The sequence below is a fragment of the Musa acuminata genome, chromosome BXJ3-3, assembly GCF_036884655.1.
Source record: "Musa acuminata AAA Group cultivar baxijiao chromosome BXJ3-3, Cavendish_Baxijiao_AAA, whole genome shotgun sequence".
NCBI classification, from domain to species: Eukaryota; Viridiplantae; Streptophyta; class Magnoliopsida; order Zingiberales; family Musaceae; genus Musa; species Musa acuminata.
The window spans coordinates 45817-251637 of NC_088351.1; the positions used below are offsets into that span (position 1 = coordinate 45817).

General features: G+C 40.3%; 18 protein-coding genes and 1 pseudogene across 36 annotated transcripts; 8 read left to right on the forward strand and 11 right to left on the reverse strand.

The window, feature by feature from the left end:
- Positions 1 to 26268: 26268 nt before the first annotated feature.
- LOC103977281 (protein LAZ1) lies at positions 26269 to 45582 on the forward strand. 7 transcript variants are annotated; one of them, XM_009392752.3, is made up of 9 exons: positions 26269 to 26726; positions 26826 to 27058; positions 27155 to 27211; positions 29565 to 29673; positions 41716 to 41900; positions 42001 to 42089; positions 42936 to 43197; positions 43664 to 43912; positions 44859 to 45582. In XM_009392752.3, exons 2-9 carry the CDS (start codon positions 26909 to 26911, stop codon positions 45210 to 45212), a joined length of 1455 nt encoding a protein of 484 aa, XP_009391027.2. In that variant the 5' UTR covers positions 26269 to 26726; positions 26826 to 26908; the 3' UTR covers positions 45213 to 45582. The 7 variants fall into 7 exon arrangements, with proteins under 7 accessions (XP_009391027.2, XP_064997854.1, XP_018678318.2 ...); XM_065141782.1 differs by having other exon boundaries at positions 26269 to 26472; positions 26541 to 27058; XM_018822773.2 differs by having other exon boundaries at positions 26269 to 26465; positions 26541 to 27058.
- A 322-nt stretch (positions 45583 to 45904) lies between these two features.
- LOC103977280 (chitin elicitor-binding protein) lies at positions 45905 to 47531 on the reverse strand. Its single transcript, XM_009392749.3, has 4 exons — positions 46764 to 47531; positions 46575 to 46692; positions 46304 to 46494; positions 45905 to 46227 (listed from the first exon to the last, which is right to left on the reverse strand). Exons 1-4 carry the CDS (start codon positions 47428 to 47430, stop codon positions 46106 to 46108), a joined length of 1098 nt encoding a protein of 365 aa, XP_009391024.2. The 5' UTR covers positions 47431 to 47531; the 3' UTR covers positions 45905 to 46105.
- Positions 47532 to 51833: 4302 nt separating this feature from the next.
- On the forward strand, positions 51834 to 52877 carry LOC135632916 (NAC domain-containing protein 22-like). Its single transcript, XM_065141785.1, has 3 exons — positions 51834 to 51999; positions 52095 to 52357; positions 52433 to 52877. The coding sequence occupies exons 1-3, from the start codon at positions 51834 to 51836 to the stop codon at positions 52841 to 52843; spliced, it is 840 nt and encodes a 279-aa protein (XP_064997857.1). The 3' UTR covers positions 52844 to 52877.
- A 9066-nt stretch (positions 52878 to 61943) lies between these two features.
- LOC135632942 (high mobility group B protein 9-like) lies at positions 61944 to 64090 on the forward strand. Its single transcript, XM_065141859.1, has 6 exons — positions 61944 to 62095; positions 62178 to 62256; positions 62355 to 62517; positions 62604 to 62720; positions 63226 to 63620; positions 63702 to 64090. Exons 1-6 carry the CDS (start codon positions 61953 to 61955, stop codon positions 63861 to 63863), a joined length of 1059 nt encoding a protein of 352 aa, XP_064997931.1. The 5' UTR covers positions 61944 to 61952; the 3' UTR covers positions 63864 to 64090.
- A 3899-nt stretch (positions 64091 to 67989) lies between these two features.
- LOC103977279 (uncharacterized) lies at positions 67990 to 71958 on the forward strand. 4 transcript variants are annotated; one of them, XR_001976998.2, is made up of 7 exons: positions 67990 to 68208; positions 68290 to 68406; positions 68486 to 68586; positions 68685 to 68936; positions 69044 to 69213; positions 71522 to 71614; positions 71773 to 71958. XR_001976998.2 is itself a non-coding variant. In XM_018822912.2 (6 exons), exons 1-5 carry the CDS (start codon positions 68094 to 68096, stop codon positions 69197 to 69199), a joined length of 741 nt encoding a protein of 246 aa, XP_018678457.2. In that variant the 5' UTR covers positions 67990 to 68093; the 3' UTR covers positions 69200 to 69213; positions 71773 to 71958. The 4 variants fall into 4 exon arrangements, 3 of the variants coding, with proteins under 3 accessions (XP_018678457.2, XP_009391021.2, XP_009391022.2); XM_018822912.2 differs by lacking the exon at positions 71522 to 71614; XM_009392746.3 differs by lacking the exons at positions 71522 to 71614; positions 71773 to 71958 and having other exon boundaries at positions 69044 to 69409.
- A 694-nt stretch (positions 71959 to 72652) lies between these two features.
- LOC135634080 (DNA-directed RNA polymerase II subunit RPB1-like) lies at positions 72653 to 80019 on the reverse strand. The gene is made up of 14 exons (XM_065144262.1): positions 79936 to 80019; positions 79573 to 79836; positions 78380 to 78682; positions 78139 to 78297; positions 77896 to 78057; positions 77590 to 77810; positions 77380 to 77521; positions 76977 to 77312; positions 76612 to 76898; positions 76271 to 76529; positions 73287 to 76183; positions 73019 to 73090; positions 72873 to 72926; positions 72653 to 72782 (listed from the first exon to the last, which is right to left on the reverse strand). The coding sequence occupies exons 1-14, from the start codon at positions 80017 to 80019 to the stop codon at positions 72704 to 72706; spliced, it is 5319 nt and encodes a 1772-aa protein (XP_065000334.1). The 3' UTR covers positions 72653 to 72703.
- Positions 80020 to 82780: 2761 nt separating this feature from the next.
- LOC135582121 (serine/threonine protein phosphatase 2A 57 kDa regulatory subunit B' beta isoform-like) lies at positions 82781 to 85656 on the forward strand. Its single transcript, XM_009392745.3, has 3 exons — positions 82781 to 83931; positions 85018 to 85313; positions 85425 to 85656. The coding sequence occupies exons 1-3, from the start codon at positions 82912 to 82914 to the stop codon at positions 85495 to 85497; spliced, it is 1389 nt and encodes a 462-aa protein (XP_009391020.2). The 5' UTR covers positions 82781 to 82911; the 3' UTR covers positions 85498 to 85656.
- A 1676-nt stretch (positions 85657 to 87332) lies between these two features.
- LOC135633494 (probable protein phosphatase 2C 60) lies at positions 87333 to 98610 on the reverse strand. Of its 3 annotated transcripts, none has more exons than XM_065143018.1 (5): positions 98075 to 98610; positions 97408 to 97811; positions 96508 to 96866; positions 92591 to 92827; positions 87333 to 87930 (listed from the first exon to the last, which is right to left on the reverse strand). In XM_065143018.1, the coding sequence occupies exons 2-5, from the start codon at positions 97721 to 97723 to the stop codon at positions 87661 to 87663; spliced, it is 1182 nt and encodes a 393-aa protein (XP_064999090.1). In that variant the 5' UTR covers positions 97724 to 97811; positions 98075 to 98610; the 3' UTR covers positions 87333 to 87660. The 3 variants fall into 3 exon arrangements, with proteins under 3 accessions (XP_064999090.1, XP_064999087.1, XP_064999089.1); XM_065143015.1 differs by having other exon boundaries at positions 96508 to 96887; XM_065143017.1 differs by having other exon boundaries at positions 96508 to 96875; positions 98075 to 98607.
- Positions 98611 to 105251: 6641 nt separating this feature from the next.
- LOC135633187 (uncharacterized) lies at positions 105252 to 108260 on the forward strand (annotated as a pseudogene).
- A 7588-nt stretch (positions 108261 to 115848) lies between these two features.
- LOC103977406 (transcription factor ABORTED MICROSPORES-like) lies at positions 115849 to 117195 on the reverse strand. The gene is made up of 4 exons (XM_009392898.3): positions 116767 to 117195; positions 116490 to 116681; positions 116226 to 116402; positions 115849 to 116136 (listed from the first exon to the last, which is right to left on the reverse strand). Exons 1-4 carry the CDS (start codon positions 117193 to 117195, stop codon positions 116041 to 116043), a joined length of 894 nt encoding a protein of 297 aa, XP_009391173.2. The 3' UTR covers positions 115849 to 116040.
- A 5788-nt stretch (positions 117196 to 122983) lies between these two features.
- On the reverse strand, positions 122984 to 125967 carry LOC103977274 (chloroplast protein FOR GROWTH AND FERTILITY 2-like). Its single transcript, XM_009392740.3, has 2 exons — positions 125453 to 125967; positions 122984 to 124077 (listed from the first exon to the last, which is right to left on the reverse strand). Exons 1-2 carry the CDS (start codon positions 125780 to 125782, stop codon positions 123289 to 123291), a joined length of 1119 nt encoding a protein of 372 aa, XP_009391015.2. The 5' UTR covers positions 125783 to 125967; the 3' UTR covers positions 122984 to 123288.
- A 2428-nt stretch (positions 125968 to 128395) lies between these two features.
- LOC135633977 (uncharacterized) lies at positions 128396 to 133540 on the reverse strand. 2 transcript variants are annotated; one of them, XM_065144055.1, is made up of 2 exons: positions 131680 to 133539; positions 128396 to 128621 (listed from the first exon to the last, which is right to left on the reverse strand). In XM_065144055.1, exons 1-2 carry the CDS (start codon positions 133497 to 133499, stop codon positions 128615 to 128617), a joined length of 1827 nt encoding a protein of 608 aa, XP_065000127.1. In that variant the 5' UTR covers positions 133500 to 133539; the 3' UTR covers positions 128396 to 128614. The 2 variants fall into 2 exon arrangements, with proteins under 2 accessions (XP_065000127.1, XP_065000128.1); XM_065144056.1 differs by lacking the exon at positions 128396 to 128621 and having other exon boundaries at positions 131676 to 133540.
- A 954-nt stretch (positions 133541 to 134494) lies between these two features.
- LOC135582232 (basic leucine zipper 19-like) lies at positions 134495 to 140963 on the reverse strand. Of its 7 annotated transcripts, none has more exons than XM_065141905.1 (3): positions 140694 to 140962; positions 139503 to 140351; positions 134495 to 134681 (listed from the first exon to the last, which is right to left on the reverse strand). In XM_065141905.1, exons 1-3 carry the CDS (start codon positions 140698 to 140700, stop codon positions 134653 to 134655), a joined length of 885 nt encoding a protein of 294 aa, XP_064997977.1. In that variant the 5' UTR covers positions 140701 to 140962; the 3' UTR covers positions 134495 to 134652. The 7 variants fall into 7 exon arrangements, with proteins under 7 accessions (XP_064997977.1, XP_064997980.1, XP_064997983.1 ...); XM_065141908.1 differs by having other exon boundaries at positions 139503 to 140481; positions 140694 to 140960; XM_065141911.1 differs by having other exon boundaries at positions 140675 to 140960.
- A 637-nt stretch (positions 140964 to 141600) lies between these two features.
- LOC103977405 (protein ALTERED PHOSPHATE STARVATION RESPONSE 1) lies at positions 141601 to 153176 on the reverse strand. The gene is made up of 14 exons (XM_065143747.1): positions 152002 to 153176; positions 151698 to 151915; positions 151200 to 151423; positions 149344 to 150135; positions 148771 to 148864; positions 148601 to 148663; positions 148358 to 148466; positions 146581 to 146702; positions 145715 to 145802; positions 145495 to 145604; positions 145336 to 145399; positions 142247 to 142311; positions 142065 to 142130; positions 141601 to 141981 (listed from the first exon to the last, which is right to left on the reverse strand). Exons 1-14 carry the CDS (start codon positions 152735 to 152737, stop codon positions 141880 to 141882), a joined length of 2853 nt encoding a protein of 950 aa, XP_064999819.1. The 5' UTR covers positions 152738 to 153176; the 3' UTR covers positions 141601 to 141879.
- A 1455-nt stretch (positions 153177 to 154631) lies between these two features.
- LOC135632406 (GATA transcription factor 16-like) lies at positions 154632 to 155584 on the reverse strand. The gene is made up of 3 exons (XM_065140963.1): positions 155355 to 155584; positions 155151 to 155258; positions 154632 to 155072 (listed from the first exon to the last, which is right to left on the reverse strand). Exons 1-3 carry the CDS (start codon positions 155376 to 155378, stop codon positions 154830 to 154832), a joined length of 375 nt encoding a protein of 124 aa, XP_064997035.1. The 5' UTR covers positions 155379 to 155584; the 3' UTR covers positions 154632 to 154829.
- Positions 155585 to 157411: 1827 nt separating this feature from the next.
- LOC135633534 (large ribosomal subunit protein eL19x-like) lies at positions 157412 to 160845 on the forward strand. Its single transcript, XM_065143088.1, has 5 exons — positions 157412 to 157618; positions 159399 to 159521; positions 159588 to 159901; positions 160485 to 160528; positions 160616 to 160845. Exons 1-5 carry the CDS (start codon positions 157507 to 157509, stop codon positions 160638 to 160640), a joined length of 618 nt encoding a protein of 205 aa, XP_064999160.1. The 5' UTR covers positions 157412 to 157506; the 3' UTR covers positions 160641 to 160845.
- Positions 160846 to 161644: 799 nt separating this feature from the next.
- LOC135633536 (large ribosomal subunit protein eL22z-like) lies at positions 161645 to 163866 on the reverse strand. Its single transcript, XM_065143090.1, has 2 exons — positions 163564 to 163866; positions 161645 to 161999 (listed from the first exon to the last, which is right to left on the reverse strand). Exons 1-2 carry the CDS (start codon positions 163812 to 163814, stop codon positions 161855 to 161857), a joined length of 396 nt encoding a protein of 131 aa, XP_064999162.1. The 5' UTR covers positions 163815 to 163866; the 3' UTR covers positions 161645 to 161854.
- Positions 163867 to 164813: 947 nt separating this feature from the next.
- Positions 164814 to 170440, forward strand: LOC135633535 (translationally-controlled tumor protein homolog). The gene is made up of 5 exons (XM_065143089.1): positions 164814 to 164964; positions 169232 to 169305; positions 169613 to 169738; positions 169829 to 169986; positions 170171 to 170440. Exons 1-5 carry the CDS (start codon positions 164937 to 164939, stop codon positions 170286 to 170288), a joined length of 504 nt encoding a protein of 167 aa, XP_064999161.1. The 5' UTR covers positions 164814 to 164936; the 3' UTR covers positions 170289 to 170440.
- Positions 170441 to 171329: 889 nt separating this feature from the next.
- LOC135633696 (uncharacterized) lies at positions 171330 to 204558 on the reverse strand. Its single transcript, XM_065143496.1, has 27 exons — positions 204391 to 204558; positions 204102 to 204279; positions 203913 to 204019; positions 200620 to 200736; positions 200360 to 200506; positions 199573 to 200270; positions 194691 to 194812; positions 194513 to 194604; positions 193786 to 194008; positions 193642 to 193705; positions 192889 to 193037; positions 192407 to 192477; positions 192144 to 192317; positions 191888 to 191959; positions 181432 to 181533; positions 181256 to 181345; positions 180156 to 180231; positions 179977 to 180076; positions 179805 to 179874; positions 179471 to 179650; positions 174314 to 174436; positions 173938 to 174021; positions 173635 to 173819; positions 173427 to 173565; positions 173286 to 173345; positions 172322 to 172426; positions 171330 to 171749 (listed from the first exon to the last, which is right to left on the reverse strand). The coding sequence occupies exons 1-27, from the start codon at positions 204478 to 204480 to the stop codon at positions 171636 to 171638; spliced, it is 3732 nt and encodes a 1243-aa protein (XP_064999568.1). The 5' UTR covers positions 204481 to 204558; the 3' UTR covers positions 171330 to 171635.
- Positions 204559 to 205821: the final 1263 nt, after the last annotated feature.

The window sequence follows — 205821 nt, forward strand, 5'->3', positions numbered from 1 at the left end:
AGGCTCGGGCAAGAGTTGAGCCTGCGGGCTGTGTTGGGAAATCATAGAGGGAGCGACATCATATGCGCAGCGGAAGAACAAGAAAAACAAAAATCCCCGATTCCCAAAAGGATGTTCATCGTCGTGCGAAGATTGGTGCGCAAAATCCGCAAAAACACAAAACTGCGTATAGAGATTGTGTTACCTAGGGAGATCGTATATCCCTGTTTCCTTGCAGATCCTCAGGAGAGGGTGAAGGAGGTCAAGCGTCCTCCTCTCTAGCGGTGATCCACACAGTAGGGTTGCGACGACGCTCCTCAAAACTCCAGGCCTACTCTGAGGTGGAGAGGGAGAGGAGAATAGGAAGGGCAAGCAAAGACTCTAGCCTATGAGGCTGTGAATCCCTCCTATTTATAGAGATCCCGTGTCAAAACCCTAATGGGTCCTTTCCCTAGTGGGTATTGGATCTGCATCCAATAAGACAAGGGCTCCGTCGGATATCTCATATCCGAACCTCTACTCATCGCAATGCCTACCATATGTGTGTGACCCTCTAGGCCCAATATCGAGCTGGCCGTGAGTCATACCTGTCAGAACTCCTTCTAACTCAGTGAATTATTATCTCTGTAATAATTCACTCGACTCATCGACTACGGAAATACTAGGCCACTACGCCGTAGTCCCCAGACGATACAGGGGAATCCAATCCATTGGACCTGTCTGTCCTCAGTTACCATGTACCTATAGTCCCTCATCCATCTAATATCCCAGAGACCGTATATCGAGCATGGTGCTGTCAAACCCATACGGTTTCTACTCGAGTCTCGCTCTAATCGGATTCTCCCGGAGAACTCTTTCTCTCTCAACCCGAATGACCCTGGCCAGGGATTTGTCTGAGCAAGAACACATGGGATATTCCTCTTATGATACCGAGAGTGGATGATCCTCTATCGACACTCAATAGCCCTCGTAAGGTCGACTACCACTCCCAATGACCAGCTGTACTAGATCTGGGAACAGCCAAACCTATAAGTCTGGTATCAAAGAGTGGAGCACTCATACAGGACATCCTTGGTGTCTCAAGTCTAAGAACCAGATACACCACTAGGACTACGGAATCGTTGTCTGACAATAAGGCATCATCAACCATCCAGCATTCCGTAAGCGGATCAATCAGTGAACTCATTCTCCAATGAGCACCTGTACTGTATCCCTAGTGTCCCTACACGAGCAGCTATGAGACCAGCTGCATCCATCATATGGACGGGTATACAGCACACCAGTCTATCCGGTTATCACGATGTCCCTCTCGAGTAACCTATGACCGGGATTATTTAGGATATGTGTTTAAAGGTGAATCGATCTCATTATCGTGATCTCATCACGATCCGATTCCCATTGCACAAATCCAAGGACATCACAATATATATACATTTATGCAATAGTTATAAAGTGATATACGCCAAAATATAATAAGCAAAAAGATTCTGTATCAAGTCACACGTGCCATCACTCACGTGATTGGCTTGCTCGGCACTTATGACTAGCAATCTCCCACTTGACCTAAAGCCAATCACCTATGTGTCTGATCCCCATCAGACCCCTGTGACGCTCAAAGACAATCTGAGACAATGGCATTGTTAGTGGATCTGCAATGTTATCTTCGGATGGAACTCTTTCCACTGCTACATCTCCTCGGGTTACGATCTCTCTTATAAGCTGGAACCTCCTCAGAACACTTCTGATAAGACCCGGGTTCCCTTATTTGAGTAATCACCCCATAGTGGTCGCAATATAAGGAAGTCGACTTGTCGCTATCCGTATCGACTCCCAAACTCCCTCCTTTGCTGCATCTAATGCGGCAATGTACTCCGCCTCTGTGGTCGAGTCAGCAGTGGTATCTTGCTTGGAACTCTTCCAGCACACTGCTCCTCCATTCAAGGTGTACACATACCCTGAATTCGACTTGCTATCATCGACATCAGACTGAAAACTTGAGTCAGTGAAGCCTTCAACCTTAAGGCTATTACCTCCATATACTAGTAAAAGATCCTTAGTCCTTCTCAAGCACTTAAGGATACACTTTACTGCTTTCCAGTGCTCCAAGCCTGGATCCGCCTGATACCTGCTCGTGACACTCAGAGCATGCGCTATATCAGGCCTAGTACATAGCATGGCATACATGATATACCATATTGCTGAGGCATAAGGTATCATATCCATGTTCGCCCTTTCTTAGAATTTTCAATGCCAAACATTTTGACAATGGTTTCTATGTACCTGGACTGGGACAAGCCAAGCATCCTCTTGGATCTATCTCTATAGATTCTAATCCCCAAGATATAGGATGCTTCCCCTAAGTCCTTTATGGAGAAGTGTCTAGATAACCAAGTCTTTACAGTGGATAGCATTCCTACGTCATTCCCAATGATGAGGATGTCATCCATATATAACACCAAAAAGGTGATAGCGCTCCCACTTACCTTTCTGTATACACAAGGCTCATCTTCGTTCTTAACGAAGTCATAAGATCTGATTGCCTCATCAAATCTTATGTTCCAACTTCGGGAAGCTTGCTTTAGTCCATAAATGGATCTAAGCAACCTACACACCTTATCTGGGCAGTTCTTGGACACGAATCCCTCAGGTTGCATCATATACACCTCCTCCTCGAGGTTCCCGTTGAGGAATGCGGTTTTCACATCCATCTGCCAGATCTCATAATCATAGTGTGCTGCAATAGCCAATAGAATTCTGATGGATTTTAGCATTGCTACGGGTGAGAAAGTTTCGTCGTAGTCAACACCTTGCCTTTGACGATACCCCTTAGCCACTAGCCTTGCTTTATAGGTCTCTACCTTTCCATCTACTCCGATCTTTTTCTTAAAGATCCACTTGCAACCGATGGGTACAATACCTTCGGGTGCATCAACTAGGTTCCAAACCTTATTGGAGTACATAGAATCCATCTCAGAATTCATGGCTTCTTTCCACTTCCCGGAGTCTATACTCATAATAGCCTCCTCGTAGGTCTGAGGATCAATATCCTCTACATCCTCTGCTCTAATATGTCCCACATATCTCTCAGGAGGATGGGATACTCTATCAGACCTGCGTAAAGTTGAAACTTGTGTATTAGGTACCTGAACAGACTCGAGCTGTAGAGTGGTGCTTGAGCTTGGTTCTCCAACCTCGCTCAATTCTATCATTCTCCCACTGTCTCCGTCAAGAATGTGTTCCTTCTCAAGGAACACTGCTCTCTTAGCTACAAAGACCTTTTGGTCCTCGAGATGATAGAAGTAATACCCACAAGTTTCCTTGGGGTATCCCACAAATTTACATCGCCCTGTCCTTGATTCTAACTTATCGGGGTTGTGTCTTTTAACATGGGCAGAGCAGCCCCAAATCTTAACAACCTTAAGATCAGGCTTCTTCCCTTTCCATATCTCATATGGTGTAGACACTACCGACTTAGTTGGAACTCTGTTCAGAAGGTAAGCTGCGGTTTCTAGGGCATATCCCCAGAATGAGATGGGTAGGTCAGCGAAACTCATCATGGACCGTACCATATCTAATAATGTACGATTTCTCCTTTCAGAGACACCATTGAGCTGAGGTGTATAAGGAGGTGTCCATTGGGATAATATCCCATGGTCCTTGAGGAAGTGAGTAAACTCTGTACTTAAGTACTCACCTCCTCGATCTGATCGAAGAGTTTTGATACTCTTTCCAGTCTGGTTCTCCACCTCATTCTTATACTCTCTGAATTTCTCAAAGGCCTCGGACTTGTACTTCATTAAGTACACATATCCATACCTTGAGAAATCATCAGTAAATGTAATGAAGTAGGAGTAACCTCCAATGGCATGAGTTGACATGGGTCCACATACATCACTATGTATGAGTTCCAACAACTCAGTGGCTCTCTCTCCAGTTCCACTAAATGGAGAGTTGGTCAGTTTTCCACGAATGCAAGGCTCACAAGTTGCATATGACACATAGTCGAATGGATCTAGATATCCATCATTTAGCAACTTTTGAATCCTTCTTTCATGGATGTGACCTAGCCTACTATGCCACAGGTATGCACTGTTCAACTCATCTCGTTTCCTTTTGGACACATTTATATTCATGATATGTGGAGTGGTGTCTAACATAAATAAACCATTATGCAATGTTCCTTTCGTGATGATCTTATCATCTAATAATATCGAACAACCATTGTTCTCAAAAACAAATTTATATCCACTAACTGTTAAACATGAAATGGAGATAATGTTTTTGATAATAGAAGGAACAAAATAACATGCATCTAATGCAATAAAAGCTCCACTAGGCAGATGTAGGGCGACCTCGCCAACAGCTAATACAGCAACTTTTGCTCCATTACCCATCTTGAGGTCCATCTCGCCTCTCTCTAGTCTCCTAGGCCTTGCCAGAACCTGCAACGAATTGCATATATGATAAGCACTACCGGTATCTAATACCCATGTGTTATCATAAGAGTTTGACAAATGGAGACTGATCATGAATGTACCTGAAGCTTCATCAAGCTTTTGTTTCGCCCTTTCTGCAAGGTACTCTTTGCAGTTTCTCTTCCAGTGCCCATCTTTACCACAGTGGAAGCACTGGTCTTTGTCCTTTGTTGGGTCTTTCTTAGCAACCTTTGCTTTACCTTGTTTGCCCTTGCCCTTTCCCTTCTTAATGGACCTTTCTGCTTTCCTTTTCTTTCTGGTCTCACCAGTGTAGAGAACTGGCTTCTCTTTCTTAATAGTACTCTCTGCCTCCCTCAACATATTGAGGAGCTCTGGGAGAGTCACCTCAAGCTTGTTCATATTAAAGTTCATTATGAACTGTGAAAAGGAATCTGGTAGGGACTGAAGCACAATGTCCACACACAAGTTATCCTCTAGGACCATTCCTAGACCTGTGAGTTTCTCTATCCACTCAATCATCTTTAGGACATGGTTCTGAACCGGTGTCCCCTCAGTCATCCTAGCGCGGAAAAGGCTCTTGGATATCTCATATCGTTGAGTCCTTCCCTGTTCCTCAAACAATTTACGGACATGTAGGAGAATGGATCTGGCATCCATCTTTTCATGTTGTCTCTGTAACTCTGGAGTCATAGAGCCCAACATATAGCACTGAGCAAGAGTGGAGTCATCAATGTACTTCACGTAGCGAGCGATCTCATCCTCGCTTGCCCCTTCTTCGGGCGTAGGCATCACTGTATCAAGGACGTACACGATTTTCTCCGCTGTGAGAACAATTCTCAAGTTACGGAGCCAATCCGTATAATTTGGACCAGTGAGGCGGTTGACATCAAGTATGCCACGTAAGGGATTTAAAAGCGACATTTTCTGAAAATAAAGATGTAGCAAAAAATGAATAACATGCAGATTTTGCAAGAAATAAACTATCAAGATATGGACTTCTATCTTAATATGCTCCCACTATTTTACTAACGAGTCACGCGACACCCTCAGCACGTGAAACGGAAGTCTCCGGCAGACTTCTAGTGGGGATCAGGATCCAATCAGCGTCTTAGTGTAACCTCGAGGGACTCGACCAATCACACTAAGCCTAAAAGGTAGACAACTCTTGTCGATCACAACTCCTTGTGATTCCCGTCCTGTTCGGCCTCCGAATCACCATGGCCTCGAGGGACTCGACCAACCATGATGCTCGGTTAAGTCAACACCTTCGTTACAAGATGAGTCTGATTTGATGATATACCCTCGAGGGACTCGACCAAGCATATCATGCCCTCAGGTCACCGGTGACATCTCTATGTCGTAAGCAAGATAGCGAATCGCGATATAGGTGAGTCTCGAGGGACTCGACCAACTCAACCTACACCGGGATTCGGTTCCTACTCATAACGATGGAAGGCCACGTGGGTCAATCTAATTGCCTCACGTTTACCGACTTAATATTATCGAGAGATGTTTCTATGATTTGGTCTCCTAATATGACATGTCACACATATACATATTTAATATATATCTACATCGCATGCAAATATATATACATATCTAGTATGTGTATAAGCAATCACACCAGATGATCATGGACCACAACCTAATATGATTAGGCCCGAGCCAGTAGGCCTAATCACTCACATCAAGATCTATGTGTGCAACGGTGCATCTCCATGCCCTGTGATCGTTCATCTCGTCCTCGTCGGTTTCGTCGACATCTTGATGCATCTCCATGCAACACGATCGTCCGTCTCGTGGGTCCCGCTGTCGCATCCACGCTCCCGCTGCGCCTCCTCATGTGATTACAACTTAATCATAGGCACGCAGGCCCGACAATAAACGAGAAATGTAATGGAGGTTCGCAGACCTCAATAATAATAATCACAAGTACACACATCACACGGTCCATGATCATCCGTCCACACATCATACATCACATGTATAAATAATCATCATCATGTAGGACTACTAGATAATAATAAAAATAATAATCAACTAAACCTTTTAATTAATTAATATTTTTCTGAAGTCAGGGACATGTAGGGAATTTCTCAATTCCTAAGGGTATTTTCGTAATTTGGACAAAAGACAGAAACTGGAATTTCTCAAATTCCGAGGGGCAAAACTGTCTTTTTCCAGAAAACCCTAACACCCTTTCCCCTTTTCGCTGCTGCCGCCGCCGCCACCCTGCCGGCGGCGGCCTGTGCGGCGAGGGGCGGGGCGCTGCCCTCGCCTGCGGGCGGCACGCCCGCTGGCCCCCGCGGGCGTCGCCGCCTCCGCGGGCAGTTCTGCCGGCGAGGCAGCGCCCGCAGGCGGTGCTGCCTCGCTGGCGGCCGCCCCTGCGGGGTTTTTGCCCGTGGGAGCAGCGGCCACAGGCGCCGCTGCCCTACGGTGCCTCAGCCCGCGCTGCTGCCCCGCGGCGTCTCTACCCGCGGGCTCAGCGGCTCAGGCGCCTCTACCCGCGGGCTGCCAGCCCCGCCGGCAGCAAGCCTGCTGCAAGCAGGCCGCCGGCCGGCTGCTGCAGACACAGCGCTTGCGCATGCGCCGGCGCTGTGCTGCCTGGCTGCGACTGCGGCTGCCGCTGCAGGTGGCTGCAGGCATGCAGATCGAGGGCAGCAACTGTTGCTGCCCTTCCTTGCTTTTGCGTCAACGATTTTGACGTCAATATTCTTCCTAAACACAATACACGCAGTTCAAAAACCAATCATTCGCACGAACAACCTGGCTCTGATACCACTGTTGGGAAATCATAGAGGGAGCGACATCATATGCGCAGCGGAAGAACAAGAAAAACAAAAATCCCCGATTCCCAAAAGGATGTTCATCGTCGTGCGAAGATTGGTGCGCAAAATCCGCAAAAACACAAAACTGCGTATAGAGATTGTGTTACCTAGGGAGATCGTATATCCCTGTTTCCTTGCAGATCCTCAGGAGAGGGTGAAGGAGGTCAAGCGTCCTCCTCTCTAGCGGTGATCCACACAGTAGGGTTGCGACGACGCTCCTCAAAACTCCAGGCCTACTCTGAGGTGGAGAGAGAGAGGAGAATAGGAAGGGCAAGCAAAGACTCTAGCCTATGAGGCTGTGAATCCCTCCTATTTATAGAGATCCCGTGTCAAAACCCTAATGGGTCCTTTCCCTAGTGGGTATTGGATCTGCATCCAATAAGACAAGGGCTCCGTCGGATATCTCATATCCGAACCTCTACTCATCGCAATGCCTACCATATGTGTGTGACCCTCTAGGCCCAATATCGAGCTGGCCGTGAGTCATACCTGTCAGAACTCCTTCTAACTCAGTGAATTATTATCTCTGTAATAATTCACTCGACTCATCGACTACGGAAATACTAGGCCACTACGCCGTAGTCCCCAGACGATACAGGGGAATCCAATCCATTGGACCTGTCTGTCCTCAGTTACCATGTACCTATAGTCCCTCATCCATCTAATATCCCAGAGACCGTATATCGAGCATGGTGCTGTCAGACCCATACGGTTTCTACTCGAGTCTCGCTCTAATCGGATTCTCCCGGAGAACTCTTTCTCTCTCAACCCGAATGACCCTGGCCAGGGATTTGTCTGAGCAAGAACACATGGGATATTCCTCTTATGATACCGAGAGTGGATGATCCTCTATCGACACTCAATAGCCCTCGTAAGGTCGACTACCACTCCCAATGACCAGCTGTACTAGATCTGGGAACAGCCAAACCTATAAGTCTGGTATCAAAGAGTGGAGCACTCATACAGGACATCCTTGGTGTCTCAAGTCTAAGAACCAGATACACCACTAGGACTACGGAATCGTTGTCTGACAATAAGGCATCATCAACCATCCAGCATTCCGTAAGCGGATCAATCAGTGAACTCATTCTCCAATGAGCACCTGTACTGTATCCCTAGTGTCCCTACACGAGCAGCTATGAGACCAGCTGCATCCATCATATGGACGGGTATACAGCACACCAGTCTATCCGGTTATCACGATGTCCCTCTCGAGTAACCTATGACCGGGATTATTTAGGATATGTGTTTAAAGGTGAATCGATCTCATTATCGTGATCTCATCACGATCCGATTCCCATTGCACAAATCCAAGGACATCACAATATATATACATTTATGCAATAGTTATAAAGTGATATACGCCAAAATATAATAAGCAAAAAGATTCTGTATCAAGTCACACGTGCCATCACTCACGTGATTGGCTTGCTCGGCACTTATGACTAGCAATCTCCCACTTGACCTAAAGCCAATCACCTATGTGTCTGATCCCCATCAGACCCCTGTGACGCTCAAAGACAATCTGAGACAATGGCATTGTTAGTGGATCTGCAATGTTATCTTCGGATGGAACTCTTTCCACTGCTACATCTCCTCGGGTTACGATCTCTCTTATAAGCTGGAACCTCCTCAGAACACTTCTGATAAGACCCGGGTTCCCTTATTTGAGTAATCACCCCATAGTGGTCGCAATATAAGGAAGTCGACTTGTCGCTATCCGTATCGACTCCCAAACTCCCTCCTTTGCTGCATCTAATGCGGCAATGTACTCCGCCTCTGTGGTCGAGTCAACAGTGGTATCTTGCTTGGAACTCTTCCAGCACACTGCTCCTCCATTCAAGGTGTACACATACCCTGAATTCGACTTGCTATCATCGACATCAGACTGAAAACTTGAGTCAGTGAAGCCTTCAACCTTAAGGCTATTACCTCCATATACTAGTAAAAGATCCTTAGTCCTTCTCAAGCACTTAAGGATACACTTTACTGCTTTCCAGTGCTCCAAGCCTGGATCCGCCTGATACCTGCTCGTGACACTCAGAGCATGCGCTATATCAGGCCTAGTACATAGCATGGCATACATGATATACCATATTGCTGAGGCATAAGGTATCATATCCATGTTCGCCCTTTCTTAGAATTTTCAATGCCAAACATTTTGACAATGGTTTCTATGTACCTGGACTGGGACAAGCCAAGCATCCTCTTGGATCTATCTCTATAGATTCTAATCCCCAAGATATAGGATGCTTCCCCTAAGTCCTTTATGGAGAAGTGTCTAGATAACCAAGTCTTTACAGTGGATAGCATTCCTACGTCATTCCCAATGATGAGGATGTCATCCATATATAACACCAAAAAGGTGATAGCGCTCCCACTTACCTTTCTGTATACACAAGGCTCATCTTCGTTCTTAACGAAGTCATAAGATCTGATTGCCTCATCAAATCTTATGTTCCAACTTCGGGAAGCTTGCTTTAGTCCATAAATGGATCTAAGCAACCTACACACCTTATCTGGGCAGTTCTTGGACACGAATCCCTCAGGTTGCATCATATACACCTCCTCCTCGAGGTTCCCGTTGAGGAATGCGGTTTTCACATCCATCTGCCAGATCTCATAATCATAGTGTGCTGCAATAGCCAATAGAATTCTGATGGATTTTAGCATTGCTACGGGTGAGAAAGTTTCGTCGTAGTCAACACCTTGCCTTTGACGATACCCCTTAGCCACTAGCCTTGCTTTATAGGTCTCTACCTTTCCATCTACTCCGATCTTTTTCTTAAAGATCCACTTGCAACCGATGGGTACAATACCTTCGGGTGCATCAACTAGGTTCCAAACCTTATTGGAGTACATAGAATCCATCTCAGAATTCATGGCTTCTTTCCACTTCCCGGAGTCTATACTCATAATAGCCTCCTCGTAGGTCTGAGGATCAATATCCTCTACATCCTCTGCTCTAATATGTCCCACATATCTCTCAGGAGGATGGGATACTCTATCAGACCTGCGTAAAGTTGAAACTTGTGTATTAGGTACCTGAACAGACTCGAGCTGTAGAGTGGTGCTTGAGCTTGGTTCTCCAACCTCGCTCAATTCTATCATTCTCCCACTGTCTCCGTCAAGAATGTGTTCCTTCTCAAGGAACACTGCTCTCTTAGCTACAAAGACCTTTTGGTCCTCGAGATGATAGAAGTAATACCCACAAGTTTCCTTGGGGTATCCCACAAATTTACATCGCCCTGTCCTTGATTCTAACTTATCGGGGTTGTGTCTTTTAACATGGGCAGAGCAGCCCCAAATCTTAACAACCTTAAGATCAGGCTTCTTCCCTTTCCATATCTCATATGGTGTAGACACTACCGACTTAGTTGGAACTCTGTTCAGAAGGTAAGCTGCGGTTTCTAGGGCATATCCCCAGAATGAGATGGGTAGGTCAGCGAAACTCATCATGGACCGTACCATATCTAATAATGTACGATTTCTCCTTTCAGAGACACCATTGAGCTGAGGTGTATAAGGAGGTGTCCATTGGGATAATATCCCATGGTCCTTGAGGAAGTGAGTAAACTCTGTACTTAAGTACTCACCTCCTCGATCTGATCGAAGAGTTTTGATACTCTTTCCAGTCTGGTTCTCCACCTCATTCTTATACTCTCTGAATTTCTCAAAGGCCTCGGACTTGTACTTCATTAAGTACACATATCCATACCTTGAGAAATCATCAGTAAATGTAATGAAGTAGGAGTAACCTCCAATGGCATGAGTTGACATGGGTCCACATACATCACTATGTATGAGTTCCAACAACTCAGTGGCTCTCTCTCCAGTTCCACTAAATGGAGAGTTGGTCAGTTTTCCACGAATGCAAGGCTCACAAGTTGCATATGACACATAGTCGAATGGATCTAGATATCCATCATTTAGCAACTTTTGAATCCTTCTTTCATGGATGTGACCTAGCCTACTATGCCACAGGTATGCACTGTTCAACTCATCTCGTTTCCTTTTGGACACATTTATATTCATGATATGTGGAGTGGTGTCTAACATAAATAAACCATTATGCAATGTTCCTTTCGTGATGATCTTATCATCTAATAATATCGAACAACCATTGTTCTCAAAAACAAATTTATATCCACTAACTGTTAAACATGAAATGGAGATAATGTTTTTGATAATAGAAGGAACAAAATAACATGCATCTAATGCAATAAAAGCTCCACTAGGCAGATGTAGGGCGACCTCGCCAACAGCTAATACAGCAACTTTTGCTCCATTACCCATCTTGAGGTCCATCTCGCCTCTCTCTAGTCTCCTAGGCCTTGCCAGAACCTGCAACGAATTGCATATATGATAAGCACTACCGGTATCTAATACCCATGTGTTATCATAAGAGTTTGACAAATGGAGACTGATCATGAATGTACCTGAAGCTTCATCAAGCTTTTGTTTCGCCCTTTCTGCAAGGTACTCTTTGCAGTTTCTCTTCCAGTGCCCATCTTTACCACAGTGGAAGCACTGGTCTTTGTCCTTTGTTGGGTCTTTCTTAGCAACCTTTGCTTTACCTTGTTTGCCCTTGCCCTTTCCCTTCTTAATGGACCTTTCTGCTTTCCTTTTCTTTCTGGTCTCACCAGTGTAGAGAACTGGCTTCTCTTTCTTAATAGTACTCTCTGCCTCCCTCAACATATTGAGGAGCTCTGGGAGAGTCACCTCAAGCTTGTTCATATTAAAGTTCATTATGAACTGTGAAAAGGAATCTGGTAGGGACTGAAGCACAATGTCCACACACAAGTTATCCTCTAGGACCATTCCTAGACCTGTGAGTTTCTCTATCCACTCAATCATCTTTAGGACATGGTTCTGAACCGGTGTCCCCTCAGTCATCCTAGCGCGGAAAAGGCTCTTGGATATCTCATATCGTTGAGTCCTTCCCTGTTCCTCAAACAATTTACGGACATGTAGGAGAATGGATCTGGCATCCATCTTTTCATGTTGTCTCTGTAACTCTGGAGTCATAGAGCCCAACATATAGCACTGAGCAAGAGTGGAGTCATCAATGTACTTCACGTAGCGAGCGATCTCATCCTCGCTTGCCCCTTCTTCGGGCGTAGGCATCACTGTATCAAGGACGTACACGATTTTCTCCGCTGTGAGAACAATTCTCAAGTTACGGAGCCAATCCGTATAATTTGGACCAGTGAGGCGGTTGACATCAAGTATGCCACGTAAGGGATTTAAAAGCGACATTTTCTGAAAATAAAGATGTAGCAAAAAATGAATAACATGCAGATTTTGCAAGAAATAAACTATCAAGATATGGACTTCTATCTTAATATGCTCCCACTATTTTACTAACGAGTCACGCGACACCCTCAGCACGTGAAACGGAAGTCTCCGGCAGACTTCTAGTGGGGATCAGGATCCAATCAGCGTCTTAGTGTAACCTCGAGGGACTCGACCAATCACACTAAGCCTAAAAGGTAGACAACTCTTGTCGATCACAACTCCTTGTGATTCCCGTCCTGTTCGGCCTCCGAATCACCATGGCCTCGAGGGACTCGACCAACCATGATGCTCGGTTAAGTCAACACCTTCGTTACAAGATGAGTCTGATTTGATGATATACCCTCGAGGGACTCGACCAAGCATATCATGCCCTCAGGTCACCGGTGACATCTCTATGTCGTAAGCAAGATAGCGAATCGCGATATAGGTGAGTCTCGAGGGACTCGACCAACTCAACCTACACCGGGATTCGGTTCCTACTCATAACGATGGAAGGCCACGTGGGTCAATCTAATTGCCTCACGTTTACCGACTTAATATTATCGAGAGATGTTTCTATGATTTGGTCTCCTAATATGACATGTCACACATATACATATTTAATATATATCTACATCGCATGCAAATATATATACATATCTAGTATGTGTATAAGCAATCACACCAGATGATCATGGACCACAACCTAATATGATTAGGCCCGAGCCAGTAGGCCTAATCACTCACATCAAGATCTATGTGTGCAACGGTGCATCTCCATGCCCTGTGATCGTTCATCTCGTCCTCGTCGGTTTCGTCGACATCTTGATGCATCTCCATGCAACACGATCGTCCGTCTCGTGGGTCCCGCTGTCGCATCCACGCTCCCGCTGCGCCTCCTCATGTGATTACAACTTAATCATAGGCACGCAGGCCCGACAATAAACGAGAAATGTAATGGAGGTTCGCAGACCTCAATAATAATAATCACAAGTACACACATCACACGGTCCATGATCATCCGTCCACACATCATACATCACATGTATAAATAATCATCATCATGTAGGACTACTAGATAATAATAAAAATAATAATCAACTAAACCTTTTAATTAATTAATATTTTTCTGAAGTCAGGGACATGTAGGGAATTTCTCAATTCCTAAGGGTATTTTCGTAATTTGGACAAAAGACAGAAACTGGAATTTCTCAAATTCCGAGGGGCAAAACTGTCTTTTTCCAGAAAACCCTAACACCCTTTCCCCTTTTCGCTGCTGCCGCCGCCGCCACCCTGCCGGCGGCGGCCTGTGCGGCGAGGGGCGGGGCGCTGCCCTCGCCTGCGGGCGGCACGCCCGCTGGCCCCCGCGGGCGTCGCCGCCTCCGCGGGCAGTTCTGCCGGCGAGGCAGCGCCCGCAGGCGGTGCTGCCTCGCTGGCGGCCGCCCCTGCGGGGTTTTTGCCCGTGGGAGCAGCGGCCACAGGCGCCGCTGCCCTGCGGTGCCTCAGCCCGCGCTGCTGCCCCGCGGCGTCTCTACCCGCGGGCTCAGCGGCTCAGGCGCCTCTACCCGCGGGCTGCCAGCCCCGCCGGCAGCAAGCCTGCTGCAAGCAGGCCGCCGGCCGGCTGCTGCAGACACAGCGCTTGCGCATGCGCCGGCGCTGTGCTGCCTGGCTGCGACTGCGGCTGCCGCTGCAGGTGGCTGCAGGCATGCAGATCGAGGGCAGCAACTGTTGCTGCCCTTCCTTGCTTTTGCGTCAACGATTTTGACGTCAATATTCTTCCTAAACACAATACACGCAGTTCAAAAACCAATCATTCGCACGAACAACCTGGCTCTGATACCACTGTTGGGAAATCATAGAGGGAGCGACATCATATGCGCAGCGGAAGAACAAGAAAAACAAAAATCCCCGATTCCCAAAAGGATGTTCATCGTCGTGCGAAGATTGGTGCGCAAAATCCGCAAAAACACAAAACTGCGTATAGAGATTGTGTTACCTAGGGAGATCGTATATCCCTGTTTCCTTGCAGATCCTCAGGAGAGGGTGAAGGAGGTCAAGCGTCCTCCTCTCTAGCGGTGATCCACACAGTAGGGTTGCGACGACGCTCCTCAAAACTCCAGGCCTACTCTGAGGTGGAGAGGGAGAGGAGAATAGGAAGGGCAAGCAAAGACTCTAGCCTATGAGGCTGTGAATCCCTCCTATTTATAGAGATCCCGTGTCAAAACCCTAATGGGTCCTTTCCCTAGTGGGTATTGGATCTGCATCCAATAAGACAAGGGCTCCGTCGGATATCTCATATCCGAACCTCTACTCATCGCAATGCCTACCATATGTGTGTGACCCTCTAGGCCCAATATCGAGCTGGCCGTGAGTCATACCTGTCAGAACTCCTTCTAACTCAGTGAATTATTATCTCTGTAATAATTCACTCGACTCATCGACTACGGAAATACTAGGCCACTACGCCGTAGTCCCCAGACGATACAGGGGAATCCAATCCATTGGACCTGTCTGTCCTCAGTTACCATGTACCTATAGTCCCTCATCCATCTAATATCCCAGAGACCGTATATCGAGCATGGTGCTGTCAGACCCATACGGTTTCTACTCGAGTCTCGCTCTAATCGGATTCTCCCGGAGAACTCTTTCTCTCTCAACCCGAATGACCCTGGCCAGGGATTTGTCTGAGCAAGAACACATGGGATATTCCTCTTATGATACCGAGAGTGGATGATCCTCTATCGACACTCAATAGCCCTCGTAAGGTCGACTACCACTCCCAATGACCAGCTGTACTAGATCTGGGAACAGCCAAACCTATAAGTCTGGTATCAAAGAGTGGAGCACTCATACAGGACATCCTTGGTGTCTCAAGTCTAAGAACCAGATACACCACTAGGACTACGGAATCGTTGTCTGACAATAAGGCATCATCAACCATCCAGCATTCCGTAAGCGAATCAATCAGTGAACTCATTCTCCAATGAGCACCTGTACTGTATCCCTAGTGTCCCTACACGAGCAGCTATGAGACCAGCTGCATCCATCATATGGACGGGTATACAGCACACCAGTCTATCCGGTTATCACGATGTCCCTCTCGAGTAACCTATGACCGGGATTATTTAGGATATGTGTTTAAAGGTGAATCGATCTCATTATCGTGATCTCATCACGATCCGATTCCCATTGCACAAATCCAAGGACATCACAATATATATGCATTTATGCAATAGTTATAAAGTGATATACGCCAAAATATAATAAGCAAAAAGATTCTGTATCAAGTCACACGTGCCATCACTCACGTGATTGGCTTGCTCGGCACTTATGACTAGCAGGCTGTAGGTCGAGAACCGATCTGGAGAGGCTCAGGTAGGAGCTGGATCAACGAGCCGTAGGTCAGGAATCAATCTTGAGAGGCTCGGGCAAGAGTTGGGCCGGCGAGCCGTACGTTGGGAACTGATCTGGATAGGCTCGGGTAGGAGCTGGGCTTGTGAGCCGTAGGTCGGGAACCGATCTGGAGAGGCTCGGGTAGGAGCTGGGCCGGCGAGCCGTAGGTCTGGAACTGATCCGGAGAGGCTCAGGCAGGAGCTAGGCTGGCGAGCCGTAGGTCGAGAACCGATCTAGAGAGGCTCGGGCAGGAGCTGGGCCGGCGAGCTGTAGGTCGGGAACCGATCTGGAGAGGCTCGAGTAGGAGCTGGGCCGCCGAGTAGTAGGTCGAGAATCGATATGGAGAGGCTCGGGTAGGAGCTAGGCCGATGAGCCGTAGGTCGGGAACCGATCTAGAGAGGCTCGGGCAAGAACTTCAATACGGAGATGCCCCTAAGCTGGTCGACCCGACAGTGAGTCTGGATGCTGCTGATGAGTCAGTCATTACTTTCGGGTTCGACGGAAGGAAGGCCGATCAATGGTTCTCCTAGAGGAGAATTATTGTCAAATACTCCTGCGACATTACCCTCCTTCTAGCACCAAAATGTTGGTGAACATTGGTGCCATGGCTGATGAGTCAGCACAACCTGGTCCACAGGTCAATGTCGGGAGTCTACTATTGGTTGAGCTGGATGCCGAGGTCGACCGAGCCCTCGCGACGGGGTGTTGATCAGCGTTCCTTGGTGTGCTGATCTGGGCGTTATGTATGTTGTGCTGCATCTCTCCTTCGGGGTGGTTGACAGCTCGTCTTCATGAGATGAACATGTTTTCCTTCAAAAATTACCCTCGTCGGGATCACCCGAAGAGGCCCCTCTGATGAGCTAATTGTTAGGATCGAGAGCACTAAGGGGGGGGGGGGTGAATTAGTGCAGCGGAAATTTTTCCAGCGAATAAAACGAAAGCTGCGTTCGTTCGATAAAAAATGATTTACGTCTAAGTGCAGATTTAGAAAGTTCTGAACTTAGAAACTTGTTCGTAAGATCGCAGAAGACAGTAAGCAGTTATGATTGAATTCAAAACGTAAACGTAAACTGAAATATGATGATCGTACGAGAAAAGCCGATTTACGTCTAAACGTAGATTCGGAAAATTCTGAACTTAAAAACTTATTCGTAAGATCGCAGAAGGCAGTAAACAGTTATGATTGAAATCAAAACGTAAACGTAAACTGAAATATGATGATTGTACGAGGAAAGTCGATTTACGTCTAAACGCAGATTTACGTCTGAACCTTGAAACTCGTTCGTAAAATCGCAGAGAGCAGTAAGCTATTGAGAAGTTTGCAGTGAAGGTAAAATACTCAAAGGAAATGCAAACCGAAATTTAGAGTGGTTCGGTCAATCTTGACCTACTCCACTTTTGGCTTCCTCCACCGACGAGGTCACCGACGTCAACTAGAAGCTTTCCTTCAATAGGCGAAGGCCAACCACCCTCTTACAGATTCACTCCTTTTGACGGGCTTAGGAGACAACCCTTACAGAAGTTTTCTCTCCTCTCTTTACAACTCAAACTTGAAGAATAGAAAGAGGAGAACTAGCAGTTTTGAGCTCTAAGAAAAACAGAAAGACAGCAAGATTTCGAGTGTGTGTTCTGTGCTTTCAGTGCTGAATGGGTGGGGTATTTATAGGCCCCAACTCAGTTCAAATTTGGAGCCCAAATATGTCAATTCCCGGAATTCCGGGATCAGGCGGTTGCACCTCCTGACTGGGGAGGTTGCACCGCCTGGCAGAGCTCGAAGACTGAGCCTTTGGGCGGTGCCACCTCTGTCAGGGGCGGTTGCACCTCTCTGCCAGAGCTCGAAGACTGAGCTCGGGTAGTTGCACCTCCTGACTGAGGCGGTTGCACCGCCTGGTAGAGCTCGAAGACTGAGCTCAAGCTGTGCCACCTCCTGTCAGGAGAGGTTGCACCGCCCGGTCTCGCTCGAAGACTGAGCCCAGGCGGTTGCACCTCCTGGCTGGGGCGGTTGCACCGCCCAGTCTCGTTTGGAGACTGCCTCCTGGGCGGTGCTACCTCCTACCCTGGCGGTGCTACCTCCTAGCACTATTTCAGGTTCGAATGGGTTGATCCATTCGGCCTAATTTGGGTCTTTCAGGGGCCCGATTGCCCCAAGATTAAGTTAATGGGATCACCTCCCATTTCTAACTTAATCATTTTACTAACTACGATTATTTCCTAAGACATTTACTGCAACTTGCTCCGGTACGTCAATCGCTTCTTCCGGCGAGCTTCCGGCAAACTTCCGTCGATCATCCGATGAACCCTCGGTGATGCTCCTGCGGACTTCTGGCAAACTCCTGGACTTACGACGATCCACTTGGCGAGTTCCGACGAGCTTCTTTGGCAAGCTCCTAGACTTCTCGGATTTGTTCCCGCAGAACCTCTGACGACCGTCCGAACTTCCGTAGAACTCTCGAACTCCCAACGTGATCATTGTCTTGACTCCGGCGCAACTCCTGTTGCATGTCTTTCTTCCATCGTAGTTAATCCTACACACTCAAAACAAAAACTTCGATCGAGATAATTAATCCTAAGCAATTAACCAAGTTGTCCGGCATGTCATTGGTCCCTCGACGCTTCGTCCGATTCTTCGGCGCATCATCCTTTCCTGTAGCCTATTGCCCAATCGGCCAGTTGACTCCGCAACTCCGATATCCTTGGCACAATACCCGCTCTTCTTGGCCCGATGCCCGAGTCCACGACCCGAAGCCTTCTGTCGATACGTCGACCGATCCACCGGCCCGACATCCAATCTTCTGACATGTTCCTCCGGCACAACATGATGTTCCTGCTTTAATTGTCTCATCCTGATCGAAGCACCCTGCGTCGCTCAAAACGCAGATTAAATCATAAACATATATCAAGTAGTTTCATCATCAAAATACGAGATTCAACAATCTCCCCCTTTTTTATGATGACAACTACTTGATGACGGAGTTAACCTTAACTCCCGAAGTTTAAATAAACTCCCCCTATCAATATGCCATATTGATAGAAACTCTTAGATTCAAAAATCTAAGCAACATGTCATCGGAGTTAACCTTAACTCCTAGAGTTTAAACAAACTCCCCCTATCAATATGCCATATTGATAGAAACTCTTGGATTCAAAAATCCAAACAACATGTCATCATAAACTTATGCATAACATGTCATGTCATCAACATACTTCTCCCCCTTTGTCATCAACAAAAAGGAGAAGTACCACAACCAAGTGTTTGTGATGTAAGTTTAACTCATTGCATGAAAAACATAATATCTATTGTTACCATCATGCAAGTTTGCTATCATCAAATGGTAAGATACCAATATGTAAAATTACGATTCAAGTTCTTGATATCTTAACATGATATGACATTCATAGCACCTATTCATATGAATGTTGCTTTTGATATCTCATCATAATATGGCATTCATAACATCTATTCATATTTTTCAAATATGGCACTCATAGTATCAATTTATATATTTCTCCCCTTTTGTCATCAACAATAAGGAGAACGATATAAGCAAATTTTAAATATAAGTGCGATGCCATAAGTTGGTTCATGTCATTTTCCAATGAGTGATAGGATACTAATTATGCAAACATCTCGAGGAAAACATGACATGGAGATAGCTTTTATTGCTTCTTCCGTTTTATTTGTTATCTTTTTACATGAAGGAGGAAAGCCTGAAGTTCGATAAGATATTAAATCACACTTCATTTTTGCAAGGATTAAGATATGTAAGTGAGTTAAATCCTTATATGTAAAAATATCTTCCTTTTATAAGAGGGAATCATCAAATATGTTTCTCGAAAAATATTTTTCACATGATAAGTGCATTTGCTAGATGATTCCATATGTCAAAATCAATGATGTGAATTAAACTTGATATGACATATGCTTGTTAAGCTTGGAAGAGGATAATGTATCAAGAAAATCCGAAAATGAAATTTGACACTTTCATACATTCTAGAGATATTCAATTACAATCATGAAGGTAAAACATGCTTATTATCATAAAAATTTTGTATTTAAGCACATAATTTTCAACATGTAATCATGGCAAGTAATTGTGTAAAATCATTATGGCAATCAGGTGATTTGATCATTCAATCAAAAAAGTTCGAAAAATAATTTTAACATGTTTAATCATTCGGACATATTTTTGCCATAGTTTTTTAAATATAATCATGAAGATAATGCATGATCATCATCATGGTAGTATGATAGCAAGTTTACCATATACAGGCTAGCAAAAAATTTCTACATTTTAAGGCCCACAAGCTAGCAATTTTGAGATGTTCAAGAAACCAACTCTTGCTTCTTGAAATATAAGTTTTGCTAGATGTGCAAATTAACTTTTTGCTTTTTGAGATAGGCAAGATAGCATTCCTTGATGATGTTCAATATAGCTAAGTTCTACATCATGCAAGCTAGTGAATTTTATAACATTTTAAAACATGCATAATCACCAAAGCATCATAAATTTTAATGATGTGCAAAATTATAAATTTTGCATGATTGCATTTGTGTGTCTTGAGATTTGCAAGATAGCACTTCTCGGTGATGTTCAAGATAGCAATTTCTTCTCTTTTGAGAAGTGTAATTTTTGTTTTCTTCTTGAATTGTGCAAGCTAGCTATCTCCCCTTTTGTCATTGTCAAAAAGAAGGGAAAAACCCTTTACATCAATTTTTAAATCATGACAAAGTTTAGTATTAATCTCATTTGTGCATCATTATATTTTCAAATTAAAACATTCACATTTTCAAAACATACAAACTCATTATTATATGCATGATTCCAAATCATCATTCATATTATTTCAATCATTGTTTCACTCATCACTATAGCTTATCATGCATAATATGTAAAACCATCTAACATGATATAAACATTTATTTATTTAATTTTTTAAGCATTCATGATACACATCATACATTATCATAATAAAAAGCATATGCATCATTCCAAATCATAAATATTTCAAATCATCATGGTATTAATTTGTCATATTGCATCCTATGATCGAAACTTCTCATTTGCATACATCAAAATAAATTCATGAATATCTCATGCATTCATATCATCACTTGAGGAATATTAAAAAGAAATAATTGGGTGATGAGATAAATATTTCATGAATACAAAGAATTGCATAAAAATCATATCATGAATACAAGGAATACAAGTCACAATCATTCAAGAGAAAAATCATTATTCATTTTCAATTCATTCAATTTGATAAATCAAGATCATGATTTTGATAAAACTCATTTCAATTTTAAATCATCAAAATCATTTTTATGGCTCACAAAATTTATAACGTAAATAGATTCATGATTTCATTGATAATATATTTTTCCCCTTTTTAAGTATTTCATTTTAAGTGGTCAATTTCATGTTAGCATGCCTTTTCATTTATGAAAACATGCATCAATTTTTTTTAAAGCCACTGTTATTATCATGAAAATCGATAATCAAGAATCATCATACATAATTTCAAAAATATATACTCATTAATCATAACTTCAAATTAAACATGATTTCATATACTCAAAATCGAGAAATAACAATGGAAATCAGCATGATACACATTATTACTTCTTAACCACATATAGCATGATTTCATAAGGTATTTTTAATCAAAATCATTTTGTTTATCATAAACATGCAATTTTCATGATTATTTTCAAAATTACTAGAATGATAACCATGATTCCTAATTTTTTGTATTTTCATTATAAAATTATTAAACATGCAATTTTCAAGAAAATTAAATAAAAAAGAAAAATGCATTATGAAAAGCATTACGTAATTTCAAAGTAAATTAAAGGCATTTTGATTACCTCAGCGTCGAAAGGCGTAAAGGCGTAGTTTGCCACCTCGGCTTTGTTGATTTTCTCCTCGTCTTCGGAGGAGCTCGATTCATCCCAATTTTTGTTCTTCTTCTTGTGTTCAAAGCAAGTAGTTCCGTTCTTTTTACTTTTTAATTTTTGTTTCATTTGTAGTTTAAGTTCACCATCACTTGAGCTTATGCTCGAGTGGTCTTCAAATGTTCTATGTCCCAAATCCTTCCTGTTCTTTGAAAGGTGGTTTTCAAGTTCTTCACGTGCATTGCACGTCATTTCATATGTGATCAATGAACCAATTAGTTCTTCAAGTGGAAATTGGTTCAAGTTTTTCGATTCTTGAATAGCAGTTACTTTTGAATCCCAAGTTTTAGAAAGTGAGCGCAAAACTTTGTTAACGAGTTCAAAATCCGAAAAGCTTTTACCAAGTGATTTTAAACCATTGACGACATCCGTAAAACGGGTGTACATGTCAACAACGGTTTCGCTTGGTTTCATATGAAAAAGCTCGAAATCATGCAGTAAAATATTAACTTTCGAGTCTTTGACTCTACTAGTTCCCTCGTGCGTGATTTCAAGAGTGCGCCAAATATCGAAAGCCGTTTCGTACAAAGAAACCCGATTAAACTCATTTTTGTCCAAAGCGCAAAATAAGGCATTTATAGCCTTTGCGTTTAAAAAAAAATACTTTTTCTCTAAATCCAACCATTCGTTCATCAGTTTAGAGGGAAGTTGAAAACCGTTTTCAACGATATTCCATAAATCCAGATTTAGAGAAATCAAGAAAACTCTCATTCGAGTTTTCCAATAAGTGTAGTCCAATCCGTTAAAGAACGGTAGACGAAAGACCGAAAAGCCCTCTTGAAGAGCCATTTCTCTCGGGTGTAAATCCGAAATGAGAAATAACCTGGCTCTGATACCAATTGTTTGGATCGAGAGCACTAAGAGGGGGGGGGTGAATTAGTGCAGCGAAAATTTTTCCAGCGATTAAAACGAAAGCTGCGTTCGTTCGATAAAAAATGATTTACGTCTAAGTGCAGATTTAGAAAGTTCTGAACTTAGAAACTTGTTCGTAAGATTGCAGAAGGCAGTAAGCAGTTATGATTGAATTCAAAACGTAAACGTAAACTGAAATATGATGATCGTACGAGAAAAGCCGATTTACGTCTAAACGTAGATTTGGAAAATTCTGAACTTAAAAACTTATTCGTAAGATCGCAGAAGGCAGTAAACAGTTATGATTGAAATCAAAACGTAAACGTAAACTGAAATATGATGATTGTACGAGGAAAGTCGATTTACGTCTAAATGCAGATTTACGTCTAAACGCATATTTACGTCTAAACCTTGAAACTCGTTTGTAAAATCACAGAGAGCAGTAAGCTATTGAGAAGTTTGCAGTGAAGGTAAAATACTCAAAGGAAATGCAAACCGAGATTTAGAGTGGTTCGGTCAATCTTGACCTACTCCACTTTTGGCTTCCTCCACCAAAGAGGTCACCGACGTCAACTAGAAGCCTTCCTTCAATAGGCGAAGGCCAACCACCCTCTTACTGATTCACTCATTTTGACGGGCTTAGGAGACAACCCTTATAGAAGTTTTCTCTCCTCTCTTTACAACTCAAACTTGAAGAATAGAAAGAGGAGAACTAGAACTAGCAGTTTTGAGCTCTAAGAAACATAGAAAAACAGCAAGATTTCGAGTATGTGTTCTGTGCTTTCAGTACTGAATGGGTGGGGTATTTATAGGCCCCAACCCAGTTCAAATTTGGAGCTCAAATATGTCAATTCCCGAAATTCCGGGATCAGGCGGTTGCACCTCCTGACTGGGGCGGTTGCACCGCCTGGCAGAGCTCAAAGACTGAGCCTCTGGGCGGTGCCACCTCTCTCAGGGGCGGTTGCACCTCTCTGCCAGAGCTCGAAGACTGAGCTCGGGCGGTTGCACCTCCTGACTGAGGCGGTTGCACCGCCTGGCAGAGCTCGAATACTGAGCTCAGGCGGTGCCACCTCCTGTCAGGAGAGGTTGCACCGCCCAGTCTCGCTCGGAGACTGAGCCCAGGCGGTTGCACCTCCTGGCTGGGGCGGTTGCACTGCCTAGTCTCTCTTGGAGATTGCCTCCTGGGCGGTGCTACCTCCTACCCTGGCGGTGCTATCTCCTAGCACTATTTCAGGTCCGAATGGGTTGATCCATTCGGCCTAATTTGGGTCTTTCAGGGGCCCGATTGCCCCAAGATTAAGTTAATGGGATTACCTCCCATTTCTAACTTAATCATTATGCTAACTACGATTATTTCCTAAGACATTTACTGCAACTTGCTCCGGTACGTCAATCGCTTCTTCTAGCAAGCTTCTGGCGAACTTCCGTCGATCATCCGATGAACCCTCGGTGATGCTCCTGCGGACTTCCGGCAAACTCCTGGACTTACGACGATCCACTTGGCGAGTTCCGACGAGCTTCTTTGGCAAGCTCCTAGACTTCTCGGATTTGTTCCCGCAGAACCTCCGACGATCGTCCGAACTTCCGTAGAACTCTCGAACTCCCAACGTGATCATTGTCTTGACTCCGGCGCAACTCCTGCTGCATGTCTTTCTTCCATCGTAGTTAATCCTACACACTCAAAACAAAAACTTCGATCGAGACAATTAATCCTAAGCAATTAACCAAGTTGTCCGGCATGTCATTGGTCCCTCGACGCTTCGTCCGATTCTTCGGCGCATCGTTCTTTCCTGCAGCCTATTGCCCAATCGGCCAGTTGACTCCGCAACTCCGATATCCTTGGCACAATACCCGCTCTTCTTGGCCCGATGCTCGAGTCCACGACCCGAAGCCTTCTATCGATACGTCGACCGATCCACCGGCCCGACGTCCAATCTTCTGACATTTTCCTCCGGCACAACATGATGTTCCTGCTTTAATTGTCTCATCCTGATCGAAGCACCCTACGTCACTCAAAACGCAGATTAAATCATAAACATATATCAAGTAGTTTCATCATCAAAATACGAGATTCAACACTAATCAGTGGAGTGATCAATTGATTTGTCTCCCCCCCTTATCCTGGATCATGTCGGGGGTCTTTATACCTGCGTGCGGGAATTGGTCGGGCCCTGGTCCGGCATGGCCGTTGACTCTAGGGGCGGAACAACCTCTCTAACAAGGTGACGTCTTCAGGGGTGCTTGAGCAGCGTTAGACAATACTGCCCTAACAGCAGACGACACCGCCCTCAGCCCTTGGGGTGGTCAGGCCGCACAGTCACATTGTTGGAGCTTGACGTGGCATGCACCCCGCGGTTCTGGAGGCGTATGGTATTGTGTCAGTCTGTAGCGTTTATCGGTTGTTCAAGGCCAAAATGCGTCATATCAATGATTAAGATAGATTTTGATTTTACGATTAAGATATTTATTTAGAGTTAAAAAAATGAATTGAGATGTCACAATATATTATTTCATTTCGATATAGATATAAGAGATAATCTTGTTTTTCTACCAAAGATAGATAGGAATTTTCTTCAAAAATTAGTAAACCATCATAATTACATGATACTACTTTTATGTGTTATTTAAAGTGTAATATTTCATTTACTATTAGAAAAACATGAAGTCATCCTAAAATCTCTTTAAGTATTTGATATATGCTAGTAGTACGATTGATTGTTGGATATATATTAATTTTATAATTGATTTATAGAGATTCATACTCATCATTGCTAAATTTAATTTAATTTATTTTTAATTTTGAATAGCACTTGATCGAATTCAAGTGCAGAGCCTATATTCTTTTACTATTAGGTAGAGCCAATTAAAATTTATTTTTAAGTTAAAATTACTCTGTTTTCTTAATAAAGCTTATTAATACTTTTGATTTTTTTTATAAAATAAATAAATTATAATATATATTTTTTAAAAATTATTTATTTATTTGCCACTTGATGTACCTATAGAAAGATATTGTCATCATATGAAAAAAAAAATTAGAATATGATATATTCTTATATCATTAAGGTGTTAACAGTGTGATATTAAGTATCATTAATTATTTTTAATCTTCACTAGTTGAAACTCTGATTTATATTTACTCTTTAAAAATTTATTATGATGATAAAAATATTTATGGTAATTTAAATGTTTCATGTTGATATTTTAGTTTAAATAACTTAATATTAATAAAAAGTGATTGACTGAGCTTTGTTTATGGACATCAACAAGAGGAGTAGGTGCCTAAAATCTTTGGAGGGACATAATATTTATAATTATTATTGATCAGCCATCTAATTATTAGTTGAAACTCTAATTAATTTTAACTCTTTGATAAAAATATTAGAGGTAAATTTAAAGTTCTATGTTTATATATATTAGTTGGCTTTAATAACCAATTTATTATATGTGGCACATGTTTCACGTGTAAGACACGTGCGGACTTTAAACTACCATTCCTCGCGGCTGTTCCATCAGTTTCACCTACTACTTGCGACGTTCACCGCCGTTGGATCTCGATCCGAGGCTTCACCCTCCGGTCATCGGACGGTCGTCACACCGCAAAATTGGCATACCGGCGCCCTGTCATCCCCCGGAGGAGAAGACGACTTCGTCGAAGGTCGAAGTCCCGTGGCTTCACCCCTCCAACCCTCGCCATCTCTCGGCCATCTCGACGTCGATTCACCTCCTCGCTTCGAACTTAGAGTTCAGGGTGATCCGGTTTTGATTCCGTTTGGAATTCTTCCGGTTTGTTCGTTCCTTGAATCTAGGGTTTTACAGGTCTGCAACACCGCCGGAATCCTCCCCTCGGTCCGTTTTCTCATGATACTGGGACAAGGTTTCGGTCGAATGGATTAGTTGTGGGCTTTAGCATGTTTTGTTGCCCGTCTTTGGATTTCCCATTGTCGCGAGAAGATCGCTGCTGATGGCTTAACTTGGGTGGATCTTGTGATCTTGAAGGATGAAGTGAGCATTGATGACTCTCTTTGTCGCCAAATGCGATCTTTTTTCGTTTAATCTTGGGAGGTGTACATTGTTGAGGACCCTCGTTGGATTTGTTTGCAGCCCATCGATTGGTGCTCTTATTTTGGCTTGAGTTATGCTTAGAAGTAGAGGGAGATTGGGCCAGGTGAGAGTCGTTTTACCTGATGAAGACTGTCGAGCAACTATACCTGAGTGTATTATCTTATACCCCACCCATATGGGCCACGGCCGTTGGTGCTGTTCTACTCGTACTCACCCTCTTCCTCTCCATGTTCCTTCTGTTCCAACACCTTTCCGCATACAAAAATCCAGAGGTTCTACTTCTTCTTTTCCTTGTTTTTATTTAATAGATGTGCTTGGGGTACTTGTTCTCTTGTAACCTTACTGTTATTTGGTCTATATTTTTACAGGAGCAGAAGTTTCTAATTGGTGTGATCCTAATGGTTCCTTGCTATTCCATTGAATCGGTAGGCCTTTACACTGAAACATAAGTAACGTTTGAATGTAAAGGACCCTTGTTATGCCATTGAGTCAGTATGGTTATCAATCACTGGATCATGGGATTCTGACTGAAAAAATACAAGTGAAATATATATCATAATGGATCTTTTAATGCCACTGAGATGCTGAGGTTATATATCACTGTTTCTATCTGTTAGAGAAGTAACTTGTATTTGGAGCAGATAACTGACTTTGGATGTTTACTGATTCATTTATATTGACAGGAGGCATAACTGGTTTAGCATTTCCACTTTAAACTAAGAAAAAATGTATATTTATAGGAATGACATTTCATGAATCACAATGATTGGCACCAAAAGGGAGTTACTCAACAAGTTTTTTGTCATCTCTGATGAATATTCTCGTTAATATATGTATTCCAAGATACTGTAGTCTTGTAAAGATCTGGTACATGTGATATTAGTTTCAATAAGTTGAATCAATAGTATAGGAGAATTGTGGATAACTTAATTCCTTTAGTTATACATGAGAAAAACGAAAGCTTCGTTAAATGTTTAAGCTACAAAAAATCAGTCCTATTTTAATGAATGCAATTAAAACAATAGCAATTGTGTAGATTACTTGAAGTAGTTTGCTCATTAAATTTAAATATTTAGCTAAATTTGTAGCAAAGTTTTATTGCTTAGTGAAAATGAGTAGAATGATTTTGTTAGTTGTGTAAAGCCGTATAAAGAACTGTAGCAATTGTTATGAAACATTTGCTTCAAACTAAGTTAGTATAAAAGGGCATATTCGGTGCACAAGGCTTCCATCAATACGGCATCCGGGGATGGTCCTTGTATATAGCTTTATCTCTAAATATCTAAATATAGTAAGGTTGTTTTGGTGACTCGAACCCTTGTATTGTCACAAAGGAGAACCTTATCATTGTACCAAAGCTTGTCCTCTCCAAGATAAGTTAAAATAATAATTTTAAATAAACTGTTAAATAGCCATGTTACTCTTGGTAAGACTTTGCACATACTGAAAATTTTAGAGCTTATATCTATTTTTTTTGACAATAAATTGAAATCATAAGTGACACTCAATATAAAATGTTCTTGGGTTTTTTTTTTGTTTCTTTATTTGTTTATGTTATAGCAACAACGAGCGATGGAGATCCTAATATGTTTTTGTCTGGGAATGCAATACATTGTCGTCTATATAACTTCTAGAATGGGCTATCTTAGAAATTGAATGCATAAAGATTGGCCTCATGGTAGCCTCTAACAATTGCTGATCTAATTTGATGGTTGAAGCCTTTAAAGGCTATCAAATAGGGATTGACATGAAACTAAACTAATATTATTATGAAAAAATTGCCCTCAATAGTTACCTTTGCCACCTCAACCCTCTCTTTCCTCTCAGATTGAAGCGAGTTTCTTTCCTTATCTACATCTTCTCTGCTTCTCTTTTGTTGTTAAGATTGATTGGGTCTCTATTACTTTCCTGATTAGAACTCCTTTTTTGTGCTGATTTCTTTCTCTAAGCCTTTTCAAAGCGACTACCTGTTATCCTTATCAAAATATAATTCCACACATGCAATTCGGGACTCGCCCTCCCAGATCCCATCTTATAAAGTCAACTAGACCACGATCAATATAGCATAACTTGAGAGGGATTAGACTGTTTAAATCTTATTAATCTCATAGATGCAACTGTGAGCTGCTTGAGAGTTTTTATTATGACTACTTTTAACATATATTGAATGGCAAAAGAGTACGAAGAAATAATAGGTAACTGTATACACTACCTTTAGATCATATAGCATAGGAGTTCGTACAACACATTGTAGAAGAAATAATAGCTTTCTTTATGTGAAAAACAGATATGATTATACTACTTAGTTGAAGTAGCAAGACATCTGAACATTAATGGCTGATGAATATAGTTTTGGTAATGTTTCTCTAATAGGATTGTAGTGATGGCACTTACAGGGATGTTGAGTTTTTGAGACCATGTTTCTAGATTAATGTATTTGTGGTGGTTGGTTGTTGCCCATGGTTTGCTGCATTTTGTGCATATTTATACACTATCCTTCCATTGTATGATTTCATGACTTTGCCGATTCACTAGGTGATTTACCATCAAAGTGATAATGTCGCCATTTTTCTCTTTTGCTGATAAGTTTGGTGATATTCCTGTTCATTCATTTAAATTTTCTTGAGAAGTTGCCAATGCTGGAGCTTGCATCTGTTTGGTTCATTTCCCTAGAAACCTTTACATGTTGAATTGTGTGGAAACCTATCTAACAATTTATTTCATTATGTTGATATTTTGTGTTCAAAAGGTTTGCTGAATTTTTTCGTCTTAATATAGTATGTATCACTGGCGAATCCATCCATCAGCGTTGATTGTGAGATTTTGCGTGATTGTTATGAGGCCTTTGCCATGTATTGCTTTGGAAGATATCTTGTTGCTTGCTTGGGTATGCCTTTCTCTCAAATTACTTTATATTGGATGATCTAACTATCCTTCTCATTTCTTGAGGAAGATTATTCATGTGCAGCTTCTCCTTCAAACTATGTTTCGACTTTTCTCTTTCATGATAGCTATCTTGTTATCCATTTGATTATGTTTACAATGAAATGTTTAGGCTTCACTAGCAATACCATGATTTTGTGGGTAGTATTTTTTGGTATTATCTATTTTCATTTTTATATGAGGATTATAGCTATGCTTTCCTCAGAAGCACGAACATGTCAACTTGGTGAGCATATTCATGTGGACACATGTTGAACATGAACACGTCACCGACATGGTTGGACACGTGTTTGTTTTGTTTATTTATTCTTTATTTTTGGACATGGCATATCTGTATTGGACACTTCCTTCTCGCCCGTCCTTCCTTATGTGATGCTCACGTGTGACATTGAGCTTGCATGGTCCTCACATGAGGGTAGGGAGACGTGAAATCGAGGGAGTTTGGGCATTTCTTGTTGAACCTGGAGGATTATCAATGTTTGTGACCCTTGGGAGTGTTAAAATAAAGAGATAAATGAGTTGTAGAAGAAGAAGTTGAATGTTATTGACATATCCTCCGTCTTTATATACAGGTTAGAAGGAGAAGTTTCCTCAACGGGTTAGAGGATTTCCCTCAACAGAGTAGAGAGATTTCCTCAACAGTTAGGGAAATCTCATCTACTTATCATGCCCCCGCAAGATGGTGCTCCTATCAAGGAGGCCAATCTTGGACTGATGTAATGCAAACAGCTTACGAGCTATAGGCTTCGTAAGTGAGTCGGCCAATTGATCAGCTGTATGAACATGAGAAACACGGAGTTGACGGCGGACAACTTGATCACGTACAAAGTGGAAGTCAATAGCAATATGTTTCATGCGGGAGTGGAATACCGGATTAGCGCACAGATAGGTAGCTCCAATATTATCACAATATATTGTAGGAGTGGAATCGATGTTGAGTTCCTGGAGAAGATTCGTGATCCAATTGAGTTCTGCAGTGGTAGCGGCAATGGCACGGTATTCAGCTTCAGTTGTAGACCGGGCGACTGTCTTTTGCTTCTTAGAACTCCAACTGATTGGATGAGCACCAAGGAAGATAATATACCCCGATGTGGATGTTCTCTCATCAAGGTTGCCCGCCCAATCAGCATCGGCAAATGCATGAAGACGAAGTGGAGAGTGTTTACGAAAAAAGAGTCCATGATTTAGAGTCCCTTTAAGATATCGTAGAAGTCTCTTGACCGCAGACCAGTGTAGAGTAGATGGTTGCTGCATAAACTGTGATAATTTGTTCACAGCAAATGAGATGTCTGGACGCATGAGAGCTAAGTATTGTAAAGAGCCAACAACTTGGCGGTATTGAGTGGGTTCCGTAGCAGGACTTCCATCTGATAATTTGAGAGAACCGCTAGTAGAGATGGGGGTTGTAACTGCATTTGCATCCTGCATGTTTGTCTTTAATAACAAATCTTGAATGTACTTGCGTTGTGATAAAAGGAGACCGGAAGATGTGAAGGTAGCTTCGACGCCCAAAAAGTAGCTCAAGGGTCCGAGATCCTTAAGCGAGAATCGAGCTGCCAGCTGTTTGACGAACGCTTGGATGCTGGCGGGATTGTTGCCTATGACAATAATATCATCCACATATACCAGAATATACATTGTGTTTCCATGATGATGTCGCAGAAACAACGAAGTGTCAGATTTGGAGTTAAGAAAGCCGACAGAAGTAAAAAATGAGCTAAGTTGAGTGTACCAAGCTCTCGGAGCCTGACGAAGTCCATAAATGGCTTTCCGAAGTTTGCAAACATGCTGTGGATACTGAGGATGAGTAAAACCGGGGGGTTGTTGCATAAAAACATCTTCAGATAGAGATCCCTGTAGAAAGGCATTATTAACATCCAATTGTCGTAATTGCCAGCCTTTAGTGGTAGCCAGACTCAAGATAAGCCGGATTGTAGTGGGTTTAACAACAGGACTAAACGTCTCAGTGAAATCAACTCCAGGTCGTTGATGGAACCCTTTGGCGACCAGGCGTGCCTTATATCGAGCAACTGAGCCATCTGGGTTCCGCTTAATTCTAAAGACCCACTTACACCCGATGATGTTTTGTGAAGGATGAAAAGGAATTAGATCCCATGTTGAATTATGGAGGAGGGCATTATATTCCTCGCTCATGGCAATACGCCAATGCGGAGATTTTTGGGCTTGAGTGAAGGTGGTGGGTTCAATGTTGGGGGATGAGGAATTCATGACAGCTTGTAGGTTAAGTACTTGACGAGGTTTAAAAATACCATGCTTAGAGCGAGTGGTCATAGGATGATTGGAGATGACAGGATTAGGAGGTAATGTTGGGTGAGGATCAGTGGCACAAGCCGGGTCAAGTGGAGACACGTCAGGGGCACTTGGGCGAGAAGGAGGTAAAGAGGATGGTTGTGTTTCGGAACATATTGCCCCATCAATTGGAGAAGAGTGGAGTGGAGTAGGAACAGAGGAAACGGGCAAGTGTTGAACTGGAGTGATATAGTGCGGATCAGGAGGGGAGGAAGTAGACGAAGACATGGGAGGCTCGTCCGATTGATCCGAAGGTATACTCCAGTGAGATAGTGAAGTGGTCCGTATGGCAGGATATGGAAGGGTTTGGAAAGGAAAGTTAGACTCAACAAAGATAACGTGACGTGATACAAAGATTTTGTGAGTGTGGAGATTATAGCAGCGGAAAGCATTATGGTCAAGTGAGTAACCAATAAAGACGCAAGGAGAAGATCGGGATGTTAACTTATGAGAGGCATAGGGACGTAACCAAGGATAACATAAACAACCGAACACGCGGAGTTTACGAAGGTTAGGGGGTTTGTGGAACAGTGTGTTAAAGGGGGACTGGTGTTGTAGAACCGGTGTAGGCATCCGATTAATTAGGTAGACAGCAGTTTGAAAGGCTGCTGTCCAGAAAGTTGAAGGCATGGAAGCCTGATGTAAAAGTGTGAGTCCAGTTTCTACTATATGCCGATGTTTGTGTTCGGCAGAACCAACTAGTTGAGGAGTATGTGGAGGAGACTTGAGGTGTTTAATGCCACAAGCTGAGAGATGAGACGCCAGGGCTTGATATTCACCGCCACCATCAGAGTAGACTGTTTTAATGGTAGACTGAAAATAGTTTTCGACCAACTTCTGGAAAGTGGAAAAAACGCGAGAAACGTCAGATTTATGAGAAAGAGGATATATCCATGTGTACTTGGAGAAGTGATCTACAAAAATAACATAAAATCGAAACTTATCAAAAGATAAGATTGGAGCAGGACCCCAAACATCAGTATATATAATTTCAAAAGGTTTAGAGGAGGAAATTGAAGATGAACCAAAAGGCTGCCGATGACTCTTATTACTAAGACAAGCATCACAATGCATCATAGAATTAGGGGACTTAAAAAGAGGAAGAGAGTGACAAGATAATAATTTCTGCTGAATAAAGGGTGAAGGATGGCCAAGCCGACGATGCCACACATCAACTGGAGCCGCAACAGAAGAATGAACAGTGGGCTGGGTCATTCGAGAGGCTGACGGCCATTCATAAATGTTGTCTTTATTCGGGCCTTGGACCAATGATGCCCCCGTGCTCAAATCCTTAACAAGAAATGAATCAGGAAAGAATTCAATGGAAGTATTGTTATGTTTGCAAAATTGAGAAACAGAAATGAGGTTGCGTTTAATATGAGGGGCGCATAAAACATCATCGAGAGTAAATGTATTAGAGTCAGAATTAAGCGTTGTGGAACCAGTATGAGTTATAGAAAGTCCTTTACCATCACCGATGATGATATCTTCATTGCCGCCATAGGGATTGTGAAGAGACAAATTCTGAAGATCAGCGGTGATGTGATGAGAGGCACCAGAGTCGACAATCCAGTTAGACTGGCTAGGTGTCGGAGTAGTTAGGAGATTTGCCTGTGGCCAGTGTGACGGAGTAGGGAGGCGGAGACGAGACCGGCAAACTTTAGCGGAATGGCCGACTTTGTCACACAGTTGGCAAACGACCCGTCTCTGATGGCTTGGTAGGGCAGGACGCCAAGACGGATGATGGCTGGAGTCGCCACTTTGCGAGAAGGGATGACTAGGAGGATAGGAGGGGTGTTGCATGGAACTCACAGAATCAAGAGGCGTAGTAGCCAAACCTTGGGTGATGTTCGGTGAGTACCGAGTGTTCTTCCGTTTAGACTTGTGACTGACTTGAGCTGTGACAGTTGATCCAGGCAGTTTGTCCGCACGCTTCAAAGACATCTCGTAGTCAGTCAACTTATCATAGAGATCTTCAAAAGAGATTGGCGAGTCGCGTGCCCGAATTGCAGCAGCCAATTCTTTGTAGTCGGTGTCGAGACCATTGAGGGTATGAATGACAACCTCTTCATCACATAGGAAATGACCTATCAAGGCCAAGTCATCGATGATAACCTTGATAAGTTGTAAATAATCAGAGATAGTACTTCCCTCTTGTTTTGTCTCCATAAGCTTGGATAGAAGACTGAGCTTGCGAGTACGCGAATGATTTGCCAGGGTGGTTTGCAGTTTAGACCATGCATCGGCAGCTGTCACACATGAAGATATCAAGGGAGCAACGGATCCAGCAACTGAAGCTTGAATGGCTTGGAGAATGAGACGATCTTGACGTAGCCACAGTTTGTGAGCTGGATTGGGTACTGGATTAGGATCACCGGGGATGTTGAGCATGGCCGGAGGACAACTGAAAGAACCATCAACGTAACCTAACAAATCATATCCAAATAAAAGATTAGAGAATTGAGCTCGCCAGGACGCATAGTTGCCACCCTTTGATAACTTAAAGGGGATTAGCGTGGCAGCATTGATGGAGATAAGCCCTGTAGAAGAACAAGAAGTGGGAGTCCCTACAGGAACTGAAACATCAGAAGAAGTGAACGAAGACATTTTCCTTCTTCTTTTTTTTTTTTATTTTTTTTTATTTTTTATTTTTAGAAGAAGGCAGCGAACCTTGTGTGATACTCAGGTCACACAAGGTGGAGAATGAGGGAGGGGGCTGCTGCTATAGATTGCTTGCTGTAGCAGATTGAGCAATCTACAACAGTGCCAAAAGCTGCCGGCAGCTGCTGTGGATTGCTGCTTGCTGCTGCAGATTGTAGGGACTGCAGTTCGCCGGGAGATGGCTGCAAAAACTGCAGCGGTACTCAAGACTGCAGTTCGCTGCTGTGGATTGCTGCTTGCTGCAGCAGATTGTAGAGGCTGCAGTTCGCCGGAAGATGGCTGCGAAAACTACAGCGGTACTCAAGACTGCGGTTCGCCGGAAAATGACCGCAAAAATCTGCAGCAGTACTCAAGGAAACTGCAGTGAGAAAAATCTGTAGCAATTAGGTGTATAGAGAAAAGCGGCAATGAAAGCTGCTGCGATAGAGGAAGGAAGATGCAGCGGTTGCGGCTGCTGCTGGCCGGGAAGTGGCTGCGACAGCGAAGGAGGAAGACGCGAGAAAGACACCGTCGTTCGCCGTTCGTCGCTATTGAGGAGGAAGACACCGCCGTTGAGGAGGCGCCGTTGTGTAGAGGGAAACGGCAGCGAAAGCTGCTGCGGTAGAGGAAGATGCAGCAGTTGCGACTGCTACTGGCCGGAGAAGTGCAGGAGGCGGCTGATGTCTTCTCTGGTGCTGCCCAACGTGGGGCTGAAGGACCACGTTGTCCTTCCGGCGAAGAAGAAGGAAGAGGAAGGTGCAGCAGTTGCGACTGCTACTGGCCGGGAAGCGAGGAAGACACCGTTGTTCGCCGTTCACTGCTATTGAGGAGAGAATGTTTTCCTCCTTGCGTGACGGCGACGGAGAGTGTCTGCTGTAGGCAGCAAATAGGAGAGGGAGCAAGGCCGGCGAAGAAAAGCAAGACCGGTTAGCACCGGCTCTGAATCCGTGTCTTGGTGCTTCTTCAATGACTCCGCTTGAGGCAGCGTGCTACTGTGGCCGCTTGGCTAACACATGGCGATGCTGCTGTCGCCAAGAGGAGCTGGCTCTGATACCATGTTAAAATAAAGAGATAAATGAGTTGTAGAAGAAGAAGTTGAATGTTATTGACATATCCTCCGTCTTTATATACAGGTTAGAAGGAGAAGTTTCCTCAACGGGTTAGAGGATTTCCCTCAACAGAGTAGAGAGATTTCCTCAACAGTTAGGGAAATCTCATCTACTTATCAGGGAGTTTGCGAAGGTGTGGAATCTTTCGATGGTAGTGCAAGTAGATTCAGCAGAATTTGCATCTACTGGAAGAACCTGTAGGTCATAATTGCACTGGTGGCACTGCTACGGCTTTGCCCTAGTGCCTTGAGCCCACCCGTGTCCAATGGAAGGCTTAATCCACCATCGCATGCACCACAACTTGTGACCTCATCCCCTCGTGCAACGTGTGCCCTCAGCGATTCGCAACCTCACCCAATCATGCGCGACCCACGCAAGGCCCTCAATGACCTGTGACGGGCACCACGACCCATCGCTTATCATTACGTGTCCTCGACATCTCTCTCGCCCTCAGGGACTCGTTAGCACCGTCGCCTATCACTGGTGGCCTCGCTCGTGTAAATCCATGACCTCTAAACCTTTTGCCTGCTGTTTTTTAGGAATTTTTTAATATATAATAACTTACATTTGATATATAATTTAATATATAAAACCTGCATTTAATATATTTAATATATAAAACCTACATTTAATATAATTGATATATAATAACTTGCAAGTTAAATTAATATATTTGATTTAACTTGCATTTAATATATGAAACCCACTATCGTGCAGAAATTGCTTGCACTTAATATATAATTTTATATATCGCAGAAATCAAACAGTGCAGGTTCTGTTTCTTTTCAGATGAATCTTTGTTGCTCTCTGATAAATTTAATTGTGTTACAGTTGTACATTTATTAGAATTAAACAGTGCAGATTAGATATTATTTATTATGCTTTTGTAGCCATGATACATGTTACATTGTTACTTTATCATAATTATTGTAATATGATTTTCATTTTACTTTTGCTTTTATGAAAACACATATAAGGCCTACATTGACATGAAAAATCAACAAGCCTTAGGATTATAATTAGAAATTTTAATGTGAAATCATTATTTGAAGTACTCCATCTTATGACCTCTATAAAATGTTGAATTATGCTTTAGGTTCTTAAAACTCATGTTAATTGAATATTATAAGTATAAAAACTATAAAACTCATGTGAATTGAATATTACACACACACACATACATACATACATACATACATATATATATATATATATATATATTTATTTATTTATATAGAGAAAGAGAGAGAGAGAGAGAGAGAGAGAGAGAGAGAGAGAGAGATGTCCTCACCATGTCCGCGTCCTAATTTTTTTTAAAATGACGTGTTGCCATATGCGTGTCGAGTTATGTCCGTGTCCCATGTCCATATTCGTGCTTTTTAGATGCTTTCATGCTTAGGATAGAACAAAAATTTTTGTAATGTTCAAGGATTAAAATCTCGGTTTGTTACTGATGTCATTCAACGACCAGGGTAGCATAGTATTAGTACCACGTCAGTGTAATTTAATATTAGCTAGTACTCTTTGAACCAAGGTTTGAAATTTCGTACTGTACCGGAGTTTCGACGATCGCTCGGTATGGTACGGAACGGTATACCGAGCGGTATACCGTTCGATATATATATATATATATATATATATATATATATATATATATATATATATATATATATATATATATATATATATATATATATATATATATATATATATAATTTATTTATTGGCTGTCGTCTCATCGCCTCGACGACGTTTATTTAAATAATATATGTATATATATATATACCTCGGCGACGTCGTGTCGCCTCGGTGACATTGCCGAAAAAGACGTTGCCTCGCCTCGACGACGTCGCCGCAAAAGGCGCTGCATCGCCTCGGCGACGTCGTGTCGCCTCGGTGGCATCGCCGAGGCGACGCGACGTCGCCTCGATTATTTAAATTATATATATATATATATATATATATATATATATATATATATATATATATATATATAATTTTATTATTATTATTCGTTCTGCCCAGTAACGGGCGGTCCGCATACCGATAACCTCTCGGACCGGTACGTACTGCCCGTACCGGGCGGTACAATTCGGTATTGCAGACACTGCTTTGAACTACTGCAAACATAGAGAGAAAAGGAGCTGAGGGTTCTGAAAGAATTTGTCAAGGAATGACAAGGTGTCGTGTGTGTCAAGTGGCAAAGTAAGCCCTCACTACCTAGGTGGTAGAGAAAGCCTTCATGACTTAGGCAGCAGAGGAAATTCTCACAACTTTGGGTGGTGGTGGGGTGCTACTTTAGGGCAAGGATGGTGGAGTGGTGGGGTACTACTTTAGGGTAGTATTTAGCTCATGAATATGAATGAGTATCCTTAAATCTGCTTAAGCTCAAAAATCTTTGGGAAGCGATATTTCAAATTTTTTAGTTCTTGATGTCAACTGGTAGTTACCAATTCGGGAGTGATATCTCGAGTTTAATAGAGAACTGATCGATACTGTGCTTCTATGCTTTTGGCAATTAGGAAAACTTTTCGGCTCTAACTCGCTTTTCTAATTCAATTTTTTAATCCTTGTTTTTGCTTTTCTTAAGGCATTTGTTGTAAACTGATCTAGTGACATTTTATTGAAGTTTCATACATCAGATAGTTGTTTGATATATGGAAAATATTTCAGTAAATGCAATCATGAGATATGGTAAATTGTTTGACTGTTCAAGTACATGCTGCATCATCCGGTTATTTAAATCAAATCCAGATTGGGTTTAATTGCTTCATGCCTGAGCCAAGTCTTTGTGACTTGGTTAAATTTAATTCAGGTTAACTGGCACTCCAGTTATCAACTTGCATTAACCTGTTTTTCTGTTGTGCAAGTCATTTAGTGAATACATTGATGTCATAAATGAGCTAAAATATAATTTTTATACACTCCAAAATTTATCTTTTATTGATAATAGAAAAATAATTACTAACAACTAACCATATGAAACAGTCTATTTAAGTATGTGGGAATTGACTTTATGAACCTATTATAACTTTTAAGCTAGTTGATTATTTTGAATATTTTCAACCAGTAATGCCATCAGGCCTGACTTGCCTAGGTGCCCAGGCAAGGCGAGGCGATTCTTGCGTGCCTGGATTCAATTTGGGTTGGCACCTTTATTTGAGCGCCACCCAAGTGTGTGCCTAAACCATGTGACATTTGGTTGAGCTGTCCGCCTGGTGGGGCACATTGATTTTGGTTCGATTGAACCAGATCAGCCTAAGCCCAATTGCCCCTTCCTTCTCCTCTGCGCCTTCCTAGACCCTGACAACACCTATTGGCACCTTGGCGCTTTTGACTACACCTATTTTCCCTTGAACCAAACATTTCCAGTGCAAATTAAAGTCCAAGTTGGGATTGATATCATTATACTCGATACCAAGTTAAAATTTGAAAATTAGGGATTGAACTGTTAATCCATGGTAATATTTTATGATGAAAGACTTCAGATTTTTAAAATTGTTGATTATTGACTTATAGCTATTGTTGAGGGTAGAACGACATTCATCCATTGTTATAGGACAGTTTAAACTTTAATTTATGGTGGCGTAGCTCATACAAAATTTACTAATGGTGTAGAATGTATAAGTTATTAAGGTGTATGAGGCTCAAAATGGAAGGGTTTCAAAATATCTGGTTATGCTTGGACACAAAGAATATAATCCATGTATTGAACAAACAAAATGGAACTCTATGGCAGTTGCACAATCTGTACAGTGATGATTTTGATTTAGGATCAGAGACCAAGGGTCTTGAAATGATGTCACATACCTAGAGATGCTAATATTGAAGCTCACAGGCTTGCTAACAGGGTGAGATGTAATGGGCTTTCTTATTGATGGGTTGTCTCCACCTATCTTTGTAATCTGACCTTAATTCCTAATTATATAATTTCTTCCTTTTAATAAAATAAAAAAGATGCTTGCTGAACATTTAAATATTATTTGTTTGACTACCTACTATTAATATTCTTCCTCCTCTTGCCAAGTTTCAAATTTTTGTTACTTTTATGGATGCATAATATATGAATTTTCCACAGGTTAAGGTATTTCAATCGATGCATGTGTATGCCTTGTATTATGGATCACAAAACCAAATAAAATTTATATTTTATGGTTGATTTGAAATGTGATGCTTTGACCTATGTAATTCTCTTTCTATCAATGATGTTGCTTTATAAACTTTTCTAAGCTTTTGCATGGTCTATGATGGTGCATCTTATTTTGAGAGGATTTAGTTAATCATCTGGCATTCTTATACAGTTAGTATATAATATGGAGCTTTGAATCGTGAAAATGGATCAAGTCTATATATTTTTGTGTGTCATCTTGGATCTTTTCACTTGATCTATTTTCTGCTATTGTAATGGTTGCATGGATTGCTATTCATTTTCATGGCCAATTCCAATTTTTCTTAAACTTGGATGAGCATAAAATTTTCAATCTAGATTTATTTTTGTTATTTTAATCAGTGATTTAAATAGGCACTCGAGCGCTCGCCTAGGCGCTTGGGTGAGGCGAGGCGAGGCTCGAGCACCTCATGTGTGGACCAGGCGACGCACTTCAATGAGATGTTGCCTGGGCGCTCGCCTGATTCTAGGTGTCGGGCGTTTCAGGCGCCCGATTTAAATAAGGCTTCGACTGTATTTAGTTGGTTCAATTGAATTAACTTACGCAGTTTCTTACCCTCAAAAGCCACCCTTCATGTTTGCACGACCTCGAGCCAACCTAGCACTGCTTCTGCTGCTGCCTTCACTGCAGACGCAACGGACCAAGCCTTCCTCTGTTGACGATGGATAGGTCCGACAGCCTAGCAAGAGCCTGTATCTTCCTACCGTCGTTGCTCTGTGTGTAGTTCTTTCCATTGTCGAGGGAGAGGACCACAGGTTCCTCCGCCACCGATCAACGCCCTCTGGAGCTTCCACCGCAGCAGCTGCTGCTGTCCATAGCTTCCACCGCTATCGCTGCTGTTGTTCGCAGCTTCCGCCGCTGCTGCCGCTGTTGTTCGTAGCTTCTCCCACTGCCATTTGCAGCGCTGCCACGACTGTCTTAAACAAATCCTTTGTCATTGCTACTCACACTTTCCATTGTTAGTGACTCTTTTATCCCCCTTTGTTACTGTTAACAGTTCTTTTCTCCCCCTCTAACTACTATTAATAGTAGATTTTAATTTAATATCATATTTTTATTTAAATAATCGTATTTATTAATTATATTATTTTTTCTATTTTAATATTTTAGAATGTCTTGCTTTGCTCATGCGAGTGCCTAGCGCCTTGAGTGTTTTGGGACCTTGGCACCTTTTGGTACTTGGCACTTTTTAAATCATTGATTTTAATGGCTATATTAACTGCCATGCATTGTCATGACAAAGTCCAAGTTTTCCTAAACTGAGTACAAAACTTGACATCTAAATTTATTTAGGAGGTACTAGTGCACCATGGCTTGATTGGAGCAGGAAAGTTACAAGAAACACACAAGAACTTTGTTATAATAGGCTCAGCCTCGTTAAGGAAATTAAATTGTAACAAACGGAGAAATATATTCACAGTTTGTAACTTTGTATATTACTAGATACAGTTTTCTAGAATATTATGATTGGTAATTAGTCAATTAATTATCTAGATCATCAATATGCACTAAGATGGCAATTTATTCTGCTTATGACTAGTTGCAAATGCATCACAGATGACTAACATCGTATAGTTATTTATCGAGACTGCTACTTAAGCAGCTCGTGTCTCATTGGTCATCACATGCTCAAGGACTTCTTTAGCCTAACATCATGGCACTAGTTGTCTCATTGGTCTTCGCTAATATGATCATGTACTGTGTTTTCTCTGACAGCATCTTGCCATAATTTCTGATTGCAGTTTTACTCTTCTGTAGGTGGTGAAGACAGAACAATTGAACTTTTGAAGAGGCAAGGTGCCTCAAGTTCTAAAACACCCTTGTTAGAGAATGCTTCTGAGAAGGGAGTAATAAAGCATCCATTTCCGATGAATTACATTTTGAAGCCCTGGAGACTGGGCGAGTGGTTTTACCGGATTATCAAGATTGGAATTGTTCAATATGTAAGCTTTAACCTAAGATTGTTATATCTTTCTGTATAACAGGCAAATTAATTAAATTTAAGTCAAATTAATATAATTAAGTTCTCTCCTTTTTGTACAGATGATAATAAAGACTGTAACTGCAGTTTTAGCTGTAAGTCTTGAAACTTTGGGAGTATATTGTGATGGAGAGTTTAAATCTACTTGTGGGTAAGTGAAAACTAAGTTGACAGTGTGGCTGTTAGCTTATTACTGTCTTTCTTTCCTGACTTTGGATTGCTTTGAAGCATTTCTAGATCTTCATGATATTCTCCTATTATAGATACTTGGCAGAATTTGAAGCACATAGGAGTATGGAGGGCATATGCATCTAAAACACCAAAATAAAGTATGTTTGTTGTCAAAACCAGATACTTTGTATGTATATTATGTGTTGGATATGCTTTATGTCTGCTCGCGAGGTCCAAACTGTCGAGAAAACCTAAAGGCTGGAAAACTATATGCATTTGAAACTTTTTAAGTCATTTATTTTCTGGGAGGTATTTTAGCAAACCTTCTACTTTCATACAATACCATGCTCTACCACAAAGAAAACAGAAAGGAGCTCAGTTTTATGTGATATGCATTTAGATACTGTTAGGTATGTCAGAGTACAATTGCCAACCTTTTAGTGTTAGTTAATAGAATCAACCTTTTAACCTTAAAAGTGTGTCATAATTGGTGCTACAATTAAGTATACTTGTTTAGAGATGGATGATGGTTGTGAACCACATTATTGCTGGCATGATTAGGAAAGCTACTAAAGGAACCACCAAGCACCACGTGAAATAGTAAATCTTCATTCTTGTCATTTTGGCGTGTAATAGAATGTACTTTGACATGATACCTTTATCCATTGTGATTATGAGCAGACATGATCTTCACTAGTTACTCTCTAGCCTTCGTTATGAGAACAAATTGTATCATGTTACATGATTTATCATCTGTATTACGTATAAAGTTTCTGGTTTTGTTGATGTATAGCACAAATTCTTAGCCTATCTCTCAACTTTGTAGGTACCCTTACATGGCTGTGGTTCTCAATTTCAGTCAGTCATGGGCGTTGTACTGTTTAGTTCTATTTTATACTGCTACAAAGGATGAACTAGCTCATATAAAGCCACTGGCCAAGTTCCTGATGTTTAAATCAATCGTCTTTCTGACATGGTGGCAAGATGTGGCAATTGCACTACTCTACAGTTGGGGTTTGTTCAAAAGTTCTATAGCTCAAACTTTACAGTCTAAATCAAGTGTGCAGGACTTCATTATTTGTATAGAGGTAATTTTGTTATTTCTTATTCTATATACACTACTATGTGAATTTTGCTTTTACAGATCTTTTTAACTATATATTGAAATTGCATTGAAATAATGTAATGATCTGCATGATCAATGAGATTGGTTCTTGTTTGTTTCTGGTCTGTTAAAGAAGAAAATGTAACAGTACACCTTTTTTAGTCTCTGATGTTTAACTACATGTAAGAAATCGAAACGAACTGATTGTGATGAAAACATGTAGTAGTGATTTATTCATGCATATGTAATATTTTTCAGTTGTTTTCTTTCTTAATTTGTTTTTTGTTCTTTCTAAGAATCGGATACCTTCGCAAGTGCACTCATGTATTTTTATAATAAGTTCAGTGGACTTTTATATAATCAGCTTGTAAAATACTCATTTTATTTCATATATTGGAAGCCCCAGGCAAGATGAAACTCTAATCAACCTATTCATTCCTCCAGCACAGATGTGTGTTGCGGGCATTATCCATCTCTATGTGTTCCCTGCCAAGCCATACAAGTTGATGGGTGACTGCTTCCCTGGATGTGTTTCTGTTCTCGGAGACTATGCATCTTTGGAGTGCCCTTTAGACCCTGATGAGGTGAGAGACAGCGAAAGACCCACAAAACTGAGACTCCCCCAGCCTGATGTTGATACCAAAACGACAGCTATTAGAGAAAGCTTTTGTGATGTTGTTCTCGGAGGTGGAGAATATGTAAGCTTTAGTCTTGCTCTGACTACTACATCCTGTCGATATGCTTCTTGTCAAGATTTACAATTCCAATTTGAAGCCATTTTAGAGATCTTTTTCTAACCATTCACATCCACCAAGTCAAACATGTCTGCTTATAGGAAGTTTTCTTTATGGTTATTATCCACATTTAGGGATGGATGTTAGCTTGTTCCACGCTGAGTTCATTTCATCATAATGGAGATAGATGCAAGCTTGTGTTGTTTACCGATATCATACAAAAGCTTTCTTTTGTATGCAATTTGAAGATGTTTGTAGTAGTTGGTACCTGGGGAATCCTGCAGAAACTATTGGGAGTTTCATGAAATGTGGGCTTCCTATGATGAGTAAATTATTCTTATTTATTTGAGGATTTGGATTAAGTTGAAAAGACAATATTTATGCTATCACAGCCATCATCCCATATTTTACAAGGTTTCTTTTCTCAAAGCTGAAGTTTTGTTGAATTATTTTTAAAACCCCAACATGGTTCCCTTTACACGTTTCAGTTAGAACCTTAGGCTGTTTCTTCTTATATTTCTTTGGGAAGAATCCTGATTAGTTGTAAATCCAAATAGTAGTTTCAGATAAATTTGTAGAATCCTCAATGCAAGATATGATTTGAGCTACAAAGATCTTGAGCATAATGTAATTTTCCTTTGATTATAGGTGAAAACATACCATCAATTAAGACTTGACATGGTTATAGTAGGCCATCACTACTCTCTCACATTAACCTGAACCTGAGATCCAAACATTTACCAGAAAAGAGATATACACATTGTTTTGAAAAGCATAAATAACATATATTAGTATGAAAAAACATAGTCTGCTTGTTTTAGTGCTCGTTACCTATTGTGTGAAAAATGTTGTATGGCAATGTATTTGGTGTCTGTTTTCTTTCTGGTGAAATTTGTATTTTCTTTTGCAGATCATAAATGATTTGAAGTTTACAGTTAACCAAGCAGTGGAGCCCATGGAGAAGGGTTTCACACGATTTAATCGGAATCTTCACAAAATCTCCGAGAACATAAGAAAGCATGAAAAGAAGAAGTTGAAAACTAAGGATGACAGATCCACTGGGTCGACTTCACCTAGCCCACAAGTTTTTCATGGAATTGATGATCCGCTACTATATGGAAGCATTAGCGACAGCGGGGCCAAAAGAGGAAGAAGACATCGCCAGAAATCAGGATATACAAGTGCAGAAAGCGGGGGAGATAGTAGTGATCATGGCCATGGTGGGTATCAGATCTATGGATTCCGGTGGGTTACTAAGGACTGAGAAAATCACTTTACATTATTGGCATGAATGTATAAAATTTTTGCCTAATCTGCAATGAGTCGGGCAGTTCATGTCGAAGTGAGTTCTGTTCATATACCTTGATTGGCTTTAGGAAAAGAAACAGGGCCTTCTCTCATCTTGGATGTCTGATACTGATGATGCAAGCAGTGAGTATCCACATGCCACAACATATAATCTGTCACATTTAATATCTCTATCTCACCATTTGGCAGGGTTATACTGATTGGAATCTGTGTATCATCGGTAGCCAAAGTACTTGGTGTTTTGGAATATTTGAGACACATTGTAGGGGCATTGGTGTGCCATTTTTATTTGGAAATAAGCCCCATGATTGGTGAAATGTTTTTTTTGTGACATTTATAATCTCATTTTAACGAGTCAATAGGCTACCGGTGGATGACTAATGGGGCATTTTGAATTTTTTTTAAAAAATTCTTTGGGGATATATATGTGCATGAATTTTATAGTTTTTAAAAGGGAACAAATTTGATGCTTTGAAGAAGTATATATGAGATTGTCTTTTTAATGTATTCTCAGTCATGTTTTGTAATTGGAATTGATGCATATCTATTATCTCAGAAGCCTGAAAGCAATTTGGCGCTCTATATATGAACGAGGCTGAGCAATACTGCTGCTTTTTTCTTTCTCTCCGCAATTTGTCTTCCTCCTCATCTGCTCCTTATTCTTCCTTCGTTTTTACTTGTTCGTCCCGCTTTGGATTCCTTGTGATATTAGAATGAATACAAATAAGATTTACTCTGCTAACATGAAAGATCAAAGTCACAGAGATATTAGAATCCTTTTAGTTCTTAGTGTTAACCGAGCAGGAGAGCCACTTGCAAGGGACTTCACTGAAGCTCTCTCCTTTTACCTCACAATACAAAGCCTACCAAAGCCACGTTAAAGCAAATGGACAGCACCGCCAAGTACGCCCACTGCACTCCTGATTGCAGATCAAAACCAGCACTTGGTTGCGGCATCGGTGCGCCTGCAGCTGATCAGCCAGCACCAACATCAGTATGCAATCGATCATGTCGTGATGAGTGCGTCAGTTTGGACATCCAACTTACCGTCGCACAGCGACTGGGTGGTAAGGTTGGTGAGGATGTTGAAGCTGGCAGTGGTGGTGGTGTAGCCAGCGTACACACAAGTCTTGCTCTCACAATCTGTGCTGGATGATGAGTTCCCGAGGGCGAGATCACCGCAGGTTGCTGCAGGGCAAGCCGAAGAGCTGAGCCCCTTTGTAGGATGACACTCTAACCTGATCGCCATCAAAGAAGAAGAAGAAGAATGTGTTGTTAGATTATGATCGCGATGCCTTAAGCTGAATGATCTACGCACTGCCAAGTGGAGGAGCTGCAGCTGCAGAGGACGCAGTTGTTTGCAGTCAGGATGTAGCTTCCGTTTGGGACATGAAGGCCGCGGTCGATGGAGGCGTTGCTTATCGAGGAAGAACAAGCTGCACGTGATGCACCGGCATGAGTTGGAAGAGGAAGGAAACTGGAGGGGAGAACAGCTAGCGAAGCAAACCTCGAAGTGGAACATCCAGAACTTGGCCGGCCTGAAGGCTCTTGGGATCGCGAATCCCGTTCAAGCTCATCAACGTCTCCTCCGCAGTCCCGAACTCCGCCGCGATTCCCGACGCTGAGCTCCCGGCCGCCACCAGGTGCGCGTAGTGCACCACCGCGGCGCCCTCCACCTCGTCACAGCTGCACGGCAGCGGGATGTGCAGCTCCTGCCCGGCCTGGACCAGTGCCGGATCCGAGATGTTGTTGGCCGCCGCGATCTCCTGGTAGGTGACGAACCCGGCGAAGACGTCGCGGGCGATGCCGTCGAGGGTCTCGCCGGGAGCGACCTTGTAGAACGGGCGGTGCATGGAGGCGCCGTGGCCGGCGGAGCAGGCGCAGGCGAAGCGGACGCGGACGGTGGCGCGGGCGGGGACGGGGCGGGAGGGCGGGGTGGAGAGGGGCAGGCCGTTGGCCGCGAGCAGGGAGCGGAAGGAGCGGACCTGGAAGAGGGACATGACGGAGGCGAGGGTGGTGGCGTTGCGCGGGGTGTAGCCGAGGAGGGACTGGCATCTGGCTGCCCCGCCCCGGGCGTTGCAGGCGAACTTGGCCGCCCCAGCCGGCGCCAACAGTTGAGCGGCGGCGGCGACGATGACGCACAGCAAGAGAAGCGGGGATGTCGGTCTCGCCATCTCGTCAGCTCCGGCGTCGTCCTCCTTCCCTTCTGTCCGCCGAGGAGGAACGCGAGTGGAGTTTCCGCAACGGGGGCGTGGGGCAATCGACTCGATCACGAACTGACGTTGATCCGAGGGTTCACGAAACGCATGATTTATTTGGGAAACGCATTGTAAAGGAACCGTTCGATAGCGGACGAGCGTTTCCCGATGGGGGGACGAAGGCGACTACGTTTGACTGCGTGGGCCCACGTGGGTGCCGTTGTCGGATTCGAACCGCGCACGTGAATCCACCGACCGCGTTTGGATTCTTGCGGCTTGTCGGGTTCCGATGGAGGAGTTGTTCCCGCTGCATGTTCGAAATTTGAAGTGCTCTCGAAGACAATAATGGCGTCTGAGTCATGTCCTGATGAACCAAAGTTGGGAAATCGGGAAGGGGGAAGACAAAGGAATGAAAGGGGTGCAGCATCACGAGAGTCTCGGGCGATTTGGATCCCGTGTTGCTGATGAATGACATCACCAGCTATGCTTATCATCTCGGGATCCCAAAATTTATCATGAAAATTTAACATATATTTGAAATGCTTAAATACTTGAGTAGGTTAATGATAGTCGATTCATCCATTCCCTTTCTAAATTGATTTATGTTTTAGACCATTTTGGATGTGGGATAAAATTAAATATTATAATCTTTCCATAAAAGTTTCACATGGTCATTAACTACTAACATAACCTAATCAATATTAAGCTCGAACATAATGCACATAAAGCATAGCCCAACGATGGCCATTAGAATTATGTGATTGAAGAAAAAAATAATTATGTGAAAGTTAATTCAATCAATCAAATAAATATAAGTAAAAAAGAGAGACAAATTGACTTACAGTGGTTTGATCATTCTGACTTATCATCGCTCTTGATTTCTCTTCTCATTGACTTTCACTATTAATTTTATGATTAATTATTTTATCTTTTTCAAAGTTTAGGAGGACTCAAAATAATCCAAAAATCAACCCAAACAATCTAACATTACAAGGACCCATTTTGAGTCCAGATAGTACTAAATTTCAATCCATTTGATCTCAATCAAGACTTCAAAACATAAACCACTTTTTTTGACATGTCAGAGTTTTTTTTTTTGACATATTATTCATTTTTTCACTATGTCGTCTGATCTTTAACAGATTATAACATCTAATCTATGTTATTCAATACTAACATCTAATCCTTATTCAATCATTTATCATATTTTTTTTATATTTTAATATAAAATCTTATCTTTTGATAATTCAAACATTCTTGATTAGGCTCTTTACAAGGAAAAGGTTATCGCTCTCGATCTCAAAATTGGAAACACCTTCTTCGTTAAATGATACCCTCCTTGATTGATTGCAAGTGCTTTATTTTACCAACTATCTATATATCTCCTCATTTGGTTAAAAAAAAAAAAACACAAAAAAGAGCTTGTGCCATGATTAGGTTTAAGATTTTGAGTTGTTTAATTTAGTTTACAATATATAATCTCTTAATTAAATTTAAAGTATATGATCTAAACAAAAATTATTTAAAGGTGAGATCGTGTGACACCATTTTATTTAATATTTTCAGTTCTCTATTTTTATGCATATAGTCTCTTTTTTTATTTTACGACATCCAATTTTGTAGATAAAATAATAAATTCATGTTTCATGTCATTATATTCTTACCTCAAGTTAAACAACATTTAACATTTTCAGTATCCAAAACGAGTCAGAAATACAAAGGATATTTTTAATTTAAATATTATATAATATATGTATTAGATACTATAATTGAACCATGTGAGAGAGAAATAATAACCAAAACTAAGAAAGAAATCTTATAGGTTAATAATCAAATAATATACTAGAAAGCTTATAAAAGATTTACGACTCATTATATATATCTACGAAGAAAATTAAATTATTCACTATATACCTCTTTACATATTTAAAGATAAAACTGTATACATTAACCCTCGTATTAGTGGGAAATTCAAACACTTTTTTAAACCCAAAATCAAGTATAAATTCTCTCAAGGTTTATTAAAAAGAAACTCAGAAACACTCCGATTATTTTCTCATATCTTGCTCCTTACCCAAAATCTAGAAAATTTTAAGGTAATTATAGAATAAATAAATCCTAAATCATAATATACTATTTTCCTTCTTGAATTCATAATTCTAATCCTTCTAACTCTGAAATACTTGCTAACATATGTACAGAGCATCTTATCTCTATAGAGATCGTCGAGGCCAAAATGTCTTTACTATTAAGAATTATATATATATATATCAAGTGTTTGAATTCAAAACTCTAAAAAGCTCGACCGTGAGATCCTAAGTTCGAGATATCCTTTAATTAGACTGATATGGCGGGGCATCTGTTTAGGCCGTGGCCTCGGGGCCGACGCGGCTCGGTTCGGGGGTCCGGATGTCGGGGATCTCGGGCGGCGTCCCTCGGGGTCTCCCGACGGCCGAGCACGGTGGTTCGGGTCGGGACGTCGGGTCGGCAGGTCGGGTCGACAGGTCGGGTCGGGAGAAAGCTCCGCCGCAGCGCCGGAAAGAGTCGACCCCGTCTGGCACCTGCACAAAGGTCGGGCCGAGACGCTCGGCCCAACCCCTTCGACGGCTAAGTTAGCGATGTGGAGGGAGTTTCAGATGAAGAAGTGTTTGGAGTCGCCCCTTAGGCGTTGTGTGTCTGTCCCCCTCTCCCCTTTAGCATGCGAGGGTATTTATAGGGAAGCTTACTGTGCTTGATGTGCCCCCTTGCAAGGGCAAGTAGCGTTTGACACTGGCGTTGGCGTGGTGTGCGAGACCGAGTCAGGGCAGAATGTTTAATGTGCCTCGATCGACGTTCTGATCCATTTGACTAGGTGCCGAGGCGTGATGCGTCATCTGGGACAGATGACATCAGCCCCAATCTTGTCGCCATTATTTCCCTCGTCATAGACCAGACTTGATATTTCTTTAGGTACGAGAGAGTCGAACTCGAATTCAATTTCGATCCAAGATGATATTTGAAGAAATCAGAATTCATGGGCGTCTCACCCGGTCTCATCTCCATCCACAGCAAAATGATAGTGTGTCCACAACTTTTGACTTGAGATGTGCAAACCAATGAATCTTGGGTAGCACAAAGTCACTCCGTTGCTTGTGTGGATCGAGCTTCCAAGTCAAGACAACATCTTTAGCTGCACAGCCGAGAGAGGATATGTGGGTAAGAGAGAGAGGGCAGGCAGTCAGCGGCATGGGAGCCCCTCAAAGTCAAATCGTCACCTCGAGAAACCATGGTGCATTCATTGGGATACTCATCCTCACCCTATCATGTCAACCGATTTCTCTGTTGGAAACAACATTTCTTTTTCATCTCATTGAATGCCTTTGTGATAATGAAATCCTACATGTTTTTTGATCATGTAATCTAATCTTATATTTACATAATCAATACTGAATAAGTAGTAGTCATATTCTAAAATAAATTATTCAAAAAAATATTCATGCGTAAAAAGTAAACATGTAAAGAGAATAATACTTTGAAAGAATCAGATTGTATAAAGAGCATATAGTTATTATTATTATATATATATATATGTATATCATGACATTAATGTGTGGCATGAAACTGCCGTCTCAAAGATTTGGGCCGGTCAACACAGGACCCACAAGAGCATGACATCTCAAATTAGATTAATATTGCAGTCAAGGTCAGGAGTTTCCCCTTTTCCTTCGTTGTGGACCAAATTCTCTTCTAGTAGGCGTTGACTTGGCCTTGTAATTCATGGAATTGGGATCACCCAACGATTAAGACAAAAGAAGTTGGAGGTTGGATGCAATCTCATAAAGAACAAGGCCTGCGAATGATTCAAATCTTCTTTGGAAATGTGAACCTCCTTACGTATTAAACAACAATTGCCTCAATTCAAGCTTGGCTTATGTCGAGTACAGTTGAACTAAGTTACATGTTCCACCAAGTCGTACCCAATCATCCATCCATTATTCCTTCATACTCCTCGCGGAAGTTTAGGTTCGGGTTGGGATTCAAACGCGTAAAATTGACTATGATCGAACCTATGCAGTTTTATTATCTTGTGTGGATCCAAAGCCAAATCCAATTCAGGGAGCCATGAATTGAATCCAATGAAGTGGTGGTGTTGAACTGATCAAATCGACCACGCTATCTGCTGACCTGCGCTCTGTGACGGAGTGAATGAGAGAGAGAGAGGATTAGCTGCTAAATTGACTGTGTCAATTCTCATCAGCTTCATGAAACAATTAAGTCTTCTTCATTGATTGCTGATGAAATCAATCCACCATGAACAACCACCACCACCACCTCTCTCTCTCTCTCTCTCTCTGTATATCGATATATATAGCAGCAATATTGGGACGAGGAAGAGAAGCATGGAGCGAAGCGGCCTGCAGATGGATCTCCCTGGGTTTAGATTCCATCCGACGGAGGAAGAGCTGCTGGACTTCTACCTCCGGCGCATGGTGCAGGGGAAGAAGCTTCAGCTTGAGATCATCGCCACCATCAATCTCTATCACTACGATCCCTGGGAGCTCCCAGGTGCATACTCTTGCGGTTTGATCACTACGCACGAGTAGATAGAGAGAGAGAGCGCGCGTCGTTCATGGCTTACTTACTGTGACACTCGATCGCAGGGATGGCCAAGATCGGGGAGAGAGAGTGGTACTTCTACGTCCCAAGAGACCGCCGACAAGCCAGCGGCGGGAGGCCGAGCAGGACAACCGAGCGGGGATTTTGGAAAGCCACCGGATGCGAGCGGCCGGTGCGCAGCGCCGCCGACCCGAAGCGACTCATCGGCTACAAGAAGACCCTGGTGTACTACCAGGGCCGGGCGCCTCGAGGATCCAAGACCGACTGGGTCATGAACGAGTACCGCCTCCCCGACCCGCTGCTGAAGGTAAGACACGCTGGCCGTACCGGTACGTTTTGCGTGCACCGGGAGTTGATCGAGCTCGATTCGGTGTGCATGCAGGAGGATGTGGTGCTATGCAAGGTGTACAGGAAGCCGGCGTCTATGAAGGAGCTGGAGAAACGGGCGGCGGCCATGGAAGCGGAGACGACGATGACGGTGTCGCAGAATTCTGGGTCGACGGCCGAGTCGGCGTCCGGCTCGTACCAGGAGAGGTTGCTGCAGGAATCGATCACGGCGGTGGACGACGTTATCGTCATCGAGGATGCATCGGATGTACTTGTTGTGATCGGTGACGAGGAGGAGGAGGAGGTGGATGCTTCCACCGCGTCGAACAGAAGGCCGAGTCTGCTCGAGTTGGAGGTTCCGAAGAACAGCGAGCTGGAGTGGTTGCAGGACTCGTTCTTCACTCAGCTGACAAGCCCATGGCCGGAATCTTGGTCTCCTTATTATGATACTATGCTCAACCGCTAAAGCTTCAGCACATCAATAGAGCGGAAGATTTGAGGGGGAGGAAGAAGATTATGATATAAAAAATAACATAGTCTAGAGAAATAATAATGATAACAAAATACAAATTCGAAAATAGTATTTTTGCCCTTAATTTATGTTTCAATTAAAATAATCCTCTCTCAATATTTATTTATTTATTTCTGGTTGGGGTGGGGATCGATAGGGATAATCGTGGCACTATCAGCTCCACTCAACACGTCGGCCAAGAAAGCAACACCTAAGCACCAGCATCACGTCGGCCAAGAAAGCAACACCTAAGCACCAGCATGAGAGTCACCTGCTTATCGCAACCGCTGGTTGGAGGTCATGACACCTATACCAACCTCTCAAAATAGGACCATAAGACCCTCTCATAGCACTACAGTCAAGAAAGGGATCATGCTCCCTCATTAATGGCCGACGACATGACTCGGCTTGACGAACCCTCCCTTTTCGACGATTGGCAAAGGGACCATGCCCTGCCTAACCCAAAAGAACAAGGGGGTCACGCCGGAGGAACCAATCCGACAATCTACCCTAAGTGACGCCCCTAGGGGCACACGTCAACAAGCCACCCTCGTTAAATGCCTCTGCCATACGAGGTAAGAGGGGGGCCTTCACGAGCACCCATCCACGCCACCACGCACTCAGGTATAAAAGCCAAGCCCCAGGCTAACTAGGGGCAAGCGAGCAAGAGTTCTTCACTCACTTATATTATTAACTTCCTTATCTGTTTTCATGACTTAAGCATCGGAAGAGTTGAGTCAGGATACCCCTGGCGTAAACCTATTGTGTAGGGTCATCGACATAGCCCCGAAGACATGATTAGGAGGCTACTTAACAAAGAGGACTACCCTGCTCCTAAACTATGCGTCACCGCTCAAAGACGAAGCCACTCCCAGTAAACCATCTCTCCCTACAGATTCCTTCATCCTTCCCATAACACTTGCTCTCCACGTCAGCCAAGAGGAGTCATCAAAAGGGACCTGCACTTTCGGTAGTGAACCAATCGGGCCGATTCACCAGTCAATGGTCTTTGTGTGTTAACATTCTGACACTATAAGGAGGGCAAAATATTACAGAAATATTCTTCTATGACTCCTCACAATAAGCGCTCCCCTAAAAGGGTCTCGCCCCTTTGGAAGGTCGATATGCTGGAAAGGCAGATCGATGTCAACCTCAGGGAACCCATCATTGAAGAGGGGGAATCTCAACACATGCTACGTCTAGAGAAAAATGCATGAGGATGGAGGAGGAACCCCTGATCTTCTTCAAGGATGAAGAAGCCAATGACAACGTCCAGGATAATACGTTGTCCATTTTGATATGGATATCAATTGCTCAGGTAAAAAGGCTTATGGTCGACATCGAGAGCACCATCGACGTATTATTCATCGACACTTTTTAGAAGCTTGAATTGACCAGGAATGATCTATGCCCGATGATGACCTCCCTTATCAGGTCCACGAGAAGCTTGGTCTCCCTCCTCGGGGTAGTAGTTCTCCATGCTACCTTTAGGGAGGGGCATCGAGACAAGACAATACTGATTGAGTTCCTTGTGGTCGGTGTCTCTTTAGCCTACAATGCGATTAGTGGTTGGCCCACCCTCAACCAGTTGAGAATAATGGTGTCAACATCCTCCCTAGGGGTCACCCGATAAAGTAGAGGGCCCATCGGTTTGCCCCCGAATGACAAAAGATGTTCCAAGAAGAAGTGGGAAAGCTATTGGAAGTGAGTTTTATCTCCAAAGTGTAGTACTCGCAATGGCTCTCCAACGTCATCCTTGCTAAGAAGCCAGTGGAAAATGAAGAATGTGCATCGACTATACCGACCTCAACTAGGCGTGCCTAAAAGATAGCTTACCCCTGCCTCGAATTGCCCAGCTAGTGGATGCTACCTCGGATTAACCAGCTTACCCATGTCGGATGCATGTTAAAATGGTCAATCGAACTAGGAGAATTCCACATCTGCTATGTCCCAAGGACTGCTATCAAAGCTCAAACCTTGGCTGACTTCATATCAAAGCTGACCCCATCCCCAGAAGGTGAAGAAAACATATCAACCCCCTTAACTTAGACCTTGTTCATCGACGGATCAACCACAGCGGAAAGAGGGGGTGTCAGCCTTGTCCACAGAAGCTCGGAGGGCCAAGCCTACGAACACGCCCTTCGATTCGAATTTAAAATCACCAACAACGAGACAAAATATGAGGCCCTTCTCTTTAGACTATGGTTTGTGCTAGAACTCCATGCATTAGAGCTCAATGTGTTTGATGACTTGCAGCTAGTGGTGAGTCATATCAATAGGGAATACGAGGCCCGGGATGGAACCATGACTAGATACCTAATAGAGGCATGCTGACTTGCCACCCACTTTCACCGGTTTGTCATATAAAGAGTCCCCCAAACTAGCAACACATAGGTGGATGCTCTGGCCAAGTTAGCTTCCGCTTGGCCTGGCACAAAAAATTGCCCATCAATGGAAATCCTAATAGCTATAACCATAAAAAAAGAATGACATAGGCAACTTAGAGATAAAAAACAGTCGGATAGATGAGATCTTGCATTACTAAGAGGATGGGGCACTGCTTGATAACTCTACTACAGCGTGAAAGCTAAAGCACATGCGGGCCCGATACTATGATATGAATGGGCAATTATACTAACGAGTGTATAGCCGACCCCTCCTATAATGCCTATCTCCTCTAAAGTCCATCAGAGTCTTGGCTGAGGTGCAAGAAAGGATATGTGAGGAATGTTAGGAAACCTTTGGATAACATCACATGAGCAACAAAAGAACAGAAAATGAAACAAGTTTCTAAAGATTCAATATCGGATTGTCATGCGAAGATTGGTGTGTAAAATCATAAAACCGAAAAATCGCATAACACGTGTGAGATGATTTACCTAGGAGAGATCATATATCCTTGAAAATACATATCTATATGCATAGATAAAAGAGGTCAAATGTCTTCATCTCTAACGGTGATCCACATAGGAGATGGTGGGACAATGCCCCTCCTTTCATAGCGATCTTTTGTCTCCTTTGCTCATCACAAAACTACACCAAGATTAAGAAAGAGTTGGCCTTTCTTGTTGTCCACATGCCCCAAATAGGTTTGTCGACCGAGGATGAGAGAGAGGGAGGAGAATAGGAAATGACAGCTAAAAGAAGTCTAGTTTATGAACATTTAGTTCCCTCTTAGAGGTTCTTATTAATTTAACTCTAATAGAACTTGCCCTATTGGATACTAAATCTCTATCCAATTATCCAAACCTCTTAGATTAATGAATCTCTATCCAATAATCACTATTTACTCTTATTGGCTCTCACCCAAAGGATCCAATAATATAGGGACTTATTAAATATCCAATAAGACAAGGGCTCGATGGATATCTCATATTCATACCTATGCTCGTTGCAACACCTACCATATGTTTGTGACCCTTTAGGCCCAATACTGAGCTGACTATTACTCATACCTATTAGAACTCCTTCTAACATAGTGAATTATTATCTTCATAATAATTCACTTGACTCATTGATTATGAACGTACTATGCTACTACGTCATAGTCCCCAGACGATACAAGGGGAACTAATCGACTAAACCTATTTATCCTCGGTTACTGTGCATTTATAGTCCCTCATTTATTTAATATTCTAGAGATCATACATCGGGCATTGTGTTGTCAGGCCTATACGGAATCTACTCGAGTCTCGCTCTAATCGAATACTGCAGACCTATTTTCTCTCTCAATCCAAATGACTCTAGCCAATGATTTGCCTAAGCGAGAATACATGAGATATTCCTCTCATGACGCCAAGAGCAAATAATCCTCTATCATTACTCAATCGTCATCGTAAGGTTGGCTACCATTCTCGATGACCGACTGTGCTAGAATCGGAACTTCCAGACCTATAAATCTGGTATCAAAGAGTGAGTATTCATATATGACATTTTTGGTGTCTTAAGTTTAAGGACTAGACACACAATTGAGACTATGTAACTAGTGTCTGATAATGAGATATCATTAACATCCAATATTCTGTAAACGAATCATTCAGTGAACTCATTCTCCAATGAGCACATGCACTGTGCCTATAGTGTCCCCACACGAGCCACTATGAGACTAGCCGCCTCCATCATATAAACAGGTCTATAACATATCGGTCTGTCCGGTTATCTTGATGTCCCTCTGAAGTAACCTATGATCAGGAATATTTATGGTCTGTGTTTATAGATGAATTAGCTTCATTATCATGATCTCATCATGATCTAATTTCCATTATACAAATCCAAGGGTATCACAATATATGCAATAGACAACATAAAGTGATAATATGCTACTAATGATAATAAGCAAAGAGACTATATAACATGTCACATATATCATAACTCACGTGATTAGCTTGTAGGGAAAAACCTAAAACCAATTATCTATGTGCCTTATCCCTATTAGACCCCTGTGACTCTCAAAGACAATATGAGATAATGGTTTTGTCAATGAATCTATAATGTTATCTTCGAAAAAAACTCTTTTCAATACTATATCTCTATGGGTCATGATCTGTCTGATTAGGTGGAACGTTCTTAGAATGTGCTTGGACTTCTGATGAGACATTAGTTCTTTTACTTGAGCAATCGTCCAATTATCGCAATATAAGGGAATCGACTCCTCGTTGTCGTTACTTGACACAACTCTCAGATCTATGATGAACTTCTTCATCCAGACTCCCTCCTTTGTTGCTTCTGCCACAGCAATATACTCCATCTATATAGTCAAGTGAGCAATGATATCTTACTTGGAACTCTAAGTTAGACTTGCTATTATTAACATTAGACCGAAAACTCGAGTTTGTGTAGTACTCAATCCTGGGGCTACTTCCTCCATATACTAGTAAAAGATCATTAGTCTTTCTCAAGTATTTAAGAATATAGTTTATGACCTTTAAGTGTTCCAAACCTGGATCCCCTTGATACCTGCTCGTAATATTTATAGCATATGTTATATCAGGCATGGTATATAGCATAACATACATGATAAATCTTATTATTGAGGCATATGATATCATATCCACGTCAACCTTTTCTTCAAGAGTCTTTGGGGATATGCTCATAAAAAGTGATATTCCACAAACGGCTTCGGGTCAGCTCTAACTAGTATTCCCTTAACTACCTCTCGTGAGCTCGATAGCTCCACGAATGGAGGGACACCCTCCTACGGGCTATAAGGATCCATATCAAGCAACAAAAAATGCACGGAGAGTCTTGAGAAATAGCGACAAAGCGAAGCTCTAAAAGCTAGTGATACCAAGACGAAGCCCAACCATATAAAGATCTCAGAATAAGCTCAGCGGATGTTAAAACCGGCTCGTCTTCCATAAGGCAACGCATGTACAAATCCGTTTGGGGACGACGTGAAACCTAACAAGACATGCCTACTACAGAAGATGCTCCTCTAATCATTGCATGATAGTAGGGCTTGAAAAAGAGGCACGACTCCCTAAGTGGGTCAAACCTTAGAGCAACCAAAAAATCCCCTCCATAATTAAAAGCCACAAACGGTACAAATCCTAAGAATAGGAAGGCATTTCGTAACCCGACGTGCACCATGGGTGAGGCACCCTAGCAACAATAGCACCACCTGTCATAGCATCACTCGTAACTATTAACCACCTACCACAATGGGTCCTTTCCTCCCGCCGACATGGTCAAGCTAAGACTTGCCATAACTGGTCACTTCCTCCCACTTATGCGGTCTAGCCAAAACCCACCATGATGGGTCCTTCCTCTTATTGATGCGATCGAGCCAAGGCTCACCACAACAGGTCTCTTCTCCCACCCACGCGATCAAGCCAATCCCTATCATGACGGGTCCCTTCTCTCGCTCACACAGTCGAGCCAAAACCTGCCATGATGGGTCCTAACTCCCCCTGATGCGATCGAGCTAAGACTTGCCACGATAGGTCCCTTAGGATAGCATCTGTCTATTAACAAAGTAGAGATCACCCCAGTAAGAGAGCACAGTTTGCCCTGTCGAATCTCCCACCAACCATCGTGACCTCAGCAATAAATCAGTCGCCAAAATGATTCTCACATAAACACACATAGATACAGGAAAAATGTCATCCTTCGAGGGGAGAGACGAATGATAGGGATAATCCTGATACTATCAACTACCCCCCTCACATCGATCAAGGAAGCAAAACCTAAGCACTAGCATGGGAGCCACATACTCCCCGCAATCGCCAACAAGAGGCTACGACATATGTCCCGACCTCCCAAAATGAGCCCACAAACCCTCTCTTAACACCATAGTCGAGAGGGAGACCATGCCCCCTCATTAATGGTTGGCGGATTGGCCCGACTTAATAAGCCTTCCTTTTATATGGTCGACAAAGGGATGAGGCCTCGTCGAACCAAAAAGAGCAAGGGGGTTAGGTCAGAGAAGCCACCTCGATAGTCCTAAGCACCCATTCATGCCACAAGGAGCTAAGGTATGAAAGCCAAGCCTCAGGCTAAACAAGGGCAAGCAGGTAAGAGCTATTCACTCTCTTACTCACAATATTAACTTTCCTTTCTATTTTACTAACTTAAGCATAGGAAGGATCGAGCCGAGACACGCCCGACACAAACCTGTTATGCAGGATCGTTGGCATAGCTCGAAAGCACGACCAAAAGGCTATCCAGCATATGAGATCGCTCTGCTTCCTTCGTCCATTCCACGATGCTTGCTCTCCACGTTAGCAAGAGGAGTTATCAGAAGAGACCCGTACTTTTGATAGTAAATCAATTGGGTCGACTCAGTAGTTGACAATCTTTGTGTATTAACACACATCATTGCATGGATGATCTTTGTTATATTGAGAAAGAAAATCAAAATTATCATCATGTGAAATAAATTATTCAAATACAAATCTACATGTACATCCTATGATATAAATCTCAAACAATTTGGCAAGTGATTCCATGCTCAAAAGTCCTTCCATCAACAACAGTTATTTTCAGGAAAAAATAATAATTATTTTTCAGTCAAAATCCAACTAACAAAAAAGAATTGGATTAGTTAATATTTTAAAATAGAGTTACAATATACTGTTCGCCGAGTTGGTTATAGTGTTCTTACTAAAGTTACAATATTTTAGTTCAGCAGCAAAGAACATTGTAACTCAATTCAAATATAAATATTATGAGATTCTTCAAAATATATAAACATAAGTTTAAAGTTAAATGAGAAAAAAATAAAATATTTGCTCATTCTTTATTTTCTAAATATATTAAAAAACCTTCCTAATTTTCATCAAACCCACTAAGAATCTCATATAAATAACTTTACAAAATATTAATACTTAATAATAAAGTTAATAATTAAGATACTTTTGGTATTTCTGTCAACATGGGAGTTTGGTGCAGTCGACGAGTGGAGTAACTTCGAAACAAGCTATTCTTGTTTAAAAATTTAAAGTAATTTTGAAGAAAATCTTATACGTGAGACACCGGACAGATTCATCATAATGTATAAATACTATTCCAAGTTTGTTGCAAAGATATATTTCAAGGATTATGACAAATAAAGATTTTTTTTTAGAAATACAAAAAGAAATATCACTCGAGAAAAATTTAAAAAAAGATATTTTTTATTTTTATTCTTTTTAATTTTGACCGGTTCTCTTAAATTTATATATTTTCCTATCGTTGTGAAATTTTTTTTAGTTGGTAAACCTCAAACTCTTATAATTTAGGAAAATTATCGTTGAAAATTACTTCATAATTGTTATCTTGATAGTTTTCATGTTTAAAATAGCTTTAGACACGATTACCATGATCTAGAAGTTATAGAATAGTTCTTATAACTACCTTAATAATGAATGACATGAGAAGTGAGATAGTTATAACTAGATCCAGAGGATCATAGTTCATGAAGCCGAACGTGTACAAGAATATTTTCTAAGTGTTCTTATCTTATCTTTATTAAATACCATATCTATTTTCTTGATTAATTTTTTTAATTACATCTTGATATTTTATTTTTATCGTTTACTTAGCTCCTTTATCGACGGAACGTCTCTCTAATCCATGCATCAGATGGGAGCTCGCCCGACGTGCTACGAGCCAAAGGTCAACACCGCTCATGGTTGATGGGTGCTCTATGGCGGTCAACCCACAGGGTACATCAAGTCCACTTGCCTACATCGATGGCAGCGACAGAGGCGCCAGCAGACAAAGCTGACTGGTGAAGCTGCCGCTGCAACCCCCACCACCAAAGCCAAGAAGCACACATCCCCGGCAAACGACGGAGCACGGCACGTCTTGTAGTCTGGTGATTCCCCAACAACACCATCATCCCTTCCTGCTCCTGCTGCCGCCTTCCTCACGCAAACTCGCACGGAAGGCCTCAGCTGCTGCAGCAGCAGCGCCAACGTGACGCTTCTTCATGAAACGCCAAGCCTCTGTTGAATGCAGAAGCATCTGAGACCGGCTTTAGCCACCGGGCACCATCTGTTCCCCAGTTCATGGACCTTCCAAAACCAACTTGGACTCTTACGTTCTTCCACTGCCATTCGAGAGGGAGAGAGATCATTTATGTCTTACTTTATCAGACGCTGGAAGGCAATAAATCAAATGGTTGGGCAAAAGATACGGGAGCGATTAGGTTGCGGTACGGAGAGGATACGCAGCTTGGGTACGGAGCACAGAACCGCTGCAGCTGACACCTCTCCGCTGCCATCATCATCACCCTACCATCATCGCTCGCCTCCAGAGACGCACACTGCTTCAGAACCTATTAAAAGAAAGAGGCAGTAGCCATCAAGATCAGCAGCAATGGAAATTTCCACGGTAGCTAATAGTAATTACAGCCAGGTCGAAGGTTATTAAGCTATCAATTTCGGACCATTGTAGAGATGTGTGCATGCCATAAAGTCGGTCAGGAAGATGAAAGGTAGTAGGCGTTACGGATGCACGCGTCCCCCGGTTGATAAAGCTGGCTTTGGCTAAGCTGTCCTGTAGCAGCAGCAGTAGTAGTTCCTGCCATGGTTTGTTTTGGAGCCTGGTATTTGGCTTACTCGCTAACAACACATCAATCTTGATGGCGGAAGAGAAGGAGATGGAGGAGGTGCAGGAGAAGGTTTACCCTGCGCCACAGCATTCCCATGAGGAGGTGGTGAGGGAGAGGCTGGTCTTCATGGATACCCTGCGCCGTTTCCACTCCTCCATGGCCACCAAGTTCATGTAAGCGATTCCGTTTCTGGCGGTTGATGCTTCTTGCTTGATTTGTTTGATTCATGAGAGCTCTTCTGTGGTGGTGGAGCAGGATTCCGGTGATTGGAGGGAAGGAGCTGGACTTGCACCTGTTGTACGTGGAGGTGACTCGAAGAGGTGGCCTCGCAAAGGTTGATCGTCTCGCCCTTCATGATTCGTTTGTACTGATTCCAACCTCTGGAGTGGGGAGAGCGCGAGATCATTCAGTGTCTGTAACTGGTGGAAGCAGGTGATCGAGGAGAAGAAGTGGCGCGAAGTGATTGCGGCGTTCAAGTTCCCTCCCACCACCACCAGTGCTTCCTTCGTCCTGCGGCGGTACTACTTGAGCTTGCTCCACCACTACGAGCAGGCCTACTACTTCCGGACACAGGGGCCTCTGATTCCTCCCGCAGGTAATTAAGATGCTGTTCTCATCGGTCGCCATTGTCGATTACTATGCTTCGGACAATATCATCATGCTCCCGAGTGGTGGTAGCAGCTTCTTCTCAGACGAGGACGCCGCCCAGCAAGCTCGACCACAGTGTCGTCGTCTCTGACTCCACCATGCAGACACCCAAATCCCGGAAAAGATGCCTTCCTGAGCCGCAAAACAAAGGTGAAATCACTAAAATCGGAACTGTTTTCGATTCTCTCTGTCATAAAGCAGCTCCAATGTCCGTCACCAACATCATCCTCTGTCACAAATCTGAAGCAAAAGGGTAGTCATTAGTCTGGAAAAAGAACAGGAGAGGAGGTGGAGGAAACCACTCAGTTTCCACTGAGGTGAGGTAAGTAAATAGCTGTAGAAATTGGAATGCCGTGACTTCAGAGACACTGAAGCCAAGCCTTACTGTCAACATGGACATCATGATCCGTGAAACAAGGATACGGCTACATGCATAACCTCTTCTTAGATCAGTGGTCCAGTAAACCGGGATTGATGAAACTATCATTGATCATCAATAAGCAGCAAGAATCAAAGGTATATACTAGTTTATGCTGATGACAGGCATGCAAAAGTAAGACACAATAGCAGCAAATACAGCATTATTGTCTAACAACTGGATTCTCTTGCAGATACATCATGTTTAAGGAGACTCACCTGAGTTTGCTCTCTGCAGGGCCTTACAATTTCACTGTAACGGGATCGATCGATGGCAAGTTCGAGTACGGCTACATGGTCACAGTGAAAATTGGGTCTGAGATACTGCGGGGTGTGCTGTATCATGTCCAACAGCCTTCTGCAGCAGCCTCTTCCTCTTTGGCAGCAGTAGTAAGTGCAGCTCATGAAGCTTCAAACGAACGCTGTACTGCTGCCATGGCAAGAACACGGCGTCGGCGCAGGCGGGGTTGGCGGAGCCGTGATCCCGCCCACCCAAAGCCAAACAGGAGTGCCTACAACTTCTTCTTCGCCGAGAAGCACTCCAAGCTCAAAGTTCTCTACCCTCACAGGGAGAGAGAGTTCAGCAAGATGATAGGAGAGTCCTGGAACAAGCTCAACGAAGAAGAAAGAATGGTGGCTGAGCATTTCTTCGTAATGTGTTGAATACATACCAATCATGGAGTGTCTCACCGTCTGATCTGATTTTTTTCCCAGGTGTATCAGAATTATGGACTCAAGGACAAAGAAAGATACAAGAGAGAGATGCAGGAATACAAGGAGAGGTTGAAGCTTGTGCAGCCAAAGGAAATGGCAGGGGCTGAGCCATTCACAGCTGCAAGTGAAGAAGTGAAGGGAGTGTCAGCAGATGGACATTGAAGTTAAACCTGAATCAGTATATTCTGGACATTTTACAGTTCTGCTACCAGCTTAGAACGAAGCCATTGGTTGTAGTTTGTGCATGTATGGATGTATTCTAAAGATGATGATGAAAGATCAAAATCCATGTTTTGGTGACAAAACTCCTCATGTGTTTGAGTTTTGCCTCAAGCAATTGTAGAATGGGTTTTAATCTATCAAAGGAAGTTATCAACAAATTATCCTCATCTCTAGTATTGTTGTTGAACAAAGTGAATTGTACTACCTGTTCGAGACTCAATATTTTGATCCTATGATGAAAACCAGGAAAAATGCTCAGCCAGAGCTCCCAAACTATCCATTACTAAGTTTCCTTGAACTTACGAGATAGGTGCATACTAATCTAGTTCAATTAAATCCTGTGACACAAGTTGGTCCGTGAATGGTTACAGAGATGCTATGAATTTTCTAACATTTAAGCAGCAACAAGAAACATCAGGCAATATCACTCCAAGACTATTCGTTCTTACCTAGGCTTAGGTGTTCCTTCAGGAGCTGCTCACGTGGAACTATTTGTGCCAGAAAAGTGATCCAGCTTTCTCCTCATCTGTACGTGAATCTGATTAGATCAAGGTGTCATTGCCATTGTACCGAGCAGCCAGCTTCTATGTCTGATATATTGATACATTAGTTCTTCAAAGACAATATGAATCTGAAATCAGATGGAAGGCGAGATTAAGCTGGAGATAGGATTAGGACTTCTTCATGTTGCTCATATTTACACCATGGTGGCAAATAGCTTGTGACATGTTATAGCCATTAACTCACTGCTTGGTGGGAAGCTTGTTCTGCCCAGGCAGAGTAGCCACCTGCAGTCAGTGATGCTGGTAGAATGCTTTGCAGATGATTAACCTTAGTAGTAATGATGGAAACTAGCAATTACTGCATATTCACTCTAACATGTTAATCACCACCAAAGGTAAATCAATAATCCAAAATGATCCTTTGCAGTGATATTCATTTTCTACTTTACAGAAACATATATTCTTATTTTACAATATTGAAACTGGTTGAATTACCACTTAGGAAGAAACTTAAGCTGGAACCATCAGTGATCTCTGTGTGGCAATTGTACATGATTTTGTTTATGTCCAGTTCATGTTTGTTAAGAATAAGTAATATTCAGGCAATTTAGAAACAGAATTTTCACAAGAATTTTAATGACAATCCCAACAATGGCACAATAAGAACTAAAAATCTTCTGTGATTTGTTAAAATCATTCAGCCCTAATAATCTCTATCACATGCCATAAAAAAATTTGTGGAATTGATATCATTGAAGCTTATTATTCTCAAGATTGGTTCGAAGACTTGGGATCTGATTAAATATAACCTTTCGAAAGGGCAATGTAGGAGTCCAGTCTTCTTGATTGGGATCTAGAAGAATTATCTATCTGTTTTAAGGACGCTGAAGCAGATTCATTCCTTATTATTCTACCTTAGCTGTCCATGTTTGAACATGAAGTCATAATGTCACCGGAAGCATGAAGCTCACGTTCATCAGAAAGTATATAGCAACAAAATGCCCAAGTAATACATTTTATCAAATATTATCTTGAAGAGGATTTTCATTCAAATTTTTGTGGTCTTGCTCAGGTATCTTACTAGGTTAAAAACATATGAAAATACATATGCCACGAAAAAGACCTTTTCATACGTTCTCTCAACTCATAACCGACATGACATAGAACGAATAGGATTGAGTTTCCACGATTGAGTTTTAAATAGATATTGATAAGAATAATCTTATCCTATTCCAACTCATTTGTATGTCACGGAAATAGACATCTAAGTAAGACTTTGAGTTACCGGCTCCCCGATGATGCCACGTCATGAGCATGCCTCAATTTGCCTCGCATTAATGGCTGGCGGCATAGCACAGCCTCTTCTTGCTAGATGAACCTATGTAATCCTTCCTGCTTAGATGAAGGACGAGAAGACCATTCCCTACTTGAACAAAAGGAGAAAGGGATTTGAATCACAAGGTGATAGCCCCGATAGTCCTTCAAGCATAGCCCACCGATAAGTCACTCGCCTTAACTCCCCCGCCTCACCAAGATCAGAGGACGAGAGATGGAAAAATTTTTGCTATCATGATCGATCAATTAACTTAATCTTATCTTCGATCAACTAATACGAAGGATAATCTGCCCTACTAAGTACGCGGGATAAAATGCCACCCACCAGCTCATAGAGGGGAAGGCTCGACATTTATTTTCTCTCTCTCTCTCTCTCTCTCTCTCCCCTTAATATCTTGTACTAATTTAAGTATCGGGAGGGTCGAGGTGGGAAGCCCTCGGCACCGACTTGTTGTGCAAGGCTGTTGACGCCCAAGAGATGAACCTGCCACCAAAAGACAACCCGACGACCGAGAAAGGACCAAGTAGTTAAGAAGACCCCGATCCCTCTACCTGACCTCTCTGCTCATAGGCTATAGCATCCCTGGTAGACGACCTCCCATGTAGACCTTTTATGTCGGTTTGTTATGTCAGTAGTCCTATATCAGCATGGAGAAGACACAAGGATAAACCGACACTTTTGATGATGAATTAATCAGACCGACTCATCAGTTGATGGTATTCATGAAACCATCATATATCAATAATAAAATAACTACTCATCTATGTTAGTCATACTTCCATTAAGACATGGTAAGTTTATTAGAAAAATATTATAATAAAAAAAAATAGACTCAAAACCACGATGGAAGTCAGCTTATAAACCTTTGTAGAGTTTCAAATAGTATCCTTATTGCTCTATGAATAAGAACAACAAAATTAGGTGATTTACTTATAATATTTTTTATACTTCCATAAATATATTATAAATATATCATAAAATACTATAATTGACCATTACTTTTAGGGATAGTATGCAATGATGACATTCCAATCCTCAAGAGAATGAATAATGACATAAGCTTTGGACGAGGAGAAGAAAGGTGACAAAAGACTAATCGGAGAAAACATAAAAGAAAATCTTGTGTCGATTAAAGCTTTTAGTTGAAGTCAAGAGGGAAGGGAGTAAAGGGGAGAGGTAAGGCCAAAGGAGTCGAGGGGCGATCCTAGCGAACCAGAAAAGACAGACAATGACTGATGGGCAAAGGATAGGGAACCCTTTGGGCCAAATAGGTGGCCAATTTGGTTCAAATTAGTAGTTACGAAAAACATATAAAGAGGGATTTTGCTCTAAAGATTCATCCAAATTTTTTTAAGGGTAAATTTTAAAATAAATCTCTAACTTTGATTTTTTTTTTTTACAGAACATTTTTAACTATATGAAAACATCATTTTATCCTTCTAATATTAATTTTTTTTTATCATTTTACCCTTAGTCGTTTGACCCTTGCCTATGGTGGTGGTGCTCACCAACGGTTATGGACGACAATGAGCCCACATATGAGGGCTACGGGGGGTGACTCTGCATGTCGAACTCTTGTGCGAGGGCGAGGGAGACGATCAACCCTTGCATAGGGTTGTAGTGGGCATTCTTGCATGACAAACCATCGCACGAGAGTTACGGGCAATAATGGATTCTTACGTGAGAGCTATGGGCAATAGTAAAATGACAAGGGCTCGTGAGTTGATGAGGGAGGTGGCTAGCCCTCATGCGAGGGTTGTAGGTGGAGGGGGATGACCCCCTATGATAAACCCTCACGTAAGGGATGCGAGCGATGACGAAATAATAAAAACCAACGAGTGAGACTTTGCACGAGGGGTGCAAGTGGAGGGGGATAATCTTGTGCGATAAGCTCCTCGCATGAGAGCTATGAGCGACAACAAAAGATGTGGGCTAATGAGTAAAAAGGGGCATGCAGAAGAGGATGTTGACGAGCTCTCGCGCGAGGGCCACAGGTGATGGCGAGATGACAAGGGCGGGTGAGCTAAGTGAGGTTACATGGTGAACGGGGTGGTGGAGAAGCGATAAAATCATTTTTTAGAAAAAAATATTTTTTTAAAAAAATTAAAATATGAAACGCTCTGCCGTAGAAACCATATAAATATTTATATAAAAGATGAAATATTCATTAAAAACACAACCACTATTAGTTCGTGTGGCCATTAAACTACACACCCAAACTCATTCCTCCACGCAAAATTATACCCTGTTAACCTCTTATCTGTCCTTCCTCCAAAACGCCATCTTTTGATTGCCCACGGCGACACCATCTCGCCTTCTGCCCGATCCCAAATGGAGTCCGTCGCGGCATCGGCGGCGATCCCCTCGTCGCCGTCCCACCTCTCCTTCTTCTCTCCCAAGAGAATCGCCCCTCGACGCCAATCCATAGTCCCGATCGCCTCCAAGAGTAGTTCCTTCCTTCTTCCCTCTTCTTCATCTTCTTGGATTCCATCTGTGACCTAAATTTCCTTTTTTGCCTGCTGTTCAGATAGGGAAGATGCGGCGGATCGTAGTTCCGGATCGTCGCCGTCTCCCCTCTCCTTCTTCTCACCCAAGAGAAGCACCCCTCGACGCCAATCCCTTCTCCCGATCGCCTCCAAGAGTAGTTATTCCCTTCTCCCCCTCTTCTCCGTCTTGGATTCGATCTGTGACCTAAATCTCCCTTTCCTTTTGCTGCTCTTCAGGTAGGGAAAACGACGCGGATCTCAATTCCGTGTCCGAAAGCACCAGCCTCGTCCCTTTCCTCGGCAATCGCGCCCGCGCACCTCTTTCCCCGTTCCCCAATGTAATTCGCCCGACCCCGCTACTTTTCTTCTCTTTTTCTGATGTGGGCGTCATGGAAAGAGTTTGTCTTTTGACGTGCAATTCGTGTCTGGTTGTTAGGATACGGCAATGGGCTTGGTTTTGAGCGCGGCGGCTGGAAGAGGGTGGACGACGGGATCCGGAATGGAGGGCCCTCGGATCCCTGCCTACTCCGATTCCGCCGATCAGACTGTTCTCACCTTCCCCTGGTCCCTCTACACCAGGTCTCCCCGCCGTCGGATGCGTGTGGCCTTCACCTGCAACGTCTGCGGTCAGCGGACCACTCGTGCCATCAACCCCCATGCATACACCGACGGCACTGTCTTTGTTCAGGTGATCCATGCGATTGTAACTCAATGTCTGTTTTTTTCCCTCTATTTGTGTCGGTTGTGCTCTAAATAGGTTTCTGTTTTGCGGTTCTTGGTTTGTGGTTGCATCAGTGCTGCGGCTGCAATGTGTTTCATAAGCTGGTAGACAATCTGAATCTGTTCCACGAGATGAAATGTTATGTGAACCCGAGTTTCCACTATAAAGGAGACGTGTCATTCAATTACATGGATGCAGATGATGATCAGAACATCTTTCCCATCTTATAAGTTGGAAGAACTGGGTAATATAGATATCATATGTGAATATCCATGTTTTCTTTGTCACTATTGATGACTAAGAATAAGTTGATTATAAGATTCTGTTTACATATTGAAATTTACTTGCTTACTGCTGTAAATACCTAAATATACCTATATTGTAGTTGTAGCACCTATGGCATTTAGTTTTTAAGATATAACTGGTCAATCCTTTACATATACTGTGATGTTTATGTGTATTTGATGTCACAAAACATCTATCACGCTTCACTAAGTTCAGGCATTTGAGGATATCTAGATCGTGTAGGTTGTACTTATGCATATTTTCTCCCTTTTTAGTTTCTGAGATTTCACTGGTTGATCCTTTACATATGCTGTGATGTTTATGCATATTGAATATAAGAAGAGGTCTATCAGGCTTCACTAAATTCTGGCGTTTGAGGAATCTAGATTGTGTACACTGTACTTGTGCATGTTTTGACCCTTGAGGAACTCTTGATTGTGTAGTTTATACTTGGCATCATGGTTGCTTATCGTATTTCATCCTTTTTACCTTGTTATAAGCATGACTGTGGCATGAAAAAACCTCTCTTTGCTTTCACTGCAGTACCATAGGTGTCTTGAGTGTCATAAATTTAAAAGGAAAGCAGGTTTGGATTGGTATAGCTTTGACTTTCTGCTGCCTATACGTGATCTTCATGCTGCATATCACAAGGATGCAAGGGATTAATGGATATTTGATATGTCCCATGCTTTTTCTACCCCTCTTTGTTTCTCCTTGCTCTTTGCATTGTGGTTTTTTATGTACTTAAAGCGCTCATATTGCATATTGCATGTGGACATTAGGGAGTATGCCTTACAAACCTTTTTGGCTGTCTGAAAGCATCACTTCCTTTATATACTTTTTTAATTCATATATATCAGTATATGATTTACTTTAATTCAAATGATGTTGCATATTTGCCGGATGTGACAATGGTTAGGTTCTGATAGTAAAGTGCTTCCACAGCCTTGTTGTAGTTGCAACATGCTCAATGGTTAGAATGCTCTATTTGGAAAAGGAAATTTTTTTTTAATACCACAATGCTAGATATGAGATACTCTAGTGAAGCCTGAGAAGCAGTGTCTCGGAATTACATTATCTTTATCAACTTCTCACTATGTTGATCAACAATTAATATTTGGAATGCATTAGTTCAGATTCTACAACGGCATTCTTGGAGGAAGCCGGGTTTGTTCTTTTTTCAGATTAACATGGGGCATAGTAATAAATATTATGGTTGCAGCTTTTAAGTATTGTACACTGATCGATGAGTACTGATCCAATTGAATTCTCATATTTCTTAAACAGTTATGTTTGAAAACTGGTGTCTGTTCAACTTATTGGCATACAATCACACAAGTAAATACAAGCAATGTTGATTGGTTATGGGAACATGACCATGGAAACATGCTGTGTTGTTGATGGTAACAGATGTGATCCAGTGGTAAGTAAACTATGGTTGTTTCTCGTTGGAATTACAAATCATGACCAAAATCTACCTTCAATGATATATTTTTATAGTGAATTTATCTGTGAAATTTGCTAAATCTTCCAGTCCTGACTATACAACAATTGGCTGTTGTATGTGAGTTCAGTGTGATACACTTGGGTATACTTGATAGTTAGTACATACAACTACAGAGGGCATATACTACATAAAGAAGGTAGTATTAGCAAAGCTGTCTTCTTGCATCTCTTCTGACTATTCAGGTGGACCAAATAATATTAGCAGGGGGTATCTTGTCCTCTGTCGAGGATATTTGAAGTTATATATTTAGCCGAATGGGAAAACATTTTTTTTGTGAGTGGTAATTATCACAAAGTTCAGACACTCGCACTGGTTCTCATGCTATCAAATGCAACTTTGTCTCTTTTGGATTGGTTTTAAACCATTGGAAGTAACATAAGCTGACTCGATGAAATTTTCTGTCAATGTGACATTTCCGCAATTCTCATTGATTTATCTGTTCTTTGTTTTTGTGGTTTTTATTCCAATTGTTTGTTGGGTTATTTGTTCCTTTAAGATTGACATTACTTTCTATGGTATCTTCTTTCTTGCCTCCTTGGCTGAATCCTGCTCACAAGTCTCGAGGGAGTTGCAAGTATTAGCATAATGCAACAAGAAAAGGGAGAAAATATGTTATTCCTGGATTTTTTTTACTAAAATTTGACTAAAGGTTCTTTAGTACTCTAGATTTAAGTTTTGGATGGTTTTTTGAACTGGACTAAGAGTATGATTTGTTTAGATGAGTAACTTTGAATCTTTATTGACTTTATGTTGGTGTCAGAATGTGTTTTTGATCTAGAGCAGAAGTCATTCACCTCCTCTACAAATTTTCATTAAATCTTCAAGAGGTGCATGCATCACCATTGAGAGATTGGTAAAGATTTTTTTCTTCTCTCTAATTGATCTTGTATATGTTGTATCATGATTTATGGAAAAATCAAGCTGTTTTTGTTGGAAGTATTCAAAGTTTATTCTTATTACTGAATATATTTTTTCTTTACTTCAATCATGATGTGGATTTTGTTTATCCAGGATATTATATCTATCTGACTAAGTTCTTACCAGCCAAGTAAGCTAGCATTTTCAGCACATTCAGTATATGTGGGATGAGGTTAGTTTGCTTTAATGCATTTGTGGTGTGGTTGTTTTACTTTCAATAATTTTGGATAAAAATTTCCATTTGAGAAATTACGAGTATTCTAATTATATTTTGATAGATGTCTTTATTGTTATCAAATAATATTATCATAGCTCGTGTGATTCTATTATATTCTGATTTGAGAGGTCACAAGAAACATGTTTTAAATATGACTTGATGAAATTAAAAATGAAATAGTCATATATATATATATTTGTGTTGGTATAATGACCCAAATTACAACCAGATGCTGTAGCTTTTTCTTGTTCCTTGTTACTTCTGTTCTTTGTCAATATATATGGAGATGAATCTTCCTAGGATTTGAATTATTTTGCTATGGTTTCTCATTTTGGAAAATACTATGGAGAAGATGGATATATTCACCAAAACATTGCAAGAAATCATGCGCCTCGATTCATACCAATATATATATATATATATATATATATATATATATATATATAGGTTTAATTATAGATTCAATTTAAAGCATGTAGCCATAACATCATTCGTGGATTTATCACTCCGTCGACCAAAAAGGTACAACAGCAAAGCCACCCCTTGACATAATTGTGCAGGATTATTCATGGGTATTAGTCAGGCTTAGTGTTACAAATATATATTGATCAGTACCTAATGGATCAGCTTCTATGAGACAAAACTAGATACAACAAGAAAAAAAGGGGTGACGAGCTCAGACATTACAGGGGATTTTATCCACCTGATTTCTATCTGAATCTAGAATCTCTCTCTCCGTCTCCAAATAGACTAGTGTTGCTAGTCTCAAAGCCCTTTTCAAAGAAGAATTTGGTATTCATCTGCCGATTAGCCTGTGCTTTCTTCATCCTCGTCGCTGGATGATGTCGAGTAAGCTGGTGATGACGGTGAGTAGACTGCACTCGGACTGCAAAATTATAATAGAAATTGAGTCAATTTTGATTGTAGAAGTAATGGGTTCAAACTGTAAACGAAAAATAATCAAGTCTATATAAACCTGTATTGTGGAGAACTTGGGCTGTATTCCGGTCCTGTTCCGGAGTTGGACGGGCTGCAAGCCCCATAAAAGAGCCATTAGCTGCATTCTCAATTGGATTGCAATATTTTCCTGCTCTGAGAGAGAGAGAGAGAGAGAGAGATTACCTGTCAGGGCTGAATGCAGGACTTGATGGGGAGTAAGATGGAGATGCAGGTGAATACGATGGCGAAGTTGATCTACAAAACAGAGTAACGAAAGAGTCATAAGCAAAAGTTACATGATGAAAGGTCAAATGCAATTGGAATTTACAACACAGCATTACTCAAAAAGGCTTAAACCGAAGATCTTTACCGAGAAAACTTATGTAAGGCACTCAAAGCAGTTTGGTACCTGTAGTTTGGAGATGATTGACCGTGTTGACTGGACGGAGACAGCCTTGGACTTGCAACCGAAGGACCGTACTTTGGTGAGGTAGGACTGTAACTTGGAGATATGGGGCTGTATCTGGGAGATGTAGGACTGTATGATGGAGAGCTTGGAGTATAGGAAGGTGATGTAGGACTGTAGCTAGGTGATGTTGGAGTGTAAACTGGAGAGCTAGGACTGTAACTCGGTGAAGGAGGATTGTAGCTAGGTGATGTCGGAGTGTAAACTGGAGAGCTAGGGCTGTAACTCGGTGAAGGAGGACTGTAGCTAGGTGATGTCGGCGTGTAAACTGGAGAGCTAGGGCTGTAACTCGGTGAAGGAGGACTGTAGCTAGGTGATGTCGGCGTGTAAACTGGAGAGCTAGGGCTGTAACGGGGAGATGTTGGCGAATATGATGGACTTGTAGGAGAGTAAGCAGGACTGGTAGGACTATATGCCGGAGAAGCAGGGCTATAACCCGGAGATGATGGGCTATAATCCAAGGACGGACTGGGGGAGAAAGCCATCCCAGCAACATAAGGAGAAAACTGAGCAGCCGTCGTGAGGGGTGAAGCACGGATCTGTGGACTCAGCAAGTAACCCGGGGACATCATTCCCTCGTGATAAGATGCCCAAGCATAATTGGGTGAAGCAGATGGTGTCGTTCCGAAATCAAATCCACCACCGTCCATCATGTAACTCGGAAGCGGAAGCTCGATCGCCTGTTGCAACATCTGATCATTCAAGTACAGTGCACAGGCCCCAGTTCCGACCGGCGTGAGCTGTCCGAGCGTGATGTTCTCCGTGACTCCTCTAAGGTGGTCTTCTTCAGAGTACACAGCAGCGTCGAGGAGGATCTCCACGGTTTCCTCGAACGAACATCTCATCAGAGTCCCGGTGTCGTTCCTGTTGATACCATGCCGGGTGATGGCCATTAGGTGGCCTCTGTAGGTCATCGTGTCACAAAGAATAGCCAAGTGGCGGTAGTTCACATAAGATCCGTCGAACGATATGACCGCACGCAACTCATCCAAGAGAGCTCGTCGGACAGCCTCGATGCCCAGAACCTCTATAACTTCGACCAAGTGATTGCTGGTGGTCCTCGTTGCATCGACGTCTTCGTGGCACATGACGGCCAGGAGATTGACGCCTTCCGTGTCCAGCATCCACTCCACAGCTTGTTCGAAGCCTTCCTCGTCATTAAACCTACTGCTTTTTGCTGACTTGATAAAAACCTTTTTGATTTCAGGGATGCCGCGGAGTGCCATTTCGGTCAGCATGTTGCTCTCGATCTTTTTCATAAATACGTCATCCTCATCCGATTCATCCTGTACTTCTCGTTTGGGTGCATCATCGTTCGTGATGCGGATGCGGAGCATGAGCTTATCTGCATTATCATCATTAAAGATGCACCTTAAATCATCACCGAATTCGTTATCGATCTTCTCTGCGATGTCCGCCATGACCAACTTTTTATCCACCATCATCTCACGATTCAGTTCGATACGAAGCAGCCATGCAGATATGTTTTCGGAAGCAGTGTCCTCATCCGGCATTTCATAATATGACCTGACGAACTCGACGTCTTCCTCGACGACGGTGCTCCTAGGATCGGGATCATACCATATCTCGGTTGCGTGCGTAACGCTGCGCAATGTGGTGTATTCCAGTGCACATTGCACCTGCTTAGCCATCTCTTTCTCGTGCCTGACCTCGGGCTTCAAGTACACACAAAGAGAAGGGGTTTTGATTTGCTTGGCGACATTTATGATCTCCCTCAACCTGGGAACACCGAGAGTGACGTTCTTGGCGCTCACTCCAGCATAGTGGAAAGTGTTGAGGGTCATCTGCGTCGCTGGCTCTCCGATGGATTGGGCGGCTACACAACCGATCATCTCGCCGGGCGCTACTAGTGACTGCACAAACCGGGATTCTATCTCGCCGATGACCCATTCGAATGCCTCACGAGTAAGCCTGTACTCCTTCATAACACGTTTGCTGGCTAACGTGCTACGCAGTAAGATACCGAAGAGTAAAGTCGCATTCCTCTGAGCCTCCATGCTCAGAAAATCATCGCCGGGAACGACTTTCAGCCGTTCTTGCAACTTGTCGACAGCGTCCACGATCTCCATCGGGTGCATATCAGATGGCCTTCTCGGATCGATCTTGAATGTCTTTTGTGCATTCCAGATGAGTCTTTTGAGATTCACGGGCATATGCATCGTGGCATCGCCGGTGGTGGCGATCTCAGTGCCAAGTTGGTACCGATCTGCCTCTAATTTCTGAACCTCAGCATCGAACACATCTCTGCATTCCGGGATGGTTTTCAGATCCTCAACATGCTCCTCCTGCAGGTAGCTAGGATTCCAGTGGACGTCATCCAGCTGGTACCTGAAAACGCTCTCGAATTCTGTCTTTCTCATCCTCAACGAATCCAACTTCTGTGACTCGATCCAAACAGCATCTATACCATCTTCTCCGTATAAGAACTGAATGACATCCCCTAGAGAATTCCTCACGGTACCATCGTACGTAACCACTATATCCTCCATCGCCTTGACAAGACGACGCTGAATGTAGCCGGTCTCGGAAGTCTTGACGGCGGTATCGACCAGACCTTCCCTACCTCCCATGGCATGGAAGAAGAATTCCTGTGGTGTCAAACCGCGAAGGTAAGAGTTCTCCACGAAACCGCGGCTTTCAGGCCCATAGTCATCTTTAGTAAAGTGAGGCAACGTTCGATCCACGAACCCAAACGGAATTCGTTTGCCCTCGACATTCTGCTGCCCCACGCAGGCGGTCATCTGTGAGATGTTGATAAAGCTACCTTTCGAACCTGCGGTAACCATGGCCTTCAGGTTGTTGCTCTCGGATAAGCTCTTCTGGCCGCTACTGCCGGCATCATCACGCGCCCTGTTCAGAACCTGAGAGGCAGCAAAGTGGCTGTTGTTAAGTGGCTGGATGAACATGGTAGATCTTACGTAAAGGGTTCAGGTTCACGTGTGGAGCACCTGGTTGACTCTATTCTCGAATGACTCCATCATGGTTCGCCCGGGCTCAGCTTCGAATTGCTTTTCCTGCGCAAGCTTGATGAGTTCTTTGACATCATTTTTAGCTTTTGATATCGTTTCATTGATCTTCTCCATGGTTGCCGCGTCCGCAATCGTGTCTCCGATTCCCATACTAAAGCCATTCTGCAGCAGCCAATGGTTCACGAGCCACTGCGCGTGCCCCAGAAACTTGCGAGCTGCATCCGGCCCAACTTCTTCCCTGCAATGCAAGTACGAGCGCACCAGATGACGATCGAGGCAAAAGTCATCGATGCCCTTATCGCTAGCTCAGCTACACTTACCAGATGACGTGAATGAGGCTTCCGGGAGATGTTCCTAGTGTTTTCCTGCAAAGGGTGCCCGAGAGAAGCTCCCCCTTCTCGATCCTAACGACGGTATCTCCTGGAGTGATGAAACCAGTCTCTGTTTCTGCGTGCCATCCTGAAAATTTCATCAGATTTATTTGCTTCGGGATGATAAGGTTGAAAACTTGCTTCCCCGTCCACAGCGGCCTTGGTTTCAGTACGGCAGGAGCGGGTATCTTTCCATCGAAGTCTTCCCACCACATCAAGATGTTCATGAAGACATCCTGCATGCCACAAACACAAACGAAGTAAACGACCGCCCCTCCTTTCCCCTTTCTCAAGCAGATGCAAGAAAAAGGCACCTTTTCGATGAAGGTGTCCCTCGCCGTGATCTTGCGACATCCGAGGAGGGTATCCTGGACGATACCCATAACAGGGCGATTCGATTGAGGCGAGACGATACACTTGGGAACCATCATTAGCTCTATGACTTCTGCTCTGGTTTCCAAAGACTGGGGAACATGCATGTTCATTTCATCTCCATCAAAGTCAGCATTATATGGCGTCGTGACACAAAGATTCAGGCGAAAAGTGGAGTAAGGCATAAGTTTTATCCGGTGACCCATAATGGACATCTTGTGGAGACTCGGCTGCCGGTTGAAGAGAACGTAGTCGCCGTCACGTAAATGGCGTTCAACCTGCGAAAAGAAACAGAGTTATTACTGTAGCAATCAAAAAAAATTAAACCCTCGGTACGACACAAGCCTTGTATCCGAGCTCCAAATGGCGATCGCTGCTTTTCTTCACGTATCGAAGATCGAGCCTTTGACCGTCATCCCGTATAATGTAATTTGCGCCGGGCGTTCCAGGAGGAGGATGCGGACCGTTTTCCACGAGTTCCCTCAGTCTGAAAGAGAAGCCATCATTTGTTAGACAAACTGCTAGTGCAACACAAGGGGCGAGCCAATCGAATACCTCTCGATGTTGTATGCGGTCACAGTTTCCGGGTACGTTAGGTTCGAAGCTATGCTCCAAGGAACGCCCAGTTCGTCGATGTTAATCGTCGGGTCCGGCGTGATGACCGTTCGTGCGGAAAAGTTGACGCGCTTTCCCATCAAATTACCTCTGATTCGACCGCCTTTACCCTTTAGTCTACTGCAAATAGATTTGATGGGTCGCCCTGACCGATGCGTCGCCTGCACAAAGCAACTTCATGAATTCCGGATGATCAAACGTACATACCAATCCAAAGGAAACACCACATCACCGGTAAACACATACTGTTGGCTGACCCGGAAGCTCATTATCAAAGTAAGTGGCGACGTGAAATTGCAACACTTGGGCAAGCTCCGAGATGAAGTGAGCAGGAGCTCCGCTCCTTTCCTGCTGCCTCAAATTCTCGTTATGCCTAATTATCATTGCCAACTGATGAGTCAAATCGTCCTGCTCGGATACGGAGGGAAGCACGTCAAGAAACATGACAGCAGCGGACAATGACTGCAGCCAGACAACGCACGAACTCACCTCGCTCCTCAAGGACGAATCCATCATCACGGAAGGTCTCACGGGAGGCGGAGGAACCGGAAGGACTTGCAATATCATCCAATCTGGACGGGCATATTTAGGATCGAGACCTAGTAGCAGACAATCCTCATCGCTTATCCTCTCGAGAACGCTGAGAACCTGTGCAAACCAATTTTGAAGCACTCATCATATGTTCTCTACATATTTAATTCACCAAGAATATTAATAGCGAGGTAGGTACCGTCTCGGCAGACAGGACTTGTTTTCGTTCAGATGGTTCGAGACGGTCTTCTTGTTCATCTGATTTCTTTTTTGAGTCTTTATATTCAGCGACCATCTTCAAGCCATCTATGGTTATAATTGGCTGCCGGGCACCACACCCGACCCGGCTCTTCTCTGTTGGTCCTTGTGAATCTTGTTGAACCTGGAGACCGATATCATCACCACCAGAGCATTTCTTCTTGCTTTTACAGGCAACATATATTCTCTGCAACCTATTTTTCGGGTTCCGAATTTTCAGGGCTTCCTTGAACTTGGGATCATCCTGAGACGAAGCAGAAAGGCAGTGACAAGAAGGTCGTGCTTAAAAGGATGCTGACAGGTCCATCCAAAACCAAACAACGAGAAGAAAGGACCAACACACCGTTCGAATTGTCAGACCAAAAGAAATCCAAGAGCAATTCATCTAAACCATAAGTAGAATTGGCATCTACTGCAATTTAGTTGGACGCACAGCTACAAAATCAAAATATGGTGCACATAAGAAATATGTACTAAGGGAAGTAACTTGGTAGCCGAGAAAAGCAAATGTCTTTGCAAGCGCTGCACGGATCACCAAAACACTTTCAACCAATCATATATGAAAAATCCTGTTGAAGATACATCTACTCCAGAGTGAGTGTAGTACATGATCTACTGAAATTTCGATTCTTATATATAAGGTTTGTCGTACCGGACTGTACGGCCCGGTACGGGTGGTACGTACCGGTCCGACAAGCCAGCGGTACGCGGACCGTCCCGTACCGTATCGAGCACTGTAGTAGTGTACAGCGCTCAGTACACGTGAGTGTACCGCTCGGTACACCTGGGTGTACCGAGCGGTATACCGTACCGTACCGGTACCGAGCCTGGGTCGAAACGCCGATGCGGTACGGTACGGTGAACCTTGCTTATATATCCACCCCAGAGTGAATGTATACATACATACATACATACATATATATATATATATATATATATATAATAATGATTTCGAAATTTCAATTTTTGGTAAATAAGTTTGGTATATTACAACAATATACCTTATTTTGATTTTACTAAAAGATTTTCTTTTTTTTCCTCTTTACGTCTTCCTACTTCAAGTAAATCATTCGATCGTAGGTGAAAGGAGGCGAGCAAGCAAGTTGATCCTCTTACGAGGCGTTGTCGGCGTACCTCATCAACGAGGATCTTGGAGCAATTGAAGCAGACGCAGCGCGTGATAAGTAGCACCGTCTTGAGGAACCCGATGTGGAACATGGGCTTGGCAAGCTCGAGGTGGCCGAAGTGGCCGGGGCACTCCGCCATGTTGCCCTTGCAGGTCTCGCAGCTCATCCTCCGGTTCACCGTCCCGAGCCGCGGGTCGCTTAGCCCCCCGAGCTTGGGCTTCCCCCGCTCCGTCGTCGCGCCATGCACGATCTGCACCACCGACATATGCCGCTGCCACACCACACCCGAGCGACACCGAGGTCAATAAACCAGGGAATCCGAGCATCGACGGAACCCTAATCGACAAAAGATGAGGTTCGAGGGGATTACAATTTCTTCGGGGCTGAGGATCCCGAACTGTACGGCGCCGACCTCGGCGACGTTGGCCGGGGAGTAAGGGAATCGCATGTCCATGGCTGGAAATCGTGGGAGAAACCACAGTTTCGACCCAAAAAAGTTACGGTTTTTAGCGAGCGAGAGGGCTCCTGGAGTTGGAATTCCTGCGAGAATAGATAGTTGGATCTCTCCCTTGTCGCCGAGAGGATGGTAAGCGAAACGAGAAATGGAGGGGATGATGCGGTATTTATAGACGGAGGGAGGGGAAGGTGAGCTCGTGATGGTCGAGGGGGACCGTCCAACGCGCGGGGTAGTCGACGTGGACGTCAATCTTGAGGATATTTGAATATGAGGATTTTATTTTATTTTATTTATTTATTTATTTATTGACTCGAAAATAAAACATGATAAATAACTTTAATTGGAGAGGTATTATGAGTGCACTTCTACTTGAAATAAATAGTTTAATGTTCCAAATTGGGGTGGGGTGGGGTGGGTACCACAAAAGTGTTTGGTTATAATAATTTCATATGAATATATTATTTTTGGGGGAAAATTATGGATGCCTAATAGCTGTATGTGTTCGTTGCTTACCTTTTAAAATTAGAGCAACTTACCCACAAAGTCTTCCCTTCCTATTAGAATTTATATCGATGCACTATAATGCTTAAAAACCCCTGTGAATTGATTCATTGAATCGCCGGTCTAAATGAATCTAATCGGTTCGTACCTGTCAAATTGGACTTAATATTTTTTTAACATAGAAGACAAATATGGTATAATTATAATGATTCTATTTTTTTTTATTTTATGTGATTTTAGTATTTTTAAGTTAAATGCTCTAGGAGTTGTTAGATGCTTCCCTAATTGGCTAGGGGCTACTCTAATTCTAGTCCTAGGATTGGGATTCTTGCGCAAAAGTCATAGATGTTTAGGACCTTTCTTATAAGGTCAGCATATAACATTCTTTCTACTTCTACTCTAAGTAGGAGTGTGCCTCCCTTGTTTATTAGCTATTCTTATTTGGGTGAGAATTATCCTAATTATAGTTATGCTAGGATTGAGATATGTAAATTATTATAACATAGGCTTTGCTTGATTGAATAATATATAAGACTTTAAGAGGTCATTGGATAAAGATCGATCATAATGATCGAGTAACGTTGAGATCATTACTTATCATATTATAAAAATATAACCTTAATGTTATCCTTAAGAGTTTTAATTTTTTTTTCTTTTTAAGCAGTCAAAAATTTGAGAGTTTTAAGACCTATTAAAATTCTAAAAATTATTTTATATATTTTGTTCATTAAAAATAATCTAAAATATGGTGATATTCAATCTTTTTTTAGAATTAATATAAAAATCATTTTATAATAATTTTGGCTCATTAAAAAAACTTTTTTTTTTTTATCCTAGTGTAGCGTACCGTTTTAGTCTTGCATATCAGAGAAATAGATGCTTTGTCTTAGTCTTCGGGCTTAAGTATATTTCATATTAGATGATCATCTTTTTTATTTTCTCTTTTTTTTTTTATTACAGCATAAGAAATTGCATTCTCTTCGTATTCATATTTTAGCTTGGCGTCGAGACAGTTTTCCTATATTTTATTCAGATTTTGACTCTCACTTAGTGTCTATCCCTTTGGTTCATTTTTATTCATTCAAATCCTATTTTGACCGATTCGATCTTTTTTTTTTAATTTTATTTTGAACTTATTTAGATAAGATCTTATCCACTATCAAAGATTAACATATATTAAATTAAATATCAATCTAATTTAAAAACTTAAATTATTCGATCGTGGATCAATTATAAGCATAGTGCAGATAACATTACTCCCTAAATCCCACTATTTCTCTTTTGTCTCACACACCCAAAAATCTTGAGCTTTAATACCCAAAGTTTTTGCTTTTACTAATTACATGTTATCGGATAAAGTCGTACGCGAAGGAAGGTGGGTGGACTCACCCGTCTGCTGACGCTTCATCGCAATGCTGTGCGGAGCAAATCGGAGGAAGCAGATACAAGTCTCCATCCAATTAGTTGTCAGGTTTTGGAGTCATCTCCTACGGATGAGTTCATCTTGTTGCCTATACTAATGTAATTGTTGGTTTCCGGGGGCCGGCGGCAGACTGCAGCAGCCGAGCCCACACGATCGGATCATGGCTTCCTCCTGCTCGGACTTGTCGGTCGGCTTTGTTGATCTTTTGATGCTTCTTGGTCTTATGCTCTTTGGACACTTGGGATGCCCAGCTAGCTCTGAAAGATCCGAGTTTATATCGGATTCGGATAGCTTTTGGGTTTATTTATTTATTTGATTTGAGAAGAGTCCACGTAAGAAAATAGGTATCTGAGTCGGATTTACTGTATCACGTGGACATCAAATCGAATCCAATCGATGTGACGCGGCACTAGATCATTTTGCCACTTGCCATAGGTCATGCACGATCATGGTTCTCGCCTGCGACCATTTTGGCGTGGCGTCGAGAGGTCGACGACGATGGACGAGACGTCGACCGGTGATCTTATGGTCACTTCATCATCAAGGCCTAGAAATCTAGCTTAACAATATATGTAATTAGAGGCAAAGCACCGGAGAGAAAAAGGAAAAACTATCTCGTACATGTTCTTGAATCTTTGGATTTGCTCGAAAGAAGTGGGTTACGTTGGATTAGAAGACTCGGTAATTCCAATTAGCGGACGCTATAGCGCTGTTGGTGATCACGAAATCGAAGCCAGCATTGTTGCTAGATACGGACAAAGCGCTCCGAGGGATGGATCCCATGTGCTCTGTTTCTTAAAGATAGGTGATAAGATTCTTCCAAGTGGTCGGTCGTCGTTTACGGCCCTCTCCTCCGCGGTCGAGCCACTGCCCGCCATGGAACAAGACAAAAGCACGAGCTGGCCTTCCCCCCCGGTCTTCAAAGTCCCGACCCAGTGCAGCGAGAAGCCCGAGGCGGAGTCTCCATGGGCGCCCCCAGGCCCGCAGCCAAAGCACCTCCGAACAGGAAGTCCACCACCCTCCGTTGCCTCTTCGAGCTGGACGCCGTCGCCCACGACGCCCCCCTGCCGCCCCCCTCCGCTGATGCCGAGGTCGACGAGCTACTTTCCTCGATATCCCGCTGCGCCGACCCGACGTTGGAGTCGCCGTCGCAGCAGCAGGAGGTCAAGCGCCAGCAGCTGTCCCGCGTGCTCTCCGCCGTCCGGGGCGCCACGCGGCCGCTCGACGACACGGTGTGGCCTCCCCTCGTCTTCATGCTCTCCGCCAACCTCTTCCGCCCGCTGCCCCCGCCGGCGAGCCCCTGCTTGCCGCCGGACCTGTACGAGGAGGACGGCCTCGCGATGAGCCTTGCCCCCTCGTGGCCGCACCTGCACATCGTCTACGACATCCTGGCGGCGCTGGTGGAAGGCGCCGACGCCAAGGTCCTGCGAAGGCACCTCGACCGCGCCTTCCTCCGCGGCCTCCTCGCTCTGTTCCAGTCCGAGGACCCGCGGGAGCGCAACCGCCTCAAGAACGTGTTCCACGACCTCTACTCCAAGTTCGCCTCCGACCGCTCCTTCATGCGGAAGTCCATGAACAACGTGCTCCTCCGCTACGTGTTCGACGGGGAGCGGCATTACGGCATCGGGGAGCTGCTGGAGATATGGGGCAGCATCATCAACGGGTTCGCCGTGCCGCTCAAGGAGGAGCACAGGCTGTTCCTGACGAGGGTGCTGCTGCCGCTGCACAAACCCAGGGGGATCGGCGCCTACCACCGGCAGCTGTCCTATTGCGTGACCCAGTTCGTGCACAAGGAGCCGGGCCTCGGGGAGGAGGTGGTGAAGGGCATCTTGAAGCGTTGGCCTGTCACCAATTGCCAGAAAGAGGTGCTGCTTCTCGGGGAGCTGGAAGACCTGTTGGAGAGCTTGGATCCCCCGCAGTTCGAGAGGCTGGCGCCGCCGCTCTGCGCTCGGATCGCCCGGTGCTCAAACAGCGCCAGCTCTCAGGTGATGATGCCCTGTTGCCTTGTTGTTCTAAAGACAATAGCTCAACATCCTGCAATTACAATAATAGTATCTCAATATCCGTAGTTGTGTCCTTTCCTTCCTGACATCTTAAGCTTGAGGATTACCGGTAACCCAATCAGGAAGGTATCAGAGTAAATCATGAGTCTAAAACTCGAATCCGCCTCTCTTTTTCGTATGGTATTTGATTAACATTCTTGCGACGCCATTCTCTTTAATTAGTCCTGATCTGGCTTGCGTGTGAGAGAGGATGTTAGAGTTCGATATACGTCTGGAAAGTAGCAGTCACTATGAATCTTAGGCATCCAAATCCTTTGGCGTGACAACTATGAGTTCTAGACATCTACCATCCTTCCCTCCACCGAAGAAGAAGAAGAAGAAGAAGAAGAAGAAGTAATTCCGCTTTTTCGCGAATGGATAGTTTAATCATGGTATGATAGAGTAGAACCATCATGTATGCCTTGTCATCTCTGCTTCCAATGAAATGTTCATCTGCTGCAATTTTCACTGATTTCATCATACGCCATTAGTTCGATGAATTATCTTCCTTCACTTAATTTATTGAACAATTATCCACAATCGGACTGATGTTGACTCCTGATCGATGTGCTTAGTGCATTAGTCAAAGTTCAAACCTTAAGATCTAAACTCTGGAGCACTTCAAAATGCCACATTTCACCGGGAGAGTAAAATGTGGCATTTTTTTTTTGCCGATAATAATTGTGGGTGCGATCTTCGTATACTGTTAGGAACAACGATAGACAAATATCACCATGAAAGTGAACCATGAACTTAGTGGTTTAATCGTGGTATGATATATATGCCTTGTCATCTCTGCTTTAGAACCTTCCAATGGAAGGTTCATCTGCAGCAATTTTTATTGATTTCCTTGAACTGTTACGGTAGTATACGTAAATGGACTTTTGTTGATTCCTGATGGATTTACCAAGCACATTGGTCAGAGCACCCAATTTTTCTTTCTGATGACAATTGTGCAAACCTGAACTGAGACTTTTACGTCGATTCTTTTGTTTCCTACAATAAATCTATAAATTTTTACTTGTTCAGGTAGCAGAAAGAGCGTTGTACGTATGGAACAGCGAACGGTTTGTGATGATGGCATCACAGTCCTGGGAACAAGTTCTTCCTGGCATAGTCGAGTGCATCGAGAGGAACCTGAGATGGCACTGGAGCAAGTCGGTGCAGCACCTGACTACATCTGTGAAGAGCATGCTGGAGGAAATGGAGCCGGTGTTGTACTCCAGATATCAACTTGAGCTTGGCCACAAGGAATCAGTGATGATCCAGGAAGAGACCAAGAGGAAGATAAGGTGGGAGAGGCTGGAGATGGCTGGCTGCTCAAGGTTAACAAATCAAAACTAATGCTCCATGTTTGTGCAGGTGTATATATACTTGATGATTCTAAAGATACAGAGAAGCTTAACTTTTGTTCTTTGTTTCTTCTGATTTTTGAGGTCACATGATGAGAGGAAGTCAACTCAAACATTTACATCTCTCTCTGAAGTCAGTAGTAGTAACTTATTGTGAACATACCTCCTGTTTCAGTCTGAAGCTGTCACCAAAATCAACACTGGTGCTCCTAAACATCAAGGTGTGCCAAACTTGTGACCAACTAAGGAAATGTGGAGCATATGTTTTCTTGATTCTTTTCTCTTCCTGTAATAGATTCTTGGAGTTGGAACTGTCTATAGTCTCTCTCTCTCTCTCTCTCTCTCTCTCTCTCTCTCTCTCTCTCTCTCGCATCTTGGCTAGATTTTGGTCATCATTTGTCCTTGTTCTACTATGAGAATTGGAAATCTACAGAATGTGGGTGTGGTGTGTAGTTGCTTCTCGTGGTCCAAAGGTGGGGTTGTCTCAGAGGGAACGCACCTCTTTGAAAGATTCATGAGCTTTGCAAAAGAATAAAATGGTTGAGTTTTGCTTGATCAGTGGAGACGATCCTATCATTCCATTGAAATGAATTCCTACCAAGCGAGTGGTTCAGCAAAGGATAAATGAAGTGATGAGCTTTCATTCACAGGTAGACAAAATCCAAACATTTCAGTGGAGACAATCCTATCGACCCATCAAATTCCTACAAAGTTATTTAACAAGGAAGAGAGAACATATGGCTCACAGTACACTTATGTGCCATCATGAGGCGCCAGGAGAACATCTACCTTACCAAGATTCCAAACCTAATCATGGAGTTCATAAGATGTCAATCTTCTTTTGGATTGACCTCATTTGACTATCATGTTTGATCATTCATTCAAAGTGCCCACTCTAATTTTGCTGACACTATGGGATGAGAGAGAATCTATGGGAGAAATGTGTTGGATTTGTCCCCGAGAACAATTGGAAATTTTGAAGTACTAAAACAAAAACCCTTGCCCTATTGTCATCATCATCATCATCATCATCATCTACTTTATTTGAAAAATATATATTTCTTTTAAGTTATCAAAAAATTTTTAATTATATTATTTTGAAGTATAAGACGATGACGTACTGATTCAAATTTATGACCCATCAATTATGCAACTATATACTAAGCGCTAGAACATCTCGATAGAGAAATACATAACTAACCAAAATTTTTATTATTTATGTCAAAATTAATTTTTAAATTAAAATTTTATTTTATTTTATAAAATTGGATAATCATGGTAACGGCTTTCGTGAAATAACATGTCTCTTGGATTCCTTTCTTAGGGCACTATTTAGACCCTATAAATAGAGTCCAAAAATAATCTCAATATATTTGTTTAGACAATAATATGATTTTTTAAATATATATATATATATATATATATATATATATATAATTTTGATTTGTTGAACATTGGTATGACTTGCATTTATCATTTCCAGAATAATCCAGAGATGCATCATGAGGCAGCATTAACATGAGATCTCAGATGCATCTTCTAAAAGTTACTGTTGGTGAAATCAAAATGCCAGAAAAGAACAAAAGGTTTTGGTGTCAAAAAACATGCTGTGCTGCAAATTTTGAAGAGCCTGGAGATTGATTGAGGCATAAGTTGATGTAGGGATTTTATATGGAAGGATGATTCAATGTGTGTGGCTATATATATTGCTCATTATATGTACAGGTGCAGATGTCATGTCACCAAACAGAACAAAGCCGTAAATGGATTAGTCCATTTAAAGAAGCAACTTTTGGGATGAACTCCACAACAACATTATCAATAAGAGAAAAATCTAAGTTGCCAGGGAAAAAGAATGTAATGGAATGCACATCCAGAAATCCATGACAACCTAATCCAAGAAATTGTTGAGAACAAGAAACACTGCACAGCCACGCAAGTTTGCATCAACAACCCACATGGCTAGAGAGAGAAACAGAGAATGACTGTGCATGATAACAAAAGGGGTTATTTTCTGCATAAAACCTTTTACAATAACACAACATCAATGGGTTGGGCATCCAACAAGTTCAAGCAACAACCAAAGCCAATAAGTCATTCAGAGAATAAAGAGATCTATGGTAGACAACCTTGGCACCTGTGGCGACAGAATTAGAAAACAGCATGATACAAAAGGAGGTAATTTCTGCACTAGGCGCACATAATAGAACAGATATAAATCAGTTGTGTCCACCATTTCAGTCACCGAGGACATGATCATGGAAGTGGGTCTTGAAGCTTTAATTTAGTACACAAGATAACAAGGAGTGGCCTGACTGGATCATGAGGCACGGGGCTCGGAGGGCGTCGTAGAGGGGGCAAGAGAGTTAGGAGCAGGGGCAAACCCACCCCCTCTTACAGACAAAGTCGGGCCTCTGTGTGAGCTGGCCCTGCTAACAAGATTGTCATCGAGGAACACAACGATCACGGTGATGTCATCATGGAAATGACGACGAACCCCACGATCGATCTTCTTGAGGTCAGAGTATCTCATTTCCCTCTTCTTGGCTGCTTCCTGAAGTGCAGCTTTGATTAGACGCCGAGCACTCCCCTGCAGTTCATAGATATGAAACTAACCCATCACTTTGAAACCATGGCAACTACTGAGACATGCAAATGCGCTGCCGAAGTTTTATGTTAAAACCAAGAATGCTGATATAATATGCATTTACTTCAAATTTCACTGACCCATTTTGTGGGCCAACTAACCCATCACTGTGATACCATGGCACCTACTGAGACATGCAAATGCGCTGCCTAAGTTTTATGTTAAAACCAAGAATGCTGATATAGTATGGCATTTACTTCAAAATTCACTGACCCATTTTGTGGGCTAACAAAGATCTCTGAGTCAAATGCGAGAAGAATGGTACCATCATTACATACTCCAAGTACAATTTCTGTATTTCCCAGATATGACCAACATCTGAAGTTTTGGTTGGATCAGACCATAATGCCTGGTATATACTGGTCCAACCATGAGACAGTACATGAATCAGATGAAATTGCTCGGTCCAAGTTCATACTGGGGTATATATATCAAGTTGTTATCCCAGGTATATTGCTCAATGCCTAAAACCTCCTCATCAGAAACCACTCTTCTCATCTGATTCCCCGTTTCCTCTTACCTTTTTCTCCATCAGGAGCTTGTTTCCTCTCTTCTATTTTTCTTTATTTTTTTTCTCCAGGTTTCTCCCTTTTAGCATCAAATTTCTCGAACTGCTTAAATTTAAAGCCTTTTACCTCCTTGCTACAAGATGTATTTCTTGAGAAGGAATTTAGTGTCTCTCTATTAAAGTAAATTTAAAGCTTGGTACCATGTTCATTTGCTTAATTTTCTTCCTTAAGAGTGGTATTTTGCTTGATGGCTTAAGTTTCTAGTTTCATGCTTGCATTGTTCTATTAAGGGCAGTTCTATGCATATTTTGCATAGATCTATTTGAATCTAAGCTGGCACCACATGTTGGCCTTGTGAGGATCCTCGCTAGGTTGGAAGAGACTTGGCCAAGGTTTGCACTCATTTGCTCAAGATCAAAATCTCCAACGAAGATTGGTGTAAATCTAACCCTAAATTCGAAATCTCCACTGAAGATTGGTGAACATAGGTTAGATTGCATATCCAGCTAAGATCCACAAAAACCATCCAGATCGATGTGGTTCTACCTAAGCGCTCACAAATTCCTCTCCATACCCGCAAATATCTAAGCTAGTTCCACACAGATTAGTCTAAGACTCAGTAGATTAGGCCTAAATCCTTGCATAACTAACCTAAGGACATGTGGATCTAATCAACATATATATATATATATATATATATATATATATATATATGCCGATCTAACAAAGATTCCTCTAAATGTAGGCTAGATGCTTTGAACACCATCTGGACTTCTGAGGATATATGATAGATTTACGTTTTTAACTCTCATTTTAAATACTGTTTTTAATATTAATTGGGAAATAATATCAAAATAGCTTCAGAAAATTACAATGGAAACACTATCTTCCACAAGTCCATCAATACATCAGATCAGATTCATGATGCAATCTGATGGAGTTGAGATTGGAGAAAGTCATAGTTTAGATAGTGATAACTGACATTTATTTCAGGAGGGTCATTTAACAACTGATGGACACACATTTGCATCTTTTCTGGACACCATGTGCTGCACATCTATGGGTTTGATAATGGACATCAGTGACATTCCAATGTTGATGAAGACATTGACACAAGGCACAGTTAATCATCCATTTAAGAGAAAGACTGCACTCAAGGTTATGTTTGAGATTGAGTGACTGGTCTAAATCTAGTTTTATGAGCTCAGGTGGCAAAAGATAGTTGATGACATCAAGGAGATGATCAGAAACATATATCGAGGCAGATAGGACTTTCCAATGGTTATAGCCCTCGAACCAACATACAATTGATCGCAATTTACCAAGTCCAAGGTTTTGTATGGCTTAGACCCACAACTGCAACATGTTCATGGCAGTTATACTGTTCTGGAGCTTAACAACCATTATTGGAGTTACAGCCCATACAATATACACAAGCAAGAGTGCAGGAGTGCCAACTGTGACAATGGTGTAGGCACCAACCTGCCATTTAATGATCACTTCTCAATCCAGAATTGGCACATGGTATATTGACACCAAAAGTCATGAGTATCATGAGTTTTTTGAAAAGGGTAAGTGGTGAAGGCAGGATTTGAGTCCAGGACCTTGCGATAAACTATCAAGATCCTTACCAACCAAGCTAGCTAACACCTTCATGAGTATTATGAGTTGGTTTTGCACCAGAATTGGCACATGGTATATTGACACCAAAAGTCATGAGTATCATGAGTTTTTTGAAAAGGGTAAGTGGCGAAGGCGGGATTTGAGTCCAGGACTTTGCGATAAACTATCAAGATCCTTACCAACCAAGCTAGCTAACACCTTCATGAGTATTATGAGTTGGTTTTACAAAATTATGACCTCGATATTGGGCCACGACCACCTCTTGAGCACCACAACATTCATTTTGGTATTACATGAGGATTAGGACTTATATGGTATGCCTTGCACCCATGTTTCAGCATTTATAAATATACATATCATCGAATATATATCATGTGCTATCTTTATGGACTTGTGGAAATTTTTTGTACATGTGATTTTGATATGCGATTTGTAATGACTAAGAACTATATTTTGATTCATTATTGAGACAAGAAATGTATAATTTAATAGGATGTCGACCAGTATTGAACCATACCAGCACATGTTCGTTGTTACTGGTACTATATTAATCTGGTCGATAATTGGTATTATCACATGTTGACTTGAATTGGTTCCAGGCTGAGATTTTATGCCTTGGATATGACAATAAATCAACTAATTTGCATGGCTTGATGATAAACAAAATAAAGTTTGTATGAGATGGATCCACTTTCTCTGGCTTAAGCATTATTAACTTTTCATTTTATGCAGGCCCTCAAATATGGTTGAACTAAATATTCAATCCAAACGTGGATCAAAAGGATAGCTTTTGCATCAAAAGAACATATCCTTGAGTACATGCCAATGCTTCTTTAAAGAACCTACAAATTGGGATAAAAGGTTCAGAATGAGATATCCATACTATATTACTATCAATCAACAATGTTGGAGATTTGTGTTTCTCAATCTATCACTGTCAAAAAAACAGGAAGGAACCTTTTTTTTTACTGCTACGTATGGAAGATGGCATAAGAAATGTTTCAGGTTTCAACATCTACCCTGCAAGTTCAAACAGGCAAAAGAAAATAAGATTTGAGAGCATGATGTTCTCAAATATCTCATCCATGTATTCTGAAAACACCAACAACCTCATAGCATCAATGTCTAAATTTGCATGTCATTCTTTAGTTATTAGACAATGCAACTTGATATAAAACTTCAATGCCTTTGAAGTTATTCATAGTTGCCATGATCTTTGTCCACTTTAGAGTTTTTGACATTATCTAGTGCAAATAGCTAACTAACTCTTCAACTTAACCTTCAAATCTTGAACTCTTTCATAAGTACTTTAGTTAAAAATTTGCCACAAATTTATTGACCCCATGTGCATGGAAGGAGCAAAGAGTGTTTTTTTTTTCTAGGATTCAATAGTTGTTAACGGAGAACATAAAGTTTTAAATAAAATAAAATTGAAAAATGATAACTACCCGACTCACTCCAACTAAAAAAGGGACTCAATAGAATCATATCGTTGATAAAGAGAATGTAATCTCAAACAACCCACACATACATAATGTGAGAAAAGATATCTCTTCCATTTATTCAGCAATCTATCATGTTTTAGTAACGGTCCCATTTCCTCTTTTCAAGACCCCCCAAGTATAAGATAAAAAAGAAAAATACAAATATCATGAAGAATACAATAAAGAAAATTGCATTTAATAAGTCAAAATATATCAATCATGCCATTTTTTCTTCTTCAAGAATATATATCTTTAAGTTTTTTCGATATCATCAACAGGCCTCCATCTTTGTGAAGGAACTTCCTTTTAGAGATAAAATCTTCAATCAAATTGAATACTTCTTTTTTTTTTTTAATCTTTAATCAAACCTAAGATTTTTCATTTTCCTTTTATCTGGAAACCTTTTGTATTCTCCTTGGGCAATCTTAGTAACTACTTATAACATTTGCAAAAGATTCCCCAACTAATAAAATTCATCCAGAAGACCTCTGTCCAATTCACAATTCCAGCATGGATTAGCCAATTTTGTCCAAGTCTGACTTATCTTTAGTGGTAGGACTGAGAAGCCAAAAAAGCAAATCAGCCTTGGTGAATATTAATCTGGGTTGGCCAAACTGGATTTAGATTAGCTGATCTGGCAAACTTGCTCTTCCCATAATATTTATGCATCAATTCTTAGCTGCTTGCACAAGTCAGATTTTCAGGCCAAGGATCATATGCAAATTTATCCAAGGTTGGGACAACTCCTTGTCTCTATTGAATTGTTTAACACATTTCCCAACCTTACATGTCCAACCACTTTCTAATTTGATTCTATGTGTAAACTCAATAACTTGAATCATAAAATGCATCACTTAATTTTCCAAAATGAAATAGAAAGAGAAAAATTCATTGCTTAAAATGATTTTATTTTGTATTAGAAAAACAATGGCCACTTATGGACTCTATTTAAAAAATGATAAAATAGTATAAAGATAGAAAACATACACTGTGAGGACCATTATGAACAATATCCACTGCTTCTTGGTTGCTAAGATGCTCCCAGAGGCCATCAGACGCAAATATAAGAAACTGATCTTGTGGTTGCAGCAGTTGAACAGAAATCGATGGCTCTGAGCTGAGTATAGGTTTTTTGAAAGGTTCACGAAGTCGAAACTTCGCATATAGTGGTTCCCGGTTAAATTCTGCCTTCTTTAGGTATACATCACCAATCGACCTAGAGACCTGCAAGATAGATGTATTTGATTAGTAATAAGCCACAAAGATACAAGAAGCTAAATCTAGAGATTGTTCTTTATAAGTGAATAAGTGAGTCTAAATATTAATATATAAAGAATCTGTAATTTGCAATAGATATGCCAGTTAGACTAAATATTAAGAATCAGTAAGAAGCAATAGATACATAAATAATGTACCATGGTTGGAACATTCATTTAAACAACTTAAGGGGTGCATGAAGATGATTATTAGTGTGACGGTGGTGAACCTCAAGGTATAGAGCAGGTATTTAGTGAGCAAAGATTTGAAATTGGGCTATCTACAGTGGACTAGCATTTGATAATCACACATCACATGTTCCCTTATATGTCTGCTATAGCAAAATTTGCAAAAATGTAAGAAGGGCCTACCAAGGGTATAGAACTTAGTTTCCTTCAGTTCCAGTCAAGACCACCAAGTTTCAGCAGTTTCAGATCAAGTTTCAATTAGAATGAAAATTTTAACTAAACAAGGCATAATGTGCTATCTGGATTCTTTTTTTTATAGATCACAGCTACTTTTGAATTACAATTTGTACTCTATGAATGATGCAAAGTATAATATATGGGAAAATTAATAGCAGTGATCAACACTACCTGTATTTTCAACACAGTTTTGTGGGAAAAATCAATTTATGCCATTCAATATTTTTCTCTACATGAAAAAAAAGTATAATAAAACATGCATCTTCTGATATTCCAGTTTGTCAAGATTTGTAACCATAAAAAGAAAGCAGACCATCGATTACATAGTCACTTGCAGTTTGTTATGAAACCTTTGATGAGATAAATTTGCATACTTGACAAATTGACAAGGACAATTGTATTCAAACCAGCGATTTAAAAAGGCGCTCGGGAGCTCACCTAGCCTCGCTAATCTTCCAGGTGGCGTGCTTCAAAGAGGCGCCACTTGGGCGCTCGCCCAAGCCCAGGCGTTGGGCGCTTCGGGCGAGCGCTTGGGTTAACCAAGGCGATAGAACCAGGATTTTAGGTCTGGTTCGGTCCTGGTTCGATCTCCGATGGTTAGTTAGTTCAATCGAACCAACTAAAATCGATATCAGTGACAACCCAACCCTAACCCTCGTTGTCGCTCCCGATCCCAATCCCGCTGCTCGCCGCTGTTGCTGCTCGCAAACACTGTTGTTGTCGCCGCTCACACCTCTCGCTGCTCGCCGCTCCTGCTCCCGCTGTCGTTGCTCGCCGCTCGCGCCTCCCGCTGCTCGCCGCTCCTGCTCCCGCTGCCGCTGCTCACCACTGTCGCTGCCGCTGTCGTCGCTCGCGCCTCCCGCTGCTCGCCGCTCCCGCTCTTGCTGTCACGGTTGCCACTGCCGCTATCTCCTTACACTCCACTGCCGCTACCGCTTCCTCTTTTCTCAGTCAGCAGGCTTAGCACCCCCTTACACTTCCTTCTTCTCCTTCTGTTAATAGTATATAGTATACTGTTAACAGTATACTGTATACTGTTAATATTATTAGATTTATTTGAAATTATTAATTTTTAATACTGTTAATAGATTAATAATATATTATTTTGATTTTAATAGTGTTAATTTTTATTTATTTAAAATTATTGCTAGGTTTCAAGATAAATGACAAGTGTACAGAGCAACTCAATAGAGTCTCCAATGACATCAAAAAAAGATTCAATGAAGATGATTTATGTGAAAATGACGATAATATTGATTATGATGAATGACTTTGATATAAAATTTTATTGTTTTAAATTTTGAAACATTTTGTTAATGTGACATTGTGATTTTGTATCTTAGATTTTCTTAATTTAATATCATATTTTAATTTAAAATTTTAAATAATTATATTTATTAATTATATTATATATTTTTATATTTTAACATCTCGCTTCGCTCGGGTGAGCGCTTAACGCTTTTTAAATCACTGCTTCAAACAAATAAAACAAATTGGGTGCATAACGAACTTAAAAGTAAGGTGGATGAAGAAGAAAATCCAACAAAACATGGTAGAATTGAGAAAATTGCAAATAAATCTTGAATAAATTAGTAACTATCCCGATAAGCGGTAAGTCGACCAAAATGATGGACAGAAGGGCCAAAATAAACAAAATACTGACAGAAAGTCCTCCATGACTAGTTCTATATGATTTTGACAAAATATGGGTGAAAACATTCAAAAATGACAAAAGCTAGTGGGTTGTTGATGAAACCAATCATATCAAGCCAAACAGGTGGACCCAAATGCTGTGTAGGTGCTAAATTGAACAGCCAAAACTTAAAACTATTTTATTAAAAACTAACAACAAACAACCTAAGATAGAGAAAAGAGTCAGCATGGTTGAACTAACTAAAAGGATAAATATAATTTGTTCAAATTAGTAAAAGTTTAAGAAAATTAAGCTTCATTTATCCAAAAATAATTATAAATAAAAAAGAAATCAATATTTAATAATTTGAGAGTACTTGAAAGTCTTTACATCATCTAAAAGAGAATTAGAAAAATCTTTTTCCATCTTCCATCTGCCAATTCCTATTAAGAGTGATATCCTCAAGCAAGCAGAACTACCAAGTCATTTCTCATTCCATTTACAGAGGCTAAATGCAATTTTCATTTTTTATTCAACAGTTCATGAGATGCAACCCTCTCAAATTAGCAATGCATCAAGTAGAAAAGGTGGTGACTAGTGATATGAATTTGACTAAAGTGGTTTGACAGAAAGTTCAGCAAAGACTATTTGACAAAGTATATTCATGTACCCTTTGAATGCCTTCAAGCATCCTGACTACAAATAAATGAGATCAACTGAAAATTTAAAACAGGTTTCCAGAGGAAGTTACAAATTTATGGCAGTCGTAAATTTGCTACAGATGCAATTTTAAGTTATATAATGGATGAAAACCAATATGTGCTTTAAATTGTTCAAGGTTGAAGAAAAGGAAAAATCAATTTAAATTCATTTGAAGGATAAGTGTTTATATTTAGACTGGAACAACCTCTATAAAGTGATTGGCTTCTATGATTATCGAAGATACTGATAACAGGTCGTAAAACTTATCTGTCAATAGTGAAGACAATGTCCAGATATTCATAGGTTAACCCTGGACATAACACAGGTGAAAAGATGGCTCGAAACACAAATCAAAATATAGCCCTCTTAATCTACAAGTAAATAATGTTCTGGTCTCAAGATATATCCAAGAGTATCAGTTCATCTAAACATGAGAAGTCCTTAAGGCAACCAAGTAACAAAGCAATCAAGCAAAAACATTTTGAAACAAACTCGTTATCTCCTTCTTTAAGATACTAAATTATTACAATAATGATATATAAATGTGTACAGCCAAACCATTTAAAACAAAGAATTTCATGCATCCACCAGTTTCTTCTATGGAAGGATTTCATTTGATGCTTTGATGAGGAGAACCTACAGGCCAGCATGATTGGCTACTTAACAATTACTTTTTTCCCAGTGGATTAACAACCATTTTTCAGATCAAAGAAAAATAATTCAAATGCATGACCCTTTGTAAACTGCATGCAAGTTAAAGAATTAGAAGGTCCTGTTCTAGACATTCGATATGGTAAATCTGAAGAAGTATAAATACTAGGTGGTCTAAAACTTGTTTTCTCGTTCTTCAGTAAATTAACAAGACGATAAGTTTTATGTTTGAGCACCTGGATAAGGCCCTTCACACGCCAGACATTATGCTTTAAGACAACAATTTGCTTGTCTTCTGGGTGCATTGAATGCAACTCCTGTCTCACAGACTCAATTCCAGCATTATGCTCTGCTGACAACTGGACAGCCAAAACTTCTCCAGTTGCTTTTACAAGTTTCCCAAGAACAACACGGGAATCCCCAAGATTAGCTGTATATAGCATACTACCACAGATTACACCAACCAGACAGCACGAGCCAACAGCTGCAATCTGAGGTGTCATAGGCCATTGCTTGTTAACCAGAGAAAAAAAACCTTCCTCTGTAGCTTGATATGCCTTCCTTATTACATCAGCTGACATGGCCTGCTGTTCAGCTGCAAATCCTGCCAAAAGGTCTTTTATCACACACACTTATAAGAACAGTAGAATATTTGTGGACTGAGATATGGTGTGTTATATCTCGGATTTGTAACAAAGTGAAAGAAAGAAACCATAATTTCAGGGTCTGGAAACCCGGAAACAACACAATTTCACTAACAAAAAATAACATAAAATTCAAAACCTGAGCAAGATGTCCAGTACTATAGAGAACAATAAAGGCAAGGGCAAAAAACATTTCACGGAGCTGCCAATTACAAACTAAAGCTTTGTTACATCTAACAGCTGGTTCCCAAGTCTAAAAGCTATCCATCCATTCAATTATTAGAACATGTTCTTTAATCAAGAGTATCATCCCAGTTGAATTGTATTCAACCAGTTACTCAAAAGTAGCAAGGTAGATGGTTTCTTAAAACAAAATAACTTTTTATCTTAGTGAACTTCATGTACCAATTCACCAAGTTACTGAGCTTAAAAAAAATGAATCAAACCGAAACCCCAAGATCTAAGCATGCAGTTTGGAAATTAAGAACTTACTTTTCAAATGCTGAAAGAGATGATCATTGATATAACGGGAGGTTTCTGGACCTCCATGGCCATCATACACACCCACGAAGGTACCATATGGCCCGGTATCAAGCAAGCTCAGTGGTCCAGACTCGATCTGGCTCTGGTCCTCAAGCAAGTTGTTTGCTTGGACCACGGCCATGGAGAACTCACCGTTTATGTGTTGTCCGCTGTCCTTGTACCACAGAAGCCCATCCTGCCGGCCTACGACCTCAGAGCCTGAGTGGACAGACCGATCCGATGGCTGCCAGCAGGCCCTCAGTAGGTTCATCAATGCCGCTAGCATCCCTCATCTCATCCAAGCTCGCCTTCTTAACATCTAATTTAATTCAGTTAGTATCCAACAAAGGGGAAAGAAACCAATTTTTCCGACTCTGCATCAAGAGAATTCACATAGATCGCATCAGTTACCAGATAAGAATGATTCGAAAGCAGCAGCAGGAGACTCCATCAAAAATCCAACTTTTCTTTCTTCATAAAGTCGGAAACTTTATTGCAAACAAGAATCAAAGAGGTCGAAAAAATCACTCTTTGACTACTTTAGTACGTTATGTCAGCAAAATATGATCATGAAATTTGCTCGTACAATAGGTCTCAAGTTCAGAGGCAAAAATCTAAAATCAGATAAATCGATTACCTCCTCTCCAGATTCAACTCGACCCCCGACGGCGCGGCCGACAGAAAATCTCTCACCAAATTAGACAGAACCAAGTCCAGGATCAGCCTTTCGTGCGCTAACTCGAAGAAACGAAACGATCTAACGACCCACGCGATCTTCTCACCAATCCTGACAACCGCATCTTCTCATTCATGCCGACCGCAGCCTCACGAGCGGAAGCGGGATAATTCCCAGAAAAGAATCGCCCGCCAGAAACGCCTCAAATCCGACGCGTCGCACACGAAGGGGCGGTCAAAAACACCTATTTAGGTCTAGGTTGGGCGATTAATTGTGCGGCAACCTCAGATCTGGAGATGACGAAACGATTCTTCTTAAAAGGATTGAAGAAGTGGGAAGATGTGAGGTTGGGTTTGGCTTCCAGGCAGGAGATTTGGAGGAAAAGAAGGCGTTTAATCTCTCCGACACCACTAGCAGACAAAGCCCCTCAGAAACCGACAAGAGAGAGGCCAACGCCAGCGAGGCACAGCGGCGGCGACGGGCTCCACCAACAGACCAGAAGAGAGAGAGAGAGAGAGAGAGAGAGAGAGGGAAGGAGTAGGGAGTACTGGGAGAGATGGGGAAGAGAGAGAAGCATTTAACGGGACTTGAGGGAAGTGACGTCAGCAGATATTTGTACTATAGTCCCTAAAGAGATTACAAATGCTAAATTTAGCCCAATAAGGCGTACGTATGACAATTTCATGCAAATACACCCCTGGTGACGTGAGAATAGTCAAATAACCCCTAGAAGGATTTGTAGTTTTATGCAAATAAACCTATCTATCTATTACTCGATGGTATTAGACATTTTAGCTCATCGATTCGTTTTTTTTTTTTGTTTTTTTGGTGAGAATATTTTATGAGTGAATCCTAACAATTTTAGAATTATTATTCATATCTTTCTGGATTGGATTCAGACATTAGAATGAGATGTATTGTTCCTCTTAACTGGCAAAATATTTTTATATTTTAATTTTTTATTTACTAGATTAGATTTTATGAGGAGACTAATAGAAAAATAAATATTTGATTCAAATTCAAGAAGAATTTGGATATTTAAATATTATCGAGGAACCCATGACTGTCCGCCTACAGGAAGATGCAGGGATTAAAAAAGATATCATTATATTCCTAAAATCCATTCAAAGAATTAATATTTTTTTTATTAAAAAATTAATAAATATTAAAAAAAATATTTAAATCAATAAAAATCATTTTAAAAAATAAATGTTAATAATTTTCAAACTCCATAAAAAGTATAAACTTATGTAAATATAAATATTTACTATTAATAAAAATATTAATATTAATAAAATAAAAAATGAAAACTTGAACTGCTTAGGACAAAACATATTTTTATTTTTATTTTTTTATTGTAAATAAAATCGGAACACCGGCCGTTCAAGAACGAAGGGTGACTCACATGTGCTTGGATCAACGTAATAGGATTCGTTAATTTAGTGGATCAAAGTATGCATTCTCCATCCAAATTCGATGCTACTATATGACTATTAACTCATATGAAAGCATGACGGATGAGACTTGCCATTGTAGTGAACTTTCGAGGCCTTGTATTCATTTATATTCTTTGTCATTTTATATTCTTAATAAAATAAAAGAAAAGAAAAAAAGAAGGAAAGAAATAAGGTGATCCTGATTTATTTCATGGCGATGTTTTTGACCAGGAGAGAGAGAGAGAGAGAGAGAGAGAGAGAGAGAGATATGCTCGAAAATGATGAGGTGGGAGGCTTCTCAGAAGCCACTCAAACAACAACAGTGCATGAACTTGGACTCATCAACGCCAGGTTATGAAGACACTTTGTCCTTTGCCCCTTCACCATCAATGCCGTGCTCTCTCTCTCTCTCTCTCTCATGTCATTGTTAGGGTTGTGGGGTCTCATCCCCGCTTAGCTTGCTTGCTCTTGTCTTATGTTATTTAAATTTCTCTCACTAAGAGATCAATCTTCAATAATGAGTCATTGGGGAATGCTTCTTATGATGCCCGTAACAACCTTTTTGGCTGAGGTTTAATAGGGTTGATAAAAATTGATTTCAAGATGAATGGTGGGATGAAGCTCAATAGTCTGATAAAAGAAAAATGCCAAAAATATTATAAAAAAAATTATTCAACTCCTTGTGACAATTTTAAATAAATTTAAAAAATATTATATTTTAACTATAATAAAGGTCTCATGAAAAATACATAACAATGATTTATAATTAATCGGGACTCGAGATATAAAATTTACTCAGGTCGAAAAACGATCAAGTGTCAATTGAGCATATTATATCAATATAGTGTCTAAATATAATATTATTGGCTTGAGCATTTAAGTAGTCTTATTACACATGCTCTAAGAATCATTTAAATTAAAATTAGATAGTTGAACTTTTCTTAGATATCTACTCTGATCAGACTCCTTGGATATCTACATTCTTAGAGCATGTGTAACTTTTCTTAGTTACACATGCTCTAAGAATCATTTATTACACATGCTCTAAGAAGCATTTAAGAGAACTTTGCCTCCAACAAGTCACCTCATGAGTTCAAGTCAAAACTCCTTGGATATCTACTCTGATCAGACTCATGACTCAATCTTCTCGAGTTAATACTACTCTAATTAGGTTTGAAATATATATTATAGGAAAATAAAAAATATAAACCCCTCAGGAATATGTTGAGGAGGAGACTCCTCTCCCAACCATCGACATACTGGTTAGCCTCTTCTTATCCAAGAGAGCATTCATACCGATCCAAGCTATGCACTTTTATCACTAACTCTTTAAATGTCATAAACTCTTCCTTAATTGAGAATTCAACTAGGATAACTATATTTACTTATCCTATCTTCGAACTTAGTAAGTTTAGGCTTTAATTAGAATGACACAAATCATTATCCCTCTTCTTTCGCAACTTGCATAATTCATGATAGTTTTTAAGGTATACTCTCATATCATCAACTCTTTAAAGATTATAAACTCTCCCTCAATCAAGAATTGAACTAGGATAGTTATACTCGTTGATCCCTTTCTCAAACTTAGTAGGTTTAGGCTTTGATTATAATGATACAAATCATCATCCATCTTCTCTCATAACTTGTATAATTCATGACAACATGTCTCAATAGAAATAGTATACACTTTTATTACTTCTTGCCCACCTTGTGTTTAACTTCATAAACATTCTGGACAAGTGATGTATTCTAAATAACAATACAAGATCACCCATTCGGTGATCAAACGTAATCTTGTACAAGTATAAGGCAAACATCAAATATCTATTATTAAATTAAGTTTGATGAAAAAAATTAAAAAAAAGAAAGATTGCGAATAAAAAAATTATATGCTCATCAATTAGGTGGCCAATAAATGGTTAGACTCAAGTCAAAGTCAAATGCTTGATAGGAAAAACTACTTGATCCACTATTACAAAAAAAACATACCCAATCTAGTTTAAAAAAAAAATATATGTGACCCACTTTAGTGAAGTAAAAAATTTTCTATCCACTCCTGAGAGATATACCCAATGCACTCTTGGACAAGATATGTCCAATTAACTTTAATTATATGAAAAAAATCGTAAGAAGAATAATGTTTGACCTACTCCCAAATAAAAATTCATGATCAACTCTAGTTTGGCAAAATTGTTTGGCCATTAACTCACTATAGTTAGGCATATAAGCCTAACTCATTCCAATCGATTGATCTATCTTTATCGAGCAAAAAATGCAAGTACACTTCCTATGTCTATATATAGAACATAAGTATCAAGAGTGTTCAATGCACTCTAACCAAGAAAACATCTCTCAACATTTGATGCATCTGCCTATGACAAAAGTATCTAAAGCGCCTAATATACACTAATTGGGTAGAACTTATTATTATACCTAATTCATCCATCGAAAACATTTGAGAGAGCACATTTTGGCACCGCCCAATTGGCAACCATCTTAGATCACGAGTGGTTCCATTCCGCCTAGCTGGCAGCCACCTCAAATCACGTGTGGGGCTACTCCAGCCAAAATAACATACACATCTCGAAGTAGGGCAAAATGACACAGAGATGATTATGTCTTAGAGCGACGTAGCTCGACTCAGAAATGACGTCACATTTCAAGTGTGAAGTGGTGCACTGCAAATCCACGTCAACTAAAATCAAGTGAGGTCAGCCATCAAAGAAACAACTTCGCAAGGCATGGGCTCGGGAGGATAGCCTCAGAATAGACAAATTGCTCGACGAAAATGTCGACGGATGCCAACGAGCACAGGGGGAGTCGGGTCCTCGCGAAAGGTATAAAAATCACCCCTAGACAGATGTCATGGGATAAAATTCATTATCCATAAAAATCTGATTTAAGCTTCGAAGGAGTCAAGCTGGAACTCCCCTCTCTAGCATTGACCTATTGTGCAAGGACTCGGGACTCGAAGCCCCTCGCAGATTCACTAAGAGAAGACCCTTTCTTTTTGAAATCTTCCTTCAGAGTAATCCCGTAGACGATCTTACATAATCGGGACCAAATCAAACTGTGTCCCTTCCCGAGCCATGACATAAAGAATCAAAATAATATTCAAAAGTGATTAACGTATCTTAATAGTCTAAAGATGCTCCTTATGCTTATGCATCTCACCTAACACAAAAGTATCCACCTAATGGGATAAAGTGGACAATGCACCTTAACCTAGTAAGACATATTCTTGCAACTAATACATTCACCCAAGACAAAAGTATCCAAAGCCCATGATGCACTCTAATTTAATAATGAATCATCTTTTGTCTAATATATCTATTTTAGATAAAAATATTAAAACGTTTGATGCATTCAAAAAATATCTCATACATTTATGTGTTTATCCAAAATAAAAAGTTACTCTCCATTACTATAAGCACTTACAGTGTGCTTGACATGCCTTAAGTATATGTATCACTCATGGTTGATACATCTATACAAAAGTATCGAAGGTAGGAACTAATGATTTTGTATGGATACAAAACATAATTATTGAAATCTTGAGATAGACATTACATTTAGGTATGAATAAAACTTTACCCTAAAGCATAATAAAAGAATAAATGATATAATAATTATTTGTAACTAATATATATGAATACTAGTTAACTAGAAAATAACATCCCAATTAGTCATGCCACATTAGCACAATAAATAAATGAAATAGTTCAACAATAATGTAATTATAGTATAATATCTCTAATTTCAAACACTCAAAACTTATTTTAAACTATCAAAATATCTTTAGTTTTTTTTTAAATTCAATATGAACATATATTAATCTGAGCTTCAGTTGGACCTTAATTAGCTTGCTTCTAACATAAGTTTTATAAGAATTATCTGAATAAAAATTGATAGTTAATATCTTTTGAGAGAATTTTGCTCTTGGGTTTAGGTCTCGACTAACCTCACCTCTAGTCGGACTTCTTAGTTATAAATATATTTTTTTAAAATTTTAAAATATAAGAGGATTCAAATATATAAGTCATATTTGATCAATTTTATCATCGACTAAAATTGACACTAATATCATATTTGATTGGTAAATAAAAGAAAAAAATTATTTAAATTTAAGCTTATTCAACCTATTAATAGAAGTAGGGGAGGGTAGTCTCGTGGTATCCATAGTAACTGATATATTAATTGAGATACAAGTATTGTAACTTATGGATTTACTAGTCTGAATTATATTATAGGTATGGCATAAGTATCACCTTAGATGATGATTTTGACAGGGAGATACTAAGATAACCCATTTGCTAAAAGGACGGGAGATTACATAAGAGATGGGAGATGTGTCAAATTATCTTTTCACTTTTTCTGTAGAAGATAAAGATGCAAAAAGTAGCTCTTCATCTGGCAATCAAGCATCAGTCATTGCAAACTTGTTTGTGTCCAAATAAACAAAGTGTTGATGGTAAGATTATTTCCTTTTTCTTATCAGATAAGACTTGTACAATTAGAATGAATAGGATTCAAGTCACAGATACAGACCCCTTTACTTGTATCCTTTTTCTTCCTCCTGTAAGATAGTAAGTAGGTAAGGAAGAGAAAGAGAGTTTAAGTTAATTCCTCATAAAAGCTCAATAGAAAAATTGCTAGAAATCCTAAAAAAACTACATACTGCAAAAGCTGTTCTGAACTATTCTTACAGCTTGGAGTCAAACACTAACATTTGGTGTTCACTTGTACATCTTCCAAATAATCTGTGGAATTCTTGTAATTTTTGAATACGAACACACACTGTCAAGATTAGGTCACCAGGTTATTAAAGCATTAGACTTTAATATAGAAAGATTAGAAAGGTTAGGCGTCTTATAGTTTCAAAATAGGTTATGAATTCCAATCTTATATATATATATGTTCTTCTCTGTCACAAAATTAGAGTTTAATTAATACAGATTAAGTAATTATCAGAAAGCTTAGGTTTTGGGGAGTTGTGATAATCTAACATAAAAGTCTTTATCACTACATACATCCAAGGCTTCACCTCATAGATTTGGTCCAAGGGGTTTGGTGCACGTCACAATCTTCTGCTCCATTGCATGCTTCTTCTGCTATATTGACTTGCTACTACTATTTGTCCACAAACACAAAATGGCCTTTATATATATATATATATGACTCACTTGTCAAGTTACTTATTAAAAAAAAGGTTTCTAAATAATATAAAATATTTATTTTTATGCACTATATTATTATTATTATTGTTATAAAATAAAATTAATAAAAAATAAATTGTATTAAAGTGTAAATATAAACATCCATAAGCTCTGGTTATACATGTTTAGATCATATGTTAAGTTATAGCACCTTATTTGTTTTTGAAGTCCAATAAAACATACGTGAGCAGGCTTGAAAAAAATAAAAACATTGCAACAAAAATTTAAGAAACAATTCGGGCCGATTTGAGAGTTGTTTTCAAGATTGATATTTTAGAACAGGTTTTGAATTGTTTTCAAAATCAGTTTTGTTTTCTTAGAGAGAGGTGGGGGAGGGAGAACTGAGAACAAGGACAAATTTGTTTCAGAAAACAGCTACCAAAAAGCACTTTTCAGAAAACATTGTTAGTCAAACGGTTTTTGTTTTTGGAAGTAAAAAATAAAAACATTTATTGGAAACACTGCGTCGGTGTACTTCGCCGCGGACTAGCATAGGATGTCGCACTCCCTCTTCCCGTCTCTCTCTCTCGACTCTTCGGCTCCTAAACCCTAACCCAAGTTCTCGCTAAGGATGGCGTTGACGGGGCGGTTGCAGGAGGTGATGAAGAAGTACGGCAAGGTGGCGTTTGGCATCCACTTCTCCGTCTCCGCCGCAGCCATCACCGGCTTCTACGTGGCCATCAAGAACAACGTCGACGTCGAGTCGATTTTCGAGAAGGTCGGCCTCTCGTCCCGCGTCCCGGACAATGATCGCGCCTCCGGCGTGGTCATTTTGGACGGCCATGATTCTTTGTCGCCTAAGCCGCCGAGGGAGCAGCAGCAGTAGATGAAGATGACTAGGACGGCGGAGCTGGCGGCGTCCAGTGGCGGAACCCTAGCTCTGGCTATACTCTGCAACAAGGGCCTGTTTCCGGTTAGGGTCCCGATAACGATCGCCTTCACGCCGCCGATGGCCAGGCTCTTGGCGCGGAGAAATCTCCTCAAGCGTCACGTATGATCCTTCTGCCCAGAACTGTATCTTTTCTGTCGGAACCTCTTCTCCTTGTGCTTCTTGATTGCAGATGGTTTTAGGTAGTGGAGGTAAAACCATGAAAGCTATCTGCAGTTGTTCCCAAATAACTTTTGTTTTTACCTCCGAATACAAGCAATGGAAAGATTGCATTTTGACTCACCTCTTGCTTCGATCATGAGCTTCAAACTGTCTGCAATAACTCCTAAATAATATTGGTTATTACCTGGCAGTAGGAACAATGGGAAGATTGCATTTTGAGTCGCCTGTTGCTATGATTATGAGAATTTCCTGTGGCTTGTTCAATTATGAATAATTTCAGCTTCCACAGGTCTTTAGATATGAAAACTCCATGTCTTGATTTCCATTTTTTCCTTTGTCATACAAAATTTAGTTTGTCATATTTTGCTTAAGGTAGAACAATTCTTGCTTTTGATTCTTCTAAAGTTTGGAGGCATTATAGAATGAATATAGATTATAGTGATGATCACTGAAAATTCCAAGAATAGGTTAGCTCGTTACAAGCTTTTGCTTGTGTGGGATATTGTTTGTCTGTTAGATGTTGATTCAATGCATAGTAATATTTGAATAGTAACATTTTATGGACCATGTTCTTAAGTTTCTTCCTGTAATATGTATATCCTTGCTACGATGCATTATATCGTATTTCTAAGGCTATTTTTCCTAGCCTTCTCTGGAATTATCGTATTTCTACGATGCATTATATCGTATTTCTAAGAATCTTTTTTCTCTGTTCAATTGGATTGAGATCGGTCAAGTTGATACCACCACAATTAAAGGCCTAAAAATCCGATTTGATTAAAATTTGAGCTAATCTCATAACTTAAATATCATCTAAGTATTAAAAAATATATTATTTCTTAATTTGGTTGATCCATGAATGATTTGGAATTGATCCATGATTAATTTGCATTATTTGATAATTGAATCGGATTATTTACTTTACTAGTTGATATCTATTCTTATAGAACCCATTAATATATTTGAGATAAAAGACATTCTATGAAAATAAAAAGGAAATTTCTGAATCTGGTGTGATATTCACCACGTTTAGGAATTCTTTTTCTGAAATCCAGAATCCAGTGTGCTGTTCACCATGTTTAGGAATTCTTTTTCTGAATTCTTTATTAAATGGGAATGCATAAAACTAAACCATGAGCAAATCCACATAAAATAAATGCTTTATTTTGGGAGACTTGAACAAGTTTTGCTACTACTAAAGTTATCCACAGAAATATATATATATATATATATATATATATTTTTTTTTTTTGGAACTTTGCAAGGATGTACATATATATGAACATACCTTTATTTAAAGATGTGCTCTTTGCTGCTCCGAACAAAACAGCCGATTCGTGAACTTCCATTGGATCAGGTCCTGCCTTGGGTTCTGAGTCACGGCGGTGTCTTGTTTCCACCCGCTCTTCCTCTCTCTGCCTTTGCTCCGAGGCGGTGCAGGGAAGATGTCGTCTGCGTCGCCGTTGTTGGCCACCAGGTATCTCTTTCTTTCTCATTCTTTTTCTACATGTGCCTCTTTCTCACATGACTATAAGGTGTGGGCCGGCTCTTGATCTGGTGGATTTGACCTGTTGATGATCCACAGAACAATCTGATGTAGCTGTAGAGCTTCACGGAGGCTGAAGATACGCTGAAGCTCCATCACATTGTTCATTGCTCCTTGGATGTGGTAGACGAGAGAGGTTCCCCTTCTTCTTGTTGTTGATCTTTTATTCTTTCTCGAATTCTTCAGTTAAGGGCGTTAGTGTGGTCACAGATCTTGATTGAAAAGGACTTGTATTAAAGAATATTTGATGTTAGAAGAATTTGAAGGGATTGAATGATCTTACTAATTAATAGTATTCCGCTTAGCGTATCAGACACAAGTCACCTGTATGGTGAGAGTACGAGTAATTGAAAAAAAATATATTTATGCAGATAGAGAGGCCTTTTCTTTTCTTAAGTAGATGATATAATGCTCACTGGATAAGTTCTTATTGAGAAAGATTAGAGCTCAGTACTATAATAGATGTGCTGTATCCTGAATGGAGAAACACTTGATCTCATATATTGGATAGACTTTACATCATCCTTTTTCCTGACATTTTAAGGTGGTCCTGGGCCATTGTTGCAGTACAATTAACAACTAAGTTCTTCCTAGGCTAGATGATGCATACAATCATCAGCCTTATAGAATATTAGAGCTTAGCGTTAGAGGAGCTCAAGAACTACATAAGATGGTCATGTACTGATCCTGGATGATAAAAGGATCGATTTAATGAGGCTCATTGCTTGTAGTACCAATTCCTAGGAGTTAGGAAACTTTTTTGTTAAAAAAAAGTAAGCTTGATGATGGGTGCATTTTATGACTGCATAATTGTTGAGTTTTGATGAGTTAACATTTGCATGTACATGACAGGTGCTGGTCAGCTCGAGTTTCTATGATATATGCAAACTAATCTAGGTGAGAACTTGTAAACGAAATATTTGGAAACAAATATTGTTCTAACCTCTATGTCAGCCATTATTTTGTTGTCTATTCTTTTTACTCTACATCCAATCCTGGTTGTAGCATATGAGTGGTGCACTTTTGCTTTTGCTATTCATCGTTTTCTCTACATCATGAATAATTTCAGGTATTTCTGTCTTTACATATGTACATATTTTGCATATCAGTTTTTTTTCCTGCCCATTTAAAACTCAAATGTGAGTAAAACAATTGCTTCTTGTAAATCTCGGACATAATATCCCTTCCAGATGTATTCATTTTATGATCATATGGTTCATCAGCTTATGGAGGTTCTTCTGTTTCATGACTTCTCATGATAGAATTTCTAGTCTACTAATTCTTCAAGCTGTTTGTTACCTCATTGGATCCACAAGACTTTTATGCATTCCCCACAAGGAGACATCCTTAGTTGTCAGTGAAACTAGACCTTTTTGGAATTGCTGAGCCATTTATTCACTTCTGAATTATTGTTACCTATGACAATTATTTATGTTGCATATTCTGATAATTGTTGATGTTGATCTATAGAAGCTTCAATTGTTTTTTATTTTCACATGCAGGAAAATATTTGTTGCTTGCGACACCTAGTGCCATTACCCTTTTCCAGTCTACTGATTCTCATAATAATGCTTTTATCCGGGATCAGCTAGATAATGATTCAGGGCCAAAGCCCAACAAAAACTCAGTTTAATATGGTAAACTCATTAGTCTTCTTACCTGGTAAATAGTTATGCTTTTTTCATATCTGACATATATTTTCTATTCTTATACCAGGACATAGTCTATATTCCACGGAATGGCGATTAAGTGTAACATGCTAAGAAGGCATGTTCTTTTCGCTTTGTTACTTAAATCCTGATTCCTCTGAAACTTCTTTTAAGGCACTTTATCTCTATTGCTTAATGTCCTGAAATTTCATTTTATGGGTCTTGCATATTGATTTCTTATACTTAGACTTTTTATATAAGAGCTTTTCAAATTTATGCATAATAAAACTATTCTGATTAATTTGCAGGGATAACTAACCTCAGCATGTAATTGCTACCATTGAGTGCTCCATTTCTAGTTTGGCAACTTATTACATTAGATGGGCAGTTTAAGAAGTTTGATTCTTAACTTAGATTTGACATTTTTTGTGTGACCATCTTTTTCGATTCCAGTTGAGTCTCTGGGCATTTAATAAGTTGATGCAGTGTCAGGAACTAATGTTTGAAGTGTAACAATCTCATTTCTTCAATAATGCTAAATATGATGTTGCTGTTTTAAGTGATGATTGTTTCTCCATATTCTTCATTGAAACTTTCCTGAACTTAGCATATGATATTTCTTGTCAAAGATTATAATTCGGTATCAATATTATGTAACTGAAATATCTCAATTTTGTTTTAATTAAATGTTCTAAAACTGCCAAGTGTTATTTAAATTGTTTTCCACTGTCTCTTGGCACTCAAATATCTCAATTCTGTTTAAATGTTGAGTACATGCTCAATTCTTGTCCAAAGCTTTGATTAAGCCACCTATTTTAACTCCGAATACATCCCATATATCCGTGATTAGTGATCTCTAATTACCTTCCTGTGAATTCAAATCATCAAGAGTGATGAAATTCCATCACTTTTTTATTTTTCAGAACTTACCAACACAAATATTATCACCGTCTGAGCTCCCAACCACGTGAGCTTCACTCCTAGAAGAAATGAAAATTGGTTTCTGGGAGCACCTAATATCTTATGTCATTACATGATAATGTTGTACCCATTGTTGTTCTAGTTATTGGTATCACAGTCTCTGCAACTCAAATATTTGACATGCTCATTAGGCATATTAGATGATCACGATTCCCACCAGCGATGTGGAATATTGGGGCCTTCATATGCTCATCATTTTGTTGTCATTGTGTATGATTTATGGTCCCTTGCAGGACTTTTAGTTCATCAGGGTGCACAACAGTTTTCAACGTGACACACACCATGTGGTTAATGTAATATATTTGTCATTACTTGAGCCCAAAATTGCACCTAGGCTTCAGAAAAGTGCTCAGAAGCTATTATTTTGACACAGGTAATGTCATCTGTTCTCCACATCATAATCCATATTCCACATGCCGTAATTGGTTGTGTTACAAGTTTAAAGAAAATAGCATTCTGGGCTGCAGAAGCAATATGCACAAAGCATTATAAGTTCTTCTACATCTTTATATTTTTCATTTGCAGTATTGGTACTTCATGCCTTTTGCTCAAAGTGGAGCAAGAAATTAACAAAACGCAGTTTTCAGTTCATGAAACATCACTGTGCCTCGATAATCAACTTGAGTCCTATTGGGATTCCATTTCTTTTATTTCTCTTAAGTCTCTCTGCCTTATCTTAGAGTTGTGAAAATTAAATGGAAGTAGAAACAGATATACTCTATCTTTAGCCATCCTTTGTACAAGGCATCTGCAGGTGCTGAAACACTTATTTCAAGCTTTTTGTTCAGCACAATCAGTTAAATTGAATAGACACCAAATGACCAATGTGACTACAATATCAAGAATAATGATCCTTTTCCAGAATAGTTGGGATCAACAATATTGTTGCAGATCACTTGTTTAAACAGGATAAATATAACATCATAAATGACATTATGACATGTCACTCCTTTCCTTTTGGCAGTGAACAACCCAAAGAGAAGTGGGCCTACATTAAATGAGACATGTCTTGGTATGTTATATCCAAACGAGATTGTAAGTGTAAGTGCCTCTAACATAAGATTTTTTTTTTTTGGTTTACCACAGCTTGTGCAGTTCTTTCAGTATCTATTTGTGAGGTTTGGTGGGTTTTTGTATCTCTGTGTTCCATACTTATTGTACCTTGGTTTACAGGTATGGTTATCTAACCATCACAAAGGTCAAGTCTCTTATGGTGACAACTGATCTAGATGTGAATTATGCAGATGTCAGAAATGTAAGTTTTTCACACATGATAGTTCGATCCATCATTGTTTGCTAATCTTTGTTAATGAGATGTATTTGAATAATTAATACGTACCGAAAGTAACACCAATATTTAGGCCTTACAACTACACAATTACGGCTTCATTACCATTCATCTTCATCTGGTGCTGATTAAACATTGGTGAAATAATCTGATGAGTAGGAAGCAACAACAGGTGCATCCACAAAAATATTAATAATCTAGATATGCTTCCTTTCAAGTCAATTGTAAATTTGGCCAGGTTGATGACACCTTCACTTAACGGTAGACCAACTATTTCTACTGTCTTATTTTGGAGGTAGAAGTTACAGAACAGCAAGAAATTGGCTTGTTGACAAAGATAACTAACAGGGACAAGTAAAATGCATGCCCTTCTAGAAGAGTCTAGAATATGTGTCAGTATTCTGGAGTTTCTGACCTCGAGCTGAAATGGGTAGTTGACAAGGGTTGTTTATTTTGATTAGCATGCCTTTTTCTGTCTGATTACTAAACATTCTTAAATTTTTTTCCTCCATTAGTTAGATGTTAATATTTCTTTATTTATGGTGTATCTTTGCAGTGATGTGCTTATATACACTAATAAATATTACTTCTTCAATATCTACGGTAGTCTTGAACAGTTGAACAAATTATCATCATCATCATCATTGTAATCTCTCTATTAACTTGCTATCCCATATTGTGATTGGTGCAACATTAACCACAGATTTATAGTGGAATTAAACTTGAGTTTCTCTTGACAGTATCATAATGATCACAAAAAAAAAAAAAATGCATATGCTTTGTGAATTTGACAATTTCCTACTTCCGCCTTAGAACTTGAAGAATCATGTTTTTCCCTTCATTAGGTAGACTCTAATATTTCTTTACTTATCGGATACCATTGCAATGATGTATATATACCATAATAAACGTTTACTTCTCGGATATCTTTGTTAGTCTTGAACAAACTTGCACTTTGATAGTCATTACAATCCTTAATGATGCAGTTTCCTTTGGTGCTCATTTCCTCAGGAGTCAGAAGTTAAACATTCAAAAACCTTTGCTGGGTAAATGACTCTAATATTCCTCAGGAGTCAGCAGTATCTCCAACTCCCTCGGGTCTGTAACCACTGGGTAAATGACACTTGTTCTGTGTGTTGACTCGGTGTTGGAAGTCTTATCTAATTGGAAGCATATTGGCAAATCATCTGCGATGTTCCATCTTCTAACCATTCTTATAGAGCAATGTTCTCAGCTCAGTTTACTCGGTTCTTATCCCTGGCTTTTGAATTGTTTTCATTAGAACCATGTATTTATGCTTTTTGTCTGGTAACAACAGCTTGCTCACAGAATCATTCGTCTTTTGTAGCTTATTACGTTTTACAGATTCAAAACTAGGTTTAAAACAGATGCCACCACAAAAAGAACAAGAACAGGAACATGAACAAAGTCCAGAGAAATTTTAGGGTTATTGTTCATAATATTTATGTTCTGCATGTTATCACAAGCCCTATCAAGCAAGCCTACATGGGATATGTACACGCGCTCTCACGGCCATGGCTAGTTCAACTCCATACAAACTCTCGACAACACACGCGCCCCCTCTCCGCTCCTCCTTTGCTGCAGCTGTCGATGGGCGTCGTGACCATGTGCAGATCGGCGATCAGACGGTACCGCTTCGTCCTTCGCCGCAGACCCGTCTCCTCCTCCTCCTCCTCCTCGGCCTCCAATAAGACGGCCTCGGGGGGCGGCCGGTTGTTGACGGATCGAGGGGAGGAAGAGGAGGCCGAGGAGGACGAAGCGGCCAAGTCGGCGCTGCTGCTCTCGCTCAGCTGTAGGAGCTGCTCCGCCGCTGCCAACTCCGCGGCGGTGAAGGGACCTCCGGCCGACCTCGAAGGGCTTCGCGCTCCAAGCGGAAGCAGCGGCGGGGGATCGGATCGGGTAAGGGTTCTTCCCATCGTCCTCGAGCAATTCTCGCGTTCGCTTCTTTTTCGTGTGGGTGTTGGTTTTTGGGCGAGCAAGAGCTTCGCGGTACGGTGTCTCGCGGATAATTTCTACGGTCGGTGGTCCTCAATGACCGTTGGGATGGAGTTCTCTCGTTAACAATACTAATTTCTAGAGACCACTCGAGAAAGCTTCTTGAACGTGCCTAGCACGTGAGTGTGAGAATCACTTACTGCATAAACAAACAGCCAATCTGATAGCTTGGACTACTCAATCAGTCAGAAATTTGGAGCATTTCATGTATTGTGTTAAAATATTGAGGTTCTAATACCAAAATATAAGACAGGAAGAGGAGGATTTCATCAAATAAATAAGGAGTTGAGGTAGTGATATGACACCAAAACATAGCTTGTGGTATTAAATATATTAGGGTTGAAATAGTACATAGATAAATGCCAGTAAATTCATTAGGTCTTTATCGTAAAAATTATGAATTACTAGTATGAAAGAATGATTGGTCTCACTAAAACAACAAAGATTTGAGGAACCAATTTATTAAAAATAATTATTACGTAAATTAAAGAGAAAAGTGGAGAGACGAGGGATTATATATATATATATATATATATATATATATATATATATATATATATATATGTATATATATGTATATATATGTATATATATGTATATATATGTATATATATGTATATATATGTATATATATGTATATATATGTATATATATGTATATATATGTATATATATGTATATATATGTATATATATGTATATATATATGTATATATATGTATATATACATGTATATATATGTATATATATGTATATATGTATATATGTATATATATGCATATATATATATATATATATATATGTATATGTATGTATGTATATATATATATATATATATATATGTATATGTATGTATGTATGTATACATACATACATATATATGTATGTATACATACATATATGTATGTATATATATGATCAATTTTAGCTCTTATGTTTTTTGTCATAGTCCCCTTAAACATTTATAGTTTATTCATGTCTAAAATAATCTATATATTTTTAAAAACATGGCATATAAGTCTCTCCCGTCAAATTTGAGTTAACAAACATCTAAGTCTACTTGCATGACATGTTGATTCATAATAAATCATTAATATAATGACACATGTAATTTATGGTTAAGGTATATTTTAACTATTGTGGTTTTGATCGTGGACCTCTTAAGCCCTTATGATTTACTCGTGTCTAAAATAACTCTCGCATTTTAAAAAATGTAACATATAAGACCCTTCCATTAAGTCTGAGTTAACAGACGTTAAAGTCTACTTACATGACATATTGATTCACAACATTAATATAATGATATATGTAATTTAAGTTTTTTAAAAAAACTGAGGCCTCCATCAATGGCGGGAAGATGCATCATCGTGGAAGCGACCACCAGCAACAGTATCGAGTTGCTATTGCTTAGCATGGCGTTGTATGCACACAACCTCTCCTGCGCTAACGACAAACTCAGGAGCTTTCGGATGTTACTCGCAAACTCTAGGGCGCATGCTACTATGGTGTTGCTTACCAACACGAACGACACCTGCTCTGATCTCGACAAGTACCACCATACCTTGTAAGCCACCTCTCCCACGAAGCACAACATCACGAAGACGGAGAGCAGGCGGAAGGAGTAGTTGAGCTAGTCCATGTAGCCCTCCTGCACCTACTCACTCTCCCCAACTAGCTTGTCAAGGAAGAGGAAGTTGTAGAGGCCGTAGCGATAGATGAAGGCGGAGAGGCAAAGGTAGGAGAGCTCGAAGGTGAAGGTGAGGGAGAGCTGGACCACCACATCATAGGCGTGACGAGTGGGGGTGCAAGAGAGGATGAAGTGGGAGGCGGTGGAGACAAAGACGCCATCTAGTGTCAAATTAGTCGACACACATCCACCTGAGATAGGATCGGAAGCTCTTGAGCTCGTCATCAACGCAAGAGAGGCTGCATGCGTATGACACCATACTAGGCAATAACAACTTGATGCTGTTATTGGTGGTTGCTTCCACAATAACGCCTCCCGTTATTGATGGATGTCTAAGTTTTTTTTAATACTTAAATTACACGTGTCATTATATTAATAGTTTATTATGAGTCAACATACTACATAAGCAAACTCTAATATATGTTAACTCAAACTTAACGGGAGGGGTTTATATGCTACGTTTTTTAAAATATAAGGGTTATTTTAGATACGAGTAAATTATAAGGGCATAAGAAATCTATGACTAAAACCACATGGGCTAAAATGAATCTTAACCCTAAATTATACATGTCATATTGATAATTTATTATGAGTTAACATGTCACGTAAGGAGATTCTAACGTTTGTTAACTCAACTTGATAGGAGAGACTTATATATTATATTTTTGAAAATATATGAGTCATTTTATATATAAGTAAATCATAAGGATTTAAGAGGTCCGACTACCTAAGCTAAAATGAATATATATATATATATATATATATATATATATATATATATATATAATTACAATTACAAAGTAACTTTTTTTTTTATTTATGTTGTTACGAAGAAACATAACTAAGTTCATCCCATACGTTGTGCATCTTAGGAACAAAATTGAGTCAAAACAAAAGCTTAATCTTCATCATCTTCCACGAAGAAGGTGGAGGTCAAAGCCAAGTTGGTGGTGGCGGTGGGGGATGGCGACATCTGCTATCGCTGCCATGGCGGTGGCCGTGCTGCTGCTGCTGCTGATGATGGTACTGTTCACCCCCATCCGCTGTCACTTGTGCAGTCTAGATCTGCAATTGGCCCTCCTTGCGGCCTCGCGCCGTTTCGAGCAACATGTCCCTCACCTCTTCTGCTCGCACCACCAAGTTATTATTCCCTTTCTGTACAAGTTGAGAGGTGTGTTTAGATCTCACCAAGGATTTAAGCATAGTATTATGGATCTTCTTATCATGAAATGGTTGGTTGCTACCTCAACTCTGAAGACGTTGAGTACCACTGTTCTCGATGTGGTGACACTGGCATTGGTTACTTCCAGGCTTAGTGCGTTCATGGCCTCCATCAACCTTGCAAACCCTCCTTGCCTGTGCTCACACAGCACCATCAAAAAGAGCTCGTTGGCTGTCAGCTGCTTCACCTCCACCTGAGGCTGCTCAAATCAACACAACAAGCCTCCTAAGTCAGGACGCATCGACAAGCTTGTTCCTGTTGCTCCGAGGAAAGCAATGGAACTCACCTCCATTTGCTGCTGCTCGTCGTCGTCCTCGTCGCTCATTGGCTCCTTGCCTCGGTTGATCATCCCATTAGGAACTGGAACGTTGCCTTCGTCCTCCTCGTTCTTCTCCAGCTCGTCCTGCAGATCTCTCACTTGGTTCTGTAACTCCTTCACGTACTCGATGGCGTCTCCCAGTATCGAGGCTTTGTCCATCTGCATAACACGAGCAGATACATCATTACCTCCACCGGGTAGAAAGGAGCATCAAGTGTCTGTGTTAAGGTAATGTGCATTCGACCTTGGTGATCTTTGGAACCATGGACCGCAGGGCATGGAGCCGATCCCGGATCCTCTGCCGCCTCTTCCTCTCGGCCACGAGGTTCTTAGAGTGGTGCCGCTTGCCAGGCCTTTGTTCCTCGTCGTCTTCGCTTCCCCCGGAGGCCAAACCGGGACGACGCTGTCTTCTTGCCTCCCTCTTCGGCGGCTCCTCCTCATCGTGCTCCGCAGATGGCTGCGAAGAAGGCTCGGCGTCGGCGGTGGTCAGTAAGGAGTTGAGGTACGCTACTGTCTCATCCGTGGAAGCGTCCAAGAAGGAATCTCCCTTCTTCGGCCCACAGAAAGGGTTCCATGGGGAGGTGGGAGGATTGGCGGCCGTTGCTTGTGGTGGGAACCATGGCTGGAGATCATGGGCAATGGTGATGTCCCGGTCCCCATTGTTGTTGGCCATTGGCAGGTCAATGGCCGGGCTGTTGCACTCGGAAATGAAGGGCTCAACTGTTTGAGATATGATTCATAGTTATCTATCTAAATTGTTATCATGATTTAGTGGTTACATGGTAATTTCAATAACTACCTTATGATTTAGTAGTTATAGGGTGTCCTATAAATAGGATCGTAGTTCATCTAACAAGACAGAAAGCAAGAGACAGATAGATAGAGAGTCTGTGTGCATTTGGTATCTTGTAAGTGACTTATTAATTCTCCTGTTTTTAATACTACATCAGTTTTCTTGAGTCGAAATTTTTTTTTTTACTCGTATCGTAGTATTCTGTTTTTTTCTTGTTCCTTCGTCCTCAACACGAACATGTGTTGGCTATCTCGAGAACTCCGAAGACAGTTTCCACGGGCATTCCTCACAGATATAATAAATCAAAGAGAATATCGAGGCAATACATATCACCTGTTCTTAAAGAAGAAACTTCCAAGTGGCAAGAAAGCAGTTGTTTGTCAGTGTAGGAAAAGATGTGCTATGTCTGAAAAGGCTGCATGGTCCGCTGACACTGTAACTAAAAGTAGCAGGAGAGGATTTCCATACCACAGGAGGCAAACTTCCTTCTTCGCATATATGATGACTACTCTCTTTGACTGTACTGAGAGGACGGGAGAGTCATAACGGAAGTAAATGGCGAGAGAAAGGAGGGAGGCTGAGGAGGACCGGAGAGGAGAATCATCTGATGGCTATGGGTAAATGCAGCATCATGTGGGGGACAAGAGAGAACCCACATTGTGAATGTGGCACGACATGTATTGTCTGAAATGGCCCCAACCTTTGTGGAATATTTTCACAAGGAAAATAGATCATGATGATGTGGTGACAGGCAGAATAAATTGCTTGATTACTTGTTGTTTTGGAGTCAGTTGGGGTTAGGTGAATTGCAATGAAAGTATGTGAGAGATGGTTGGTTCCCAGGAATCGTAGTACTATGCAGAAAACATCACCATTTATTTATCCTTCACCTGTTGCCATTCCATGTCCTCAAAGATCATGGAAAGGAAGCACTGCAGGATATGTTTTTTTATATTGATCATGAAGAAGCATGAAGGTTAACGAGTATAAATTAAACACTAGAAACTTTGTCATGTCAGGATTATCAAGTGCTAGTTCAGAAGGGCTGGAAAGGAAAGACTGCTACTAGTCTTCACAAATTTAATATAAGCTTGCTACTTGAAACATCTATAAATTATGAAGACATTAATGTTACTAATTATATCACATTAATTTAGCTGTCAGAAACATGTGTTCATTTTTATTTGGATAGCTCATCGTGTGTCATGATTACTTCTTCCTGCAAGTACTTTTGATCGCCAAAGAGACAAAAAAAAAAAAAAAATCTTTGTTATTGAAACTCTTATTCTCATCTAGCATATTAAATAATTCATTTTAAAGGCCATTGTCCCTAATCATAATTTGAAGTGAAACTAAAAATCATGTAATATGAAGAATGTAACAAAGATGTCGTGTTGCTATGAGTTATTTTAGAAATTATTAGGTTTTAAGTTTTTATTCTTCTTTTTTTTTCTGAAGCATTTTATCGAACAAGTGGAGGGAGCTCAGCTGCGGATCATGTTATCATAGACAAGGATGTGAGGAGGGGGCAGCAGCAGTTTCTTTGAAGCAATTTGTCGAAATAAGTAGAGGGAAGGAACAGTGTTGTGGGGGTTATCGGAGGCACACGCGTGGATCATGCTTTTGTAAAGAAGGACAAGAGGAGGGTAGGAGGAGCGGCTTCTTTGGAGCATTTCGTCGAACGAGTGGAGCGAGCTCTCATGGGGCGCACGACATACATGGGAGTGGATCATGGTTAACACTGCTTGCGGTCACTTCAAACGCACACACTCATTTCGTTCGGGGCTCCTCCTCGCCCTTAGACAACCATGCCAGACTCGGTAAAGGAGCTCTACGAATCTCCTTGACCTCAGGAGAGAGAGAAGGCGCTTGGCATAGTCCATGGTCGAACTGGGTCCCAACAGAGGAGGAGGAGGAGGAGGAGGAGGAGAGAGAAAGCAAAAGGGCGGAGGAGAAGGAACAGTTCACAAGGAAAGATAGAAACAGAGTGAACCGATCCGATCCGGTCTGATTCGGTTTCTCCTTTGGGTGGATTCCCACTCGATTCCCATCAATTAAGTGATAAAACTGAAAAAAAAAGGACACCCTAGTAATTTCATAATAGAGGATTTATTACTATTTACAATCTTTTTCTTATTATTTATAACTTTATTTTAGTTATTTTTAATATTTTTAAATTATTTCTTTACAAATAGATACGTAAGTATCTTCTTCTTTCTCCTTCAAAATCTCTTCTTCATCCTCTTTAGATGATGGTATCGAGGGGATAACAAATAGAGTTAGACTCTATCGACCAATGTTAGTGATAAGCGACATCAACAATGAGTGAAGAGACAATAAGCAACATCGTTTACGACACTTGTGACGAGAGTTAAGGGGTTGTCACACGGATGCTATCGTCGTCGACAACAACCAAAGATGTATCAAAAAGAGTGACAAGCATGTTGACAGTGAGCAAGATTGACGGCAATGACATCAGCAAGCAAGTGATGGTATCATTAGTGACGATAAATAAGAAATTATTGAGAAGAAGAAAAAAACATAAATTAATAATATTAATATTATAAATAGTAAAATAATATTTCATTATTTTGTGATAGGTTATCAATGGCAAGGGGGCTTGTCAATAGTAAAAAAGAGACTGAATAATAAGGTTCAACGATTAAAAAATAAATAGTGATGACTTTTTTTTAATAAATTATTCAATTTAATTTAAAGAAGAATAATCTTAAACATAAATGAGAACAAAACTTCGACCATATGAAATAAGATAAAAAGGTAACATCAACTAATATTATAAACATTAATCTTTATCTAGATAAAAGAATAAATCATAATGTTTAAAAGTAAATTATTTTAATCCAACACAAAGTAAAATGTTTAATAATAATTGTTATGATTCTTAAAGATCAAACTAATTATTTATAATCATAAAAATGTCACTGAATGGTTTAAGCTTCAAAAAAAAATAAAATCAAAATAGGGAGTATTCTAGCATCAACCACATGTCGTCAACTGACAATCACTAGGAAGTTGACGTGAAGGACAACTCGGCATCTGTTTGACGAGGGAGAGGGCTAGGCTAGCGGCCGATGCTTCCTCGATCATCCTCTGCCAACCCTACACCGCACGAGGCAATACAGATCGACGTTACGCCATAGGAGCCCGAACAGGCTGACCCACGCCGTAGTGGGCTGTACGAGTCGATCGCCCACATGAATGCGTCGCAGGAGGTATAACGACCCTTGTAATCGTAGTTCCCTCCCACCGGCTCCATAGGTATAAAAATCAGTCCCCGACGCTTGAAGAGGAGACCAATCTAAAAAAAAACCCACTAGATATATAACTAATTCCCCATCAGCTAACTTAAGCATCAAAGGGGTAAAGTTGGGAATCACATTCGATATTGACTTGTTGTGCAACGTCTTGGCAGAGATCGAATATACTCTAGTTCTACCTCAGGATAACCTCAGAATCACCCTCGCCAGCCCTTGCTCAGCTTTAGCCACTCCCCCCTCCCTCAAGAAGACTGACTTGGACGATTTCGTGCTTTCGGGACAAGATCAAGTCGTATCGATTCCCAGTCCATGACATCAAGTTAATATTTTAGTGCTAGAAGGAGAGCCATGAGCCCTTGGTTCCCCTTAGGGGAGAGCATTGATAAGGGCATTTAGTCCCACGTTAGTTGAGGAGTGGGGGAATCAAAGGCTTATAAGTCCACCGAGTCACTCTTACTCCCTCGCAAGCTTACAAGTTGATCATTTGCTTTCTCCCCATATTGCAATTGAAACAAATAATAAAAAAAGTCTCAATCGAGGTACAAAGGGTACTCTCCATTGAGAGTTTGATGTTTCTATCTCGGAGACACCTCAAACAATCCCGAGCATATGAGTCTGGATCACATTGGGCTAACTAAGATAAGTTGTCAATGACTTTTTCCCTCAATATTTTTGGCACTAGAAGGAATGTCCGATATTGTAGGAACGATTGTTCGTCAACTCTTTCAATGAACACTCAAGCGAAGAGGCTTTATCCTCAACCCATAGTACTTTCACCTAAGGCGAACATTAGTCACCCTTTTCGTACATAGGCGCGTCCATCTCAACTTAGATGTTGATACAATACTAGCATCTATTCAACAACCGAGGTCTTTTACCCCCAAGGATGACCACGAGCCACCTGCTTATTCCCATCGAGATGTTCTTAAATCTCACTCAACAAGTGCAAATACTAATAGGCATGATATTAGCCATCACTCTGCTTTTACCTCAGTTAACCCAACAAGTTGTGCCACCAGCTCAGTCGTCATTACCGGCTCCACCCCAACTTGTCACGACCTTAGCTGGAATTGCCTAAGGCGTGCGGCACCCTTGCGGCCAAAGACGCGAACTTAGCTTGCGTTGCCTAAGTCGCGTTTCGCCCTTGCGATCTTGCTCCGCAAGGATCAGCCCACTTTGTAACTTCTCGCAGGTCCCGAAGGACCTGTGAAAGAGAAAGAGAGTTAGATCGAAAGAACGAGCAACGGACAAGTCCCGAAGTCTCGCGAAAAGGAAAGCTTTACAAGCAATTCGTCGAACACCTTGTGTGCACAAGAGAAAAGAGGGAGAGGGAGAAAAACAAGGCTTTCAAGGATGAACGAACAGCTGCAAGCCCACAAACAGCCGCTCACCTGGTCCCGGGCGCAAAACCAAGTTCCCGTAAAGGTCACGTGCGAACTTGCGAAAGAGTGTTCAACGCTCGGTATATAACCGAAGCCCCATCCAGCCATGTGCCACCCGGGGGGTTCCTGGGGTCTGAGATGGCTGACATTTTGGTGAGCGGAGGCAGCTCTCCGCTCACCTCCCGCGGCACGCGAAAACGGAGCTGTTTTGGGGCTGTTTTGCTCGGTTCGGTGAACGGTCGCTTTGCAACGCTGCAGCTTGTTTGAACTTACATATTTACAAGCAAAATGACCCAAAACCATGAGAAAACATGTTGTCAAGCAGCTGTACATGCGGGTGGGAGCGACGAACGGTTCATTGAACGGAGTTGTTGCGAGTGCGCGACGACCGTTCGTGATAAACTGGCACCAGCACTCGTCTAGGTTCCCCGACTTGACGTGATGCCAACATCCCAATAGTGCCCAAGACTCGTCGAACTATTAGTCGAGGGGCACTTCAGTTCCCAACCATGGAATTTGACAGGCCTCACCACCACTCTACCCTGCCTGAATCCGAGGTCCAATCGATAGAGTCGATGAAAGGCTCCCTACAGATCCAAGTATGATAAATGGACCAACATTTGGAGGAGATACGACCAAAGTTCCAACAAACAAAAGAGAAAGTGCTAATAGAGAAAAACCAAAAGACGAGAAAAGCCCAAATAATGGCAAATATTTAATCTTAAAAGGTGAGAAAAACCCAAAGTCTATATAAAACACCAACAAATAAGCAAATGTGGCAACACACACACAAGACCAAATTTAGAAAATAATGGCAAATATTTAATATCAAAGTGGAGACCAATACCAACAAATAATGGGACGTGCCAACACAAAAACGCACACAAGAAGTCCAAATTTAGAAAATAATTTCAATATTTGATCTGAAAGTGGAGAACAACTCAAAGTCTATAGACAGCCAACAAGAACCAAATGTTGCAATACTGAAATTTTGAACACACACACACATAACAAGTCCAAATTTAGAATATATTGGCAATATTTAATCTTAAATTGGAGAACAACTCAACATCTATAGAATACCGACAAATAACCAAATTTGCCAATACTGAAAATTTTCAAGGCCACATTAGAATGAAAACTGACCCTTTGTCAAAGGCAGACTTCACTATGGTTTCTGTTACGAGCTAAAAGCTCAAACCTAAAGTAATGGTAGTAACCTCTGTTGCAGAGTGAAAGCCAATTTTCCAGAACAACTACTCTTCTTCAGCGATTCAAGGATGCCAAGGGAGAACTACCAACCAAATAGAGAATCAAAACAGGCTAAAGCCAAAGAATGGAGTAATTAGAAGAGCAAGTCCCATGGATATCGCGATGAGTGAAGCAGCCCATGTTAGCTTCTCTGTGATCCTAGGGGCCCTTTCTTTCAATGCTTCTGTGCATGTACCTATGAATACTGTGTAACTCGCCATTGCAAATACAGTGCCGACGAGAAACATACAAAGAAATGCAGCACCAGCCAGGCGTGACGGAAGTGCCAGTGCCGGCAGGATTATCATGAGTGCATCTGGCTGCAGACCATGCACAATGCCAGTGGCGAAAGTTGCCAATCCAATTTTCCTCTTCCCAGTGGAGCTCAAATCTGAGGGCTCATCGAGAGCAACACAAGAAGCGGGCACCTCGGAAGCCTCCCTGATTCCAAGAGCACCTATCACTAGCAGAGTTAAGCCAACAACTCGAGTCCCCCATGTGCGGAAAACCTCAATGTGAAGACGATCTCTGAGCATAAGAAATAGTAAACCGAAGAGCACTTGACCAGCATCATGGCCACATCCCCAAAGGGCTCCTACTATGGCACTCTCCATCTTTGTTCTTCCAATCGATAAAGGAGCTAAGGCAGCAAGATGGTCGGGGCCTGACAATGTATGCAGGCAACCAGCTAAAAAACCAGCCAAAGCACTACTTAGTAACTCAGTTTTAATAAGCTGTCCGCCTAAGTTGGAAGCAGATTGCACTCTGGCAAATGAAGGTTGGGCTAAAATTGAATTGGTTACTGTCAGTATAATTGCTGAAAGGGCGGTGACCACAGCAGCGCGAGCAACCTGAAAAGTTGTCGATCCCAAAATTATGTTATAAAATTAACATGAAATATCGAAAATAAAATTAGTGTTTAGTACTAAAATTTGTTCCGAAACCTAGTGCAGATATACTTCCGCATGCAATGTTATTCTCCGTTTTTTAGTGGATGGTGCATAAGCATACATGGTAAACATAAGAATTAAGAGCTTTCCCAACACAAAGTATCTCAATCATATAGAAGCGAAATGGGAAATCCAGTCAAGTATTGAAATGTCTTCTAGGGCAAGAAAGTCCAAAGTTAAGAATGCTGCAAGAAATTGTTTCGAAGTGGCACACAGTTAGATTCTTCCGGTTACAAGGTAACCATAATCAATTAGTATTCTCAGACGAGCAATAGCAGTTTCATCTTATATCGTTCACACATATTCAAGCTGGTTGCCCCTTGTTGGTTCCATCAATTTGCAGCCTCGGCTGAAAATGGCAACTTTTGCAGTCTTAGTGAACTATCATGACTGCCTTCTTATCCTAGTGATGATTGCCTCTCAAAAGACCAAACAGGCATTGAAACCAAATTTATCAGCCAAGAACCTAAACATATGGGAACAGATGCACCAAATGGACATGAAGATTGGCACAAAAGACCAAATGCAAGAACCCACAGAACGTTTGCGAATTGCTAAATATAGTTTGGAAGATGTCCAAAATAACCTACAGACCTGATGCTCCAATATGAACAAGAGGTCATGAAGAGGTCATGTCGAGACATTATGAGACCATTGATGCAACAGTACATACAACATGATTGTCAAAGACCTAACAAATGGACATCATGTCTGCTGATAATTGCAGTCAACGATCACAATGATCCAACCAATAAAAAGCTAGCATTACAAGCATAGGAAGCTTTATAAGAGGATTCCAATAAATCCAATGATGGCAGCAAGTTCATTCTATATAGCGAACAACATGCTTCATGACACCAAAAATTAGTCACAGTTTTAACAGTCTTCCATTGGTTATTTTCAAGATCTAAAGCCACACAGGATCTAGTGAACACAGATAGCTCTAATCTGACCAGCATGGAATAAAGACTAAATATGGTGCAATCTCAGACAAAATTAGATGAATCAGACGTCAAATGTGACCACTTCATATGGTTAAAGTAACTTCCTGTTATAACACATGAATCATCTGATGCTTAACCCAGAAACAGGAGAACACTGCTATCATAAGAAATATCCCGATCTTGTAAGAGATCAAGCTAATCCCAGGCGCTGTATCAGGTGAACAGCGAGATTTGAGTCAAGCAGAAATCGAACAAAAGCCTGTAGGTTCATGGTCAAGAACAAAGGTCCTGAGAAGGAAAGAACAAGCCACGGAGAAGACACAAGACCACACCTTTGGCAGGGAACACGCATCCGGTCCTCCTCCGGCGATGAATCGGGCACGAGGCCGAGCAAGCGGCGCCTCCCCTCGGGAGCAAGAAGGCGGCGGAGCGCTCGCAGGGGAGGACGAGGCGCGGGAGGGACAAGGAGGCGGGCCATCTCGTTCGTAGAAGAGCGCGGTCAGGGGCTTGGGACCCCGCCCTTGCGTCAAACAAGGGCTCAATCTCAGGTCGGACGGGGACCGAAGGGAGAGGAGCGGTCGAGGCCTGACGAGCCGCAGAGGCTCTGCCGTCCGAAAGGGGAGAGAAAGGGAGGAGGAAGAGGAAGAGATCAGCCTCTCCATGAAACTGCGGAAGCAAGCCAACTATTTTGCTTCTTTTGACTTCGGACAGCAGTCCAAAATGCTACAGGTCGAACACCAAGAAGAAGAAGAAGAAGAAGAAGAAGAAGAAGAAGAGGGAGGGAGAAGAGAAGTTGGAGAAGGAAGAGAAGGGAAGGGTTCCTCTCTCGGTCAACCGACAACCACCTTTTGCCATGATTTGGGACTCCACCAACAATAATATACTGAGAAGAAAACCAATTACGATTAAAAGGCTATTTTATATCTTTATTATCCAATAATAATAATAATAATAATAATCATTATTATTTTTTATAACTCGATGCATCCAACTCATATGAATACAAACAAAGTGTACCATAAAGTCTTAATTGGACATGCCACACCAATATGACATTTTTATTACATTCCTCTCTAGTTAAGCTTTATTGCTAACCATGGTTATAAAACCAATATAATTAATTTTAGGCACAATTCATTTCCAACTAGTTAAACTAAATTCGATTATTCCAACTTTATATAAGATTTTTTCACTCGTAACAAATGAAAATTAATTTAACTATTAAAAGAGTTCAGTCAAACATACTCTCGATATAATTTTTTTAAGATTAGATCGAAATAAGATATATGTGTATTTTTATCACCAAGTAATATCTCCCATAACTAATCAAACTTTTTTTTCCTATTTTAGATATGCCAAAACTCAAAAAAAAAAAACTACATATTATCTATTTTGTCATGTCGGAGGATTTTTTTTTAAAATATATTATAGAAAAATCACACCAAAAAAAATATATTTGTTGGGGGAAAAAATCTACCTAATGCTACTTTAGATATTTCCTAATTAAATCTAGGTTAAAGTTAATTAAGGATATTTTGATAATTTAATTAGAGGTGGTATCTCTTCTTATTAGGTTAGGAATATATATATATATATATATATATAGTGGAGGTAAAATAAAAAAAAAATGATCCTATTTGAATTAGGAGTGTAAATTAAGTAAAGCTAATTAGATTAAGGTCAAGCTTTTCTAAAGAGATAGGATATATAAATACATGATGACCCTCTCTTCTCTCGATACAAGGTTAAGGTTGGTGGTGGAGAAGATATTGATAGCCGGAGAGAGGAGCGGATGGTGAGCATCGCATTTACATGTAGGGATCTCATCTTTTTCTTGTTTACACTTATATTCTTTTGATTAATATTTTATTTTTATGTCAATCTATTTATGTTATTTTATTAATTAATCTTTGATGATTGGTGAACTAGTAACCCAATCAAAATTTATATAAAAATTATTTTATATGATTTAAAAAGAGAAACAGGGATTATTATAGTTTATATTATATGGCTCGTAGACCGGCCCATAAATCTTTCATATGCATATGCTCACCTTAATGCTACAAATTTTAAGAAATCGATCAACTATAGGCTAATTACATATTACCCATTGTAGTTCGACCTCATCCCGATCTCTAGATTTAAAAAATTTATATTGGAATCCTTATGAAAATAAAATATTTAAATTTATTTATCCTAACGTAAAATACAATATGTGATAGCACATGCAAGAATTATAAAAAAATGATAGGCAAAAAGATAATTTTAACATCTCAGTTACGTTTTTCTTCTTCTTAGTCGATTGGTGTGGTGGTGACGGGTAACAACACTTCTAAGGGCCGTGGGTGGTTGTTGTGGTTATGGTCGATGAGAACAACGTAGAGATGTCTATGCTAAGTGGAATCCTGGAGGTAAAATTCTATAACATTTTTCTGACGAGTAGGAGGAAAATAAGGGAGAGTGATAGTGAGAGGTAAAACAAAGAGAGAGGAGGAAGAGGATGACACATATGTCGACGTTATACATCTGCGTCGGTATTTCTCGGCATTTGCATCGGTGTCGACATAGATGCAGATGCAAAGCGTTGCTCGACATCTACATCAATGCCAAGCGACGCTTTTATCGCTCTGCATTTGCATCGACATCAACATCGACACAAATACTAAGCAACATCGAGACAGATGCAGAGCGACACTACTCTGCGTCATCCTCTTCCTCATCCTCCTTTGTCTCACCTCGCCACAAAACTCTCTCAACTCCACCTCTAAAACTCCACCCAGCCCATCTCTGAGGACACCCCTGCATCGTTATTATCGACTACAACCACCACCCGTGACACCCAGCGATGTCATCGTTATCCACTACCACCACAACAATCAACTAAGAAGAAAGAAAACATAAATAAAATGAAAGAAAATATAAATAGAATGTCAAAATTATAAATAGAATGTCAAAATTATTTTTTTTCCATCGTTTTTATATAATTCATACACATACTGTCATGTGTTATATCTTCCATCGATATAACTATAAGAATTAAATGTTTCACTTTCATAACTATAAAAATTTTAATATAATTTTTTTAAATATAAAAATTAAAATATTAAAAAATCTAACTACAAATTAGTCCGACATCTACGCTAATGCATACTAGTCAAGCCAGCCGCGTCTTGCAGTCAGGCCCAGGACCATTGCCACAAGCCCATATTTAATACGTGCAAGTTGCTGCATGGGTCAGTTTTGATGGGCGACCTCAGGTCACAAAGACTTCAACCTTTGGGCAAGAATTTGCACACCTATTTATTGATACATTATTTATACTGTCTTACAATCTTGATGAGAGATCTACTACTGGATGCAAGATCTTCACGTGCACATTACAGGAGCGACGGGACTCATTATACAACGAATAGCACCCACTGAATTGAATCTCCTATATCATCCTATCAATACGAGCGAGTTGCACCTTAGCAGCGACTTATCAATCTCAACAACTAGTCCCTGAAAGTTCAAATACAAACAACAAGTGTTAATGTCATGCAGTAGTAAAAGGAAAAAAAAAAAAGGAGGTTATCTGAAAAAACACAAAAAAAGGAACAGTCAACCGGATAAAAGTAGAAACAGTTTCAATCACAAAATGTTAAAAGAGAGCAATTCAGGTATAATAAACTCTCAATTTTGTGACACACATTATGGACCCTTGATATAAAAATCATATTGCACTATTGACAAACAGAAAGCTTGATTGGACAAATTCAGTGACATTGTCACATACATGAAGTCTCGTTGTGCGCTAACTTCTCGTGCTTTTGATACTGGATATATGTCAGCAAAACCACATTATCTGTTTTTGCAACTCCCACAGAAAACTATGTTATTTCATGACCATTAAAACACTAGAGGTGTTAAATCATATCGTTTAATACTTCACAAATTTTGTTTCATCATCATAAAGCATATATAAGCAAATGATAAATTCAAGTATTCTGATTCATATTTGACAAAGAGACACGTCTGTACCTTTCATCCCATAACCCGACTTGAGCTGTTGCACAGGTTTATGTAAAGTTGCATTCTACAATCTTAACTATGTAATTCTTTGTCTGTACTTACTTTTATGTTATTTCTGACATCCTAATTAGACCCGCATATGCAGTAACATGTGTCTGCTCACTGAATATGGGCTCCGTAGTACCTTTTCGGCCTACACAAACCAAGGCAGCTTCTTAAAACACTGTTTGTGTGTATATATATATATATATATATATATATATATATATATATATATATATATATCTTTGTCCTAAAATGTTAGCTTCTTGTGAGTTCTCACTAAAACTTACATTCATTATCCATAGACCCGTTGTTTATAACCTCCCAAAAGATCCTTTGCAATGTTATTATAACAATATGGTAATTGTTATGCAATCTAGACCTAGCACGACAAACCCATTAACATGGTCTATAGTAGAAGCCTCTTATAATGGGTTAAAGAAGGCAAAAGCATCAGTTTGTGGTTCATAACTTAGAAATTGTAATAATATGTAACTAAATATATGATACACCCAACCAATCAATTGCCTATACAAGTAGAAGAATTTGTGTAACAGGTGGCATACATGAAAAAAACACAATGTTTCTCACGATGCAATAGTCACAGAAGGTACCACAGAGATCAAATGTAGACCCCAATACGTAGTAAAATGATATGTTAATATAAATTACAAGGACAGAAAGGAAGAATCATAGCATCTCTCCCATTGATGTATTGTGAAAACGCTAATATAACAGATGTCAATGCAATGGTTACAAAGGGTATTACGAAGATCAAATGAAGATCTGGAGTACACTGTCAAGTCATGTTTTAATAGTTGGATGTCAGGACAATACTTTGTGCATCATAATTTCTCTCTCAGTGGTCTACAAGCAAATTTTGGCTACTTAGGCATCTCCATATAATGCTCAAGTTTTCTTTCAGATACTTTCTTGTCTTAGAAACAACTCAAATGTGGTATGGTCATTGGCTCAGAAAATGCAACAATTCAAGTATTAATCAGAATTTTGTATTTCAATACCAGTACATATATAGTAATCTTATTAGCCCAGTACATACTAACCAGTATGTTACATGTCTTGGTACAAAAAGAAAAATATTGTAAAGCTGTTTGATATCTTAGTATTGATCCATATGCTGGCACAGTATCAGACTGGTATGGTTCGGTCAGTATTTAGAGACATGGATGGAAGATTAAAAATAGAAGCTGAATATACAAGTCAATAAGGTTGAAGAACATATTGCTCATGAATAAGAGGAGAATGTTTTTGCTTGTAAAACAAAATTAAAATGGGAAAGCATTGTGTTGTGTCCATGAATACACCACACATTTCATGGAAAAATACATGAACGGAGACTGCCATAAATTGTGGATTGGAATGTCAAGAGTAATATATCCAAAAGCTTGGCATATATGACATAAAGATAGCAAGATGGATAATTATTGTCAGCATCAACGAATAAAACATTAATTGCAGCTTTCATACATATCACAAATCATATGATGAGGGAAAAATGTTTAAGATGCTTCAAATATGTGTGAACAAAATCTATATGATAATTGTAAAAGATCAAACATTCCAGTTACAAGTTTCATGGAGGAGGAAATAAAAAGAACTTTGGGATTAATAGTAATTAAGGAAGAAGATGGCCCTTGGAACAATTAAAAATGTGAATCCTACAGCTGCATAATGGAAACGGATCCATACAATTGATACCAATTGATTGGGGACAAAGGCATGTTCTTAGATGTCAAAAGAAACCAGGAGTATGGCGATATCAAGCATCCAAGGAAATGCATTGACCTCATGGAAGTTTTTCTAAGAAAGTAAATAGCATTTCCTATTGAAATCTCACCTGGTGGCAATTAATCAGGGATAAAGCCATGGTCTTAAGTGTTAAAAGAAACTAGGCTATAGTAATAACAAAGATCCATGGAAATTCTTTGATCTCATGGAAGTTCTTCTTAGGAAGCAAAAGGAATTTCCTAGCAAGAAATCCCTGGAGAAAACTTATTACCTCCAATAATTTTTTATATTGTATATTTTTATTTCGAGGACATAATCAAATATTTAGAGCAAAAAAATTGCCATAAGATTAGAAAATTATTTTGATGCTTTTTGTCACTGATGAATTATATTTCACCCAACCCATGATTGGAAACTAATCAATGGTTCAGTCTACAATGAACTTCGCTTGGAAGGTAATGGGTGGTTTTCTTACGATCACAAATCACAACCTCAGCTCACAAAATTTAAACAATCCATTTATTTGTTTCACCAATGATGCAATCAGAGAGAACTCTAAGGCAGTTAACTTTGGTACCTACATCTGACGATCATTTCAAAAGCTCACTTAGATACCAACGACAACGAAAGGAGAAGTCAATCCTACAAAAGTTCAGTTGGCTAGCAAAAAACTCATTCTCAAATAACTATGGTAAAAAAAATAACACATAATTATTTTCATTATGTAAAGCCAGCAGTAGAAGGAATGATAACTCACCAGTACTTGATCATGCCATCCCATCCACAAGTTGCAACCTTGCTCTGTTCCAATGGATGCCACTCACATCCAATGCATACTCCTTCATGGCACTTCAAAGTCCTAAAGACCTTGCAACTCTTCCAGTCCCAGAACCAACACTTCCCTTCTCCATCTCCTGACAGGACAAACCGCCCATCTGGAGAAAAATTCACCTGGCAAGCATACCCCGCTACAATGTGCCCTGCAAACCTCTTCTTCTTATTCAGCTGAAACCGCTCCTTCGTGCCATAGATAAGTATCTGATTGTCCAAGCTCTGAGCAGCCAGCCAATTTGAATTAGGATGAAGAGAGATCGAAGGCATGGAATGCATGTGAGGCTCACTAATGTACTTTACAACAACTGGAATTCCAAATTCCCAAACACGAAGTGACTTGTCATCACTAGAAGTAACAAACCTCCGGTTGTTATCAACGAACGTGATGGTATTGACTGCTCCTAGATGTTGATCATACTCTTGTGTGATTGTGCCAGAGTTCATATCCCACTGAATGATCTTCTTGTCACTCATCCCTGCAAGAAGAATGTTCTGCTTGTCTTCATCTGGATTAAGCTTCACAACATAGGGAATCTTCCCAGTGGAGAAGGTGGAGATCACCTTCCCTGTCTCTGTGTCCCAGTACTTGATATTTTTGTCATAACCAGCACTCAAGAACTTGGTACCATCATTCGAGAAGGAGATGTCACGAACTGCCTTTGAGTGGCCCATGTAAGTCCGCATGCACTTTCCAGAATTGAACACATCCCATATCTTGACCTTCGAGTCCATGCCGGCAGAGAGTAGGAGGTGGCCTTGCTTAGGAAAGAATCGTATCGCTGCAACACCTTTGGTGTGCCCGCTCCAAGTATGGACCCAGCGTTTCGGGATGTAGCAGTGGTCGTTCTTAGCCTTAGCATCCTTGGGCGGCTCGATCCATGAACGACCCTGGTAGTCGCGCTCCTCCTTCCCGTGGAATGTGCTCTTGTCCATGTGCTCGGCCTTGTTGCCAGCCCGCCCCTCTCCGCGCTCCTTCTCTGCCTTCTTCTCTGCATGCTCCTCGGCATACTTCTTCTGCTCCTCCGTGAGCTCGCCCTGGACGGCCTCCTTCTTCCCGGCCCATGGGCTTTGGCGGTTCTTGAGGAGCCACTCTTCGGTCGCGGGGTTCTCAACTTCATGGCCGGCAGCCAAGTTGTCGGCTTCTTCGGCACCAGAGGCTTTCATCTGGATGCGGCGCCGCTTCTGCTCCTGCTGAGGCATGTTGTAGACGGAGAGGGCCTGGTTCTTGGTCAGGGTTTCGAGGTCGCCAACGTAGGAGAGGCCAGACGGGTCGGTGGCGTAGCCGTATTTGTGGTAGGTGTTGTACTGCTCGTCGAAGAGGAAGGGCTGGATGGCAGCGTCCTCGACGAAGCCGAGCTTGTGGTTGCGCATGCCTTGGGCGACGCCGTCCTTGGCGAAAGGGTGGGCGGGGCCGTGGATGGGTGCCCAGAGTTGGTCATAGGTCGGGTTGAAGGTCACCGCGTGCTGCGTGGGGTCGAGCGGCCGGTGGAGGGCGCGGGCTGAGCCGGCAGCGGCAAGGGCAAGCGAGGTGTCGTCGACTCTGGGGGCGGAGGACTTCGCCAGCAGACGGGGAGGGGAGGAGTCCGGCGAAGAGGGGGCCTCCGCCTCCTCCTCCATCGCCGCTGCGTTTGGATCTGGCTTCTCGCCTTCTCTTTCGACTTCTTCTCCTCGTGATCCCTCCTCGGATCCGTCGCCGTCGTCGTCGTCGTCGTTGTCTTGCGCATAACCTCGGAGGAGATCCATGGAGAAACCCTAGAGAGAGAGAGAGAGAGAGAGAGGTGTCCTACGATGCGTCACATATAGAAATAGGAACGTTTTGTTTGGGTCGTGGTTCGAATTCACGTTGAACCTGAATTATGAACCGAGTCTTCACCCAAAATCTGATCTGGTTCGAGCTAATTACAAGACCAGTTAACTCCAAACCTGACGGACCGCTTCGAGCTGGGTCTGGATTTGTGAACCCGGTCAAGTCGGTTCAATTTGTTTCACTAAAAATTTTTCTCAAAGAAAAAAGAGACTTTGAACAATGGAAAAAAATTATATTATTTATTTTTATTATGCACTTTCGTTACTTTTTTCATCTATATATATATATATATATATATATATATATATATATATATATATATTATTTTGAAAAACATCTTTCAGCTAATTTATAAATGCAAGTTTAACAAGCACTCATTTTCTAGTAAAGTACATAAATTGCTGACGAACTGTAGCATCGGTTATAATTGATGTAACACATTTTGACAACAGTATAACGGTCTCATTCTTCCTTCTGATTGATCATATCCACTTTTCCATCCGTTCAAACACGAAAACAAGCACAAAAAAAAAATCAACTGGTGGCATCAGTGACACACGTAGTAATATAATATGTTACGAGACCACAACTTGTGGCATTACCTGCTGGGAGTGCACTGCCTACCACATAGTTAGTTGCAAGATAAGCAACTAAGTTAGGCATGATGTGTACAAATCAAACCAATAAATAAGAATGAATGCATAGAAACTCCTGTTGACCAGTATAAAATCAGGGTTTTGAAGACAAATAATCATAAACCAAAACCAATGTAAAACAATCAATATATAATGTTCAAGCAGAGAGGCATCAACACTAGGACTTGAGATATCAATTCCAATTAAAACATTTACAATATATATATATATATATATATATATATATATATATATATATATATATATATATATATATATATATAGCAATCAGACACTTCGGATGGAACATGATATGCTTATCAATATACTTACAAGAATAACTGAGTTCAATTTAAAAGGCTAAGGATACAAATAAAAAGTAAGTTCAAAAGAAAGCTAATTTTCCTTTGAACCACCATTAATTCATTACTTCCATCAAATGTTGGAGAACGAATCATAAATCCTCCTTTGTCGCATGAGCTCCTGCAAAAACCATAAAAACAAGGAACAATAAGATTGCACATATGATCATGGAGCAAAGGAAGTTACCAACCAAAAAAATTGGATGGAGACAAAAAGGAAGAATCTGGACGTGTAGTAGTATAGCAGAGTAACATGACTTGAACACCTTGTGCAAGTGAAACAATAACTTCACTAATTTAAATATTCATTCAACATAAATAATAGGTTTTCCATTTAAACTCAGAGGGAAAACCTATGCTCTTGAATGCCATACTTATTAACCATTTTACCGTTGTGTGCTTTTCCATCAACAAGTGAAACAATGAAAAAAGACAAACTAGCCTTCAGACATATGGTGACAGAGACAAACACATGAAATTTCTCAATTACAAATTAGTCAAATTATAATGGATAGTTTATTAATGCATTAAGTACTCGAAGTGACTCAATTTAGAAAATTAAGTCTGTAATTCTTGAATTGAAAATTGCAAGTCATTACAGAAAAGAAGAAACCAAACTGCTAACAGCTAATTCATCAACAATTATCATTCATGATATCTTCAGTTGCCTAGAAGTCCAATAAAAAATATATATAGTTTTTATCACTAAGAGCTCTTACAAATTAACAGTATGTCAAACCTATCCCACAAGAATCAGGACATTGCCGGCTTCTTGTTGTATATGTCAAATCCATCAGCAGCTACATTATTATAAAATTAGCCAGTTGCATGACAATGTTTTAAATAAATCTTAAACATTCAATAACTCTAATTACCATCGGTTTGCATTGTGTTAAAACCCAGCTCAAAGACTAACTACAGGGTTTCTTGGGTAAAGTAGTGCTTATCTAAGGTTAACTTGAGAAAGATTCTTCCACAAGGAGGTCACCACACAAAGTTCAAAGCAATACACGTGCAAACATATAACTCTCAGTAGGATTATATCCTACAATTAGGGTCAAGGATCCAAGGTACATTAACACACTAGCTAACAAAATAAAGTAGTTCCTGTGCAATTTTCAGAAAAGACACACAATGTTCAAAGTTTTTCTTTCTTAGTAATGCATATCTTTCCTTATGACCGAATTATCTAATAATTTTTTAGCTTCTTTCGAGTATAAAGTTATGCTGCAGTTTTGTAGCTCAGCAGTCCAGTTTGTAACAACATTAGTTATCAAAAGCAAGAGATATAAAGCAGGCAATATAGGTGGCTCACATAACCTTGGATTACCAGCCAGCAGACTAACTTTGATACGTTTCACAAAAAAAATGATGTCAAAAGAAATTCATATAATTCTTATGGTTTTATTTTTCAATTCATCAAAGATGATGAATTTATGTCTAAGTTCCGTTCGTTTGATCATTGTGCACCATGCTTGGCCAAAATCAGCAAGAAAGTGCAACCTAGTAAAACATCATTTTCATCTTAGCTTATCTCATTGTCTTGGCATCCCCTCTTGCACAGTCTTCTGATGATCTTGAGCATTAGTCAAGCATGACTTTGGTTGTACGTTTATCTGTATGATCAAAGGGGACTGCATTTGGAAAATCAAGAACATCTATGTATCAGCAGCACCGCTGCACAAGATTCACAGCTAACATTTTATGCATCGCAGATTAGTCGTTTTTGAGGTCCAACAATTACATTTCAACAATAAGCTTTATGCTTAACAATCTAAAACCTAGTTGAGCAGTTGGGCTGATTAAATCAAGGCAGACATAACTTAAAACTCAAATATATTTCCACCTATAGTATTTTAGAAGAATTATAGTTTTCATGCAAGCTTCAATCAATTTCCATCTTTCCAAATCATCATTTAACAATGAATGATAAATCTTACGTGGTGATGATTTTCCTTTATTTCTTAGCCATAATCAAGTTTTGTTGCTTTCTTCCACTTCCCTCTTCTTCTTCTCCTGCCCATCCCATGGTTACTGCTCATTTCAGTAGTTCATCTCCTTCATTGATCCTCACCTCTTCTTCCCCTCCTAAGGCTAACACTTGCCCTTCTTCCCTTCCTCCTCTTTCTCTTATCTCTTTCCACCTGTAATCTAAATTACGTCACCCAAAGATAGACGGAGATCATCCAACCACCTTAAGTGACAAGCAATCATTGTCCTATAAACACCAAGTGCCCATGCTTTGAAGTTTGAACAAAATTTTCAGATATGTTATTTTGTTCAACATAACTGTACTAAAACGCAAAAGATGCCTGAACTAAGAGGATAGCAAGGAATCTAAACAAGCAACTTGGGCCAATGCATCGAAATTTTAATGAATGTTCCTCTCAATTGGATCACTAATGCTATAATGAGCTTTACCATGTTCAAACTCAGCCAAGCAAAATAATTTATGCTGGAGAAAAGCTCAAAGTTCTTTGTTTAGATAGCTTGTTAGAAATGTAAAAATCTAGCAGTCAGCTTAGTGCTTGATCAAGCCATATAATCGAGTCAACTTCGTGTTCATCTCAAACTTGATTCAAGCTTGATCATCATTAGCACATTAAATAGAATCACATACACTATCAAGGTTCGCAATACCGTACCGTACCAGAGTTTCGATCTGGGCTCGGTACCGGTACGGTACGGTATACTGCTCGGTACACCCAGGTGTACCAAGCGGTATATTCAGGCGTGCCGAGTACTGTAGTAGTGCTACAGTACTGCCACAGTACCGGACCAGTAACAGGTGGTCTGCGTACCGGAAGCCTGTCGGACCGGTACGTACCGCCCGTATCGGGCGGTATGGACCGGTACTGCAAACCATGTACACTATACCACAGTGAAGTCACTGGGCACCCGAACGCTTGCCTAAGCACCCAAGCAAGGTGAGGTGAAGCCCAAGCGCCCGCCTATTGGGTTAAGCAAGCGACTTGACTTAGTCGTGACCTAGGCACTCGCCTGGGCCCAGGCGTTGGGTGGGCCAGGCCCTCACCTGGTTCAACTCAAACCTGACTCAAACCAAAATACTTATCTGGTTCGATCGAACCAAGTATCCATCGTAGAACCCCACCCGCGAGTGTCCTACGCAGAATTCCTTTTCCCCACTACGTTTCTCAAGGTGGCGGAGTTCCTCCCATCGGTGAACAACAGCAACAGCGACACTGGCAGCATCTTCCTCCAACAGCAGCAACGGGTCTTCCTCCGATGGCAGCGACAGCTTCTTCCCCTCCCTCCAAATATATCTGATCCACTCTTTAGAACTCTTTAACACCAGTTAGAACTATTTAGCACCATGTTGATCCACTCTTTAAAACTCTCTGGATAGAACTATTTAGCACCATACTGATCCACTCTTTGGCATTGGTTAGATCTATTTTGCACCATATTGATCCACCCTTTAGAACTGTTTACAATTGGTTGGAAACTTGTTTAGCATAGGTCTCCATCGATTGAACATATATTATGTTATTTTTATTTTTTATAATCATATTTATCAATTATAATATATGTTTTAAAATTTTAATTTTCTGAAGTGCCTCTCTTCGCTCAAGCGGGTGCCTAGGTGAGCGCCTCATGCATTTTAGGAGCTTGGTACCTTTTGGCACCTAGCGTTTTTAAAAACACTGCTATGCCATTTGTAGTTAGACATTAAGGCAAATTTTAATTTGGTTCCTAAACTTTTTTCCAATTGTGGGAACTAGCTCCATAAACTGAAACCGGTGCTTTAATCTAGTCTTATTGTCAAATTCTAATCATAAATCTTGACAAATGTTAATATGGCTGCATGCAATATTTGACTTACCAACCTGGTGTGAATATCAGCATAGAAAGTTATACAACATGCCAAATATAGTTCAAAAACCCAAATTTAGAGCATTGAGAAATACTTATCTTGATTTGTCAACCAGTATGGGCATGCTGAATAACATATATCGCTGACAATTATGCCAGGTTGACAAGTCCTACTATGGAGCCAGCTCAACTTTCTGCCAAGGTTTATATATAAAAACTAGAAGTAAGACTTAACTGAGACACTAATTATAGTTTAAGAGTAAAATGACATAAATCAATCGTTCAGCGACAAACCGAGGTTGCCCAAAGTTCAGGGACTTGTATCATAATTTGCCCAAACGAATCAGTTCGATTTGTCTAAACCCGTCATCAAATTACTATTTTACATACAAAATTCAAGATTACCAAGATAACTAAAATTATTCAAATCAACCGTTTTGGACGCAGCAACAAACACATCCCAACATGTAGACATGTGCCTCCTAAGTACCACAAACGGACTCATCTCTTCAAATAGTAATGAAATGACAAGCAAACTAAAATGAACTAACGTCTAAAAAGAGTGCTATCCAAATTTGAATCACTACATGCCATCAACAGTGCATTTCACAAAGTTTAATGCTCACTGATTACAGAAAGCAACTTCTTAAAATAATAATATCCAATGAATGACACAAAGACAACTCATAGACTAGAACTAACATCTAGCAAACTGCTTTCAGGACATGCCCAAATGTGCCAAAGTAACCCGGTGCATAATGATTCTGACAAGCCAAATCAAATCTAATCAGCAGCAAAGAACTATTTTATAAAATCCAGATCATACGGTAGTCCATTTAAAAGACAAATGACTGACCAGTGGGGCATCCATATAAATATAAATCATGAAGTATAGAAGAGACGATAAATTATATACAAAGACCTCTTATAGAAGCAAAAATAAGTAATTTCATGAGCCACGATTTGAATGCTTAACCAAGGACAAGATAAAAGAACTAAATTTGAGTTTCACGAAAATAAAAAAGAATAGAAAATTTATGAGTTCAGAGAGGAGCTTAACAAAATATTAAGGAAATGATATTAAAGCAGAAGAGAAAGAGAACTCAACCGCCTATCTTTTTGGCATTAGATGAGCAGTCAACAGGTGTTGCAGCCCCATTTCCGCAGCCAAAGCAGTCCTTATATCCAGAAGTCGAACTCCCCATGCACTGAATATTACCAATCTCACAGGCTTGAACACCCTGGCCATTAAATGCACCATTTTCTCCAACGTTTCTCCCTTGCATCCCTGGGTAAAGGCACGATACCTGATCATCACAACGGAAACCACATGAGTTTAGAACCTCAGCATCACCCAGCATGTTGGCCTGGCTCACATTAGAAACAAAATCTCCACTCCCTTTCACAGTCCTCTGATATGGAAAAGATCCGATCTCTCCCTCAATCCTCCCCCTTAGATCCACAAGCAAGCATCTAAGCCTCGCAACCTCAGCTTCAAGAGCAGCTTGGCTCTGAAGTCTCTTCATGAGTTGCTGGTTAATTGCTCTTAGTTGAGCCACCTCTTCCTCCAGGGATGCCGCATGGGCCTTCTTCTTCTCCCTATACTTGCGAACGGCTTCTCTATTGCCGCATGACCTTTTCTTCGTTGGAGAGCTCTTCCCTGCAGACTCAGCAGTCTCATCCGCGGGAGCTGAGAGAATTTTGGTGTGGACATGGAAGCAGGTGTGGGTGTGTGAGAGATCGGGACCCGGAGGGTTGCAAGTGTGGGTGTGTGTGCATGTATGCTGCTGGCTGTCGTTGAAGATGTTGTCGAAAACACTATCCATCGAGCAGCCGCTTGGAAGGTCACCGGCGTTCGGGCCAGAGAAGACCTCAGGATTGGAGAAATCGAGGTCCCCTTCTTCCATCGTCAAGAGTGACGCAGAAAGATTATACGCAATCAAGCGGCGGTCAATTCCTGAGATGAGAGAGGGCACTTCACTGATCCGTTCGCTTACACTTTTAAGAATCACCAATTTCGAGAACGCACTCAGTGGCCATCAAGCACAGAAAGAAAGGGATTCTACCAGCACCGCACAAAGGAAAGCCTGGAAATCAAAGATCAAGAAGAAGATTGGCATAGTTCTTGGAAACCTTAGGCTACGATGCGAGGAAAGACGACAAATGGCTACATCAATCACGAAATTTACACAAGTAAAAAAACGCAAAAAAGCAATCTTGTACAGCGACCAAAAGCAAGGCCGAAGAATCGAATCAAGAAAAGGCACCGGTGTCCCTAACAATCGAGGATTTTGCTCACGCCACATATGAGGCGATTCGATCTCCACGGCGAGAGAAGAGCACGGCGGTCCATCTAAGCAATCGATCACAAATCCAGCCGAGCAAGTCCTCCCTCCCCAGGACGCCCAACCCTAGAGGAGCAAAGACACCACGAAGCGAGTCACAATGATTGGGATCCACAAATAAATCGATGGCGCAATTACGTCGAAAGAAAGGAAGAGAGAAAAAAGGAAATCTTTTTTGGCGCAATTAGGTCGAAAGAAAAAGAGAAGCGAAAAGGGTCGATTGGGGCGAAACGCCGCACCGTAGTCTTTCGGGAAATTATTATAATATAAACCCCAGCTTTTTTCTAAATTAATATCTAAAAAGAGGTTCGTACTTCTTCTTCCTATTCACAGTCTTTTAAAATTTTGAATAAAATAATATTTTTATTATTATTATTTTGATTAATAAAAATAATATTTTGATTAAAAAATAATATATATATATATTGTATACTTTGATTAAAAAATAAGAAAAATAATATTTTGATTAAAAAATTTAATAAAATAATATTTTGATTAAAAAATATGCTTAAATAATATTTTTACTCGATTACTGCATAAAAAGTATTGAGGTACTCATATGGCCAACAATGTGGAAAACAACTCAGTATCAACCGTAAGAGGATGTAAGGATGCTTACAATTCTCATGAAAATATATGTCTTTTGTTACAAGCTTCATATGACCTGAATAACCCAAAACATAGACCGCATAGGTTGGGCTAAAGAACACAGTGAAATGCAGCACCACCTGTACAAGAACTAAGAACAGATACACATGACAGCAACTATCACGCAAAATAATGAAGGATTACGAGTGCAGTAAGACAGGCACTCGATAAAAAGAAGAAAAAAAATACAGGAACTCAATGGGCCATATCACAGATTCTAATGATTTGCACAACACACTGCACACCGTAAACAAGCCTTTTGTGCATACTTTGATTGAGGTACAAAACCAAGTTCGACATGTTCGTAAGTCAAGTGGACTCGAAGCTTCCATCTATCTTCGACGTGCATGGGACAACAGGAGGAGGTAGATGCTCAACAAGTCATGACACAAACAAGAGAAGGGGAACCGAATGACCTGATGGGTTACATGGAGTGAGACGCCACAAGAAAGGATGGCCAGTGTGTCATATTCTTTTCCATGTGCATAATATTCACATGATGTAGCAGCCCATCTGCGACTTTCTTTTCTTTTTCTTCTGCTTGGGTGGTTGAAGAACCACTTTAATGGCCGCATCGAAAACTGCCTTGACGTTCTGCACATGGCATTTTTAAAGAGCAGAAATATATCAGCGAGGCATTATAAGAGCAAAAGTAGGGTATAGAGAGAAGAACATACTTGCTGGGTCTTTGAACTGCACTCGACGTAGGCAGGAGCACCAATTAGCTTCCTCAACTCTTCCCCCTTGAAACATGTGAGAATTACCATAAGCACCTCGACAATGTTTTGGGAACAAGATACACTAGAAGGGAAAGGAAACTTTTAGTTCTTCAAGTTGCAGGATTTTCTGCAACTCCTACCTGAGCAGTACTAATTGGTACAGCGCTAGGGTGATCTATGAAGAACTGGTCATCATCGCGGAGATCTGCCAACAAAACCATGCACTGTCAGTTGAAGAACAAGAAGCCAAAAGAAAACACACCAGATCAAGATAGCATTGATAAAGTGCTTGTGTCCAACTAAAGCATAATTTGCTCTCTTTACCACTGCCGTGCACCACCATGTGATTCTACCTACAACTATCGCATTTATATCTCAACTATTTCTGATATGGTTAAAGAAAGGCTTTTTCTTATTGTTCCAAAACTTATCACATTTATATCTCAACTATTTCTGATATGGTTGAAGAAAGGCTTTTCTTATTGCCCTGAAATTTCACCAAGCATTTGTCAGCCAACCTAGCTCATACATGATACTAACTCCAATTGTTTTGCTTTATGTGAATATATTAATTTGATAATAATAACTTGATTTCTTACACCTAAAACATTGATCTGACGGTGGTATACCAAACCAATTTACTAAAAATTGAGAATTTAAAATATCATCCGACATATTTTTACACTCAAAACATTAGTATGGTGATGGTTTACCAAACCCATTTACGAAGGTTGAGGGTTCGGAAACTTATTTGACATATTTTTCACACCTAAACCATTGGTCTGATGGTCATATAGTAGACCAACTTGCCAAAGACTGAGGATTTGAAACCTTATCCAATATACTTATTCCTTAAATATTAATTTGATGATGTACCAAACCCACCTACCAAGGGTTAAGGGTTCAGAACCTGATATATTTCAGAATGTGCTAACTAGCCTAACTAGTAAAGACATTGTCATATTATCGCAAGTTCCTGTGATCAAAACTCATCTTCATCACATACCCTTTGGCCTTTGCTAAAGATCCCTTGGTTTCTCTTACTGATTTTTTCACAATTATACCATTTAAATGCTCCTCGTGCGCCTAATTTATAACATTTTGCTCCAAAATGCCAATTACACATGAAACACTGCTTCCAAACTGCAATATGAACTATTAGCCTTCTCTCAGTAATGCTTGTTAAGGCCAAATGGCGATGATGGCTAAACTTGTCTACAGCAACTAGTGCATTCAATAAAACATCTTTCCATGTTGCCAAAACCTTCATATCTATGGTTGAAGCATCCACTTTGGACTCTAGAGGTGCAAATCCATACTCGAACAATCTAAGTTGACCATCTGGATGCATGAACCAGAACCAGGCTAAGGAAATTTGCTTGTTATAATATCAATTCGAGTTAAAGAGCATATGTTCCCTTGATATCAGAATTTAGACCAATCTGACCTACATTCCCTCCTCTGCAGAAAATAAGCAAAGAGCGCAATATCTTCCATTTTGACCTGATCTGACACGACTGATTAAATATATGGGTTTGTCTGGATCAAGAAATCCTGATCGGATGGTGAGTCAGGTTGAATGCTGGTAGAGTTGGTCTTGGGTCAGCCTTGTATACTCTTACCATATATACAAATGCAATGGATCAAAACTCCACAAAGATTCTTCAACCCACGTGTCAATCTTAATCTAACTTATCAACTCTTCTCTAAGATGATGGTGAAAGACAATGCCAGAATACAAGAGGAGCTCATCGCCTTACACCATCAATTGTACCCAGTCAATAATAGAAGTCAACAAAAGATGTTCCTTTCCACTAATTCCAGCATATCTCAGATCATGAAAAAGATATGGCTCTACACTATTGAAACTGGGGAAATCCAATGATTGATGAAGTCCACAGAAATATTCCTTACCAATAATTCCAAAAAAATAAAATAAGAATGAAAATACCACTAAGAAAACCATCACATATGCTAATAAATCATGCCTTCTATTGATCAAATGCAAGAATTGACAAACAAGTACATGACTTATTTTTGTTTGTATCAAAAAACATGAGTTGGAAAAGGCTGAAAAAAAAGGAATTAGCCTACTTAGATCAAGAGTCAAAAATATGAAAAAGTTATTTCTTGTTGCATTGCATTGTCATATATATTACAAAAATCAAGAGATGCTTCATATTAAAATCTTTGCATATTTATCCTGTTTGCCACAATAAATCCAAATAAATTGTAATTATTCTTTCAGACCATTGCATGAAACAAAAACATATAAAAAACAACTTTTCTCATGAAAAATGAAAAAGATTGTAGAATTTAAGCACGTGTTAATTGTAGGGAACTTTCAAGGATAGGATGAATGAGATGTTATAACTCTGAGAATCTGAAGGGCATTCAAGGTCTATACTAAAGCAAGTTTCTTTTCCATCCTTTATAGAAATAAAAAAAACCTCAATAATTAAATAAATGTATCGTGCAAATGCAATGGTGATCCTGAACAGTGATGTACAAAATGTACTAATAATGAAATAAATAAAGTAGGTAAATAAAATAGTAAATAATTATGCTATACCTCTAACAATAACCAACTGGCTTTGTTTCATCAGAATCTGGCTTTATGGAGCCATGATAGACATGTAATTGTAAATACCAAATTGGATCACTAGTCTTAGAGCAAAGACATTGCTAGTGTTGTATACAGAAAAAAAAGAAAAAGGAAGAATGAGGGAAGGGGAACTCGTGCTAGATTGAAGGGATATTTCCAGCCATGGACCATGACCAATAGCCACCATAAGTTCTTCACAGTTGACTGTAAAAGTATCATATTAGACTAAAGCGTAACAAGCCATACAGTATGGTACACATCTGGACACTCAAAAACTTACTAAAAATTTGATTATTTTAGTCAATACCAAAGAACTGTTGGTACACTACCATGTCAGATACAAACTTGGACATACATGGTCAATATACCATGGTATAAGTAGATTTTTTTTCTTAAACTGTCTTCAGATAATTTAGTTCTTTGAATGCTCAAGGCAATGCATTGCATAACAACATAATAATGGCAATAGAATTATCAATGTCAAGTAAGAATAAAGGTTACTTGCTTCATAGTATAATGACTTAAAGAACAACATAGCATGTAAACACTGAATATTATTTTGAGTTCAAATATGCATTGATACAATCATATACTTGATCAGAGACATCAAGTCATGAAGATTACCAAGCTTTGTTCCAACAAGAATTATAGGCACACCTGGGGCATAGTGCTTCAGTTCAGGAATCCACTAAAAGGTAAGCAAAGGTAGTCAGCAGAAGAAGCAAATTTGACAGACAAGAAATCAGTATGATGCAAAGAAAAAGTGGAGGACAAGGTTTTTGCCTTCTTAGCCACATTTTCATAGCTAGCTTTACTTATGAGAGAGAAGGCCAGCAAAAAAACATCTGCACCTCGATAGCTCAAAGGTCTTAGCCTGTTGTAGTCCTCTTGACCTGTTCCATCAAAGTATAACATTATAATGGGTGCTATATAATACAAATAGAGGCCAGGGAAAGAAAGAACCAAAATGAATAATTAACTAAAAGAAAATTCAAAACATTACCTGCAGTATCCCACAAACCTAGATTAACTGTGTTCCCGTCAACCACTACATTTGCACTGAAATTGTCAAACACGGTAGGGACATAATCCTGTCACAAAAAAAAAGAAGCCTTGAGCACATTCATCTCTCTAAGCTTTAACAGGTGGAAAAAAGTTCATAAAGAAAATATTTCCTTGTATAAAAATTGTCTTGAGTAAATGAACTTCACAGGACTGGATGCTTCAATATACGAAGTATATATTGGAATAAGGTTTGTCCATTTCCAGATCCAGGAAGAAAAGAAATAGGTTCATGTCTAAAATGAGTAATGAAATAGGCTTTTCTGGTGCATGATTTATCACTTTTCAAAGCAAAATTGATGCTGAGGACCTGGTACAGAGCGTTGTCTCAGATTCAACGCCAGGGAACCCAATCTAGTAAGCATGTGCACATGATTTCTAATTGAGTGATGTTCGTAGATTTTGCAGCAGCAACATAAAATCGACATAATTCTTTGCAGGAACCATTGCCAGGAAAAGAAATAGGCAAAGATCTTATTTTGCGAGTAAAAACCAGATAAAAACATCGGTCAAAAGCAATAGCATATTATTGACATATTGTTGCAAAAGTCAGTTAAATGGCTATTCAAACCGGAAAAATTAAGTTAAGATTTTTCCTTCGTTCAGTTTTCGGATCGGACAATTCAACCACAGGCGCTATCCAAAACAAACACAGATCAGAAAAGACATGAGCACTAAAAAGAAATCTTCTTTTGAACCACTAGTTAACCTCCTCCGTCGCTCTCCTCCCTCAAGTCTAGACCCCAAAAGGGGCCCAAAAACTGCAGTTTTGTCCTACAAATGAGATGGGATTGGTTGGGCACTGACCGTGGGGAATGTGTTGCTGGTGTACGATATGAGCATGCAGGTCTTGCCGACGGCGCCGTCCCCCACCGTGACGCACTTTATAAACCTGGACGCACTCATCTCCTCCTCCTGCCCCTTCCCACCTCAAAAAGCTGCCTTTGCCCCTCCTCCTCCTCGGACGCGTGCGACTCGGCCCTCCTCGCGGCTTCAGCTAGCACGCATCTGAAAGCCCCAAAGAGCAAGCCCCACATCCGTCAGCCGACTCAAAGGCCCCCATGGGGGACACAGGCGAGGGAAGAAAGAAGCCCTAAGCCTGTCCCTGGAGGGAGAGGAGATCCACGAAGGGATATCTATCTTCTCTCTCTCTCTCTCTCTCTCTCTCGGCCCCTTGTTCTTCCACCTAGAAGAAATGACGTGGGTGAGCAAGAGAGAGGGAGAGGAGGCGCACCTTCGGGTGATGGGGATTGCAAGAGAAGCTTTGCCAGGAAGGGCGCGGTTGAAGCGGTCGCCGAGAGAGAGAGCGGCGATTGGCATTAAGAATGTGAAGGGGGAGTGCTTATATCGGGGAGTTTGTGGTGTGAATTATGCGTACAGATCATCTACAGGAGACAAACGAGAGAGAGAGAGAGAGAGAGAGAGAGGGAGGAGAAGACTGCTGTTAATTTACACAGTTCAGCGCCAGCTAACATCACCGCTTTCCTCATTAAAAATGCGTTTGCTTTGATGCCGTAAATAAATAGTCAGCAATGGATCGGTTATCAACGTTAATTTGGTTCAATCCATTTATCGACCGATCGAATTGCATATATTAATATTTTGCAAAATAAAATACATAATATATTAATATATCATAAATACAAAATATATAAAGAATGTTATCAAAATAAATACGAAATAAATGTACTGAAGGGATAAAGTAGTAATAAACACAACAGATAAATGTTTTCTTTCATTGGTATAAGTAAAAAAAAAAATATTTAAATATCATTGAAATTAAAATATCTTTTGTAGTCAATGAAAATTCGGAAGATTCATTTTTTTTTATAGTAAACAAACCACTCTAGAATTTGTATTTTTGTTGGTCTATAATTGTATTTGAAATAAAATTAATGTATATATTTTTTTAATAATCAAAATAAAAATGTTATAAAGGATTAGATGAATAAAAAATAATGTAATATTATATTTGAAATACATATTAATGCATAAAAGCAAAAAATACTTAAAGACACTAGCATTTATTGAAGGTCATATTCTTCAAGCTACTGTGGGAGTGAGTGACACATTTGATAATTATATTTTCTTAAAACAAATCTTTTTAAATGAATTGTATGAGTAATTCGATCTTTTTACACTCAAAATTATATGATTAGCGTAATTCGATAAGTTTGCTTGTTAATGACTATGCACCTCACTCTTATTGTTCTTGCTTGTGGTATAAAAACGTCCTTAGCCAGTGATCAACGGAAGAAGTCATGGACCAATAGAAAAAACGTACGAAGGAGACAACGACCAAGGGTGAAGGTGCATGCGGGACCACGACGAAGGCAACATAGGTTCAATAGACGTAAAGGTAAAATTATCTTTTACGAGAAAAAAAAAAAGACACTTTACGGGATCGTTTGAAAATGAAGCATTACTAAAAATTTTTCAAACTAGTAGTTTTTTTCTGAATATGATATGATGTTATTATTTTAAGATATTACATTTACTTTGTTATATATTTTTAAACCGAATTTGGATTCCTCTGTCGTGACAAATGGAGGAGCTAATGAATGATGTTTACATGAAAACTTACCGAGCAGTCCACAGTGCGGGCTTGGTGGGATGGTTAGGCCCTGCAAAACTGTCTCCGCAGTTCCTTCCATCGCAAGCATTGATCTACCAACCAACCTACATATGACAAACTGGTAAGTGGATAGAACAAAACTAATGGTCATCAATCTTTACAAGTGTAAATTCTTTGTCATCTCATCTCCAAGAACCATAATTTGGCATCCATGAACACCAATTAAACTCGAACCCAATTGCAAGAACATACCACTGGATGGTCATCCTTCATCTTCTGCGCGATCTCTATCTTTGCAGACCTTTCCATATGGAACTGCAAGCATAAACGAGAACATCGCCCAGAGGAATTCAGCAGCATATCGATTGTTCTTGGCGTAAGCATTTATACAAACACTTTTTTATATTTTCGATGAAACTTACCAGATACTGCTGTGTTCCTTTCTTAGGATCCGCAAGCAAATTATGGATTAGGCTCACACAAGAACTCGAGTCACTTGTACAATGTACTTGTATCCTAATGATTAGCACATAACAACCAAACATAACCATACTGATCGACAACAACTGAGTAGATTCTACAAAATGAGACATCCTATTTGATTAGCACATCATATGTGCACAAAACATATTACAAAATTGATCAACAACAGCTCCGCGATTTCCACATGGGAAGTCAAGTGGAAGCATAAACATAAAAAGTATAAAACTGATAAGAACTCGATAATTACTACGTTATCTACGGAGACATGACATCTTGGTGATTGGCGCAGCGCAAACAACCCAACATGGCCATAGTACAAAATTGATTTAACTCCTCGATAACTTGTACAACATGATTACCTATCGTGACATCCCAGTGTTCAGTGCATCATGATTATAGTACAAAACTGATCAAGAACTCGGGTTCCACATAAACATAGGAGTGATGGTCATCACACTAATTCGGAGACCTGTTTGTGAAATTGCCTCCTGATGATAAACCGTATACAGTTTCAGTGTTCTCCAGGAAGAAGCCTCTTCGCATCGAGCACACGGTCCAAACTCCTCTGGTGGTTATACACCGACTCGAAGACCTGCATGCACACGCTGGCAAAGCCAGTCATTGCCTGGAAGACGTTGGGAAAACCTGTCTGCAAGTTGTTCAGTGTCATTGCTCTCGTCACCCCTACACTCTTCTCGTACTTGCTCTTCTCTTCCTCTGCCTTCGCCTTCAGAGCTTCCACCTTGGCTCGCTTCTCCAACACCGGAGATCTTTGTGCCATGCCGCCGTGACCTTCGGTTGTCGAATAGGGGCCAAACTTGGACTCCAGTGATCTCAGCTCTTCGGCTCTCTTCTCAAGCTCCCTAAATGCTACCTCCGACCTTTTCTTCTGCTTCTGCTCCTCCGTTTGCTGCATGACAACAGCATGGATCACAGTTAGGAAGCTTTTGATCCCCTCCGAGGCCACCTTGTCTGGAATTCGATCAAGTGCGAGTTGCCACTCTTCGCACAGCGAGTAGATCTCTGGGTTCTGCCGGCTTTGAGCGAGAGAATCATGGTGGCACTGGAAGAGAGAGAGGCGGAGCCACCCCGTGAGAGCATGTACATACTCTCTCTGGGAGTTGACGAGGCTGCAGAATGCAGAGTACCAGTTCTCCACCTCCAGCTCGAGCTGGAGAGCAGCCTGCCGATGGATGTTGCTTGTGGGATGAGAGTTCAGTGCACAGTTCAAGTACTTCAGTTGCTGAACAATGTGTGTCTGCACCTGATGGCACTCATACATGCTCCTCCACATGCTCATCAAACTGCATTGTGCAAGGCAAAAACACTGTTGGCAAATGCATAAAATAGAGAACATTAGGTAGCACGATGATCTGACAACTTTGTGACATGGAAATCAAGCAGAATGTCATGAAAGATACTGAATCACAAGCTCAGAGAATCACAGACTAGTGGTGGAAGTTCATAGCATGTGACATGGTGTTTCTTTTTAGCTCTAAAAAACCATTTTCTTCAGTCTGTTCAACTTGAGCCAAATCCTTCAAAACTATTTTTCTCCAAACATGTCCTGAGGTCCCAATTGGATGTTGGTAAACACTAATTTAGAAAAATGAGAAGCACCTAAAATTGAACAATGGTAAATTGCTGAAGAACCATAAATACTGTCTAAAGGTAAAAGCAACTAAAGATGGATCCAAGTTAGTTTACTTGGGATGTTGTGACATATCGGAATCATAAATTGATAATGAACAACCAAATAATCACCAACTTGACTCCTAGATATTGGAGAAACCTACAGGAATGCATTCTGATCATGCAAAGCTCAAAAGAACACATATACGTATCCTACACCTGCCATTTTAATTTGCAAAATCATGTAGCATCACAATTTGGTTTCGTTAGGTCTGCTTGTGCAAATGACATCAATGTCTCAGTCGAGACAAAGTCCTTTGGACAAAGTAACAGTAGTAGATGAGTCAGACCATTATGGTGCTGAAAGCAGCATCTTCTTTCTAGGTGCTCCTATTTCCACACTTATATTTTCCTAATTACCCTTGGAACCGTGGGATCAGATGAACATTGTATGAAGATTTTAAAGGCTATGCAACTGAGGAAGTGCAAAGGAAGAGTAACATCAGCTAGAGGTAGCACTTCAACTTTTCTCTCACTTAGTTTAGCATTCTTAGGATATCTGACAGTCAACTCCACAAGCAAGTATCAAAGTGTCTCGGACAACCACTTGACCAAGCAAATGCATGATATCATATGAGCAGAAACGGGAAACATGTGAGCTTTTTAAATTTTTTTTTTCTTGTGTGTGTCAGAGAGAGAGAGAGAGAGAGAGAGAGAGAGAGAGAGAGAGAGTAACCCAGTAAGCAGTTCAAGAAGCTGAGGGAAGAGCTCAGACTCCCTCAACTTAATGATCTCAGAGGTGGTGGTCTCTATGGCCTGGGAGGCTACCATCATCTTGGACTCCAGCCTCTCAATCTCCATCTTGTTCTTCTCCATCTTTACATAGTCCACTCCTCTGACCTCTTGCTTCCTCAATAATGCCACCCTCTTCTCATGCTCCCCCCGGATCATCTCAGCATTCTGTGGTAAAAGACCGTCAGCAAAAACCCATATGATCTATCTTCTCGATCTAGCAATAGTATAAGCGGTCCATGTGATCAATTAATTCAGCTTGTGTGTCAATCTTGGATGTCCCAAGAACAAAAGATGCGTTGTGATGTAATAGATTACTGTGCATAAGATCTGATCAAGCAAATAGACACGTGGTTTTCCTTGTCTGGGAATTATAGCTTGGCATCAGGCAACTCATGACAACAATGGCGAGTGAGCAAGGACTTCGAGGTAGCCATCGTACCTTGACTTCAAGGAACAGCTTCTTCTCCCAAGCATAGAGCTTCTCCACAGTGGAGGTGTGGCTCACATTCCCGATTCCAGCTCCAACCCCACTTCCAAAGCCCCTAACCATCTCACCTCTGCAACTCCCAAACCTGGTGAAACCACCATTAGTCTTTGAGTCGGATCTCCAAGACCAATTCAAGGGGTTCAAGTTCTTGCCGTAGCTACTCATCTTTGCTGCATTTGCAAAAAGTAGCAACACTCATTCAGATCAAAGAAAAAAGCATATATGTACGTAACTAAAAAGGAATGATGGAACTCGCCTGAGAGCCCCTGGTTGGAGGAGAAATCACTGTTGGGAGCTTCCAGTGTGAGTGAAACACGACTTCCGGCCTCCGTGGCCTTGAGGAAGTACTCATCGAGCTCCTTAACTATCTCGGAGAGATCTTTCTTGCCCCTTGGGACGACCACCATGGCAAGCTCACTGGTCGATTCCTTCGAGTAGCCGCTGACCACTGATGGCGGGGGCACCACGGCGGGTGCCGCGGTGACTTCCGAGACGGTGGTGGTGACTTCCTCCCACTCCTCTTCCGTAGCCGAGCAAGAGGAGCGCGGGACGAAGGGGTCCCAGAAATCCCAGCTCGAAGAAAGCGGCGGCGGAGGCGGGGGGGGAAGGATCGGGGAGGCGGTGACCGAGGAAGTCCAGTTGTCGGAGCTCGGGCTCATTGGTGGATGCGACGAAGGGGGAGCTGATGGCCGCGGCGGCGGCGGCGGAGGGGGAGGTGGGGGAGGGGGAGGAGGCGGAGGGGAGGGTGGGGGTGGTGGGGACGGGGAAGGAGAGGGGAAGGGAGGCAGGTGGTGGTGGACGAGGTCGAGATGGGTCTCGGCATTGGCGAACTGGAGGAGGGCGGCGCCAGTGGCGCGGAGGGATCGGAGGTAGACGGAGTGCGCAGCGGCAAAGGCCCGCCGCCCCAGCACGAGCTGCTTCATGTATCGCCGCCGTGCTTTGCACCGCGACACCACTTCCTTCCTCTCGAGCCTCGAGTGGCAACACCCCATCTCCCCTCTCTCAGCAGAAAGCCGCCTCCTTTTACTCTCTCTGATCGACGCCAGCCACCGCCTCGTCCTCCTACCTATACCACCACTACCGCTACAACCTACGCTTCTTGTCGTTTGTGACCCTTCCAACACAAATGTGGTTCCTTTTTCCACTACAACGGAAGACAAAAGCCTACACCTTTCCTCTTCCTCTTCGAGCAAACCTCGGAATATACTTAGCAGGGACGTTGTGTCTCCGCAACGATCCTCTTAGCTTTCTTCCCTGAAAGAAAGCTTATAGCATCTCCATGGAAACAAAGCGTATCAAATCACCCTTGGAAGAAGGTTCAAAGAGCGCCCTCTTCCTTGCGAAATCTCCCCTTTCTCATACTGCTCGGCTAATCTCAAATCCCCCGAAGCCCTTTTTCTCCTTGCAACAAGAATGCACACAAAGCTTCAATTTTTTTTGTGCCTCTAATTCCTTCACAGGATCACAGCCTTCCAACCTCTTCAGCTTCTCCTCATCTGTGCAGTATCCAGCTGCGTCGCTCTCTCTCAAGCACAATGGTGGAGAAACGGAGGCACTCGAGAAGCAGAGTAACAGTCGGAGAAGAACTGAGACATTTGACTCGGTCGGGGAGCGTGCAAGAGACTGGTCCAGCGGGGCTACTTTTACCGTATTGTCCCCACTTCCCTCAATCCTGGCTCAGAAAACCTTTTGCTGGCAGCCGTCGGATGAGGGGTATTCGCGTCAATATCCTCGTTCCAACGTTCATGTGCCAAATTTAAAGGGCGGGCGTCTCGTTATTGTGGGAGATCATATATGGGCAGTTTTGGTATTTCGTAGCTAGCTTGGGTTATTGTTCTTTTCGGGGAGGTGTGAGAGCGGGAGCAGGAAGCGACTTAATATAATATTATAATAATCCAATATTATGATCCACAAAAGCTTTAAAAAACACAAAAACAAAAACAAAAACAAAAACAAATAATTAATTAATTTCATCTAAGCTTAAATAGTACATGGAAATTATTTCGTATTGGCATCAACGTGATGGTGACATGGCATTAAGTTGTGATCTACGTAGGATGATATAGATTAAACGAATAGGTATCTGAATTCAGAACTTTTCCTAGATGACAAAATTCAAAATTTAGGAAACCTATTAATCACATTTGAAATAAATCGAAATATTCAAAAGGTATATATAGTTGGATTCGAATTCAGTTGTCAATCCTAGATAATTACTGAGTTAGATTTTGGTTGGATATTCACGTATATTCATCTTCATCCAGTGGATTAGGAAACTTTTTTCTACTTAGCAAATCTTTTATATATGTGAAGAAGATTCATCAATTTTTGAAGGTATTTATAGTGTTTACGATGTTAACGAAACCTACATTTTGAATGGTTTTTAGAAAATTAGATGTTTTTAATGTGCATTCGACGGGGTTTAATGTATTTTTTATATGGTGAATATCTGAGAAAGGTTTGAGCTTTCTGCTTCCTTCTCAGGATTTTAACAAGTAATTTTTTATCTAATAATCTATTATCTTTTTCACTCTTTTTTTTTCTTCTATGAATCAATTAAACTATTGTTTTGTAATACTTTCAATAATATCAGGAAACACTATGACACAAATAAAAACACTTTTATGTTTTCTAGTACGTTAACATAATTACTCGATAAGCATGTCCAATTTACTTAATTAAATATTAAAGTAGGGTAATTAGTATAATCACCCATATCTAAAGCTTAATCCGCAAACATTCAAATTCGATTCAAAAAATATTCCGATTTAGGATAACAATACCTCAATTCGTCTCTCTCGCGTGCAACCGTAGCTTTCCATCGGGGATTTCTCAACAACAAAACATATAAGTCTCAAATTAATCCATCTACAACATCAACATGGATGCATAAAACATGCTAACTTATTATTGGTGAAGGTGAGCTCGAGACATGGCTGAGGTTACACGGAAGACTCTACATATGTTCGCATACATGTGCTACAGTGGCCAAAAAGGGTCATCAAGATGGGAAGCTGATGCTTCTCGTTGTTGCTTGGCAGCGTCTGCTTCCATCCACCAAAAAAGGGCATCGGAGTAAGGGGTTTAGGCATACAGGAGGCCGGAGGAGAGGGCCATGAGGAGGACGGCGGCCTCCTCTTCTTCCCCAAGCATGCTTCTCCTCCAGCCCATCCTCCTACTCTGCTTCTGGATCGTGGATCTGTGTTCCCACAACCCCAGCATCCGGAGCTTGAGAGGCGCCCCCACCTCAATCTTCTCCTTCTTCGACCCCGGCGCAGCGACTCTTCTGTTCTTCCGGTATCGGATACCACACGCGTTGCAGAGCGACTGAAATCAGACATCGGGAATCAGCAAATCATCCAAGCAGAGAGCTCTATCCAAGAACAGAACCAGATCGGTAAGTACCTTGGGACCGGAAGGGCCGGCTCGCCAGAGAGGGGTTCTGGTGGTCCGGCAAACCGCGCAGCTCTTCGTCGGGCAATCACTGCTACTTGGATCCGCAGATCCCGCAGACTGCAGGCCGAACCGAAGCAAGAAACGTATGAGTCACCCGAACACGAATCAATCGACGCCAAAACACAACATCGAAAGAAGCACAAGGAAGCATACCATCAAGAAACTTGGATCATCCATCCTACCGAAGCAATATACAAGTGGCAAGATCACTGAGATCTGCTGCTGCGGTTGCGGCTACTGCAACTTGTTCTATCGAGATCTCCACCTTCGATCTCTGACCGCTGTAAGGAAGGGAAGAAAGGATGCTCCTCGGAGTTCCTCGAATGGATCTCGCGAGAGGGGGGGGAGGGAAGAATGGAGGGAAAGAGAAAACGGTGGAGGGAACGCTGAGCCAAAAAGCGGCATTTATCGTCGTTAACTGGTTCAGGTTAACCAACAAGCTTGCGGTGAACCGAGCAGATTTCATGATGGCTTGTTTAAGGTGCGTCGGGGGAAAGGCTTGTGGCGCACGCTACCGCGGGGGAGTAGAGGAATAGCATTATTTAAATCCTCGTGCAGGCGTATTTTACCGCATCGACCAATACGGTGAGAACAGCCGGGGATACGAAGTGCTGCGCCCAACAGCGGCGTGCCTCTCGTGGATGACGTGGCGCGTATTGGCCCCGAAAAAGTGGGGTCGAAGCGTCCTGGGATCTCGCGTCGTAGGCGGTGCGGTGGTCGAGGGGGTTTGCTGTCGGACATGTTCTAGCGGATCCTGCACCGCCGCCACGCCGCGCCTCCCTCGCGGAGCGAGCGGCGGCGGGCGGAGGAAACCCTAGAAAGCATGAAAAAGTCCTTAAATGACCAAACTGGCCTTGTCTTAATTGTCCAGTTTCCAAGACAAAGCGGCGTTTCGGTCATTCCAGAAGCCTAAGCTTCCACGCGAATGGCACGTGATAGTAAGGGGACGAGATTCCACGGCAACCATTGTGGGTTGGCGCGGTTCGAGTCGGTTCAGGTCGACCGTCGGGTTCAACTGGGCAAATTTTGATGCTGATATCAACTCCCCGTCAACTGAACTCAACCTGAATAAGACACATGCACCCAAAATAGTACACATAAGAAAGATGGAAAAGAGATATAATTCATCTGTGAATGAGAGATGGGCTTAAATCAGTATGATCGAGAGGTGTCTAAATGATTTGGGCATCACATTTTAAGGTAGATTTCATATAATTCTTTTTTTAAAATAAAAAAAATTAAAATGTATTTTAATTTACATAAGTACTAATTTATCCTATGTGAGTGGCATTATCAATTCTAATAAAATATTTCTTTTTTTTTTTTTTTGGAAAGGGGAGAGACCGCTTAGCTCTTTATTCTCTACGGATGATTTTTGTACACATTTGATTTAATCCTCAATGGATATATTTTTCAACATAATAATATTTGAATAATAATTATGTTTATAGATTAAATAAAAAATTTATTTATCGACAAAACTTGATGCATAATTGTCAGCTTGATAGAAAATAATAAAACATAATAGAGTATCACATTAACTAAAATTTAAATTAAAATTAATTTATGAATATTTTGATCATTCGGTTTTTGCCATCGTAAAGAGCTCCCATCTTACTACTACTACGCTTAATCCATCTCGAAATTTTTTAACCTACAATTTTGTTTGGAGACAATCTTGAGAAATATCTCATTATAGGAATAGAGACGTTGAAGTTTGGGTACACTTTGCGATTCTTATCATACGATATGACATCAACAATCAACTAGGAAGAGGTTGGGTCGATATTTTACTTTGGCATACGTCATCGACACCATAACCTAACCTAACACATGTCATCTCTTTATAAATCGTTGCCTATTTAAAATATAGTCGTCAATCGATCTAACGATCGAAAGACAAATCAGTTTTGACGTCTATAAACGGATTTACCTAAATATCGTCAGTGACTATGACCGTTGGATGAGGATACTCTGTAAGCATGTTACGGTAACCTCTCGGTGACGACCCCCCAAGACACCGAACCCGCGACTGGGCCGGACATAAGACCGGTTTGAGGAACCGGTGATCGAAGTGGTGCTTGGATCTTAGCAAGGGCCATGTACACCTCTGGGTGGGCCTAAGCTGAACCGGCCCATTGTGGTGGCAGAATGTGATATCCCGATTTTGCCCTCGAGAAACCCTAGATGGGAACAGACTTGCATTTACGCATTTTGCATCCGCCGCCACGTTTCTTCACCTCCTTATCCCTTTGCACTCGCGACGTAGCACACCACAAGCCCAAGGAGAAGAGAGGCGAAGGAGATGGTGTCGCTGAAGCTCCAGAAGCGGCTCGCCGCGAGCGTCCTCAAGTGCGGCAGGGGGAAAGTGTGGCTCGACCCCAATGAGGTCAACGATATCTCCATGGCCAACTCCCGTAAGAAGCTCTCCTCCTCCCGCCTTGTGGCCGCCACTCTACCTCGCTAGTCTCCGATTCGATCTTGTCCTCTGCTCAAACATATGTATTTGGATCCGAGATGAGCTTCGGGATTCTAATCGGAGAGGATCTTGACCTTGTCCTTGTTACGAATTGATAATTATGAAGTAACATTTTTCCTGAAACATATGAATTTTTGTCGGCGATTTATTATCGCTATCGTCACTTGCTGAATATTATCTTAATTTTCATTGTCTTTCGTGAAAACCATTGATTTGTCATCTGCAAGTGCTCGTTGGAAGTCTGCTTTAGCTAAGTCATCAAGTTTCAACTTGAAATGCGCTGTTTAGGAAGAATAATCGAATTTAATTTGCTTTGCGTGCTGACGTAATAGTCAAAGTTGGAATTCTTGATTATTGCGTATTAGGATCATGGGGCATGCATGGACGCTTGTTGTTCGATGATACTACTAGATGTTATTGATGAAACTAATCTCCATAGGTAGGGTTCTTGATTTTTATCCTTCCATTCATGTTCCTTTCTTTTTTTTCCTTGACGTCTCAATCTTGTCAGATGTCTTAGCTTCACATGATTTGTGTTGGATACATCCAAGCCCCAGAAATGTGATCTTTAGTCTTTCTTCGTGGTGCTGCTATGAGTTGCTAGAGATGCAGTTGATTTTGGTCATCGTATCCAGTGTTACTTGTTTACCGGTTCCAACTCCACTTTCAAAACATTTTTTTGCTGGCAGCTTTACAAAAAGTTGGTAGGCAATAGCTGTGACGAACTCTTTAAGAACCAGACATCTTGGGTGTTTGATACTCTTCGATGAATCCGAAAGATGATTTGATGTGCCTTTGCTGTGATTTCATTAGTATGGTGGACCGAGAACAGATAGTGAGAGACTGATACGAGGAACTTGATAGTTCTTGGAGAACAACGAACCCAGACACGGAAGAGGGTTAAGGCCCTTGGTCAAAGATCTTTTATCATAAAAGACCCGTAACATTTGAACAAATCTTTTTATTGGGTACTAAGATTATCCATATAGGGATTGATAGTACTTGGAGAACAAAGGAAAGAGAAAGAGAAGAGGATTCAGGCTTTTGGTTGGAAAAACTATTTCATCGCAAAATAACTGACATTGAACAGATCCTCCACCGGAGACTAACCTTGTTGTAATTCGTCTTATTCAGGAACTGTTAGCTGACAAGATTTCTGTCCCGTAACCATTATTTTTAGATGAACTTGGGTTCTCGTAAAATATTGTGCCGTGGACTACTACACTCAGCGGAGCCTGCTCTTTATATTAGTTGTTGGATATAGGATATCAGCCAAAATCAACAAAGACATAAATAAATCAACATATTCATTGTGTTGATATGACTTGATCCATATCTACTTACATTGTAACACACATTTTGGTTGACTGAGGAGAATATGACAACAAAAGGTTAGGGATGTGAAAAACAACTGGCAAGAGAACAGACCAAATGGGGGATGGGGAGTTAGTGTTTTGTAGACGGTAGCACAGAATGTATGTGCTATCACAGAAACAGGGAAGACTATTAAATTGGATAATAGCCATTGCCATTCTTGTCATGCCTCTGTTACTGCCTTTTCTCCCTGGCCTAAAATCAATATTAGACTGCGGAGAAATAAGGTTGGTGCTCTAACGCCTTATGCTTATGCATTTCATTGTATCGACTGTTGCACATAAAAAAATGATCCAAACAAGTCATGGTCACTGATAATGGATTATGATGGTTTTGCATTGCAGGCCAAAACATTAGAAAGCTTGTCAAGAATGGTTTTATTATCAGGAAGCCCACCAAGATTCACTCGCGGTCTCGTGCAAGGAGGGCACTGGAGGCAAAGAGAAAAGGGCGTCATTCTGGATACGGTATCAATGTTGATTCTAGTCCATCTTGATTTGACTTTCTTTTTATGGATCTTTCTCATTTTATAGGGAAGCGCAGGGGCACAAGAGAAGCTAGGCTCCCAACCAAGGTACTTTGGATGCGTAGGATGCGAGTTCTCAGACGGCTGCTGCGGAAGTACCGCGAGTCAAAGAAGATTGACAAGCACATGTACCATGACATGTACATGAAGGTGAAAGGTAATGTTTTCAAGAACAAGAGGGTGCTGATGGAAAGTATTCATAAATCCAAAGCAGAAAGGGCAAGAGAGAAGACCTTATCTGATCAGTTTGAAGCTAAACGAGCCAAGAGCAAGGCTAGCAGAGAAAGGAAACTTGCAAGGAGAGAGGAACGCCTAGCTCAGGTATGATCAAGTTTTTCTTGTGTGTTCCTTTGCTTATCATATCACATGCAACTTATTAGATTTGTTCTTGCTTACTATGCTTGTCCTCTCACTTATGTTTCTTTGATGGTTTCAAATTCTAAATGAGCTAAATTTTGGGGGTATCCTACTTAATCCAGACTGTTGCTCTTCTTTCTATTCATCTTTGAGGTTAACTTAACTAAATTCAACTTTGGAGGGACTTAGTGATGTATCTGTTTTCCTCTTTTTGGTTTTGTCAAAATTGTAGAAATATTTATTTGTTCGATTATATAAGCTGTAAATGATTATTTCAAAGGAAAATTTCACATGATGAAACTTTTTTGTTTGTTTGGTTTCTATTGGTTAAATTTTCTGAAAATTTGATCCTTTTCAAGAACTTGTTACTTATTAGTTTGTGAGGGGGCAACCAGTAATTCGGTTCACTGTTACCTCCAATTTTTTTTTATCGTTAGGCATTTTAGAGGTTTCTGCTGTTGTTTCTCTAATGCATTGGTAATAAATAAATATGTAGTGTAACATGTTCTTATAATTCCTTCGTTCTGTTGGTTCTGTATGCAAACAGGGGCCTGGAGACCGCATAGTTGCCACACCTGCTGCTATAGCAGAGTAAGGGATCCTTGTATGCAATTTTATTTAAAGCTCTGTTGTGCTTATATGCTCCTGAACCTGATGGTAATTACATTTATCATGCAGAGCCCCTAAGAAAGCTAAGAAGTAATGGAAAAGCTTTAGTTGCGGAATAGGTACAAGCTGCTAATGGTTCCTCCCTCCCTTCTGTTCTGCTTTCAAAACTATGCACGCCGCAGAAAAGCCCAAGAAGCTTTCATTTCACTTATTTTTGGTTCATTTCAAAATCCTTGTTTTGTTTTGGAGTTGGATAACCATGTGCTCTAGTTTAAAGTAATTCTTTTTTTGTCACTTAATCTTACTATGGTAACTGTTATCTTGTGTGGTATTTCCTGCCTGCCCTCCTCACATGATTGTCTATGAAGTCAGCAAATGATTTTTAGATTTGCACATACGTATTATTGGTGAAATTTTGATCATGTTAGCACCACCAATTCCCTGCTTTATAGAATGAATGAAATTGTTGTAGATTGGTAGAAAAACAATGCCTGATTCGGTAAGAATTGTCTGCCTCTGGTTTTGGTGAACTCTGGTCAAGATTTGGTCTACTCGTCAAGCCGCTAAACTGAATGGCAAAAATGTCCCGAGTGTTATTAGCCAATCTCCTTAGATAAACGACCTACGCAGGGTTGATAAAATCAATCGTCTGGAGTTATCCTCTCTTTTATACTACGATCTACTTTGTATGCCGACCTACAAAGGTCAAACAAATGTCACGAAACCACAAACCTCCCAACACCTATATTCTTGAAGTCTCATTTTCCTATCAACAGTTAAGTTCCTAGAAATTTTAGAGATCGTGTAACCCAATCGCTGGTAACAGCTAATGGGTGTGCCCTAGTTAGATAGCTCAAAAAATTGTTGAATCAAACATATCTGTAGCAACAAGATAAATAAAAAAAAAAGGAAAAAAAAAATCCAACTACCCTCGTTGAAAGCATATGCTTCATTCAAAGGGAACAAGTCAGCAGCTGCATAACACATCACGCCAAGGCATCTACATAACATTTCATAATGGTATGCCATTCTTCGGCTGTTAAACTTGCTTCGATAACATAAGACACCAAGATGATTGAGCTAACACACCAAAAGGTCTATCGCAGAAGAGCCATCATCAGATTGGCATTGCGAGAAATGTGCAACTCACAACTTTTAACCGAATTACCATTAAACAGACACTAGAAATGCAGTCCTCTGAAGTCGAAAATGTATAGATAAGAGTTTGGACATAAATGAGAAACAAAATGAACCTTCTGAATTTTGAAAATTAACCCACTAAGCAAGATTGACTAGAATGCACATCAGTCAGTCTTCCTCTTCACCCTCGTTCTCTGCAATGTTGAAGTACCGCAGCTCATAGATGCTGCGGTCTTTGTTAGAAGCAATGACTCGAAGCCAATCCCGTACATTATGTTTCTTCAGATACTTCTTTGTCAGGTACTTTAAGTACCTGTTAAAATATAGAATGTAAGCCAAATGATCTTGCAGAAAAGAATAACAGATAATTGTACACTGCCATAGGCAATAGGCAATAGTTACCAGACTACCAAACCAAGATTATTAATTACAAATGTTCCCCAACATCAGTAGCTGCAACATATTGCAGTAAAATAGATGCAAAAGAAACAGTCGCAACAAAAGTATCAACCTCAACCAGCATGATAGGGTCACAAAATCGAACATTCAGAGAGTTTCAAAAAGGCTGGACATCTTATGATGACATCTCAGATTCTTCGACACTGAATACAAATTCATTTCAGTCAGCAAATTGCTGAAAGTCATCTGAGAACCAAAAATAAAGACTTCGAAATGGAACCAATCTGGGATGTCTAACATAAAAGGTTCAAGTTTGTATTCTGAGTTCAGACCCGAACCCGATTGGGGCTAAGACAAGTAGATGGTTGCCTCGAGAAAAAGGTTTCTCCTCTACCCAATACCGTTAGTCATGTTAGCGGATGTTAAAGCAGAATGAATAAGAAAATTCTTAATAATTCTCTGATGTTAGGCAGTTGCTTCTTAGAAACAGTTCACTAGTTAAAGTTCTGCTGTCGAGGTAGTATCAAATTGAGTTCATTAAGGCCATTAATCAATTTTCTTTCAGCTTGAAGAATTCAACAAGTCATGTTAATTACCACCATAGTAAACATGAAGGCATGTCATCAAAACTAGATGAATACACATATAACCGATTGGCACATACCACAAGTTGCTGCAAATCATCAAGATAATAATTTCAATTTCATATAGCAAGATGACAGTCTTATCACTTCACAGAACGTATTTACAATTGCTAATTGTAATTAAAGATATTATGGACAACAAAAAAATCAATAAGCCTTTTATTTGAAACAAAAATCACAGCTCTTGGAATGGAAACAAAGCAACATTCAGATAAACCTAAAAGCAAAAAAAAAAAGGAAAAAAAAAAAGAAAGGAGAATAAGAACGTAAACACATTCAACATATGGGTAGCATTTACCTATGTGTTGGTAATCATTGTGAATGACTCTTGTATCATATTTAATATATACAAATAGATAAATGCATTGTATCATTATGAATGACTCTTGTATCATCAGTCTCAAATTTCCCCGCCACAAAAATGAAATGGCAGGTTACAGCTGCCAAATTTAATTCAACTTCTCTGAGAGCTGGGAAGAATTTTTTAGCCCCCATTGATCTTAATAAACAAGAAAAAAGTGCTAGACCTTAATCCGAGACTATTATCTTTTTTTAAGCATCGTTTCAATCCAAGAGACGAGCTTTCTTAACAAAATTGCCCTGTTAAATGACCAACACCACATAAAATTCGCACCCAACAGAAAACATCAAACTTGTGAGAAGTGGTTCACCACCAACTGTTGAAAAGCAGTTTCTCACTTCGGCGCTCCTTACGGTACTTCTCTAAGCCGATCAAACCATCATGGAAGTACCATAATCCTTGATCTAGAAAACTAATAAGGGCAAAGCAAAGGGAATCCAAGCGATCCGACGGAGATGAGACACCGGGATTACCTCTTGGAGAAAGGACCCTCGGAGGTGACGGTGATCTTGCTCTTGTCTCGGGTAACGGTGACGGCGTCGCCGAGGGCGCCGGCCTTGCCGCCGGCCACCTTAATCCGCTCTTGGAGAAACTTCTCCAGCGAGGCGATGTCCATGATCTTGTCCTCCACCGGCTTCGCGCAGTCGATGACGAAGGTCGAACCTTTCTTCTTCCCGCCCTTCGCGGTAGCCGACGCCGTCCCTCCGCTGCCCCGACGACTCATCCTCTCTGTCGAAGCAAAGCCGCCGCTCCTCTTAACGTTAGGGTTTCGGAGCGGCCGAGCTCATATTAGGTCCCTATTTATGCGAGGGACACGCGGCTCGTAGCCCTGGCCTGTTAAGATGTCCCGCGGTGGAAACAAACTTAATGGGCTACGCTTGCAATTATGTTGGCACCCATCCTATTTATGTTAGAGGGTACCCTCTGAAGCATTTTATGATTGAAATTAAAAAAATAGTTATAAGTTCATCAGATTTTTTGGATATTATTAGTTAAAAAATGGATTACAATTTCTTTATAAATGTTTTAATTATGATTTAATATATAAAATCGTAGCATCATTTGAGAAGATCAAATATTTATCTTATGAGATAAAGGAACAACTATGGAATTATGCTTTAATGACTCAAAAAATATGAGGTATGTAGATGACTTATCTGATTATTATATTAAGTTATTTTATGATTTTTAAAAAAATAACTAAAAATATTAAAAATAAACATGAGATGAATGAAGTAAAGATACACATTAAGGCAAGCTTAGAAATATTAAGGTTATGAATATCTAAACCTTCACCATGTTTAGGTTTGGTGATAGACTCCTAAGAAATGACATATATGTAGAAGACCTATCAAATTTTTGTAATAAGTTTATTAGGGGTGTTTTAACATTTATAGTCAAGTTTATAAGAGTGACCCATAGTTGAGATAAAAATAACATACCAAGTTTTTGTTGAATTTGTTAGTTAATATCACCAAAGACATATGTAAGTAATGTTGCAGTTTTTGTAGGAGTTAGAGAACATTTTGGTAATGTGAAATATAAGCAAAGCAAAATTAATAAATAGCAGTTTCTCCGGAGACAGACATACCGCTGTCGGATTCGCTGTGGGAATTCGATACCCATCCGGAACAAGCATGCCGAGTAGTTCCTCGTTTCGGATCGGATCGGGCGCTTCAAAAGCGGATCTTTGTCGAATTCGGATCTAACACCGCACCGTCGAAGACGCCCAATTCCTCGGCTATAAGTAGCCTTTCTCCCGGACGGCTTCGGCCTCCTTCAACTCCTCTCGCCGCCCTCTTTTCGAGACGCTAGGGTTAGCGTGATCTTATTTATAGGCGGAAGGATGTTGGTCTACCAGGATCTGCTGACAGGTAATGCGTAAGGATCTCTTCGATCGTAAGCATTTTGTCGTATGAAATTCAATCCGGAGATCTAACGGAATTTTTGCATCTTGGAAATCATAGTACAATAAATTAAGTTGTCGTATGAAATTGGTCTTCTTCCCTTTTTTAACTTTGTTCTGATTTTGATTAATTGGCGTTGGGAAGCTTGATTGCCGCATCTTCTGTGTCATTTTTGTGCAATTTTGCTCATGTAAATGCTTATTGGGGTGAATTATCTTCAAGATCAGGCCAATAATGTATGTGGTATATGGCAGGAAATAGACTTCTTTGTTTGAATTTTTTTCAGAATATGTATTCAGAGTCGGTATGCATCTTTTGGTTAGTTTTGCTCATTTTCTTGTGTTGTACACTTTTATGTAATCGTTTTTCTTTTTTCTTTTTTCTGTTTGTGGTTGCATTTTGGATTTAACTTTAGATAATTGTTGTGATCCACGCACTGAGGATCTTTGATCGCATGAGTCAGTGGTACACACTTCCATTAGACCCCAAAGGAGAGCTCGCCTTGTCCATAATGATCAACTTATGAAGTTCTTAAGTGGATGGGAGAATAGTTTGTGTCATGAGTTACAAAGTGATTCCGATATATCAAAATTAGAATTCTGTGGATACTGATCTTGGACTACAAAATATATCCAGAGAACCTTTTACTATTCGCTCATTGTAACTTATCCCTTATTGCTGTCAGTTATGTATTTTCCATCTATTATAGAGGCTCCTGTGAAACACTGGAACAAGTTGGGAGGTTGCTTGAACCTTATTTTATTACCCATGTGTTTGTGCACATGCAGTTAGCTATGAGGACTCGAATTAATGTCTGTTAATGCTCCAGCAAACATATAATTGTAAGCATTGGCTGTCATGATAATTCTTTCTTGGGTTGAATCTCTAAGCCATGTCATCAATATGCTCGTATGTGCTTTTTGGTACTTCAATTTTTGTCATGCCTTTCTTCTATTACAACCTTTTTTTTTTTGGAAAAAAAAGGAGGATATCATCATGTTAGACCTTTTGTATTAGTATATTTACAAAATTTTGTTTTTGCAAGTGTTGATTGTGGTGAATTATCTTCAAGATCAAGCTGATGATGTATATGGTATATGGTAGGAAATAGATGTCTTTGTTTGAATTCTTTGAGAATCTGTATCCAGAGTCGATGTGCATGTTTTGGTTTGTTTTGCTTATTTTCTTGTGATATATTTTTTTGTAAATTATTTTCTATTTATTTTATCTGTCTGTGGTTGCATTGTGATCTGAGCACTGCAGATCTTTGATCACGTAAGGCTGGTACACATTTCTTCAATTAGACCCAAAGGAGATCTGGCTTTGGCCATAATTATTGTTTGATCAACTTATGGAGCACTTAAGTTGTTTTTGAGTGTGGATGGGAAAATGGTTTGTGTCATGGTTTAGAAAATGATTCTGATTTATCAAAATTAGAATTCTGTTGATACTGATCTTGGACTTCAGAATATTTCCAGATAACCTCTTCTTTTCACCATTGTGACTATCACTTATTGCTGTAGTTAAATATGTTCCATCTATTGTAGAGGTTCCCGGAGAACACTTGAATGAGTTGGGTGGGAGGTTCCTTGGAGCACATGCTGTTACCAATGTGTTTGATCACATGTATGTTCTTTCTATGTAAGAACAACAATTTATGTCTGTTAGTGCTCCAGCAGACAGGAAAGACAGATGATAAGTATTTTCTGTAATGTTAAATTATATTCGGGTTCAATCTCTAAGCATTGTCATTGTGGATTGGATTGTGCTTTTTGGTACTATTGATCTCTGTCATGGCTTTCTTCAATTATCACATGTTTGGGAGAAGGTGAGCATATTATCATGTTGCACCCAGGAAATATCTTCCTCTCCATCTTGGATTGGTTTTGGATCTTGACTTCATGAGATCAGAAATCAGTTGTAAAATCATTGTGCTTGGCTTGAGGATTTTGAGTATTGGGAATTGGAGATTCGCTAATAAATTCTCAAAATAATCAAATATAGTTTTCCTACTATTGGTTGACTTAAATCCTCAATCGAGGGATCTGAATTTGTCCTAGGTGGGTTTCCAATTGACAACTGTCAAATGTTTACTAGTGACAAAAATTAATCCTATTTATTTTTCAAACCAGTTTACTCTTTTTTTTTAAACAACCAGTGTTCTCCATTCTAAATTCTGATTTTGTTGCTTGACTTGATGTAAACATATAAACACGAAATAGTGATTCCAACTTGATTCCGCTGGTCTCAGTTCAATGATGAAGCCAATGTTTACCTGAAATTTGAATGCCTTATTCCTTTCACATGTGTGGATCATGAACACAAGAGAAAGAATATGAAGGGTTTCTAATCACTATAAATTTTTTTCTTAGATGGGTGTGATTTTGATAAAAGTAATGGTATTTTATCATAGAAGACTTTTAGAAATATTTAGGAATGCAAGTTAAAGCACCATGCATTGACCCAGAGACTACATCCTTATCTGAGACTTGGATTTTCCTAACAATATCACCAACAGGGAAAAATGCCCATTCTGATTTTGTAATTAACTCTTGAAACAAAGTTGCTTGAGGAATTAGAAGAATTGCACAAATCAAGGTCTTAATGAGATAAATCTTATGTAGGCAGTTGTCCATGGTTATGATCGTCAACAACATAAAACTAAGTGAATTTCATGGAATAACAATAATGTTGAGGTTGTTTTTGGTTCTTGGAGCCAACCTAGTTCATATTTGATTTAGTCGCAAGATAGATGTTGTTGATGGGATGGTAGGTGAATTCGATTAGTAGAACTAGGTCAAGGGCATGCTCGACAAAGGTGCCTTCGATGCTAAAGCCAGTTATGTAGGGAGGATAGTGTTAAATTGAAATCCCAATCAATGGCCTTACGTGAGGTGGTCTGGTAACCCTACAAGATGCTTGGAAGCTTGTCAACCCATGTGTTTTTTTCTTAGTCACCTGATTCAGCATCTGTCCGTTGGATGAAGGGTGTGCGATAGAGCTGAACTAGAGGGAGATTCCAAGGGACAAACAAAGATACTTCAAACTTTCAAAGTTTAATTGAACTGGGCTTTATTGTCTGTGATAAGCACCTTGATATTGGGTCACTATATTCTTTTCACACGAATCCCTCAACTTGTTTTTTTGGTGATGGTTGCAAGGGGTTCGACTTTGCCTTAGTGAAATATTCATCCTTGATCAGAAATTTGCATTGTCCCGATTGTCACGGACTTAGCTGATTTGCCTATGTCGTGCGACACCCTTGCGCGTCCGTTCGTAAAGGTCAGCCTCCCCGAAACCTCCCATGGTCCCTTAGGACCAACAAAAGAGAAAACGGGTTAGAGAAAGCGCCTCACTCGGGATCCACAAGTAAACATTTCAGAAAACACTTCATAGCCAATGCAAATTACAAAGACTTTACAAACTCTGAACAGTCGCACAACAAAGGATCCAAAATGGTCCACTGCAGATCAAACATCTCTCACAAGTGTCCACATGACATAATCTTTATTTACAAGTCTAAAACAACCACCAAACCTAACTAAAATGGGGCAGTTAAGTCTTCAACCGTCCCTCTACATGCTATGTAAAGCATGAACAAACCAAAAGACACGGACATACATAAGCATTACAGCGAACATTCTGTTTAGAATTTTGTCCAATGATAGACCGTGTGGCCAAATGTGTCAAGCTGACGTTTGAGTGGGTGACGTTCAATTGGGTGTTGAGTTGGCAATGATGTGGTGATGATTTGGGCGGGGTGATGATGTGGTGTCCGCATGTCCACATATGGTATAAATTACGTGTTTGGGTCATTTGTTTTTCATTTTTGATTAATTAGAGATTAGCTGCCACAATAAGACAAATTTTGGCAAGTTGTGGCCTTGTTCATTTCCTGTGGTACTATCTACTATCTGTAATTAGTTGTACGATAGTATAAGTTGTTGCTTAGGAATTTGTTTCTTTTCACAAAGCCTGTAGCTAAATGTCATTGCCACTTGGTTGAATTTTTTTTGAGAAAACCATTTATTTATTTATGGACTTGTGATTTTAGAGTTTCTGATGATGTCTTAAAGTTCGATCACAATTGGATCTGCACTTGTTTTGTTCTCATTTAATCTTTTGAGATAATTGATCAATGCCATTTATGTCTGATACTTTGTCACCACCAATAGTCGGTTACTACTGCTCTTTCTGTTGTTTCATTGATAAATTTGTTTTCTCTAATATACAGCTGATGAGCTATTGTCCGATTCATTTCATTGTAAGGAAATTGAAAATGGGACGTTGTGGGAAGTCCAAGGAAAGGTTAGCATTTTCATTTTTTTCTAAGTTGTGTAATTTTATCATTAATAGAATATTATATTTTGAACATTTAGACTTGTTTCTTATGGTTGTCATTATATGTTAGCTTTAGTATGCTATTGATGCATGTCCTCTGCTTTTGTTACACCACCTTCCTCCTGATGCTTTTTTTTAGTGCTACTTCATGACATCAAAATGAATTATTCTAGGGTCATTTCAGAACTAACTAGTAGTTGTGTGCGCACTAGTCTACAAATTTGTTATCTCAGCTGCTCATGTTTTCAATTCATTCTGATTGACTGATTGGCAGTGGGTTGTTAAAGGAGCTATTGATGTAGACATCGGAGCAAACCCTTCTGCTGAAGGCGGTGAAGACGAGGGAGTCGATGATTCAGCTGTTAAAGTGGTTGACATAGTCGACACATTTAGGCTTCAGGTCAGTTGCTCCTTTCTAGACATGCGGTATCTGTTCAGTTTTAACTTGAAGTTTACAAAATATGAGTGTGTCCGCGATTGATGTCAACAGGAACAACCAGCCTTTGATAAGAAGCAATTTGTGACCTATATGAAACGCTATATCAAGCTACTGACACCTAAACTTGATGAAGAGAAGCAAGAGTTGTTTAAGAAACACATTGAAGGAGCCACCAAGTTCTTGCTTTCAAAGCTCAAAGATCTACAGTTGTAAGGATTAAATTTGTTTGTTTCCTATATATATATATATATATATATATATATATATATATATATATTATAATTTTACTTCTTTTTTTTTTCATTTCAGACAAGAAAAGCACTAAAATAAGTTTTTATTTATCTTTTCAGATAATGTCATAATTTTTTCCTGACAAATAATATGTTTTGGCAGTTTTGTTGGTGAAAGTATGCATGAGGATGGCAGCATGGTGTTTGCTTATTACAAGGATGGCGCCACTGATCCGACGTTTTTGTATTTTGCCTATGGATTGAAGGAGGTCAAGTGCTAAAGACGATGGTACATGTGCTTTGGATATCGCAGTTTTTTTGTTTGATTTATCTTTTATCCAAGTGATGTTAAGTAGAACATGTATAATTCAATTTTGGAATTGACGTAACATTTAATCTGAGGATTGGATTCATAAGAAGAAAATATTAATTATTATGAGGGGCCATTGAACATCGAAGGATCGGATTAAATTGACTACGTAATTTGCTTTCGTCTGGTGTTTATGAGAGAGTACTTGGGCTCTCGGTAGAGGATGGGTATCTGTTACGATGCAGGTTCACCACATGCATGCATATATAGACGTCAAAATGTGTGGTCTTAAGTATGCTTGGTATCCGGTGACCTACCCACGTGTTTGCACGAGAAGATTAAAAAAGTGGTCAGAATGGCTAATCTTACCAAATGGTTATTTGGTCTTAGTGTTAGTTTGTCGGATTTGGAATAGATTCGGAACAGGAAAGCACTCCATAATAATCATTATGCTAAATGCCCTTGAGACTTTGGCACGCTCGCTAATAAGATAACAAATCTGTGTTAAGTCTGCGATAGAAGCCAAGTAGAAAGGGGGATAGTCAATGCCATTGAGTGAGTGTGAAGCTGCTATAGATGGTTCAAAGGGATGGAACCATCGACGACCCCGAGGCCATGAAACCAACGATAGCATATGATCAAAGCATAATCACCCAAACTGTACCTACGTTCTAACAGAGCCTCCAACAATTTCAAGTGACGACTAGAGGTAATTGCCAACTCATATATGTCCCAAGATTGCATTAATCCTTTGAATGCATGATATAGATTGCCAACTCATATATTAATACGTTCTCAGAGAGAGTTCGGAGTTTGAAATAGAGAATGTTTGCCTGGCAAATTTGACTTATATTATTTAGAGAATAATAAAAATCATTTATTTTGGAGGGATATACATACATACACAATGTATATGCAATTTTGCCCAAAAGAAAAAGGAACCACAGCCGAGGCTGCAAAAGAGACACATGCTGGTTTCATATTGGGATAGCATGTATGCTGAACAAGAGCCTAAACTAAAATTTGCATCCTTTGTTACTTTTACCCAGACAAGCATATATGCACACATAGATCATCCTTCAACCAGGCAGAGGTACCAGATTACAGATGACAAAAATACCTTGTGTTCTATACCACCTTGATAGATGACATTATATATATATAACTTGCTCTTGATATAAATTAACAGTTCACAAATGTACTCCCTATGGAAACTAAATACAGGGCTGAGAAGGAAACCTGGCTATGTTGGTTGGCAGATTAGCTAGCATTGCCAAAGGGGTTTAAGAGAAGGGGCTATACACAAAATGGACGTCTCCTACATGAAATAGCTCAATGCTTTCTTCTTCCTCGATCCTCCTTCACCATAGAGCTCATTCCATTGTTGAAGCTCACTCATATTTGAAGATTCAGATGACACACTCGCACACACCTGTGAGTACAAGGTTTGTTTAAGCAACTCCAATATATAGTATACTCAAAAATGGATGTCAACTTCAGCTTTATCTTTATTCTAAACATAAGCAAAATTTAATTTCTCAACCCACAAAGATTTAGGTAATTCTGAGGGGAAGAAACAAGATTTAGAGATGGGATCTTTTTTCTTTTTGTTCTTTTTTTCCCCATTATGTTCCTTTTTTTTTTCTTGGTACAGAAAAGGGGAGAAAGGAATAATTTCAGACAACATGATTCTATACCATAAAATGATATCTGATTCTAGATGAAGCAAATAGCCTTCAAATGTTAACGAAGTCTAAAAATGATAAATCTTAGACCTTCTAGATCAAAGGTCATTAACCTTTGACCTTTGATTCTAGATCAATGATAAACCTTATGTGCTATTCATGAGGAAGAAACATTGGCAAGACAAATATAAGGTCAGAGGAGTCAGATCCTTCTGCTCCTTAAGCAGCAGGTATCCAGTGTGTGTGTGTGTGTGTGTGCGTGTATGAGAGAGAAAGAGAGAGAGAGAGAGAGAGGATGGGGAGTGGAGTTAAAAGCTACCTGTTCATGTGCATATTTAAAGTCTTCCATGTTCAAAGGACGAACATCCTCACTTGCATATAATGTGGGTAAAGGTCTACCTTCTGCTATGGCTAAATTCTTTTCCTGTATGTGACAAGAAAAAGCTTAGGGCAATTACTAAAAAATCAGAAGGAACTATTATTATGTGCAACAGTGTTGAAATCAACATAAGAGCACAATAACCAAAGCACTGGTTAGCAAAACATCATGCAACCTGCAAATGATATAAACATAATATAAATAAAACCATATGTTTGATTTAGTTCAGACAAATGGATTGATTCATTTGTAAACATCTGTGTAGTCAAAAGCTTTTGACTTGTCGAGGTAACTCTCATGGCATCGCTTTGCTTGCACTGTGGCCCATCATTGTTGAGATGAAAGGAAGTTCTTTTGATTTTTTTTAAAGTCGTTTATTATAGAATCTAGTAGAACAGAATAATCTTCAAATTCATTTACATCCACACTTTTGTTTTATTCAATTCCTTTGTTGGGCACTGAAAATGTCTGTCAAACCCTTTCAACTGTAGTGGTAGCTACATGAAGGACAATAATATGTCTAGACATCAGCGTTGCAATTTTAAGGTAATCTGTCTTTAACACAATTCTTTATTTTCATCCTTAATTTAGTTGATAATTTCACACACAAGTGTTTTGCAAACATTTGCACTATTAAGTGATTTGATATACTAATCATTGTTTTAAATTTTGATCCATTGGCTCATATCAGGTGCCATACGCACATTTGAAATGAAAATTGAAACAAAACTGATTATATTACACTTCATACAACTGCTTAACTATTACCAGTAAGATATTATGCCTCAAAAATCTTATTTTTTATAGTCAATGCTAATTTTCTTATAAAGATAAAAGATCAAACTCGAAAAAGAGAGAGATTAAATAAAATATTGATCAAAGATTTGAATGGTTCAAGACTAACCTTCTTTTCTTTCTCCAAAATCTCTCTAATGGGACAATGTGCAGCAGTTACACAGAGATTCTAAAACAACCATAAAATATAAACTTTCTTAATTCCTCAAGAAACTATAAGAAAACAAGATCAAATTCTATCCAAACAAACCTTCAAGTCACTTCCTGAATATCCATCAGTCATATTTGCAAAGACTTCAAGATCAACACCTGGTGCCAACTCTTCTTTTGACAATATAACTCTGAGAATCTTCTCTCTGTTTAATGCATCTGGTAAATTTACCATCAATCTGCACAAAACATTGTTATATGTTAGACAAGTTGATCAACCCTCAATTTATCCAAACATCAGCATTTACCTTCGTGGAAGCCTCCTTATAACTGCCTCATCGAGGTCAAAGGGCCTGTTGGTAGCAGCAAGAACCAAAACACGTTCTTTATCTTTGGTTCGCAATCCATCCCAGTTGACCATAAATTCATTTTTCATTTTGCGCATTGCTTCATGCTCTCCAGGGTTTTCTCTCCTGCCCAACATACTGTCAACCTATAAAATAGAAAAAAAATCACTTATTGTAACTGACGTAAATTATAAGAATGAAATAAAAATAAGTGATGTTGGACTGATACTAAATTTTGCAGTAAAATCTAATCAGTACACTGACCTCATCAACAAAGATAACACTAGGAGCAATTTTACTAGCCAATGTGAATACTGCTTTCACGTACTTTTCTCCTTCTCCAAACCACTGTTACAATGAGTGCATTAGATTTGGTAGGAAAAGACAATTTCTTTAAAATAAACAATCCATGATATAAGCTAGGATTGCCATTCTGCGTTGTGGTCCATGTCAGTATCAAATCCGGCATAACAATTTCTTAGGTTGGCACAGCACAAGCCAAAAGTTGGTCTAACAATATTTTGGCACTTCCAAAACGGTCAAATTGATATCTTTATGATATATTACATCTCAATCATATTGATATTCACATGTTGGCATGGCAATCCTTGGTTATAAGCAGATGATGAACATAAAGTACCTTCGAGGTGATGCTTGACATCGATATATTGATAAAATTTGCACCTGCCTCTGTTGCAACAGCTTTAGCAAGCATCGTTTTTCCTGTGCCAGGGGGGCCAAAGAGCAGTATTCCTTTGCATGGCTGAAAAACAAAAAAGGATGACATTATGAAACTCTGAGGTATCAATATTTCATCCTAGTCTGGATGATAACAAATGTACTGAGAACTTGCAAGAAGGTGAACATGCAATTTTAGCCTTAGGAAACTTTTCAACATAAATTAGGATTGCACGAGGGCAACACTTAAATTTTGTCTCAACCATTAAAATCATGCATAAGCATATCTAAATCTAAAATGAAAAAAACAAGCAACTGTACACGAAGAATATCAGCACAGGAGTATTATTCAGAAATGATCACCATCATTTCATTGCTCTAATCCTTGAGTTCTTCAACATTCTCAATTTGGATACCGAATTAATTTCAAGCACATCTTTCATTGGGGCCATCTTTCATAAGAACCATAATGGTCTCTTGCATGTCCAAATCAAACTTGAGAAGAAAATGGTATTTTAATTACAGTCGTCAGCTAATTTATGGAATGTAATTATAAGGAATTTTACAAAGATGGGCTTGAGGGTTTTGAGGATATTTTGAAGTGGACTCGAGAATTGTAAAAGCTAAAGGCCATCATGAAAGATTTAAAGGTGCGGTGGTCAACACTGGTATCAATAAGAAAGGCAAAGATGGGGTAAGTACTTGAGATGATTGATAGATTCTCACAGGTTTGTAGCCTGGAGTTGCACGTTTGGCTAGTAGAATCATGCCACCATCTTGCAGATGAAAAAGACAATTTCTAAATTTCATTGCTTCAAACCAGTCACATCCAAAAAATTAGGACTAATGAAATTAGTAAATACAGTTATACAAAATTTGCAATACCGCCCGGTACTTCAGTACAAGTGGTATTTACCGATACAGACACCAAAGTAAACCAAAGGATATGCCCAGGGGAGTCTAAATTATTAGTAAATATGATAGACAAGATTTGCAATACCACCTGGTACAGTTTGGTATGGGAGGTATGGGAGGTACACAAGCCAGGGAAAATCGGACCATATGTCCGGTACATGGCCTCTACCGCTCAGACACGATCATACCACCCATTGCAAGGCGATACAAGTCCTGCACCAAAAAGATTCTTTTTTTGTTTTTTCAACAATTGTTCGGGCTTTTTTCTTGACTTGGTACATACTGACATATCAACACTTGGTACACTGGTGCGGACTAATATAGAATCGCCATATGAAACTGCAAACCTTGTGCTTACATATATAAATTTTTGGAGAACAACGAAGAATGAACCATATTTTGGATAAATTTTTGTTAATGAAATGTTGCAAAACCAACTGTAAGTACAATATTCAATATTGATATTTATTTTTGTGAGAACACCAATGCATTCCTACAGGTCAAGTAAGGAAAGACTTATTAATGAATTGCAATGTAAAGATTTTTCATGCAATGTAAAGATTTGGAGAATAGATCACTTTGGCATAGGTTACATCCTATATTTTACTTTTGCGTGAAAATAAACATGACATTAAACTTTGTATTAGGTGTTGTAAGATTCGGCCAATATTTAGGGTTCCTAAGATATCTGGTCCAACATGATAACTATCCTTACAGTTTCTAGAAAGCTAAAAAACTGAACAGTGCATCCTTAGGATCTTGTTCTTTTTGAAGGTAGTTGATAAATTAGTTAAGATCAAACACTTAATATTAAGGTTTTACAAGATCAGGCTTCTAGAAAGCTAATAACATGAACTGTGCATCACAAGGATCTTGTTCTTTATGTAGTTAATAAATTAGTTAAGATCAAACACTTCATATTAAGGTTTTATGAGATCAGCATAAGTTTTGAGATTCAGACCTTAGTGGATGGACTGGACCCCATTATGAGCTTGTCTTTTCATCTTCCTCTTTTCTTTGTGTGTATGCTTTTCTCTTATCAGTAAAACCTTTTGGAACTTGATTGTAGCCGGATGGAACTAGTGGATAACAAGGAGGAACATCATACCTGAACAGAATTTGTTGGAACCAATTATTTAAATTTTGGTCTGACTGGTCCATACTGACTGATATTTATCAATCTGACCATGAGTTGACATGTGGACCGAGAAGTTTTGGCAAACTTATTCCTTTGGGTGTACTACCCGGTATCTTTACCAACACCAAGTTATACTGGTTGATATCAGTACCCAACCAAAACTTTTTCCTTGACTCAATTACATTTCCACTTCACTCTTCTCAACCAGTAGCCTCTTCTCCTGCACTTTTTACTTCATTTCTTCTCCAAATTGCTCCCTTTTTGCATCAGATTTCCAACATAGCTTGGGTTTGGAGCCTCATTCTTGCTACAGGGCAGACTTCTTTTGTGAAACAACTTAGCTTTTTCCCAATCAAGGTGAATGTGAATCTTACCACCATGTATATTATGATTAAGGTTAAAGCTTCAGATGTTCAATCAAGGCTGTAGCTATGTGTAATTTGCATAGATCAATTTCAATATAAGCTAGATCCACATAGGACAAGACTTAGAAGTTCACACCATGGAGATCTACAACTGATCAAATTCATATTAGAACCACTACAGTTTAAATTCTTAATTGTGAATCTAAATTTGTTTCTCAATGTTTGTGCAAAATGACAATGAAGAAACAATGTACCAGTTGGGCATTGTAGCATGTGCATTGTTAGGAGCACGGTCATCATTGGTAGTGCATCCACTGTGATTAGGCTAGTTACGATGTTGGAACTTGGAATAACAAGATCAAATCAACAATTAAGTAGTGGATTTCTTCACATGACCAGATACACAAAGGTCCCTCGAGATAACAAGTAGGATCTTAGAGTAGAATAAGATGCCCAAAAAATCTTAGAGTAGAATAAGATGCTCAAAAAACCCTAAGACTATATTAATGAAAAGCACAAAGGAAACATTTAGATGGGTAGACATGTAAGCCGTCTACAACGAATGCTAGGATCGAGGAGACAATGTAGAGACCATGAGCTTAAAATTGGCATTTGTGCATTCATAAAGCACTAAAACATGGCTGAGGATGGGAACAGTAAGTAATATTGGTGGAGCTAGTCCATCTCCAGTTCAATAGGTCTTCCACTAAGATGTAATTTAGTGACAATCATGATGCTTTCAAAGCTAGACAAAAATACTAGTATGAAGAAACCTAATGACAGTGGTAATCATGACCTAGTTCATGATGTCAAATTGTCAATTTCTATATGAAGTCAACTCATGACGTTGTTGATCTATTTCACTGGGGGGTTTCTTAAGCAATTTCAATATGAAGCCAACTCATGATGTTGTTAATCTTAATTCAATGGCATTCCTCTCCAGAGTATCAAACAAATTAGGATTGATGCCTCTTACACCAAAGGACAAAAAGATGGATCTGAGAAAGAAAATTGCAAAACAGTTCAACTGCAACTGCATCACCTCACATGTAGCTCACAATACTTGTTATATTAAGCAACACACTATGATTTATGAAATTAAACAAATAACCTCAAATAAGGCTTCAAAATCTTAATCCGGTTTCACAATCATTCCTTCGGTGGACCAATGTGCTACCAGTATGGTTGGTGTACTGTGTCTGTACGCCCCTGTATCGACCAATATGGCTCTAGCAAGGGGAGGGAATGAGGAGGAGGTGGGTCAAGAGGAGAAGAAGAGGAAGAGGTGGTAGACTTGGAGAGGAGAAGAAGAGGAGGAGGTGCTGAAAATGGCAGAAGATGATGCTATAAGGAGATGACAGTGGAGGAAACAAAGGAGAAGAAAACTAAAAAGAACAGCGTATTATGCAAAAAGTACTGATTGATAGGTACTGGTAACTTACCACTCGATAAGCCTAGTACTACAAACTTATTAGGCAGTAAGCTTTGCTTGAGACCATGTAAATTATCCAATACACATACCGATGGGCCACTGGATCAGTAGATACGAGTCCACATCGACTGGTATGGTCAAAATTTTGAACCTTGATCTCAAACTCTAATATATATAATTAAATTGTCCCTTATCTATGTCGTACAGTGTTCTTTGAAACCTTGGCACTTTTTAGCACCTAGTGTCTTGGACAACACTAGGACATGTTGATCCCAAAGGTATAAAAGTATCTGTCTAGTACCATTTCAGCATTCCGTGCTCATATCCGAGGTCTGCACAATATTGCACTAGAACAGATCAAGATAAGCTTGGTGATTCAAGCCTGGTATCAGGTGTATCATCCAGTACAAGACTTGTACCAAGTGTACCACCTGCCTGGTACATCCTTGTACTGTTCAGTACAAGACTTATACCCTAGAATAAGCCTCGTACCATACAGTAAACTTTTCTATTTTTCAGCCTTTTTTCAGGCTTTTTTCATAACTTGATACACACCGAGACAGTATGCCAGTATGGCTCATACTCCTAATTGTCCGAGGTAGGATTGATATGGGTCGGCTACCCTTGCTCATATCCGTGCTTAAATGTTTTCTTATCTAATCAATCTAACCTTATTTCTTCTCATTAGGTTATTGAACTTGTTATTTGCATTGCAGGGACTATTTTGTGACTTGAGCCTCCACCTAGGTCACAACAACCTTACTACAGAGATAAGGCTCATGAGCCAAATAAGCATTAATGAAATATTGTGTTTACACAAGATCCACACTTTTTTGGTAGTTCGACAGTTGAGCTTCAATTTTTGGATTGCTGATATCAAATAATAGCAACTTTGAAAAGGAATGCATTATTAATAACCAAGCAACATGTGAGAACACATGAACCTATAAAATTTATGGAAAAAAAAGAAGTATCTAGAGTGAAGAGGATGCTCATAATTAAGTAATTAACAACATATCAGACACAAGGAACACAAAATTGACTACCAAACTAAATGCAGCACTCAGAATCTATTGCTTTCAATTAAATAACAGAATCACATAAAAAAAAGGTTACAAACATAGATATATAAGAACTGTCAACTTAATGGCTTGATAGCAGCCCATATAAAAATTTATTTTGGCAACAAAAACCTAGAAAGCACACCAAAAAATTCAATTTATTGAAAAAAAAATACTTGGAAAGAAGCTTGTTCAAGATCAGAAGTACCTTAGTCAATTGTCCTTTGCAAAACAATTCTGGCCTCTGCAGAGGAAGCATCACCAATTCTTTTAGTGTTTCTTTCACATTCTCCAAGGCTCCAATGTCATCAAAAGTAACTCCTATGTCATTAGGCGGAATAACATCGGCAAGAAGCCTTTTCTCAAATTCATTCTCAGTGACTACATCCTGTAAAGGTGCAAGTTGATAATCAGTTGACAGATGAAAGCACAACAAAAGACCATCAGAACCCAGCACTGAAACCTATTGCACTTGCATTACTAATCAAGTTTACAGTTGTTTGTTGGGGAGGAGAGAGAGAGAGAGAGAGAGAGAGAGAGACCTTGAGTGATTTCTTTAAACTCTTATTATCATTTTGGAAACTCTGCAGCATGCTTAACCCATGCTTAAGGCTGCCAGTTTATTGATAGTAGTGTCAGAAGGTCAGGAGGCAGTTTTATATAAGCCTCAAGTTTCACAAGTTACACCGTAAATATTGTTGATAGTATGATAACCTTTCATTGGAGAGTATGAGCTTTGCATCCTTTGACAAGGCTTCATTTCTATTGTGCTTAACGTGATAACTAAGAGCAAAACCAACTACCTTATCCACACCTGCAAAGACAATCCATATGAGGAATGATTTGTCAAAGCATTGGTAATAATAACAAGTAGACCAAAAGAAGGCACACACTTTCATTTGTAAGTGCTTGATCCTTTATTGATACTGTTTCAATATCATTGCAGTCCAACCCACAGCGGTTCAGAAACTGTAATATATGGAAGATTAAAGATAAGATGATTGCACAAATGTATCTAATATGTCCATTATAACAGCAATGGTAGTGAAGCGAGAAAACGAGAGAAAAGAAACTAAATCTTGAACTTAATATGGTCAATAGGGATGCTTCAAAGAGAAAAGGCAGGAAAAAGTGGACAGAGTGATAATTGAAGTATGAACAAAAAGATCAGCAACATAAGATCTGCAGTAACGCATTTTGTCGTTACATTTATTTGATTAACATAAGATCTGATGTATCTAATATGTACATCAGCACTTTTAGTAAGCTAGCTAGCAAAGGGCCATTAGATCATGAAGATCAAGAAAAAGATTGCAGGTTGATTCTGCACCAAGGCAGTCATGGGAGGGGAAGGTGCATATAGGATATAGCATTCATAATTCTCCAATAAATATTATAATTAATTAGTAATAACTAAAACAGAAGAAGAAATATAAAGCTGAACTAGACTAGTTCAATCTTGATAAGTCCTGGGTTTTAGCAGCACGATGGTGATTAAGCAACACCAACAAAATTTGTAGTAGATACTGTAAATCTCAAGTCATGTTAAATTACCAAGCAATTTATACCTTGTGCACCCAATAAGTTCATCCTCCAGGAAATGTGCTCTCTCCACTAATAATAAAGTTGCTATTTGAATACAATTTTCAGACAAATGTCAAGGATACCATATTAAAAGTACCAAAGCCTGAAAATTAAATTGTCATCAATATTTTGTCAAGTATCAGAATGTTATCTTTCAATATTTTTCCAAAGACACAATTTTCGATCTGAAGATGCAAATGAAATGCAATCATCGGGAAACCTAAAATATGCTTTTCAAAAATACAAAAACAGCTTTATTGAAAGGCCCAACTTTGTAAATGAATCCTAACCCTCAACCGATGGTAAAGTATTATATATTATGGAACTCAGTGTACATTCTGGAGAGATAAAAGGTAAAAAGAAAAAAGATGGATCAACTCTTTAATATTTTTTAATTAATCAAACTTACAGAACGTAAACTGAGAACGTTAGACTTGGCTTTAAGAGTTTCAACATCACGATCCAACTGTTGTTTCCATTCTGAAAGTTGGGTTTCATCCTGCCACAGTTACTAGGATTTCAGGAAAGTACTTTCTTAAAGAGAGAAAAAACGAGTACATACCAACACAATATGCCAACTTAAACCTGTGGAAGCTGAATCACAACTTTGTTAGGGAAAAGTCTAGAGAGCTGCTTCATCGTCTTAGGAATTTCTTTGCTTCTTTCGTGCAGTCTACCAAAGTTATCCTATGCAGTACAACAAGAAATATACACCAGATTAGTGCAAACTAATATAAACAGTACAATAGGGTTGCTAATTCTATGGGTGCTTTAAGGGAAATGTAAGAAAAGTTCAATTGCCTCAATAAAACAACATATAAACAACTTATTAAACTAGGGATAAAAGTACCATTTGACAAAGAAATCCAGGAAAAGCCATGAAGAGATGCCATAACATGGTGAGAACACATCTAATAAAAGTGAATGATTGCAGTTTCGGTTACCGGACCCATGCCCGTCCAAGGTTAGACTGGTATGGGTCTGGTCCATCCAGACGTACCAAGTGTCAGAACGCCGAAATGCACTACTAATTGTTGAGGGAGAGAGTAGGGGGGGAAGAAGGAAGAGGACACAAAGGAAAAAGAAAGAAGAGGAAGAAGGAAACGGTGAAGGAAGAAGAAAAGAAAGAAGGCCGAAGAGGATGAGAAAGAAGACGGAGGAAAAAGAGGAAGAGGCATACTGAAGTTGGCCATAGGCGACGTGTACGATCGGCGACAGACAACGAACTGTCATGGAGCAATGCAGTCCAGATGTTCGACACATGTCCATGACACTTTTCAGTTCTTTTTTTCTATCATTTTCATTTTTTTTTTTAGTGTTTTCTGTTATGCAGCATGTATGGTGCAAAATTTACTACTGTCAGCCCCATTTTTGTTTGTTGCTAAGTGTTTTAGTTTTGTGTTTCTGTCATGTAAAACTCAGAAATGTTTCTAGTCTCACGACGTCGTGTGAAGGAAAAAATAGCCCAAAACAACCCCATTCGTGTGTGCCACAGGCTGAGTTCTGGCTAACGGCCTTGTGATGCAAAACATCATCCGTCTCAATACCTTGGAACCCCCGGGTGGCACTAAGGCAAATGGGACCTTGAGTATATGTCTGAGGGGTGATGCAATGTCTTTAGTGTGCCCATGTTCTGTTCGACAAAAGTACCAGGTGAATATTTGACCTGCATCTACCTTTGGAGCCCTTTTTGCGTGTGCTCGCTTAGCCGATTTTCGAGATCCTTTCGTGTCTAATAAAAGTCGATTGCTTTGTATTGCTTGTGATCCTGGTTATCTTGCCTTTTTTGTGCTCGACGACAACATATTACCCACATGTTTGCCTTTCTAACTTTTTCTTTGCTAGGCAATTCTTCTGTGAACTACACGAGGCTAAGGTCTAGGCTGACCCTTGCAAACAAGCATCGCTTGGGTGGCACGTCCTAGGTAATTCTAGCTAAGGACATGACAATACGGCAAGCAACGAATGACGAATGGCGAGCCATAGGTGATCCTCCCTACAAGTGAAAGGAATGGTATGCTCGTCTCAAACCCTAGTTAAAAGAAAAAATATTATATATAATTACCCGCAGTGATTGAAAGAGGCGCTCGGGCGAGGTGAGGCGAGGCCCGAGCGCCTCGCTAATGTCCCAGGCGGCGCACTTCAAACAGGCGCCGCCTGGGCGCTCGCCCGAGCCCAGGCGCTGGGCGCTTCGGGCGAGCGCCTGGGTAAACCAAGTGACCAAACCAGGATTTTAGGTCTGGTTCGGTCCTGGTTCGGTTATTAGTTGGTTCAATCGAACCAACTAAACCGATATAACCCTTACCCAACCCTAACCCGCCGCCGCTGCCGCTCCCGATCTCGCTGCTCGTCGCTCCTGCTCCCGCTGCTCGCGCCTGCCACGAGCCCAGTCGCGAGCCCTCCCGCTGCTCGCGCCTCCCGCGAGCCCTCCCTCTGCTCACGACTCCCGCGAGCCTTCCCTCTGCTCGCGCCTCCCGCGAGCCCTCCCGCTGCTCGCGCCTCCCGCTCCCTTTCCCTTTCCCCCCGCCGCTCGCCGCTGCCGACGCTACTTCCTTTCTCCGTCAAGCTCAAACTGCTCAGTATACTCTTAAATCTTAATATTAAGTTTATTTGAATTTTGAAATGATTAATTTTCATTAATAGATTAATAATATATTATTTTGATTTTAATGTTATTAATTTTTATTTATTTGAAATTATTGCTAGGTTTCAACATAAATGACAAGTGTAGAGAGCAACTCAATAGAGTCTCCAATGGTATCAAAAAAAGATCTTGCATGGAAGTATAATTATTTGAAGGATCCGAAAGATCATAATGCAGTGACTTGCATATTCTACGATAAGACTACCAGAGGTGGCCTTTTTCGTGCAAAACAACATCTAGTAGGAAATTTCAAGAATACAGCAGCTTGCAAAAAATGTCCACTTGAGATAAAAGAAGAGTTGTTGAGTTATATGAATGAAAAGAAAGACACAAAAGAATGAATCTTACGGGAATTTACCAGAAGACAATGTTGAACATCTCAGGGATGAAGAAGAAGATTATTCTATGAGTATTAACCCAAGTGAAAAAAGAGTATACGACAAAAAGGGAAAAGAAGTTATGAGTACTAAGAAAGGTAAAAAAGGACCGATGGATCTATATATGCTTCAAGGATCCCAGAAACAACAAGGGCAAGCAGGAGGCTCAAAATTTAGACAAACAAATATAAGTGATGCTTGTGATAAAGAAATAAGAGGAAGAACAATTCAGCACATTGCTCGCTTCTTCTATCAGGTTGGTCTTCCCCTTAGTACAACTCGTTTAGACAGTTTTAAGGATATGATTGAAGCTATTGGAAGATATGGTGCAGGATTAAAACCTCCAAGTTATTATGAGATGCGAATTCCATTGCTGCAAAAAGAGTTGAATTATACAAATGACTTACTAAAAGGTCATAAAGAATCATGGGCAACACATGGTTGCTCTATTATGTCAGATGTTTGGACTGATAGGAGGCGCAGGAGTATAATTAATTTTATGGTTAATTGTTCTTTAGGGACTATGTTTGTGAAGTCAATAGATGCTTCATCTTTTGTAAAATCTGGAGACAAGATATATGATTTACTTGACAACTTCGTGGAAAAAATTGGAGAACAAAATATCGTTCAAATCATAACCGACAATAGAAGCAACTATGTTTTAGCTGGTAATATTCATCTTTTGATTTTGTTAATTATTTTATCTTTAATTAAGTGTGTTAAACTCTTAAGTCTTATCATTTTTGTTATCCTTTGTCTCAGGTAAATTGCTTGAATAAAAAAGACAACACTTGTATTGGACTCCATGTGCAGCATATTGTATTGATTTAATGTTGGAGGATATTGGAAAGATCTTAGAAATCAAGAAAACCTTAGAAAGGGCAATTTTTGTTGTTGGATTTCTTTATAATCACATTGGGGCTTTGAATATGAGGAGAGAATTTACAAGGAATAAAGAATTAGTGAGACATTGTGTTACCCGATTTGCTACTTCATTCTTGACATTACAGAACGTGCATCGTCAAAAACATACTCTGAGAAATATGTTTACCTCTGAGAAATGGGTGACAAGCAAATGGGCAAAAGAAGCAAAAGGCAAGAGGGCTGCTGATATCATCTTAATGTCATCCTTTTGGAATCATGTAGTTTATATATTAAAGGTAATGGGCCCTCTTGTTCGAGTCCTTCAGTTGGTGGATAATGAAAATAAGCCTGCAATGGGATATATTTATGAGGCTATGGATAGAGCAAAGGAGACGATTAAAAGATCTTTTAATGAAAATGAAGAAAAATATGAAAAAAATTTTACAATCATTGACGAAAGATGGAATTGTCAACTTCATCATCCCTTACATGCAGCAGGATATTATTTGAACCCTGAATTCTTTTATAAGATTAAATCTGTTGGATTTGATGCAGAAGTTTTGGGTGGGCGTTGCAAGATTAATTTCCAGCCTTGAGGTTCAAGATAAGATTATTTATGAATTATCTTTATATAAAAATGCTGAAGGTCTTTTTGGAATTCCAATTGTCGTTCGATCCAGGACAACTACCTCTCCAGGTATTAATAATTTGATATAATTAATTTCATATATATTATGTTACTATGTTATTGCTAATAATAACATAAATTTTGCAACTGAATGGTGGAGTCTATTTGGAAATTCCACCCCGAACTTACAGAAATTTACTATCAAAGTACTTAGTTTGACATGTAGTGCTTCGGGTTGTGAGCGAAACTGGAGTGTCTTTGAGCATGTAAGTATTACTAAATATTTTTATTTTAATTTATTTATTTATTTAGATATATGTATTAATATATTTTTAAATTATATAACATGACAGATTCACTCGAAGAGAAGAAATCGGTTAGAACATCAACGATTGCACGATCTTGTTTACATAAAGTATAATCAAGCTTTGAAGACTCATCATGATTTGAAAAATAGATTTGATTCAATCTCATTGCAAGATATTGATGATTCAAATGAGTGGTTAGTAGGAGAAATGGGTGCTAACTTGCAAGATGTTGAAAACGAGCTTGTATTTGAAGATGATAGATTGACATGGGGCGATGTGGCAAGAGCTTCAGGTGCTGGAGAATTACAAACATATACAAGACAGATGTCAAAGAGAAAAATGAGTACAAAAGCATCAAGCTCGGCTCCTGCTATTGTTGAAGGCATAGAGAATGAAACATATCTTGATGAAGAGGAAGGAATCGAAGGATAAGAGGAAGAAGACGAATTCAATGAAGATGATTTATGTGAAAATGACGATAATATTGATTATGATGAATGACTTTGATGTAAAATTTTATTGTTTTGAATTTTGAAACTTTTTGTTAATGTGACATTGTGATTTTGTATCTTAGATTTTCTTAATTTAATAACATATTTTTATTTAAATTTTTAAATAATTATATTTATTAATTATATTATATATTTTTATATTTTAGCGCCTCGCTTCGCTCGGGCGAGCGCCTAGCGCCTCGAGCGTTTTTGGACCTTAGCGCCTTTTGGCGCCTAGTGCTTTTTAAATCACTGATTACCCGTACTGGTCTGATGGCCAACTGGTACATGGATCGAGTGATCTTGTTTTATTCCAAGCAATACCACCTATTACCAGTACCTTTTATTTTCTAATTTCGACAACTATCAGCTACCCTTTCTTTTCCTTCTTCTTCTTTCTTTTTCCGTCAAGCTCCCTCTCTCTCTCTCCTGTCTCACGTCACAACCATCTCATCAGAGTCACTGCCTCCACCACCTCCTACCAATATGCATTGTCTTCCTCTTCCTCCCCTCCTTTTCCCTCCTTCTATCTCCTTTTCTCTTTAGTCTGAGCAATATCAGACAATACCAACCAATATTGGTTGCCAATATGCCACTCCATATGGATCCAATCATCAACCAATATCAGTAAAAAAACTGAGGTTTAATCTATGCCTATAGCCACTTTGTCCAAAACATTTAGCCCAAGTTAATGATAATAGACTCGTCTAGCTCCATAAAAAATCACATACAATCTCTTACTTTAGATATGAGACTTAACTTGAGCCTCACAATTTCCCTCATTCAAGGCTTCATATCCTGTTCAAAACCGACGACCTAACACAGCTCAAAATCATGTCTACTCAGCAGCATACAAGGCCTAGTCTAGTGGTAACTACATATTGCAATGTGCATCCAGCCACATCCATTGATAGCTCTGTCCTACCAGGACCCCTCACCAAATCTCACAACCTGATGAGAGAACTTACTCATTACCTTGTTGATAAGCTTGACACCACATGGTCTAAAATGCTTCAGCGAAATTACTGACAGTAGACCCCTCTAGCCCCATAAACCAACTCTTTCTTCTTTCACTTTCAATGTGAGACCAAATTACAATGTCTGTCACCATGCCTAATACTAGGTCCATTCTAATAGAAGCTCACCCATTAAACTAGCCAGCTTAAACCACGTGACCCAAAAAAACTCTAGTATAAATTACTAGCAATAGGCCCATCTAGCCCCATACACAATCACATCCATTCTCCCCCTTCAAATGTGAGACCATATCGGAATTGGGAATGTTACACTCCCATTTAAGAGTTAATGTCCTCATTAAAGCCCAAGGTCAAACTCCCTATCTCATAATTAGACCTTAGTAAAAAATATGTGAGACAAAGCCCACTAGTAGTTTCAATCTGTAATGTGCTTTCAATCCCATCCAAATGTAGTTGAAATCTACTCGAGCCCAGCTCAAAGGTGACTCCACACCATGATGTACCTCTAGCCTCAATTACGAGTAGTCATTTTCTAATGATGGAGACCATGAATCTATAGTAAGGACCTTTACTTACATTAGTATGGATGTGATTGATATTGAATTATTTTACAATTGTTTTTTCCTATCTCTCTTTTTCTCTTTAGTAAATGTACCATCAATGCTTGGTCCCTTTTGTAGTATAAGGTAGGAAAACCACATGATCCAAGTCAATCATATTAGGAGCTGATCTCCTACTGTATAAACTATAAACTAACATCGTAAGCCACCTTTTCAGGGCTTCCTTGCACTTGTTGTCCTGTCCAGCACATGAGAATCACTAGACTGCCTCATGTTGGGATTCCTGCTTAGCCTGTGCAGTCTTGCTTATCCTGTGCATCACCAGTCTGTAGGTCAATGTCTCATGGTATCCTTATACCTGAACTGTTACTCCAGGGATACGTGAATCATTTCAATCCTCGTACACATCATAAATGCCTGGGTCACATGTTTGCCTATCCATATTCTTCCATTGTGGTTTAGCTATAGCCTTGGGGCTTTTATAGCATTCAACTCTACCTATAAAGCTCGTCTAATTTGCTGTGGCCCCTTCATGCATTTGGCCACATCAAAAAATCCATTGACCTAATAACGATTTTTTTTTCACCCCAACCAATATAGTTAAAGTGGATGCATTGCCAATGATGGTAGTTATTTACGCAACTAAAATGTTACCAAACCAGATCAATACTCTACTGCTTTGGTGTAAATATTTTACAAAAGTCGTCAATCTTAATTGGAGACAATTTAAAAAATTCATTTAATATCAGGAATCAAGGTCGGATTAACATAGATCTGGTCTAGATCTACCAATATCTAAGCTTGATCCATGCGGATCTAGGATGAATCCCAACAGATTTTGACTAGATCAGAATGGATTTTTAACATGATCTGAATGGATCTTCATCGAATCTATACTATATTGGCTTGAAAGCAAACAAATTGTCATCAATTGTGTAAAAAACTGTCTCACTCATTTCGAAATGACATAACATATTCATCCCTGAACTTAAGAAAAAAAACTAAAATATAGCTCTAATCGATGAAAAATACTTTAGGAATAATATATTACAATAATACCAAGGTTTGCAATTTTGTACTGGGGTACTATACCAGTCCTTCGCTGGACTGGGACTGGTGTACTGACTCGGTACACTGGTGTGTACTGAAGAGGAAGGAGGAGAAGAAGGAAAGAGGAGGAGGTGATGGAGAAAGGAGAGGAAGGAGGAGGAAGATAAAGGAAGAAGAGGAGGTAGTGAAGGAAGAAAAAGCAGCGGAGGAAGAGGAGGAAGTGGAAGGAAGAAGTGGTGATGGGGGGAGAGGAGAGGAGGAAGAGGAACGGAGAGGAGGAAGAGAAAGGAAGACAAGGAGGCGGTGGATAAAGGGGAAGAAAGAAGAGATAATGGACGAATAGGAGGAAGAAGGAAGAAAGAGGAAGAGGAAGGGAGAAGAGAAAGCAATGGAGGAAAGAGAGGAGGAAGCATACCCAAAATGATGGCACATGGTGCGCGATGGGGAGGTAGGCGACAGCGTACAACAAAGGTTGGCTTGTGATTTTAGGATCCGCACATACAGGAAAGAAGGCTCATGAACCAATGTTTCCAAATGCGCTTGAGGCATTAGGCACTCACTCAAGCAAAACGAGGGGCGACCGAATATTAAAATGCAAAAAATATATACCTATAATTTATTTACAATTTGATATACCAAGCAAGCGAAGCAAGGTGTTCCTACCTATCAATGTGTATGTCCTAACTCCTAACAGTGTTAAATTAATAAGTTCCAAACATTTTAACAAAGTCCAAGAAATAGGAGATCATTAAACAAAGTGCTTAAACAAAGTGCTCAAGCTATGGTAGGAAATAGGAGATCATTTAACAAAGATGGGAGATGGAGAAGTAACCAGCTGGCAAAAGGTTGTGGAGTATGGCACTGAGGAAGGCGACAGTGCACGACGGAGGAAGATTGGGTTCTCCGACTCAGGTAGGGTTCGTGCGACTCAAATGGTGCTTAGGGCAAAGGAAGGTGGCAACCGACGGCGGAACAAAGCTGATGAATGACATAAGCTGCACAGGACAGAGAAATGAAGCTTCACACGACGGCGTAGTGCAGAGGAGGCTTGCGATCGATGATGTAAGCCGACTGAAGATGCTGCACACAATGGCATAGGGTGGAGGAGGCTCGTGATCGACGATGTAAGCCGAAGGAAGATGCTGCACACAGCAGCGTAAGGCAGAGGAGGCTCATGGTCGACAATGTAAGCCAAAGGAAGACACTGTATATGGCGGCACAAGGAGAAGAGGCAGGGTTTCTTCCACTAGATTCTTCACTGGGTTGGGCACAGAGGGTAAGTTGTTGATTAGTTAATTTGGTTCAGCCAACTAAGTCCAATTGACTGAACCCAATCAAAAGCCCAACCAACATCATGCATTATTTGACTCAAGCGCACAGCTGAGTCGCCCAGCACCTGGGCTGAGGCATGCTTCTGAGTGGCACCTCATCGCTAGCCCGAACTTGTTACAAGTTGCTCGGGTGCCTAGGCGGGCAACCGAGCACCCTATTGAAAACACCAGTGATTTAAAAAGCGCTAGGCGCCAAAAGGCGCCAAGGTCCAAAAACGCCCGAGGCGCTAGGCGCTCGCCCAAGCGAAGCGAGGCGCTAAAATATAAAAATATATAATATAATTAATAAATATAATTATTTAAAATTTTAAATAAAAATATGCTATTAAATTAAAAAAAATCTAAGATACAAAATCACAAAATTAATAACATTAAAATCAAAATAATATATTATTAATCTATTAATGAAAATTAATCATTTCAAAATTCAAATAAACTTAATATTAAGATTTAAGAGTATACTGAGCAGTCTGAGATTGACGGAGAAAGGAAGCAGCGTCGGCAGCGGCAAGCGGCAGGGGGAAAAGGAAAGGGAGCGGGAGGCGCGAGTAGCGGGAGGGCTCGCGGGAGTCGCGAGCAGAGGGAGGGCTCACGGCAGCTGGGAGGGCTCGCGGGAGGCGCGAGCAGCGAGAGTCGCGAGCAGAGGGAAGGCTCGCGGGAGGGCTCGAGGGAGGCGCGAGCAGCGGGAAGGCTCGCGGGAGGGCTCGCAGGAGACGCGAGCAGCGAGAGGGCTCGCGGGAGGGCTCGCAGGAGGCGCGAGCAGCGAGAGGGCTTGCGGGAGGCGCGAGCAGCGGGAAGGCTCGCGGGAGGCGCGAGCAGCGACAGCGGCGAGCAGCGTCAGCGGGAGCAGCGGCAGCGAGCGACGAGATCGCGATCGCGATCGAGAGCGGCAGCGGCAGCAGGTTAGTGTTGGGTTAGGGTTAGGGTTGGGGTTATATCGGTTTAGTTGGTTCGATTGAACCAACTAACAACCGAACCAGGACCAAACCAGACCTAAAATTCTGGTTCGGTCGCCTTGGTTTACCCAGGCGCTCGCCCAAAGCGCCCAGGCGGCGCCTGTTTGAAGCGCGCCGCCTGGGACATTAGCGAGGCGCTCGGGCCTCGCCTCGCCTCGCCCGAGCGCCTTTTGCAATCACTGGAAAACACTATCATGAACACAGTCCTAACAGAAGTAAACACAACTTTTAATTTTTTTTTTAAATAGATTGGACTGGACCACCAAAAATGGAGGTGGTCCGCATCTAGGTTCGAGCTTAGAGTCTGATGGTACGAGCTCAAACCAGGCGAAATTGCAATCCATGAACAACACAACTTCATTCAACAAAAAGTAAGTGAGCAACTTCAAATTTGAGATTCAAAATTTCCCTTTTATGGGGGGAGAGTAAGTCTATTTCTTGAAAATGAACCTTCAATTGTTTGAGATTGATCCGGGATTGGATAAAATGTTGGTATGAATAGTAAGGTTGAGTGTTTGGTGATAAAATGGTGAAAGATGGTGCTGAATTTGAGAAAGGGGTGAAACACTTGGATTTGACAAACGGGCAGTGTGCTTACCGCCCAATACACAATCTCCAATGGACAAAAACCAGACCCGTCAAAAACTATGAAGCACTTGGTCCTTATCTTTTTCTTGGTCAAATCACAAAAACATTATGTAAGTATGTTTTTCTTGTCCAAGATGTAATTTGCTGATAGCATCTAGGCATTAACTATAAATCATAGCTATGTTGAAATTAAAAAATAATCACAAGCTCATAAACATGACTGATGCCAATAAATTTATACAATTGAAAGGAATGTGATTAGGGTACCGGGAAAGCCAAATCAAGCAGGGCTGTCTGGTTGCTTCCAAATTTTGTAAAAAGAAGCCCTCCAGGGTGTGACTGCAAAATGTATTATGTGTTACACAATGATAACAACAACAACAAGACAAAATATGACAAATTTGCAGTCAGCTAAAGGATTCTACTTCCAGCCTTTTCTACTTATTAAGCATGAAGGAAAAGGAATTCCCGATCCAAGGTGAACATTCAGAAAGCAATACATATTAAAAAAGGAAAGTACTACCTTCTCTTTGCGGTTATCAACCTGGGAATGTAAACCGATTATAAGAACACCTTGTGGCATAAATTCAAGCTTGTTCTTCAAAGTTGCATATGAATCAGTACTTCCAGACATAGATTTCTCAATATCTTTAAGCAACACAATCAAAGGGCCACTTTTTCTTTCTTCTAGTACAACCTAAAAAAGGAAACAGTCAAAAGATTTCAGATACAAATATATAATTGTATATTAACAGTTTAACACAACCAATAAGAACAACGTGTCACCTCTAGCAACTCATTGACTGCAAGCCTTCCAACATCTTCACCTCCAGAGAAGTCCGGGCGAAGTAAATCAGCTGCATAGAATGTGAGAGATAAGGCAATAAAGTAAAGCATGGTTTGCAGTTACCATTCGATACGGTATGGTACGAGCTGGTATTTACCAGTCCGACAGCTTACGTATACACAGACCAAGGTTATAACAGTCGTACAGTGAGACTGATACAAGGCTTGTACTGCCTGATACGCCCAGTGCAGACCCTGTACTGGGCATATATATTTGAGCAGTCATTTTTTTTTGTTTTTTAGTTTTCTTAGATTTTTTCCTAAACTCGGTACATACCGGCATCTGATACTTGGTAGACTGGTACAGTACCAATTCGAGCCCTGACCAGTACAGTACCAGTACATGAAATTGTGAACTTTGAAGAGAAGTAGCATGATAGCAATAAAAAAAAAAAGTGAGAACAATGCCAGTTGACAATCACCGGTGCAGAAGAATCCATGATCTTCCTCGCATAGGCCTCCAAGATCATTACCCTCTGGAATTTGTTTGTCGAATCTAACTCCAATTTTAGAGGAACCATTTTCTTCAAAAGCAAGAACTACTTTCCCACGATACCCATAATTTGGACCCCTGCATATCACAGAATAGTCATTGAACTTGGCATGACAAAACACAAGGATATTTCTAAATAACACAACAATAATAAACCACGACCAAGCATACATGAAGAAAATACTTGCTTTTAACAAAATGCTTCTAGTATGTCATCATACATTATGCATCAGTATCAAGCACATTAAAATTTTGGGCCACAATTTTGATTTTTTTTCACATTTGGCTTATTTGGGAAGTACTAAGTTATGATATTCATTATTGGTGTAAATTGCATTTTTGGATTAAATAGGTCCTAAGTAGGTCATTTTAGTGAACAATATGGAGCTCAATTTCACAAAATGCATGCTTAGATTATGGAAGATTGTCACCAATAAAGAATTTTCCTATTAGCTAAGCTCTTAAAAGTACATAAATATCTAAAGGAAGCACTAAAACAATCTCAGTTGTGGTAATTGCCTCCTATGACAGTGAGTTAGCATCACACATTAACACTTCATCAAGGGAGAATCCTTGTTGGATTCTTAGATAAATTAAGTTCTATGGGGAACACAAAAGGACACATCAGATGAATAATAATGAAAACAAATAGAAAAACAATCAACTCATAACAAGGTTATACCTTTGAGGAGCCTGAAGAGGAAAGCCTGATGAAGGAATTGAGCCCACATATCTTACCCTATCTCCTGTTTAAAAGCAGGATCACCGTTCATTTCTTAAATCAACAAGATGAAAATACAAAAATTGAACATAGAATATGGCTAACCTTCTTTAAATGTGTAGGTCTTTGATGATGCTGTTGATGTCTCTTGCTTTGGAAGAGACTGGGAATTCAAAGTAGATGTTCCCACAATATCAGCCTCCACACTAGAAGCTGGCTTTCTCAGTTGTAGAGTATCAATCACTGCAGCACGATGCTTAGAAAAGATGGCTGATTTCTCCATCCTCACACTTTCTTTTAGTAATTCTGCATCCTTTAAAGATGACCCCTGCAATCGATTGTATTCAAGTTTCCAGGACTCATTAGTAACAAATTCATCTAATCGTCCTCTTGAGATAAAATAGGACTTCCATATGCCCCACTAAAGTTGTAGAGAAATTATGGGATTGTAAGAAGATGAACACAAAAAAATCGGCAGTTCAATGTTTTTCTTTTTAATAAGAGATAAATCTTCGTTAATCACCCATCAAGGGAGTGTCAAAAAAACCTGTATACAACAGAGAGGAAGCATCAGCTCCCCATGTAGTTGTTCTTTGAGCTAATCTACTATAGTTAGCAAGTTTGTGTGCAAAAACATTGCTTTGCCTAGGCATGAAACCAAAGCTTGTGACATTTACTGTGGAAGCTAGATTCCGAATGTCACTTACAGAAGATTGAGATGCCAAGGCAGTTCAATGTTTTCCATTTAAACTATATGCAATTTAATATAAATGTGTGGTATGCTGCAATATATATATATATATATATATATATATATACAAGGAAAACTTACAGTGGGTAGCAGGAGAGTATCTATTATGAGTAATCTAACACCAAAATGTTTGGCAAGGGCCTTTACCAAAGTTTCTTGATAGATTTCAGATCCTAAAGGATCAGATAAAAGAAACTTGTTAGACAAAAGAGTGCAGAACCAGATCATTATTCACAAAAATTGAAAACTTGAACAATACCTGTTGGACCAGACAATAGAATCCGATGGTTTACAGATGAAATATCCATAGTATACTTTATGAACTCCTTACACTCCAGGTGAATAAATGCACAAGATATAAGAACATTTTTTGTGTTCTCACTGGATGCAGAGAAATGAAAATTAAAGAAAATTAGATCAGAAGATCTTGCAAACAAGCAAATTGAGACATTCAACTAAGTTTTTCTGCTTATATGTGCTTAATCATTTATCTAGGTGTCAATTATTATCTCCACGTAAAAGTAGGAAACAACCAAAGAGCAATCTTTGACTGGCAAAGACATCAGGTCATTCACATTAGCAAACAGTTAAAGAAAAATAATTTAGTAACACCTGGAGACCTCAACACATAAAACCTTAAATTCGTATGTCAATGCAGAACCACAAGAGTTTGTGTTTATGGATTTTAAGCTTCATGAAGTAGAAGAGACATTCTAATGCAACCAGACAAACAAGTACATATGACTTGAAAAATGGCATTCTTGGTTAGTATGAGATCACGTGTCCAAAGAGCCATCCAAAAGTGTAAGAGATCTCAAAGTTGAATCAGGAAAAGTGCAGCTTTTGCTTTCTACTTTTTGTAAAAGCATCTTAGAGAAAAGTGGCAAAGAGAAGGTAACTCAATGATAATCAGGGAACTGAAAAGGCACAACAAAAAAATGAGGATCAGGCTCAGCTACAAATCCAACCAGAGGAAAAAGAACATGTAATGAGTGAACACTATCCAATCATACAATTAAGATGAAGCCCTTTCAAGTTGCAAATATCTCCTATCATGGATAATTGCATTGGTATGCCAGTATAAACAGGACCAATCAAGGACCACTATGTGCCTAGTATCCGAGACTTTGAACCATGTGTGACACTTTATTGGGTCTACTCGCTACCAAACTGTCACAGGCTTAGTTGGTTTTACCTAAGTTATGTGGCACCCTTGCATGTCCATCTGGAAAGCGTTAACTTCCTCGTAACACAAGGCCCCTAAGGATCGGGTCAGTGGAAGCGTTAACTCGGGATCCCACAAATAAAGATTTCAACAAACACTTAATAGGTAATGCAAAATAGAAAGGACTTTGCAAGCTCTAAGCGGTCACGCAACAAAGGTCCAAGACAATCTGTCGTGCACAGAAGTCTCTATGAACAAATGTCCATATGACATTATTACAGTAACCATATGACGGACCAACCCAAGATGCTACCCCAAAGCCCCATCAAGTCATGTGCCACCCAGGGCATTCTAGGGGTGTGAGATGGTTAATGTTTTGAGACCCACCTCCGCTCTTAGAAATTCGAATGGAGGCACCGTTTTTTGGCAGTTTTGCATCCAAAGTAGAAACAACCATAAAACCCAACCAAAATGGGGCTACCAAGTCTACTACAAACCCCTACATTCTGCCGAAGGTATTAACAAAACAAAAAAGCATGGGCATTATATCGAACACCTTCCCTACGAACTGTGACATCCTTCCCACTTATTCCTTCAATGTCTTTGTTGAAGCCTTAGCAAACATTGTATCTTCTCGCCTTTGTTCAATCTTCAACCCTTTGCTTTAATTGCAATGCACCTCGTGACCCCTAACTACTCTCTCAATAATGCTACTGAGAAGTCGAGCTTTGATCTGTTAACACTACTTTAACTCGCTAGTGACTCTGACTCTGGTATAAGGCCAATCAAGTTGTACTAATCCTCGTTGTAACTTACTGATCCTTCGAATGAAGGAAAATACCTTACTTGTTGCATGTCATTCCCTCAAACATCTTGCGTCGATTGAACTGGATGGATACTTATTGAAGCTTTAATGAGCATCACGTCATAGAATTTGAAGTTTTGAGGCCTTTCCGTTGTAAAATTTGTCATTGATTCCTATTCTGCTTTGTCATCGCCTCCAAGCACGTCTGTATCTCCGTCGCTTTCGAGGGACAAGCTACCTTTGGTAGTACCAATCACCATTGGTGATGACAAACAACTTTTGGTTGTCACTATCTCTTTGAAGGGCCTTTGAAAGTGTGCAGAGCTCCTTTACTAGATAATTACGAGAATTATAATACTTGGTTTTGGCTATTCTCTCAAAAGTTAAGAAGGTATATGTTATCTAACTTCGTCGGCCTCCTCGATGGTTGTTATTCATGCATCAAGCTATGTACTAGTCTTTACCTGCTCTTTGTTCATACTTTTGAAGCACTCGAAATGTTGCACTCCTTGTGCTGAGTTATCTACTGCAATTCGCCTTCTCATTGCCATTGAACCTTGGGAATGCAGAAAGTATTACTCAAAAAGAGCAATTTCACCTCGATTGGAGTAAAATTTCACCTCGGCTGGAGTAAGTATTATTGGTTTTGGTCGTCCCTGGCATTGTACCAACTTCATTGATTTCATCGCCTATTCCTCTGAGCAGAAAGGGTACAACATTGCATGTTACCTACTTAGTTCCTTGGTCGAGCACCACTACATCAACACAAAATCCCCCCCACTTTCGATTATCTTGATGAGAAGCCCTTCGACATTGATCTTACGAAGTTCCTTAATCACTACCCTTTTACCTTATCTTGGTACTTGGAGTTTGTCACTATATCCTCCCATCGACACAAAATCCTCCCCTCCGTCCTTCCTCCTCTTCTCATTGTTCTCCTTATCCTCCCATCTGTGCTCCCTCCTTTTCTTTGATCAAAGTGGTATACATATGTATTTCGTACCAAGAGTCAATACATCTCTCAGTACCAAAACCATACCCGTCCAATCAAGATTTAAAGCCTTGTAATCTGATCTACTTAGAGTACTTCTAGTTATAATATTTAACTTTGTTTGTGCCTTTCAGATGAGTATGACTACAGCACAAGTGATAAGGGACCATTTGGTCGGTCGGCCATTGGTGCAGCCCGTAGGCTAGCGAGGAATTGTCTGCTTTGGGCGATGGACGTATCCGCACGGTTTTATCCTTTCGGAACATGTGAGCTCTAAAAGGCGCCACTGAGGGTAAGGGAGACCTGGCGGACTTATGAGCCCTTGGTTCTCATACTCCTCAACCAATGTGGGACTAAATGGCCTTATCAGTGCTCCCTCCCGTAGGGGAGCCAAGGGCTCATAGCCAAGGTGCACGGCTCGGGAGCGAGTTTGCTCGGCCGAGGTGCAAGCCTCGGGCCCTCCTTCTAGCGCCAATCTGATAAGGGACCATTTGGTCGGTCGGCCATTGGTGCGGCCCGTAGGCTCGCGAGGAATTGTCTGCTTTGGGCGATGGGCGTATCCGCACGGTTTTGTCCTTTCGGAACATGTGAGCTCTAAAAGGCGCCACTGAGGGTAAGGGAGACCTGGCGGACTTATGAGCCCTTGGTTCTCATACTCCTCAACCAATGTGGGACTAAATGGCCTTATCAGTGCTCCCTCCCGTAGGGGAGCCAAGGGCTCATAGCCAAGGTGCACGGCTCGGGAGCGAGTTTGCTCGGCCGAGGTGCAAGCCTCGGGCCCTCCTTCTAGCGCCAATCTGATAAGGGACCATTTGGTCGGTCGGCCATTGGTGCGGCCCGTAGGCTCGCAAGGAATTGTCTGCTTTGGACGATGGGCGTATCCGCACGGTTTTGTCCTTTCGGAACATATGAGCTCTAAAAGGCACCTCTGAGGGTAAGGGAGACCTGGCGAACTTATGAGCACTTGGTTCCCATACTCCTCAACCAATGTGGGACTAAATGGCCTTATCAATAAGCTAAAATTCAACACCTTTAGAGATCCTTACATATCCATCAGAATCTTAATGTTGCTCTTAGATATGGAAGCTTAAGATGTAACCAAATAATCCCTTCAGGTTCAATAACCAATTTAAATCAAAAGTTTCAGTTCTAGTATTTTCTAACTACCAAGTATGCTTTTAGGCTAACTTGCAAGGAATTCAATATGTCGCCGATCCTAAGGTCTTTAAACCAAAGTTTGCAATATCATCCAGTATTGTATGGGTGGTATTTACCAGTCCAATAGCCTAATGGCAAGCGGACTAGGGTAAACCGGATGATATATGCAATAGAGGGCATATACCACCCAATTCAAGATGGTATAGGTCTTGTACTGGGCATTTTTTTAATGTTTTTTCATATTCTTTTCAATCTTTTCGCAAAACTCAATACGAACAAGTGTATCAACACTCAGTACATAGGTACAAACTGGTATAATGTTGGTCCAAGCCTTGACTTGCATAGTATTAATACATGAAATTTCGGACCTGGCTTTGAACTATAAGTTTCTTCAAAAGTTTATTCATGTTCCAAATTCACTAATATACCAATAACATCAGGCAAAAGCATGAAAAAGAAAATCTTATTTGAATATCACTAATTGCCTAGTTTATTGCTTGCACATGTTTCAATCCTGTCAACCTACTTACTAGATTCTCCACTCTTCTCCAAATTTCCACCATATCATTTCCATATTTCTTTTAGCCGATCCTTATCATTATCAATAGAAGTCATTTATAATATATTTTTCTTCATTTCAAGCTTTTCACCACATTTTTCCTTAATAAAATAATATTATAACAAAATACCAAAGTTACCAATATGCTTTGCAATGATATTGCTATAACAAAATATCCCTCCTACCCACTACCCACCACACCCCCACACACCCCACCTCCCCCCCCCCCCCCCCCAAATAGGCACAATGATAGGAAACACCTTTGTAAAGAAAATATACTAGACAGATCTAAAGCTAAAATAGGAAAAAGAGATACGAAGGTGACCATAATTAGGATAGCCATGGAATATAAAAAAGGTGCAACACTAAATATCTGCCTCTGGTAATCAGTAGCAGAACATGTGCAGCTTGATAGCTGGTCAAAAGAATATAAAAGATGAGCAATTTCACAAAAATTTCTCACCTTAAATAGTATGGAAACCTTTCAAATGAAACTTGGATATCGCCTGAATCAAGTATTCCATGTTTCAAGCCATCTTTAAAGGCTTGGCATCTGGTAGTGGGCAAGGAAGCTGGTAAGTCTACATCCTTGAGGAGTTCCCTTTGATCCTCAATCACTTTAAATACATTGCCAGTCAAATCCATCTCAGAAGAAGGTGATCCTGCAAATGTTCTCATACCTGACCTTATTTCATAATTAATACTAGAATTTTTTCCGATGTCATCATCAAGATGAACATGGGGACCAATATTATCATGTTGAATGGTCTCATTTGCACCAAGATCAGAAGATGTGACAGCATCAGTATTATCGCTTGGAACCACAGCTCCCCCATCATTTTCAAAAGTTTCCTTCAATATATCAGAACCCTTCTCAAGGTCTGGATCGCAGTCTTCTGATGCATCACAAACAGAAGCCAAAACAGGCTTTTCTAGGCCTTCCTGAGCATTCTCAGCATTAGATGCTGGTGGAATAGCAGACAGATCCTTCATATTATTAGATAGGGATGCCAATATTGATGCTCCAGCAACAGCTGAAGAATCTCCAGATCTGGTCTCAATTTGAATCTCTTTGGCAGAAAAACCCTTTAATTCTGAAATGTCAAGTGAAGACTGCAACATTGCTGTAGCTGATTTTTCATTCTTCAGTTGCTGATATATCTGCCAACAGATAAGGAATTGCCTTCCAAGAGAATTTAGAAAAATGAAGAATTTGCAATTTGCAATTTGCAAGAGTTATAAAAGGATACATAAGCATGTTTCCCAGATGGACTAAATATCACCTCGTCCCCAGCAGTGATAACAATATTTGAATTTCTCTCAAAGGTCTTGCCATTTACTTGTACAAATCCTTTTCTTCCTACAACTTCAAGCAATGCACCTGATGCACCTCCACGCTGATGTGATAGTAATAATAAAAGTGACACTTCATGCATAAGTCATTTCCAATGAACATTTCCATTCAAATAATCAATTTATCAATTCAATAATACATTTGCTAAGATCATACCTGGGTATGTCTCAGTCTACAAAGAGTTTTGCTGACAGATGGATCCTTCATGCACAAATTACAGCTTGGGCTTTGGCCAACAGAGAATCGAGAACCAGAGAGAAAAATATGAGGGTTCTGGACAGAGCAAATCAACAGAGTTAGATAACAGTCTAGAATGACCATATGTGTCAAGCAAGAAGGCAAGCAAACTAAACCTAACAGAAGAAAAGAGAGAAAGTTCCACCACCCTCAGTCTTTCATTGATTGTTTAATAATGCATCTAAACACTCACACAAACTAGATGCTGTACAATGCCCGGAAGCTGTTCAAGTATACTCACCTCTAATATTCATGCAACATTATATATGGGTCATGAATAAGGGTGAAAATAAATTAAGTGCAGATGTCATATTATAAAATTATATCCAAATTTATTTGTGTTCAGCAAATACAAATTCAGATATGAATATTAGTTGGATACTAAATTTTTTAACCTTGTTTGTTTAAAACAAATAGAAATATAAATTGAATGGACAAAGATAAGTATTTGACTTGTAAGGCTGACATTAATTACAATATTGTGTGTGAATCAAGTATGTGACGAATAAAAATTAAGGTACAAGTCAGATCTATCAATAGGAAGATCTACAAATGCGATTTATAAAAGAATGACAAAATGAGAACATTGTATACTTAAAAACAATCAAATAACATGTTTCATTATGTTAATCTAGTATTTATCAAATATTCAAATAAAGGCTTCAAATACAAGTCAAACCGGTACATACTGACCAGCATTTACCAATCTGACCAAGGACCAATAGTAGAACATATAGCTCAAAACTAATGGGTTCGCATTTTTATTATTTTCAGTGATACAGGGTATTATAAATTATTATACCATCCTATACACCAATGTCATACTAGTTTGACAAGGTGTTGAAACTGGTATTGGACCCAGATTTTACACCTTAGATAAAGCAGAGCCAAAAAACAGAAGTTCCTTTTGGCCTCCATGACAATAAGTCAAGGGCCGGCACGATACCATAGTGCTAGTACAAGTGCAAGCAAGCACAAAAGCCACTTCTAACATCAGCACATGAGGTAAAATTATCCTCAAACCAGTGTATTACAACCCAAAGCATCTGGACAAAAGATACTTCTTTTCATCTAAGCTTTACGGGAACAAATATCTCAAACTTAATAAGAAATTAAACTCCATGGAACAATATGCCCTAGGCTTATTAAAAATTCTTAAAGACTACGAACGCAAATATCCAATTAAAGCCAAATAGTGAGATTATGAAAATCAAAAGAACCAAGGCTAAGATAGAGGATAAAAGTAAAAGATGCAAATCTTTTACAACTGACAGCCCTTGAGCATAGATTCAATAAAAGTGGAAAAATATCCTAGAACTTATAGGCACAAACACACCCTAGGAAAAAACCTCCAAAACACAACACAAAATGCTCTAAGTTTAGCCATTAGTAAATGCAAATAGATAGAGAGATTTTTACGTACAAAGGATTTACAGGCAAAATAGACCAAGAGTAAGAGGCTAAGCCCGAAAAGGAATCTGAACTTCTATAAGAAAGTCCTTAAAAAACTCAGAACTAGGTCTATGTTTAGCTCCTTCAACATATAAATCAGATCTGGGTTCAACCATTTAAACAAAGGCGAAACAAATGTTTCCTACTCCACTTGACAAGCAACAAGTGGTACCTCTGTTGACCCAAAATCAGGCACTAGGTTTAGCCTCTAGATCTCTGCCAAGGTTTTTAAATCAATCCTCACCTTCCAAGGGCATTACAATAGGTTGTTTATTCAACTAGCTCAAGAACCAAATAGGTCATTCTATTTTATTAACAGGATCCATCTCCATGACCCTAAGCTAGGAAAACCATCATCAAGTCACTATCTGGAAAAATAAACTTTCTCATTTTTAAATCCTTTTGTTTTAATCAGCAAACAAGAAAAGATGAGTTTCCACTCCAATTAAATAAAAGAATGGTCTTCGAATTGTTAAACGAGATAATATGAGTCCCAAACACCATTAACTAGATAGATAGATTCCTAAAACTGTTATAAACAAAATGAGACTTTACTTGATACAACCAATTAAAAGAGCCTACCCCCCTGACTATTTACATTTGATAACATGGAACATTTTTTAGAGAGAATAAAGGACCTCCGAATCACCAAAATCGGTAAGGTATAACATGTACAACAACAACAAGCCATAATGTCCAACTATTTGGGTTTAGCTGCATAGATCTTCACCCACCATTGAGCTTTGTATACGGCAATGCCCTTCGTTAAGCTCTGAGCAATCAGATATCTTTCCACTGCATCTATTAGTTTCTATTTAGATCTTCTTAACCCTCCAGATACTACTCATCGTGATTGGCAATCTATCCACAAAGAAGATAGCAATACAAGATAGCACTGATGTGCCAACGGTGACTCAGATTTCAAATGCTTAATTCAAAATCAGACAAGACAGATACATGTCCATGACCAAGGCATGGATAGAACCTATGAGAAAGAAATAAAGCCAAAGTTCATACTATTCAACTTGATCCTTTGGTCTCTATTTAACGCATAATCCTTTTCACAATCACTACAAGAAATCCTAATCTTGTTCCTCAGGAGCCCCATCCAGCCCATAACAGGCTAGTTTTGCCCACACGGTGGCACGACGGATGAGCAGAGATGCCTAGATCATATGCTTATTAGTGGTTATGTCCACCATATGCAATATGTCCACACTCAAAAACCAAATAGGATAAAATGCAAGCAAGTATGTCAGAAAAATAGGTTTTTATTTGCTTTGAATTTGCCATAGTGCCACAAAGAGAAAGAAGGGACCTTGACCATATGAGAAATGCTTCGTACCATAACTTAAATCACAACAAGAGGCACGGAATCAAAAGGCAGCACACATCCAAAAGTGCACCATCACAGCCCTGTGCCCCTCTCACCCTCATGATGCTCCCCCACATCCACGTTCGTGCCATGAAACCGTAAGCCGCAACATGAAGCAGCGTTCATATGAAGGACTAACCTTTTTAACGATTATATTCCAATGCATGTCATTACCTTTCAGATATCAGATGAAGCATACTATCAGCATCATGTCATGTTTCTTACTGGATATACCTCTCAAGCTTGTAAGAAGAGGGAGAGAAGATCAAACCAGAGCTAACAGCAAGTTATAGGTTTGTTCCGATGACGTGATAGAAAAAATAAATAAATAAATAGATGATGAAATCTATCCAAAACATAAAGACTTGAAGACAGTAAATCCAACCTGAGAGTGTTGTGATATAAGCTTCGCCCATGCGGTCTTCTGCTTGGCTTTCACGACTCGCTTCGCTGGGACTTCCAATTTTCTCCTCTCCACCTTAACCGCTCGCTCTTCAATAGAAACAAAAAGAAAAGGGGGAAAACAATTAAAAAAAAAAAAGGAAAAGAGATGAATGCAAGATCAAGATCAGACTTTGAGCAGGCAATTGGACCGGGGAGCCCTGCCCAGGCGCATCAACGGGCTTCTCATCCTGCACATCGGCATCACCGGCCTCCGCAGGGAGGTTGGCGGCTGGCTGATCGTCGGCTGCCGGCGTCTCTTCCTCCTTGGGGACAGGCCGCTGCCCCTTTGACGACGAGGTGGGCTCCTCCTGAAGGTAACCATGGATTTCCACCAGAAGTCGTGTCAAAACCACGCATCAGAAGAAAAGATGCGAACCAAGATCCAAAACATAAAGCAGTGGAGGGGAGAAAGATCGCACCTTAGGCCGCTTCGAGGCCGGTTGACACGCAGAGGAGGAGGAAGACAGGAGGCGCTTCGAGGAGGCCGAGCTCCGCCTAGTCTCGACCATGGCTTCCTCTTTCGAGAGTCGAGAGTCGTGAGAGAGAGAGAGAGAGAGAGAGGAGGGGGAGAAGGGGAAAAGAAAGGTTGGGTCGGCCCAAATAGCAGTTTGTGTTCTTGTAATTATTGCATAAAGAAATATGAATTGTAGGGTTTCACTTATCCCCTTCCAAGTAAAAAATTTTCCCTTGTTGTTTTCTGAAATGATTACTTGAGATCGAAGAAAATAATATATCGAAGATGATTATTTTTTTGTCTGTCTTATGGTACACTTTTAACTCGTGAATTTTAATATGAAAATAAATTTAAACATATATAATAATAATAATAATAAAATTGTTTTCTCACGAAAAGTTGAAAGGCCTCATTATGATGATATGATGAGAAGACAGCTTGATGTTGCCTCCATATAGATTCAATCCGAGTCATGATTCTTAATTCATATGAAACAAACAAGAAAAGAAAAACTATCTGATCACAATCATGATTCTTTTTCTATATCAAAAATAAGAAGATATATCCTTTTGATTGTGAAGACCAAGTGATGGTCCGTTGACTCCAACGAGACCATGACTTCATTCCAACACCACAGAATGTCGCACGTCTTCTTCTGCCAAATAAGAACACATGAAGGTTGACTTTTGTACTTGCTAACGAAAGGAAACGATGTTGGAAACATACATTTCGGTATATAAATTTATCCGTCCAAAAATTTCTTTGCCGACCGCTCTCCCTCACAATTTTCCAAATGTTGTCACAAATTTATTGCGACCACAATATTTAGACAATTCTAGATAAACTTAGACCATTCTAGATGAAGACTTGTACCGTGATAAATATGGACAATAAAAGATATATCCATCGAGAAATCTCGATTGGATTTAATGACTTCTTCAAACGACCTTTCTTTCGTCATGAATCGAAGCCTCTCTTGTGTTAAAATCGATGATCTTCTTATAATCAAATGCTTATCTCGTCAATGAAAAGGGTGGATATGAATTTGTTCTCTCCTGCAAACCAGAGTAAAATGTTCGAGAAAACCTTGGGCATTTAGTTTAATTGGTCAATCTCTTCGTAGATCTTTGTCGTTAGAGGTCTTTAAATCCTCTATAAATCGTTTTCTATTATGCTGGATTTAGTGAATTATTTTTGTTTTTGTTTTTGTTTTTGTTTGGAAGATGATGCTCTCAAGGTTTTAACATATGGCCCATGATTGATAGGGGAAACCCTACATCTATTTTATTTTTCTTAAAAACCTACTTTTCAAGAAAAATTATGAATTACCCCTATTTGGATTCTAACTCCTTAGTCTTTCACTCTTTATTTGCAGTATTGGAACTTCAATTTTATT

What these genes read in the sequence shown, in the direction of transcription:
- LOC103977281 (XM_065141780.1), top strand. Translation starts at nt 26,909, where the DNA reads ATGAAGACTGTCGAGCAACTATACCTGAGTGTATTATCTTATACCCCA. An exon ending in AGATTGGAATTGTTCAATAT is followed by an intron (nt 41,901 to 42,000) that starts GTAAGCTTTAAC and finishes CTTTTTGTACAG; the next exon opens with ATGATAATAAAGACTGTAAC. An exon ending in TTCTCGGAGGTGGAGAATAT is followed by an intron (nt 43,913 to 44,858) that starts GTAAGCTTTAGT and finishes TTTCTTTTGCAG; the next exon opens with ATCATAAATGATTTGAAGTT.
- LOC103977280 (XM_009392749.3), bottom strand. Translation starts at nt 47,430, where the DNA reads ATGGCGAGACCGACATCCCCGCTTCTCTTGCTGTGCGTCATCGTCGCC. An exon ending in TCTGGATGTTCCACTTCGAG is followed by an intron (nt 46,693 to 46,763) that starts GTTTGCTTCGCT and finishes CATCACGTGCAG; the next exon opens with CTTGTTCTTCCTCGATAAGC. An exon ending in TGCAGCTCCTCCACTTGGCA is followed by an intron (nt 46,495 to 46,574) that starts GTGCGTAGATCA and finishes GATGGCGATCAG; the next exon opens with GTTAGAGTGTCATCCTACAA.
- LOC135632916 (XM_065141785.1), top strand. Translation starts at nt 51,834, where the DNA reads ATGGAGCGAAGCGGCCTGCAGATGGATCTCCCTGGGTTTAGATTCCAT. An exon ending in CGATCCCTGGGAGCTCCCAG is followed by an intron (nt 52,000 to 52,094) that starts GTGCATACTCTT and finishes ACTCGATCGCAG; the next exon opens with GGATGGCCAAGATCGGGGAG. An exon ending in TCCCCGACCCGCTGCTGAAG is followed by an intron (nt 52,358 to 52,432) that starts GTAAGACACGCT and finishes GTGTGCATGCAG; the next exon opens with GAGGATGTGGTGCTATGCAA.
- LOC135632942 (XM_065141859.1), top strand. Translation starts at nt 61,953, where the DNA reads ATGGCGGAAGAGAAGGAGATGGAGGAGGTGCAGGAGAAGGTTTACCCT. An exon ending in TCCATGGCCACCAAGTTCAT is followed by an intron (nt 62,096 to 62,177) that starts GTAAGCGATTCC and finishes GTGGTGGAGCAG; the next exon opens with GATTCCGGTGATTGGAGGGA. An exon ending in GCCTCTGATTCCTCCCGCAG is followed by an intron (nt 62,518 to 62,603) that starts GTAATTAAGATG and finishes TGGTGGTAGCAG; the next exon opens with CTTCTTCTCAGACGAGGACG.
- LOC103977279 (XM_018822912.2), top strand. Translation starts at nt 68,094, where the DNA reads ATGGAGTCCGTCGCGGCATCGGCGGCGATCCCCTCGTCGCCGTCCCAC. An exon ending in AGTCCCGATCGCCTCCAAGA is followed by an intron (nt 68,209 to 68,289) that starts GTAGTTCCTTCC and finishes CCTGCTGTTCAG; the next exon opens with ATAGGGAAGATGCGGCGGAT. An exon ending in ACGGCACTGTCTTTGTTCAG is followed by an intron (nt 68,937 to 69,043) that starts GTGATCCATGCG and finishes TGGTTGCATCAG; the next exon opens with TGCTGCGGCTGCAATGTGTT.
- LOC135634080 (XM_065144262.1), bottom strand. Translation starts at nt 80,019, where the DNA reads ATGGACATGCGATTCCCTTACTCCCCGGCCAACGTCGCCGAGGTCGGC. An exon ending in ATTTGGAGCTCGGATACAAG is followed by an intron (nt 77,313 to 77,379) that starts GCTTGTGTCGTA and finishes TTCTTTTCGCAG; the next exon opens with GTTGAACGCCATTTACGTGA. An exon ending in CCAAGTTCTCCACAATACAG is followed by an intron (nt 72,783 to 72,872) that starts GTTTATATAGAC and finishes ATAATTTTGCAG; the next exon opens with TCCGAGTGCAGTCTACTCAC.
- LOC135582121 (XM_009392745.3), top strand. Translation starts at nt 82,912, where the DNA reads ATGGGCGCCCCCAGGCCCGCAGCCAAAGCACCTCCGAACAGGAAGTCC. An exon ending in CAAACAGCGCCAGCTCTCAG is followed by an intron (nt 83,932 to 85,017) that starts GTGATGATGCCC and finishes TTACTTGTTCAG; the next exon opens with GTAGCAGAAAGAGCGTTGTA. An exon ending in GAGATGGCTGGCTGCTCAAG is followed by an intron (nt 85,314 to 85,424) that starts GTTAACAAATCA and finishes CTGATTTTTGAG; the next exon opens with GTCACATGATGAGAGGAAGT.
- LOC135633494 (XM_065143015.1), bottom strand. Translation starts at nt 97,723, where the DNA reads ATGCTAGCGGCATTGATGAACCTACTGAGGGCCTGCTGGCAGCCATCG. An exon ending in TCTCTTTCAGCATTTGAAAA is followed by an intron (nt 96,888 to 97,407) that starts GTAAGTTCTTAA and finishes GTGTGATAAAAG; the next exon opens with ACCTTTTGGCAGGATTTGCA. An exon ending in GTGTGAAGGGCCTTATCCAG is followed by an intron (nt 92,828 to 96,507) that starts GTGCTCAAACAT and finishes TCTATCTTGCAG; the next exon opens with GTCTCTAGGTCGATTGGTGA.
- LOC103977406 (XM_009392898.3), bottom strand. Translation starts at nt 117,195, where the DNA reads ATGGCCAACAACAATGGGGACCGGGACATCACCATTGCCCATGATCTC. An exon ending in TGGTTCCAAAGATCACCAAG is followed by an intron (nt 116,682 to 116,766) that starts GTCGAATGCACA and finishes CGTGTTATGCAG; the next exon opens with ATGGACAAAGCCTCGATACT. An exon ending in ACGAGCAGCAGCAAATGGAG is followed by an intron (nt 116,403 to 116,489) that starts GTGAGTTCCATT and finishes TGATTTGAGCAG; the next exon opens with CCTCAGGTGGAGGTGAAGCA.
- LOC103977274 (XM_009392740.3), bottom strand. Translation starts at nt 125,782, where the DNA reads ATGGAGAGGCTGATCTCTTCCTCTTCCTCCTCCCTTTCTCTCCCCTTT. An exon ending in ATGCGTGTTCCCTGCCAAAG is followed by an intron (nt 124,078 to 125,452) that starts GTGTGGTCTTGT and finishes ACAACTTTTCAG; the next exon opens with GTTGCTCGCGCTGCTGTGGT.
- LOC135633977 (XM_065144055.1), bottom strand. Translation starts at nt 133,499, where the DNA reads ATGGATCTCCTCCGAGGTTATGCGCAAGACAACGACGACGACGACGAC.
- LOC135582232 (XM_065141905.1), bottom strand. An exon ending in TAATGCCAAAAAGATAGGCG is followed by an intron (nt 134,682 to 139,502) that starts GTTGAGTTCTCT and finishes TGGTTTTTGCAG; the next exon opens with GAGCTCATGCGACAAAGGAG.
- LOC103977405 (XM_065143747.1), bottom strand. Translation starts at nt 152,737, where the DNA reads ATGGGGTGTTGCCACTCGAGGCTCGAGAGGAAGGAAGTGGTGTCGCGG. An exon ending in CTCCAACCAGGGGCTCTCAG is followed by an intron (nt 151,916 to 152,001) that starts GCGAGTTCCATC and finishes TTGCAAATGCAG; the next exon opens with CAAAGATGAGTAGCTACGGC. An exon ending in CCAGCAACACATTCCCCACG is followed by an intron (nt 145,803 to 146,580) that starts GTCAGTGCCCAA and finishes TTTTTGTGACAG; the next exon opens with GATTATGTCCCTACCGTGTT.
- LOC135632406 (XM_065140963.1), bottom strand. Translation starts at nt 155,378, where the DNA reads ATGGATGATCCAAGTTTCTTGATG. An exon ending in ATGATCCAAGTTTCTTGATG is followed by an intron (nt 155,259 to 155,354) that starts GTATGCTTCCTT and finishes TTCGGCCTGCAG; the next exon opens with TCTGCGGGATCTGCGGATCC. An exon ending in CCGGCCCTTCCGGTCCCAAG is followed by an intron (nt 155,073 to 155,150) that starts GTACTTACCGAT and finishes GTCTGATTTCAG; the next exon opens with TCGCTCTGCAACGCGTGTGG.
- LOC135633534 (XM_065143088.1), top strand. Translation starts at nt 157,507, where the DNA reads ATGGTGTCGCTGAAGCTCCAGAAGCGGCTCGCCGCGAGCGTCCTCAAG. An exon ending in TATCTCCATGGCCAACTCCC is followed by an intron (nt 157,619 to 159,398) that starts GTAAGAAGCTCT and finishes TTTGCATTGCAG; the next exon opens with GCCAAAACATTAGAAAGCTT. An exon ending in ACACCTGCTGCTATAGCAGA is followed by an intron (nt 160,529 to 160,615) that starts GTAAGGGATCCT and finishes TTTATCATGCAG; the next exon opens with AGCCCCTAAGAAAGCTAAGA.
- LOC135633536 (XM_065143090.1), bottom strand. Translation starts at nt 163,814, where the DNA reads ATGAGTCGTCGGGGCAGCGGAGGGACGGCGTCGGCTACCGCGAAGGGC. An exon ending in GAGGGTCCTTTCTCCAAGAG is followed by an intron (nt 162,000 to 163,563) that starts GTAATCCCGGTG and finishes ATATTTTAACAG; the next exon opens with GTACTTAAAGTACCTGACAA.
- LOC135633535 (XM_065143089.1), top strand. Translation starts at nt 164,937, where the DNA reads ATGTTGGTCTACCAGGATCTGCTGACAG. An exon ending in CTACCAGGATCTGCTGACAG is followed by an intron (nt 164,965 to 169,231) that starts GTAATGCGTAAG and finishes TCTAATATACAG; the next exon opens with CTGATGAGCTATTGTCCGAT. An exon ending in TGTGGGAAGTCCAAGGAAAG is followed by an intron (nt 169,306 to 169,612) that starts GTTAGCATTTTC and finishes ACTGATTGGCAG; the next exon opens with TGGGTTGTTAAAGGAGCTAT.
- LOC135633696 (XM_065143496.1), bottom strand. Translation starts at nt 204,480, where the DNA reads ATGGTCGAGACTAGGCGGAGCTCGGCCTCCTCGAAGCGCCTCCTGTCT. An exon ending in CATCTGGGAAACATGCTTAT is followed by an intron (nt 200,271 to 200,359) that starts GTATCCTTTTAT and finishes ATCTGTTGGCAG; the next exon opens with ATATATCAGCAACTGAAGAA. An exon ending in TTAAATATGCACATGAACAG is followed by an intron (nt 171,750 to 172,321) that starts GTAGCTTTTAAC and finishes TTGTACTCACAG; the next exon opens with GTGTGTGCGAGTGTGTCATC.